General features: G+C 38.5%; 5 protein-coding genes across 5 annotated transcripts; 1 reads left to right on the top strand and 4 right to left on the bottom strand.

Annotated features, from left to right (window-relative positions):
- Window positions 1-113427: 113427 nt before the first annotated feature.
- LOC134792234 (uncharacterized) lies at window positions 113428-142986 on the bottom strand. The gene is made up of 17 exons (XM_063763497.1): window positions 142852-142986; window positions 141948-142081; window positions 140086-140210; window positions 139582-139739; window positions 138605-138767; window positions 138146-138252; window positions 132383-132604; window positions 131701-131892; window positions 131009-131195; window positions 130517-130659; window positions 129843-129962; window positions 128679-128883; window positions 118378-118467; window positions 117052-117254; window positions 116592-116687; window positions 114723-114863; window positions 113428-113621 (listed from the first exon to the last, which is right to left on the bottom strand). The coding sequence occupies exons 1-17, from the start codon at window positions 142924-142926 to the stop codon at window positions 113430-113432; spliced, it is 2553 nt and encodes an 850-aa protein (XP_063619567.1). The 5' UTR covers window positions 142927-142986; the 3' UTR covers window positions 113428-113429.
- On the bottom strand, window positions 142951-143937 carry LOC134792235 (frataxin homolog, mitochondrial). Its single transcript, XM_063763498.1, has 2 exons — window positions 143574-143937; window positions 142951-143239 (listed from the first exon to the last, which is right to left on the bottom strand). The coding sequence occupies exons 1-2, from the start codon at window positions 143856-143858 to the stop codon at window positions 142994-142996; spliced, it is 531 nt and encodes a 176-aa protein (XP_063619568.1). The 5' UTR covers window positions 143859-143937; the 3' UTR covers window positions 142951-142993.
- A 14389-nt stretch (window positions 143938-158326) lies between these two features.
- Window positions 158327-175086, bottom strand: LOC134792399 (carbonic anhydrase 1-like). Its single transcript, XM_063763692.1, has 7 exons — window positions 174931-175086; window positions 166272-166487; window positions 165369-165529; window positions 164774-164860; window positions 164413-164640; window positions 160956-161110; window positions 158327-158662 (listed from the first exon to the last, which is right to left on the bottom strand). The coding sequence occupies exons 1-7, from the start codon at window positions 174956-174958 to the stop codon at window positions 158467-158469; spliced, it is 1071 nt and encodes a 356-aa protein (XP_063619762.1). The 5' UTR covers window positions 174959-175086; the 3' UTR covers window positions 158327-158466.
- A 316-nt stretch (window positions 175087-175402) lies between these two features.
- On the top strand, window positions 175403-177655 carry LOC134792365 (MYCBP-associated protein-like). Its single transcript, XM_063763645.1, has 2 exons — window positions 175403-175973; window positions 176127-177655. The coding sequence occupies exons 1-2, from the start codon at window positions 175474-175476 to the stop codon at window positions 177367-177369; spliced, it is 1743 nt and encodes a 580-aa protein (XP_063619715.1). The 5' UTR covers window positions 175403-175473; the 3' UTR covers window positions 177370-177655.
- Window positions 177656-191996: 14341 nt separating this feature from the next.
- Window positions 191997-258608, bottom strand: LOC134792390 (carbonic anhydrase 1-like). The gene is made up of 10 exons (XM_063763682.1): window positions 258468-258608; window positions 253091-253203; window positions 251772-251849; window positions 251155-251221; window positions 242980-243144; window positions 213648-213797; window positions 204293-204431; window positions 200491-200687; window positions 198015-198154; window positions 191997-193659 (listed from the first exon to the last, which is right to left on the bottom strand). Exons 1-10 carry the CDS (start codon window positions 258535-258537, stop codon window positions 193534-193536), a joined length of 1245 nt encoding a protein of 414 aa, XP_063619752.1. The 5' UTR covers window positions 258538-258608; the 3' UTR covers window positions 191997-193533.
- Between the last annotated feature and the right edge of the window lie 29750 nt (window positions 258609-288358).

Here is a 288358-nt window from a genome sequence, read left to right as displayed (position 1 = left end):
CCGTAAACGTAAGCCGGGTCAAAAAATTCAATCGCAACACAGTAAGTAATAAGTGAACGCCTCGTGGCAGTAACGCACGAAAAATAACATTGCAAATTGTCGGCAATGAGGCGCGCGCGGGTGCAAGCGTACGCATCTGTGTGCGTGCATTACACACACAAATACAGTCTCTCACGCCCCGTCAGAGCGACGGGTATATTCAGCTTGAAATCTCAAAATTGACTTTTAGCTCAGCTCCCGTTTCGTCTTAATGCGCTCTTGACGTCAGCACCGGAATGCGATCTGATTGCATGGCGATGGGCGGCTGTGAGAAACGAATGCTTGAGGTTCTGTGAGGTGATGGTGGTGATGGTGATGGATGGCCTTCGAGTGTAACGTAACGTTTGTTATCCGTGTGTGACATGTAATGTAAATAGTATCAATTTTTATAAGTTGTTATATGTAGTGTTGGTTTCACGACGTATTGGTTCACTGTAATGTCGTGTAAATGTATTTATAAATAAAATAAAAATAAAATAAAAACTTTTTACAAAAAAAAGCAAACCGACTTCAAAAAGGATGAAATAAAATATTATCCTTTTTGAAGTCTATGCGTTACCTACTGATATGTTTGAAGTCGGTGCCAAGCCAAATTTTGAAGCATACCATGATTTTGGTGCGATTCGATAAGGATGTACCTGCGTTGGATTGCCTTACACGACGACAATGAACGTACTTTCTGTAGGGACAGTCGACGTTAAAAATATGTTTACACTTTTCGCCTTATTACAAAGGAGTAAGGTGCAAAAGTGTAAATATATCTTTGACGTCGATTGTATCTAAAGCCCCCTCCAGACTATGCGCGTGAATCGCGGGCGAAGCTGCGAACGCGAGTGTGGAGTCGATTTCGCAGGTCTGCGTTCAGGACTCCACACTCGCGTTCGCGGCTTTGCGCCGCGATTCGCGCACGAGTGTGGAGGAGGCTTAAGAACACACCTCAGAACACACGATCAAACCTTCTTGGCGCAGTCTGTACCATGTTTGTCGGCACATTAGTGGAAATCCAATGCATTTTTTTTCGTCGTATTTTTTAAAGAGCATTTCTTACTAATGCTCGAACAGTCTATAACACGCAAGTGTGAGATTGGGACTGAGTAATTTCCCGTCGCTTATCCAGAGGACTACAATTCAAAATATAAAACAATTTAAGAAATTTACCTTCTTGCCAAATTTCACCTAAAGCGGTTCAGTTGTTTAGCCTTGAAAAGGCGACAAAGAGGCAGACAAAATTACTTACACATTTGTAATAGTTATTAGTGCAGTTCTAATGGGATTTATAGCCATAAAGCTGATTATTTTGACTGGTATTGTTACTACTTGGCTTGGCACCGACTTCAAACATATCAGTTGGTAACGCATAGACTTCAAAAAGGATAATATTTTATTTCATCCTTTTTGAAGTCGGTTTGCTTTTTTTTGTAAAAAGTTTTTATTTTTCCATTTTTAGTTTTAACGCATTGTTAAGAGCGCGACGCATGAATGAAAAACAAGATCATGTTTAACACTAAATTCGTGTACCTATTATTTTAATAAATATGTATGTAATCAGGAATTTTCTGGAGTCCGTCTGGGAAATTATAATTCCTGTCACTACTACACTAAATCCATCCTCCGCCCCGCCACTGGCCCAATCCCTCAACGCCCCGATCATTCAACCTCACAGCGCATCAACCCCTGATCCAGGAACCCCTCGATCCTGAACCAGCAACCCTTCAACCGCCATTCCCCGACCCGTTAATCTCTGACCCCTTAACTCCTAACCCTAACCCCCGATCAGTAGCCTTACCAGCTTACCACGAGTTTGACATTGATATATTCGCTAGCATGTGTGTAACTTACTTCCTATGCATCTCGCTCGTACTAACCTTAGTGTGAGCGAGATGCATAAAAAGTTACATTTAGATGCATAAGACGTTAGCGAATATGTCAATGTCAAACTCGTGGTAAGGCTACAGTTGCAGTACATCAAATTGGTGGTTTTCGGAAGCAAATGCTCGAGTTACTTTAGAAAACCCCGAAATCACTTAACACGTGCCTTTAAAAATTGAGGAGTTCCCTCAATTCCTCATGGATTCCATCATCAGACCAGAACCAAAAATAATACGGAAACACCTTGGAGGTAACTTCTTCCAAACCAAAAAAGAATTACTCAAATCGGATCACAGGTGCCGGAGTAATCGGTGAACATACTTACATTTAAAGAAATCATCATCATTATCATCAAAATAATCATCATCATCAGGTCTACTTCATCAAATTAGTGGTTTTCGGGAGAAAATGCTCGAGTTGCTTAAGAAAACGCCCAAAACACCATGCATGTGCCTTTAAAAATTGAGGAGTTCCCTCAATTCCTCATGAATCCCATCATCAGAACAGAACCAAATTAAAATGGGACTAACTCGGAGGTAGCTCCTTTCAAACAAAAAAGAATTACTCAAATCGGACTACGGATGTCGGAGTAATCGGTGAACGTACATAGATAAAAAAAAAAAAAAAAAAATAGCCACAACCGAATACAGAACCTCCTCCTTCTATGAAATTGAAGTCGGTTAATAAAAATGAATAATAATACAATTATTCATTATATTAAAAATAAATAACTACATTATTTTAAACCTCTCAAAATCATGAACTGTACAACACTAAAACACTGAATACCAAAAACACCAGTGTGAAGCGGCCCTATATACTTGTGCAAGTTTATTCCTTGAGGGTAGCTGGTTGGGAGGAGTTTAGTGAATGCGTAGCGCAAACTTGAATAGAAGCCTCAAGTTAGTTTTGTCTCCGCCACTACCATATATTATTATACCATGGCCACTACGCAGTCGACCTGTGGCTTCGGCCTTTCAATAGTAGTCCTCTGGAGAATATTGGACTAACCCCAATAAATACTGAGGAGGGAAATCCAATTCTGTAAGCAACACATCAATGTAATGGACAAGAGTAGCGTGAGCCTAATAGTTCACATTGTGATGTTTAGGGGGAGAAAAGTTATAACTAGTGACTCTGTGAGCTGTAGACCTCGTGAGCATATCTTACTGGTTATTAGGACCGTGCGTGCACGCTGTCGTCGCCACACGGAGATTGTAACTACCTATTATAGGCCCGTGTTTTGTCACAACTATTAAGCGAGAAGTAAGTAAATGTAATAATTTCAGTCACTACTGAACGGATTGGTATTGCGGTTTTTATCTAAAAAAAAGTGATTCTTGAGAAAGCCTAAGGCGTATAATTTGTTAAGGTTTTGTGTAAATTGGTTGAAATATGACGATATTTGTTTGCTAATGAAGTCAGAAAAAAATCACGCTGGCTAAGAGCTTTAATCGAAAACGCTGCCCAATCCGTTTGAAATATAACAACACAATGTATGTTGGGATTGTGTCTCTTTCATTGGTCTACAAAAAAGTCCACGATGGTGTATGTCTATCTTTTAAGGATAACTTACTAATCCTACCCATTCTTATCTTCTACAAAAAGTTTCATAATATATGTGGTAATTGCAAAGCTATTTACACGGATATGTACAGCCTATGTCAGGCTTTGGAACGCAGTGCTCAGTATGACCTATATAAGTACGTACCTATTTACGTTATTAAAATATTGCAGGGACCCGTTTCTCAAAAGCTTGTAACTTGTAATACAAGCGGATGTCACTTTTTGGCAGCTTTTTAGGAAGTTATAAGTTGAATTATCGAGAAGATGGAATTGCATTTGTAGTGGTTGTATGCTGATAGTACAAGAAAATAGAAAATTCAAATATAGAATGCCTGTAAACAAACAATACTACTACATATGCAATTCCACGCTCTCGATGATTCAACTATACAAGCTTTTGATAAACAGGACACTGGTCAACTGAATCATACGAGACAAATCCATGTCCCAAACCTAATACAGTGTTTCAACCTGAACTTGGCAATATTTTCTGTTTATTTATTCGTCAGTCCTGTTTCTACCTATAGCAGCTGCCGATGCAACAGAGCACAAGGGATTACTTCAGTACCTAATGGTTTGCTTTCATCAAAACTGTTGCAACGTCCCACCCCTGTGTATCAGTATCTTGATATAAACCTTTGACTACCGAAATCGGATTTGCATTGGATTTGGACGTCACGTCACGAGGCGTGTTGTTATTTCTGTCCTTGGATGATGGGAACGATTCAGCCTTATTCTGAATAAAGGTATTAATTTTTTTTTTCTCAGTAAACCAATGGTATAATTTATAATTACGAGGTGTAGGTAAAATGTATTTATGTATACCCACCTATGTGTAAACACTTTATTCTAAATAGTTACGACAGGTTAAAACACAATAAAAAAATATATGCAATGTACAAAGGCGAACTTATCCCTATAACGGATTTCTTCCAGTTAAACTTTGAGCAATCTTGTTGTTAGTTCAGTTTAGTGAATTAAATATAAATATGGACGTCCAAACCAAATTTCATAGAACGTCAACATGTCAACAGACAAGTACTTCCTCAATAACAAAATCAGTTACTATTCTACCGACCACCAAACAAAAGATGGCATGGTAATTTCTATGATTTCAATAGGTAAATATGTAAAAATATGCATTATCTGATTAAGGTTAGGTACATAAGTTTGGTAAGTAGGTAAATATCTTAGTTTTATTGATTTTTGTAAAGATTTATAGGGGGAATTGATACCTGATCAATACAAGATAAGGTTTTAAGTTTCTTTTTCACGCACAAATCACGAACTAAAAAATCTTAAGTTTCTAATTATTATTTCCATAATTTGAAAATGTTATTTATAATATTTCGATAACCCAACCTATGAAAAAATGCAATTTCTCCATTGCAGAATAAGTTTCAAATAATATTTACGAAGTGTTTAGTTACCGATACGTAAGCTTCACACTAGCAAAGTACGTACACATGTGTTCTGGCGCCGCTTATATTCTTGTTTGCTGGTAACCAGTTTTAGTGCAGTCCCACCCCTAATACCATAGTAGTATTAAAATTTGCACTGTTTCGGAACTAACTCGGTAGTAAAGTTTTATATTGAGATATGAACTAATAAAATATTGGCTAAGCGCCACAGCGGTGACAGTACTAAAACTAAATGGGAACAGTTATTGTATGTAATATGAAACGTTTCTAAGTATGTATATTACTCTCTGTGAAAATAATTTAGCTATAAATTATGAATTGGGGGCTGGTATGAATCTTAATACCTATTAATGACGAAATCTCATAATATCTACTATTATTTATAATTATCTCTTATATAGAGTAAACGTAATTACAAACAAAACACACTATGCCACATAAGAATTTTGCTTTTTAGCCGAATAAAAAAGAAAGATACATAATTTTAAAGAATACCTACCCATTGGATAAAATGAAAAAACGTATTTAATCTAGAGTAAGACCTACACCATGTACTATGTTCTCAATCAAGAACAGAAAAGATTAAAAACTTGAATCATCTTTATAACATTTCGCAAAAGCTAATCAAATAGTAAAATTTCACCGACGGCGCCTGAAACTTTACCAGTTCAGCAACTCAGACGTAAACTATAATTGGAAAACGTATTATCAGCAAATGCAACTGCTAAAGACTATTGGCGACTTAAGCCAAACGTTCCTTTTGTCCGTGCATCTTTAATTAAAGTTTAAGCCGCATGATCCTCAGGGAATCTATTGGAGCACAGAACAAGGAACTAAAAGAGCAATTGTGCACTTATTTTGGTACAATTCTCAAGCAATAGAGATGAAATTCGTATAAAAGTTCTTGAGCTATACATACCGGGTGTGGCCTGTAACACGAGCAAAGAATTAAAACATAGATTATACTCAAACCGTGACACTTTTGTTCAACAACTTTTAAAAATGATGAAGTATTTAGACTCCCTATTTTTCATACAAAATAAATATTATCTTCAATGGACGCCATCGTCACGCCATATCATTGTGATTGACGTTGCTTGTCACGCCTTAAACATAACAAAATTCGCAATACATTGCGTCTTAGAATAAACTTTAAAGTGTATTAAAAATCAAACCACAAGTTATTTTTAAAAGTCGCTGAACAAATGTTGGTCAGTATGAGGAGTACAGCCTACAGTTTAATTTTGTGCTCATGTTACAGGCCACATCCGGTATACTAGCGTCAGTGCAATAAGATGCATTGCGGCGCATTGGAGAGGCAGCAAGATCTGTAATTTGGTTGTTGAGAAATGTATTGTCTTTCTGCAATATATTATACTACAATGACAGCGCTATGAAACTATGGAGTGAGGGTGGAATCTTGTTGTAAGGTAGTCTGTTACTGGGATCAATACGCGATATGGTCACGCATCATAAACATTGTGTTACACATGGGAATAATATATAGGTATCTATATTTATGTATAAAACCATTTATTCGACCTGTTATTAATAACACATAATATCTATTATATTTAAATTGAACTGTAGTTGTTAAAAGCTGGATTTTTTAATTGTGTATAAAGGTAAGCTCTAATCCGAAAATGCTCTTATTTTAAGTTTAATCTTAACTGTCAGTGTTAGCACAGCGATTATTATAAGCCCTACACACATGAATAGATATGTGATACATATTCAAAAAATCATTAGATACGGTGAATTAAGCAGGAGGGCTATATACTTGTTTGCCTCTATAGTGAATATTGAATAAGAAAAATCATCTGCACCATACAGCTCCCGGCGTGCTTCCGGTAACTGAACCCAGATAAAGTCCGGTCTCATTTAACTTGCTGTCTGGATGGCCTCTAGACACTTTCATTATTTGCCAATTATTCTTCAAGTTCTCTAGTTTACTTGGGTTCAAGTTGCAATGAAGGAATTAATAAGCATCAACTAGTTTCTTGAATAATATATACCTACCAAAAGTAATGAAAAGTGTTTGCTACCCTAAACACCCACTGGATTTGACCATAGTGTGCGAAATTATAAATAAATAAAAAGTTTGAATAAAAGAACTAGGTAGGCGACCATGGCAAATTAAATCATACAAAGCTGGTTTTCTCCTTAGTTAATCTTACACATTGAAAAAGATGTAAAATATGTACAGATAGTTTTTTTTCTAAGGCTAAGGAGTCAAGGACAGCTGCAACAAACGCCCATAATTTTGGAACCGCCCAAAACTAAAGCTATAGGGGTTACAACCCACAAATAAAAAATGGTAGGTATCCTTAACTTACGGGAATAGAAGATACAACTTTCGTTTTCCTATGTGTGTATGACCCAAACTCGGTGAAGCATCAATTTTTGAGAGCGGCCTTAAAGATCAAAAGTCCGCCACATCCCAAGCCTGCTCAAGGTGATGTACTCAAAACCATACAGGTTTCCTACAAAAAAACTATATGAAATCAGTGACCAATTAACTATCAGGAAGCTGTATGTTTTGAGTACAACACTCAGGCTACACAAAACCCTAGAGTTTAACCCTACAAATGAAACCCGACGACGCAAAAACAATGTTGCCCCCCTATCTAGCTATAAATCTATGTTTGCCAAAAGGCAATATAAAGCGCAATCGGTATACATCTATAACAATGTAAACAAGCTAATCGATATCCATCCACTACTGTTGTACAAGTGTAAGATAGAACTAATTAAAACCAAAATATTACTTTGCTAATCCGCGAAAAGATAACGTGCTAGTCAATCAGTGCTAACCCGTTATACTTACTTGCGTATTTTTACATGCAATTAATATTCCCACCCTCCCACCGCAAAAATAAATACGCAAATAAATATAACAAACCACCACCAAAAGAATAAACCTCGACACGTGTTTCGCCTCTCTACGAGGCATCCTCAGGAGTTGTTGACGGTCTGACGCCCGGCAACGGAATAACCTGTCTAGAATGGTCGGCCATATTTATACCTTGACCACTCCCCCTACCGTGCAAGTGTGAGTGAGATGGAAAAATTCGTAATAACGGCGACACCATCCACACTCACACTTGCACGGTAGGGGGAGTGGTCAAGGTATAAATATGGCCGACCATTCTAGACAGGTTATTCCGTTGCCGGGCGTCAGACCGTCAACAACTCCTGAGGATGCCTCGTAGAGAGGCGAAACACGTGTCGAGGTTTATTCTTTTGGTGGTGGTTTGTTATATTTATTTGCGTATTTATTTTTGCGGTGGGAGGGTGGGAATATTAATTGCATGTAAAAATACGCAAGTAAGTATAACGGGTTAGCACTGATTGACTAGCACGTTATCTTTTCGCGGATTAGCAAAGTAATATTTTGGTTTTAATTAGTATGGATTTCCGCAAAGTAACGCCTGATTCTATTCACTAAGATAGAACTCACTAAATGGCTGAAACAACTAAGTTATGATGATACAGAGTCATTACTGTACCGCGTTAATTATTAAAAAATTACATATTGGCAGAACTCATACGCTAATCCACACACGCACGCACATGCATACACACACACACACACACACACACACGCACACACACACACACACCCACACACATTCATTCATTCATTCATATATCCTCATCATAAACATAATATTTAATTAGGTTAGAATACTAAATAATAGCATGAATACCTAAAACATTCTTTAAAATAAAAATAGAAAATATTAGTTATAAGTAGTTTATAAATAAAATAAGTTACTTGCTTATGTATAAGATTTCCTATAATTAACAACAAGACTGTTTAGTTATGGAGGAGCGGGGCATCCTGATACAGGTTCACTCACCTAAAAGGAAGTCCCAACCACTGATGGCAATTTGTATAAGTTTAATAAGGAAATAAATAATTTTTCAGTTTTCATTTTCATTTTTTTTTTCATCCCAAGACTCGCCATTTTCATGATAACGTTCTTAGAGGGGGACGCAAACAAATTGCGGCAGCTTATCTGCAGTTGTAGTAATTAAATAAAACAAGGTGCGGCGGATTTACGGCCCCCCCGGGCCCGGCGGAGTTTACTGCGAATGTTAACAGCGGTCTACGTTTTTTACTAGTGGCTATTTGATTGACAATAAAATTACAAAAGTGACACTTACCTAAATGCAAACCTTAATTAAGTACCTAAACAGGGTTATTTAAATTAAGGAATTTTAATTTTCATACAATGTATTTGTTGTAATTATTCATTCATTAGTGCCGTTCGCTTCGGACTATACTATGAAGCACTGCCAGTGTTAGGGTATGCGCGCTGTGATGAAATGTCAGAACCAACTGCTGCTTGGCTCGGGCTATCGGCTGTTGTTGTGTTGTTGTTTTTTGTGATGTTGTGTTAGTTTGTGTTGTTATCGGGCTGTTTTGTAACGATGTATTTATCCCCGACATCAAACGATATTCCGTCCATTTATAGTTGATGAAACGATATTTAGCATATTTTTGGTTACGAATTCCGAAAGTCTCCTAAATTTAGGTGGGTACTTTATTTATAAGGAAGATTGATTTTTTAACATAGTAAAGAAGGGAGGCAATGTTTTCCGTGTATGCATGTATGTACTATGTGTAAATGATGACTCTCACTGTTCCTTTTAAATTATTTATACTCGACTCAAAAAAGCCCTCCCTAGTACAGGTAACGGTCTTAAAATCATCTGGCAGGCCTATTCGGATTTCGAGATAATCACAAGATCTTGAGACGATTTAGAGATCCACTAGATCTACATTAGATATCGACTAGATGTGACATGGATATCTAAGTCATAACTTGTCGAAATCGTTCAAGAGGACCTCCAGAATCGCGGAAACGTCAAATTTGACATATCTATCTTACAAATATCTTTAAATTATCCGTATCGTAACTTGTTGAAGTCTAGTAGAAATCTAATTCATTTTCCGAATCGAGCCGTGGGTCAATGAATGGATCTAAATAATCCGCAGAATACCCCTCTTAAAACGAAATTAACTCATGGGGGCTTTTTGAAATGCATTTGTAATAACATGCTGACACGAGCACGTACTCACGCCAAATATACCTAAATAGTGAGCGTGTAGGTACTATGACTAGTGACTACTCTGCCAAAACCCATAAATATTCAGTGTGCAAGGTCTTTTACATTTTGTGCATTCGGGTTGAATATCCTTTAAACCCACAGCCCGTCGCTGTTGGACTTGGCACTCAATTAAAAAGTTAGCAATCGCTGCGAATTATCTCAAACGAATATCCACAGATTAAATTATATCCAGCTAAGCTGAAAAGAATTGAAGATGATAAAATATCAAAACATATCGTAATTTTAAAAACTGAAGGAGCAGTTATAATAAAGGTTTGTGATACAAGTAGGATTGTTAGCGTGTTCGTGATCGTACCTAACACACTTGCAGAATACACAACTGTTTAATAACCTTAACAACACACCTGCATATACTTACGTTTTAAATTTTCAGGAGCACTCTTTCTTGTTTCATTTTATACCTAGCTCTTTACCATATATCTACATTTTATTTCTCTATTTTGCTTTACAATAATGTACCATCTGCTCTTAAAGCACCAACCACTGTGGCATTTCGTGAAATACCTGTTAATAAAAACAGACAAGCAAATGGACACCGTAATGCGTTTACAGTCGACGAAGATATATTTCCATTTTCAGCTTATCCCATTGTACTTAGTGAGGCAAAAATGTGTAGGTACGTACCTATGAATTCGATTGTTAAGTAGTACTTAATTAATTAAAACAGCTGAGTAATTAATAGTTTTAATGCATTTGATTTTCTACTTCGGCTAATTCAATAATGATAATTAATTAAGTACCTACATATATACTTTTATAACAGCGTCTTTTAGTCTTTAATTTCTAATGGCGTCGTTAGAGAATAAATAAATTTGTGTAGTTTCAAACAACAACAAAAAAACTCAACTGACTGCACAAAGGTTTTCAAACTTTAAGTACGAGTAGGTACTTTATTTTGCTCAAGCAGTTTGGGTTTCAACATCATCTTAAATTTAGCATTAGAACTGAGCATAATAATATTGGCATATGCTCCCTTCGACTATTTTCTGTAATGTCTGTTTTCTCTACTTTTTCTACAAACAAGGTCTCATTTATAAGACTGCATATAAGATTGTGAGCGCCGCTTGCCGCTTTGGTAAACTCACAGTCTTATATGCTTGTAAATTAACATACTGAAGATGATATTCACCTTCAGTTTGTCTGTCGATGTCGGGTATAAAGTTTGCTCAAGTGAGTGTACAGCCTAAGGCGGTGATAAGATCCACATTAATTTGGTTCAATTCGAAAGGGATCAGGGCGTCGTCGCGGAAAGTTCGCTCGCGATCCGAAACATCAAATTAATTTCGCTCAACTGCGAAATGGTTAGCTTTCATGAGCTTAATTCAGATCTGATAATGGGAAAAGCTTTTTCCGCTCGGCTGAGGCGAAGAATAAGGGTTTTAACCCACGTTAGTAGAATTAGGATGCGGCTTAGTTACGACTAAGAGGGGGTTGAAATAGTTTCAGACGAAAGTTAATTGCGAATATTTGCTTTGAATAAGACATACTAACAATAAGTATTAGACACATTTACGGACTACCAGTTATTGTTATTTGTTTCCTGAAACTGTATTTTGACATTGGAAATGTCTTTTCGTTCGCTCCAGTATACGGTCCGATTTCACGAAAAAGTGCGATCCCCTTATATCTCGGAAAGTTGTGAAGATATGATATAAAAAAAAGGCTCAAAAGACGCATAATCACGAGAGCTGTAAGGTGCAAAAATAATTATTCGAGAAAGTCTAAAACGAAAAAAGTTATGGTCGAAATAGTGAAAATAAAATCCAATTTTTTCCGAATTTTTGATTTTGGTGCTCGATAATTTGCAAACGAAGAATGATATCAAAAATTTGAGAAAAACGGCTCTGGACAATTTAGTCAGCTACAATTTGAGCCTAAAACAAAGACGATCGGGTTAAGGGTTTGCCCTGTAGCCTAACCTTAAAATAGTCAAAAAGTCAGAACGACATTTTTCACAGGACATTTATGACTTCATGTTTCGCAGAGTTCGTTATCGGTGTTTGTTGTGAATTATCGGGATTATGACGGCAGAATAACACTTGCACTGCGTGGGCTTTTAAAATCGCTGCAGATTTTTCTTGGTCTAACTCTATCTATCCTGTTTGAGACGGGCGTAGATAACGCACTATTCGACAATCTATGCATTCTTGTGGTGGTGGAAATAGAAATAGAGATAGAGGCAGAGGCAGAGGTAGAGGGAGAGGGAGAGGGAGAGGGAGAGGGAGAGGGAGAGGGAGAGGGAGAGGGAGAGGGAGAGGGAGAGGGAGAGGGAGAGGGAGAGGGAGAGGGAGAGGGAGAGGGAGAGGGAGGGAGAGGGAGAGGGAGAGGGAGAGGGAGAGGGAGAGGGAGAGGGAGAGGGAGAGGGAGAGGGAGAGGGAGAGGGAGAGGGAGAGGGAGAGGGAGAGGGAGAGGGAGAGGGAGAGGGAGAGGGAGAGGGAGAGGGAGAGGGAGAGGGAGAGGGAGAGGGAGAGGGAGAGGGAGAGGGAGAGGGAGAGGGAGAGGGAGAGGGAGAGGGAGAGGGAGAGGGAGAGGGAGAGGGAGAGGGAGAGGGAGAGGGAGAGGGAGAGGGAGAGGGAGAGGGAGAGGGAGAGGGAGAGGGAGAGGGAGAGGGAGAGGGAGAGGGAGAGGGAGAGGGAGAGGGAGAGGGAGAGGGAGAGGGAGAGGGAGAGGGAGAGGGAGAGGGAGAGGGAGAGGGAGAGGGAGAGGGAGAGGGAGAGGGAGAGGGAGAGGGAGAGGGAGAGGGAGAGGGAGAGGGAGAGGAGAGGGAGAGGGAGAGGGAGAGGGAGAGGGAGAGGGAGAGGGAGAGGGAGAGGGAGAGGGAGAGGGAGAGGGAGAGGGAGAGGGAGAGGGAGAGGGAGAGGGAGAGGGAGAGGGAGAGGGAGAGGGAGAGGGAGAGGGAGAGGGAGAGGGAGAGGGAGAGGGAGAGGGAGAGGGAGAGGGAGAGGGAGAGGGAGAGGGAGAGGGAGAGGGAGAGGCAAAATAAAAACTTATACAGAGAAACATAAAAAACACGAAATGGTCTCACCTCAGCATGTTGCTGGCGGCTGCTAGCAGATAGCTGATGCTGAACCCTGGCAGTACCTAGTGGAGCTCGGGTTTAATACAACATAAGCACACGCTGTTTTGGTCATCGGACTCGTCTCGATGAGCACTTAGGAGAGTAGTACCCAAGATAGAGCTGATGCTGAACCCTGGCTGTACCTAAAGGAACTCAGGTTTGTTGCAACATAGGCACACGCTGTTTTGGTCATCCGACTCGTCTTGATGAGCACTTAGGACAGTAGTACCCAAGATAGAGCTGATGCTGAACCCTGGTTGTACCTAGCGGAACTCAGGTTTGGTGCAACATAGGCACACGCTGTTTTGGACACCCGATTCGTCATGATGAGCACATGGTAGAGCATTACCCAAGATAGCTGATGCTGAACCCTGGTAGTACCTATTGGAACTCAGGTTTGGTGCAACATAGACAAACGCTGTTATGGTCATCTCTCGTCGCGTCAAACTGCTGTCAAGAAAATTTCATATCTTGCAGCAATTGGGCCGCTGCCGATCACCACTTCTCGAGTTGACTACGGATTTGCCGTGTAATAATTTCCTTGTACTTTGAACATTAATATATCCTGCTTATTAATCGAAAAATGAAATATGTACCTATACTTATGCGCCACGGCGACAATTATTCAAACTTGGATACGCGTGTGGAAATTTTGTTTGTTCACATGCGTTATGTCCAGGATACTTGTGTTAGTCTAAGAATAAAATAATTATCATTCAACGTTGTAGTTTTATTACACGACTGCCCAAACAAAAAGAGTGTATTGTTTTCAGCGTTCATGTTTGTATGTATGTGAGTTTCTTTATTCCACCTTAACTTCTGAATGCCTTAACCGATTTAGACGTATGATACATCATTAGAATCCTTACGTCATCCCGGGTAACATAGGCTATGTGACGTCATTATAAAAACAATATGGCGGACTTAATACGCCATATTACGCAACCTTTAGAAAAAAATATCGTGCAAACCTATCGAGTAGGGTATCAAAATGAAGAGCTTTGAAAGCCGATTGATAATATATATGCAACATGTGGGTTTAAGTTTCATTTTGAGAAAGTAAGAATTGACAAAATATGTTAAGAGAAGCTAATCTCATAAAACCAAATATTATTATTGAATGGGATACTTATTAAAATAAAAGGAAAGGGTTTCATCGCTGATCATAAAAAAATATAATTATATTATATTAGGTAGGTACATACTACTCATAGTTTTTAAAACATGTTCGTAATTGCGCTTATGGAATCGAAAAGTTTAAAATATAACTTCTATTTATTAATCGATACGATACAGAGTCCGTCTAAGCTAACTCTGCACCGACTTTGGCAGAACAAATCGTGAAAGTATCATTATAACCGTATGGTTTGATTTAATTTTAACATTTATGATGATGATGACATTTTTTTAAGGCCGAAGGGTGAGCTCCACGTAGGGCCTACGGCTCAGAGCGTAAGAAAGATGTGCGCTTCCTGCAACTTGTCCAAGTATATGCACTCGGTCCAAAGCCAGGTGCCAAAGACGCCCCCACACTAAAAGGGTCAGGCGTAGCCCGACGTACGTGACACGCTATACGCTTACCAAAGCCGGGCGCCTTTGGCGCTCTCATACTCAAAGCATCGGCCGTAGCCCGACATACGTGGCGCGTTGTACGCGTTCCAAAGCCGTGCGCCTTCGGCGCCCTCATCCTAAAAGAGTCGGGCGTAGCCCGACGTACATACGTGGCGCACTGCGCGCGGTCCAAGGCCAGGCGACTTCTACTTTCTCATACTAAAAGTGTCGGGCGTAGTCCGACGTACGTGACACGCTGTACGCATACCAAAGCCGGGCACCTTCGGCGCCCTCACACTTAAAGGTTTTGGCGTAGTCCGATGTACGTGGCGCGCTGCGCGCGGTCCAAGGCCAGGCGACTTCTACTTTCTCATACTAAAAGTGTCGGGCGTAGTCCGACGTACGTGACACGCTGTACGCATACCAAAGCCGGGCACCTTCGGCGCCCTCACACTTAAAGGTTTTGGCGTAGCCCGACGTACGTGGCGCGCTGCACGCGGTCCAAAGCCAGTCCCCTCAACATTCTCATACTAAAAGTGTCGGGCGTAGCCCGACGTACGTGACACGCTGTACGCTTACCAAAGCCGGGCGCCTTCGGCGCCCTCATACTCAAAGCGTCGGGCGTGTACGAGGCGCGTTGTACGCGTTCTAAAGCCGGGCGCCTTCGGCGCCCTAATGGTAAAAGAGTCGGATGTAGCCCGACGTACGTGGCGCGCTGCACTCGGTCCAAAGCCAGGCGCCTTTGACTCTCTCATACTAAGTGTCGGGCGTAGGCCCACATACGTGACACGCTGTAGGCCCACATACGTGACACGCTGTACCCTTACCAAGACGCCTTCAGTGCCCTCTTGCTCAAAGCGTCGGGCGTAGCCCGACGTTCGTGGCGCACTGTACGCGTTCCAAAGTAGTCGGGCGTAGCCCGATATATGCGGCGCTCTGCGTGCCTTTCTGTACTGAGGACGCCCTCGCAAAAGTAATATAAAGTGACTTCAAATGATTATTAACGAAATCATGACCCCAAAATTAATTAAATAAATAAAAAATTAAAAAACACGACTGCGAAAAAGCGAACTGAAAAGATAAAAATATTTTTTAGTTGTGTTAGTTACTCAACTTAATGAATGTAAAAATTCTAAAAAGTATAAAATAAAATAAATTAATTAAAAATTAAAAAACACGACTGCGAAAAAGCGAAATGAAAAGACAAAAATAATTTTTAGTTGTGTTAGTTACTCAACTTAATGAATGTAAAAAAATATTAGAATATGAGTGTTTAGTGAAGGTTATAAACAACAAATGCAAAAGTTTTATGCTCATTTAGGATCGTGACTGTACCTGTGTATTTAATTTCAATTGCAGTCGGGGACCTTTTAAATGGGAAAATGTCAATACATCAAGGTCCCCGACTGCAATTGAAATAAAATACAGAGGTACAGTCACGATCCTAAATGAGCATAAAACTTTTGCGTTTGTTGTTTATAACCTTCACTAAACACTCATATTCTAATAATTTTTTACATTCATTAAGTTGAGTAACTAACACAACTAAAAATTATTTTTGTCTTTTCATTTCGCTTTTTCGCAGTCGTGTTTTTTAATTTTTAATTAATTTATTTTATTTTATTTTGTAACTTTTTCCTTATCCAGACTTTCTCGTCGCTCAGCGACAATATTTTTTCGAATTCCGTAGATTCATTTCCAATGTGCTCGATAGTCGTGTGAGGCACGAAATCTGTGAATTTTTTCCTAGTCCAGACTTTCTTTTTTGAAACAAGGTTTTATCGTTGTGTTGTTGTATATTCTTATTTAATTCACAAAAATAAAAATAAATTTGTATGTACAATTTAAAACCCAGTGAATGTCAATCAAAATACGATAGGTAAATTATAATCCACATTCACAAAAATTTCAGTAATATCAATAAACATATAAAAAATTACCATTACCTCCTTAATTTTTAACAAAATGTACTAAGTTAGGTGAGTACCCATGAAATATTGAGTTTGCAATTTTACTTACTGAAAAGCATATTTTTTACAACATAAAAAAAATCCGATTCGCTTGGCACAGCCACGGCTGGTTATTGCAGCCGTAAAGCAGGTTTTAACGTTGCGACTGTTGCGAGTTCAGCAGTACATTTGTACTAGACAGAGTTATTGGAGCGCGCTACAGAACCGAACTAAAGACGCCGCCTTGTAAAGAGTGGCGAGAGGCGATTACGTACATTTGTTGTGATTTCGCTTCTGACAAAAAGTTATCGTATTTTAGTTGTATGTAATGTAGGTGTGCGAAGTATGTCTTTTCTTGTAAACGGAACTATGGTGTTCTGGACATTTCTTAGGCGTGCGGAGAGCCGAAGCCAACACGTAAACGCCCTTTCGACAATTTAAGAGGATAAGAGGTAGACCGAGCAAATGCTGCCCTTGCTCGTGTCTTAGGAAGCACGCAGAGGTAGCACCCGCCAGTGTGTAAGGATTAGTAAAAGTTCGTGAAATCTAAAATGTTTTGTACTTTCTTAGTAGGTTCCTTACTTACTTGTAAGATCTCAATTGCTTTGGTAACATGTGAGAAGCAAAATAAAATTAAAGGTTGTTATTATTACTTATTGATCAATAATTTATTTCTAAATTTTTATTATTAAATAATTCTTACAAAGTTAAGATTTTAAGTAGTATCAAGTTCTACTGTAGGCTAATTTACTCAGCGCTGACCCTAAAAACTACAGCCATGGAAAAAAATGTTCGTTAAAAAATATTATGTTCAAAAATTATTTAAAAAATAATAATAATATCATTAAAAAAAAAAAAAAAAAAAAAAAAAAAAAAAACCGCTCTGACAATGACAGACGTCTCGTAAATTTTATTTGCTATAATTATATTTTTATACGTTTTTATTGTTAAAACTGTTGTGTATTTTGCCATCTAATGTACCTTTGACCTGGCTATGTGGAAACATAAAAATCGACTACAATACGTGTGACTCAAATCCCATACACACACCACTTACATTGACATTTGTTTGACAAAACGGTCAACACAACATTACGGCAAAACAGTAATAACGTATGCAAAGAATGATTACGAGGAGTCAAAGACGTGCAGCGGAGTCGACCAACAACGCACGACCACCACCCCCGCCCGCCCCGTCCAGTTCCTCGTCCACATCGTCGTCAGGCGACGAGTTCGCAACGGCGCCTGACACAGACGGATCCAGTGACGAGGGCGGGCCGCCGCCGCCGCCGCCACGACCACCTGCGCGACGAGGGCGGCCACCGCTGCCGGCACGCTTGGGGCCTGCGGGACATCCTGCCCCGCCCACGGCTCCCGCTGCCGGTGGTATAGTGCGACGCATGAGATGGACTCGAGACATGAACGAGAATGTCATGCGCGCCTATTATGGGGCTACAGAGGGGGGAACACAGCTATCCGCCTATCGTTCGAGAATACTGCCTCTGTTTCAGGCTCTTGAACCTACCATCACCGTGTCGGAGCAGCGATTATCGGATCAGGTGCGCGTCATTCAGCGGCTAAAGCGCTTGGATGACGCGACACTTGATCGGCTTCGCCAGGAGGCTCTCTCTGCTCGCGCGGACTCCACCTCGGTGCGGGATCTGCCCGCCACGTCGCCGGATCCGGTGCCCGCACCCGACCTGGCACCGGCGGCGCCACGGGTTGATTTCTGTACCGACGAGGGGGACTTCGCGAGTCAGAATGTGAGTACAACTGCTAATGAGCAACTGAGGAGGACTTTGGAAGAGGCGATTACGCAGTATCGCGCCACAACCAACTCTAGGCCCCGATTACCACGTCTGCCTATGAATAGACGCAATCTAGCGCTCATGGGAGCCCTAAACGCTTTACTAGAACCACATCTGCGGACTAGTAAAGATTTAGATGATACGCACTCGATCATGTACTGCGGAGCCATCGCGGCGTGCCGTGTTGCTCGCGTCAAGTTCCCGGACGCTGAACGTGCACCTAGGACCGCCGGAGGTGTCCCTGCATGGCAAGTGCGGATCGAGCGACGTATCAGCTCGTTTAGGACTCTCATCGCAAAGCTGATCTGCTTCAGGGAGGGCAACAATCGCCCCCGAGTAATGCGCTTTGTGAACCAGGCGTTCGCGGGGACGGATATCAGGCCCCGCGACTACATGGCCAATGTCACAGAGCGCATCGACTTTCTAAAGCAGAAAGTCTATGCATGGGCAAACCGTATTCGCCGCTACAGAGAGCGTGTGGATCGATTTCAGCAGAATCGCCTTTTTCAAAGTGACCAAAGGAAGGTGTACCGAAAGTGGGAGGAAACCAACCTTCGTACGCCCGACACGCAGCCGCCGGATGTTACTGCCATGACCGACTTCTGGCGTAGCATCTGGTCGGTGCCTGTCGGACACACCGAGGGGGGTTGGATGAGTGTTGTCGAACGTGAGTGCGAGTCCATCGAACCTATGGGGGCAGTCACCATCAGCCCCGATGACGTCAGTTGTGCCATCCGCACGGCCCAGAACTGGAAAAGTCCTGGGCCGGATGGATTGCACAACTTCTGGCTAAAGTGGTTCCGATGCTCGCACTCGCGCTTGGCAGCACAATTTCAACAAGCCCTCGAGCTTGGTTCTCTCCCACCTTCCTTAACAACTGGTGTCACCTTTCTGCTCTATAAGTCCGGTAGTACCACGGAAGCGAAGAACTACAGACCCATTACATGCTTGCCTACACTCTACAAGCTCCTTACATCCATTTTGAGAGCAAAAATCAACGCGCACATTATCGCAAACAATATTCTGGCTTCCGCTCAAAATGGATGTCGGGTTGGGTCCCGTGGTACTAAAGAGCTCCTCCTCATAGACATGACCATTTGCCAACAAATCCGGCGGCACAAGGGGGCCCTCTCAGCCGCTTGGATTGACTACAAGAAGGCCTATGATTCGGTGCCTCATTCATGGTTGGGGAGGGTCTTAGAGCTGTATAAAGTTGATGCAGCTTTGAGAGCCTTCCTAAGCGCGTGTATGAGACAGTGGACCACAGTCCTTCGTCAACCAGGAGGCGGAGATGACCGCCCTGGCCCGCAGGATTTTATAAGGATTAAGCGAGGAATCTTTCAGGGCGACAGTCTGAGTCCCCTGTGGTTCTGCCTAGCTTTGAATCCCCTCAGCACCCTGCTGAAGGATTTGGGACTAGGTTGCCGGCTTCGGAGAGAGGGTGTAGTCATTTCTCACCTTCTGTACATGGATGACCTCAAATTATTTGCACCAAATAGCCAAGACTTGTTGGAGCTACTGAAAACCACGGAAGTCTTCAGTAGTGCCATCCACATGGAGTTTGGTGTCGATAAATGTGCGGTTATGCATGTACAGCGGGGGAAGGTTGTAAATTCAACAAATTTACAACTCTCTGAGACAATGTCTTTCAGATCTATCTCTGAATCAGAAACCTATAAATACCTTGGTATGTCACAGTCGTTGGGTATTGAGGACGAGGGTATTAGACGGTCGGTGAAGGAGCGCTTTTTCAGTCGCCTCACAAAAGTCCTTAACAGTCTTTTGTCAGGAGGCAACAAAGTGCGCGCCTTCAACGCCTGGGTAATGCCCCTACTCACATACTCCTTTGGCATACTAAGGTGGACTCAGACCGAGCTGGACGCCCTGGATCGGAGGGTCCGGTCACTGCTCACCACACATCGCATGCTACACCCACGCTCGTCAGTTATGAGATTGTACATCCCACGGAAGTGTGGAGGCCGAGGCTTCCTAAACGCCAAGGATCTCCACAACCGCGAGGTGTACAATCTCAGGAATTATTTCCTTAACAACGAGTGTGGGATGCATCGTGATGTGGTGGCAGTAGACAGGAACCTCACGCCGCTCTCCTTGGCAAACGAGAACTGGCGCAAACCTGTGGTACTAAGTACTGCGGATCGCAAGGCGGCATGGGAGAGTAAGGTGCTACACGGGCGGTTCTACAAGGCCCTCACGGGACCCGATGTGGACCTGCTCGCGTCGGTGAACTGGTTACGATTCGGGGACCTCTTCGGAGAAACCGAGGGTTTTGCCTGTGCAATTGCGGACGAAGTGATGATGACGAACAACTATCGGAAATATATCCTGAAGGACGGTACGGTCGACATTTGTCGGGCATGCCGCCGTCCCGGAGAGTCACTCAGGCATATCATTTCCGGTTGTTCTCATCTTGCTAACGGCGAGTACTTGCACAGACATAATCTCGTAGCCAGAATTATTCACCAGCAACTTGCTCTTCTATATGGCCTTGTGGACCGCGAAGTACCGTACTACAAGTACTTACCTGCGCCTGTTCTCGAGAATGGTCATGCCACGCTCTATTGGGATCGATCTATCATCACAGACAGGACTATTGTAGCCAATAAGCCTGACATTGTGATAATAGATCGATCGCAACGTCGGGCCGTGCTCGTTGACATCACCATCCCCCATGATGAGAATCTCGTGAAGGCCGAGAAGGACAAGTCCAGTAAGTACCTAGACTTGGCTCACGAGATAACCGCCATGTGGGATGTTGATTCGACGATCATTGTCCCGATAGTCGTTTCAGTGAACGGTCTAATAGCGAAGAGTCTCGACCAACATCTTGAGAGACTCTCGCTAGGTGGTTGGATCAAGGGTCAGATGCAGAAGGCGGTGATCTTGGACACGGCGCGGATAGTCCGCCGGTTCCTCTCTCTGCAGCCCTGACCACCGGTAGCTTGGGCCTTGCCCCGCTGCTGGCGGTACCCTAGGTTAGGTTTTTTATAATGTGTTTATATGTTTTTTTTTTATCGTTTTGTAAGTGTTTTTATATTTTACTTTTATATGCATATTATAAAAACCCTAACTTAAGACGAAAAATAAATAAAGATATCATTAATCAAACGGAGGCTGTCTACATCAAACTTCAGACAAACTAATTACCTATAGATTTTTCCGTGATTTGACCAGCCTTTGATTCTCCGCTCCTAACTTACATCCTGATACGTTTGACAGCCGCCACTTTGAAAGCACACTGTTCCTGGCAGAGTTTTCCTTGTTTATTTATACTATCGTAACTACATCCCGATACGGGTGACCTTTTGTAAAACAGACATGTCATGTCCCACCTGTGATAACCGTCAAAGAATGTTTATGCAGCTGGGATTAGCATTTATTCGTTTACACAGAGAGGATAACGCAGGAACAATAGTTTTGAGTTAATAAAACATTTTCTTAAACAGGCTTGATGCTTTTTTTATAGCTAAACCGATTTAGATGAAATTTGAGATTCGAGGAAGGACATAGGATAGATTTTTATCGATCATCATCATCATTCCACACAGACGAGATTGCGGGCAAATGCTAGCATCATAGCGTCTCGTGTATACTAGTATATGTATACATATAGGTATGTATAACTTTTAAACGACATTTGTGGAGATCTTTTGCATAGTTCTGTTGGTGTTATTCGAGTAGATAGCTATCTATATCTATCTCTTCTAGCAGAATTTTCAGCTTATGTTTATACATTTTGTACAACCTTTTGTCGCGTCGCGTTCGCGTCCCGCCAGTGAAGAGCGTCCATGAATGTTTGTTTAGTTTAGAAGGTTTCGGGAATTAAAGCATTTCAAATCGTTTTTACAAGAGAGAAAACCTATTGCTGTTGATATTACAAAGGTTTAGATAACTCAAAGTTTAGCATTACGTTTCTCCCTTCTTACTTTTACTCGCCTGAAATAAATATTGCCAACTTCTAAAGTGTGTCACTAAGAGCCGGAGATGATTTGGAAGCAACGTGACTATTTTAATTCCTTACTTAGTTGTAGAACGTTGAGAAAGTTAAAAATATTGTTAGAAACACGAACGTAAGAACAACTTGTTTATGCAAGTTCTGCATAATACATAAGTTCTTTGTTGCATACTCCTGTTACTTTGTTTTGTCTACTAACACTCGACTGACTATTTATAATGTTATTTTCGACATTCAATAAACTTTTCTCTGTTGTTTACAGATTTGGACTTGAAAGCGTTTTGATCCGTGATATGTCACGATAAATCATCATGATATTTCAGTCTGTGAAAGAGACTTGACTAAGTAAGTACGGTGCCATTTTGTGATTTCAAGTGGTACTATGTAGGGCTCAGCAAAGTAAAATTAACAATTTAAATAGATTTAGTCACAGAATGAGCTTCCTCTAAAGATCCACCACATTTAACTAACAGTTGCTATAAGTTTGGCAACGTTCGACGCGACCTGTCAAAGAGTTTGCGGAACGCATTGTTTGTTATGCCGCGTGTCTTTATGCTGCTACAATCATGTTTCTGTTTTGTTAGGATAAATTTAGTCAGCAAATGAGTCGTAATATTTGTCCATTACGAGCTTTGCAGTAACACTGGGCCGCGTTGGATATAATTTGACTCTGCAAATGACATATGGCGTAATTAGGAATTAAGCCAAAAAGCCCCAATTCACGTAAATAATTTCTAAGTGCCCCTCTGAAGGCAAATATTTAGAGACAGATATAATTTTAACATGTTTGTACTTAATGTGCTCTGAAATAAAACCCTTCTCTAATTGGTTTTCTCTTTAATTAAGTAAAGTAAATATTATGTCTATGGTTATTGTATATATGTCGCAGTCGGATCGTATAATCCGCCGTATTACATTACGGCTAGCCGTTTTCAAAAACAGGGGCGTTTTGAAATGCGGCGGTTTAACGATTAGCCGGATTGAATGCGGCTGAATGAGAATCCGCCGGAATGTATTCGGCGCCATACGTTCTTCAACACGGCTAGCCGTAATGTAATACAGCGAGTCATTAGCCGCCGCTTTGACAGTTTTTAGTTCCCATTTTTAACACCCGTGGCGCTGCCTGACAAACGCTGGGGTGTCCATCAAATCTGGAGTTCGTCGGACTGTTTCTTTTCAAAAAACATTTCTTTCGCAACTTAACTAGACGGAGCCCCGCTTCGCAGGGCTCCTATTTCTGAGCGGTTTGCCCTTCGGGCATCTGAAGCTACCTAACGAACCTAACCTACCTACCTATTGATTTAGTGAGACGTCCGTGAAAACATTACACTTTGGGGAAAAAAGCGTAGGTAGGTAAGTAGGTTAGGTTCGTTAGGTAGCTTCAGATGCCCGAAGGGCAAACCGCCCAGAAATAGGAGCCCCGCTTGCGGGGCTCCGTCTATTTAAGTTGCGAAGGAAATGTTTTGGAAAATAAACACATGTAGTGCGGTGGGACCATGGTAAAAATAAATTAAATTGCAAACATTGTCAAACTCCGGTTACGTAGGCGACCGAAAGAACTGGTCACTCTACAATCTAAAATAGTAGTACGATGCGGCTAAACGTTGGCCGCCTTATTGAAGAACGTATCGCAATGACAATCCGGCTAATCGTCGAACCGCCGCATTTCAAAACGCCCCTGTTTTTGATAACGGCTAGCCGTAATGTAATACGGCGGATTATACGATCTGACTACGACATATACATTAAAGTATTAATATAGTAAAGCAATGAGAAATAATAGGAAAATATTAACGAGAATTTTAGTAACCCAAGAATTTTTATTAAGTACCTATTCGAGATTTTACACTAATTTTATAAATCGGAATTTAGGTGAAATTCATGAACGTAGTTGTATTTTGCATGCTACCTGTAGTCGATTTTATTTTGTAAAATAAAAGGTCAAAATGCCACATCATTCGATAGGTCTTTAAAAACAACATTGAGGTTTCTAAAAAAGTTTTTTTATTAAGTAAATACTTTTGAAAATAACCTCCTCGAAAGGTCAAATAAATGTACACTCTAAGTTTTGACTTTTGAGCCAGGTACACGGTGTTTTATTAAAGGCCGATAATTTCAATCATTCCTGAGCTTAAATTAAAGAGTAACTTTCTCAAAGAAACCGGTATTCTGATTAACTCCGTTTTGGAGATAATAAATGATTTATTTGTATCTGATAAGATCCCTTCATTCATTCAAGATCATTTTTAAGTTTAAAGTTTTAAAAGAAAAATATATTAGGTAGGAACGAAGAGTAGGTCGGTATATGTCAGTTTTTGAATTAGCAATTTTATTGTCTTACTTAAAAGTTATAAGAGATCACTTTTTAAAGCTAATCCACCACATTGTACTCGAGTCAAACGAAAATGCATGTTTTTATGGCCAGATAAGTCCAAAAACTTAGTCTTTCGCCTCATTTCAACTTTGGCCGGGTTTTTCGCAAATAATACCCTTCCTGTTACGCTAGTCTACATACTCGTATACCTACCGTAAAAGTATAAAACTTTGCCCTTTAACATAACTTTGCCCACCAAGTCACAGTTCAGTAAAAGCGAAATAACTTAAAAATAGTTACAGATAGGTACTACTTACACTTTCTTCACTTTCTTCAGAAAGTGTATCTGTAACTATTTTTAAGTTATTTCGGATCGGGTTTATAAACAACATTGCATCACAACAAATAGTTGTAACCAAGTCACAAGTATAATCCATATTCCCCTGGCGGATGAATCTTCGTAGCCCTAATTACGTATCGGGGAACTGTCACGACCCGCGTCACGACGTGCGGTGTTTCAAATTAACGGGTTCATAACAAATCGAATTTGTCAAAGTTTCTTCTATGGGACGCAAAACCCAAACTCTTGACGTGGGCTCATGCGAATAATTATAAATGTGGTTTAATAAGCTGGGATAAATAGGGAATGCAAATCAGTTATTTTTTGTATGGAAATATTCGGTTTTTAACCGAAATCGCGGTTATTTCCATACAAAAAATAACCGATTTGCATTCCTTAGATAAAATAACTCGTGCTTATTTGTATCACCTATACAGTGTGTTACCCAGGACCCAGGTTTTTTTTAAGGGAGGTTTAAATATCGTATATCTATAATGTAACCATGACATTAATTTAATTAATAAACTAAATTTCAGATTTCGTTAACTTTCTAACAAAATTTTAATTGCCCGCAATGTACAGCACAGTAAATTGACAATTAAGTGCTAATGACAGCTCTTCATACTTCGTTTATTACGAAGTTTATTTCAAGATTCACTTAAGATAACTACACCAAATTAAAGCCACTCTGGTGTCATTGTTAAAGACTTTACTGCCAACTAAATTAAACTTAAATAAAAACCCCACATTTTAATAAAATAATACATAACCCCAAATAAGACGAGTACTTGACGTTGGTTTGGTACCTGTCTGAAGTGCTCGAGAATCCTTTCCTCAACTTGCACTGGCATGATCCCGTGCATGGCCCTTTCAGGCTGACCAGGGGCGATTGGCTTATTCTCACGAACTCGCTGAAAAGCCGCTGTTGCCAATCGAGCACTGTGTGGATGTCGTCAATTTGGGAAGTGTTTCCTATAAAGCCTTGAGCTGCAGTTCCACGTGTATCAACAACTCTCGAGCATTGTAACCCATTTGAAAGAAAAGCGAATACCAGTTTTTCTAATATTTTTTGGTTTGTTTTGAGAACCCGGCGTGTGGACGACATTTGAAATTGTCATGTCAAAGTTGACAAAAAACTCTTTAATTAATGTATTAAAACCTCCATACATGAACCCAATGATAAGGACGACAATAATTTTACGACAGTTGTCTCAGTTTTTTACCCTCGTACTACGACATGCCTTGTACCACGTGCGTTAGCGATATGAGTAACGACAATTACGCAGTACACCCACTACATTGCGTGTGCGAATTTTGGAAATTTAATTGAGCAGTTAATTTACATAATTATGATTTGCTAATACACGCAAACAACTGCTAATGGATCATATTATTAACAGTTTTAATAAAAGCCCGATGGCCGGTAACACACTGTATAATATAAGAGTATATACAGATTGGCCTAAACTTGTTTTATATTGACATAGGTATGTAGGTTTTTAGGGAATATTTTTCTTATACAGAGAAACTTATACTTTTCTTTTCTTTCTTTCTTTCTTTCACATAATGTCATTTAAAAATTTAACTTAAACAATAAATATTATCATCAAAATATTCTCCTTTAGCTTTGATACACAAACGCAAACGTTTGTTAAAATTATCAATAATATACCGCATTAAAAAAATTACAACGTATTTTTGGGCCACTCTATAATAATTATGAATCTACATACAAGTGAATAACTTTTAAATTATCGGTTCGAGTTTTAAACCTAGTTTAATTCGGCGGGTAATTGATTAGTTAATAATTTCTAGCGCACTATTGTTTTTTTTTATATATTTCATGTGACACTTAAAAACAATTCAGCCAAGTAGGTACAATAAAATTATGATTGCCCTTTCCAATGTACAAGTTCAAAAAGTTGTTTTAGTTGGCTTCAATACAAGCTGAGCCTTTTGTTTGGTCTGAAACTTTATTTTCTTATAAGCATTTTATATAACATAATGATACCGCAAATGTATTTGTTTTATGTATCACTTAAGCTAAGGAACAGCCGCATTTGTTCAAGCGGGACGGACATATTAATATTGAAATGGTATTCCTCGGGTATTGCGTGGTTGTTTATGGATGCGGTGTCTGTGCGCAGAGTCCTCGTAATTAACTTCCTGCCGCTACAACCTTTCAATAGCAACATCAATGGAGTCTAGGAAAGATTATTGTTAAGTTTCCTATTGTACCTACAGTGGCGTTCAAAAATGTACTGCTCAGTTGAAGTTGGGAACTTTTAACATGGAACTCGTCTGCTGTACTGTCTGAATCCGTTTTTTGGCAAAAAACTACTTTTACGTAGTTATTTTTATTTATTTATTTTAAACTTTATTGCACAGTAAAAAATATACAGTGACAAAAGGCGGACTTAATGCTACACGGCATTCTCTACCAGTCAACCTTTAGGCCAAACAGAGAAGCATAGTTGGTGCGGGGTATGTAAAAACACTAAAACTTGATGCTTAAAATTAATAGGTACAAATATAAATGTAATACGAAGATAAAATAAATATATATACAACAACGATATATACGTATATGTATACAATAATTATATATATATAATGATATATATATACATATATATATATATATATATATATATATATATATATACCTGCTCCTAATTTACTATGATTTAATTATGAGACTTTTCAAAAAGATACTTGCGCAGCTTGCGCTTGAACGTTAACTTAGTATCGTATGCTGAGAGGCAAATCATTCCAGAGACGGATGGCTTGCACGGTGAATGATTTGGACATAGCACTAGAACGGTGATGCGGGACAGCTAAAACAAGTTTACGAGCAGTGCGAAGTTCGCATCCGGGTCGGGCAGTTACAAATTTAAATTCAGATCTCAAGTAATCTGGCGCCACTGGGTCAAATAGAATGGAGAACAGGGTGCATAAACAAACTTTTGAGACTTCTGCGCTCACGAATACGAAGCCAGTTGAGTTTATGACGAAAGGCGGATACGTGGTCATATTTCCGGAGGCCATAAATGAACCGAATACAGTTGTTCTGTAGTCGGTCGAGCTTGTCCAGTAATTCTTGCGTCACATTAGTGCAACACACATCACAATAATCAATGACAGGTAACACCAGTGCTTGAATAAGGAGAGTTTTGGTAGAAATCGGTAGAAAATGTTTAAACCTATATAGCGATCGCAAGGTATACGTAACTTTTCGACACACATCGGACACTTGGGGTTCCCAGGTCAGGCCACAGTCAAACAGCAATCCTAAGTTTTTAACTTTGGTGGAAAAAGGGATGACAATATTTTCGAAGAGAATCGGTGCAACATACGTGAAGTCCTTATTTAATACCAGACGTGGATTCCCGATAATGATAGCCTGACACTTGGAGGGATTCACAGCAATTCCGAAGTCTTTGGACCAAGATGAAATGCGATTAAGGTTATCATTCAATCTCGAGATAGCCTCGTCCACGTCCTCAAGCCTCGACTGGGTGTAAAGTTGTAGGTCATCAGCATATAAATGGTAGGAGCACTTAATTTTGGTTGTAATTAAGTTAATAAAAACGGAAAAAAGCAGGGAAAAAGTATACCACCCTGAGGAACGCCCGAAGTTAGGTCGCACCAGTCGGAAAGCGACTGATCAGCTCGGACGGCCTGGCGGCGTCCCTGTAGGTAGGATGCAAACCACTCTGCCACTGACGACGAGATATTTAGGTGATTAAGTGTAGCGAGGAGGAGATCGTGATTTACTGCGTTGAATGCGTTCGAGAAGTCAATTATTAGGACCAAGACAGTAACTAGTGAAGATTCAATGCCAAGCCTTACATCTTCAACGACCTTTAGCAGCGCAGTGGTGGTACTGTGACCTGGGCGGAAACCTGACTGTTGCGGTGAGAGGAGATGGTTGGAAAAGATGTGGGCAGACAATTGTTTATGGACAACAGCCTCGAGGACCTTTGATAGGAACGGAAGGATAGAAATTGGGCGGAATTCTTTAAGTAGAGTGGGATTAGGGGTTTTCGCAGAAGGAAAAATACCCGAGGACAATAAAAAAATTACAATGTAAGTGATGATTGGTACAATGTTTTCTAAGATATTTATTATCATTAACCTACTTATCTCGTCATGTCCGATCGCATTCGACTTTACCGACAATAGCACCTTACGTATCTCGTCGTCAGTAGCCGGGGTGAAAGAGAATGTAGTTATAGAAGGAGATGGCAGAGTACTGATGAAAGATAAACTAAGAGACTTTGTAGTGGGGTCTAAGGAAGAAGTTTTAGAAAAATGATTATTAAAATCGTTTAAAGGGAATGGTAAAGAATTAGAACTACACTGAGAGCTACCCACACCAATAGATTTTAGAAACTTCCATGTGTCAGCAGACGAAGAAACAATGACATTATCGTGAATATATTTCCTTTTCGCAGCTCGCACTATCATGTTGCATCGATTCCTTGCAGCAAAGACATATGTAACTTCGTATAAGACGAATAAAGTCTAAGGAAAAAACGTGCCTCGGAATTCCAATAAAAGTCATTCTCGAATAGGTGGCGCACACACCTTTAGCCTATCCTCGGCTAGATGGCGTGACGACACCGTTTCATATTTAACAATTTTAACACATAGATATCAGTGAATGAACATGGATCAAAATGATATAAAAATAATAAAATCATTTATCCATATATATACATTTTTTGATAACTCAGTGATTAACTATAATTGGGGAATCAAACTATCATAATAATAGTATCAGGAATAACTAAAACAATATTAGGTACTTAATCTGACCTCCATCACTTATCATAAAACTAATACACAACAAAACTACAAATACACATTCCATACAAATAGGCATAAAATACAAAAACACCAACAATCATTTAAAAAAAAAAAAAAAAAAAAACCAAACTAATCAACACTACCTTTGATAACTTTATACGTTTTCATTTTGAGTTTTAGTCGTGTGTCGATAGATGGCAGTAAATTTACAGTGACTACAAAATTTACAATGACAGGACCCCTCTATACTATCTATTCTTTTTGCTTGCAGTTTTATAAGCGGTCCAATTGTCATCACACCTATGCTTTTTAAACTTAGTTAATGCTCGAGTAGCTCGTAGTTGACAGTTTTGAACTATGTATTAATCATGTACCTACAGTTATGTACCTGTAATAAGTATCTGGTAGGTCAAATATCTCTACGCATTTAGCCGCCTACCGAAAAACTTGCGCCACCCGCTTTTCCAATAAATAAGTTTGACGTGGAAAATTCCATTTAAGAGTTATGTGAATTGTGAAATGGCTACATCAGCCGAAGCCTACATTGATAAGTTGGAAACAAAAAGGTTTCTATTCGTGCCACGCCTTCACTTCAGGTTAGGACAATATTTCTACGATTTAACAAAATAGCTATACAATTTATCTAGATTCGTCGCAATTTTACCAGTTATTGATGTTAAAATGTACAAAGCGTCTGTATTATATTTTATTACTCAGTTTATTTCGTAGGCAAATTTAAACGTCAAAGATTAAGAAAATTATAATTATGTAAACATTCTGTACTCATCTATCTTCTAAATACTTTTGCGATATCAATTTTACATCGGGATCGGCAAGAAGCCAGCGGTTTGTTTGTATATGTAAAATTTAATTATAATTTTATCGTAAGTTCATGGTTTTCAATTGGGCTTGTATAACACTCCAAGTTTTTGAAGAAAATTAGACACATGATGCCAAAATTTTAAATTACAGTTTCATATCAGTCCACGGGTGTCGTACTTAGTGAAAAGGTAATATTATACGGTTTGTTTTTAGACTGCATTACTAACATGACTGACAAAACAATACTGCTGCAGTAAAGCGGAGCGACATTGCTGCCGACTGACTGCATTGCTGCCGTACCTAGTCCTTGTGGAACACCACAGGACGAATAGGATTGGTACCTTAAAGGTGACATTCGAGTAAAATGTCACCTTTAAGCTCACCGTTGTTTTCGCGGCGTAATGCGGCTACGAGCATCACTCATTTTATCAAGGAAGTTGACAGTGACAGCGGTCGCGTCATGGTCGCAGCAGTAATATTGCAACAGTACTGCAGCTGCAGTTGCTATCCGAATGTTACCCTAAGATCTCCACAAATCAATACCCACTGTGTTACTTGGACTCGAAATAAGTCTTTGTTCAGGTCACAGACTTTGACTTTGTTAATCCTATTAAAGCTGCAACCACAAGACAAGGTGCCTAGCTGCGATAATTAACACCAATAATCTAAGATCGCTCGATGATGATATCTAAGCTAATTGGTTCACCGGACATATGTCGCAGTCGGATCGTATAATCCGCCGTATTACATTACGGCTAGCCGTTTTCAAAAACAGGGGCGTTTTGAAATGCGGCGGTTCAACGATTAGCCGGATTGAATGCGGCTGAATGAGAATCCGCCGGAATGTATTCGGCGCCATACGTTCTTCAACACGGCTAGCCGTAATGTAATACAGCGAGTCATTAGCCGCCGCTTTGACAGTTTTTAGTTCCCATTTTTAACACTCGTGGCGCTGCCTGACATAACAACAACAAACTATGAAAAACGCTGGGGTGTCCATCAAATCTGGAGTTCGTCGGACTGTTTCTTTTCAAAAAAACATTTCCTTCGTAACTAAACTAGACGGAGCCCGCTTCGCGGGGCTCCTATTTCTGAGCGGTTTGCCCTTCGGGCATCTGAAGCTACCTAACGAACCTAACCTACCTACCTATTGATTTAGTGAGACGTCCGTGAAAACATTACACTTTGGGGAAAAAAGCGTAGGTAGTTAACCCTTCGAGTGGCATTGTCCTCCTCGAGGTCTCTACGGTAAGTGGCGGTGGCCGCGAGACGGACAGACATAACAAGCCGGTTGAGTGGCGCCGCCATTTTGGAAAAATATACGTCAAGTGGCGGGGCCTCAACGGGTGATCATCGCGAATTTGGCGCGTGTTAGAAATATGACCGTTTCCCAAAAAAAAATCTATGAATGATATATACAAACTATATATCACTGAATTCAGCATAAAATGGGTTATTTGATTGTATACCAATGAATTCTATTCTATTTATGTGAATTATGCTAGACTTGTTCTAATCTCATACTACCAATTTTTTTCTACTTTCATGTAAAAATACGTATAGTTACGAAATAAAACAATTGATTGTAGAAAAAGCAGTCTTTATGACAAAACAATACATTTAACACGATTCACACAGTTTATTTCACTTTTTATCAGTGCGTATTCCGTTTGAATGTTCGCGGCTCGACGACGGTCGGCGCGTAATGGGCGAGGTGGGGCAGGAACATCACGTCATTTCTAACAAACTTTGTTTTACGCGGGAATTCGACCGTTAGGGAATACCATCCTTGTTTATTGACGAATGCATCTTGCAAGAGCGAGCAAGCAAGGCATAGTTTTAACGGTTTTATTTTAGGCGCGAAATGCAGCGTCGCACAGAGGCCGCGAGACGGTCTCTGCCAATTACGGGCTTGTTATGACCGAACCTTCTCGCGGCCTCTGCCACGCCGAGGCATATTTAAAAAAATGGCCGCGCCATTTGTCCTACCGTTCAACCGGAGGTGCTGCCACCCGAAGGGTTAAGTAGGTTAGGTTCGTTAGGTAGCTTCAGATGCCCGAAGGGCAAACCGCCCAGAAATAGGAGCCCAGCAAAGCGGGGCTCCGTCTATTTAAGTTGTGAAGGGAATGTTTTGGAAAAGAAACACATGTAGTGCGGTGGGACCATGGTAAAAATAAATTAAATTGCAAACATTGTCAAACTCCGGTTACGTAGGCGACCGAAAGAACTGGTCACTCTACAATCTAAATAGTAGTACGATGCGGCTAAACGTAGGCCGCCTTATTGAAGAACGTATCGCAATGACAATCCGGCTAATCGTCAAACCGCCGCATTTCAAAACGCCCGTTTTTGAAAATGGCTAGCCGTAATGTAATACGGCGGATTATACGATCTGACTACGACTTATACACAATGTGGATTTTGGAAGCTAAACAAACTTGCAATAACCGAATATACTCTTTACTCCGCGCTGTTAAAGTTGAAGATAGGTTGCCGGAGACTGATCCACCTCTAAACACAAAGCTTTCACGTCTGATCGAGTACTATACCTACTTAGATTTAGGTTTTAATTATAATTCCTCAGTCCTACCCCATAACTAACTAATTTGATATGCCTACAAGCAAGTCGCCCAAATCACTTCCAACGGATAGTGCGTGAAGGCTGAATTACTAAATTCTTATTTAAAAAAAAATTAAATTTTCACATTTCATATCGAACACCCACCACAAACAATATCAACCCGCGATGTTTATATTGTATTTTCTATATTTAATAGGACATGTAGGTAGTCAACCCAATTCCAGCACACCTGAGCGCCATCATTCTCCCATCGCTACACGATTCGCTGACGCCACTAACATTTACGGTTCTACTAAACCTCTACAATTCACGCTCGTTGGCATTCATGGCAGGTAAGGCCTTAAGTACACAGTCATAAAATTCACATAGGTTTGCTTTGGGTATTATTTTTTCCCACCTTTCGGTTCGCACCCTCACTGAATAAAAATCTGACCTTTTTCTAGGCCATTTACATTTTTACTGTCGCTTTGGTGACTCAAAAAAACGAAACATGTTTGTTTTAGGACGGATATATAATGCGGAATAATTATTTATTATACAACGCCATTTAATATTTTTTAACCCGATTAGGCGATTACGAATATTTATTCACGATTTAGTTATTTTAGGATTAGGAAATGGTTATCAATGAGTTCAGTGAGTTCTAATATACCTAATAAAGAACCAAAATTGACACTGTAACATTAGCAAACATTTAAAGGATAAATTACGAAGCTTTGTAGCCGAGGCAATGAATCAAAGTACCTAGTTTAAATAAATAGGCCCTAATAACCCTTAACGCCTATTGCAAAGCACTAGCACTATTTTTCCGAGACTTCCGAGTAACGACACTTTCGCGAGCTGTCCTCAAACTTATAAACAGGACGGTGTGGACACTCAAATAAATTGGACCCATAAAGAAATTTTATTTATGTCATTTTCCACAGAAACTGTTCCGTGAATCTGATTTGTATTTGATGGGTTTTTTGTTGGTCATGTCTTATTCTATATCATATGAGCAATGTCAATACTAAAGCGATGGAACACGAACTAAAACACTTCTGGAGCGGCTTAAAAATTATAAGAACGTTATGTACCTACCCTACAATGTCATTTGACATTATATTAAAATTATATGCTAGTAAATAATTATATGCCTTACACACACCATTGTGTTACACACACACAAACTCTGATCGTTTCAAATTACTTTGAATTGATATAACGGAAGTTCTAAGTGTTATACGTAATCCCACAGGAATAAAACCTCAGTAAAATCTAAAATATTGGTTTCATGATTACATGCCATTTTAATAACACATAACATAAATACGACTACTAATTGAATCCATTCAGTCATGTCAAAGTCAATTATGACTAATTGACTTGACCCCCCAGGTTCGTGGTGATGAATGCTCATTGAACACTTTCTATCCAAATTCCTACGCCACATCCGTAATATCTATATCCCCCCGCCAAGGCTCACGGTCATAAATCCCAGCCGGCACTCGATCGATGCCCCACTTATGATACATAGTTTCCTGCACCGGACTCTCACGATAAAACCTTGATTTGTGATCTCCAGCGTATGGAGGAACTTCTGTTTCAATCGAATGTGTTTCGAATGGAGGTAATTGAATTCGTGCCGGCAATGTTTATGGCTACGAATGCTAAGTTTTCAGTGTTAAGATGTTCTGTTCTAAGAGTTATCTTTTTTGGAGAATGTAAAGATACAAAGAAACGTACTTACCTACATACCTACCTTCGTTTTACATATAGAGCAAAACAAAGGAAACTCTTCTGTTGTGGATGTCTTCTGACTTTTGGTCGTAAATTGTATCAGGTTTTTCCTCCGTCATAGTTTTTTCCAGAGCACAATAGCCATTTGTTTCATCATCGTCTTTAAATTTATACGGAAACCTCGGTGAGCGACTCCGACTCGCACTTGTCCGGTTTTAGGCTTCGCTACAGTCACAGACGTCACAGTCGGATACAAAGCCTTACAAATAGTTACTATTTTACGACTGACCAAAAAGAAGTGAAATGAATTCAGGGTGTAAAGTTTTATAGAAAACTGTAAATCCTTTGAATGTGAAAGTGCAATAAGTCCACCAAGCTCCCCAGACTGCAGTCGAAATAAAATATAGGGACCTAAGTAATAATAAGACGAAAATGTTTAGGTACAGTCACGGTTACAAATCAGCATAAATATTGTTTCCTGCTTATGACCATAATATTTTCAATTATTTTATTTCTGTACGAAACTTATTAAATTCTGTACCAACATTGCCCCGTGGTTTCTGAAATCAATAAACTGAGCCGGCAGGGCACGTGTCAAACTTAAACTCAAACAGTGGGTATAATAATAGTTCTATTTACGCTTGTGTAGTTTTGTGTTCACAACCTCTCTCAGTAACCTGCGTGGGAAGCAATTGGCCAGTTTTAGATTAGATTACCTACTCTATTTTATAAATAGATGAACATGTTGAAACCATACTACTCTCCATCTCACGTCGAATGATGGTTCCTATGGCAGTTCCTTCAAGTTTATTTGGTTGGGCTTAATTAAAAAATTTTGAAGTAATTGTTTTTACCGTATTTTTATTACTTCATTACATTCTAAATAGCTTAATGTGCTAATCATTCAAAACATTTTTTTTTTTTTAAGTTTATTTATTCACTTTAAATTTTAATACAATTTTTACATGCATGCCACTATTATATTGGAAACATCTAGGGTTTATGTAATAGTTGGCGAGATCGCGCGGTCCAATCCGCGTTTGCTTAATACTATTATTAATTAATACTTAATACTATTCTTATTTATTACATGCTTAGTTGTGTTTCGGTAAACTTAAATTAATCTATGAATATCAAAATCTCTGCTTCTATTTTATACATTAGTCTAGACTTAGGTAGCATTTTTTTAGGATTGGCATACATTTGCCGTGATTTTCAACAATGTTAATGAGATCATACTGTAAATTCTTAGGTAAGGTGTTTAATATATATGGGAGTAGAAATTCAATTACTCTTTTACCGTATACATTGTTACTTTTTGGTGTTGTATATGAGGGTAGATAGTCTAAGGTACGTAAATTACTGGGGCGATTTTTTTTATCTAATGATCCATTCAGGCATAGGGACCATCATTCGACGCGAGAGGTGTAAACTGCATCAACCTTTCTATTGATAAAGAATCGGTGAGACGACAGAGAAATTGAAAATAAAATGTCAGAGAGTTCTCAAAAAAAATGTGTAAGATTATGCAATTAGTTCCTAGTCGTATTTTTAAGTAAAAACATTGTAATAGTTAAATGCGTCGTGCAAATACTAACAATGCGCTTTTGTCCTTTCGCGTATAAATCTGAGGTAAATTTAATATTATGTGTCCCGCTTTGCTTCGCAAGACTAGCATTAAACCATAAATATCTCGAGTAAACACAGTTATTTTTATGTCAGAATAGAAAAGCTGTAAAATGGTAAACAATCTGGAAGTAGCAATTTAAATACTACCTGGTGGTGGGTCCAAACCAAGGATATACGGACGTAGATATTGTACATTTTTATACGAGATGATAATATGAGTTACAATACGAGTATATATTATACTACAATCGTATACAACTCTTTGGTTACAATGCCACTGCTTTTGTGTTGAGTGGCGATGATACGGCATTTCACAATTTTCACATTGGTCATAACTAATTTACCATTACCGTAATTTAATCATACAGGAAACGTTTTGTAGCCACCCTCTGAAATTTTAATTTTATAACTTGATTGCTTACACGTGGAGTACATATAGACAAAGGTTAATAGAGTCGGACCAAGAAAAGTCTGCAGCGGATTTGATGGCCCACGCAGCGCAAGTGTTATTTTATACGTCATAATTTCATAGAAGTTTGAGACTCTTTCTCGAGTATAATGTTACTCGTAGTGCATTATGCGTGCATATATCATGAACAGAATTTTAAGATTGTAATATTGCTTCCAGTCTACTTCCCTAGTTTTATATATACCTTTAAACGAGAAATTCTTGTATAGGTATTCTTGTATATTTCGGCGATCTTGGAAACGGCTCTAAAGATTTCGATGAATTTTGATATATGGGGGTTTTTGGGGGCGAGAAATCGATCTAGCTAGATCTTATCTCTGGGAAAACGCGCAGTTTTGAGTTTTTATATGTTTTCCGAGCAAAGCTCGGTCACCCAGATATTTTCGATAAAAAATGGATAAAAAGTGTTCACCAATCTTTGTACCACAATCACGAAAACCTTGAAATACTCAACTCGCTTAAGGTGACGCAAGAATGGGCCGTTCGCTTTTGTTAAAAGTCATGTAATTAATTGAGGTAACGTGATTCTGCAGATTTCACAAGTATGTTCATGGTAATCATGTAATATCATTGTGCTTTTTTACTCTTTTTAGCAATCTATGGGTATGTGAGATGGATATTGCTTAAATTTTTACACTTACAAGGACCACGATGTATAATAAAGGTATTTACTGAAAGGTTAGGTAACCCGAGTCGGGTGCAGGTATTCTACTATCGCCACCTCTCATTAATGGAAGCCCGATCTCGCCGACTGCGGTGTAGTGATGTGTGAATTTACCGTCTACGTTCGGAAGGTATTAATTAATGTAACTATCGAACGTCCTACAATGTTCAAGAGCATGCCAGTCGTTCGATCGGCAATGCTGGAGTAGTATGTTGCATAACGACATTCAAATGTATGAATTGTTTACGTATGTAACGGGTAAAGTTGCATATGGCGCAAGCTTGGAGACGGCTACTAGTAGTTACTTGTATTGTTTCCTAAATTCTTTGTCTCGTAAACTAATTAAGAGCTTTTGAGTATATATAATATAACGTGGATGGAAAGGCGAGCGAGTGAGTTGAGTTGAACTTAAATGTTTGAAACATTTCAACCATCCTACGATCTAATGCTAACAAAGATTATTATTTGTATCTCTTATTTTAAACTCACGGGTATATACATCCCGGTCATTTGATAGGCGTGCGTGGGGATACAGATCCAATACGTAGAGGCCCTTTGGAGAAGTTTGCTGTTATGTAACATTTGGACTAAGTTAGGTTATTAATTCTTAAATTAGGAAAAAGAGTGTCTAGACGTTACTTCCACCCAAACCGTTATATTATTACAAATTATTTCCAAATAAAATATTACCTAAATCTCAAAATATATCTCTCTATCTGCCCGGCAATACTCGTATCGTCAAATGAAAAAGCTTAATGTGAGAAGCAATCTGTTTAATACGTCTTAGGTGATCTTGAAATTTCTAGAGATTTGTCGAAAGTAGAGAAAATTTTCACGGGACCATGCGACGAGAAAGATTATACAGGGTTCCTTTAAAACTTGTTTGAAACTTTACTTTTTTTTCCTTTTAAGTAAAGAAGTCTACGCTGCTTTCCATCAGGAAGGCCGTATGCTTGCACTCCTCAGTCACCCTCGTATAAAAACAACAAACGAAATTTAGTTCACACACTCATAAAATGCAACATTTCAGTCTTTAGAACAATTTTAAACGTTGCTTAGGTCATAGAGAAAAAAATACATAGAGTTCTCACTCCATACATCAGTTTTTTTTTACTTTATTGCACAATAAATGAAGAGCACAAATGGCGGACTTAATGCCAGAAGGCATTCTCTACCAGTTCAATTTTAGTATTCAGTTTTAATACCAAAACGACTATTATTTTCGTAGTCGACATCTAGCATCGAGTAGCGGAATTATCAGTAATGCTACTTGACAATAGATGTTCCGACGACCGAAAAGTCTAATGCTCAACAATTTTCAGCTAATATTATAACCGGATTAACCGGAACTCTATTTTCAACTCCTTCTGCTTTTAATATTATTTGTAAATTGTTGTTCAATATAATTTTCGTGAGTCGCGACACTAGAGAATTCTAGTATCAAGTAGCGGTACCGATAATGTCGACTGCGAAAATAATTTAATAATAATACTCATAAGAGTCGGTCAGGGTCTCCATCTCCGGCGTGTCTTCGTCGGTCGGACTGGACCCCAAGGGGACCCGCAGGACTCTCAGCTCTGGCTTGCCTTAATTGGCCGTCCAGAGAGGAGTCGTTAGAGCTATATGCTCCAGGGGTGGAAGTGAAAGATGCATAAGACGCGAGTTGGCACAGTGGCTGTTATAACAGCCACTGGGTAGAAAGCGGCGCACACCTCTCGACACCCCTGAGCCGCTCACACCGATGTTGCTCCTGGTCGTCTTCGCGACGGCAGTTTCAGGGGCCCATCTAGTGCGCGGCAAGTCACCACCTGCCTCGATAACTTGTGTAAACATTGTTATGGCAGGTGTCCGTACTTCCCAGTCTTTGTAATAACCCAGTCTCATAGTCCACCCAAGCTTCAATCCATCCATAGACCGGTATACTGTTCTCTTTTTCTACAATAGTCCCAATGCCTGCTGAGACCGGTTCATGGGTGCCTATTGTTGCACCTGTGAACGGGTTCCAGCAGGCGTTCTACATGACATAGAAGCTCTCCAAGGGGCCTCTACGCGAGTTGGCACAGTGGCTGTTAACAGCCACTGGGTAGAAAGCGGCGCACACCTCTCGACACCCCTGAGCCGCTCACACCGGTGTTGCCCTTGAGCCATCGTAGATGTCGCTTTTTATGGGGGCCCATCTTGTGAGGGCGAGTCACCGTCTGCCGGAAATAAAATTGCATACCGTTTTATTAGGCAGGCGTCCGGTTTTTTACCCCATAGCTCAGTATTTAGTCCATCGCTTTCACCCAATAACCTAGTTCATTTTAGATTCCATCAACTCTCAATAGCCCTTACACCCTGGTGGGTGCTGCCTCTGCGTGCGTCCCATGACACGGGTAAGGTCAGCATCCGCTCGGTGTACCCCTTACATTTCATTAAAGTGTCAAAAGGGACTCTACGTGTTGGCTTCGGCTCCGCGCACGCCTCCCAAAGGCCCGGAACACCATTGTTCCGTGATGGGAAAGACAAACTCATACTCATACTCATTTATTCATAAAGCCAATTTACATGTCAAATAAAATTATAATTATACAGTTAAAATTGAGATCGAAAATTAAAATTAAACTTAAAATTATATATACAATTGTAAATTATAATTATACAGTTAAAATTGAGATCGAAAATTAAAATTAAACTTAAAATTATATATACAATTGTAATCGAAAATTAAAACAAAATGTGAATAACATGTCGAATTAAAATTAGAAATAGTTTAAAATTAAAATAAGCCCCCAGGGCAGCTTGTGGCGAGCTGAATGGGAAGTGACGTCCCTTGGGTCCCATACCCCCGAGAGTCGGTCAGGCCCCTCTCTCCGGCTTGCCTTCATTGGCCGGCTGGAGTGAACACTGAGCAGGGGCCGCAAGATTCTCACCTCTGGCTTGCCTTAACCGGCCGTTCAGAGTGGGGTGTCACAGCTATATGCTCGCAGGGCGGAAGTGAAATATGCCTAAGACGCGAGTTGGCACAGTGGCTGCTTACAGCCACTGGGTAGAAAGCGGTGCACACCTCTCCACGCCCTGAGCCGCTCACGTGATGTTGTCCCCTTGTCGCTCCGTGCGAGCGGCCGTTTTCGGGGACCCATATTGTGAGTTGGCGAGTCACCACCTTTTTAACATATGAGCAGGGCAGGTGCCAATAGTCTCCTCCATAGTCCCGGTTACCAGCCCACTAGCAACTCAACTCAATAGCCCGGTTTCTTTTTGTACCTTTTCTTACAATAGTCCTACACTAACCGGGGCTTGTCCTTGGGTGCACTACTATAGTGCAACCAGGGATAATCGTCGGTTAGTGTCACATTACATTTAGAGTAAATTGTCTTATTACAAGGGGCCTCTACGTGTTGGCTTCGGCCCCACGCACGCCTTCCAAATGCCCGGGACCCCATAGTCCCGAGAATTTGTAAAAGATAGACATAATAATAATAAATAATAAAAATGTTATTTATTAAGGTATAAACCCATTACATTTCAGTAAGTACAATAATAATAGTCGTTTTGGTATCAAAACTGATATATGGAGTGAGCACTCTATTCTTACTATATTTCTCTATGCCTAGGTGTATTTTCATAATTACCACCCCGCTCGAAAAGAAATACATATTTCACATGGTGATTTAACAGCAATGCAGTGTGGCATTGGCATATCGGCCACGCTAAGCGACTTGCGCGATTGCTTAGACGTAATCTTAACAAGCTTAGGCTTATTAGCAATTTTTACATTATTTTCACAGAGAACAATGACCTGGCTTTTAGGAGCACACTTTTCATGACACAATTTAGAAAAAGCAAATTTTGTTTTTAACTAAGTACTTACCTACACGCTACTAGCCTTCGCTCGCAATTTCGTCCGCGTAAAACTCTTTTTAAACCTTTGAATCCATTTTCAGCCCGCTTTAGGGTTTTTACTAAAAAAAAGTATTTAGTGAAGCTGTAAATTAATCCAGAACTTTAAGAAAATTGTTTAAATTCCAAAGTCTTCAACGGTAGGTTGATTATAACAAACAATTGTTTATCAGTAAATAAGAAACGGAGTTGGACGCTGATTGGGTTTTCACAATACTCAGAGTACCTACAATAACTTGGCAACAAAAAAACGTGGCATAACTTCGAAGCATTTTAAAATAGTACGCTGTTTTATGTGTACATGTAACGTCTGTTCATTTCTTAGCCCCGGGCTATTGGCGCACTCCTCCCATTTAGTAAATTTAATACGGAGCAGACGCTGGAGACAAAGCTACATTAACCTTGGCTTATCAGCCAGTTACTTATTTGGCGAGGGCCCAAGCTTTCTTTATTGTGCCCAGTGAAGATCATGCACCTTCTTAGAGAACCGTTGTTTGGGTCATTGGGCGATTGAGGAAGAATCTAAACTCGGAAGAAACTGTGTAAATACTATCATAGTTGAATTATTAATTAAAAACCGTGTTAGCTTACTTACCTCTCCTCGAACACCACTTGACAATTCGTTAAAAATTGTTACCTACTTGTTTTATAAGTAGGCAAGGTTTTTTTCACATCAAGGTTTTTATGTACGAAATATCATTTGATATTTACCACTAGCTTTTCGGTGAAGGAAAACATCGTGAGGAAACCTGCATACATCTGCGAAGAAATTCAAAGGTGTATGTGAAGTCCCCAATCCGCAGTGGGCTAGCGTGGGGACTATATAGCCTAAGCCCTCTCGCGCATGAGAGGAGGCCTGTGCTCAGCAGTGGGACGTATATAGGCTGAAATGATGATGATGATGAAGGTTTTTTTAGGTGCAGTTAGGCTCGGAGAACGGTGTTTTTGAAAAGTCATAGCGTTTTTTTAATCACAATACGGTTGCAAAAAAAATAATTAGCAATCTTGAAGCCTTTCTCTAGGTTCTTCAGCGATTCGAATCCCAAACAATAGAAAAAAACCCGAACATGGGTCTAAAATGCACATTAAAAAATTATAATTAATTTTGCACAAAAACTATAAATATGACAAGTATTTCTAAAAATTAGCAATAGTAAGCTTGAGAGAACTCGGCAATTACTTTTTATTATTTCACACAAAAAATTTAATTCAAAAATGTTGGTTTTTTTTCTGCCAACATAGGTCTTTACAGACTGATTAAAAATAAAACTTGTACAGGCCACGTCACATTAACCTGTGAATAATTGATAGCGGTTTAACCCTTATGAAATAACATACCAATTAGAGGTAATAATGTACAATGTACAAGTATCAACAACAATAAACTTGTATAATAGCTGGCTTTTAAATTTCAAGAGAAAATCCGTCAGTAAAATGCTTCTTGTGTACATTTTTTGTTTATTTCTGTGCTGTGGCTCCGATTGCAGTGCTGCCATGCAGACCGAGGCTTCGGTTTGATGAACACCAATGCACTTTTTTTAAACTATAAATGAAAGAGACCGAATATTTTGTGGTATTATTGTGAGGGCCTGCAGTCATTTAAAATATGTGCCGATTTATAAATAGTGGTGGAAAAGAAAATTTTAATTTAGTATTATTTATAGATGTATTTAGTTCATAAGTTATTTATTTGTCTTTCTACTGTCTTTTTCCTATGAAAGAAAAGGAAATATTGAAGTAGCATGAATTGAAATATAATTATGTATCTACGTAAAAGACATTCAATGTTATAATTAATATTCATTATACATATTTAGTAGGTGTTTGAGAATGATACGTACCTGAAGGTGATAAAATCTTCGGAACTACTCGTAACATACACTATAGGTGTATCTACGTTTACAACATTAGGTACTTCCCTTTTTATACTCTGAAATTTTATGTAGGTACCCACCCATACCCGAAGCAATCAACTTATTTGAAAGACATAATAATATCAGTCAGTTGAATATCGTATAAGAGCTACGTGTACGTAATCTAAACGGTTCAACGCGCTGTGGCAGACATGAGAAAATTTGATGTCTTTATTAAAGCATCACTGCAGGGCGTCGGCTTATATCTTAAAATGAAAAGGCACCGTTCGCGAAATAATGCGTGCCGTCGCTACGACCATTGGAGATACAAGAACAGTGGGCAATCATTATTTACACTCTAAGCAGGCGCAAGGAAACGTATACAAGCAATGAAGGTACACAAATAAGTTCATTATATTGCTCGTGCAAGATTTTAGTCAGCCAACTTCAAGTTCACTGGTCCGGCGGGCAATCTTTGAGGGCTTTAAGTTTTACTGGCTCAACGGGAAAACAAGTCAGATCAACTATACTTTGATTCAGCATTGGTATTGTTTTTAGTTTAGTAAGCGCTATCATAAGGACATGTCATGGAACGCCACCTATATAGATGAGCTGCCAACCTACTGTACCGTCTGGTGTAAGACGTTAAAATAACAGATTATTAAGAAAACTGGCTTAAAGCGCCGGCAAACCCGCCCTCCTCATTACCGGGCAGATGTTCGGGCGTTTATTACTCCGCTCCTTCCACAGACGTTTTCCATTCCTCTCATCATCCCTTGATCTTCGGTTCTAACTATTAACGTTTTAATAAAAAAGTCTGGAGAATATTACTGGTCGGTTTTTTGGCTGGGAAAAGTTTCCATGGTGTAGGTATATTTTCGTAACAAGACCGCGAGGTAGCAAAATTGACCAAGATTTTGTGAACACTTTGTAACCGACTAACAGGATAATTCGAACGTGCCATTGCACAATCGCAAATATCGGTCTCATGTCATTACATGAGATCGATATTTGAATGATATTGGAATCATATCAGTTAGCTCTGCTGTCATGTCGCGAGTTCATTTCGCTCTGACTTTATTCTTTATTCTTTATTCAAACACTATGTATAAGTTTACAGCTCCAGCCTAGGCACTTATACTGTTAATTAGGTACTTACATATGTTGTCAGTATCAGTCAGTATCATAAAATTAGTAGGTACACTTATTGTATTACACACTTATCTTTATAATTGAACATACATATTATGTATTACTAAGTTACATAGAGATAAAAAAAAGAATCTGATATTAAATAACATAGGTAGAGTTTAAAAAAATCCTGATACTACGTTGTAGGGACGGCCACTTGTCCGTACTGTAATAGGCGGCGCGCCGGAGTGGAAGGGTTGATTCACCGAACACAGTATACAGGTTAATAGATGTAATATCTCCCAGCTTGAACCCTCTAATCCCCACAATACTTGCTATTCTATCATTATATATAATTATTCTACGTGACAGAAGAGGAAATCCCTTATCGAGTGGAGGCGCAAGATCTACATTAAATGTGCTGATCACTCAATATGCACAGACGTGCCAATATGAGTGTCTGCCTATCGCAGTACATGTATTAGTGCAAGCGAGACGCCCGCGCGAATAACAGCTAACTGATATGATTCACATGTCGATTTGATGTCAAGTGCACGTCTTCAGTAAAACTTTCTGAAATAAACGTTTTCATATACTAAAAAAAACACGGCACAAAAGCTGAAAACCGACCTTATGAGAGGTGGGTATCGTCTTGCATGGTCGCATGGACATAAGCAATTTCTTGGCGACTTCTGAGAGCCCTGAATACTTGCTTCTATAGCTTAGCTTAGTGTGCAACAACATACTGTTTACCACTCAACTAGAAACAGTAGAATCCAGCTAGAGTTCTTGACACAGGCAATGTTTGCAATGCAATGGCAAAGCAGCTGCAGCAATGTTTTTTCTGCACAAACTCGCAAACCGAGCTCTAAACGAAATGAACAAACAGAAACTATCCAATCACGATCAGTGTTTTGATGGTTGATTAAGTAATACGCGGCGCGGGCCGCATGTGGGTAATTAATTAAAGTTGGGACAACGGAGCCATGGTAACTCAGAAGGTCGCAGGATGACGTGGATTTCACAGTAGTTAAGCCCTTTTAAACTGTATTGTACATCGGTCCGAAACACGCGGGCCGGCGCGGCGCCGCAAATTGGCTAATTTATCGCTCCAACTAGCCGCTGCCGTGCGGCGAAACTTACGAGAATTCCGGACGTGCAGTAGCCTAATGGGGTTTTTGGGAAGCGCAAGGCGTGACAAGTGCGCGATGGGGCTCAAAGTTTTATAAGATATCCTTTATTTAATGTAATGAGTTTGGACAAATAGTTTTTATTTATTGAAAAGTGAACTTCGCTTACCCTGGTCAAGTCGTCGTGGTGGTTAAGCCGCCACCGTAGCCTATGAACGCCTGCAACTTCATGGGTGTTACATGACACGCATGATGCCGACCCTTTAAAACCTAAACTAACGCGGCAATCGTGAACGGCTACTCTTGCACTGCTAGTGCTTGAAAATGGAGACCTAGGCTCTTCGAAACATGTCGCGCGAGTGACTAAAATACGTGAGTTAAACCGTATAATTAGCTTAGTGTTAGGACTGGTAAAGACGGATTGCAAGTCGACTGCAACTTGTACCTATGGGAATTGCAGTTGGCGTGCAGTCGGCGTGCAGTTCCCATATAAAGTTGCAGCCGGGTTGCAGGCCGTCTATATCGGCCCTTAGTATGACTCGAGACAGTTTTAATCTTAAAACTTGTAAACTCTTTTTTTGAAGAACAATATAACTCTAGTCCCTCGAGAAAAACTCGGCAGAGAGCTCATTCCACACCCACACAGCCGTCCGCCACTCCGTCTTTTTTTCCATTTTATTTAAAATTAGGGTAATAATATTATTATTAACGGCACTAAATCATTGCTATGTTAGCTAGTTTATCGGTCAAGCTCATCGTTGTCGTGCAAACGAGACTTTTCTACGTGCCGGCCGAAGAGTATCGTATCTTATCTTATATGTAGTAAGTGCCGGCGCCTAATGGGGTTTTTGGAAAGCACAAAGCGTGACAAGAGAGCGATAGGGCTCAAAGTGAGACATTATGAATGCTTCAAGACTTTTGTAAATGAGGAAATTTGAAATTTCTTATTTGATCTTCCATTTTATGCAATTAAGAGTCCCCAGCAAGCTCGGCTGAATTTCACCTTCCCATTCAAACGGAGTTTCGTTCTCATTTTAAAACTACCTGTTGGATTGTAATCAAACTTTGCACATTCAATAACATGAGTTATATCTAGTCTTATATAGTTTATATGTATAGCTCCAGTATGAAAAAATAAAATTTGCTGTATTTTTTAACTATGGTATCTGAAGCTAAATAAACTAATTACAGGACTAAATATACTTACCTTATCCTATTGTAAGTAAAAAGTTTCAGAGCAATCTAACTAGTCGTTTTAAAATAAAAGCTTGCTGGGGACTATTAAATCTCATGAATTTATTTGCAGATAACGATGCGGCTTTTGCCAACCAATACCTAGGGTATTTGACATTTTTTTATAAATGTTATCAATCGATCAGGTTTGTTTTGAGGATGAAATATCTGTATGGGACTCATTGTCTTAAAGCAACACAAAAGTCACAAATGATGGTCAAAGTCTGGCACCCACACTTTACTGACGAAACGCTTCTAACAAAATGGCAATAGGTACTAGTGATCCAAAAGACTCGAGCCTTTGGAGCTCTTTTTTTAGGGCTCGCCTCATCTCTTGAAGCCTAAAAGGCTAAAAGCCTATTTAGCTCTTTAGCCCCCGAGCCTAGTTCTATTCAAGAGCCTAGACTCTTGGGTAGGGATTGCAAATCGGTTATTTTCGGTTATTTTTTGTATGGAAATTATCGGTTATTAACCGATTTCGGTTAATAACCGATAATTTCCATACAAAAAATAACCAATAACCGAAAATAACCGATTTGCATTCCCTACTCTTGGGGCTAATAACCTTATTAAGCCCCTAAAAAAAAACCAATTTAGCTCTTTAGCCCCCGAGCCTAGTTCTATTTAAGATCCTAAACTCTTGGGGCTAATAACCTTATAAAGCCCCAAGAGTACTAGGCTCTTAAATATAATTAGGCTCGGGGGCTAAAGAGCTAAATAGCCTTTTAGCCTTTTAGGCGTCAAGAGATGAAGCGAGCCCTAAAAAAAGAGCTAACAGGCTCGAGTCCTTTGGATCACTAATAGGTACCGTGATGTCTCCATGTAACGTTAGAAGCCGTTTCGATGTATGGAAAACAAGGAAATTGCGATTTTGTCGGTGAAATATTGCGTTTGTATATTGTTGGGATACAATCTATTTTTTTAATAAAATGTAAGGAATCGAATGGTACCATTATTTTTTTGCTATTTGGAAGTTAAAAAAATTTTTTTTTGAGACTTTGAGGTCTTGTATTTATTTATTATTCCCAGATATATTTTAAGTTTCCAATTTATTGTGTTAAATTGCTCTATTTATATCTATTTAATTAGATCTAGTTATAAACTTCAACATGTGTCAACAACCCTATTACCTTTGCTAGTCCGAAAATGAATTAAGGTAAGTAGGTAGATATTAATATTCTGAATTAGTTGGGTAACAACAAAACGCGAGTTTAGTGACCGCGCACACAATCTCATACTAGCGATTTAACACACATATGTATGTAGACTTAAGTACTTTTATGGAAATAAATAGTTTATTTTTCTTTTTAATTATATCCAAAACACAATCAACCTTCTTAAATTGATTTTGTCGGTTATAGTTCTCTCAAGTTTGATAATACCTACCAGTCGGGATCTTTAAAAATACTTTTCATTCTAAAATAGTGTAGTAGGTATTCAGGTAATGGAGCACCCTGCAAGCACTCAATCTTTTACTTTCCTGTCCCCTGCGGTGGCCACATTCTCGGCCCCACTTATTGTTTAGAGTTCCAGGTTTAAAACTACTAAGTGTGTTAGTTCGGTAAGTTCTTTGTGGAATTTTCCACTTTTCCGTATGTCGTAACGTTATTTTTCATGCCTGGAGAAAATTGTGTTATTCGGTCGTAGAGGGTACGGCCACAATGCAGGAAAAATGTTGTTTTAAATTAGTTTGCAGTGTGTCGCGTCTTGGTATATTTGATATAGGAAGCAAACATAATAAAGAAAAGAAATGTAGTTTATTTGTTTCCTCTTTAACCTTTCTATAACAATTATTTAACGAGTAGGTAAGTTTTTGTACATCAGTATGGTCTCTAATAAAATCAATTTAAACTAAATTTGTTTCTCCTGTGAGCAGTAGTAGTTAACAGTTTGTGCGTAATAATTTATTAATCTCACAGGTTAATAGAAAAAAAACAACTCCTATAATAATATGTTGGGTTAAATCAGTAAATTAATAAAGCATTAATTTTCGGTATGCCCACAGAAGAGACGTGAACCTAATTGCTATGTATGACCCAGATGCTTTAACAGGCAATACGATTTTACGTAGGTACCTTTATAAAAAGCATATAAGAATAATGCGTGATTTTGTAAGTAAGTAAGTACATAGGTAATTTTATTTTGACGACCGGTCTGGCCTTGTGGGTAGTGACCCTGCCTGTGTAGCCGATGGTCCTGGGTCCGAATCCCAGTAATGGCATTTATTTGTGTGATGACACAGATATTTGTTCCTGAGTCATGGTTGTTTTCTATGTATTTAAGTATTTATATATTATATATATCATTGTCTGAGTACCCATAATACAAGCCTTCTTGAGCTTACTGTGGGACTTAGTCAATCTGTGTAAGAATGTCCTATAATACTTATTTATTTATTTATTATTTTTAATACCTATACTATAGTGTAGAAGTACCTACATATTTCGCTTTGCCCTAGTCCAAGCTTGATTTTTCCGAGATATACCTAATCATTACTTAAAGTGTGTATAATACCCATGAGTTGTTAAAAAATAAAGAACGAGATCGTAAAATAAAATGATGTTCCCTTATAGACATCAAAGGCTAAGTTAATGAGCAAACATTTAAGGAAAAGTTACTTTAATTAATTCTCTCGATTCCTTAAATGTTCCAGACAGTAGATAGGTGTAACTAACGTGATCATATGAGTATGACTTAAAAAGTATAAGTAATTGGCTAATCTTTCCCAATTTCTATAAAATTAAATAATACATAGAGAATATTTAGATACCTATATTGAAATATTATCATATACCTGAAAGTAATCATATACCGTAAAACGGGGTCAACAGAAATCGCGGGGTGAATAGAGAAATTTTGAACTTTTTCTTTCAAGTTGTTATATTTAAAAACGTACATCTCTAAAATTAGATTTTTTGGAATCCGTATATAGTAGACTATTTATTCTCGACATTGATACCAAAAGAACTTAATCAAACTGCCTAAAAGTTAGATTTTTTTGACTCTAAAGTAAGGTCTCGCCGAGTTAAGAAATTAAGCCTGTCTGAACTTTGTTCTAGCGGTAAATTTTTTGACATTAACTAAGTAAAAGTTAGCTAACCTGGTTAATTTAGTATCTGTAGTACCTAAATAATAAATAATATCACTAAATTTATCTTTAATAAAGCATTTTTTTGCAAAAAAACCAATTACAAGCAAATTTACGTGATAAAGGGGTCAGTGGACACGCATATGGGGTGAACAGTTACGCCATAGGGGGTGATTAGATACAACAAAGGGGTGTAAAGACACGCCTTGGGGGTTAAAAGACACGAAAAAATAATTTTGTGTGAAATAGCTGTTTAACAGATATATATACCATTTGCCAATAGAGTATCCACATAATAATGACCAAATTCGATGCCTATGACAACTAAAACTTAATATTTCTATTCACCCCTTTCTTGTGTCTATCGACCCCGTTTTAAGGATTTGAAGAAAACAGGTAGTTTTCTTTGATTTTCTCTGAATTGGGTTGGTAAAAATTTATTTTACAAATGCAAAATTGAAGAACTAACCAAGACTCAAAAAATGATATCAAAATTATTACTTTTATCATTTGGAATATTGGCGAAAATCGTCCTTGAAGTTGAAAATCGTGTCTTTTCACCCCATTTTACGGTAGTTAGGGGCTTGTTAACACACTATGAATTATTCTAGTTTACTTAGATAAACATGGAAGTGATTAATCTCCGGAAAATAGTTCTAAAACAACTTATTAAAATAAACTGAGTAGGTATTCTGATTTCAGAAGCCTGAAAGCCTTGAAAATGAAAGATTAAATTCATAAGAAACTATTTATAAATGATATGAATACTTAATCAAAATGGCATGTAACTAGAAATAGGATCATACTAGCGGACGGTGCTGGAGCTAACATACGGCGTTGCATGAACAAGAGATTTCCTTTGGCAGGATTGGTCCTTAGGACCCAAGGATGGATTCAAGAAGTGGAGCCACCGAGATTTTTGATGTAAATTTTTAGGGGGGGGGGGCTCTCAACTTGATCTTGATATCTGTATCATTTAAGCTACTAGGCCAAGTTTGGTATCGTTTTCGTATAAATCGGGGGTGCCGAATTCATTTCTGATATCATAATGACACCATTCCGAAGTAAAAATACATAAAATATAAAAAAAAAAATACTTTTTTTTAAATTCCTCTTCACGCTTAAACTGCTGAACCAATTTAGTTAAAATTTGGTACAGAGATAGTTTGAGTCCCGGGGAATAACATAGCAAACATTTAATCTCAAAAATGATCCCTTAAGGGTGTGAAAAGGGAGGAGGAAATTTGTATGGGGATTCAATAACCGCTGAACCGATTTAGATAAAATTTGGTATAGAGATAGTTTGAGTCCCGAGGAAGAACATAGGATAGTTTTTATTCCGAAAAAAAAACCTTAAAAATGAAAGGTAAGGTGTAGGATTGTATAGATAATCAATAAACGATGAACCGATTTCGATGAAATCTATGTCTACATCTTTGATTTAGTTGAAAATGATACTAAACTTGACTTAGAATCTAAACTTAAAGATTTATTAACCTCAGACGTCGCAGACGCTTAAAAACCCCCCCACCCCCCACCTGCAGCAAAAATCTGGGTGGCTCCACTTCTTAATTCCATCCTTGGGTCCTAAGGACCAATCCTGCCAAAGGAAATCTCTTGTTCATACAACGCCGTGGTTGACCTTTTTATGCTCTGAGCAAACACAACTACACGCACAATAAAAGCTCGAAGCGAACTTAATAGTCAAATGCTTCAAAAAACATTCCTACTTGTCTACTTTAGCATTAAATTAAATTCACTTCATTCAAGTTGTCTTGGAATTTATGATTTTAGTATTCTACAAATTGCCGTCTACATCAACAATAAGAGGCCTAAAATCTCGGGCATACGAAAATCGAATCACGTTGGACGGTGTTCCCTCAATTTGTTTGACAATACATGAATTAGAGAGCTGCCACTCGCTTTACAAAGGCAAAATAAAAAATAAATTACTCTCGACAACGCTACAATTGGTGCTTGATGGGGCGCTGAAGGCCCTCTTTACAAGTTTTAATAAGGCAACACAAGACAAGCATTCGGACTTGCTTGTAATTTTTCTGTTTTTAATAATACTATATTAATTGTTCAAGTAACACATAATTTCAGTACAAATTGGTATTATCAAAGTCAGAAAGTGGTTTATTTAGCAGTGTTTTTATCCTCCGCTATTTGGTGAAAATATGAACTTTCCTGGGACAAAATCTTTTGGGTATAGTTGAATTATCGAGAAGATGGAATTGCATTTGTAGTGGTTGTATGCTGATAGTACAAGAAAATAGAAAATTCAAATATAGAATGCCTGTAAACAAACAATACTACTACATATGCAATTCCACGCTCTCGATGATTCAACTATATATAATCATATTATTTGGCAGCTGCCAACTGTCAAATAAGCAGCGTGTCCCTACCCCACGCCGACTTGGGAGGCGCCACAGTCACGCACGGATTGATTAACCTTTACTTTGGAAATTCTTGCGTCAGGGAGCCGTGATCCCTTTTGCGGATAACTAACATACTCAAGCGACATTATAATAACATACATACCAAAACGCGTACCTTACCTATGTCCTCAATGGGGGACAACGAATACTCGCCTCCGCAGGAAGATTACCTTAGATACCCTGCAGGTGTCCCCTGAGTGATGCTAAAGAGTAATCAACTTTGGCTGCTGCACTGCACTTCTAACGAGAGCCTCGCAGCAATAAACAATACAAATTTGCCGTTCTTTCGACCTTACCTACAGTGATACAGTGATACAGTGATACAGTACTTTATTGGTAAAAGAAATATATACATTTACACGTCATTTTGTTACTTAATTACTATTTACATTTTACTTATTATAGGTACATATGTGTATACAATTTACAATATAGTTAATATAATATTTGGTACAGCGCTGGGTCAATGATCTTACCGTATACTACTTAGTAAATTCATCGATGCTGTAATAAGCTTCATCTAAAAGTAACATCTTAAGTTTCTTTTTAAATATTAAATCTGTTTTTGAGTCTTGTATCTCATTCGGTACTGCATTATATAGATTTGGCCCCATGATACTGAGTGACCGTCGCGATTTGGCGAGTCGGCGTCTAGGAGTAATTAACCTGGGTCGCCTGCGCATTTGAGACCCACTGGCATGAGTGTTAGATTTATACATATCTATATTCAACCTTACATGCATGCATGCCGTGAGTATATATATGCACGGTAAAGTGAGTATCTTATGTTTTTTAAACAAACTCTGTGCTGGGTAGTCTACAGGCTTTCCATCGATTATACGCAGGGCGCGTTTTTGCATCCTGAATATTCGGTCGCGCTCAGCAGCCATGCCCCAAAGATCCACACCCTGCAATAAAATCGAGTGGAAATACCCGTAGTATGCTGTTTTTAGGTTTTCAGCAGACAGACTGGGTGCTATTCTGGACAATGCGTAACACGCGGAGGCTAATTTGTCACATGTTGTCTGTATATGTGGGGCCCAAGTCAGTCCGGAGTCAATTTGGAATCCTAGGTACCTCGCGGAATCAACTTGCGGAATTTCGGTGTTATTTAGCACAATATTGAGATTAGGTTTGTTAGTTTTTTTAAATTGGAAATGCACTATACTAGTTTTCTCTAAATTTAATAGCATGCCATTGGCGGAGAACCATCTTACCATTTGATTTATGACATTGCAAAGTTTAGATTTTAAGCTCTCAAAATCGTTAGCATTGACAATAATACAAGTGTCGTCGGCAAACATGACATACTCCTGACCTGGGCAAGCGGTCGTGATGTCGTTGACGAGGATCAAGAATAGGTTATTCCCGGCGACCGATCCCTGAGGGACTGCACAGTTACCAATCGACTCCATTTCTGACTTCGCGTTCAGGACGTAAGTACATTGCTTTCGATTATTTAAAAAGGATGAGATTGTATCCAGAAAGTTACCAGTAACACCATAAACGGCAAGCTTTCTGATAAGAAGGGAATGGTCAATCATCTCGAAGGCGCGCGACAGATCGCAGAAGATCGCAGCAACCTGCCGCGCGTCTTCCAGATGCCCCAACACTCGCATCACAACGTCTCTAGCGGCATCTATTGTCGCCCGACCGGGCTGATAGGCGTACTGCTGACGATTTAATAACCTGTTACCAGTAATATGTTGCATAAGTTTGTTGCTAAGCAACCGCTCAAATACTTTAGAGATGACCGGTACCAGTGATATTGGTCTGTAAGACTTGGGCGTGTGCAGTTCGCCCTTACCCTTGTACACCGGCTGTACCTTTATCAATTTTAAGATATCTGGATATACACCAAATTTAACGCAGTCATTAAATACGGACAAAAATAGGGATATAACAATAGGCGGCAAACAATCCAGAATATACGTTGTCATGTCATTTATATCTTTAGAAGTTTTACGTTTTATATGTTTGCAGGCATTAATCATCTCATGAAGGGTGAATGGAGTAAAAACCAGAGGCGGGGGTGGGTTGTCTAAATAGCTGTGGAGATATTCTAGGGCAGTGGGAGTGCACGGTCTCGTATTATTTACGTTCGCATCTAGATAGTACCTGTTTAGCAGCGTGGCGGAGTTGACGGCACGCGCGTCCTGGCAGTCGCCTGCAGACTTGCTAACAAGTATGTCGATTGCTCTGTTCCCGCTCCTGGAACCCCCGCACGTTTCATTCGATATTATGCGCCAAACACTACGTGACATATCACGATCGCAGTTTGAAATTTGTCTGTTTATATAACTCCTACGTATATTTTTTATAAGGGACCAGTACGAGCATTCTAGTCTTTGAAGGCTAGAAAGTGCCTCAGTATCATAGGTGTTAAAACTTAGTTTTACCTTAAGTTTATGAATGTTATTTCTTTGTATTTTTACGGTGTCATTGACCCAGACCTCGTTGGTTTTTTTAACCGGATGATACTTAATTGGGAAATGAACATCGAAATAATGCTTCAAAACATTTATAATAGATTTTATCTTTTCACCTGGGCAGGTATTCTTACTTAGGATGTCATCCCAATTTTGGAAATCAAGACTTCGCATGAAGTCATGTTTGTTACAATGTGAAAACTTTCGCTTTAATACATGGCAATTCGATTGGGTTCGGTTATTAATATTAATACTAATAATTAAAGACAAATGATCAGACAAATACATTTCATTACACATTATTTTATTTATGTCAGACTTAATTATATTGGAATATGCATGATCAATACATTTTTTAGATCTCTCTGTAATCCTAGTCGGTTTATTTATAAGATTTCTAAACCCACAGATTTTAATAGTATCTAACAACTGTTTAGTAATGTTACAATTAGTTAATATGTCAATATTAATGTCGCCTACTATGATTACATTATTATTTTGAATAGCAATAAAATTTAACAATAGATTTAACTTATTTAAGAACATCGTGATGTCACCACTAGGCGGTCTATATATACATATAATAATTAGGTCAAGGCCGATACACTCAACTGCACATGTCTCAAAATGCATTTCTACGGAGAGGTCAGTCACTTCGCGGCGCTCTAAGGTCAGTATGTCAGTGGCAGTATATATGCAGACACCTCCACCCATCCGCGAGGGTCGGCAGTAGTGGGCCCGGAGCTGATAATTGAGTATATTTACCGAGGATATTTGGGTCGACTCGAGCCAATGCTCAGATAGGCACAATATGTCAATTTTTTCCTGGAGCTGGAGTTCGCTTTCTAACCTGCATGTTTTATTGGCTAATCTATTTATGTTCAGGTGTAATATATTCACCCTCTTTTTGCAAGCGTCTGATTTGGCCGGTGGTGTCGTCGTCGGTGGGAGACTGGGTCTCCCTATAGCGGAGAAAGGGCCGCCATTCAGAAATGTTGGTGTTTACATAATACATACTACAATACTACAATACAATACAATACTACATTTTACATAATACGATGAAATTAAATACACAAAAAAGTCGTAAAAGTCACAAGTGCCTGGCTTGTTTTCCACAGCTCTGAATTTGTTTTTAAATGATTGTAGAACTACAATCTTGTGACTTTTGATAAAAAAGCTTTTTATTGCTGACATATACCTCTTGTCACTTCTTGTCTTTTACACGTGTCTGAACTCAAGAGATGCTCCTCGAGGGTTGTTTAATGAGCGCGAACATCACGTGATTGGTTTTTTTTATCGAGAAGTTCCTTTGTCCTAATTCTGACTACAACATCAGGTAAGCTCCAAGTTAGCCTAATATTGCAATTGCTCATATTCTAACCTCTACAATTATATAGGAATTGAAAATGAACTGAAAAACCCATTTTTATTCATTTATTAAACTAGTTTTATCGTAGCATAACTTGTTAAAGTACATTTTCTATCACTAAAACATCTAAACACCGCAAAAAAATTACAAATTTAAAAGTGGAGTAGTAAATTTTCTATATTTACTTTTTAAACAGTGCATTATTTACGCGGCGCTTTAATATTTTAAATAAAATGTATATATATATATATATATATATATATATATATATATATTAACAGTAAAGTCGCATGCGCAATGAAATTGAAGTTATGTAAACATCAAATAAATATATGGGTGATGTCCTCCTTATTACACGACTGCCCAAACAAAAAGAGTGTATTGTTTTCAGCGTTCATGTTTGTATGTATGTGAGTTTCTTTATTCCACCTTAACTTCTGAATGCCTTAACCGATTTAGACGTATGATACATCATTAGAATCCTTACGTCATCCCGGCTAACATAGACTATATGACGTCATTATAAAAACAATATGGCGGACTTAATGCGCCATATTACGCAACCTTTAGAAAAAAATATCGTGCAAACCTATCGAGTAGGGTATCAAAATGAAGGGCTTTGAAAGCCAATTGATAAAATATATGCAACATGTGGGTTTAAGTTTCATTTTGAGAAAGTAAGAATTGACAAAATATGTTAAGAGAAGCTAATCTCATAAAACCAAATATTATTATTGAATGGGATACTTATTAAAATAAAAGGAAAGAGTTTGACCGCTGATCATAAAAAAATATCATCATCATCATCATCATCATCATATCAGCCAGAGGACGTCCACTGCTGGACATAGGCCTCCCCCAAAGAGTGCCACAATGACCGGTCTTGCGCCACCCGCATCCAGCGGACTCCCGCGACCTTTACCAGGTCGTCAGTCCACCTTGTGGGGGGTCTACCCACGTTGCGCCTTCCGGTACGTGGTCGCCACTCGAGAACCTTTCCGCCCCAACGGCCATCGGTTCTACGGGCAATGTGCCCCGCCCACTGCCACTTAAGTTTAGCGATTCGGAGGGCTACATCGGTTACTTTGGTTCTGCTGCGGATCGCCTCATTTCTGATGCGATCACGCAGAGAGACTGCAAGCATATCCCTCTCCATTGCCCTTTGGGTGACTTTGAGCCTTCTTATGAGGCACACAGTAAGCGGCCACGTTTCAGTTCCATATGTCATCACTGGCAACACACACTGGTCGAAGACTTTCTAGTAAAGTAGTAGTATAAAAAAATATAATTATATTATATTAGGTACATACTACTCATAGTTTTTAAAACATGTTCGTAATTGCGCTAATGGAATCGGAAAGTTTAAAATATAACTTCTATTTATTAATCGATACGATGCAGAGTCCGTCTAAGCTAACTCTGCACCGACTTTGGCAGAACAAATCGTGAAAGTATCATTATAACCGTATGGTTTAATTTAATTTTAACATTTATGATGATGACATTACTCAGAGCGTAAGAAAGATGTGCGCTTCCTGCAACTTGTCCAAGTATATGCACTCGGTCCAAAGCCAGGCGCCAAAGGCGCCCCCACACTAAAAGGGTCAGGCGTAGCCCGACGTACGTGACACGCTATACTCTTACCAAAGCCGGGCGCCTTCGGCGCCCTCATACTCAAAGCGTCGAGCGTAGCCCGACGTACGTGGCGCGTTGTACGCGTTCCAAAGCCGGGCGCCTTCGGCGCCCTCATACTAAAAGAGTCGGGCGTAGCCCGACGTACATACGTGGCGCACTGCGCGCGGTCCAAAGCCAGGCGACTTCTACTTTCTCATACTAAAAGTGTCGGGCGTAGTCCGACGTACGTGACACGCTGTATGCATACCAAAGCCGGGCACCTTCGGCGCCCTCACACTTAAAGGTTCTGGCGTAGCCCGATGTTCGTGGCGCGCTGCACGCGGTCCAAAGCCAGGCACCTTCAAATCTCTCATATTAAAAGTATCGGGCGTAGCCCGACGTACGTGGCGCGCTGTACGCGTTCCAAAGCCGGGCGCCTTCGGCGCCCTCATACTACAAGAGTGGGGCATAGCCCGACGTACGTGACGCGCTGCGCGCGGTCCAAAGCCAGGCGACTTCTACTTTCTCATACTAAAAGTGTCGGGCGTAGTCCGACGTACGTGACACGCTGTACGCATACCAAAGCCGGGCGCCTTCGGCGCCCTCTTACTCAAAGCGTCGGGCGTGTACGAGGCGCGTTGTACGCGTTCTAAGGCCGGGCGCCTTCGGCGCCCTAATAGTAAAAGAGTCGGATGTAGCCCGACGTACGTGGCGCGCTGCACTCGGTCCAAAGCCAGGCGCCTTCGACTCTCTCATACCAAGTGTCGGGGGCGTAGGCCCACGTACGTGACACGCTGTACGCTTACCAAGACGCCTTCAGTGCCCTCTCACTCAAAGCGTCGGGCGTAGCCCGACGTTCGTGGCGCACTGTACGCGTTCCAAAGGAGTCGGGCGTAGCCCGATATATGCGGCGCTCTGCGTGCCTTTCTGTACTGAGGACGCCCTCGCAAAAGTAATATAAAGTGACTTCAAATGGTTAGTAACGAAATCATGACCCCAAAGTTAATTAAATAATTAAAATTAAAAAACACGACTTCGAGAAAGCGAACTGAAAAGACGAAAATATTTTTTAGTTGTGTTAGTTACTCAACTTAATGAATGTAAAAATTCTAAAAAGTATAAAATAAAATAAATTAATTAAAAATTAAAAAACACGCCTGCGAAAAAGCGAACTGAAAAGACAAAAATATTTTTTAGTTGTGTTAGTTTAGTTGAGTAACTTAATGAATGTAAAAAATAATTAGAATATGAGTGTTTAGTGAAGGTTATAAACAACAAACGCAAAAGTTTTATGCTCATTTAGGATCGTGACTGTACCTGTGTATTTTATTTCAATTGCAGTCGGGGACCTTGATGTATTGTCATTTTCCCATTTAATAGGTTCCCGACTGCAATTGAAATAAAATACACAGGTACAGTCACGATCCTAAATGAGCATAAAACTTTTGCGTTTGTTGTTTATAACCTTCACTAAACACTCATATTCTAATTATTTTTTACATTCATTAAGTTACTCAACTAAACTAACACAACTAAAAATTATTTTTGTCTTTTCAGTTCGCTTTTTCGCAGGCGTGTTTTTTAATTTTTAATTAATTTATTTTATTTTGTAAGTATTCACTTCAGAAACTACACTTTATTTATTTATTTATTTAATCTTTATTGCACATAAGAAAACACACTGTACAAAAGGCGAACTTAATGCCATAAGGTATTCTCTACCAGTCAACCTTTAGGCAAAGCAGATAAGTTTGACACTTTGACACGCGTTCACAAATTAAAATGGAAGACAAAATAATCATTGATTTAACACAAATATCTGAATATATTTTCTGTAATAAAAACCGGGCAAGTTCGAGTCGGACTCGCGCACGAAGGGTTCCGTACCATAATGCAAAAAAAAAAAAACCAAAGCAAAAAAAAAACGGTCACCCATCCAAATACTGACCACTCCCGACGTTGCTTAACTTTGGTCAAAAATCACGTTTGTTGTATGGGAGCCCCATTTAAATCTTTATTTTATTCTGTTTTTAGTATTTGTTGTTATAGCGGCAACAGAAATACATCATCTGTGAAAATTTCAACTGTCTAGCTATCACGGTTCGTGAGATACAGCCTGGTGACAGACGGACGGACGGACGGACGGACAGCGAAGTCTTAGTAATAGGGTCCCGTTTTACCCTTTGGGTACGGTAACCCTAAAAATGCACTTTGGAACCAAAAGCTTCATAACGTGTGAATAACTGATGCATTGTGTACAAAGCTGGATAACTTTGGTTTAAAAGCGGTATAGAAGCTTTTGACATCCTCTATACAAGTGTTATTCAGCGATTCAATGTGTGGGCACACACTTATACAGCTATTACATTACTGTTATTCAGTAATAAGCGGCGTGGGCACTGCCCACTTTGCGCCCAAACCTTCTGTATAACGTCTGTAATAGCGCTTATACAGACGATATACAGCTACCTTATTCAGCATACAGTACGGCATGCTCTATTATACAAACAATATTCAGCTACTTTTGTGTTACTTGGGCATCGTCATCAAAATAACTGAAGTATACCATTTTAACCCAATGAGACGCTAAGGAGTGGTTTAATTTTAACTTATATTTACTATAAAATAACTTAATATTTTCATCAAATAAACAAAAATACAGACTGAATCTAAGTAATAAATTATGAAAATATTATGGGGTAATCTTTACATAAATCTACCTACAATATGCTCAATAAAGCTTAGCTTACGAGTAAAAGACTCTAAATCTAAGTAAATACTATAGGTAGTTGTATTAAGATTTACAGCTTTTATAAAAAAAAGTGGGTAGGCACTTAGACCTGTATTCAATTAGTTTGTTTATTAGGTTTGTTACATATATTATGATTTATGAGTTTTGGAAGAATTTTCCAAATATTATCATATCATTTTATTCATTAAATTATAACCTTTACATGTCAAAAGGGTAATTAATATTTATAATTATAATTACAATTCATTATAATAATATTCATCGCTTAAAATAAAATAAAACAGTATAGAAATAATCAACTCAATTCAAATATGCAAATAAACTAGCAAAAAGCAGAGCTTTGTAAGGGCTCGCGGAGTTTTTCTACCTAAATGTACCGGGTCGCGACTTTGATCCAGACCGAGGCTTGTTCCATGTTCGATCGAGTGGGTACATTATAAATCCGTTAAGGATGCAGCTATAAGTGAGAACAAGACAGAAATATACTGACCCTGGTCGCTGTCCGGTACGGCTGTCTGTTACAGCTTTTAATTTGTCTATTAAAGCGTGTCCAAACGACAAAATCAAATTGCCAATTTCATCCACACGTTATATACAATTTCATAAGAGCTTATTACATCCTACACGGTCGCCCAGTATTTTTTGTAAGGAAGCCAATTGGCTTTCCTACATAATGTTAGGTCAGCGAGCCAATGTCCTTGAATTTATGTTTTCGTCAACACCACACAATGCTCCGCACATAACCACACATATAATTTGCTCTTCTAAGTGCTCATCAAGACGAGTGAGATGCCCAGAACAGCGTTTGCCTATGTTGCACCAAACCTGAGTTCCAATAGGTACTGCAGGGTTCATTATCAGCTCTATCTTGGGTACTACTCTCCTAAGTGCTCATCAAGACGAGTTGGATGACCAGAACAGCGTGTGCCTATATTGCGCCAAAGCTGAGTTCCACTAGGTACTGCCAGGGTTCAGCATCAGCTCTATCTTGGGTACTACTCTCCTAAGTGCTCATCAAGACGAGTTGGATGACCAGAACAGCGTGTGCCTATATTGCGCCAAAGCTGAGTTCCACTAGGTACTGCCAGGGTTCAGCATCAGCTCTATCTCGGGTACTACTCTCCTAAGTGCTTATCAAGACTAGTCGGATGACCAAAGCAGCGTGTGTCTATGTTGCACCAAATCTTAGTTCCACTAGTCACTGCCAGGGTTCAGCATCAGCTCTATTTTGGGTACTGCTCTACCAACTGATCATCATGACAAGTCGGATGTCCAAAACACCGTATGTCTATGTTGCACCAAACCTGAGTTCCACTAGGTACAGCCAGGGTTCAGCATCAGCTCTATCGTGGGTACTGCATTTCCAAGTGCTCATTAAGATGTGTCGGATGACCAAAACAGCGTGTGCTTATGTTGCACCATACCAGAGGTCCACTGGGTACAGCCAGGGTTCAGCATCAGCTCTATCTTGGGTACCTACTACTCTCCTAAAAGTGCTCATCAAGACGGGTCGGATGACCAAAACATCGTGTACCTATGTTGTATTAAACTCGAGCTCCACTAGGTACTGCTAGGGTTCAGCATCAACTATCTTGGGAACTGCTCTACCAAGTGATCATCATGACGAGTCGGATGACCAAAACAGCGTGTGTCTATGTTGCACTAAACCCGAGGTCCACTAGGTACAGCCAGGGTTCACCATCAGCTCTATCTTGGGTACTGTTCTCCCAAGTGATCATCATGACGTGTCGAATGACTAAAACAGCGTGTGTCTATGTTGCACCAAACCTGAGTACTAATTACCTAACTACTCATCAAGACGAGTCGGATGACTAGGATTTAAACAGCGTATGTCTATGTTGCACCAAATCCGAGCTCCACTAGGTACTGCCAGGGTTCAGCATCAGCTCTATCTTGTGTGCTACTAGGGCGGTTTGATAGTAGTAACTTGGTTCCACCTGAAAACAAATGAGTTGAGGAATGTTGTGTACTTTATGAAAAATGCTTCATCTAATTCTCGTTCTTTTATTCTTATGCCAGCTAAAACCATATCCTGAATTTCTATCGAACCAAGCTACTTCTCAAACCACCCTCGTACTCTTCTAAGTGCTCATCAAGTTGAGTCGGATGACCAAAACAGCATGTGCCTTTGTTGCAACAAACCTGAGTTTCACTAGGTACTGCCAGGTTTCTGGGTCATTTTGTTGAACTGCACGCCGACGATGCAATAGGCGTGCAGTCAGCGTGCAGTTCCCATACAAGTTGCAGTCGGGTTGTAGTCCGTCTGCATCGGCCATAAGTCACTGAAGTTTGTATTAATCCCCCCCCGGTGGTCAATGACGTAATTTATGAATAGCGTTGTCTGAGTACCCACAAGCCTTCTTGAGATTACTGTGGGCAAAGACATATGTAACTTCGTATGTGGGGCTTAGTCAATTTGTGTAAGAATGTCCAATATTTATTTATTTTTTACTACCACCGCCATCTGTCAGAAAAACAAATAATTAACATTAGCACGAATGTTAATTCATCACTTCTCCAACAGATGGCGTTAGTAGTAATACAAAGTGTTATTCCCTTATTTAATTTTTTTTAGGTTTATAAAATGATATTTTTATGTTTGATAACACATCGACGCTTATCATGAATAACGGCATAAAACAAAATGAAATTCCGTTCGATTTTAAATCTTACCAGTAAAAGATAGAATATTAAATGCAATAGCATTTCATTTTGAGTTGTGCCACTATTCATGATAAGCGTCGACATCTAGGCATACATTTAAATAACTTCACATTATGTAATAATTTTTTTAATCATTTATTTACATACAATATATATACAGTGGTACTACTAAACTAAATTAATAACTAGCCTAAATTTAAAATAGGCCCTTGAGGCATTGTACCAAGGTTGCTGGCGGCATTTCCTCGCTGTATCGCAATGCTGATACGTTGTGCGAGGTAGCCGCCAGCTCTTCGGTCACCAGTTACGTCAATCAGACGCTTCGCGATTTCTGCGAACAACTTATGCGCGCTGGGACCCCATGGACCTAGAGTTTCAACTCCAAATGGTACAAAATGGTACTCTCTACCGAGGCTCTTATATTTGTTACGTTTTAGAATTTCGGCGCTTTCCGCCGCTCCGCCCGCTTTTACAGTAGTCCGTTGGAGGTGGGACGGTGCCAGTGTGTCTACGCAGGTAGCATCCCACACTAACATCCGTCCCAAGCTCCAAGGAACTAAGGACACTCCATCGGGCCTCTTGCCATCATCTCTGATAATGCCAGTCGGCTCAAGAAGAGCAGGCACATTGATGGTGGCAAGAGACCGACGGACTATGTCATTAAGCGACGCATGTCTCGAAAAACGGCCTGCACTTTTTTGACAAGATAATCCGTGGTGTCCCAGTCGGTCCACGTCCGTGCCACAAGAGCATATGTGTGGCGTACACACCGAAACCCCGAGTCGCAAACCAGCGAATTAAATTACTATGTTAAATCTCAAATCTATCAGTGCAGTAGTTTTTCCGTAAAGTGTACCACAAGAATGCATAGATTGTCGAATAGTGATAGGGCTCGCTTCGCTCGCCCTAATAAATTATATAAAATTAAATTACCATTAAATCATTATTATAATATTGTGACATGTCATAGAAGGCATTTCTAGTCAGCCATTTTTGAAGTGAAAACTTCTTTAGCGTCGCTGAGCACTTTTTGAGGTGGGGAAAAATGATAAACTCGAGACAGCGTAACGCGTAACGCGTAACGCGCTGACGTCATGTGTGACGGACATTGTTATTCACCAAAGAACTTTAGTCATAACGTATCATAATCAGGTCAATTATTTAAAACTGGACTTTTATATTAAGCAATAAAGCTCAATGTTCTAATCTTGTACGGGCTGAAATACGATGATCTCACAGTTACATTCTAACTTTATATCACTCCTATATAATTCAATAAAGCTACATCATGATGAAATCGCTAATAAAAGTGAACTTTAGTACTTACTGGTGAATAAAACTCAAAATATCATGACCAAATATATTTAGATGCGAGGTCTGCAAGGTAACTTTACAATTTCTATTCGAATTTAAAAAAATTAACGCTACATATTTAAGCTCACTGGCCAGCAATTTCGGAACTAAGGTTTTTCAATAGAAAGGAGGATGGGTCAATTATACATAGTGCTGCAGACATTTTGGACTAGTCATTGAGTTTTCACTTCTGTCGGCACTCCCGGGGTGCAACCCGTTGTTTTTTTTTAAGGATTTATTTTTTATTTTTATACACATCATTCCGTTGTTCAGATAATAATGTAAACTTTGTTAAACAAATAGTATGGAAAAGCTATAAAGACTCCCAAAATGCTCCCAAAACGTCTATTGTGTAACTTAGTGACCCATTTGATCGTACACTTAAGTGTTTTTGTATAAGTAAACAAAGGAATTCCTGTCCGCTATATTAGATTTTCTTCTGTGACGGTCTCCACCTGTCCGGGCTCATTTAATTAAGGATGTTTTCGTAACGGGACCGGATTTGGGAGACGGCGAAGCCTTATTCGAATCTCGAATAAATTTATTAAATACGTAGGTAACGTAAATATATCCAGACCTTAGTAAGTTAATATACATTTCACCGAACCATCTCGTAAAGGCTTTCTTTATTTTCCAAAAAACTGATGAGAAAGTTGCATTTTATTCACAAAACTTGCAAAGTAATTTGATGAAAAATGCAATGTGTATTTCACTTTTCGTACAATGGAACGCATGCAGTAGGTACCTATTTAATTCTAACTAAAAAATACAATTAATTTCAAGATTTAAGTAGTTACCTACTACCGTAAAATGGGGTGAGTAGGGTTCGCGGGGAGAGTTGGGTTATGAATGGGGAGAGAAGGCATGACAGGGGGTGAGATGGAATTTTAAGGCTTCTGCTACAAAAATCATGTATTCCAATTTAAAAAGGAGCTATAGTAATACTCATAATAAAAAAAAATCGATCCAACAATCTTCCAAAATCACCTTTGTATGAAAACCCAACTCACCCCTATACGAGGGACTACGGGGTGAGGTGGGATTTCCTGTTAATTGTCAAAGTTATGAAATGGAACTACCCAAACTAAAATAAAAACTAAAATACAAACGTCCGGAAAACTTATTATATACACCATTCAGTTTGCATATGTAAAAATAAAATCGAGGTTTGAATATCAGTTTTGCACCTAACTCACCCCATTTTACGGTACGCAGATTTACATTCTGGCTATCCATGGATAAGCAGGATAAGAATGTATAAGCTTCTACTTTTATTGATGATGATGATGATATTGTCATTTATTATGCTCATGTTGTTGGTTATTTCTATTCGATTTGAATATACAGGGTGTCCCTAGCCATTGGACAAAACCGAAATGTACATATGCATTAGGGTATTTAGAACCAGTATACAAAGTATCATAACAATCGGTGTAGCGGTTATGAAGAAATTAACAAATTACGATTTTTTTACTTTGGAGAAACCTGTATGTGTTAGTAGCTCAAGAGGTAATAAATAGTATGAAACCTTCTTCGACCGTTTTGATTATCTTTTTTATTTATGACATTAATAAGATTCTGACTTTTGACAAATGTCATCATTGCTGCACATTTTCAAACAAATTGTCAAAAGCACTGCCACTGCATTAATACAGTATGTTTCTTTTTGTTGCCGATTATTGGAAATAACTTGTGTTTGATCATTTTTTTTTTTTGTTCTAATTAAAAAAATATTACCGTTAGAGCATTTCTTAGAAATAACCCTACGTGGGATTTCAGGGTTTGTCCAATGGCTAAGGTCACGCTGTATATAATAATATCTAATCCAATGTTAAATATTACATAGACGCTACATTAAGTTGACCAAAAGACTGATACGGCTTAACCTTTTGGACGCCAATGACCGATATATACGCACCGCAGGTTCAACGCCAAAGACTGATTAATCGGTCACAGACCACAGAGCAACATAGACCTACGTGCATAGGCATAAAGTTCAATTTCAGTTTTGACACTACGGTGACGTGGCGTCCGCGTGACAGCTTTTGTGTTTGACACGGCGTCGAAAAGGTTAACGGCTTTCCTCTTTTACTTAAACGAATGAGCAATATGAGCATGCATTAGCTGACAAAATAGGCCGGATCCATCAATTCATTCCAAAACACGCCGTAATCAATCAAAGAAACTCCGAAAGAGACGTGCCGGATAAATTACAGGGCTATGATGTATTAGGTTACTATATAGAGTAATTTACTATAATACACGGTAATATCATATTGTGTTGCACGATTAGCTATTGTGAATGGATGTTATTTATGTTCCATAGAGTGCTTGCAACCAATTCAATTTATTTTCGGGAAAAAATCGCAATCGTTTTGTGACTTTTGTGACCTACATATTTTGCTTTTCAGAAGGCCATTCACATAAAACATAGGGGACTACTCGTATAGGAGTTACAGTAAAAGTAGGTACCATCAAATCATAGAACTGTGATTGTTTTGCTAGGTCGTAGATTTTTCATGTTCTGCTAAATAATGCCTTAATAATCGAGTGTGTAGGTTCTTTTCTTTAGTTCAATAAACACCATTTTTCTTTTTTTTCTCTTTTATTCCTACCTATCTATTTTTCGGATCAGATGGTTAACATTCATATTAACGTCAATAAATCTTCGCTATTTCACATGGAATGGTGTAACGAAAGTGCTTTTCAATACTCCGGTGAATATTCACGATATAACTACATATCCAGTATAAATCCAATCCAAATCCAAAATAGATCCAAAATAAAGGTGAGCGTCCACAGCTGCGCGTAACTACTGCCTACGCACAGACCGCATCAAACGGAGCCGTTTTGGGCATGGCGTCTACGGTCTACTGCATTCGCGGAAATCGAATTGCCGATGCGTCTGCATTTCCTCATCGCATTCATCGGCGTCAGTTTTCATAGCGGATCCAAGGTTGTAACTTGTGTGAGTTTTTATGCCCGTGGATTGAAAAATACCTATATGAATAACAAATATAGATTGTTTTACATGTATGTTCTTAGTAGAAAACGAAAGGAGAAGAAAAAGATTTATCTTATTTAGGAAGCCATTCTGCCCCACTGCACATAAAAGTCATGACGGCCATTTAAAACCTAATTTTGCTATTTACCATATTCTCGGGCAACAAATTCCAGAACTTGAAAGTTTCTAATGCTTGTTACTGCTATTATGTGTAGCATTGCAATCTTAGAGAACAACACAGCGCATCGCTCATGCGCAATCTGATTTTAATATTTCTCTCGGGCAAGGGTATGGTGACCTTTCCAATATGTTTTGTCAGCTTCAATTTTTAGGGCATGCAAGAACTGAAAACTAAACAATAGCAATTTCAGTCAAAGACAGCAGATTTCTATCACATCCAATGAATCCAGTTCATAGTTTTCCTCGATTTGGCTTGGACGCTTGCCAGTAGTGATTGCATGTATTGACTCTAATATTGTCTGTATTTCTTCTTATATTAAACTGGTATAGATTCTGCTATCTGCTCCAGGGGGTAGGCTAATTTAGAGACTCGTCATTGGCTTGAAATTTGGTAGTTATATTGGTACATAAGGCTATGGCACTACCGACTATTTCTCTATTTCTTTGTTATGGTGCGAAATATTCGTTTGTGAAAGTTGTAAAGTTTCTGTTACATTGCATTGAGACACCGAGGGAAATGGATTCTTCATCAACGCGGACATAACATCAACTGTGACAGGTATAAAACACGCTTTGAAACTGCGAAACATATTTCACCGAATTGTTCCAGCAGTTAACTTCAAATCTATGTCGAGTGAGGACATACAAATAAACAAATCGCATAAAACGACGTGAATGTCCAATAAAGGCAGCCATAAACGGCCGCGAATTGCCCGTGACGCGAAAAAGGATAGTTGCGTACATATTCGTTACTCGCGAACAACTATAGACCGAGCAACGTTAAGACATTTACATAAAAAGAGGATATTGTTTTAACTCGTAAAATCTAATATAATAAACCAATACGTAAAAAATGAACTTAAATTATTATAAGATATTGATCGATTTTGCATTTACTTAAGCAGATACACTTGTCTGAACATAGCCGGAACGTTTTAGGAAAAATAAAATAATTAAGATCAATGTACATCAAAAGTGGACGGACAGCTTGCATCGTAAGTTTAGTAATAGGGTGTCACCTTAATTACGAAACATTCATAGTTACGAGTAAATACGTCTTTTGATTGTTCGTTCAGGTTTAATTCAAGCCTGAACGCGTAGTAGTAATGTGAGGACTACCTCAGTGGAATTTTCTAATAATGCCGTCAGTTTACTTTCTGTCCTAAATCTATGCCATGCCTAACAGTTAAAACATTATAACTGCTACTTTTTCCGAATAGAAATGTACCCATTTACAATGAATAAAATGCACTCTTTAATTTTAAAACCGACAAAAAGTACGATGTTATGCATTTGACAATTTGTCCATTTGTGGTTGCGCTATTTGGGGAAATAAAGGTTATGGCCCAATCTGCGACAGGGTCGTGTTCGTCAGACTTTTATTGTTTTGTTTAAATTAAATCGTAAGCATTTTAGATATTGTTACTCTAACCCCTACTTTTCAACCATGATGGTTCAATAATAGAAGATACCTACCTAGCTCCCAATTAGACCTTAGTCCCTTGGGACCTTATTTAGACTTATCTAAATAGTTCAAATATCTGAGCATAATACAAAAGAGTCACACACATGGCTCTGTGTCTCTTTCAGCGGAACTGCAGGTTTTCTTTAGTTATAAGTACATAGGTTCCATTAGGCCGATAGAAAATTACTTAAGGGCCTCGCTTCGCTTGGAATTTTATATCGCACTCGGCCGGCAATCCTCATTTTCCGGTCTTTGTAATAATGTACCATCACGCTCCACGATTGTTGCGCCATTTAGGGTCCTAACTAAATTGGTTGTCCAATACTTACGCTATAGAATTTCCAATTTAGCAAGAACCCTAAATGGCATAACAATCCCGTGCGGTGACGTACTATTGTAACGAACCAAAGTTACGAGGGTTTCTGGAATCCATACGTGAAAAAATTTCAACTATGCGAAAAACATTTCGTTTTTCATGTATCCTGTGCACAGCAAGTGTTGTTAGTGTGAACAAATGGTGAACAATGTCATTGTGTTGTGAGCGCCACAATGCCTGGAGAAACAAACGAGTGCCACCACTTGCCTGCGAATGGCTGTAACTGCTTTTACACCACGTGCCCAGATTACATTGTCGACACATAGGTACTGCATGGGCACGTGAATTATTATTATCGCGGCTTTTTCGACACCTTAAGCGGTTGGTTTACCTATACCTACCGATTACTAAATTTACATATTACTTATACCGATATTAATAGAAGAACGTTATGTTTAACTATTATTAATACTTGCCTACGACCTACTGTTGGTTCTCCAAATAAATGGTACATAAATAAATAAATATACATAAGTAGGATTACAGTCATCAAGGACGGTAAAGAAAATATTCGTTTCTGATTAAATGTGGCATATCTGCTGCACCTTGCTATCGTGCTATCGGTGCAACCTATCAATCCATGTGCCTAAAACATTTTCAGCTCAAATCCGAACTGGTTTATATATTCCTTTTCCTAGTTTCTATCTATATTCAGGGACCGTTACCGGTATTCTGACTACCGGTTTTAATAGAGGTATAAACAGTTAAAATTGAATTTTGGTATTTATTTCGCTAAAGCTCCGAAATATTATTGTTTTAGCCAGTTGACAACGAATACCTCTATTTGATATTTTATTAATATTTGTAGTTTTTAGTTATACTCTTGTATGTAATCTTAGTTTTAAGTTTATAATAAAATGCTTGATTCTGATTCTGATTCTGATTCCTAGAGCCATTACCGGTAATACCTGTCACTGTCAGTGTCAACATACTCGAGTGTTTATTTCTGCAAAACTGTGTGGTGTTTAGCCGTATCGTTTAAATGTAAGAATATTTTGCACTTTGAAAGATTAGGTAATTTGATATAAAGCGAAGCGACAAAGAGGTTATTTATTCGGTTGTAATTTTTCTATGAAGGCCGGTGCGTTTTTTTATACAGGACGTTAATAGAGTTAGACCAAGACAAGTCTGCAACGATTTTGATAGCACACGCAGTTATTTTGTTATTTACGATAAGGTAAGTACCCCTATTAACGAGGGGGTTAAGCAAGTTTTCGAAAAAGAGCCAAAAATTAAGCATAAACCGACGGTGTATGAACCAAGACATATTTTTTTATGTTAGTTTGTTAATTAAAGTTTATATTATTTTAGTTTCTGGCCTTGTTTTAGAAAAATATAAAGGAAAAAATAATTATCAAAACCAAAATGTCGAAATCGCCTATTACCGTGGTAATGGACCACTGTTACCCAAATACCGCGGATGTGGGTTCCTTTTTACGAGGGTGGATAACCCGTCGCATTTTTAGTTCCATAATTATGATAAATATTATTTATTTGACAATAATGGATAAAAAATGGTATAGGTAATCAGTACAGTACGCTTTTCATATTATAAGACTTAATTCATGAATTTAAAATAAAAATAGTTGGTTCCTTTAACGCTAAAAACATCGTGGGTTACCCTTTACGAGCAAGTGTGATGCTGTCGAAATTCTTGTTTAATTTATTACCTATCTACGTTAAATAAATAGGTACTTAATTATTTCAACCGGACGTGAAGGGCAAGTTGCTCCAAAAAGTTTAAGCTACCTAAAGTAAAAGTACAGTAAAAAAGCCTATCATAAAACACATTACAATTTAAAATATTACATTAGACTTAAAAATATTGTACTGTAATTTTTGGAGTATAAAACTTTTTTTAAATATAACTAAAATCTAAAACACGTACTATATTATTTAAAGTGTTTCACTATATAATGTTTATTTACAAATTCTACTTCTATTAAACACGTTTGTTTATGAAAGTCGCCTGAGCGGCGTAGGCCTCCCCCGTATCTCTCCAATCCTCTCTGTCCATAGCCCGTCTCCTCCATGTTGGTCCACATACTTCGCGGAACACGTCTTCCCAACGCTTCCTAGGTCTACCTCTTTTCCTGTGGCCGTTACGAGGTGTCCAGTCTGTCACTGTTTTAGTCCACCTGCCATCATTTATGCAACAGATAGATAGTTAATTTAAGCTACCTATCACAATTATATTCTACACAATATATACGATCTGTGTAAGTTAATGTTAATGTTGTATGTTTGTGTGTCTATTATGTTATTAAAATAACATAAAATATATTTTTCTACTATCTTCTCTATCTATATTGATTTTATGTTTGCTGCCTTAGAAAAAATATTGTGTGCAACGGTACATAATTAGGTTTTAAGAACAATTATTATGTACCTGGTATACAAAAGACTATCAAAAGTATTAGGTATTTTAAGAACCTATTAATTTCGAAGTCATGAAAGTTTTGGGTGGGTCTGTATTAGGTTCTCATACAGCTTATTACCGAGTGATGTCTTTTCTAACCATCGTTAAACGGTTCAATTCAAATAATTTTAAAACTCATTTACGACCAATAAAAATGAATAGTTATCTTGTATTTTTTTAATACAATAAATATGGATGGTTCCAAATATTACAAAACAATGCTAAAAATAAATTTTATAACCATACTTATGTTTTTATATCAATACTTGAACGAGTTTCTCATATAAGGGTTTCTAAGAAAACGTCTGAGAAGGTGTCTAAAATTGTCATCAAAATTAAGAGTTATTGAATAGATTTCATACCACGTTAATAGCTCTTTAGCTTTATAGGTGGTTGAATATTTGACTAACATCAAAAGTCAAGTAAATGTGCATTTATATATGAATATAAGATCGCCCGAATCTAAAATGCCGTTTCCGTTATTACCGAGGTATCCCTCGAAATTAGGTATCACACAAACAAAATGGAACCTAACACCGAGGTTTTTAATTTCCTATTTTTTTCCAATTGCCGAGCAAATATCACAAATAAAGTATTTGGGAACCATAAAGATAATAACTAAGAATCAATCTCAAGTCTTAGTCTTTCCATAATATTTACCATTATTACGCTAATCACTAAATATAATACGCGTTTACTTACTTGAGGTGTTGCGTGTTAGTATGGAGCAACCAAATCTTGCGCTCCTGATGCGTTAGTTTAGTATTTTCGACTTTTTTGCGTGATGTTTTCGTAGCAATGTTATACTTATTCGATAGTCAAACGATAAGGCTTTATTTCTGTGTTCTTAGATTCTAAGAAAGTTAATAAGCTTTCTTATTAAACGCTATTTTGTATATACCGCGGTAATGAATGCCAATTTTAATGGGGTCGTTAATAGGGGTACTTACCTTACAAGTGCCAAAAAGTAGAAAATTCGCAACGAGTGGCGATAAATTAAAACACGACCGAATGGATTGTACAATTTTTACAATACGTACGTTTGTCGAAAATTGAACCTACCATATACCATACCATATGCCTGTACCTACTGAAAAACGTTGCACAATACAGTGCGAAAAGATAATTCGCAACTGGTGTCGAATAAATTTTCGATTAAATCTCGATTGAAAATCTCGATTTTTGTACGAAAAAGAAGGAAGTGCCGGTTTCGAAAATGATGACCATTTTGGAATCCAAGATGTCTGCCTTTCACTTTGTCATAAAAGTCGTCATGGATGTCGATTTATAGGTTTTAGGACATCTTAGATTCCAAAATTGTCATCATTTTCGAAATCGGCAGTCTCTAAAACCTATAAATTGACATCCATATCGACTTTTATGACAAAGTGCGTGGCCGCCATCTGGGATTCCAAAATGGTCATTATTTTCGAATTCTGCACTAGGGATAAAACCTATAAATCGACATCCGTGACGACTTTTATGACAAAGTGCACGGCAGACATCTTGGATTCTAAAATGGCCATCATTTTCGAATTCTTCATTCCCTAAAACCTATAAATCGATTTCCATATCGACTTTTATGACAATGTGCGTGGCCGCCATCTGGGATTCCAAAATGGTCATCATTTTCGAATTCTGCACTCCCTAAAACCTATAAATCGACATCCGTAACGACTTTTATGACAATGTGCACGGCAGACATCTTGGATTCCAAAATGGTCATCACAGCAGAATCTAAGTAGCGAATGTTCTTTAATATTCTAGATAAACATAAGAAAAGAATAATGACAAAAGACTATGAACTCTAACTACTAGAAATAAAATTGAATTGTACTAACGTACATATGTATTTTGATTGATTCTATTTGAATTTGACAGAAGCCCTACCGTATTTAAGGTTAAAGGTCTACTGTCCTTAAAATTGGGTATGAAATTACAAGCAAATATCAGCCATAACGAATTAAGTATTGGATGGCATGGTAAAGACAGCCCAATAGGGGTATTGAATACCGATATTTCATTATGTAAATAGTGTGCACATAGGGATAAAAACAAAAGCGGAATGACAACAATACCTCTAATTCGAATAGAGGTATTACATTTTAACCACTATTCGTTTGACACTTTTTTACAGGTATCTATTAAAACCGGTTGTACGGTCCCTGCTATCACTGCACTTTACTTAAATAGATAGGTATGTATGCGTTTTATGGATTGCCTTTAAGGAATAGGATTACAGAAACAAAAAAAATATAACAGTCGCCACAGCATTATTAACAGTAGCCCATGAAGACAGACTTTCTTCAGATAATATAAGAGGATATTAAAGAATATTTTGTAGATATACACAACTAATATTGGTCGCTTTCTGATTCACAAAAGCTAGCCATCAGCATCTTATTGTGTCCTGTGATGTTACTTTTCAGTAAGCCGTGACGATAAAAAAGAACAAAGGCGCAATAGTCATTGAAGGGCTTGATTCATAAACATTGATTATAAATGTATAAGTACTATAACATTCATTACGAGTGAGGGGAATTTAGTCAAGTGACATAAATAACACCCAAATACAAGCTTGGCTGCAAGGCGGAATGTATTTATTGCCTATCTAAGACGCGAGTTTAAAACATCAATATATTGGCTCCCGAGGCAGCGGAGCGTGAGTGTCCCGATAATTCCGCGCGAGGCTCTTGACACAATAGTTGCTCTCTCCAAACGCGCATTTTACATTGTACCTACTCACAACGAAATTGGTTTATTTTCTGCGAAAATTGCATTGCATTCTTTATGCGAGCCCGCAGTGACACTGACGACTTTTTACAAATTTAATATAAAAGCGTATTGCGACAGATAGAGTAAAAATACCTATTGGCTTGTTTATAAACTACCAGACTTTTAGGTACAAAGAGAATCTAAGTTAAGCAGCTGACGACGCTGCTTTGACAAAGTTTGAGACATCACTTCGCTCCTAATATTTCAGAAGTTTGCGAAGTCGACAATAGTTTAAAAGTTAAAATCTCGATATCTCGCTTCGTCCTCAAATCAAGACCGACACCAAATAACTAAGCCATTGTCCGAGTTGGGCCGCCATAAATCTTGTCCCGATAGTTTGGAACTTCTAACTATGGATTTTCTAAAGGCAGATGTTGATTTGCGCAATCTATTCTGATAGAATTTTTACAGATATATAAGTAAATCTGATAACTTAGGTAATTTTTAATCAATGAGCTATTTTAGTGTTAACATTTTTTGATAGGTATTTAAAGAACTAAAAACGAGTTGCATTCTCTCAGTGCGCAACCCTAAAATTTTACAATAGCTTTCTCATTTTCATTTCGTTCCTTATTTTAAGACACATCAAGATTGTTTACTCTTTTTCTAATGCTATAAAAACGAGTAAAGTACATATTTTAAGCGGGTTCTCAGCTGTAGCGTACGGACTCTATTTCTAATTTATCAAAGGTTCGACACGGTTGACCCCTTATTCACAGTTGCAAACTTGTACAGTGAACCATCGCCTTTACTAGTCTCGGCCACAAATTGTGAAACTTGCTTCCCCTATTGTTGTTGGGGGTGCAATATGAACACCCGCCGGCGGCTTGCAGATTGCAATGACTTTTGCAACCTTTGTTTTGTTCTGTGCTCCTTGTCACAGGGCGTAATGGACTTCGAGAGCTGTTGGATGAAGTTGCCAACTTATATTATTGCTTCGTGTTAGAATGTGCGCTGCCGGTACAACCGTACCTACTTGCTATCGGTCTTTGCTACCATGGCGGATTCGAACTTCTTGTGCGGTTTGTTTGTCTAACATTTATAGTTCTGTTGTTATATACAATCTGTAGATAACAAGTTACAGTAATAAAGTTGTTTGTAAGCTATGACCGAATTAAAGCAAACGAACCCTAGTAGCATTTTCGTTGAGGCCCACGGTGCCAACGGTAGGGAAAACGTTGGGATGAGGTTCGTTCCGTAGCCAACATTAAGAGCCAACGGGAGTGGTCATTTCTCCATACAAACGTACTCCTCGTTTTCCTCCGTGGTTTTTGAAGCTAGAGCAATTATTTTTTCAACACAGATTAATATTGTCAATATCTGTGTCGGACCGTTTTGCTTTTTTTGATATTTTTGTTTTTTAAGGCGCTAGAGCCCTTCAAAAATGGCCAAAATGGCCTAATTGACTATGCCGCAATGAGAGGCGTGGCATTCAAAACTGATATCAATTAGCCAAAAAAGCAAAACGGTCCGACACAGATAATTTCATAATCATTTAGATTTCCAAATTTGGTTACGATTGGTTAAGTTTTGGAGGAGGAAACAGAGGAGTACGAAATCTCGATTTTTGAGATTTTTACGCAGGATTTTTCGCCTTGTCCTTATCGCACTACTTTTAGGTGCCGCTTCCGTTAGCGAGACGGGTATATTTACCTAAAATATTTAAAACTCAGCTCCTGTTTCGTCTTAATTTTGTATTGGCCCACCATCGCATTTACCAACATTCGCTGTGGCACAGATGCCCAACAATGGGCCTTTGTGTATTTTGGTACCATTGGCTAAACAACGATAATATTCGTTGGCCCAATGATGACATATATCGCATTTACCAACATTGGCAGTGGCAGTGATACCCAACAATGGGCCTTTGTGTATTTTGCTACCGTTCGCTAAACAACGATAACATTCGTTGGCCCAATGGTGACGAATACCGCATTTACCAACATTGGCTGTGGCACGGATGCCCAACAATGGGCCTTTGTGTATTTTGGTAACGTTGGCTAGTCAAGGATATCATCCGATGGCCCAATGATGACAAATATCGCATTTACCAACATTGGCTGTGGCACTGATACCCAACAATGGGCCTTTGTTTATTTTGGTAACGTTGGCTAATCGACGATATCATCCGATGGCCCAATGACGACAAATATCGCATTTACCAACATTGGCTGTAGCATTGATGCCCAACAATAGGCCTTTGTGTACTTTGGTAACGTTGGCTAATCAACGATATCATCCGATGGCCCAATGATGACAAAAATCGCATTTACCAACATTGGCTGTGGCACTGATGTTCAACAATGGGCCTTTGTTTATTTTGGTAACGTTGGCTAATCAACGATATCATCCGATGGCCCAATGACAACAAATATCGCATTTACCAACATTGACTGTAGCATTGATGCCCAACAATGGGCCTTTGTGTATTTTGGTAACGTTGGCTAATCAACGATATCATCCAATGGCCCAATGATGACAAATATCGCATTTACCAACATTGACTGTGGCACTGATGCCCAACAATGGGCCTTTGTTTATTTTGGTAACGTTGGCTAATCAACGATATCATACGATGGCCCAATGACGACAAATATCGCATTTACCAACATTGGCTGTAGCATTGAGGCCCAACAATGGGCCTTTGTGTATTTTGCTACCGTTCGCTAAACAACGATAACATTCGTTGGCCCAATGGTGACGAATACCGCATTTACCAACATTGGCTGTGGCACGGATGCCCAACAATGGGCCTTTGTGTATTTTGGTAACGTTGGCTAGTCAAAGATATCATCCGATGGCCCAATGATGACAAATATCGTATTTACCAACATTGGCTGTGGCACTGACGCCTAACAATGGGCCTTTGTGTATTTTGGTACCGGTGGCTAAACAACGATAACATTCGTTGGCCCAGTGAGCACAAATATCGCATTTACCAACATTGGCTGTGGTACTGATGCCCAACAATACCAGTTGAGTTTGCTTGTGGCGTCACTAGATGGCGTTACTGTCTCCAAACATCGAAGTTATAGTTATTTTCTCGATTATTCCGGATATAATCATAATATTTTTTTAAAGTAACTTATAAATCTAATAGCTATAACTATAAAATTTATACATAAATTTAAAAAATTGTATTTTACCAACATTTTCTCAATTTAAATCTCAAAAAACATAAATCTCGCTTACGAAGTTTCGAAGTGCGGTTAGTATATATACAAATTAGAGTGTATAGTAAGTGTACTTGCTTCGGCAGTACATATACTAAAATTGGAACGATACAGAGAAGATTAACAACAACTGCTGCCTAGCCTAGGGCCTTCATGTGGATACAACCAATGCCTACCGTAGTGTAATTGTAATATTTATCAGCAAAGGCCCAACGTCGTATTACACAACCACTTACTTAACGTAGGGTAACTGTAGGACTCGTAAACAAAAGCCCATTACATAATTAGACTGTAGGCACACTATAAATTACACAACTATTTACCTACTGTAGTATTGTAAGAATCCTACACAAGGCCCAACGTTAAAGTTACAATGTTGGCCCTTTGTGGGACAAGCTGTGTTGGGCCTTCAACCTGGTGCACGACTACCTACCGACCTACCTGACTTGCCGTTGGGTAATTGTTGAATTTGCAAACAGAAGCACAACGAAAAAATTGCCCTTTTTTATTTTTTTGCAGTTGGCCCTACAGCAAGCCATACGGCCAAATCTAACAATTAACCAACCATCAAACAAATGTGTATAGGCCCAACCACGGCCCAACCAAAACCACCACCGTTGAATAATTGTATGATTTATTTAAATAGGCCCAACGAAAAAATTACTCTAATGGCCCTCTGTTGGGAATCTTCGGGAGGGCCTTTGTCGAGGGCCCTCCAGCAAATCGTACGGCCAAATGTAACAATTAACCAACCATCAAACAAATGTGTATAGGCCCAACCACGGCCCAACCAAAACCACCACCGTTGAATAATTGTATGATTTATTTAAATAGGCCCAACGAAAAAATTACTCTTATGGCCCTCTGTTGGGAATCTTCGGGAGGGCCTTTGTCGAGGGCCCTCCAGCAAATCGTACGGCCAAATATAACGGTTGCCCAACTAATACGTAAACAAAGGCCCAACAAAATCCCTACAAGAAAATGCTATTAGGGATTGGTTTTAGCTGTAGGTACTATTGCTGGAGGAATTACTTATTTATTTTATTCTTCTACGTTTTTATTATTATGTGAACTGAATTGTCACGGCGGTGTTTAAGAGTAAAATATTTCTTTCTATTTTTATTTCCATTTCAACCACCCGAATACAGAAGAGTTAGAAGGAAAGTTATGGTTTTAGAAATCAATGTACCTACCTATTTATTTTTGTATCGTCCGTTCAGCTGTAGCATCAGGGGCCTTACCATGATGTCCCTATTGCGATTCTGTTTAGGACCTAAACTGAATCGCTAAAAGACGGAGCTATAATATATTAACTCCGTCCTACAAAATCGCAATAAGGCCCCAGTACTTACTACTGTTAACGCTATTGTTGTGTCCGTTTATATGTTTCACATGAAAGACATGCTGGCGAAATACAAACTAGTATTACACTCAGGCTCGTATTTAGAGACCTAGGGTCCCTAGGCACTTTGTATGGCACCTTAGGAGGGGCTCCCTTCTCCATCTCAAAACCATTGCTATAGGTTGCCTGGTATCCTAGGCCCGGGCCTTGTGAGTCTAGGCGGAAATCCGGCCCTGATTACACTATATTGTTTAATTTCTAACCCAAAGTACAACACAGCCTTATTATGGTCATAATTATGTATAAGTTTGTTATCAATGGCTAATATAACACCGGAACCGACATTGATTAACCTACACAGGTTTTTTGTTGAAACATATTGGATTATATTATCATGATCCTACTCCTAATCATCATTACCTACTCATAAAAATGACATGTAGGTACGTAATTTTGCGTTGTATGAATATTTAAGTTTGGATGTGATCATAAAAATGATTCTATTTTTAAATAAAGTAAGACGGACAGACGGACGGATGGACAATTCTAACAACTCAAAACACAATTAGTTTGCGTTGTCTTATCACACTGTTCCCATGGTTATCTCCTGTCTCCATCATCAGATCAGTTCCATGTCATCATAATATTGCATTGTTATCCGATTTATATAAAATTATTATGTATGCAAAATTACAGCTCATTCAGAAATCGGGAAGAGGGTCAAATTTAGTTTTAAGATTTGACCCACACTAAATAACAAACAAACAGTTAGTATGTAAGGTATGTTACATACTAACAGGGAAAGTTAAATAAAAAGTAAAAGTAAAATGTATGCAAGTATACCTAAATTAGTCATGAAACCCAGTTTAAATAACGCATAGTTATTTTTTGATTACTTCTAATTTAGATAATTCACTGTTGATAGTCGGATCGGATCGAGAGCGAATATAAGCATTCAAGTTCACATACATGTACACTGATTACTGCCACACTTCGCCATGTTTAGCAGAGTTTCAGTTGTAGTGGTATACACGGTCACACTTTATTACCTTTTTGATAAGGTGTTCACTATTCAACTGGTAAGTCAAAGTTTTCTACCAATAAGTTTTTTATTTTACATATTTAGTCGCACTTGTAGTGCATCATGTATGATGTGCTAACCCTGTTATCAATGTTGCAGTAGGTACATTGACAAAAAATAAATTAATCTCCGTTCTGAATTCCATGTACCGACCGCCACAGACAAACTGAACTTAGATTATATAGCCACCAGAATGTCGTATGCTGTCAAGACATGAGCATTATAAATAAGGCGGAACGCTCCATGGAACTGATTTTACTGCGTAGCCTTAACACAGTGGAATAAAATTCCAGGGTCTACCCTACGGGCTAATTGTTCGTCCAACCTCTGCGTCTGTGCTCCTCTCGCTGCCAGTGCTCAGCGCTAAACGCCGGGTTGCCACTACGAGCCACGCCAAGAACGCCAGGACAGTAACGCCCAGCTGCACACCGATCCAAGTGCCTCCACCACGTTAGGCCAACGACCCACGTTATATAAGCCCAAATAAAACCACTGTGCATTTTGTAGCCTAAGCCTTATTGCTCATTTCTGCCCTAGATACCTAACGCTACAACGGTTATAATGATACTTTCACGATTTGTTCTGCCAAAGTCGGTGCAGAGTTAGCTTAGACGGACTCTGCATCGTATCGATTAATAAATAGAAGTTATATTTTAAACTTTCCGATTCCATTAGCGCAATTACGAACATGTTTTAAAAACTATGAGTAGTATGTACCTAATATAATATAATTATATTTTTTTATACTACTACTTTACTAGAAAGTCTTCGACCAGTGTGTGTTGCCAGTGATGACATATGGAACTGAAACGTGGCCGCTTACTGTGTGCCTCATAAGAAGGCTCAAAGTCACCCAAAGGGCAATGGAGAGGGCTATGCTTGCAGTCTCTCTGCGTGATCGCATCAGAAATGAGGCGATCCGCAGCAGAACCAAAGTAACCGATGTAGCCCTCCGAATCGCTAAACTTAAGTGGCAGTGGGCGGGGCACATTGCCCGTAGAACCGATGGCCGTTGGGGCGGAAAGGTTCTCGAGTGGCGACCACGTACCGGAAGGCGCAACGTGGGTAGACCCCCCACAAGGTGGACTGACGACCTGGTAAAGGTCGCGGGAGTCCGCTGGATGCGGGTGGCGCAAGACCGGTCATTGTGGCACTCTTTGGGGGAGGCCTATGTCCAGCAGTGGACGTCCTCTGGCTGATATGATGATGATGATGATGATGATATTTTTTTATGATCAGCGGTCAAACTCTTTCCTTTTATTTTAATAAGTATCCCATTCAATAATAATATTTGGTTTTATGAGATTAGCTTCTCTTAACATATTTTGTCAATTCTTACTTTCTCAAAATGAAACTTAAACCCACATGTTGCATATATTTTATCAATTGGCTTTCAAAGCCCTTCATTTTGATACCCTACTCGATAGGTTTGCACGATATTTTTTTCTAAAGGTTGCGTAATATGGCGCATTAAGTCCGCCATATTGTTTTTATAATGACGTCATATAGTCTATGTTAGCCGGGATGACGTAAGGATTCTAATGATGTATCATACGTCTAAATCGGTTAAGGCATTCAGAAGTTAAGGTGGAATAAAGAAACTCACATACATACAAACATGAACGCTGAAAAAAACAATACACTCTTTTTGTTTGGGCAGTCGTGTAAAAAGGGTTGGTAAATAATACGTAAGTACACAAGATAATATAAGTATCCACTTTTCTTTGAAATGAATGAAATGAAATGAAATGCGTTTATTTTGTTTAACATTATGTAGGGAGACTGGGGTCAATTGAAACACGGGTCAATAGAAACAAGTTCAATAACTCCGAAACGAGTGACGATCGCGGGGCGGTCCCTGAGGGGGAAGGGATCGGCGTTCGTGTCAGAACTGGTCGAGCAGTGCTAGCCGCGGCTCTGTGACCGTCGGACGTTATTACGCGAGTGTATTGCTTTTTCCGCACAAAAAGTAAGTATTTTTGATGTTTCTGCTTTGTTTATTAATCAATATCCATTGGTAGTACTTTAATACTATTTAACCTTTTGTTTGTATGGTTATTCCTGTTGAGTTTTTAGTGGTTTATGTGTACGTACCGTCTACCGTTATTTTTCTATGATTTTAAATATTCACCAAGACGTTGCTGGGTCAATTGAAACAAAATTTACCGGGTCAATTGAAACATGTTTCAATTGACCCTTGTATATGGTTTTAAGCATTTTTTTGCAGTAACATATTTTTTTTTGTTTTTAGATGCCGCGAAACCGTCCAAAAACTACGAATCGAGGGGAGTGTGATATAGATTTATTTAAAAAAGCTTATGAAGAGATCAAATCCAAGGGAATAACACTTAGACAAGCTGCCGAAAAGTATGAAGTTAATTTAACATCATTGTTCAGATACAAGAAAAAACGGGACAGTTGCAATGACGAGTCCTCAGAATCCGTGAAGATGGGTTATTCTCCTCACAACAAAGTGTTCTCTGCAGCCCAAGAAAAGGAGTTATCGAAATATTTAATGAGATGTGCTGATATATACTTCGGTCTCCCAAAAAAAGAGGTAAAGAAACTGGCATACGAACTTACAAAATCGTACAACTTGACAAGGCCTCGAAATTGGGATGAGAATGAGACTGCAGGAGAAGACTGGTTTTTAGCTTTTATGGCTAGAAATCCCGAACTATCTGTAAGAGCTGCTCAAGCCACAAGTTTATCAAGAGCCACAAGTTTTAACCGTACAAATGTTGAGGCGTTTTTCGACAATTTGCAAACGGTTATGGACCGTCATAAATTTGAACCACAGGACATCTATAATGTTGACGAGACCGGAGTAACCACGGTACAAAAACCAGACAGAATTGTGGCAAGGCGAGGAACAAAACAAGTTGGATCGATGACATCAGCAGAACGTGGAACACTTGTGACGTTAGCGTTTGCAGTCAATGCCATAGGTAATGTGATTCCTCCATTTTTTGTTTTTCCCCGCGTCCGGTTCCAAGATCATTTTTTGAGAGACGGTCCTATAGGTTCCACGGGCACTGCTATTCCTTCGGGGTGGATGCAAGATTCAGGCTTCCTGCTATTTCTAAATCATTTTAAAACACATGCGAACTCATCGAAGGCCCATCCAGTACTGCTGGTTTTAGATAACCACTCGTCTCATATACACATTGATTGTCTAGACTATTGTAAAAATAACGGAATTATTTTATTATCTTTTCCACCCCACTGCTCGCATAAGCTGCAGCCGTTAGATAGGTCATGCTTTGGTCCATTTAAAAAAGCAGTAAACACCAGCTGTGATGCATGGATGCGGAACAACCCGGCAAGAACAATGAGCATTTACGACATTCCAGGCATTGCAGCTACTGCTATGCCACTAGCCTTCACTTCCAGAAATATTCAAGCTGGATTTCAAGCAACAGGAATCTACCCATTCAATAGAAATATTTTCACGGATCTAGACTTCGCACCTTCTTTCGTAACTGACCGCCCAAACCCAAACGACACTGATGAACCAAATCCTGTGGCTATTGAGATACCAACATCTAGCACCAATGCAGGTTCGGTTACTCCAGATCAAAATCAGACATCTATTTCTATTGGAACTGCAACAAGCGTCACTAACAGCCAGGTTTCAAGCTTGAATACAGAGTCCATTGCAGCAATAAATTCAAGTGCTATGGACCAATCTAGTACGCCTCCAAAAAATTCAGGTGTTGCAGTTACAATGGATCAATCTAATACACCCCCAAAGACCCTTGATCCTGTTGTTGATCTATGTCAGCCATCTACAAGCCAAAAAACTGTTTTCTCACCGGAATCAATAAGACCTTTTCCCATTGCTCCACCAAGAAAGATGCCTGCAGGTGGTACAAGAAAGAGGAAGTCGACAATCTACACGGACACTCCCGAAAAAGAAGAAATTAGGAAAGAATCAGAAAAGAAAAATCAGAAAAAACAGGCAAAGAACGTGAAAAAGAACTTGAGTAAAAAAAATAAAGGAAAGGGTAAAAAATCTAAGCACACTAAAGAATTGACTTCTTCTGAAGATGAATCAGATAAATGCTTTTGCCTCGTTTGCACGGATAGTTATGAGAAAAGCAGACCGGGAGAAGACTGGGTGCAGTGTTCGGGGTGTAAGCTGTGGGCGCATGAGGCTTGCACACCTGGAGACCTCAATTACTTGTGTCACCATTGTGACTCTGACTGATTTTACCAAGACTTGATTTTTTAAGATTTTCTATTATAATCGTTGATCTCTGTTTATTGAATGTTGGTTATATTAACATACTCTTAAACAATAAGTGCCATATGAATGTTATGTTAAGGCAATAAGTGCTAGGTTTTTTTTATTGTTAAATAAATGGTAAAAATAGTGTTAGATGTGCGGTGGGCACATAGAGATCTTAAATATTTGTGTCACAATTGTGACTGACTGATTTTACAAAGTGTTCATTGTATCAACCGCCTTAACCCTAGTTAAGATGTATAATAATAGTTTTCTATCTTTATAAAATGTTGATTATATTTGTAGATTAGTACCTAATAGTTGATCTCATTACTTATAGATATCTACATATTCTAAATAATAAGGCAATAAGTGCCTTATGAAAATGTAAGTAAATTCATATCAATAAATGCTAGGTTTTTTCGTTACGTTAATGGTAGAAACTACCACTTACAGTGTTTAAATCAAAGATTGAGATTGTGTGATTTAATCAAGGCCAAAAAAAGGAATATAAATGATTATTACTATAAATAAGTATTTTATTTCTAGGTGTTTCAATAGACCCCATTCATTGTTTCAATTGACCCGGAATCAGGGTCAATTGAAACAATTTTCGAGGATTTCTAAAATGCTTTTAATTCCGTATCTGATACCAATGGATACAAATTAACATAATAATTTTAAAGCCAGATAATCTACCCATAGTCGAAACCTTTCACAAACCAATATTGATAGAAAATGTAGGCACTATGGCCGTTTTTTCAAAAAACGTTTCAATTGACCCCAGTCTCCCTACCGATAAGTTGGTAGAGTCAATTGTATTATGTCCAGATAATGTCAATACCTTATACTAGTAGGCATGCAAAATATTTTATAACCTATTTACATTATATTACAATAAATTACATAATCAATTACAATAACATTAGATAAGAATAACAATTTTTAGCCCGCAGGGCAGCTTGTGGCGAGCTGTTGGGAAGTAACGACCCCACGGACCCGAGTGCTCCCGAGAGTCGGTCAGGGTCTCCATCTCCGGCGTGTCTTCGTCGGTCGGACTGGACCCCAAGGGGACCCGCAGGACTCTCAGCTCTGGCTTGCCTTAATTGGCCGTCCAGAGAGGAGTCGTTAGAGCTATATGCTCCAGGGGTGGAAGTGAAAGATGCATAAGTTGGCAGAGTGGCTGTTATAACAGCCACTGGGTAGAAAGCGGCGCACACCTCTCGACACCCCTGAGCCGCTCACACCGATGTTGCTCCTGGTCGTCTTCGCGACGGCAGTTTCAGGGGCCCATCTAGTGCGCGGCAAGTCACCACCTGCCTCGATAACTTGTGTAAACGTCTACGTCTTTGTAATAACCCAGTCTCATAGACCACCCAAACTTCAATCCATAGACCGGTATACTGTTCTCTTTTTCTACAGTAGTCCCAATGCCTGCTGAGACCGGTTCATGGGTGCCTATTGTTGCACCTGTGAACGGGTTCCAGTAGGCGTTCTACATGACATACAAGCTCTCCAAGGGGCCTCTACGTGTTGGATCTGTGTCCCCACGCAAGCCTATCAAAAAACCGGAGTTATAGGCCCGTGATATCCAAGGAGATACAAATAACAATAATTTATTAATATTTACAACGAAAATATAATTAATAAATAATAAAATGTCACAATATTAATAAAAATCTACATTTAAATATTCCTTAATGCTATAAAAATTGTGCTCGCTTAAAAATATTATAATTTCTTGTCTAAATTTAATAGTGGCATGTCTCAATGATTGTGGCAGTTTATTATATATTGTGTAGGTATGTCATCCCATCGAGTCCATCGACATTATTTCGATAAAGAGCCAAATTGTTTTTTGTACCAAGAAGTTTGATCTTGCGATTTAGACACTTGTAAAAGGTACGGGAGGCGCGTCTGTCGGACGCTTCGGACCTTCGAATCGGTCCTACGCCGAGCTTAGCTTTCGGCCTTCGTATAATAAACTAATTACAGGACTAGATATACCTCATGTCATTATATGTGTGAAGTTACATCACAATCCAACACGTAGTTTTAAAATGAGAACGAAACTCTAGCATTTGGATTTACTTGAAATCTTTAAAATTAGTATGGCGACGTAGGTACCTACTTACTCGTAAGTTGGGGCACCGACTAAATACGCCTTTTAATAGGTACATACGTAATATCGCCATAATTTAGGATTAAATTATAATTCTAATAAAAACTGTATCATGGGATTTATAGGTAGGTGTGTTCAATATTTTTCTCAAACATGCAATGAAATATTGATGTTATGTTCCTTATGTATGGCTGCGAAGTATGACGTTTCAGGTGCGGCTAGGACAAAAGGTCGTTAATGGAATTTCATACACATCTTGCAGGCCTAGGCCGGCAAAGTCCTCTTTTTTAATTTTCATTTCACAGATATTTGTGACACAGCATCGTGGCATTCATCCATTAAAAAAAACTAGAGGCAGTATTTGCTTTATGGTTCGTAATGACACTCTACCACTACGCCTATAAAAAAAACAAAAAACAATGTTTGCTATAATTTGCACTTTTATTTGTATAAAATCAACATGAACTTAATAAATAATACATTCAATAATTTTATAATTTTAAATTATAAATTTAACTACACAAATAAAAACATTTAAAATATTTCATCTAAACGTTAGCGGTAAAAAGGTCTACTCAAACACGCGTAGTTATATTTTTTAAATTGTTATGGAGGTAAAGTTGAAAAATATTCATTCTGTTTTATTGGATTTATGGTGCGTTGTTGATTTTTTGACCTTAATATGAGTTCCGAAGAAATAATGAAATTAATATTAATTGTAATCGTAGGTGTTGGAATTGGCAGCGTAAGCAGAATTGATTTTAATAACTTGCTGCCTCTGCCGCCAAGTCAAAGACGAATTATGTATATGGTTGCTTATGGCAATTTTATTATTTGAGAAACTAAGAAAAATGGCTTACAGTGTATTAGAAACAGTTTTGTGGCATATTTTAAATGGATGTAACTACAAACTCGTCAACACTGTGGAAATTATACTTATTTACTCCATGCATAAAGCAACGATGTATGTGAAACATAATATCAACATGAAAGACTATGTAAACTTATGTGACGAAAACGACAGTCAGACGGATACAAGGCGAAAAAATCAAAGATACATGAAAATATACGGGTAGTAAAAATACACGACTCGTGTAAAACATACGCGTGATAATGATAAAGGTACGTGTTGGTTATATTTTGGGTGTAGTTTACTTTGTTTTTTCTATAAATAAAACTTGGGTTTCGTGTATTTTTTATTTTATTTATTTCATTGCATGTTTGAGAAAAGCACTATACATATCTCGGCGGGAAATGGGGTTGCCCGCGCTCAGACCTACTCGGCCTCGCTTCGCTCGGCCGTCTATATGTCTTCGGCCGGCAACCCCTTTCGTCCTGGCCTCTGTAGTAATGTACTATAACATTTCGTATGTTTAAGTATAATTTACATGATGAATTCCTTCTTCAAGAAACGCGAGCACAGAAAGTGGACCTGGATGAGTCCCGACGGTGCAACTAAAAACGAGATTGACTTCATCATGTCGACAAAGATGCATATATTCAATGATGTCTCTGTGATAAATATGGTCAAAACCGGAAGTGATCACCGTCTGGTGAGAGGCACATTGAATATATCTGTTAAGTTAGAGCGCTCTCGACTGATGAAGTCTAAGCTCCGTCCAGCAGCAGTCCAAATTCAAAACCCCGAAAGCTTCCAGCTGGAACTCCAAAACCGTTTCGATTGCCTAGGCGGCAATGTGGACGAATCCAACGACGGCTTTGTGGAAGCTGTCCATGGCACGGGTTCTAAGTCCTTTAAGGCCCAGCGGACAAACAGAACCATAAGACTTTCTGACTCTACTCGGGGACTCTTGGAGGAAAGGAGAAGAATGGTTCTACAATCTTCAGAAGATGCGACATTATATCGGCGGCTCAATAGACGGATCTCTAAGTCCCTTACCCGTGATCTGCGCCAATTCAATACAAGTCGTATTGAAGAGGCCATCGAGCGGAATTAAGGGCTCTAAAGTTTTCGCACCAGATCTGTCTATTGGGCAAAGCCAGCTCGCCAAATTAAAAACTGAGGATGGTAGAATCGTTTCATCCAGACCGGAGCTCCGGGATGTGATGACCTCAGTAAAGCTTCCGAGCGAGTTGGTCTGAGGATGAACATGGACAAGACGAAGATCATGTCAAATGCCCGTGTAAAACCAACTCCTGTTACAATCGGAGACTTTACACTTGAAGTTGTAGACGATTATATATACCTAGGACAGACTGTCCAGTTAGGTAGGTCCAACTTCGAGAAAGAGGTTAATCGACGAATCCGACTCGGTTGGGCAGCGTTTGGGAAGCTACGGCACATCTTTTTGTCCAATATTCCGCAGTGTCTCAAGACGAAAGTCTTCGACCAGTGTGTGTTGCCAGTGTGACATATGGAACTGAAACGTGGCCGCTTACTGTGTGCCTCATAAGAAGGCTCAAAGTCACCCAAAGGGCAATGGAGAGGGCTATGCTTGGAGTCTCTCTGCGTGATCGCATCAGAAATGAGGCCATCCGCAGCAGAACCAAAGTAACCGATGTAGCCCTCCGAATCGCTAAACTTAAGTGGCAGTGGGCGGGGCACATTGCCCGTAGAACCGATGGCCGTTGGGGCGGAAAGGTTCTCGAGTCGCGACCACGTACCGGAAGGCGCAACGTGGGTAGACCCCCCGTGGGTAGAACGTGGGTAGACAAGGTGGACTGACGACCTGGTAAAGATCGCGGGAGTCCGCTGGGTGCGGGTGGCGCAAGACCTGAATTGTGGCACTCTTTGGGGGAGGCCTATGTCCAGCAGTGGACGTCCTCTGGCTGATATGATGATGATGAAACAAATATATATTTTCTTATAAAAGAAAATATATATTTATTTTTTAAGTTAGAGACGGGTGGCAATTATGGGTTACTTTAAAAATTATGATATTTTTCTTTTAAACTTTTTTTACGCAGCTATTTTAAATTATTTATTTTTTGTGTGCTAGCTTTTTTTTTCAAAAATTTACTTTTAATACTTTTTGGTTAAAATTTACTTGGGCGAAATTGAGCACAGTAAACATTTACAGTGAAGTTAGGGTTCCCTACGGTAGATACTTTTGCCAACCTGATTTTCAATGAATAGGGTATTATACTGTATTATAAATAAATTATTTATTACCTCAGCAGCTCGAACAAGGGTACTTTGCTTCTTAAAAATAGTGAGCAAAATGTGATTTTGCTCACTGGGTGAGACAATAGTTATTGGTTTTACAAGGGGGCAAAGTTGTTGTTTAACCGCTCGTGCTAATATTGATACTCGAGCAAGCGAAAGATTCCAAAATTGAACCACGAGCGTAGCGAGTGGTTCGAAAAATGGAATCTTGAGCGTTGCGAGGGTTTCAAAGCACGAGGGTTAAACAAAATTTGCCCCCGAGTGAAACACAAAATTTTTCACCACACCAACCCGAAGCAAATATTAAATGTAAAATATCAAACAAAATCAAACCAAATTAAATTCAAATGAATGTTATTAAATATTTATCATCCAAAATCATCATTTAAAAGTCAATTCTACCAGCAAATATAAGAAAACAACTCAAAATTTGCATTTGATTACTTTGCCTCACATGTGAATTACTGATAGCAAAGTGCAACTTTGCTATCCGTTTTTGAAGTGCAAAGTAAGCCTTTCCGAGATGGTGTGGTGAAAAATGACATTCAAGTGACCTTTATAGTCAAATGTCATTTCAACATGCGGGGTCTAATAGAAGTTCGAAATATTTGGGTTCTATTATCTCTGTCCCTTTCACACTGTTAGCAAAAAGAAACAGACAAAAAAAAGTTCAAACGACATTAAACGGTATATTGACGGTTTATAATATACCCCCGAAAAACTTCAGAACGCATCGTTCCAAACCACGTACGAGTAATGAATTCTTAATAATTAATTAATAAAAATAAAATTTAAGACTTGATAAAAACTGATAAAATACTATATTTTAGGTATTTTATTGTACATACGGTAATTAAACTTAATTGTTTGTATATCTTAAGAAAACATGAGTGCATAGGTAAAAAAGTGATGAAGAAGGATTACATTTTTCAAGTTGTCTAATAGGTATGTTCTCAGTGCTCTCGTGAAAAATTGTGTGTACTACACGAGATCAAAGTTATTTACATCTCGTGCGCTTTTGAGTCCCTTACTACGCTCAAGATTCTAAATTATAGAATCTTTCATTTGCACGGGACTCAAAATAAGCACTCGAAGAAATATCAAACTTTGATCTCTTGTTGTACAAATAACTATTACACCATGCATGAAATAAAGCACGAGATAATTATTAGAAAAACACAGATAGGAGTTATTTTTTCTCAAACATGCAATGAAATATTGATGTTATGTTCCTTATAATAGGCTGCGAAATATGACGTTTCAGGTGCGGCTAGGACAAAAGGTCGTTAATGGAATTTCATACACATCTTGCAGGCCTAGGCCGGCAAAGTCCTCTTTTTTAATTTTCATTTCACAGATATTTGTGACACAGCATCGTGGCATTCATCCATTAAAAAAAAATTAGAGGCAGTATTTGCTTTATGGTTCGTAATGACACTCTGCCACTACGCCTATAAATAAAAACAAAAAACAATGTTTGCTATAATTTGCAGTTTTATTTGTATAAAATCAACATGAACTTAATAAATAATACATTCTATAATTTTATAATTTTAAATTATAAATTTAACTACACAAATAAAAACATTTTAAATATTTCATCTAAACGTTAGCGGTAAAAAGGTCTACTCAAACACGCGTAGTTATATTTTTTAAATTGTTATGGAGGTAAAGTTGAAAAATATTCATTCTGTTTTATTGGATTTATGGTGCGTTGTTGATTTTTTGACTTTAATATGAGTTCCGACGAAATAATGAAATTAATATTAATTGTAATCGTAGGCGTTGGAATTGGCAGCGTAAGCAGAATTGATTTTAATAACTTGCATGCCTCTGCCGCCAAGTCAAAGACGAAGTATGTATATGGTTGCTTATGGCAATTTTATTATTTGAGAAACTAAGAAAAATGGCTTACAGTTTATTAGAAACAGTTTTGTGGCATATTTTAAATGGATGTAACTACAAATTCGTCAACACTGTGGAAATTATACTTATTTACTCCGTGCATAAAGCAACGATGTATGTGAAACATGATATCAACATGATATCAACATGAAAGACTATGTAAACTTATGTGACGAAAACGACAGTCAGACGGATACAAGGCGAAAAAATCAAAGATACATGAAAATATACGGGTAGTAAAAATACACGACTCGTGTAAAACATACGCGTGATAATGATATAGGTACGTGTTGGTTATATTTTGGGTGTAGTTTACTTTTAGTTTTTTCTATAAATAAAACTTGGGTTTCGTGGATTTTTTATTTTATTTATTTCATTGCATGTTTGAGAAAAGCACTATCATACCTCGGCGGGAAATGGGGTTGCCCGCGCTCAGACCTACTCGGCCTCGCTTCGCTCGGCCGTCTATATGTCTTCGGCCGGCAACCCCTTTCGTCCCGGCCTCTGTAGTAATGTACATACTATTAAACACAAGTTCTATTTAATAAATCGGATAAAAATATAAAAAGTAGGTGAGTTGACCGTGACGTCACGATGTAATGTTTCATATAAATTCCATATTAGCAAATCGTTTTGACAGTTCTAAAAAAGTAAGTAACTGATTTGACTAGTAGGAAAATACCTTATTGCAGCGGTCGGCAACCTTTTAGCAACCAAGGGCCACATAGTAGTTAACGAAGTTGCCGCGGGCCGCACTATGTTAATATTTATGACTTTACCAGACATTGTCGTTTGTCAATATTACATACAAGATAGCCAGGGAGGCTCGCGGGCCGCAAGTGAGAGGTTCGCGGGCCGCAGCGGGCCGCCTGTTGCCGACCACTGATCTATTGCAACATGGATATCGGAGTTTGATGATAAACGCGTCGTCAGCTGGATAGTAACTTTATTAAAAATATGTGACGTCCCGCGGGTAAAGGTACCTTATGGCGGTTGGCGCTTACGCTATTATTAACGCCACACGTGGAACGTCACATATTAATAAATCCTATGAAAAGCCTGTAAATCCCCGAGCGAGGGAAGCGATTCCTTTTCAGACTGGGCAAAGATGTCTCCGTATAACGTCGTCTCCGGCTGTTGCCCTTTACGACAGGTCGCATTTCTTAACGCATTCATTGCCGCAACGGGTTACGCTCGTAGCGCGTAGCCACGGATTCGCCGTATGTAACGCGTAGTCGCTACGAACAATGTACCCGACAGTCGGGTTCTTGGCCCTGAATGTGTTAACCGATTCTCGTGAAATTTTGTGAGCAGAACCCCTAGTGTAAATTTCATTCGATAGCGTGACGAGAGGTTCGCGTTTGCGTTATGTCTATTTTTGTATGGAATTTTGTCCAACGCGCCAAGCGGGACGTTTTGGAAACTCACAATCCCATACAAAATGACACTTAACGCTAAAGCGTACGTTACGTCAATTAGTTATTCTGTGGGGGTGTGTAATGTTTAATATAATTATAAAAAAACTATCATACATTTGTTATAACGCCATTTGATATATTATTATATGTTATAATGTAATTTTTATTATACGTTTCCTTTATTATATTGTGATTTCATCTAAACTGTCATTGATATAATGCCTAATGTAATATAATTTTCAAATAGTATATAGACATGTTTCATAATGACATTTGTTATATTATATTTTTGTATAACGTAATACTTCATACAATTTTATCAAGTATAAATACATATATTGTATAACATTTTTTGTCATATTTAATTTACTGATAACGTAAAGTTTTACATACTTTTTATAACTAGTACGCAGCCCTACTGATTTTGCTAGCTATTTTATTCTAGGGAGGTTGCAGTTCTAACCTAACCTAACCAATTTTTTCACGGTTTTCGTTCTGCGGGGGCCGCAGTTCAAACCTAACCTAAACCACTTTTTTGCCAGAGTATTTTATTCTACGGAGGGTCAAAGTTCTAACCTAACCTAACCCTCCTTTTGTTAGGTGGTTATTCGTTTGTGCGGAGTCACAATTCCAACCTAACCTAACCCATTTATGTCATGCAACTATTATGCCACACAAATAATTATGTGATGTCACTTGTTATAACAAATAATATGCTTTAGAGTATGTGATAATTATGATAATGTATATTAGACAAAGTGTAAAGATACCTTATGACCATTATACCAATAATAACATTATGTATAGGTACCGTTAATTAGGTATTACGGTAGTATGCCATTTATTACGTTATTCAATATAATGATATATCAAACTATAATATATGAAAAGTAATTATAACAAATGTAATGCACCCATTCTGTGGTTACGTCACGTTATCAAATGAAATTTACAAGGTACCTATGTACATTTTTTTTTTCAATTTAGTTTGTACAACCTATATCAAAAGGGCGCTGTTGTATTGTTACAGGACTATAATTTCATAACAGAACGCCCCGTTTTATCATATTGGAATAGAACTCTTATAAACTATGCTAACTTTACTACGACCAGATGCAGCAGGAAGGACCCAATTTACTACGTGAACATAAATATCGAAACTAAAGTGACGATGGACAATAATGCATCGGTAAGGTGTTCAAACTCTACACAATGGGGTTGGCAATTCTGTCAAAGATTTGCATAGATGGCGCAACATAGCTTGCCCCTTTTTCTATGAGATGTGGCTTAAATGGCTGGCATCCAGGGGGCTATTCATAAATTACGTCATTTCAAATTAGGGGGGGGGGGGGTCTGGACATCGGATGACGGTAGCATGAAGTAGGAGGAAATGGGGTCATTTGATGCATGATTTTTGGATGATTATAGGGGGGGGGTCCAAAATCGTCAAAAATCGATGACGTAATTTATGGACAGCCCCCAGGGCATACAAACCCATTAAAAAAAAACAATTCTAGGGATTGACAGGGCAAGCTATGCTGGCACCATCTGCTAAATACTTTGACCGGCCAACCCCATTACCTGCGAGTCCGACAAGAAATTGTAGTATTGATGGCGCCACTGAGCTTCAACAGGCAACACATAATGCAAACATCCATCTTCTTCTGCCGCTGCACTGCAGCAGTGGCAGCTTGTATGGCAAGTTTTGGACCTTAATTAGGATACTAATAGATGACTTTACTTTATAAAACAATAAAATCAATCAATCAATCTAACAATCAATCTATAGAACAATAAAAAGCAACTTTACGAGTAGGTATGACGCTTACACATGACAAGTGAAATATAACTACATTCTGAAAGCTGAAGACTTCATGTTTTTTAGGTTCACTTTTCTATCTACGAGTTCCTGAGCAATGAATACCGTCCAAGTTTTGTCGAGCTACACTTCAAGTGGTGCAATTTCATATATCACGACTCATTGTTCGGAGTTCAACTCAAACGCAGTTTCCCGCCCTCCTGTCCACATCCACCGGTAGGTACCTACCTAGCCATGTTACGTGTTTAAGTATCAGCCCGTAATATAAATAAATATTATAGGGATATTCTTACACAAATTGACTAAGTCCCACGGTAAGCTCAAGAAGGCTTGTGTTGTGGGTACCCAGACAACAAGAGACAAGACAAGAGTACAAGAGTATAATATGTATGTAATATACAAATATTTAAATACATTGAAAACATCCATGACTCAGGAACAAATATCTGTGCTCATCACACAAATAAATGCCCTTACCGGGATTTGAACCCAGGACCATCGACTTCACAGGCAGGGTCACTACCCACTAGGCCAGACCGGACGTCAATATGGACAAATAATTTGTAATAAGTGTAGGTAAATTAAACTGTATAACCCAAAAAACTTCAACCAAATAATATATAAATAGGTGCCAAAAAATAATTATAAATATAAATTTTGTTAAACATGGTTTTCATTTATTTTCCAGGGTCAGTATAATTTGGTGAATATGAGTGTTCCAAGCCACGCCATTCCCAAGGGTTTTCCATTTAACAAAGGTCGTATTTTTTGCAATATAACCTTTCGAGACGGACTTTTTGTTACTGGTTACATAGACTTGGAGCTGAAATATAAAAGAAGGGCTAAAAAACAATAAATAGAAAGGAAAGGTATTATTGTGGTTCATATTAGTTTTTTCACAATACGGTCATGGTTCGCATATATTTTTAAGAACAGTTTTGTATAAATTATGTAGGTATTGTAGATACGTAAGTTTGGATTTCACTGCTAAAGATTGTAGTTGAATTTACTACTTATACAATTAAATATTTATTCAAACTAGGGTATTATTTTACTCTTACAACTCTATAGAAAACTTTACATTCCAATTTTTTTGTTAGACTTGGGTACGAAAGATCAAAAAGGCGTCCAGTTCCCGCGAATCAAATGTAACGAAATATGACCACTAACTGCTGGAAAAAAAATTAAGCGACTCCCGTCATTTTTATAGTTGGTCTCATTTCAAACATAAACAGAGAAAATCATACCTACTGGCTTTGTCTTACGCTAGTACTAGCACCCAAAAGAAAGGGATGAGTATAGTTTTCCTGGTACTTACCTACTGACTAACAAGTTGTGTTTGCTAAGTCCCGCAGTTCACCCTTTGACCTCGCAAAAAGTTTAATCTTTTTAATATTCTTATTGAAAAGAGACCCTAAAGGGGCCCACTGATTAACAGTCTGCCGGACGGTATCGGCCTGTCAGTTAGAACTAAATTTTGACAGTTCCGAACAACTTACAGGCCGATACCGTCCGGCGGACTGTTAATCAGTGGGCCCCTTAAGGTACTTCTTAACCTCCAAACCTATATATATATGTCGCAGTAAGATAGATAAAGCCGTTATATAGTTATAACCCTAGGGATATAATTATATGACGTAAAATAGTTATATGAAAGCGATTCATTACTATCTTACTAGGTATATAACTATAATACGGCTTTAGTTTAGTGATATAGTTATATTACTGGATTAAGTTTAGTGATATAGTACATTACTGGATTATGTTTAGTGAAATAATTGTAGGTAGGAGTGCAGCGGTGCGGCGGAGGTATAGTTATATCCCTAGGGATATAGTTATATGCCGTATAATACGTATTATAATCATATTCCTAGTAATATTGCAATTAGTTGTTATACTTTTTAGCAATATTACGTAAAAGTACAGGTCGATTCACGAAAGCTGGCGCGAGATTTCTACTGAGTGACAGCTATTTTCATTGAAATTCTGTCAAATCTCGCGCCAGCTTTCGTGAATCGATCGCAATGACTCATAAACCCTTAAAAATAGCAGCATGAAAATATAATATTAAGATATACATCAAATCCAATCCAAGATACATAAAATCTATTGAAAAAATGGACAGTATTTCACCATATTTTTAATTTTTGTTCTTACATGACGCGGAATTATGACATCTGGAATTACATAGTACTGAATGCTTCTTGCAGGCGCATCTTTTAGTAGAACACTGTGTATTTGATTTATTACAGGAACATTTGAAATAATCTTGGCCACCAAATGGCGATAATTTTTGGCATATTTCTCTCAGCGACAACTCTTCATTTGGTATAGGATCATTCAAAGTAATGTTTGTTAGCTGTATTGCATTTCTGGGTAACCAATCTTTCAGAATATGATTATAATACGGCATATAACTATATCCCTAGGGATATAACTAAACCTCCGCCGCACTGCCGCACTCCTAATACCTACAATTACTATCTTACTAGGAATATGATTATAATACGTATAATACGGCATATAACTATATCCCTAGGGATATAACTAGACCTCCGCCGCACCGCCGCACTCCTACCTACAATTACTATCTTACTAGGAATATGATTATTATACGTACTATACGGCATATAACTATATCCCTAGGGATATAACTATACCTCCGCCGCACCGCTGCACTCCTACCTACAATTATTTCACTAAACTTATTAATCCAGTAATATAACTATATCACTAAACTAAAGACGTATTATAGTTATATACCTAGTAAGATAGTAATGAATCGCTTTCATATAACTATGTTACGTCATATAATTATATCCCTAGGGTTATAAGTATATAACGGCTTTATCTATCTTACTGCGGCATATACATAGGTATTAAATGAATGTAAGTATGTATGTTAACCAAAAATGACGGACTCCACATGCGAAGCCAAGAGGGGGTCATGAAATCGCAACTCTCATAATAGACCAGTAGACCTGTCTCTTCACAATATTACTAGCAGCTATAGTTTAAGCCTTTCATTAATATCTAAATAATATTTAATAGAAAAAAAAACCGACTTCTCAACCGAACCGGGTCAAGGTCCGGGTTCGAGTCCGGGTCCGGGTCCAGGACCTGGTCCAGGTCGAGGTCCAGGTCTAGGTCCCGGTTCAAGTCCAGGTCCAGGACCAGGTCCGGGTTCAGATTCAGATAGATAGGGGCCCGAGTCTGGGTCCGGGTCCGGGTCCGGGTCCCAGTCCCAGTCCCAGCCCCAGTCTCAGTCCAAATCGAAATCGAAATCACCAAACGTGTACTATGCGTCGTTGAAGAGTTCTGTTCTGCTCGTCATCATCAGTTCCACTTCATAAAATGCGACAATTTTTAATCAAAATGCTTGATTTTCTGATGAAAATACAAAAATCTCTATACGCATGCCTTTAAGATTTGAGGAGTTCCCTCGATTCTTCATGGATCCCATCATCAGAACTCGAACTTGACAAAAATGTGACTTAAAAACTTAACCTGCTTAACAAACAGACATAACGAAGAGGACAAATCGCCAAACGTGAACTATGCGTCGTTGAAGAGTTCCGTTCTGATCATCATCAGCAGTTCCACTTCATCAAATGTCACTTTTTTGAATGTAGGTATATGCTTGATTTCTGAATAAAAACACAAAAAACACTATATTGTATGCCTTTAAGATTCGAGGAGTTCCCTCGATTCCTCATGGATTCCATCATCAGAACTGGGTTTTGACAAAAACGGAACCAATAATGCATATACATACAATCAAAAAAAAAAATTCAAAATCGGTCCAGTAATGACGGAGATATGGAGTAACATAGATAAAAAAAATATATAAAAAAAACATACCTACAACCGAATTGATAACTTCCTCCTTTTGAGATTTGGAAGTCGGTTAAAAAGGGGATACAACGCCCTGTCTCGATGAATGCGCTGTAACTCAGGCGTAACATCTGAGCAGGTACATGAAAGTCCATTACCGAAAATCCTGTGACATTAAACATACATCACAGAACAAGGAGCATAAGCTGGTCTTAATTACTTAGCAAACACAGTAAGCCAACTGCGCTCGCTGCAGATACTTCCAGCCACATTAGTTCTAACTATCGGCTACGGGTAAATTTATGCCCACTCCACAACTTGCTTAATAGTTTGTGCAGAGATTACAGGTCTTGTCTTAAATGGGAATTGGTAGCATTGTTCGCTGGAATATTATGTATTAATCTCAGTTTATAAATTCTAGATACTAATGTGATATTTATAATGAGCCAAATGTAAACAAAATAGAGGTCGGAAGCAAACATACGTCGGCGATGGGCCTGATGGTAAGTGAACATTTCAGCACCCGCCCGCATCTAGCTTTATTGTCGGTCTTTATAAAAAAAATAAGTGCATTCCCGTTGCCAGGGAGGTTTTGGGATTATACTGAGCAACTTTTACTATGGGACCAACCCCGAAATCGCGAATATTTTTTTTTCCCTCCCATGGAAAATGGACTAGCCAAAATGTATGAATTAGGCCATTTTTTAGACAGCCGATTTCACACTCAGACATACCCACTTACGGCTCTAGGATACGGAATACGAACTGCGCCTATCCTAGACTGATATTACCGTAAAAACAGTGAGAGGCCAACCGTGACCAACTATTCCCTTTTTTTACTGGGAATAGTGAGGTCGGCGCTGTTGCTCCGACTGACTATATTATGTATACTCTGTATCTGTAGGTATTTATATAAAAGTAAACAAAAACTACCCTTAAATGGCTCCTTAAGCCAGTTGAGGGTAGATGAAAACTTTACATGATCAAATAATGTAGGTTAAAGTAAAGTCGTTCAGTGACTGTACGGCTACCACCAGTTTTGACATTGACATAACGCTCACGTTTAAGTAACTTACTTTCTATGCATCTCGCTCGTACTCGCATATGCGAGCAATAGTGGAAGCGAGATGTACAGAAAGTAAATTACGTAGACGTGAGCGTTATGTCAATGTTAAAACTGATGGTAGAGGCTCTGATCCAGGCGGTTTTGTATTTGGTTGGTTAACCAATAACTGTTATAACAACCCGAAAATTTACAAATTGTTTGTTTACTTTTATTTAAATACCTAAAGATACAGACTATAGTTACCTACAATAAAATGCGATATACTTAAAGAAGTTTTATATAGGTTCGAAATGTAATAGATATGATAGATAAGTACCTACCGATTTCGCGTTAAGAGGCTATTATAAAATTACGCCTTAAAATACATTTTATAAAGACAACCTAAACATTTAAAAGTTGTGGATACCTACATTACCTACAGCAAAATCAAAAGCCCGAAACTAACCAAACACGAAATCAAGTGATAAATCAAAATTTGATTTGAAGCGTCCCAGGGCCAGTAACAATCGCATCACGTCCGGCCGCGGCGTGAATAAATAATCCGGGCTTCGATACCCGGGGCTACCGCTTAAACTCACCCAAAACTTATCTAGACGTAAACAGGAGTTTTCCATTTGTTAAACTCTGCTCAAAGATCCTGTAATTCCTTGCATACAATGTTGTGTGATTAATATCACCTCGAAAAAAGCATAATACTTTAACAAAGCGAATCTATCCTACTGGGGTCAATAAGATAGATAGATATACCTTTTTTCTACTCGTCGACTGTTATTCTTGAATTAAGATTTCGTATACCAAACTGCATTTGGGTACTTTTAATGTATGGGCTCCCAACTCAACTATAAAATTCATTTCGATACAGTTTAGTCAACTATAATGAAATTGACCAATTACAGCTCGCCGCGCTCAAGAGGACAAAACAAAACCATCGCTCAAATTAATTATTTATTTTAGGTTGTATTGTAGGAACAATTGCTTCATAAGTCAGAAACGCGCATGTGACACCCATAATATAGGAATTTCCATAGACTACGAAAATCGTTTAGCGTTACTTGTTAGGTCTCCATAGGCTACGGTGGCTAAAATCAAGAAATAATTCTGTTTAAAAATTGAATTTAGCAAGGAGCAAGTACCAGGACCTCATGAGTTACGAGAATTAAGGTGTCGTTGACCAACCCGCCGGGCCGCGGCCGGGGAGCTACGAGTATGAAGGTATCACGGCTGCTCGCGTATCTTAGCTGTATACTTTTGGTTTGTTTACCTATATGATTCTACTAGTTTAAAGTATTATTTTTGTTGACTAGTAGAAAAAGTATTGTATACAATAGTGATATAATCAAGCTTTTCAGTCGAGTACCGTGTTTAGGCAACGAAGCTTGCTGAGTTGCCTAAACACGGTACTCGACTGAAAAGCTATTATAGCAAGCTATGGCTACTGGTGCATCAGAAGGTTTGTAGTTGAAGTGAAACGCTTTGTAGTATGTACAAGAATGATAATTTATTTACAAAACTCACGGTATTTATACACAATTTGAGAAAAGCAAGAAAGAGACGTATTTACAATAGAGTGAGATGGAGATATACGGTGCGCGGGCGCGTGCCAGAGCGAGAGCGCGCGCGTGCCACTGCGCAGGCGCGGCGCGTGCCGCGCTGGAATAAAACTAAGTTGACCGCCGGCGACAGTCCTTTCGCTCGCCGGCTGCCGTGGAGTAAACATCGCGTCGTCGGATCGCCGTGCCTCGCTTCGCTGCTACGCGCTCGCTGATTGGAAGACACGACGAGATCGACGAGGATGCTGCAGGCTCCGGATATTAAACTGTCCTTCTCAGGACAATATAAAACTGCTCTTCTCAGAGCACGCAAACTGCCCTTATCAGGGCGACGTAAAATGTTCTTCTCAGAGCAACATAAAACTGCCCTTGTCAGGGCACGTCCTGTTTCTCTGTTTAATCGCAGAGTGTCAGTCGATCGCAACTGTTCTTATCAGAACAATTCTGTGTTTCTGTTAAAACACATGATGTCAATCGAGTGTTCCCACAGGGTTCCCCCTCAAGCGAAGCGTACCGGCAGGCGAATAGTGCGGCCTCGGCGTGTTGTGCTCGTGCTTGTAGGTACTTGCGTGGTCGTGGTTGTGTCTGGTTCATCTCTTCGTTTCAGGATGCCTTTTTTCTGTTGTTGGTTGTTGTTGTTTTGTTGTGATGTCGGTAAACTCGGTGGTACAGTCGGTTGCGTAGTTTTGTTCGATGTTGTAGCTGTAGGCATTTTCGTTGCGATCGTTGTACTCGTCGTTGTAGGTATGTTAGGCGTTTTCGTTGAACTCGTAGCTGTAGGTATATTTGTTGCGGTCGTTAGGTTGTAGGTATGTCCGTTGTACTCGTAGGTGTTTCTTGCTCGGTGTCTGCGATGATGAATGCGGGTTTTAAGCGGTCGATCGAAATATTCATCTGGCGATTAGGTAGCTGCAGAGTGAATATTTTGTCGTTGCGTTTTAGTACTCGGTAGGGTCCGTCGTAAGGTGCTTGTAGCGGCTTCTTTACGGCGTCAACTCGTACGAATACTTGTTCGCAGGTTTGAAGGTCACGATGCACGAAGATAGGTTTCTTGTTGCCATGCGGGATCATTGCTGTCGGTGTTAGGCTGTGTATGGTCGCTCGTAGTTTTTCCACGAAGTCGGAGTCCATGGTGACGTCATCGCGCGTAGGTAGTAACAGTTCGCCGGGTAGTCGTACACTGCAGCCGTAAGTGAGTAGGGCTGGGCTTACACCGGTGTCTGTGCGTAGTGCGGCTCGTAGTCCAAGTAGAACGCTAGGTATTGTGTCGATCCACTTGTCGTTCTGTAGCCTGGCCTTGAGTGCGGCCTTGAGACTTCTGTGGAACCTTTCAATCATACCGTTCGCTTGGGCATGGTACGGCGTAGTTCGGGTTCTTTCGATGCCGAGTAAGCGGGTGAGTGACGCAAATACTCGACTCTCGAATTGCCGTCCTTGGTCGGTCGTGATGGTAGCGGGGCAGCCGAAGCGGGAGATCCAGCCTTCGTATAGAGCTTTAGCGACGTCTTCGGCGGTGATCTCGCATAATGGTGTCACTTCGGGCCATCTGGTTGCGCGGTCAATCATAGTGAGTAGGTATCTGTGTCCGCTGGCGGCAGTAGGTAGCGGTCCTACAAGGTCGACGTGTATATGCTCGAACCTTGTAGTTGGCGGGAAACTTGAAATAGGGCTTGCAGTGTGTCGCTGGATTTTCGCACGTTGGCAGTGAACGCAGACTTTTGCCCATTTGCCTACATCGGCATTTAATCCGGGCCAAAAGTAGCGTTGAGCGACGAGTTTGCGTGACGTTCTAATTCCAGGATGACTTATGTTGTGTACTGCGTTGAAAGCGGCACGGCGATGCTCTTCGGGTACGTAAGGTCGTAAGTGCGGCGTCGATGTTTCGCAGTAGAGTTTGACTGTAGTTCCGGGAATTGTGACTTGTTTCATCGATAGGTTGTCTTGCTGTGCGAGTGATCGGATGGTGTCGCTATCTCGCTCTTGCGCTCTTGCTAGTTGTTCGTAGTCGATAGGAGATGGACATGCGATGGCTTCGATGCGAGATAGGGCGTCTGCAGCGGCGTTTTGCGTTCCGGGTATGTGTCGTATATCAGTAGTGAATTCACTGATATACAACAGCTGACGGGTGCGGCGCGGTGATTCGTTGTTATTGCTTGTTTTGGTGAATGCGTAGGTGAGCGGCTTGTGGTCGGTGAATATTATAAGTTCACGTCCTTCGAACATCTTCCGGAAGTGCTTCGTAGCCAGGTATATTGCTAGTAGTTCACGGTCGAATGTACTGTAGCGGGTCTGGGCATCGGAGAACTTTTTAGAAAAGTAGCCAAGTGGTTGCCAAGCTTCGTTCACGAATTGGTTTAGCGATGCTCCCGCGGCTCTGTCGCTCGCATCGCTAAATATTGCTAGCGGGGCGTGGTGGGAGGGGTGCGCGAGCAAAGCGGCGTTTTGGATGCTCGCTTTGCACGCGTCGAAAGCTTCGTCAGCTTCGCCGTCCCAGCTGATTTCGGTCTTGTCGCGCTTCTTCGCATTGTGTAGGTATTTGCAGAGTGGTGCTTGAATTTGCGCGGCGTTTTTAATGTTTTCGCGGTAAAAATTCAGCATGCCGAGGAATCTTCGCAGCTCATCGATGTTTTTCGGCTTAGGGTAGTCGATGATTGCTTGCACTTTCTCGGTAGGTGGTCGTATGCCGTCTTTGCTGACTTCGTAGCCCAGGAACTTGACCGATGGCTGTCCGAATACGCATTTCGACGGGTTGATAGTTATACCGTAGTCTTCGAGTCTGCTTAGTACGGCGCGTAGGTGCTTCTCGTGCGTAGCTTTGTCGGCTGACGCGATAAGTAGGTCGTCAACGAACGGGAACACGAAGTCGAGGTCGCGCAGTACTTCATGTATGAAGCGTTGGAATGTCTGTCCGCAGTTTTTTAGGCCGGGGCACATTCTTGGAAACTCGAATAAGCCGAATGGAGTTATGATGGCGCTCTTCTCGACGTCTTGCTCTGCTATTGGTAGTTGTTGGTAGGCGCGGTTGAGATCCAAGGTGGAGAATATTTGCTTGCCGGCGAGTTGGTAGGTAAAATCACGTATGCGTGGGATTGGGTAGCGGTCGGGCTTAGTGATTGCGTTAAGCCGTCGATAATCGCCACACACACGTAATTCGCCATTCTTCTTCGGTACGACGTGAAGAGGTGATGCCCAAGGGCTTTTGCTTGGTCTGCATAGGCCCTGTTCCATCATGTTGGCGAATTCTTTCTTCACGAGTTCGTAGCGGTGCGGTGCAATCGGACGTGGTCTGCAGTGAAGTGGTGGTCCGGTTGTTTCGATGAAATGCTCGACGTTGTGTTTCGGGCTGAGCTTCATGGAGGTGAGACGAGTTGTACCAGGGTAGTCGGCAAGTATGTTGTGGTACGACTGTTGCACGTCTATACTGCGCACGGTAGGTATGTTTGCGGTACAGAGTTGTGCGTTCGTATATAGTAGGGTTTTGCCGTCGATTAGTCGCCTCCTGGTGATGTCGACTATGATGTGGTGGTAGTCCAGGAAGTCTGCACCGATGATTGGCTTCGATACTGCAGCGATGATGAACTTCCACCGGAATGGTCTGCGTAGGTTGAGATCGAGCTCCAGCGTCTTCTCGCCATAGGTGGGAATAACTGTATTATTGGCGGCGTACAGTTGAAAGGGTAGGGGTTGCGCCTTCGTGCCGGGTGTTCTTGGCAGGACGGAGATGTTGGCTCCCGTGTCAACCAAGAAAACGAGCTTGCTGGTTCGGTCACGTACGAAGAGGCGGTGAGATCTTGTTGTAACGCCGGTTTCCGCCGCATCCAGCGTTACGTCTAGTTTTCCGCTGTTGATGGTGTTGCCGGTATCGGTTTGAAGCTGCACGGCTGTGCGCATTTCTGAGCGTCCATCCCGAAACGGCGGTGGTAATGGCAATACGGCATCGGCGAGCTTCTGCGGCTGCGTGGGCTTCGGTCTTGCGATTGGTTTCGTGGGCGCGATGGGAAACGGCGGTGCGACCGGCTGTAGCGTTGATTATAGTTTTCGCGCGGTCTCGAACGGAGCTCGGCGACTTCGAGCGATAGCCGTCTAATCTCGCCGATGAGGTACTGTGCGTCGAGAGCTGACGTAGACGGTGGAGGTGTTGGTAGCGAAGGTGGTAAGACTGCGGGAGTAGAAACTGCGGCGATTTGGTGCGACGCTGATGTTGGCGTGTGCTCCAACATTTTGTCGGCGAGCAGCGCGAGGTCCTCTAACGTCGTTTTAATTTTGAACGCTTCGCTGACGGTGAGCACGGAGCGTACGTGTGGCGGGAGATGATCAAGCCACATCATCTGTATCGTTGTCTCAGGAAACTTCTCCTTGTTCAGCGTCTTCATCCGTCGTAACAGCTGACTGGGTTTCGGCTCCCCGAGCTCGACTTGGGATAACAGCTTCTTGGTCTGCGCGCTGTTGCTATCCTCGTACACCGAGATGAGTCTGTTTTTGATGGCGGTGTAGTAATTCTCTTCGGGCGGGGAGTAGATGAGGTCGCTGATATTTTGAATATCTTGTTTTTCTAGCTGCGCGATAACCATCTGAGCGAGCTGCGCCTGGCTTCTCTTCAGCTCTGCCGTTGCCGCCTCGAAACTGCAGAACCAGAGTATTGGCTGGTCTCGCCAGAACGGTGGGACGCGCAGGGAGAGTGATATCGCCGCCACATCGTGAGATAGAAGTGCTGCTGCCGGAGATGGGCTGGTGAGGCTGCTGGCTTCTTCCGAGGCATCGCTTTTTTTTTCATCGTCGGGAGGCATCTTCTTGATTGTGATTCTTCTTGTCCAGAGTCGGTGGTCACCACTATAGCAAGCTATGGCTACTGGTGCATCAGAAGGTTTGTAGTTGAAGTGAAACGCTTTGTAGTATGTAAGTACAAGAATGATAATTTATTTACAAAACTCACGGTATTTATACACAATTTGAGAAAAGCAAGAAAGAGACGTATTTACAATAGAGTGAGATGGAGATATACGGTGCGCGGGCGCGTGCCAGAGCGAGAGCGCGCGCGTGCCACTGCGCAAGCGCGGCGCGTGCCGCGCTGGAATAAAACTAAGTTGACCGCCGGCGACAGTCCTTTCGCTCGCCGGCTGCCGTGGAGTAAACATCGCGTCGTCGGATCGCCGTGCCTCGCTTCGCTGCTACGCGCTCGCTGAAAATTGGAAGACACGACGAGATCGACGAGGATGCTGCAGGCTCCGGATATTAAACTGTCCTTCTCAGGACAATATAAAACTGCTCTTCTCAGAGCACGCAAACTGCCCTTATCAGGGCGACGTAAAATGTTCTTCTCAGAGCAACATAAAACTGCCCTTGTCAGGGCACGTCCTGTTTCTCTGTTTAATCGCAGAGTGTCAGTCGATCGCAACTGTTCTTATCAGAACAATTCTGTGTTTCTGTTAAAACACATGATGTCAATCGAGTGTTCCCACACTATCTATTATATCACGATTGTATAAAATACTATATTGATGAGACACCTCAGCAAAATGATACAGCTTAAAGAAAAAAACGATTAAACATATATAGGCAGACAACAGGCGTAGGGGGCCTTATCGCTAAAGAGCGATATCATCAAGGCAACCTTTGGGTAGCTAACCTATATCTGATGGCGACTATTGTCAATGACAACCCTCGTCAAGACGCGATAGTTTCCGTGGCAGTAATCGTTCTCGTATAAAAACGAGCACCTCCCATATAACCATTCCAGTCGCAGAATTACAAAGTGGTAACTAAATGTCAGATGTGTCGTAACAGAGTCCACACAATGTGTCTAGAATTGTTTCGAAACAAAGTGTCGTCGCCGTGTCTACACTTTTCCGTAACAAGGTGTCGACACATTTGTGTGCACTTTGCGTGCGGTTTGCGACTAAATCTGACAGCAAATTTGTGACAGCAAATGTCAATATAAAATACCTCTTGAAAACCAAGGTTTGTCAAACTACTATTAGTGTCTCGTGTGCTCGTAATTCTAGTAAGTCATCATGGGCAATGCAAATGATAATAATCGACCGAAACCATATAAACACCCAACACCCGTCAACCTTTTACAGAAAAGTTTTTAAAGAAATTCAATAAGCTACTTAGGTCAGGCAACGAATGCTCCAAAAGTTGTAGAGGGAAATGCTCGGAACACAATTTTTGACTCCGTAACTCGGTTTGACAAGTTAGGAGGTGAACATATCAAAAGTCCCCGGCCGTAGCCCTTGAGCGGGGGGGAGAGAGGGGTCTTTGAAGGTCCCATTTTCCCGTTTTTCGATTATATCTCGGAAACTATGCATCTCAGCGACATGGCCACTTATACAAAATGAAAGTTAATTTAATTTGTTACAAGTTTATTCCGTCAATTTTTTCGATATGTTGAATAGTTTTTGAGATATCCGCTCTTGAAAGTTTATTTAGGGCTCTCAATTTTATCTTGATATATCTATATCAGTGAAGGTGCTATTAGGCCGTGTTTGGTATCGTTTTCGTATAAATCTGGGGTGCTGAATCCATTTAAGATATCACATTGACACCATTCCACAAAATAAAAATAAATCTTTTTAGGGTTCCGTACCTCAAAAGGAAAAAACGGAACCCTTATAGGATCACTCGTGCGTCTGTATGTATGTCCGTCTGAATACACAAAATAGTTCTTTACCTATAGATGACAGGAAAACCTATTAGAAATGTGCAGTCAAGCGCGAGTCGGACTTAATGTACGGAACCCTTAATACGCGAGTCCGACTCGCACTTGGCCGGTTTTTTTGAAACTCTTCTTGACGCTTAACCGCTGAACCGATTTCGTTGAAATTTGGTATAGAAATAGTTTGCGTCCCGGAACAGGACATAGGATAGATCTTATAACCAAAATCATCTTTTGAAGGTGTGAAAAGTGGCGTGGAAATTTGTCCGGGAAATCAATAACCGCAGAACCGATTTATATGAAATTTGGGATGGTCTACATCTTTGATTTAGTTAAAAATGATGAAAAAACATAACTTCAAACCTAAACTTAAACAGTATTAACTTCAAGAAGTCAATTCTGAATTCCCCCCTACACCTCATTTCACACCTTTAAAGGGTGATTTTTGAGATAACTTTATTATATCCTGTCTCGGGACTCAAAATATATGTGTACCAAATTGAAATTAAAACTGTTCAGCAGTTTAAGCGTGAAGAGGAGTTTAAAAGAAAGTATTTTAATAAGTTTATATGTTTTTACTTCGGAATGGTGTCAATGTGATACCTTAACTAAATTTGGTACTGCGAATTTATACGAAAACGATACCAAAACATGGCCTCGTAGCTTTACTGTTGTAGAAGTCAAAATAAAATTGAGTGCCCTAAATTCTTATTACTTGGCCAAACTTGTGTAGAAGGAAAAGGTAAAATAAAAGTCTTCGGCAGGAATATAAGACACAAATATATTTTTTTTTGCGTTACTATTTCATTCATCAAATATAAACATACCTTGATTATACTATTCTAGTGAGATCCTCATAGATAAACAAAAACATTTACTTAAAAAATTACAAGGTCGAAATGTCACGGAACTTTTTTTTTTTTTTCCTTTATTAAGGGGCTTTTTCGATTGAACGAATATGTCACCCCATAAAAAACAGACTTAATTAACAAAGTTAAAAGAAAGTAAATAGCTACATCTAGTTTAATTACATCACACATTTCTGTCCCTCAGACCGCACTTAACAATATTTAGTACCTTTTCAACAACCTCAGACATGGGGTTCGAAAGGTAGGTATTACATAACCCAATGGAACTGTCATTGTCATGAAATATCTGTCTTCTAAGTCGCTCATTTCGGACACACTCCATTAAAATATGATACACATCCTCGACGCGATTACATAAGGTGCATAATTCCGAATTCACTTTACGCATGAGGTAGGCGAACTTATTCAATGGAATGTGTCCAGAGCGCAATCTCAATAATAAAACTAGATCCTGCCTACACAACACACTATTATCAATCCAAGGAGAATTAAAGGGTTGTGGCTGTATTGTCTTATACCAAATACCTTTGTCCCTAGATCTCTCGTCGAAATATTCCTTCCACAATTCGCGACACTTTAATTTGACTAAATGTAAACAGTCATTATTGCCCCCATATAATGTTTCAAGTGAAATTCAATGCCATCGCTGCATGCCTGTTTTGCTAATGCATCAGCTGTCTCATTGCCACTTATACCTACATGCGATGGAATCCATTGCAATATTATAACTTTTGCCATAGATTTAGTAATATGTGAAAAATATAAACTTTTATGACAAAAAAAATCTGGACACAATTTAAGAATCACCCAATTGCGTCGAGGAATCATCTGTATTTTTGCTTGTTTCATTACCTCCTCGCTTCTTTTTTGTCCTTTGTATTCTGTAGCAATTTGTTAGATCTGAAAATAAAGATAACTTGCGTCGTCACGGATGTCGATTTATAGGTTTTAGGGAGTGCAGAATTCGAAAACGATGATCATTTTATAATCCAAGATGGCGGCTACGTATTTTGTCATAAAAGTGGAATCCAAAATAGTCATCATTTTCGAAATCTGCGCCCCCTAAAACCTATAAAACGACATCCATGACGACTTTTATGACATAGTGCATGGCCGCCATCTTGGAATCCAAAATAGTCATCATTTTCGAAATCTGCGCCCCCTAAAACATATAAAACGATATCCATGACGACTTTTATGACATAGTGCATTGCCGCCATTTTTAAATTGAAAATGTTATCATTTTCGAAATCTGCGCCCCCCAAAACCTATAAAACGACACCCATGACGACTTTTATGACATAGTGCATGGCCGCCATTTTGGATTCCAAAATGGTCATCATTTTCGAAAGCGGGGCCCCCTAAAACCTATAAAACGACATACATGACGACTTTTATGACATAGTGCATGGCCGCCATCTTGGAATCCAAAATGGTCATCATTTTCGAAATCTGCGCCCCCTAAAACCTATAAAACGACACCCATGACGACTTTTATGACATAGTGCATGGCCGCCATTTTGGAATCCAAAATGGTTATCATTTTCTAAATCTGCGCCCCCCAAAACCTATAAAACGACACCCATGACGACTTTTATGACATAGTGCATGGCCGCCATTTTGGATTTCAAAATGGTCATCATTTTCTAAATCGGGGCCCCCTAAAACCTATAAAACGACATCCATGACGACTTTTATGACATAGTGCATGGCCGCCATCTTGGAATCCAAAATGGTTATCATTTTCGAAATCTGCGCCCCCTAAAACCTATAAAACGACACCCATGACGACTTTTATGGCATAGTGCATGGCCGCCATTTTGGATTCCAAAATGGTCATCATTTTCAAAATTGGGGCCCCCTAAAACGTATAAAACGACATCCATGACGACTTTTACGACACAGTGCATGGCCGCCATTTCGGATTCCAAAATGGTCATTATTTTCGAAATCGGCACTCCCTAAAACCTATATATCGACACCCATCTCGACTTTTATGACAAAGTGTTTTGCTACCATCTGCATGCAAGACATTTCTATTATTTTTACGTACAAAAATGGCCCCCTGTCAACTTTCAATCGAGATTTAATCGATAATTTATTCGATTAATATTCAGATTAATTCAATTTCAATCTATGTTAGGTCGACTAAACTAATCGCGATTAAAATTTGAGAATTAACTTTTTTTATTCCATTAATTAGTCGAATAAACAGTTAATCGATTAATGCCCATCTCTGACCACGGCATTTTTACACTTTGAGAATATCTGAAAACAAATCAACACAAGGAGCCATTTTGCAAATCCAGTAACATACCAGTAACTTTGTTATTACTTTTGACAGCGCGTGTCATGTGTCAACACAGAGTCGACACAAAGTCGAAACATTGCAACTACTTTGTGACTGCAATATTTCTCAGCCTTGAACCATATTTATACATCATAATTAACAAGTTTCGTAGTATGTAAAGCGTTATTTCTGTTATTTAAGTATAGTATACGCATCGAAGTACTAAAAATGCTTCAAATAATATAGTTATGAACACAGGCACTGAGAAGTAAACAATTTCATTTCCGGCTAAACTAAAACAATGTGGTGGCGCGTTGATTATATTACACTTAGTTTATCAAATCACTCGAGCAGTTTAATTCCCCATAATAATTTAAGTCATATTGTAATATAAATGCAAATAATATATAATTACGTCTTGTAATCCGTTTTAGAGATGGCGTATTAATGTCACTTATTTTTATTTAAGTATTTTTCCATCTGACAGTTTCCATTTGACAGGAACAAAATGAACGAATGAACGAATGATTTTGGCATAAAGTAGTCGCAAACCCGAAACAATGTGTGCACACGGCGACCACACTTTATGTCACTTTGTGTCATGTGTCGACCCTTCCCCATTTCTGGTAACTGTGTCGAAACGGCGACGACTCTGCGACTGGAATTGTGACCGAAACAGACGGTGTCGACACAAGATGTGTCAACACCGCGTCGTAACGGCGACTGGAAATGGTTGTATGGGCTGCGCTAGTTCTTAGGATTATGTAGCCGAGCGGTCCCCAGGTTTCTACAAGATACAACCAGAAAGCGCTGAAATGAAACCAGGGAAGTATAAATAAATGTCCCGTAGCAATAAAGTCAACGACTCTTCAACCTTATAAACTCGTAAATAAATAGAAAACTCGGGTAGAGTTGACTAGTTTTTATAACATCATCAACTTTCAGAAGGAACAATCCAGCTATTACAAGAAAACCGGAGAGTTTAACTCCTATAATGTGACTGTCGAAGTTCGCAAATTCCGTTACATAACTTGACACCAGCGTATGGTGGCCACCGGAAAGGATTTGTAGGATTTTCCTCAATGACTTTGAGCAGCTGCTACTTAATTGACTGTTATCTATTTTAAAAGGTGACAACTTTTATATTAAATTATGGGTCTTTATTTTAATAACGGACTGGTAGACAAAACTGGCACTTCAACAAACAGGCTATAAAATTAATTTCGGTTTGAATGCAAAATTAAATGTGTTGAGTGAAATATTCCGTAACGAGTTTCTTTTTTTTCAGATGCTTTAGTTTAGAGTAAATTATAGTGACCACTAATTATTTCAATATGTTGTCTACAATGTTAGCAATGACGACAGTTTGTACCAACCATGTCCCAACCTAAGTTTCCCAGGGATGGCTACCCTACACCAGAACATAGTTGAACAAACTTCGCATTTTTCTGAAGTCCCTGTAGCTAAAGTTGAAAATATTTCTATATTCTTATAACTTTGGCCAATGGAAAATAAATGTCGTGGAAGTTACTCAGACATCTTAACTTTAGTTCTCTTGAAAGTCGTACCAGTTACATATGTCATTGTTTTTGAAAAGTTAGATATAAAATTCGGTTAAACTGGGTTTTGTATTTGACTTGAAAGTCCAATATAGATATAAATAACTACCTACTATTCAATTGTGATGTCGAATTTGGATAGAAATGAAATATTTTTTTTACTTGAGCACAGTTGTATTTTGTCCATTCAATAAAATATATATTATAAATTGAATATAAGTTTTCTTAGTGATTTGACAATTAGTATAAATAAGGTTAGGTTAAGGATAGGCTTTCCTACTTTTTTACAACAATATCATTTCACACCTGTGACAGCGACATAGATTCTGAGCAAATCGTACTAATTATCTTTCAATTATTTTTTTTCTAGCTTTGTTTCTTTTTGCTGCATCTACTGTTGAAGTGTATCGCGCGCCATCTAGTTACGCTGGACTATGTCTTAAGCAATTTTCAAACTTATTGCTATAATATTAGAGTAACATTTTACAGAAGCCCTGTGGCTGGGGCTCTAAACAAGTCATATAACTCTGCTAGTTGCTTGTTCTTGCTCTGTCCCCTGACGCTCCGTATGTCATGTCTCCTGTTCACGTGAACCCGGGCGCCCTCTACGCCGGACCACGCCTTGGCCGCGGATACGAGCTTGCTCCACGGCATCGGCCATTCTTTACGTAGATACTGTGTGAAAAGAGAAATGTTAGATTTTAAAGTCGTGAAAAGAAAATCAGCGCTACAGTTATAAGTCCGCCTGTTATAAGTCACTCGTGGCGTTATGTTTCGGCCGCGGTAAGAACAGTTTATTAAGCTTGAAACACAGACTAAACAGACACCGTATTATGCAGTGTTTATAAGGGTAACACATAGAGGCAATTTCACTTGTAAAATGTTACGCTTCGGACAACGCGATAACATTTCCATCTTCACCACTTAAGTGGTTGGCAGTCTTCAACTATGCATTTCTCCAGAAACTTCCAGCCTCGCACGGATAAACTGTGAAATGAACTGTGACCTGCGGTATTTCCGGATCTTCAAACCTTCAAGGAAAGAGCGTACTTCCATCTTAAAGGCCGGTAACGCACTTATGGTGTTTTGGGTGTCCATGGGGGACGGTCATCGCTTACCATCAGGAGATTCGTCTGCTCGTTTGCCTCCTATATCATAAAAAACAATGTGATCCTATAAGGGTTCCGTTTTTAGGGTTCCGTACCTCAAAAGGAAAAAACGGAACCCTTATAGAATCACTAGTGCGTCTGTCTGTCTGTCCGTCTGTCACAGCCTATTTTCTCGGAAACTACTGGACCAATTAAGTTGAAATTTGGTACACATATGTAAATTAGTGACCCAAAGATGGACATGTTTTTTTATAATTTTAAAATACATAGATAGGTTCGAAGTTATTTAAGAAAGTAGCCAAAAAATGACCATTCCCCCCTTTATCTCCGAAACTACTGGGCCTAAAATTTTGAAAAAATACACAAAATAGTTCTTTACCTATAGATGACAGAAAAACCTATTAGAAATGTGCAGTCAAGCGTGAGTCGGACTTATGTACGGAACCCTAGAAACGCGAGTCCGACTCGCACTTGGCCGGCTTTTTTCCTTTTGAAGTACGGAACCCTAAAAACTAAGTGAGTTGTATTCTACACCATTTTCTACGAGGTATAATAGCTTTGCAGGTACAGGCGTAGTGGTTGGCAATCCAATTTTATTGCGCCCCGATCGAGGTCCGAGTTACCTTGGACTTGAACCGTCGAAAGCTTGGTACTGAAATATACATACTTGGTCGAAAGGCCGTCGTCCGATATGGAACATGATGTACAGCAACGGAGCTTTGTGCAACGGTACGGATTCGCTAGTCGCCTGCAGCCCCAGCTCAGTGTATATCTTCTCCGAGTGCAATTGGAGGTGGTCGTAGATTACCTGCACGTTATTCAGGACTTTGATAATTGTACAAATGGATGCTGTCTGAACAGTCAACCATCATTCGATACGAGAGGTATAGTGGAACAGCGGAAATAGATGAAGATGCTTTACTGTGAAATATTTTGTGACAACCAGAGTTACCGCAAAATATGTTCAACACCATTCACATCAGCTCTCAAATTTGAAGCACGATTTTGTGTTATGACTTAAAAATCTCGTACAATCAATGAATCTTTGATGTTACATAGTTTCATACGAACATGCTACGTGCATAGTGAAATAAAATCTTAGGTACCTACCTGGAATAATATATATGGTATTTAATTGACCGAAGCGAAGCGAAGGTCTACGTTTTGACTCGGGCATTTTGCTTTCGTATGTCCGGATGTTCTCCTCTACAGGTCGCAATTCTTAACCGATTCTCGTGAAATTTTGTGACCGAATTTTATGACTAAATAATTTTTTTTTGTCAATCCGGTTTTTGGAAATTTTTAAAAATGGCGGAGTCGTGATACCTGGCGCCTAAACAAATAGTCGTATCGATATCATAAGACTTTTTTCTTTTTGAGACATGTTTACAGAGTTAATAGCAAAAAATGCAGAAAAAAATTATCGCTGGTTTAGGCGGTATTTAGATATTTAATTTTTTCTAATTTTAATTTGAGAAGGAGTAGCTAAATTTCGTCAACCCATCTAAGAACTATTTGGCTCAGTTTGTAAACGTTCGCTTTTTCTGTTTGCACAGAGGGTCTGGGTTCGATCCCCAGTAATTGTATGCTGGGATATTATAACTTTTTGTATTTTTTTACACATAAATTTAGTATTGTTTTTCTTTAATTTACTATACACCGTGTTTTTATTGAATTCCGTTAACTTCGGGGTATAGTTAAGTACGTTTATAAGAACTAAATGGCATAGTTAATTTTCAAAAAAAAAAATTTTTTTTGTTTTCTTTTTTGTTTTTTTTTTTGTTTAAAAAGTAATTAAATGTAGCATATAGCGTTGTTGTAACACGGGCATTACATTTAACTCAACCAAACAATTGAAATCTGTGACATATCAATGTCATTTCGTACATCAATCGACCGAGATTGTACTTAAGTTTAGTAGCAAATGTATGAACTCATTCTAAACACTAATCAATATGTAAGCCGGCCCTAAGGCAAGTGTACACGCTTGTAGAGGCCTTATAGTAAAAAAATAAATTATGGATTATCTCCGAAATGGACTTAATTAGAACATCGGTGTCTTTGAGAAAGTTACTTGATTTAAGCTCAGGAATGCACCCTTGAAATTAACGGAAATGAAAAAAACACGGTGTATTTAAAGCTCTTAGCACCATGTTATTTCAAGCTCTGCTCGCGAGGTCTACAGCTCACAGAGCCACTAGTAAGTAATAGTATCTATTATCATACAGAACGGATATGCTACACCCCGCCTCGAATGGAATTTCGTTGCCATGCTTATGCCATAGTATTTCCAACTGACTGTCCTAAGGAGCTTAGGTTGGTATCCTGTCCAATTTCTTGTCCGATGTGAATTGCGTCTCACTCTCCAACTAAGCAAAATGTGAGACATAAACACACATTGGACAGGTGGAATACTACCCTAACACACATATTCCTGCATAATATACACGCATGATGTGCGCATAAAGATACTGAAACGATTTCTACAGTATGGTGTGTCCGCCTTGTGATAAAAGCTTGTAAAATGAAGTCTAACCCTGAGACTATCTCGACCAGGTGGTGTCATCAAGATCTGGCTGGTCAAAGCAGCTACGTCGCTGGCTCGCTCTGCGTTTGATCCGTTTACGCTGCCCTGTCAATTTAAAATATGTAGATAATTTATTTGTTAGGGATACATTTTTTTCACTCGTGGATTATGTCTCCCGAGTCACTTTTTAAACCAGTTAAACCATGCATTCATATTGTAGTTATAAACGCAAGATAAGAAAAATAGTTAACAAGAGACCTTAATGTACCCAGTCTAGTTAAAGAAATATATATCGTCCATATTACGCGCAATGTTTTTCAACAAGCTTGCATAAGTAGATTAAGTGACTCAAGAAAAGCAATTCGTCACAGTTTTGATTAAAAATAGTTTAATAAACCTTTCAATCAACTATTAATTTACTAAATTAGTTAGGTATCTAAAATACAACCGATAATATAACAGAACCAACCTCTTCATAGAACTCTGCGAACTCAGGAAAATCCTCCAACCCGAACTGGTCGGAGATCGTAAAGGTCTTCTTAGACAGCGCGACTAGTTGTTCGATCTCGCGGGTGTGCTTGTGGTCTTCATCTATGGAGCAGAGGGCCTCGGCGATGGCGATGGCGATTGAAGACGGCTGGCTGTGGCTGCTGTCGAAGCTCTGCGACGGATCTGCGCGGAAAATGATTCTGAGAGATCTGAATTCACGTCGAGAAGGATGTAAACACAACAAAACGAATAGCCCATTTTCGTTAGTAATTTGCTTACATATGTATAAAACATTAGTCCCACTTTTTAAAATCAGTTAAATTCATACTTATTTTGTTGTAAGTAAACGATCTTCGTATGAGTTAAGAATTATTAAACGGAAACCGAAAAAGTCTAAAGTGTATAGTCTTATAAAAAATAGTGCCTCAAGTTCGACAATTTAACTAGATGGCGCTATAGTGCCTCATACTTGTAGTCAATAAATTGTGTAACGTCAGACTATGACAAAAAAATTAAAGCATAAATGTACGAAGGGGCTGTCCATAAATTACCTCATCGATTTTTGACGACGCTTCGAATGACCCCGTTTCCTCCTACGTCATGCTACCATCATCCGATGTCCAGACCCCCCCCCCCTAATTTGAAATGACGTAATTTCTGAATAGCCCCGAAGCTGTACAGTGCCATATATGTTAGCTGGCTTACTTAAATTAGAAATACAAAATTTGTCTTAGACTTTACACGTTTAATTTACAATCAATGAGTGTTTGATTATTGCAACCATCCAAAAAAATACAAATATATTTTCATACATTTATTAAAATAGTTCTAGTAATTTGTTTGCGTTATAGTAGACGGAGAGCTAGCTACGGAATTAGGTTTGCAATTTATAGAGCAACGAAATCCCTCTAGTTAGTGTGCCATACTATCATTATTAATTAAATAGTCCGCCTGGCAGCTGTTCAGCGGTGGCATTTGCCAGGCGCCCGGATTAATTAATAATGATAGTATGGCACACTAACTAGAGGGATTTCATTGCTCTAAACAGACAAGACATCCTCCAGACCGAGCATAGTAGCTCTACCCCCTCTGCCACAAATACGGTAGTTTTACTCCATTTTCGAGTCGAAAGTGTCTTTGTGTGACGTCCGTGTCTTTGAACAGACCAATCACGGCACGGGACCTCGCTCACCTCGTCGTTTCCTGAAATAATTGCTCTAAACTCCGTCCAGAGCATTCCAAGTCTATGTTGCTCTATAAATTGCAAACCTATTTCCGTAGCTATTAGCTCTTAGACCATAGTTACTTGTTTGTCCGATACCGGCGATCCTCACGTGCTTGGTGCGGACTTTCGTGGCACTGGAGTGTTGCAGATCACCATTAGCTTCGGACGCAGCTGCAAGTAAACAGTATAATGGTTAATTTATTAGCTTTGGGACTTTGGACTTTAACTAATCGATATAAGGTCGAGTTTTCAATGGCTTAAGTATATCTATATTGCTAGTCGAATGCCATGGCATTATTCAGCGGCTATCTTAATGACTCGCTGGACCAGCGGTACGACGACGAGACTTGCGTGCATGAGGTCGAGCGTTCGATCCCCGGCTCGCGTAGTATCTTTTTCTATTTATTTGTTTTGAAGTTAGTATTCTATACTGCAGTTTAGATTAATGAGTTTAAAAAAAATAAAATAATTAAAAATTAAAAAACACGCCTGCGAAAAAGCGAACTGAAAAGACAAAAATAATTTTTAGTTGTGTTAGTTTAGTTGAGTAACTTAATGAATGTAAAAAATAATTAGAATATGAGTGTTTAGTGAAGGTTATAAACAACAAACGCAAAAGTTTTATGCTCATTTAGGATCGTGACTGTACCTGTGTATTTTATTTCAATTGCAGTCGGGAACCTAATATTAAATGGGAAAATGACAATACATCAAGGTCCCCGACTGCAATTGAAATAAAATACACAGGTACAGTCACGATCCTAAATGAGCATAAAACTTTTGCGTTTGTTGTTTATAACCTTCACTAAACACTCATATTCTAATTATTTTTTACATTCATTAAGTTACTCAACTAAACTAACACAACTAAAAATTATTTTTGTCTTTTCAGTTCGCTTTTTCGCAGGCGTGTTTTTTAATTTTTAATTATTTTATTTTATTTTATACTTTTTAGAATTTTTACATTCATTAAGTTGAGTAACTAACACAACTAAAAAATATTTTCATCTTTTCAGTTCGCTTTCTCGAAGTCGTGTTTTTTAATTTTAATTATTTAATTAACTTTGGGGTCATGATTTCGTTACTAACCATTTGAAGTCACTTTATATTACTTTTGCGAGGGCGTCCTCAGTACAGAAAGGCACGCAGAGCGCCGCATATATCGGGCTACGCCCGACTCCTTTGGAACGCGTACAGTGCGCCACGAACGTCGGGCGTAGCCCGACGCTTTGAGTGAGAGGGCACTGAAGGCGTCTTGGTAAGCGTACAGCGTGTCACGTACGTGGGCCTACGCCCCCGACACTTGGTATGAGAGAGTCGAAGGCGCCTGGCTTTGGACCGAGTGCAGCGCGCCACGATAGTCGGGCTACATCCGACTCTTTTACTATTAGGGCGCCGAAGGCGCCCGGCCTTAGAACGCGTACAACGCGCCTCGTACACGCCCGACGCTTTGAGTAAGAGGGCGCCGAAGGCGCCCGGCTTTGGTATGCGTACAGCGTGTCACGTACGTCGGACTACGCCCGACACTTTTAGTATGAGAAAGTAGAAGTCGCCTGGCTTTGGACCGCGCGCAGCGCGTCACGTACGTCGGGCTATGCCCGACTCTTTTAGTATGAGGGCGCCGAAGGCGCCCGGCTTTGGAACGCGTACAGCGCGCCACGTACGTCGGGCTACGCCCGACGCTTTGAGTATGAGGCCGGCTTTGGTAATCATACAGCGTGTCACGCTACGCCCGATACTTTTAATATGAGAGATTTGAAGGTGCCTGGCTTTGGACCGCGTGCAGCGCGCCACGAACATCGGGCTACGCCAGAACCTTTAAGTGTGAGGGCGCCGAAGGTGCCCGGCTTTGGTATGCATACAGCGTGTCACGTACGTCGGACTACGCCGACACTTTTAGTATGAGAAAGTAGAAGTCGCCTGGCTTTGGACCGCGCGCAGTGCGCCACGTATGTACGTCGAGCTACGTCCGACTCTTTTAGTATGAGGGCGCCGAAGGCGCCCGGCTTTGGAACACGTACAACGCGCCACGTACGTCGGGCTACGCTCGACGCTTTGAGTATGAGGGCGCCGAAGGCGCCCGGCTTTGGTAAGAGTATAGCGTGTCACGTACGTCGGGCTACGCCTGACCCTATTAGTGTGGGGGCGGCTTTGGCGCCTGGCTTTGGACCGAGTGCATATACTTGGACAAGTTGCAGGAAGCGCATATCTTTCTTACGCTCTGAGTAATGTCATCATCATAAATGTTAAAATTAAATTAAACCATACGGTTATAATGATACTTTCACGATTTGTTCTGCCAAAGTCGGCGCAGAGTTAGCTTAGACGGACTCTGCATCGTATCGATTAATAAATAGAAGTTATATTTTAAACTTTCCGATTCCATTAGCGCAATTACGAACATGTTTTAAAAACTATGAGTAGTATGTACCTAATATAATATAATTATATTTTTTTATACTACTACTTTACTAGAAAGTCTTCGACCAGTGTGTGTTGCCAGTGATGACATATGGAACTGAAACGTGGCCGCTTACTGTGTGCCTCATAAGAAGGCTCAAAGTCACCCAAAGGGCAATGGAGAGGGCTATGCTTGGAGTCTCTCTGCGTGATCGCATCAGAAATGAAGCCATCCGCAGCAGATCCAAAGTAACCGATGTAGCCCTCCGAATCGCTAAACTTAAGTGGCAGTGGGCGGGGCACATTGCCCGTAGAACCGATGGCCGTTGGGGCGGAAAGGTTCTCGAGTGGCGACCACGTACCGGAAGGCGCAACGTGGGTAGACCTCCCACAAGGTGGACTGACGACCTGGTGAAGGTCGCGGGAGTCCGCTGGATGCGGGTGGCGCAAGACCGGTCATTGTGGCACTCTTTGGGGGAGGCCTATGTCCAGCAGTGGACGTCCTCTGGCTGATATGATGATGATGATGATGATGATATTTTTTTATGATCAGCGGTCAAACTCTTTCCTTTTATTTTAATAAGTATCCCATTCAATAATAATATTTGGTTTTATGAGATTAGCTTCTCTTAACATATTTTGTCAATTCTTACTTTCTCAAAATGAAACTTAAACCCACATGTTGCATATATTTTATCAATTGGCTTTCAAAGCCCTTCATTTTGATACCCTACTCGATAGGTTTGCACGATATTTTTTTCTAAAGGTTGCGTAATATGGCGCATTAAGTCCGCCATATTGTTTTTATAATGACGTCATATAGCCTATGTTAGCCGGGATGACGTAAGGATTCTAATGATGTATCATACGTCTAAATCGGTTAAGGCATTCAGAAGTTAAGGTGGAATAAAGAAACTCACATACATACAAACATGAACGCTGAAAACAATACACTCTTTTTGTTTGGGCAGTCGTGTAATAACAACCATCTCGGGTCGCAGAGACATTCCCGCTCATCTCTTGGTTGTGTTCACACCGATGTAAAGACGGCGATGTCATGTGTTAAGTTTACCCTCCAAAATGGAGATGAAATTACAATGGTATAAATGACATGCAAATTCGAGCATAAGTGAAATGTAAAACCTGTGTTTTACCTGTGTAATTAATTATTAGACATTTTTGCAATTGTTAGTGTTTTATACGGCGAAGGGGTAAGTGCTAAGATTAAGCTAAAAACAGAATCTGTAATGAAGGACTATAGGCATTACAGTAGAATTAAATTAGTGCAATTGTTTTAGCCTCTGGACATGCCCTTCGAGTTCCGGGTTACAATTTGATATCGAATAGCGATTGGATCGAGGACCATTTCGAGTACATTTTACGGCGCTAGCCGGTGGCAACTGGATAGGCAGGGTTCCAGATATCGTAGAAAATCCCTCCTGGCGCCTAACAAAACTTAGATTAAGATAATTAGGCTTAAGTTTTTCATCTTCTAATTTGTATCTTACTCAGTATAACACTAGTTTTTAATTAAATTTATACAAACGTGATAGTTGGTTGTCTTTCTTACCTCAAGAGCCCGTAACAAATAGCGCCCAACGTAAAAACAAGATACGGGTTGAGGTTACGTTATTGTTAGATATTGTGTTCTTATCATAGTGCTTAAAAGGTTAATTATTGTTGTTTTTTTTAGATATTTTGTTTTGGTTGCAAATAACATATGTGAATAAGTTTAACATGAAAATAGCTTTGTAAGTAATTGAACGTTTATATGTATATTATTGTAAATTATAAGAGCATAGTGCGTAGTGTTGTAAAACTCGTAGTGCGGTAACGCTTATGTTGTTTTTTTATCGGTTTTTTTTTCTTGGGTTCCTGATTAGACAATAAGGACGAGTTGTAGTTTGTGGAAATAAATAATTTTAAGATATTTAGTTAATATGGATCCGAACTTTTTACTAAAAGATGAGCTGGAATTTGAACTTGCGTGCCGTGGGGTTACCATTAAAAGTTCTGTACCGTTATTAAAGAAGCTTCTGAAAGAACTCATGTTAGGTGATACGTCGGGGGCTTCCGGGTCAGGTAATAAGACGGTATTAGGGGTTAGTGACAAAGTAACCGCCGAATTACAGACATGTGCTATGAAATTAACAGTTTTGAGCGATTATATAACAGAAGTCGTAGGGAAGCCTGACCGAAATTTATTTAAAAGGCTGGTGTCCAGATTATATCATGTCATTAACAGGTTAAGTCTCGTAGCGTCTGGTTCAGAAGCTGAAAATGCGCGGCAGGCAGAATTAACACAAAAAGCATACTCCCTCGTAAGTAAGTTGGAGGAACAGGATGATTTGTCAGAAAATGAAGACTTAACGGAAGAGGACAAGAAAGTGCTGCAGGAGACATTAGGAGACGTAGGGCGGCAGATTATAGTAAAGTTAGACAGCGAAAGAGAAGGTACATCTAAGCCAAAGGAGGTAGGCCCAGCTAAACAGGCGGAAGAGGAGGCACGGGTTAATAGAAGTGTAGACATTAGAGTAGCTCAGTTGGGGAAGGCGGGGAGTAGCAGAGATAGACTCATACGAACATCTACCCTCGATGAAGACTTTTCCACACGTAAGCTTGTGCCAATCGCAAAATGGGGAATAAAGTTTTCAGGGAGCAATACCTCTAGTGTAAACGCCTTTATTGAGCGGGTCAGTGAACTTAAGGAAGCAAGAAATGCGTCTGATGAGGATTTGTGGAGGTGTGCGATAGATTTCTTTGAGGGTGACGCGTTGATATGGTATAGGGCCAACAAGGAGTATGCCACTAGTTGGGAGGAGTTAGTGATCCTTCTCAAACGCACATTTCAGCCGCCGTTTTATCAAGAGGAGTTGCTGACGAAAATTAAAGCGAGAACTCAGGGTAGGGATGAATCGGTGGTGATTTACATTTCAATTATGCAAAATATGTTTAACAGACTACCTACAAAGATCACGGAAAAAGAAAAAATCATGATAATACTACGTAACATTCAACCCTACTACCAGCGAGCGGTTTGTAGAGATGATTTTTCTTCGCTTATGGATTTATTTAATGTGTTGCGGGTGGTAGAGCGAACCAAGATACATTGCGACAATTTTAAGGAACCTCAGGCACCTAAAAACTTGCTTGAACCAGACTTGGCTTATAAACTACCACAGGTCGCTTCTGGGGCCACGGAGGTCAGTGAGCTGATTCATATGTCAAAAACAAAGGTGGAACCGGTGGCTCAAAGGAGGTGCTGGAACTGCCGTGAGGCTGGACATTTGTTCAGAGATTGCACTATACCAAGACAACGCTTGTTTTGTTATCGTTGCGGGCGTTTTGGTATCTCCTCAAAAGATTGTAAATGCACAAAGGGAAACGCTCCGGGGGAAGTTTCAAAACCTGCCCAGTAAACTTACCCCATGATAAAGATACAGAGTGGCAGGAATGGTTGTTGGTGATAAGAAATTTTTTTTCGCAGGGAGATAGGGAACTGTGTCCGGTGTTAGTCAACAAGGAAAATGATAATAGGACGTATGTATACGTAGATATTATGCAGGTGCAGTTGATTGGCATGCTAGATTGCGGGGCAAGTCGGACAGTAGTTAATGGGACATATGCAGAAATTTTAAGTTCCCTAGGATTGAGGCCCGTTAAAGTTAACAGTGTGCAGGCTTCCACAGCGGGAGGAGAAAATCACGATATCACTCAGGTATTCCATGTTCCATGCAAGTTTGATAACCAATACAAAGTCATCCCGATTTTAGTTATGCCAACTTTGAAACAAAATCTGATATTAGGTAGAGATTTTTTTATTCAATTTGGAATTGCAATAAAGTTTAGAAGTGAACTTATGTTAGATCAAACTGCAATAGATTCTTTGACACTAAGGAATAGTGCGGTGATTTCCAGAGAATGCTTAGAAGCACATCAGCAAGCACAGTTGGCGGATATTATAGACGAGATGAAACGAACAATTGGGACAGGTAATCTTGGAAGAACGGATATGTTAAATCACACAATAGATACAGGGGAGGTAAAGCCAATCCACCAAAAGCAGTACAATTTTTCTCCAGTGATAAAAAAAGAAATCGAGAGGGAATTGGATGACATGCTTTCTAAAGATGTAGTTGAGCCCTCGGTGAGTACATGGTGCTCGCCTGTACTTATAGTTAAAAAACCCAACGGTGAGAACAGGTTGTGCTTAGATAGCAGGCAATTAAATAAGGTAACAAAGAGGGACACATATCCACTGCCACGAGTGACTAATATCCTAGATAGCCTTCGAAATGCGAAATATCTAAGCACTATTGATTTGAAGTCAGCTTTCTGGCAAATACCCCTGTCAGAAGGAAGTAAAGAGAAAACTGCGTTTGCGATAGCTGGCAGAGGCCTGTTTCAATTCAAAGTGATGCCATTTGGCCTGGTGAATGCTTCTCAAACCCAGCAACGACTAATGGATATTCTTTTTTGCTCTAATGAAGATAAGGTGTGGTCTTACTTGGACGACATAGTGATATGCTCAGCAGATTTTGAGGAACATTTGACGCTGTTGAGGAAGGTAATGAACACTTTACAAAGGGCCAAGTTAACAATTAATGTTGAAAAATGTCAATTTGCTCGGTCTAGTTTACGATTTCTAGGCTATGTCATAGACAAGGATGGGTTAAGGACAGACCCTGAGAAGGTATCGGCAATATTGAACTTCCAAAGACCTAAGACCTTTAGAGAACTAAAGCGTTTTATTGGGCTAGCGAGTTGGTACAGGCGCTTTGTACAAGATTTTTCAACGATAGCAGCGCCACTTCACGACTTAACAAAAGGCAATAAGAAAAAGCTCCTAGACTGGAATAAAGAGGCCGAAGCAGCATTTATCAGGTTGAAAACCTTACTTACGACAACGCCAGTAATGACATGCCCAGACTATTCTAAACCATTTATTATACAGTGTGACGCCTCAAACACGGGCGTAGGAGCGGTATTGTGTCAAAAGGAGGGCGATGTGGAGCAACCAGTGGCGTATTTGAGCAGGAAATTTACGGACCAAGAATGTCGGTATTCTACGTCTGAAAGGGAGTTGCTGAGTGTGGTGTATGCGGTCGACAAATTTAGGCCATATATCGACGGTACACATTTTACGGTCATAACAGATCATAGTGCATTGCAGTGGTTGCACAAAATGAAGGACCCTCATGGTAGACTGGCCAGATGGGCGATGAAGCTTCAACAGTTTAGTTTCGACATCATTCACAAGCCAGGTAAAAGTCACACAGTCCCAGACGCGTTATCAAGATCCAAGGTAATTTCCGAAATAAATAATATAGAAATACTAGATCGTCATAAAGATCAATGGTATAGAGATAAGGTGAAACAGGTTAGTGACAATACGGAAGCATCAGATTGGAAAGTGTCTGGGGGGCGATTATTTAAGAAGATGAGTTTGAAGTTGTACCCAAAGTCAAGTGCTTGGAAATTAGTGGTACCGGAAGTCTTACGGAAAGAAGTATTTAACGAATGTCACGACAAGCCCACTGCAGGTCATCTGGGGGTTCGTAAAACATATTTTAAAATTAAACAGAAATATTTCTGGCCGAATATGTTACAAGACGTTAAAACATATGTAAGTAACTGTGAGACTTGCGCAAAATATAAAGTGTCTCAACAGGTACCCTATGGTCTAATGGGCCAGCACAGAGACGCTACAGGTCCTTGGCAAATAGTGTCATTAGATCTGATGGGACCATTTCCAAAAAGTAAGAAATGTAACACGATGCTATTGGTTATTACGTGTTGGTTCAGTAAATTTACACTACTTTTCCCTTTGAGAACCGGAAAGGTTGAAAAAATATGTGAAATCCTCGAGGAACAGTTTCTGTTATTTGGAGCACCCCAAGCCTTAATCTGTGATAATGGTAAGCAATTTGTTTCTCATTTATTTAAGGATCTGGCGGTTAAATATAATTCGAAGATATGGTATACCCCGAACTACCATCCCCAAGCGAATCCAACAGAACGCGTGAATAGAGTCATAGGGACTATGATAGCATCATATACTACGGCAAAAAAGCACAACGAGTGGGATGTACATTTGCAGGAATTTGGTAATGCCATTAGGACGGCTAGGCATGAAACTACGACATATACACCCTCTTACCTATTCTATGGCCGCGAAACGGCAGTTCCTAACCCACACACGGTCGAGTTTGGAAATGAATCAGATGCAGAGAATATGCCGCCACATCCAGATGTAACGAATTACATAAATGAACTAGAACACAGGCGCAAGGTATTCGCCGTGGTGCGGGAACGCTTAACAAAGGCACATGAAAGCAGTACAGAATATTACAACAAAACTAGAAGGCAGTGTGAGTTTCAGGTGGGAGATGTGGTATTACGTAGGACAAAATTTTTGTCAAACGCTCAAAAAAAGTTCAAGGCGAAGTTAGCTCCTAAATTTGAAAAGGCCGTTATTACAGCAAAATTATCAGAGAACGTTTATCGTCTTAATAATGCATATGGCAAAGATATTGGAGTGTGGCATGCAAAAGATTTAAAGATATAAAAAAAAAAAAAAAAATTTTTTTTTAAAGAGGGAGAGGGCATATATAATGGTTAATTTATTAGCTTTGGGACTTTGGACTTTAACTAATCGATATAAGGTCGAGTTTTCAATGGCTTAAGTATATCTATATTGCTAGTCGAATGCCATGGCATTATTCAGCGGCTATCTTAATGACTCGCTGGACCAGCGGTACGACGACGAGACTTGCGTGCATGAGGTCGAGCGTTCGATCCCCGGCTCGCGTAGTATCTTTTTCTATTTATTTGTTTTGAAGTTAGTATTCTATACTGCAGTTTAGATTAATGAGTTTAAAATAACAACCATCTCGGGTCGCAGAGACATTCCCGCTCATCTCTTGGTTGTGTTCACACCGATGTAAAGACGGCGATGTCATGTGTTAAGTTTACCCTCCAAAATGGAGATGAAATTACAATGGTATAAATGACATGCAAATTCGAGCATAAGTGAAATGTAAAACCTGTGTTTTACCTGTGTAATTAATTATTAGACATTTTTGCAATTGTTAGTGTTTTATACGGCGAAGGGGTAAGTGCTAAGATTAAGCTAAAAACAGAATCTGTAATGAAGGACTATAGGCATTACAGTAGAATTAAATTAGTGCAATTGTTTTAGCCTCTGGACATGCCCTTCGAGTTCCGGGTTACAATTTGATATCGAATAGCGATTGGATCGAGGACCATTTCGAGTACATTTTACGGCGCTAGCCGGTGGCAACTGGATAGGCAGGGTTCCAGATATCGTAGAAAATCCCTCCTGGCGCCTAACAAAACTTAGATTAAGATAATTAGGCTTAAGTTTTTCATCTTCTAATTTGTATCTTACTCAGTATAACACTAGTTTTTAATTAAATTTATACAAACGTGATAGTTGGTTGTCTTTCTTACCTCAAGAGCCCGTAACAACAGTGGTATGTTAATTTTTACACGAGTAGGTAGTTTTTAGGGTTTTCACTTCACGAGGTCTACCTCTACCTACCTCTGTTCTAACACATACTCGTACGTTATGTAGAAACTATGCCCTAATGCATAAAATCCCCTCATTTATACGCATAGCATAGCAAAAGCAATACAACGACACTAATTTAAATAGGCCCGCTTCGAGCCGTTCCTGATGCAAAAGCTGTCGATGTAGTAATCCAGCGTGGAAATGCTGCGAGCATCATGGGCACCTTTGCACCGGGGACGGCGGGGAGTCCGCTCAAATGCAGTATTGGAGCGGACTTGCCCTGCTCATTACTACTTACCTGGTCACGTGCTTAAATTAAATAGGGGAGATCGCGTGTATAGTATGATGAGCGCACCGCGCAGCTTCAAATTCATGGTTAAAAATATCCGATTATGCATCGCGCATACAGTTGAGTAAGACAGACATATTGTTTGAGAAAAGCTCTCACCAGCTTGTTCCCTAGCCTGCTCCTTGCGCGCCCACTTGAGCATCTCGTCGTAGAGCTTGGTGAGCAGCGCCTGCAGCAGCACGGCGGCGCCGGCCGGCCGCGCGCCGCCGCCCACGCCGCCCTGCACGCAGCCGCACGCCAAGGCGAAGGCGCGAGGGATGCACACCCATGAGCGAGAGATGCAGCTCAGGCAGAGGGACATGGTCTGGAATCGTGTTAAGAGCCCATCAACTAGCGCCACTGCTAAATTCTCATTCAATAAAATCTAACCTGGACCCAAAAACCTAGCCCTTTCCTACCATCATCATCACCATCCACTAATCGTCAGTTGGCGACCGAGACACTTCAGCAATGCCGTTCCTTAAGAGCCTATCAACGTGCACACTAGCGCTACTGCTAAATAATAGTGTTTATTTAAATTTAACGACAGATATTTAAAAAAGGGGGCCGCTACGTACTGTGTTTTGTATTTAAGTACCTCTTGAATACATCAAAGTAGTTTTAATGTTGCTGGATTCGTCGATCTATGAAGTCAAAACAAAAAGGGCCGTTTTAACTTTGGACGCATAGATTGACGAATCCAGCGACATAAAAACTAGTTTGATGTATTCAAGAGGTACTTAAATACTAAATACAGTACGTAGCGGCCCCCTTTTTTAAATGCCTGTCGTTAAATTTAAATAATCACGATTGCAGTGGCGCTAGTGTGCACGTTGATGGGCTCTTAATACGAGGTTCAGTGGAGTTTCACATAAGGGTAAACGGGGCTTGGAAAGAAGGTAAGTGGCCAAAAAATGTTCAAAGGCAGGCCGTAGCTAAATTGGGTTCAATTCTCTTTATAAGTTGTAGTAAAAGTCGTCAGGTGTCCGGAAATTAGGTGAGCCGGTGGAAATTGATTACTGTACACGACCCGCCCCTGGTGGATTTCTATTTCTTGAAGATGTTTTAATAAAAAACTTTTACAGTACATATGATCCTATTTTCCCGCACTAGTGCGTAAAATAGCACTTTTCGTGCGTATGTCAAAAGTTTAAACGGCCATATGTACTGTAAAACGTTGTACGATACACGTACGAATAGGTAATTCGCACTTGTATCGTAAATAACTATTTTACTAAGACATGATTTAGTGAGACCTGAAAAGTATGTCCCCTAATATATTACCTGGTACATAGAGGCGCCGCTTTGCACAGCTTTCACAAGCACAGGCGGTATGAACTGTAGCGCAGTACCGATCAGCCCGAGCAATGCTGCCAACCAGGGCGGTCGTCGGTCACACCACACCTGTATTTTGAGAAATACATGTGTTTTCTTATAACACTTTAAACTCTCGCGTTTTGTACACATATTTAATTACACAAACGGGTCTACCGCGATATAATTTCATTCATTCATTCATTTTCATTTGCGATATTTTTTCATTTGCTGGGATGTCAGTCTTTCCGTGACCACAGCTGGTGCACTCAGCTGAAACGTCGGAATTTAAGGTGAAAACAATGAAATTATATCGCGATAGACCCGTTTGTGTAATTAAATATGAAAATACATGTATTTTAATAACAAAACTTCCGTGAGACACAGACATATTAAATATATAAGAACGGGTCACTCACGTATTTTAAGACGAAAAACGTTTTTAATATATTTAATAAACACATGTTTTCACTGAAAATCTATGAATTAACCCCGTGAATCCCACCGACCCGATATAAGATCAGAATTTAATTTTAAACTTAAAACCTCTTTCTTTTTTGGCTAGCAAATATTGGACCCTTGGGATTTAAGTATATTTTTGTATAGGACTGTTGAAAATGTTTATTTACTACAAAATGATTCACCTGTCTCTTGTCCAAGCACGCGGCCCAGTCTCTGCCGGATACCTCGAGGGCGTAACACAGTGTTGATTTGAGTTCAGCTTTGCTACCGATCGTAGCTAGTACATAGGTGAGCGCGCCAGCCGCTCGCGCGTATTGTTCGCCCGCTGAAATAAGACTAGCATAGAGTAAAATCACAAAAGCGGATTCGAATAATAGCACATTACTACAGTGGCCGGGATATAAGGGATTACCGACGAAGTAGTTATAGATGGCCGGCAATCCGGTAAGACGGGTTCAATATACCACAAATCTCTTGCCGGAAGGGGGAAGTGAGAGGTTAGGGAGGAGGTGGCTTCCCATTGTCATCTCAATTTAAGTTGCTATACTGCCAACGGGTATCTACACCCGTTGGCAGTATAGAGGAAGCCGTTGCAACGTTTCTTGGTTGCTTGCACAATACTTATTGCGACATTGAGCTTTATAATCTTAGCCAAAAAGTCCAAATTAGCTTACCATTGTCGTCTCCCTTAAAGTTGCAGTACCCATCGGCAGTACACAAGAAACCGTTGCAACGTTTCTTGGTTCCTTCCACGTTGTACCACAGCCCGTTGGCCGGCCATTTTGAATTCTCTTCGGACATGTTGCGAATAGCTTCGATAAGAAGTAAGCGGGCGAGATGGCAGTTACGCATCATTATAACCTGTAATCAAAGATTTATTTTATGATAGAATCAGAATTTATCATATTCTATAAGCAGGCCACTAGTGGCCACTAGTTATTTTTCAGAATTTTGACTAGCGCTTTGGAAAATGTGAAATGAAACTTAATTTTTTCTCTTACCTATATTTTAAAATGTAAAAAAAATTAGCATCTACAAGTTAAAGCTCATTAAATATGCCATGTACCCGTACCTTTCATAGTTTTTTGAAGTAGTTTGAAATATGTCGTATATGTTGTATTAAGTGTATGAAAGAAGTGAAAGAACCATGCTGTGGTTTTTTTCGCCCAGGCAAAGAAAGGCAATGGCAATAAATGGTACTTAATTTAAATTTTTTTTTTTTGCAGATTACCTATACCTTTACCATTAAAACATGGACTTGGACGGTCACGTCATCAAAGTTAACAAACAGGTGTAGGTGACTGAACGTGAACCAGAAGTAGTAAGAGAAGCTCGGAACAAATATTTACATTATGTATCTCCATACCTTGACCACAGACGCCCAAGACGGTTGCGGCTGTGCCAACAGAACTATCAGTTCCAGGCCTATAGCGGTCTTCAACGGAAGGTCTTGTGTGGTGAAGTCATCGAAGCTGTCGAACAAGTGCGGACTCACGAATGTGAACCAGGGGTACGGGCAGTCTTTTGGGAGGGGAGTGACTTGCTGCTCTTTGAAAGCCTGAAAATATACGGACTTCGTTACTACTTAATCGTTGTTTACACATGAAATAGATGACGCTGCGCTTCCATAATTACAGTACCAATGTCAACCGTTTATGTCTATAAAATTCATACCATCCAGTCAAAATCTTAGTTTATATATTATGGCCACCAAATGAAACCTTAACAGCACTTAGGGGACCTTTTAAGAACAAAAATATGCATATAGACATGGCGACCCTGTCAAGATTAATGACAGTTCACGTGTCTGATGTATAAAATTCAGTTCTGCCCCTCCATAAAATACGCATTTGAATAACTGATTCACATTTACCATAAATGTCTAGAACGACTCGCTTTGATGATGCTTGACAGCCCATGCAGCTATTTCTAGACCGTTGACGCAGATGAAAAATAACAGTGAACTACACAAAAAAAATGTCGTTTTGATAATCGAGGTGATTACTTCTTAATGTTCAGACCGTTGGAGAAACTACAAGTTTACGTACCTGATATATGAAATGCAGTTCTGCCCCACGATACACCATGCACTTGAACAGCTCATTGCATTTGGCATGGACGTCTCGTACATCCCTAGTTTGCTGCTTGACATCCAGCCCCGCCAAGTCAAGGCCATTGGCACAGATGGATGGTAATAGTTGGGCGACGCAGAGCAAGATGTTGAGGATGTCGTTTATGAGGGTTGGGGTACTTGCTTCTGTTGTGTTGGTCTGGAAAAAGATAACTTGTTATCTTGATGGAAATTGATATCGATACCTCACGAAAAAGTTTTGGTTATATACATACGTCGTTATCGCGGGGGCAAAAACAAGCCTGTCAAAGAACACATGTAACAGAACGTCTGTTTTGTAAAAGTGGAATATACTGCCTACACATTTAAACCTCTAAGATGTTTTTCATATCTAGCATAAAGTTTTCGCTGGGAAAGGTCAATTAATCTCGTATTTCACTTTGTAAACGTATACCTATAAGTCAACGTGTCAACTTGAAAAATAAGTCACCAATGTATTTAATTATTTATATCACTATTTACTTCTGAAAGTATTTTATGTGATTTTAGTAATAGATGACCAAAATTTTTATCTAGATTCTGCTACATTTTGAACTCCCCATACAACCATTTCCAGTCGCCGTTACGACGCGGTGTTGACACATCTTGTGTCGACACCGTCTGTTTCGGTCACAATTCCAGTCGCAGAGTCGTCGCCGTTTCGACACAGTTACCAGAAATGGGGAAGGGTCGACACATGACACAAAGTGACATAAAGTGTGGTCGCCGTGTGCACACATTGTTTCGGGTTTGCGACTACTTTATGCCAAAATCATTCGTTCATTCGTTCATTTTGTTCCTGTCAAATGGAAACTGTCAGATGGAAAAATACTTAAATAAAAATAAGTGACATTAATACGCCATCTCTAAAACGGATTACAAGACGTAATTATATATTATTTGCATTTATATTACAATATGACTTAAATTATTATGGGGAATTAAACTGCTCGAGTGATTTGATAAACTAAGTGTAATATAATCAACGCGCCACCACATTGTTTTAGTTTAGCCGGAAATGAAATTGTTTACTTCTCAGTGCCTGTGTTCATAACTATATTATTTGAAGCATTTTTAGTACTTCGATGCGTATACTATACTTAAATAACAGAAATAACGCTTTACATACTACGAAACTTGTTAATTATGATGTATAAATATGGTTCAAGGCTGAGAAATATTGCAGTCACAAAGTAGTTGCAATGTTTCGACTTTGTGTCGACTCTGTGTTGACACATGACACGCGCTGTCAAAAGTAATAACAAAGTTACTGGTATGTTACTGGATTTGCAAAATGGCTCCTTGTGTTGATTTGTTTTCAGATATTCTCAAAGTGTAAAAATGCCGTGGTCAGAGATGGGCATTAATCGATTAACTGTTTATTCGACTAATTAATGGAATAAAAAAAGTTAATTCTCAAATTTTAATCGCGATTAGTTTAGTCGACCTAACATAGATTGAAATTGAATTAATCTGAATATTAATCGAATAAATTATCGATTAAATCTCGATTGAAAGTTGACAGGGGGCCATTTTTGTACGTAAAAATAATAGAAATGTCTTGCATGCAGATGGTAGCAAAACACTTTGTCATAAAAGTCGAGATGGGTGTCGATATATAGGTTTTAGGGAGTGCCGATTTCGAAAATAATGACCATTTTGGAATCCGAAATGGCGGCCATGCACTGTGTCGTAAAAGTCGTCATGGATGTCGTTTTATACGTTTTAGGGGGCCCCAATTTTGAAAATGATGACCATTTTGGAATCCAAAATGGCGGCCATGCACTATGCCATAAAAGTCGTCATGGGTGTCGTTTTATAGGTTTTAGGGGGCGCAGATTTCGAAAATGATAACCATTTTGGATTCCAAGATGGCGGCCATGCACTATGTCATAAAAGTCGTCATGGATGTCGTTTTATAGGTTTTAGGGGGCCCCGATTTAGAAAATGATGACCATTTTGAAATCCAAAATGGCGGCCATGCACTATGTCATAAAAGTCGTCATGGGTGTCGTTTTATAGGTTTTGGGGGGCGCAGATTTAGAAAATGATAACCATTTTGGATTCCAAAATGGCGGCCATGCACTATGTCATAAAAGTCGTCATGGGTGTCGTTTTATAGGTTTTAGGGGGCGCAGATTTCGAAAATGATGACCATTTTGGATTCCAAGATGGCGGCCATGCACTATGTCATAAAAGTCGTCATGTATGTCGTTTTATAGGTTTTAGGGGGCCCCGCTTTCGAAAATGATGACCATTTTGGAATCCAAAATGGCGGCCATGCACTATGTCATAAAAGTCGTCATGGGTGTCGTTTTATAGGTTTTGGGGGGCGCAGATTTCGAAAATGATAACATTTTCAATTTAAAAATGGCGGCAATGCACTATGTCATAAAAGTCGTCATGGATATCGTTTTATATGTTTTAGGGGGCGCAGATTTCGAAAATGATGACTATTTTGGATTCCAAGATGGCGGCCATGCACTATGTCATAAAAGTCGTCATGGATGTCGTTTTATAGGTTTTAGGGGGCGCAGATTTCGAAAATGATGACTATTTTGGATTCCACTTTTATGACAAAATACGTAGCCGCCATCTTGGATTATAAAATGATCATCGTTTTCGAATTCTGCACTCCCTAAAACCTATAAATCGACATCCGTGACGACGCAAGTTATCTTTATTTTCAGATCTAACAAATTGCTACAGAATACAAAGGACAAAAAAGAAGCGAGGAGGTAATGAAACAAGCAAAAATACAGATGATTCCTCGACGCAATTGGGTGATTCTTAAATTGTGTCCAGATTTTTTTTGTCATAAAAGTTTATATTTTTCACATATTACTAAATCTATGGCAAAAGTTATAATATTGCAATGGATTCCATCGCATGTAGGTATAAGTGGCAATGAGACAGCTGATGCATTAGCAAAACAGGCATGCAGCGATGGCATTGAATTTCACTTGAAACATTATATGGGGGCAATAATGACTGTTTACATTTAGTCAAATTAAAGTGTCGCGAATTGTGGAAGGAATATTTCGACGAGAGATCTAGGGACAAAGGTATTTGGTATAAGACAATACAGCCACAACCCTTTAATTCTCCTTGGATTGATAATAGTGTGTTGTGTAGGCAGGATCTAGTTTTATTATTGAGATTGCGCTCTGGACACATTCCATTGAATAAGTTCGCCTACCTCATGCGTAAAGTGAATTCGGAATTATGCACCTTATGTAATCGCGTCGAGGATGTGTATCATATTTTAATGGAGTGTGTCCGAAATGAGCGACTTAGAAGACAGATATTTCATGACAATGACAGTTCCATTGGGTTATGTAATACCTACCTTTCGAACCCCATGTCTGAGGTTGTTGAAAAGGTACTAAATATTGTTAAGTGCGGTCTGAGGGACAGAAATGTGTGATGTAATTAAACTAGATGTAGCTATTTACTTTCTTTTAACTTTGTTAATTAAGTCTGTTTTTTATGGGGTGACATATTCGTTCAATCGAAAAAGCCCCTTAATAAAGGAAAAAAAAAAAAAGTTCCGTGACATTTCGACCTTGTAATTTTTTAAGTAAATGTTTTTGTTTATCTATGAGGATCTCACTAGAATAGTATAATCAAGGTATGTTTATATTTGATGAATGAAATAGTAACGCAAAAAAAAATATATTTGTGTCTTATATTCCTGCCGAAGACTTTTATTTTACCTTTTCCTTCTACACAAGTTTGGCCAAGTAATAAGAATTTAGGGCACTCAATTTTATTTTGACTTCTACAACAGTAAAGCTACGAGGCCATGTTTTGGTATCGTTTTCGTATAAATTCGCAGTACCAAATTTAGTTAAGGTATCACATTGACACCATTCCGAAGTAAAAACATATAAACTTATTAAAATACTTTCTTTTAAACTCCTCTTCACGCTTAAACTGCTGAACAGTTTTAATTTCAATTTGGTACACATATATTTTGAGTCCCGAGACAGGATATAATAAAGTTATCTCAAAAATCACCCTTTAAAGGTGTGAAATGAGGTGTAGGGGGGAATTCAGAATTGACTTCTTGAAGTTAATACTGTTTAAGTTTAGGTTTGAAGTTATGTTTTTTCATCATTTTTAACTAAATCAAAGATGTAGACCATCCCAAATTTCATATAAATCGGTTCTGCGGTTATTGATTTCCCGGACAAATTTCCACGCCACTTTTCACACCTTCAAAAGATGATTTTGGTTATAAGATCTATCCTATGTCCTGTTCCGGGACGCAAACTATTTCTATACCAAATTTCAACGAAATCGGTTCAGCGGTTAAGCGTCAAGAAGAGTTTCAAAAAAACCGGCCAAGTGCGAGTCGGACTCGCGTATTAAGGGTTCCGTACATTAAGTCCGACTCGCGCTTGACTGCACATTTCTAATAGGTTTTCCTGTCATCTATAGGTAAAGAACTATTTTGTGTATTCAGACGGACATACATACAGACGCACGAGTGATCCTATAAGGGTTCCGTTTTTTCCTTTTGAGGTACGGAACCCTAAAAAGATTTATTTTTATTTTGTGGAATGGTGTCAATGTGATATCTTAAATGGATTCAGCACCCCAGATTTATACGAAAACGATACCAAACACGGCCTAATAGCACCTTCACTGATATAGATATATCAAGATAAAATTGAGAGCCCTAAATAAACTTTCAAGAGCGGATATCTCAAAAACTATTCAACATATCGAAAAAATTGACGGAATAAACTTGTAACAAATTAAATTAACTTTCATTTTGTATAAGTGGCCATGTCGCTGAGATGCATAGTTTCCGAGATATAATCGAAAAACGGGAAAATGGGACCTTCAAAGACCCCTCTCTCCCCCCCGCTCAAGGGCTACGGCCGGGGACTTTTGATATGTTCACCTCCTAACTTGTCAAACCGAGTTACGGAGTCAAAAATTGTGTTCCGAGCATTTCCCTCTACAACTTTTGGAGCATTCGTTGCCTGACCTAAGTAGCTTATTGAATTTCTTTAAAAACTTTTCTGTAAAAGGTTGACGGGTGTTGGGTGTTTATATGGTTTCGGTCGATTATTATCATTTGCATTGCCCATGATGACTTACTAGAATTACGAGCACACGAGACACTAATAGTAGTTTGACAAACCTTGGTTTTCAAGAGGTATTTTATATTGACATTTGCTGTCACAAATTTGCTGTCAGATTTAGTCGCAAACCGCACGCAAAGTGCACACAAATGTGTCGACACCTTGTTACGGAAAAGTGTAGACACGGCGACGACACTTTGTTTCGAAACAATTCTAGACACATTGTGTGGACTCTGTTACGACACATCTGACATTTAGTTACCACTTTGTAATTCTGCGACTGGAATGGTTATATGGGTCATAGGTACATATAAACGTTACTCGATAGGAATGTCACTTCTGTTATTATTTATTTGTCATAATCTTACACTACTGTCAAATCGTTGTTGCTCCCGCGATAACGATGTATGTTATATATTTTACACAACCAACGAAATGGCGTTGGCCCTGCCGCCGAGTTTTATCATCAGGCGTAAAGGAATAGTCACTCACACAACTAGAGGGACAACCGACAAAAGAATATTCTGCAAGTTAAATTAGTTGGGAAATAAAATTAAGCGTTTTTTTTTCGCTGAAATAGCAGGCACGATAAGGGCCGTACCTACCTGGCAATATCGAACTGTGAGAATAGTCAAAGTCTCGTTCAGCATTCCAGCGAATATTCTCTGTGCCATTCGCGGCGGCACAGTGTCCCATAAGTCCTTTCGGCTACCTGTAACAGACATAATTTAAAAAAAAATCTGTTGCTCTATCGTAAGCATCAACTGAATTAGCCAGTTACGTACTTATTATGTACGAAATATCATTTAATATTTACCAGTCGCTTTTCGGTGAAGGAAACATCGTGAGGAAACCGGACTAATCCCATAAGCCTAGTTTCCCCTCTGGGTTGGAAGGTCAGATGGCAGTCGCTTTCGTAAAAACTAGTGCCTACCTCAATTCTTGGCATTAGTTGTCAAGCGGACCCCAGGCTCCCATGAGCCGTGGCAAAATGCCGGGATAACGCGAGGAAGAAGAAGAACTGAAATAGGTAGCCAGTTCAGTCACGTGGAGCCTTTACCAACCGTTCATATACAGCCACCAGCCGTGCACGCTCGCCGTGGCGGCGGTGACGGACGCGCGGCCGCCCGCGTCCTGCAGCACGTACAGCGACACCACGCGCGCGTGCAGGTCCAGCACGCGCTCCGCCACCGCTTCAGCCATGTGCGCGTAGCGTTTGTAGCACGCCTGCGATAGAATATAAGTGAAACTAGCCGGCGAGCTACGGAACGCACGGTCTGAGCGTGCACAGTGGACGCCGACGCCACCAGCTACAGGTAAATTTATTTAAATCAAGGTATAACGGTCGCCGTCAAAGCCGAACGAACACGCATGGAGCGTGCGAGTCGTGACTGCGGCGTGAGTCGATTCTCACACCGCGGTTACGACTCGCACACAGCAAAAAATGTATCTACCACTGCAAACAAACAATACCTATAGGTACTATTGTAAACATTCGTCTACTTTTGAATATAAGAAATCGCGTTGTGCTAATGTTTTATTTTTTACTGCGTGTGCCTGCTTGTGCGTGTGTTTTTTCAACCACGTTGTGCTAATGTTTGTTTTTTTTTTTATACTGGATCCTTACGTGCCTATCTTCTTTGTTTTTCAACCTTATCTACAGACTACAATGGAGACTTTTTATGCCACCAATATTTAAATCAAAAGAGTTCTGAGGATGGAAGACGATTACATAACTCAGCTTCACGTGTCTAATTTATTACCTGATGTTGATGCCTCTTACAAACCACATACTTAAAAGCCGCACAAAAATTTGACATTGACGACCGATTTTTTAAACAGATAATTGAAATATGAATTTCAATAGTGGGAATTGTACCATAATATATCCAAAATGTGCAATTGTTTAGTGTGGTGAAGTGAAAATAGCAGCGAGATTGTTCCTCGTTGGTATAAGCAAATGGGCGTAGTCTAGACCTAGATGCTCTAGCTTGTACTACAATCGACCTTGCTACACGGGTTTAAGATGAGTATCGCCTACCTGCAGCATCGCATGTCTCTCCGAACTACCCATGTCCTCAGTATGTTGCAGATAGCAGTAGAGACTGTTTCTCAGAAGTGCCGCAGCACCAAGCGTAGATGTCAGTACCGGAAGATCGGCGTGGTCTAAAGCCTCTTGGGCTAACATGTGAAGGTGCTCTGTAAATAGAATAACATAGTATTAAGTGCTGTTTTTTGTGACCCTCAGAAACTAGTTGGCAACCTGCAGGTTATAAAAAAAATCCTGGTCACGGCACCAAACTACTCCATCTCCACTTCAGAACACATTTAAATTATATGCATTCTGAATGAATTGTTCCCGAATTTGTAGATGCAATGATGACGAGTGTGCAGACATAAAATATGATTTTTACTGTCATAGGTGGTAGATACTAAACCAAGTCACAAAAAGAAGGAGAGGGCAGTTTTATGTCTACATTCACACATGAAGTAACTGTATGATCTCACAAGCAGCAAAATGACCAAACTAAATAATGGTAAGTACCTAATAACAAGTCAGCAGATTTGACAGCAAGTTGCACAAACTTGTCGGGGTCTGATGTCTTAGCGACGCCTCCGTCCGTGCTCTCGTCGCCTTCATCTATAGCCACGAACATGCCGGAGCCTTGTCTGAAATTATAACATTGCCCAATGTTCAATCTTAACATATGCCTTAGATTAAGTATTAGCCTGTGTAAGTTTGTACATTGCATAAATATAAATGTTTCTATTACAAAATGGTAGGATTTGCAATCCTCATTCAACTTATATAGATGCATATATTAGATCCGGAATATAAAATCTAGTAGGATGTTTAATTTTAAAATTGGTTTTGGTACTTTTGGTCTGCCTACTATGTAACTACATATATTAAAGAGAAAAAAGGATGAAAAATCAGAAATAAAATCCGTTCTGCTATTGGATGAGTGCTAGCGTAACTACGAATACAACAGAAAAAACTACTAAGTATATTTAAAACACCTCTCTGACAGTACTTATACCGAATGGTGCCAGTTTTTTCCTTGCAAAAAATTCGGCAAATGATACCCAAATCCAGTCAATCCTGGCCGATTTACTATACTTTATATTCTTGGTAATGTAGCTCACGCACGAATTCCGAGGAAATGAAATGAGACCCCGCTTGACTCTGCGCCAGGTGCCAGGTCATAGTGTCTGAGTAAACTGCCTTGGACTCCATGCGCAAACTGTATGGTAGTTGTTACTGAAAGACGAGTGTATAATACAGACAGAGAGTAAAGTGTTTCATAAGTAAAATAACTCAGTGTCTAAGTAGGAAAACTTTAGATAAAACTAAAAATTAATAAAATAAATACAGTCCTGGCAAGCTATACTTTTTTAAGAATCCTGCAATGAACTTTTCATATTAGGTTCAGTTTTGGTACATTTCTACACCTTAAACCAATGTAATAAGGTGTAATAAACGTACACCTGATAAATAAGCTGCTACATAGAAATACCTACCTACTATAAAACTGCATCTCTTTTCCTTGTCATAAAAACGAGAGAAATGCTACAACTTATCTTATAAATACAGCTAAATACACAATTAATTTGAAAAAATTATAAAGGATATAATTAACCACCTGGAACTAAAGATGAACCGCTCGAGATCACCAAACATCACATAAACACCAAAATAAATGTATTAATAACATGTTTTGTGTAGCACTGCAATTATTTCAGATGATTATTTTATTATGTATGATTTACAAAAACTGACATTCAAAATTGAAGCTTCATGCCATCAGAATAAGGCAAATTGCGACTACATTTTTAAAATTTACTGCCTTTTCCTAGTGACAAAATTGGTTTGCCATATTAAAAGTTTCAGGCGTTTATTAAAATGGCCTTTTGATGTGTCAATAATCTAAATCCCTGCCACTGACTTGATAATCTGGTGGAAGAGATGGAAATATATAGGTTCTTCACTATGTTTAGTTGCCTAGAATCAATGGATTTTAATTGTTTCACTGAGGGCAAGTAACATAATTGCATTATGTTAGTCTAAAATCATTTATCTGCTCATCAAATCACAATGAGTCAGCCAATCAGTCCAATTGTCGGTTTGCTAATTTATCCCATCATGTATCTAGTAGATCAGGCCAGGGCTCTCCAAACTAAAGTCTGCAAGCTCGCCTATTTAGTCGACTAAAGGTGACAAACTCCATATAATATGGCCAGCGAAATGAGACAAATTCCTTACAATCTGGCTTTGCATTAACCGATCCAGATCTGGATGTGGCCCTCGGGCCAAAAAGTTTGGAGTTCCATGCAGTAGACTACGTTAGGTTACAGAACTCTACCTACGGCTGTGGGAGTATGGAAGCTTCATTTTGTTTTTCTTACTTGAAAGCAATGGAGAATTCCTCTTCTAGCCATAGGACAATCTTCACAGAAGCAAAGGAAGCATTTCTTGGAAAGTCAAGCCGACCCCCCACTACTCCTTTGCATACAGATTCTGATAAGACTGTGTGGTTTTTCTGTAATATTATCAAATTAATGATGAATTGATAATGAATTACTAATTATAAAAACCTCTAACAAAGATATTGCTTTATTACTTATACAACCGCTAAGACAATTAGGTATACTTACCATAAAACAAACAGACCAGATTTTATAATTACAATAATCAGCTTCTAAATGGCAAACAACAACAATGGTTTATATTTATTCTCTTATTCAAAACTTACTTTTCTTAATATGAATTTTGATTCAACAAAATACCAATACACCTACAAAATCTTTACAAAATTTTGAAGTAGGTACAGTTTGAGGGGTGAGCGGTCTAATCCCATAAATCAAGTAAATAAGCTTTTGAGATTTGGACTATATGTGATGTGTGTGAAATAGGGTGTGAAGTTCATACATACAGTTTGGCAAAAAAGAGTAGAAATTAAAAAGTTGCAACACTGTAGTGTCGTCCCTTTCAAACCAAGTTATAAAAGAAAACGGGATGACAAGCTGTATGTAAAAATCAAAAATATCTATACCTATCAGATTTGACCACTCAGTCCTCCACTGATAGAGACAGACCAAGCTAACTCTGCATGGCATTTGCAACAAAGTGTGGCAATGTCATCATTAATGTCATATTTCTATGCAAATGTAAGCTTGTGTTCAAGTCGGTGCAAAGTTACCTTGGAGGGATTTTATTTATGTAGATTCTGTCTTTTTTACTAATTTATTTCTGGCTACAAATTACTTTATGTCAAAGGAGTTTCACAATTAAAAACTATGAATATCTTACCTCATAATATTCAATGTCTCTTTGTAAGAGTATAGGTATGCGGTCCATAATATTTCCATCTTCAATAACCTCCATTTTGAACAAAATAAAACAAAACAGTAACAATAAATAACTATACTTAAAAAATAAAACAAAATAATATTTAAGCACTGTGGGCACACTTTTTGAAATCTACACTTTCTACAATTTTGGATATTTCAGTTTGAAGTAGTTGGTGTAATGTTACTCCGTCATGCTTGTATACCCAGTAGCCACCATTTTGAAGAATCAGATCATAGCGCTTAGGTCCAGATACCGGAGAACTCAACCAAATCTGTTTGTTAGGTGACTGACGGTTTATCACATATGTTCCATAGGAATTTCCAAGAGCTACTGTTAAAACACCATCCTGAAAAATAGTAAAATCATGGGCTGATCTAATGATTCATTTAAATTTATTTACAATTTGAAATAAAAACTCTTTGCAGAATTTTCAGTAGATTATGTAACAAAGCTGGCTATTTGAATCAAAAACTCCTGTTAAATCGCCATTAAGTAACAAAAAAAGCTAATAAAAACTAAAATTTTATGGCATCTGTCAAAGTTTTTGTGGTAAAACTACCAGTATCGTAATTATCGTAAAACAAAAAAGGTAACAGAAAGCTAGAACCTCTTTAAAATCATCCTGTGGTCTGTGGTATCACATCAATTTTAAAAAGTAAATATTAAAAAATTTTGCTTACACTGTACATTATATCCGCGCCTTTTAAATGTGTTGCTCCTTCAACGATTTCTTCAAAATAATCACACAAGGACTCTAAAGTTTCAGTGCAGATTTCTTCATAAACAACTGGGTCTACTTCAGCGATTTGGGCACTATCAGTGGAGGCAGGAGAACGTATCGCTATCACAGGAGAACTATAAGTTTTCACTAAAACGTGTTGACGCAGGAGCACCGGAGTTAAGGTATTGATCTGTCGGGTTTGCCGTGCCAGCCAACGGCTGGTACGCAATATATTTCTAAGCATTTTCTAACTTTCAGTGCGGTAACTAAGTTTACAAGGTTATGTTCAATTTGAATGTTTTGACAGAACACCTTGAAGAAAAGTCACTTTGATGGTTTTGGCGTATAAAAGTGTTGCTAGTGATAGTTAAAACTTCCCTAACGTAATATGTTATTAAAGTCATGTTAATTCATGAACATACCTATAAGGTGGACTGAACTGTCACTTTTTTTGCCATACTAAATTAAACTTTATCACCGAGACAGAAAGACGTTCGTACCAGACTAGAGAAAACGGTCCACTTGAGATAGCAAAGGTGGGGCCGCGGTGTCTCACTCGCACATGTTGCCAATGTTAAAAATATACAATTGTGGTAGTATTTATATCAATATATTCAGAGTAAGGTTGATATCTTTTAAGAAATTTTGTAAATAATTATGATGTCAATATTATTAACCAAGCATGTGCACAACAAAAAAAAACATTAATTTTGATATGGTAGACATTGTAGAAACTTTGAATATTAATTGGTATCCCTAACGTGATGACATGTTATCAAAACACGAGAATGCAAAATTTCTTAAAAATGGTGAATAAATGTTGCGTTAAAGTTTGTGGGAGTGAAAGAATTTCTAATTGTGGAATATTGTTTCACAAGGAAGCCACAATTATTACATTTTGCGATAAAAAAAATACAAGACAACATTGTCAAACTCATTAGGGTGACTATGATGTCAGCACGATGAGAATCAGTGTTACACAATTCTTATTACGTAAAGCCTGACAACAGTTTATTTAACCCTGAGATAGTGTCGCTGCAAACAGCTTACGTATGGCAATAATGTGCGTACGTCATGTATAGTCGGGGTAGTGGGCATTGGCTTCATGTTGATACTCGTATAATGTCAAAACATATTGCTTACAGAAAATTCGGTTCTTTCAACTTACCTATTCGTCAAAATCTGATTCTAAATATTCAATATTTATATATTCTTGTTGTGTCGCTTTCAGGACCACCAACCTCGAATAAAACGTTCAGTCTCCAATTCGATTATAGGATTTTTATCGTCGATCTACATAAACCTTAAATGAAATATTAAACTTTAAACCAAACAACTAACCAGTTCAATAAAACCGCACTATAAAATGTCAATACCGGTCATGTCAACAACCAACTTTAAAACATTGCTTATTGGAATGCTATGTAATCCTTCGTCTTTTTAAGCTGTAAGTATTTGATTGCATTCACTACAATTTTTTTCGCATCTTTGGTCATTTTTTTGGCATTTTTGTAATAAAACCGTTTATATTTGAATATATTCGTAGATATTTTCCGTTTGTTTACATCGGTGACATTCGATGACATCCAACGTTCGTTGTCAAAGAGTACTTGTTGCCAGTAAAAGAAATTAGTACCATTGAAAATCCGCAAAATGGCGGGGGTCAAATAAACTGTTGTCAGGCTTTACTTAAAAGTAAGTTTATATATTTATACCTATTTAGGTATGTATTTATTTCGGCATGTTTAAATTGGTGAAATGAGAGCCAATACAGAATAAATAATTGCCAAAATTGAAATCCAAAGTCCTTAAACATTGCAGACACATTTATACATTGTTATTATAATAAAAAAAACACATTGATAATAAAAGAAAAATAGAACTTTATCGTAATTTACTGACTTTTGGGACGATACCAGAAACGTTACTGGGAATTTACCCTCTTTGGAAAATTTACTGGGAACGGCACATCACTAGTTTCTTTACATTTCACGACTCTTCTCTTTTAGCCACCTCCACGCTCGTGCGCGAATCGCGGCGCGAAGCCGCGAACGCGAGTGTGGATCCGATTTCGCTGTTTGCGAAAATCGATTCCACACTCGCGTTCGCGGCTTCGCGCCGCGATTCACGCGTATAGTCTGGAGGGGGCTTTTCGCACAGATGGCCTACCACCGTGAACACTGAAGTTCGCAAATTACGGGCATCTTTCTCTTTTACTCCTATAAAGGAGTAATTACAGTGACAGAGAAAGATGCTCGCAATTTGCAAACTTCGGTGTCTATTCTCTAGTGACAAGCGTCCTAGTTAAAAATTATAGCAAACGGGCGCAGCGGACCCACGCGACCCTGAGGCAGTGGCGGATTTGCCCTAAGCCCGAGTAGGCCCGGGCCTAGGGCGGCCAGATATTTTGGGCGGCAGTCTATATGATGGGTGCTGAGAAAGGGGCGGCTAGTGCTTGCTATGTAGGGCCTGGGGCCTAAGGGTGCAAAGACTGTAATTCCCCCACTTGACTGTCCTGTCCTGAGAGCCTACCCCGAACCACTTTCGACATGTTGCCTCTTTGTCGCACTTGTAAATTCGTACGTAAGTGTGACAGAGAGGTAACACGTCGAACATGGTTCGTGGTAGACCCTCTGGTTCTGTCAGCATATCTGTCTCTCTATCTCTCTCACTCATACCTGTGTTCTTGACAGACGTTACGGCGGACCACCTTCCTGACGATCGACCATGTTCGTGGTCCAGTACCTACGCCTATAGTAACAGCTTTTCTTCTTCTTCAGTCGGTCCCTCAATACTGAGGATCGTGACATCATATACTTCTGTTGAAGACCAGGTTCCTCCGTAGGGTTCTGTTCCCCGCCAAGCGCATGGCCTCGTGCAGTTTTAATTGCATAGGTGCCGTAATTTGAGCACACCATTTAGAACAGCTTTTAGAACAACTAAATTAAGTACCTAAGGTTGTGTGAAGCGTTTTACAGAAGAGAAAAAAAACTATATCCATCCCTTTTCAGGCCATAATACTAGTACAGCGAAAAGACAGTATGATTCTTTATAACTAATATAACTATGCACGAATAAGAAAAGATCCTGGCCAAACTATATATTCAATGTTATCCTAATATCCCACATACATATGACGTATGGTCACCCTAATTAGAAAGAGTTGCAACGGCCCACCTTGACTTCTCATGTGGACACACTTTTTGGCCGATGTACTCCATCCAGTTTACTCTCTAGGTCCGTGTGGTAATTAAAACGCCAGAGACGCGCATATTCGAGGGACAGAGAGGCCGATAACGTTTTACAATTTTGCTGGTAAGGCCTCCGCGTGCTTTTACCCTGTTGTTTGTTTTGTCGGTATAGTTTGCCTTTTAACATTTAAGCTTTATGAGAAAATAAGAATTAAACTAGGTACATATTTTTTACTAGCATAAGAATTTTATGTATTGAGAAAACCTTATTGCTTATGTTACATTATGCGTGAACTTAAAAGTAATTATAATTTAACGAACAATTTTTATAATTACTTATGACTCTTTATAACCCCCTCCTCATTCAACTGTGCTGTGTACTGTAGTAGATGTATGTCATAGCTCATTAATATGACGTCAATTTACTATTTATTTACTATAATTGGTGTACCTCAGTCACAGAAAATTAAACACGACCATCGACCAATGTTTTCGAAATGTTATTGCAAGAACTTCAAACTTCAACACTTATTCAGCAAATAGGCCACAAGGGCACTTTTACAAGTCAACATTGAATTTACATACAAGCAAAAATAATAATAGGTAATACATTTTTTTACTGACCGACCATGAGCGAAGGTCTCGGTGTCAGTATGGGCAAAAGTGTTTGTTGTCTGGATGTTCTCCTCCGCAAGCCGCATTTTTTAACCGATTCTCGTGAAATCGTGTGAGCAGGATCAGTAGTTAGATATATTTTTTCTGTCCTTTTGTTTTTAGGAAATTTTCCTAATAGGTGAAAATTGGCCTAAAGGACTTAAGGGCCAGAAGGGTCTTTGTAATGGAACTATTGGGAGTTCGCTGTGATATAATGATTCAACGAAGTTTTTTTTATTTTTACATTTTTAAAGCTTCCGTCACGCCATCCAGTAGAAAAAGGCGGTGTAGGGCTGTTGGGATGACCACCTCTCTCCCTCTCTCTTTAGCCTTTTTCTACCCTTCGGGTGTAGGCCTCCTTCATTTTACGCCATTCGTCACGGTCCTGTGCAACCTGGAGCCACTTCTTCCCCGCAGTCCTTTTGATGTCGTCGCCCCAACGCATCTTGGGCCTACTTTGAGGTCGCTCTTCCCCCCATGGTCGCCACTCGAGTAGTCGTTTACTCCACGAATCAGTCTTTCGTGCTATATGACCAGCCCATTCCCACTTCAAATTTGCTACGCGTTTTACAACATCCGCGACCTTGCTCTGTTGTCTCAGCCACTCATTCGTTTTACGGTCTCTCAATGTGACCCCCACCAGTTTTCTCTCTAGCGCCCGCTGGACATCGTTCAGTTTATGTAATATGTCTTTGGTGAAAACCCAGGTTTCAGCTCCATAAGTGAGGACAGGCAGGATACATTGGTCAAATATGCGTGCTTTTTGTTCGGCCTTAAGGTTCATTTTGAAGGCAAACTCGAGATTGGAATAGGTTGCCCAGGCTAGTCGTACGCATCTGTTGATTTCATTGGTTTGGTTCTTCTTACCAGTCACTATCTCTTGTCCCAAATACACGTATTTATCGACAGTTTCGATGGCGGTATGGTTAACTGCGATACTCGCCTTGACATCTGTATTGGTCATAACTTTTGTCTTGTCTAGATTCATTTCCAGGCCACACCGTATGGAAGCGTCGCTGAGTTCTTGGATCATGCTCTGGAGCTCAGTGGGGTTGCTTGCCAACAAAACAATATCGTCAGCGAACCGCAGATTATTTAAGCGACTACCCCATATATTCAATCAACGATTTTCCCAGTTTAGGCTTTTTAAGATGTCCTCTAGCACCAGAGTAAACAATTTTGGTGAAAGCGTATCACCTTGTCGTACGCCTTTTTCAATTCGAACTGGCTCTGTCAGCGGGGGTAGTTTCACTTTTAAGGTGGCTCTCTTGTACATATTTTCTATTAGAGCAGTATATCGGTGATCTATACGTGCATTTTGTAGTGATTCAATGACCGACCATGTTTCAACACTGTCGAATGCTTTTTTGTAGTCTATAAATGCTAACCACAGACGCATTTGATATTCAGCCGTCTTTTCTATAACCATAACCATGGGATGTACATAATTATTGTAATTAATGTACTTATATTTTTTTCATTACTGTTGTGTATTCTAATTTTTAAGAATTTACGCCGAAGCCAAGGCCAAGGAAATTTAATATAAAATAAAATGCCATTCTTAGACGTCGTATTTTATATAGACGGGCTATTCGCGTGCGCCCGTGAGGGACAGAACATACGCAATGGACGAAATTAAAAACACGTTTTAAGATTTATGACAACATACCAAACATAACCCACGTAATTTGGTCGGGTTATTTGTTACCCACCATAAACCATACTAAATTGACGGTGGGGAATAAAAAAATGTGATACTGTGGATGTGGCAAGGACAAACGATAATAAAGATTTGTCTGCTACTCCTACTGAAAGATAAATAAGACTATCTCATTCGATCATTTTACCCTACCGCTCATGACTGATCCAGTTAAATATTAAATTAATGTTAAATGTGTTATCGTTTATTTTGCTGTAGTTATTGTAACATCTTTTACTACACGACAAGTGACGACAACAACAAACTTCGAAAAGTGTTGTAGTGTAGGTATTTCATTTTAACCTTTTAACGTGGAATATTTCATACTGTGGCAACATTTAATGCTTATCTATAGCGCTATCTATAGGAGATAACACACAACTTTTTATGCATGTAGGTACAGTAAGTGTCAGCAGATGGCGCTATAAGCCACAACTGAAAGTACGCGCAATTAATAAAACCAATATAATAATAATATTATGTCCTATGTAAAAAGCTTATGTTATGCTTTAGTCGTGGTACTTACTGTAAAAATGATTGCTTATTTAAAGCAATCTTATTATTTATAATACATAATTATAATACATACAAAATTAATTAAGTATCTTAATTATCTAATCTACGGGCTAACTTTTGTAGATGTAAGTATGTAATATTAACCAAGTCAATAGGCACAATCAGGGCACAATGGGTACCTAATAGTTAGTTAGTTGACTTAGTTGTTTCAGAAGGCTTCTCGTGCTAATAATATTGATAAGTATACCAATAAACGAAAGATTTCAAAAATGAAACACTATGCGTAGCGAGTGGTTTGAAAAATGGAATCTTGGGCGTTGCGTTGGTTTTAAGGCACGAGGGTTGGATATACTTTGCTCCCAAGTGAAACACAATATTCTTCAAAAAGCCGCATCGCGGGAAATGTTAGAAATTAAATCCAAATTTACGTTGTTAAATATTTATCATTCAAAAGTACCTATCACATAAAAGTAAATTTGTACCAGCCAACATGCGGATACAACTCAAAATTCACATCCAATTAAGTACCTACCTACTTTGCCACTCTTGTGGATAAAATGCAACTTTTCGTCAGTTTTTGAAGAATGAAGTGAGCCTTAACGAGCTGGTGCGGTGAAAAAGGATTTGAATAATAAAAAAGCATTTTTGGTATATTCCTATTAATTGGCGTTATAGGCCAAGAAAGGTACGCTCGGCTAGTATGGCGGAATGGAAATAATTAGTAATAGCTGAAATTTTCGGTGTATGGGACAGATAATAAATCTAGTGATTACGTCGACACATAATCCAAATAAATATATTACATTTAGGTATTTAAAAAAAAATGTAAAAATATAAAAAATCACAGAAAGTTTGTAAAAAATATTAATAACATTTTTTAAATTTATACTCATAGAGAAATATTTGCTTTATGACATTAAGCATGAATCACACAAAAAATAATTCTGTATCCTACATTTAAAGTAAGTAACCTACGGTTATTATTAAATTCAGTATATTTCCGTCCTCAAAAATGGTAATAGGCTATTTTTTCTCTCATTATTTCCAAATTACAATAAGTACAAGCGTTGCAATTTAATCGTACACTAAATAATACCGTATGGGAGGTTTTATGGGGTTGTGCATTAATTGCCTGGTTAAAAATGGTAATAGATCAATATCATATGGGATTTTTATTATGAGTTCTCCTTCATCGAATACTGTAAAAATCGGCTTGAAATATGATTCGTAACACAAAAAACCATCAAAAACGTTATCGTTGCTTTAAAGTTGCCGCGCACGAGCCAGCGAGCTAACGCGATTGGTCGTTGCATGGAGCGGGGCGACGGAACGATGAAACTTCCATCGCCCCGAGCGCGAATATTTAAAAAAGTATTTAGTATATTTACTATTTACTCGGTCAAAACATATGTACCAGTGAACGTAAAAAATATGGGAGACTAGATTCGAACTAATTATCAGCTTTAATCTGGGCAAGAGTGCTGTAAATAAGAAAGTAAATTTTACGTAATTGCAGGCTTTCCGTCTTTGCGTGCGCGTTAAATTTAATACAATAATAGGCCAATTATATAGGGCTATTATACTGACACACACCCAATTTGATAGCAGAAAAAGACGCGAAATTAAAATTTTCTTAGGGAAATCAAATCTTCGCGCCTATAAGTTTAAACTTTAGGTTTCAATAGCAGTCATTTAAGTACCACCCCTCACCACTAAAATGTAATTATCAAAAACGACAGTTGCTAATGTTCCCCAAAGTAAGCATTTCTAGTTAATGCTGCAATACAGTGGTACCGGGCACCTTGCGACGCAAGGCCGAGCAGGAATCGCAAACCTTAAAATATTTGCAATAATTAATTGAGTTAGGATTTTGTTAGTACTCTTTAATTGAATAGCAAAAAATATAAGTTATGCATTAGAAATACCGTTTTTATTCGATTTTTAATTAAGTAATTATTGTTAAACTTATTTTTATCGTGTGGTGTCGGTTAAAATTTCACTAGTAACATCATTTGGCGACTAGGGCAATAAAAGTCGACACCACAACCAACAAATTAACAAACAACAATAACCAACAAATTAACAAACAACAAAAATTTGCAGTAATATTCCAAAACTCGACTGAACGCAAGCGCACCGAACCGTGTCGCTCCCCTGACGCGACTCAGTGTCATAAAACGTAAGGCCGTGGTATTAACGACAGCGGATAGCTGAGCGGCGAGCGGTGACTGCAGGCGGCAATAAGGTGTTCAGTTAATGTTTTTATAATTTGAAATGACTTCGTTTCCATGTAGAAATAACCAAACAGACTTTAGAAGCATTTAATATTTTATTTGTGGCCGTATAAATTATGTTTTATTGGTAAATTAACTACAATTATTCATATTTGTGGATAAAACAATATACATACTATAATTAATACTAAATTAACATTAAATAAATACATTATTTATGACATAAAAATACATTGCACGTATTTAACTACTTAGCACTGTTTAATTACGATACTTGCAAGCAAGTAGTAAAGTATATGGCTCCATCCTATCCTGTACCACGATATACAAGCGATAACATTTTTGCGACAGTTTTGTATAGATAATGGATTTGTCGCTAGAAAATTACGATATCGAGATAAAAGTCAGGTCTCTGAGCGCTATTGAAACCTAACGCTATACATGTTTTAAATTTGCCGCGCTTTTTCTAGTCAAGCTGAATGTGTTTCACTATAGAATAGTAATGGAATTGGTTCAGATTTAACGTTTAATGCATATAAATAACATAATTAGTAAATAACATAATTTTGGACTAAGTACATTATACATACCTACATGACATCAGGCTATGGTTTGGCGCACCGTGACCCTGAACGGCGCGGTAATGTGTTACGGCTGTTAAGTGAAGTCCAGACGGGATGATCAAATCGACCGATTTGATCAGAAATGAAATTGGGGTCAATCTCCAAATTAAGCAACAATTAAACAACTGTACCGATATTTGGAACCTCAGAATAATATACCCGGCCGGATACCGGATAGTAACTTTGCTTGATTTCAGAGTAAACAAATTGGATTTAAGAAACAGTCACGGTCATATTGTACATTACTCGTTTATTATTTCAAAACAATTTAAACATCCACTCACTTGCACGCGTAGGTACCTACTCATTTCGAACATAGAAATGAGTCCGCGCCAATGTTCACCACGAAACAGGTTAAAACCTGCACAATGCGCACCTAAAAACCGAAATGTAGGTATTGTTAAATTTAGTTTGTAGTTAATTAGTTTTTTGGTGTAAGTGTATGAACCAAGGTCTGAAATAAATGATTTTTTATTTTTTTTATTGTTCCGCCGGCCGAAGATTCGGCGGCCGGATACCGAATATTTGGCCGACGGTCGGGCCGAATATCCGGTATCCGACCAAACAACTATCCATTGCATTTCTAATTGAGAGTGGCAACACTATCGTAGGTCGTATTGCCCTTTTCTAGCATATACGTCCCTCGCTCCTACACTCCCACCACACAGGCAGGTTGCTTTGTCAGTTATACAAGGCAAATTTTCAAGTCATTGGCATGCTGTTTTTCCATCTGGAAGGTCGTGAAGCTAAACTGCTGGTGAGTTTTTGAATTTGTACCTCAGTTTAGCTGACTATATTGAAATAGTTATTTATTTTACAAGGGGGCAAAGTTGTTGTTTAACCGCTCGTGCTAATATTGATACTTGAGCAAGTAAAACATTCGAAACATGGAATCTTGAGCGTTGCGAGGGTTTCAAAGCACGAGGGTTAAACAAAATTTGCCCCAAGTGAAACACAAAATGTTTCACCACACCAACCCGAAGCAAATATTAAATGTATGTGTGTTTGTATATCATACAAAATCAAATACAAATGAATTTTATTAAATATTTATGATTTAAAAGTCAATTCTACCAGCAAACATAAGAAAACAACTCAAAATTTGCATTTGATTCCTTTGCCTCACTTGTGAATAAAATGAAACTTTGCTCTCAGTTTTTGAAGTGCAAAGTAAGCCTTTCCGAGCTGGTGTGAAATAAATAATTAAATTTTTCACGCCACTGTTCGGAAATGTGGCAATAGATGGTCTAAAACCAAGCTGGAAAGTAGGCAATAGCTGTAGCACCTGAACCACCACTACTACAATGTTTCATTATTATCATCATCTGTCATTGGTGACAGTTCGCTACAGCAATGGGTATAATTTAAAACATAAAAATCAATAAAAGGTCTTTTTTGGCGCAACTTTTTCCTTCAAAAATAAATTTAGGTTATTTATAGGACCAATTTCTTGTTTAAAAAAAAAAACGAAATGTCAAACTATTCATTCATTCAGTCAGTTCATTCGATTCACGCTTAAGGCGTTTTTTACTTTTGTAGCTGTTTGTGTTTTTTTTAGCAAAAACGCTTCTAAGTTTAGAGTCCGTTTGAAGCAAACAACATAAAAACGCCTCTTAAATGTGATAAAAAAGAAAAAAGGCGGGATCGGAAAATTCTCACTGAATTGGATAGTACTATAAAATATAAGAAACACGTATCTACGCTCGCTATAAAAATGAGTTCTTCTAGTGAAGAAAATGATATTCTTACGCTGACGCCTACCGAAATTCAAGAGACAGCACAGGCAGTGGCTAGTAATTTGCTACCAGAGAAATCGCGGGCTAGTACTTATAGTTATCCAAATGTTTCCTTATTTCCTCGCAGTAGTCGTGAAAAGCACTATGTAATGCCTCGGCCGGAAACGCTAAAGATGGAGTCGTATTATTCGAGGGCCTCCACCAACGTGTCGGCCCTCAAACTCACTCGTCCATCTTTTAGCGGTTTTCCGTCCTCTCCTACAATGTACTATAGTTATCCGTTAAATTATCTAGCAAATAAAAACGATCCGGAATAGTGATGTGAAAGTGCAAGAGGATATTAGAAAGAGAGATGCCTAAGAGTAGCATACCATAATGAATACATGTGTCTTAGCTGTATATTGTATTGTTATAAATAATGTTAAAAATGCTTTATGTTGTTAATGTGTTCCAAATTGTGCTGCTTTGGCATTAGCTGTAAGGTGCAATTTGTTATTTGAATTAATAAATAAATACAATAAATGTTAATTTTACAAAATGTACCTATCAAATTGTATACTTTATTAAATATCTCTCTCCTCACAGGTGTTACAATAAAGGGTGTACGTACTACATTATTAATTAAACACTCATAATATAATTATATTACATACACATAATAAGTATATCATAGGATATGTATAATCACATTGGTTTGGCGTCTTCCCACCACCAGGCGATAACAAACATGTTTCAATATTATTCTTAGGTTCCGAATATCGGTACAGCTGTTTAATGACAGCATTTACACAAAAATAAAACGCTAATTAAATAACTTATCATATTCGGAACTACAGATGCAACGGATAGTTGTTTGGCCGCATACAGGATACGGGAGGTACGGCCTGACCATAGGCCGAATATTCAGTATTCAGCCGCCGAATATTCGGCCGGCGGAAATATTCAGGTTTTTCAGGTGCGCATTGTGGAAGTTTTGGCCTGTTTCGTAATGAACTTTCGCGCGGTCTATCACTAGGTACGAAATTAGTGCGCGAGCTAGTGAATGGAACGTTTAAATTGTTTTAAAATAATAATCGAGTACGATTATATTCCGATATCAAGCATAGTTATTTAGTACCCTTATTTTAGTATCCGGTATCCGTCCGGATATTAAAATAAGGGCGAGATAGGATACCGGATAGTAACCGAATATCCGGTGCATCTCTATTCGGAACCTAAATTTTTAATCCTGCATGGTGCAAATATGTATAATATTGAGACAATGACTTGAAAATTTGTCTTGTATAACTGACAAAGCAACCTGCCTGTGTGGTAGGAGTGTGGGGTAGAGAGGGAGGTATATGCGATGTCCAGACCCCCCCCCCCCAATTTGAAATGACTTAAATTTATGAATAGCCCCCTACGACAGTGTTGCCACTCTCAATATTATTTATTCTTAGGTTCCGAATATGGTAAGTTATTTAATTAGCGTTTTATTTTTGTGTAAAACGCTGTCATTTTAAAGCTGTACTTTTCGCCTTATTGCAAAGGAGTAAGGTGCAAAAGTGTAAACATATATTTCACGTCGACTCTTATTATACTATGTTATACTTATTATGGAACATACTATGTTATACTTATTATGGAACGTAAACTATGAATTGAAAGAGCACGAAATAGTCAATATAATACGTTTGTTGAAAAAAAAAGTCCACAGACGCTTAGGCGCGAAGGGTTATTGTCTCATAGAAAATTTGAATTTCGCGCCTTTTTCTACTGACAAAGTTGTTGGATAGACGTTAATATCAAATTAAAGAGTGGGCCTACACACTTCGCTGTGACAGAATGTGAAAGTGTCACCAAAACTGTCAAATGACTACGATAATAAGTATTCCTTTTATAATGCCACTCCACACTATGCCATTCTGAAATTAAATAAGAACGATAGATAGTCATGCGCAATTTTTATTTTTGTAGTGGGTCATAATTGACGTATATAATTACGAATATAATTTGAACATCAACCAATAATATTGGAAATGATATCAGTTATTTTTAATCAGCTATCATTCACGCGCGCGTTCATTTTGCTCAGACTTGGCCGCACAAATATTTGGTGCGAGCGAGACGCCCGCGCACGTTCGAATTGGCCTGTCACTTGTAGTAACTTGTAGGTAAGTACATACTTACCTACATACTATCCACGCGTCCTTGGCACGAACTCCCGCCACCGCCCGCATTGAAACTGTCCCCGCGCGCCGCAAGGAAATGTAATCCTTAGCATTAGCGCAAAGAGTTCAAATTTGGTAGTTTCATTTAGCGAATTTGATAAAATGCACATATTTATTACATTGACCATATTTTTGTGTGATTATGTATTGAATATCACTTTGAACGTTATCAGAACAAAGTCTGCAAGAAATTATATCTATAACCATTTTTTCTAGCATGTTTAAGGCGTAAATATATATACAAGTGATACAAATCATATTGATGTCGGATTCTCGGATAAATAGCTTAATGAGGTAGTTTTATGGTAATTCAATCAAAGACCTAATTATTACTTTTTTTTTATATCAAGTTACGACGTATATCCGTGAGGCCCCGCCATTTATAGAATTAGTTATTTTCCGTGTTAATATTTTGACTGATTCCATTGTCGACTCATTATAAATATTATTTTCGTCACGTTTACGAACTAAAAATACTATTACTATTTTTAACAAACAAGAACGGCTCTTTTTTTTAACTATTTTTTTTACCTACTTCCGGACAGAAAGTTTTTTGGATTCGAAAATAAAGTATCTTAAAATGATCTAAAGAACAGGAATAAAAACAAAATTGCCTATTACTAATTAATGTTTAACGTAAGCGTATCTTTACTGGAGTATTACCTAATACCTACCCAGTGTAGGTCATACTAAAGGGTCTAGCAGGCTAAGCGAACAAGAAGTGCCCCCAACGACGGATTTGGTCATTCTTTCAGGTGGTGTACTGGCAGGTCCTAAGAACTCTCTATGCTTAATATCAGTCCTCGATCTTCTTTTGTTTTCGAGTTATTCAGGATAATGTAAAATCATCAGTGTATCATTGAAAGTGTCATATTTTGTAAACCGTTCAAGTTAGATTAACCAAACAAAATTATATTTGACAACAATAAAATAGACTACAAAATGAATATGTTTAACCTGCATCATGTCCTTATACTTCATTATAAAAAAAAACATTTTATTTTTCTTCTCATTATTTTTTATACTATTCGCGAAGGTACACCTACAAAAAAAATATGCATGAGTAGCCACTAATATCCACTATATACACATATAAAAATATTTGCATAAATCTTCGTGCGTCATGTCAAAAAAAAAAACATTATCGAACAAGGATCTCGGAAACGGCTCTAACGATTTCGATGAAATTTGCTATATGGGTGTTTTCGGGGGCGATAAATTGATTTAGCTAGGTCTCATCTCTGGGAAAACGCGCATTTTTGAGTTTTTTTTATGTTTAGAGCCGTTTCCGAGATCCTTGTTCGATAATGTTTTTTTTTGACATGACGCACGAAGATTTATGCAAATATTTTTATATGTGTATATAGTGGATATTAGTGGCTACTCATGCATATTTTTTTTGTAGGTGTACCTTCGCGAATAGTATAAAAAATAATGAGAAGAAAAATAAAATGTATTTTTTTTATAATGAAGTATAAGGACATGATGCAGGTTAAACATATTCATTTTGTAGTCTATTTTATTGTTGTCAAATATAATTTTGTTTGGTTAATCTAACTTGAACGGTTTACAAAATATGACACTTTCAATGATACACTGATGATTTTACATTATCCTGAATAACTCGAAAACAAAAGAAGATCGAGGACTGATATTAAGCATAGAGAGTTCTTAGGACCTGCCAGTACACCACCTGAAAGAATGACCAAATCCGTCGTTGGGGGCACTTCTTGTTCGCTTAGCCTGCTAGACCCTTTATTTACGTCTCTCGAGCTCAATAACAAAATGTTGGGAAATAATAAATTACGACCAAATATTATGTATATGAATACATTTATTCATTATTCATGTTTGACCAGACTTCCGAGTAAATTAGTAAAACTACCATTTAATGTTTTCCTGCGCCGCTGACCGTACAAGTAGGCTTATGTATTTGTAGGTACCTACTGTATAGTGTACTATACGTTCTAGTACTCGTCCTACTATGTACTAGGTCCTTTCCTTATTTTCTGCATCCTCCCGTTCATTTATCATTTCTGTAATCATATACTCATTTTGGGGCGGAAGCATCCACCACTTGGTTCTGTATTCGGATGAAAGTATCGAAATTGATTTCTCGGGTATTCTTGGGATCGGCAGCGTGGAATTGTAGAGGTTCCAATGAGGATTTATGCACCATATGTGTCTGAAAGAGAAGGGTTCTTAGTAGGTTTTTGGGAAGGTTGTTAGAGTCTGTCTGGTAACTCTACACTAACTTTGTTGTCACAAAGTGTGGAAGCCCTACTATAAACGTTAAAATTTCGTAGAAATTTGTCGGTCGTGGCGGCACTTCTAAGCTCTGTTATTGAATCTTCTGTGCAGTGTTATCTTGATCTGACTCTAGTGATGTCAATAAACTTTCCCAAGAACACCAGACATATTTAAGTGTAAATTCAAAATCCGTATGCGTTTTACGAGTGATAGATCACACTTTACATTGGTTCGTCGGGGCTAGCCGTTTGCCATCTGTCTGGCAGACAAATCGCATGATTGCCACTATTACTGTACTTCGCTAGACATTTTCTTTCCTCACTGGCTCTATTAAATCCGTAGCAAACTGGAGATCTATCCATTCAGTGTCAGAAATGCGTTTGGCGGAGGGTGGTATTCCGCCTATTCTTTGCCAAATTCTTTGTCCAATGTGTATTGCGTCTCACATTTTGCTTTAATGAGAGAGTGAGATGCACTGACATTGGACAAAGAAATTGGTCAGGTGGAATAGCACCCTGAGTTGAATTCTCGGAGCATTCTGATAATCCGTAGTATGTACATATTTAATTTGGGCTTATTATTAACCGGGCAACTAAAATATTAAACAGGAACTTTCATTGGGCATATAATAATATAATTTGGCTGTGCATTAATATTTTAGCACCAAAAAAATATATTAGCCTCAGATATAAGCATCATATTATTAGAAAAACTGGCAGCAAAATCAAGCCACCCAAAAAAATATAGGGAACTTAAAGTGATAGGTTGGCGACTAAAATAATAAATTGGCAACTAATATTGTAAAGCGATCATAAAATTTAGTTGTCATCTAGTTGTTCACACCTAAGTAATCAAATATAGTCATAAATGAGCATGTCGTTTCAGCTAGGTAGTATTTTAACACGAAAGCAGTTAAATTTAATAAATATTGTTTACTTTTTACACAAAACACCTCAAATTAATTTACCAATACGACGTCGTAATGGTTCAGTATACTTATAGTCGAAATTTCTACTCATGAAACGCCTAAAGGTCATTATACCATTAGATCTTTAAATTTTTAATTACTAATTTCAATAGTTACCACTGTGTTCTGCTAGAGTCAACAGATAGGTGCGACGACGAGCAAAGCGAGGAGGAGCGTGTTAGGTTGACAGTGTAATGACCAAACAAAATATTTTAAAAAACTTCGTTTTGAAATAATTGATAGGTAGCCGTTTTCTTTTTAAAATGTGCTTCATGAATGGTCTCCAATATAATAATTCAGTTGCCAAATAAATACTTGGTACGTGCCTAAAAATAATCAAAAGTTGTAACGGCATTAAAATACAACTCATATATTGATATATTTTAAGCCATTTTTGTTGCCAAACTATTAATTTTAGTACCCATTTCTATGTTTTTAAACTACCCAAATTCGATTAATTAGTTGACCGGTTAAATACGTGCCTTTAATTTGTACCTCATAATGATGCCCTTCTGCCATTAAACTTGTCGTACGCTTGTTCCGTCGTTTATACAGTTAATTGATTATTATTTAAACTTATTGCAACTAAATAGGCCAATCAAATTAGGTCCAAAAACAGCGTTGTGAGGAATTAATTCCCAGCAAGCTAGAAATCATTTTAATACCTTCATTATACGTCCTCAATTCGTATAATCCGAGTTTGCTCCATCCCAGGAGGTGTGGATAAATTTTGGATGCCTTGGGAGATACATTTTACTTTGGATTGATAATATCACTCGATGTAGAAGGGACCCACCATCAATTACAATGCCACTACCAGCAAGGTTGTTGTGGATCAGCCACTGAAGAAAAAAAAATCGGACACGACTATATACTACAAACTACTACTACAAAAAAAAAAGAAATTCAAAGTGGCGGCCATTTTTTATAATCTTTGACTACGAACGAATTCATATGTCAATTTTTATCATGATTAGAGCAAATTTTCCGTCGGACGTACCGTTTTTGAACTACAAGCAAAAAACTGAAAAAGAGCAAAATTTTGTCCACAACTCCTGGAATGGAGCAAACTCGGATTAGGTAGGTACGCTAATTTAGAACCAAATGAAGGCATGCATTAAGACGATTTCCAGCATGCTGGGAATTAGTTCCTGGACTTCCTGGAAACAATCTAATTTGATTAGCCTAAAATAAGGTCCCATAGGAATATAGTTAGTGAAGTAAGTATGTTGATGTTAGTTTACCAACATCGGTGTTTCACCTGTCAAAAGTTACGGGCGGGCTATCTACGGGCGGAAAAGTTAAGGGCGCCGATTCATCCTCTGGTATGACGAACTGGCCACGTTCATGCAGTGGCCTGAAGTTGCCGAGGTTGGGCTCGTCCCACGGGTTCCAAAGTTTACGGAACTCATTCATCTGGAACACGGAACAAAGTACGGAAAATATTCCTTTTGTTACGGATAATTACGTGAGTAATTAAAAATATCAGGGGAAGTAACGTGGGAAATTGCTGGAAGAAAGTGCTATTTATAACATTTTTAATTAGTAGGTGTGGGTATAACTTAATAATGCTATTGATTACATAATTATATTATATTACATCAGCTAAAAGTTACGTTAATTCATTTTCAGCTACTGTCAAGTAAGCACATTTATTTATCGACGTCGTTGTTAGAGTATCGTTCCTGCCGTTGGTCTTCGCGAATTTAGCTAACTATAGCAGCACTTAGTGATAAGTTACACTTAGTACTTAGTTAAACCTTTATAAGACGGAGGGAATATATTTCCCACTTGATTTTGTACTTTAATTCAAATTATAGGATTTTTTTTGTAGTTTTACATGTATGTAAAATGTATAATTATTGGTGCAATATAGAATATTTACTTACTTACTTAATTTTGCATAATATCTGACACCCTTATGCTTTATAATGGGTTATATTGGGTACCGTAACTGGTAGCACTTAGTGTTAAATTACACTTAGTAAATTGAAGTAAAATTTGTCATTCTACCTTACCTAATATTTAGAAACCCTAAATGTTCAAATGAGTTCAAAGGCCCGGATAAATTAGCTAGCATAATTATACAATTATGGTTCCGACGCCTAAAGACAGAACAAGATTCAAGTCAAGTTTTTTTATGTCGGTAACCCAATAATCGCTGTTTGTTATAAAGGGACATACAAGTAGACAGCCAATTATTTGGAAACAAGGGTATCGTATTTTTTTCCTATTTGACATAATTTTGTAACGACATCAGTGAGATATTCGTTTCTCATTTTAATTTTGAATAAAGGAAGTATCTTGCAAATGGCACTCGCATTTCAGTGATTCTGAGAAATGAAAATAACTCGACAAGTTCTAGACGAGTATCCAGGCATGCGGAAGATGTCGAAAGAAATGTAATATTAAGTATAACGTTTAGGTTTGTATTTCACACTGAATGAAACAAGTTTTGAATAAAATTACTGCATTAACCCACAAAAGCAATAAATAAATGAATTATGAATTAATTTCATTAACTTTTAAACCGACATAGAATTATTCAACTCGTTTAACTTTAGTTCAGCGCTCGGCAACCATTTAGCAGCCAAGGGCCACAATGTAGTTAACGAAGTTGACGCGGGCCGCACTTTGTTATTACTTATTCCCTATCATGCCTATCATGGGTACCTATATAATTTTGAGATAATAATTATAATAAATCGACTTTCGCCTCGTCTAATGATGTTCCATTCATTTAATGCTCTGCTTTTACAACTTCTTAGAGTGCAGCAAACTTATACCTAATTAAAATGGATCCCTCTTAACTTTTAAATTAGCGTTCTCGAAATTCCTAAGAGCACTTTTTTAAAGAAACTTAAATGTCGCTAGCATTCTGTCGCTAAATAAACTTAAATAGCTGGAGTGATTACGAAACTATTTAACTTCGTGGATTACCGTTTGGGTTAGGTCGTCTGTAAAGAGATCTTAGCTGCTATGCCTGCTACACTATAAACATTTATTACGATGTAACGTTTTACGAGCCTACGATTGCTCACCCTATGGTGATCTAAGTTAATTAACTTCCTACTAGCCAGTGACATCATCTTTTCCAGGCAATTAATTATACTAACTTTAGGACTACATTCGACTCTGTACAACCCCTATGTAATGTGTTTATAGTACCTATGCCTCACTCACGATGAGTCTTTAGAATTATTATTATTTGATTAAATAGTGAATAGAATCAGGCGTTACTTTGCGGAAATCCATACTAATTTAAACCAAAATATTACTTTGCTAATCCGCGAAAAGATAACGTGCTAGTCAATCAGTGCTAACCCGTTATACTTACTTGCGTATTTTTACATGCAATTAATATTCCCACCCTCCCACCGCAAAAATAAATACGCAAATAAATATAACAAACCACCACCAAAAGAATAAACCTCAACACGTGTTTCGCCTCTCTACGAGGCATCCTCAGGAGTTGTTCAAAAAGAAAAGAAATTCAAAAGAAATTCTTAGAATTCTTTTGATATTTTACATGTTTGCGAAAAGGGATTGCGTTTGGGTGTTCTGGAACAACTGGAAATAATTAGGTACAACAATAGGGGCATGATTCTTAACGAACAATTGAATGTTGCGTCATCGCCGTTATTACGAATTTTTCCATCTCACTCACACTTGCACGGTAGGGGGAGTGGTCAAGGTATAAATATGGCCGACCATTCTAGACAGGTCATTCCGTTGCCGGGCGTCAGACCGTCAACAACTCCTGAGGATGCCTCGTAGAGAGGCGAAACACGTGTTGAGGTTTATTCTTTTGGTGGTGGTTTGTTATATTTATTTGCGTATTTATTTTTGCGGTAGGAGGGTGGGAATATTAATTGCATGTAAAAATACGCAAGTAAGTATAACGGGTTAGCACTGATTGACTAGCACGTTATCTTTTCGCGGATTAGCAAAGTAATATTTTGGTTTAAATTATTATTTGATTACACTAAATAATTAACCTCTTACTCTTACTCTTTGGGCAAGAAAGACCTGAGTCGACCTTCTTTTTCATCATTGCCTTAAATTAGACAAAGTTGTTCCATATTTATAGTTATCGGTATTTCCAGTCACATCTAGAGTCAATAATCTGGGATGTAGACGAGACTAAGTCTAGAATGAAGGACCCTCTACGCTTTGCTAAAGAACTACAGACGATTTGCTTAGTTTTATGATCCACCACCACCACGTCTGCAAAAAGCGTCGACTGCTAGACAAAAGTCTCTCCACAAGAACCAGTTAATCGCAAAATGCATTCAATGGAAGAGTCAGACCAAGACCAGTCTGCAGCGATTTTGATAGCTACCTTCTATCAAAATATCTGGGAGACCGAGCTTTGCTCGGAAAACTTATAAAAACTCAAAAAAATGTGCGTTTTCCCAGAGATAAGACCTAGCTATATAGATCGATTTGTCGGCCCCGAAAACCCCCATATACCAAATTTCTTTGAAATCTTTCGAGCCGTTTCCAAGATCTCCGAAATATATGTAAGTACATATAAATAAATATACAAGAATTGCTTATTTCAAGGTAATAAGATTATGTCGTATAAATAACACTTGTACTGCATATGCTATCAAAATAGTTGCAGACTTTTCTTGGTCTAACTCTAGCCTGGATCTATTCTGCCCTATCAATAGTCCCATACTCGTGACCTGTGTCAATGAAGGGTATCTACTTGCCTGATCTAAAGAAGCAAACATCGTTATCCTCGGCACCAGCCACCTGACAGTATAGCTGTCTCCTTTTACTGTAGCCAACCGACCCCAGTAAAGGAAGTAGTCTTCGTAAAACATTGGCATTAGCAACGACATGGGGTAGGGTCCTATACGGGTCGTGGTTTTGGGTGGTCGACATCGAGGAAACCCTTCAATTATGCGCGCTAAGCGAACGTCTGGGTTTACGCCATACTGAAATAATATCGTAGATTAATCTAAGCATATGTGCTACTAGTAGTACCGGGCTGGTTCAATCGGCAACGTCAGTTCACATACAAAAAAACATATAAAATTACAATGTGAATATGTCGTACGTAAGTATTACCTTTATCATATAGCAAACAACCACGACACCGTCTTCGTACTGCAATGCCTCTTCTTGTGTCATATATTCGGACCTAAAGTATGTTACCTACAAAAGAAAAAAAAACAGCGAATCACATGAAACACCGTCACAATATATCCATAATGATAGTGATAATGACTGTAATCTTAAGGTGTGTTAAGTAAATAGTGTTAATTATTGTTTATATTGGCATATATGGTAGTTATTGTCCTGAAAGCGAGGGATAGTTCGATCTTAGTACTGGCCGGTCGCACTGTGTCTGAAAAAAATACGGAATCAAACCTGTCCAGCAGGCGACATTTCGCTCTGATGGGGAGCAAGATGTTTGATCACGGCACATTACTCCATACATGTTTTACTTTGGAAATTCATGTAGTCAGGTAGAAAGATTACTAGCGAGGGATGGTGATAACAAATAAGAGGCAAGAGACATAATTATAGTTGAGTCGAAAACTCGCAGCATGCGAATACGTAGTGTGCTTTCTGTCACATCTACCTACCTGCGGCGAGCGGCATCGTGTCCCTTTTTTACTTGGTTCGCGTGCAGCGAGTTTTTTATTCAACTATAACTCACTTGCATTTCCCCCGGATACCGCCTCTTGTCGACCGTGTGCTCACTGCCCTCCATCATGTCGGCTCCCCAGTGGAAGTGGACCTGCGATAACACGTGCTTGTCCCTGAAGCATCCGCCTTCAAGGTATGGACGTTCTGTCATCCATTTTGCTCCTAGCAATACTGTAAGCCATTTCAGTTAGTGAAACACAAACGTATTACCTATTAGACATGGTCAGGCGTGGCTCACTCCGCGATTTCGTCGCTTTGTTACAGGTAGCTAAAAGTACATCCGTTCTACACCAATTTTGGGGAAAGCCATAAGCCGCGCGTGGCGCTGTCGCCACCTAGCGGCCATATCTGCGCTGATCGTAACAGACGCGTTTTGTTAGAGAGTGAGTCTTCTGTACCTAGTACTATTATTTATTCTGTGACATGGTTTATATGATTTCCTTGTTTGAGTTTTTTTTAATGAAAGGAAGCTAATTGAATTATATTTGCTTGCTTACTCACATATTTAGGCAAACTAAATTGTATAATCTTTTTACTTAGTCAAATATTGTATGTTCTCCGAAATTGTCCTCAAATGATCGCCACTCCGAAAATGTTTTCACTCACATATACCTAAATGTGTCCATTAGTGGAGGTGGGGGTTATTTTCGTGGAGTTTTAATTCAATGGACATTGAAATCCAGATTACAAACCGTTGAAGAGGTGAGTTGCATTTATTCTACACATACACTACCTACTTATGTTAAGTATTAGGTACAAGCGGAACTCCTTTTCTAATTTCACTTATTAGAAAAGGAGTTCCGCTTGTAATATTAGTTGTAGTTTATTATGCAACACGGCCCTGGACTAAAAAAATAGGTATTGTATATAGCTAACACGCTGAAAATAATCCTAAAAAGTAGTCAATTCTTACTCGTATAACCGGTGTTGGTCAACTTTATCTTGTGAGCATACACGTCAAAGTTGTACCATTTTAGCTCCGGGCATAAATAGGCCATAGAGCCCGCTAAAGAGACATCTATAGGAGTTGGCATCTGGCCTTCAAACTGGGCCCAATAGTAAAGCCAGTCAAGAGTGCCGAAGGGTGGTTCATACTTCTTTTCCTCGACGGGAGATTCCTCTTGCGGTTCTACAAAAAATATGTAAATTCAATCTTTAAACTAACACTTAAGCGCCACTTGCACCATCCTACTAACCCGGAGTTAACCGGTTAAACCTTAAGTTACCATGGTTACCAGTACAATTAGACACTGGGTTAACGGTTTAACGGTTTAACCGCGGGCTCTAAGTGTACCAATTGACGGCTAGTCTATAACAGAATGTCCAAATTTGTTATTTGTAGTAGCATCAGAACAAAACTACCATGCCAGAATTATGCTGAGTTCCATCCGGTTAGCTTTTTACACTTATTTTCTGCCTTGCTTTTGTTGACCGTAGCGTTAGCGAAGGTCTCCGTTTTATCTTAGGCATTTTGCTTTCGTATGTCCGTGGTCGCAATTCTTAACCTTCTCGTGAAATTTTGTAACTAGAATTAGGTACTTAAATAGAATTATATGGCTTATTATTAACCGGGCAACTAAAATATTAAACAGGAACTTTCATTGGGCATATAATAATATAATTTGGCTGTGCATTAATATTTTAGCACCAATAAATGTATATTAGCCGCAAATATAAGCATCATATTATTCAAAAACTGGCAGCAAAATCAAGCCACCCAAATCATTTATAGGAAACTTGAAGTGATAAGTTGGCGTCTAAAATAATAAGTTGGCAACTAATATTAAAAAGAGATCATAAAATTTGGTTGTCATCTAGTTATTCACATCTAAGTACCTAATCATATTGAGCATATCGTTTCAGGTAGTATTTTAATACGAAAGCAGTTAAATTTAATGAATATTGGTCACTATTTACACAAAACACCTCAAATTAATTTACCAATGCGCGATGGTCAGTATACTTATAGTCGAAATTCCTAATCATGAAACACCTAATGGCCATTATACCATTAGATCTTTCAATTTTTAATTACTAATTTCAGTAGTTACCACTGTGTTCTGCCAGAGTCAAAAGATAGGTGCGACGACGAGCGAAGCGAGGAGGAGCGTGTTAGGTTGACCGTGTAGTGACCAAACAAAATATTTTAAAAGAACTTAATTTTTTAATTAATAGATAGCCGATTTCTTTTTAAAATGTGCTTCATAAATGGTCTCCAATATAATTCAGTTGCCAAGTAAATACTTGGTACCTGCCTAAAAATAATCAGAAGCTGTAACGGTATTAAAATACAACTCATATTGATATATTTTAAGGCTCCCTTTCTGGTGCCAATCTATTAATATTAGTACCCATATCTATTTTTTTAAACTACTCAATTTCGATTAATTAGTTGACCGGTTAAATACGTGCCGAATTATATTTTCGATTCAGTTTCTGGAAATTTTTCAAAATGCAGAAATTGGCATAAAGGACTTAAGCGCCAATAGCGTCTATGGCACTTAAGACGATTGTGAATTCACTGTGATTACGAACTCAACGAACTAAGTATTTTTCACTTTTACATTTTCTAACCTTAATGGTCTGCAGCAGGTCTACAGCTCACAGACGGCGCGATTCGGGAAATGAATTAGAGATTAACTAGATACGATATAGTAAAGATTATGTGACGTCCCACGGGTAAAGGTACCTTATGGCGGTTGGCGCTTACGCTATTATTAACACCGCTCCAATATTATTGCGGCGCTATGCGACGTAAGCGCCAGCCGCCATAAGGTACCTTTTGCCGTGGAACGTCACATCCCAACTAGCAAAATAGTCGTATAAGAATTGATTTACTCAGCCTGTAATCGTATAACAGCCGAGTTACGGTTGTTGAAGCACCAATATATCGTATAATAGCGGTTAACTCGACTATTTAGCAATTTTCGCTAATTAGTGTTATAATCATGTCGTATAAACGTTTATAGCACTATCTTTTAGCACTTTTATTCCACCTTTTAATAAATGCTGAGTTAGCGCTACTAAATCACTTTTATTCAGCATAATTGTTCTATTAAAATCATATAACAGCTATAGATTAGCTAATTGTCTGAATAAGGTGCTTTAATACAACTGTTACTCAACTCTCTTCTTTGTTGCTATAAAAGCCTATTAAAAGCAATCAAATAACCATTTGGCAACAATGCTGCTGTAACAGCGCGCTTATATCATAATTCGGGTAATGGGGTTCAAACCGCTGTTATAGGAGCTGAAGTGTATTTACAGGTTTTATTCAAAATGTATTCAGCTTAGAGTACTTTTAAAGAGTTTTGAACTACATTAACAGCACAAGTCAGCCATGTCGACGTTTCAATATAGTCCGGTGGCCAACTGCATGAAACCCTACCTGACAAAAAAATAGAATAATCCTACTCTGTAGGGGTAGCTGACTTTTAGTAGCATCAACTGTTCTTGGTCGGCCGCGGCTTAATTTGGAAAAGTTTGCGCTAACGGCAAAATAGTGGCACAAAAATTCATAAAAAAAAAACCCATCGTATAATAGAATGAAACTTGCATGGTAGGATAGCTGCCTTTGAGGACAGCAAAACAAAACTGGTCAGCTACATCCTGTGTTGGCAGGTTCTTGTGTCCGACCGAATTTGTGGTACCACGTGACAGCTACAATTTACCTCATCGAAAAATAGAATCAAAACAACTGATTGTAATACCTACATTAAATTTGTTGACATATGTCTTGGTCGGCCTCACCTTAGCCTGACAGCGTTTTCAGTCCGTCCGCATTAAAAAAAAAAGTCAATGGCAGCTATCCTACCATACAAGTGACATTCTATTTTTCGATGAGGTAAATTGTAGCTCACTTGGTACCACAAATTCGGTCGGACACAGGAACCTGCCAACACAGGATGTAGCTGACCACTTTTGTTTTTTTGATGAATATTTGTACCACTTTTTTGCCATTTGCGCAAAATTTGCCAAGTTAAGCCACGGCCGACCAAGAGCAGTTGAAGCTGCTAAAAGTCAGCTACCCCTACAGAGTAGGATTTTTCAATTTTTTTATCAGGTAGGGTTTCATGCAGTCGGCCATCGGACTATAAATCCATAAACATGGCGACATCATGTGCTATAAGTGTAGCAGTAAACGCAGTTACTCGACTTATAGTCGAATTAATGAGATATAACAGAAACTAGATCGTGTAAGCAAATTTTTACTTATTTTTATTAATATTTTTTTATTGAAATTTAAGAAAATAGGCGGCCCATGAATATATATGAACCAGTGCCTTTGGTTTTATCAATAAAGTATTTTTCGCGCTGGGTTTTACTGTATTACGTGTACTTACAGACAGTAAAAACTTATGTACACAATCACGGTAAAAATAAATGTCATGGATGACAGCAGTAAAAAATACTTAAGTACCTTTTTGTTTTATTAGACACGCGAAGACGATTAGGCCTCAAACTTAATCAAATAATTGAAATATAATCGCTTACCTGAGATCGTTTTTAGCACATATTAGTTGAATAAAAGCATTTACTGCACTCTTACACATTTAAAATGCCGAGTAAAAGCAATCCGGCTACCTTTACGAAACATTTTTGCTGAGAAAAAGCAGTGCGGCTGCTTTTATAGAACACTTTTACTGAGTAATAGTAAATTGCTAATGTTTATAGAACAAATAGTCGAGTAAAAGCACTATCGTTACTATTAGTAGGAGATCTAAGGTCCACCACCTTGCATTTTGGAGACAAAGCAAACCGCTTGGAACTGGTGTTCCTGGGGGTGATTTGAGCTGATTAAGCCCGGTTGCCAAGAGGTTCCCCCCAGCAGGTGGGCAGGGGAGGGGGGGTAAAAGTGCCTCCGGCGCGCCTCACTCTAATCTTTATATCTGCATACATCTCGCAAGTATATCAAGTTTGGTGTCTTTTTCGTGTAATTCGAGGATGAAGAATTCATTTCTGTGACTAAATTTTCACTCACCCATACAAAAAATTCGAGAAATTCAAAATTCAAAAAAAATCTTTTAATTTTTTTTTTCGTAAATCCTCTAAAAATTTTAAACTATGAGGATTTGCTCTAGAAAAAAAATACCTGTGAATAGCCCAGTTATCCTACTATACAGAATAGTAAACTTGTCAAACATTTTTTTTTCATAACTCTGTTAAAAAAAATTGTTTTACGTCGCGCGGCGTACCTGCATTGTAAGAGCGGTATGCAGCGTTTAGGAGTTTTAAGTATGTTTAGATGATTTCTGGTAAGTTGTTATTATTCTGGTTGTAGATTACATTAATAAATTACTTCTGGACGTGATATATATACAAATATAAAATAAAAGAGGCGTACGTTGGGACGAAGCCAACAGCGCAGAGGCCCTTTAAGGCACGTTAATCTAAAAGCAAGGGATACATGTGGTGGATACTATCCCCGAACGCACAATGTGATACATCCTGAGATGGTCCCCGCCAGGTGCAAAGACTATTGCAGTGCAGCACTTTTGTGCTGCGATGGGAACTAAGGTCATGGGCTATAGATTTGAAAGTTGGATGGACTGGATAATGGGCTATGGGAGAGACTAGCGGACACCTGCCGTGACAATCAGTCTCAAAATTGTAAATGACAGGTGGTGACTCGCCAACTAATTGAGTGGGCCCCGCAATGGCCGCACGCACAGTGCGACAACAGGGCAACACTTTGGAGTGGCTGTGAGGTTGTCGAGAGGTGAATCTGCGGTAGCCAGGTCCCGGTAATCCGTTCAGCAGGCCGCCGGCGTTATGACATTTTACACTTCCAGCCTGGAGCATAGGTCCCGCTCTTGCGACTCCATTCTGGCCGGCCAATCAAGGCAAGCAAAGAGGCGAGAGCCAGATGACAGGGCCCTCTGGAATAGGGGTCCGCGGTGTCGTCACTCACCGTCAGCTCGCCACAAGCTGCCCCCGTGGGACATTATTATTATTATTGTGGTGTTGTGGGCCTTTGAGTGTCGCATTGACCAGCATTGATCTATTGTGACGGCCCTTTAAGTTCATTACTAATGCCCGTTGCATCCAGAAAGTTCCAGATTCTTTGGGCCGTAATGTTTTGTACCTCATAGGGTTGCACTACGTGTCGCCCTAGGTAGGTACTTCTTTTTGACATTAGTAGTCCACAAGAACAGAGAATGTGCATTGCAGTCTCCTCTGACTCCTGACAGAACCTGCATGTCGCATCTTGTTTCTTGCCAATTTGAAACATATGTTTGTTCAACTTGCAGTGTCCAGTCAGTATTCTGGTCACCGCGCAGGTTTTGTGCCTTTTGAGTCTTAAAAGCTCCTTAGCAGTTTTGCTGTTGAACCCTTTGAGATCAGAGCTTTCGAGTGTTCTTGTCCTTTAACGAACTTCCACCAATCGATTGCTCTCGCTTTTTCTAAGTTGCTGAGCAGACAATATGCATCTCGTTTGGTGCTTCCACAGAAGGGTTCTGGGCCGACCAGGGGTGTGTCTGCGCCCTTTCTAGCAAGTTCGTCCGCTTCTTCGTTTCCGTTAATGTCGGAGTGCCCTGGTACCCATCTAAGTGTAACTTTGTTGGAGTAAGCCAGTGCATTTAGGTTTGTTTTACAGTTCTGGATTAGTTTTGAGTTTGACTCAAGGGATTCTAGTACCAGCGGAGCAGCCTGGCTGTCTGAGTTGATGTAGATAAGCTGGTGTCTTAGGTTTCTATCCAGGTTGATCTCCGCACATTTGTTGATGGCGAAGACTTCTGCCTAGAAGATTGAGGCCAGTGTGCCCATGATGACGCTAGCTCTGAGCTTAGATCTCTCACCATAGATCCCATATCCTACATCATTGCCTTTCTTGGAAGCATCTGTATACCAGATGTGGCTTCCCTCTTCGACGTACATTTGGTTGTTGATCTATTTGTCTCTAGGAGGTATTTCTACCGTGTACAGTTTGGTGAGATGACATTCGGTGTGCGTGTCATCAGTGGGCATCCTAAGGGCTCTATTCGCAAAAACCCAGGCCTTTAGGCTTTAATGCCTGAGAGCGCCATTTTGGCCTGTTTAGCGTGCATATTCTGTAGACGCACTGCTTGGCCTCCTTTTGCACCTGCAAGTGGAGTGGTATGATGTCCAGCAGTGCATCTAGGGCCGCTCCCGGTGTCGAGGAGTAGGCGCCTGTTACTGTTAAACAAGCCGTGCGTTGCAGGCTGTTTAGAGTGTCTCTTGCTGTCTTTTGGCTGGTTTTGTTACACCAGACTGTGGAGGCGTAGGTGACAATTGGCCTCACTACCGCTGTGTATAACCACATAGCAATTTGGATCTTAAGCCCCATCTTGCTCCTGCCATTCGACAGCATGACCACATGGCCATTTTCGCTTTTTGTATAATGTTTCTCAGGTGAGGGTTCCAAGTTAACTTTTGGTCAAAGGTGACCCCTAGATACTTGACCTCTGCCGAGAACGGTATTATTAAGTCTTGGTTTTGTGAGTTTATCGAGCTTCCGTTTCCTTGTGAATGGTTAAATGGCTATTACAGTCTTGCTCGGATTAATGGACAAGTCATTTTCTCTACACCATTTGAATATTATGTTTAGAGCTCCTTGCATTAGGTTGGATATTGTGTTGAGGCAAGGGCCTTTGACGATGACTACAAGGTCGTCGGCATATCCTTGTGTATCAAAGTCTTGGCCTGACATGATTGCAAGAAGTTGGTCCACTGCTAGGGTCCATAATATTGGGGATAAAACGCCTCCTTGTAGGCACCCTTTAGTGGTATAAAACTCATGCTCTATATATAGTATTGATGGTCAGAGTAGCTACTCTGTTCGAGAGCATGCTATGTACCCATCTGGTGGTTTCGTCTACTCCCTTTGATTTCATACCATTGAGTATGGTCTCTGTGGGCGTATTGTCGAAAGCACCTTCAACATCAAGGAACGCACATAGAGCAGTTTGCTTTTCCTCTAGGGTTTTCTGCACCTTATCAACCTGGTTGAAAATTATTTCGGCGACACGGCGGTTTTCAGTTGTGTCGCATGTTCCGGTGTAGGATTTGGTCTATGCAACAGCCACCATACCCTGCTAACTGGGGCTGGTCCAAACAACATGGTTATTGGGAGCCCATATGGACAATCCTACCTGCGGCGGCTGCTGCTTGTTTAGAGCTTATTCGTTGCCGCTGCAAAACAAAATGCGCAGGGAGGTGCAACTGCGTTAAAAACCTAAAATGCACAGTCCCATGGGCATGTAATGGCAATTACGAACAATATATATCTTATTTTAACCCGCATTTTTTGTCAAACATCTCCTATGTTAATTTTATCACATTTATAATACTTAACTCTATTAGCGAAAGTTTTCCCAACGTCTTTATTTATATATTTAATTTATATTTGTATATATATCACGTCCAGAAGTAATTTTTTAATGTAATCTACCACCAGAAATATTTAATTTATATTTGTATATATATCACGTCCAGAAGTAATTTTTTAATGTAATCTACCACCAGAAGAATAACAACTTATCAGAAATCATCTAAACATACTTAAAAATCCTAAACGTTGCATACCACTCTTACAATGCAGGTACGCCGCGCGACACAAAACATTTTTTTTAACAGAGTTATGAAAAAAATGTTTGAAAAGTTTACTATTCTGTATAGTAAGAGAACTGGACTATTCACAGGTATTTTTTTTCTAGAGCAAATCCTCATAGTATACATTTTGTAGAGGATTTTCGAAAAAAAAACCAAAAGATTTTTTTTTAATTTTGAATTTTTCCAATTTTTTGTATGGGTGAGTGAAAATTTAGTCACAGAAATGAATTCTTCATCCTCGAATTATACGAAAATGACACCAAACTTGATATAGTTGCGAGATGTATGCAGATATAAAGCTTAGAGTGAGGCGAGCTGGAGGCACTTTTACCCCCCCTCCCCTGCCCACCTACTGGGGGGAACCTCTTGGCAACCGGGCTTAATCAGCTCAGGTCACCCCCAGGAACACCTGTTCCAAGCGGTTTGCTTTGTCTCCAAAATGCAAGGTCCCCTTAGAAAACGGGACCTTAGATCTTCTGCTATATTAAAACACTAGAAGTGCTTTTATCCACTTTTACTCAACTCTTACAGCATCGATTTGCTTCTTATACAGCGCTTACTCGATTTTTATAACACTTTTAGTCTGTATAAGTGCGCCTTTTCGCGTTGAGTAAACGCTTACAGGACTTATACTCGACTGTTTTTACACCGTTTATAGCACCAAAAAGCGAAAATAAAAACGTGCTCTCAACTTTTATAGCACATAGATTTGCTAGTTGGGATATCTTTACTATATCGTATCTAGTTAATCTCTAATTCATTTCCTGAATCGAGCCGAGAGAGTTTATTCTGTATGACATCACGAATAAATGTAGGTACCTACATAAAGTATAAAACAGTAGGTATGTATTTAACAAATTGTTACTGGAATACCTGATATGTACTTACATGTAAGCAATTATAATTAATTTAATAAATAGATAAGTAAATGCCTATATTTCTTATAAAATTATAATTCTTATTTTATAGGATGGACCCCTCTAGAAGTCATTTTTTACCTGTTTGCTGTTGTTGTGCAATAGGCATGCTGATATCGCTGATTCGTAAAACGACGATGAAACAGGAAATTTATATGAAAGTAGGTACTCTTAAATTTTTCGGCTAAAATATATAAATAATTTATTTCAAAAGTTTTGTTTACATTATTATAATTTGACGTTATTGACAGTAATTGAAAACGTAGATACCATAGATCTTATATTCAACGTATGCTTCCTTTGATACTTAAGTACCTCGGAGGAATTAATTAGGTATCTACACTTGTTTTATTTACTATTTTTTACACGCAGTATACGTAATGTATAATCAGCGTTCAATATCACATACAAGTACCACGTACCTTGTGCAAGCGTCAATCCTCTGATCAAATAATTTGTCATAGTCAAACCTACGTGGTAAGGTAGAGAGTTTATAAATCAATAAAAAGATTAAATCATTTTGATATTCAAATTGTCAAAATTATATCAACAATGTCAATATAAGCCGTTGTGGTGTAGAACAAATTAAAGTTAAATCTATAAATACGTCAAAAACCTATTATTATGATGCCCAATCAAAAGAAATATCCAAAAACATATCCGATTGACCCCGACAATGAATTACTGCTATGGGAAAAATGGATAACAATAAGAAAGGAAGAAACAACCAAATTGGCCAAACAAACCCGACGGCCGCCTGCCGATTTAGTTATGAACTTATACGAAAACGTCCGGCCGGATAAAGAACGAAAAGCGGCTCTCGAAGAAGCTAAAATAGAACAAAAAGTTGGGGTAAGAGACACTTTGTGGGAGCAACCACAAAGACTGAACCAAAGATGTTACTGCGAGCCAGTTTATGAAGTCCATAGAACACGAGCTGAAATGGGTCGTCCTCGAAAAGTTGAGCATATTGACGTTCCTATCCACATTAAAGCTGCCGAACTGGGATACGCCGGTGTACGTCATCGAGTACAATGCGAACATTTAGATAGGGAATATCATCAGTATAGAGAGAGGCGAGAAAAAGAATTGCAGGATAGAATTTTGAAAATAGACCCATTCAGGTAACTTCACACGTATTTTACACTTTTCTAATGTACGGTACGATAAGATATACGTACCATGCCTAATTTAGCCATATATGTACAGTCACCTGAAATAATATGTTACACTTCGTATTAAAAAAGTGATAAAAGTATAATATAATTGTGTTTCAGACCTGAAATGGGTACTTTATTGGTTAAAGGTATCAACCCACCGCCACCACCAAAAAAGAAACCAATATTACCTGATGTAACGGGAACTCTTGACAACAGTCTTGCCTGTGATAATCTCCATGCTGTTTACGCGTTAAGAGTAAACAATACAATTTTTCTTAAAGATACGCCCGAGCAGAACTTGACTTATTTAAAGCAAAAACAAAAGGAGCCATGGCACGAATATTGTACTTCCTGGACATATTACTTTAATACCCCAGTAACTAGGGCTGGCAGGGGTAAATTATATCTACAAAATCTCGGCACTGTCACAATTAGATACTGCTGGAAAAAACTTAAAAAACCTATTCCCTTTATACCTGAAGACGAGGTGCAAATGTTCTTTTTCAATAAAAATGAAGATATACTGACACCTGGCCAAGAGAAATATGTGTTTTTCACGTTTGTATCTGAAATACCTGGTATTTACAAAGAATATTGGGAATTAAGCTTGTGTAACATTTGTTTTTTTGATACTATTACAGATAAACTTGTGATTAATTTACTAGCAGATTCCAAAGAAGATTACATAAAAACAACGACGGCAATTGCACGACTCAAATCGGAAATCGACATTAAGTCAATCGAATTTGATGCAGCACAATTAATAAATGAGGCTATATCGAAGGCAGTTGCTATTCAACCTGAAATATACCCATACAAGAATTATTTTCTAGAAGCTGAAATATTTATCATGAAGAATCCGGTTTGTTTCTATCACCAAACTGAGGTAGCAAAAATGAAAGATTATTATGCGGAAATGAAAGGAGATGAAGAATGGGATCTATCCATACGAAGTTGGAGAGAGCAGATGTTAAGAAAGGAATTCGACGAAAGAATGAAGTACTATGAATTACTACGGAAGTCGCATTGTGATTTATTAAAACCATGGTATGAAGGCGACGATCTTTTAGTATGCAAATATCGTGCAGTTCGGCTGTTATTGAATCAGTTAGCTGATCAATTTGATTCGGAGCACGATCGCATTTATAACCCAGCAGAAGAAGCGCAATCAAAAGATGTATATACGAGTATCCCAAGCAGAGAATCACTCCACGCAGATGAACCAAACATTGATATGATGCGCAATTTATACTACATAAAAATGTTCGAACATATAGGCGACACTCTGAAGGCCTGTGCTGGTATTCTTAGTAGTTTAGATTTAGACAGGTGGATTGAATTCGATTTCTGTCGTACATAACTTATTGTAAAAAATTATGATGATTTTTAATGAATGGAAATGGTTTTACGAGTCGGGGCTTGTTTTGCGCAATGATACCTACATGGAGAGCTATCGATTTTTACAGATTTATTATAATTATACATTTGTTCCATCTGATCTGATTCATGATACTACTGAACACTTTTTAATGATCGAGATGTACGTATAATTTAATTTAAGCACGCGTGAAGTTTATGACGTTTTAAAATACTTTAAAATATATTCTACCCAAAAAATACTATGAGCATATTAACAAATAACTTAAGTTTGTTTTGTTTTGCGGTCGTAAATATGCTAATGAAAGATGTGTGGATTTTATTATTCCTTCATTATGTTTGGTTTATTGCCTGTTTTATTTTATACGAAACTAAGGTTTTTCCTTGGAGTTGTTCCATGTACTCTGATAGATAAAATAAATGCAAGCTAAATTCATTTGGTGAGTGGACAATTCACTAGACATTTGGGCGAGTGAAGTACGAGCGGTATCTACTTATTCAATTATCGAAAAGGTTGTGTTTACTTCTTCAATGTTTGTGTACAACTGCTGACGTTCAAATTTGATTAGTGTTAAATTAACTTGAGAACCATCCCTTACTCTCACAGTAAGTTATATTTACTTCCGTTTTCTGTGAGGTAGGTAGGTGAACGGTTTCCAGAAAAAAATACATTTCATTCATGTCTTCAAAATATTGACTTGGGCTCATTTTACTCAGAATCATTTGTACATTCACGCCTCATCTTCGAGCAACACGGAAGGGAGGCGGCATTCGCACTATTTCCCCTCTGCCTAGGTACAAGATCAACTGATCTAGCGCGGGTAATAAAACTAGTTGCGCTCGGATTTTTCACTAGACCGAGTCCAGTTGCGCGCGTGAACACAGCAGCAGAAAAAATGCGTAATTGCTCGGTTTTTTGTTGTAAAAAGAGGTTGGGGATATCAAATTTACAAAAAGAAGGTGTTACATTTCACATGTAATATTTTTTACATATCATACGTTTAATTATAGTTGAATTATCGAGAAGATGGAATTGCATTTGTAGTGGTTGTATGCTGATAGTACAAGAAAATAGAAAATTCAAATATAGAATGCCTGTAAACAAACAATACTACTACATATGCAATTCCACGCTCTCGCTGATTCAACTATACATTTAAACACAATTATTATATTTTAGTCTCATGTAATTGTTGGATTTATCGATTTTGCTCGCCCAGTACAAATTGCGGATCGGTCGAGCGACAAATCCGACTTCTCATCTCTCAGAATACATATACGAAAATGTGTTAGTGTGTGTTAGAATATTGTTATTCTATGTACAAATTGTATTACGTATAAAACTGACCTGTTTCTCTTTGACATCCAATGTTGATAATATATTACACTATTTAAACACTTAACACAACATCACGTGAATTTTACAGAATTTGTTATTTATGAGGGTACGATACGAAACCACTAGTCCGGTGGCCGGCTGCATGAAACAAACCTCATCAAAAAATAGAATATACCTACCCTGTAGAGGTACCTGACATTTAGTAGCTTCCAACGCACTTGGTCGGCCTAGGCTTAACCTGGCAGATTTTGTACAAATGGCAAAAACGTTGGACAAAAATTCATCAAAAAAAACCTCATCGAAAAATAGAATGAAACTTGTATGGTACGATACCTGACCTTGAGGACAGTAAAAAAAAATTGGTCGGCCTCACCTTAGCCTGGCAGTTTTTGCAGTCCGACCAGATTTATTGGGTCACGTGAGAGCTACAATTTACCTCATCGAAAAATAGAATGAAACAAACGGATTATAATAGCTAAAATAAGCCTGTTGACGTATGTCTTGGTCGGCCTCACCTTAACCTGGCAGTTTTTGCAGTCCGACCAAATTTATAAAAAAATCATCAAAAATTTTTTATCGAAAAATCGTATGAAACTGGTATGGTACGATGGCTGCCTTTGAGGACAGTAAAAAAAAAGTGGTCGGCCAAATCCTGTGTTGGCAGGTTTCTGTGTCCGACCAATTTTGTGGTACCACGTGAGAGCTACAATTTTACCTCATCGAAAAATAGAATGAAACAAACGGATTATAATAGTTAAAATAAGCCTCTTGACGTATGTCTTGGTCGGCCTCACCTTAACCTGGCAGTTTTTGCAGTCCGACCAAATTTATAAAAAAAACATCAAAATTTTTTTATCGAAAAATCGTATGAAACTTGTATGGTACGATAGCTGCCTTTCAGGATGAAATGTATAAGATCAAATGGTTTGAAGGACACATAACGCCTTTGCGAGTCGAAGAAATAACAATAGATAAGTCGGAGTCTGGGGAAAGTTCGTCAGACTTCGACTCCGAAGATGATTATGATTAACAGTAATTATTAACAATAAAAGGGTTATTCCCACTAGTTACCACCAAGTTCTTATCAGTGGTAACTACTGGGAATTATTTTCCCACCTTTTACCACTGGTAACTACTGGGAAAAAAAAATCCTAGTAGTTACCACCAACTCGGTTTAGTAGTACCTACTGGGAATTTTTATTCCCAGTAGTTACCACTGGTAAAAGGTGGGAATTTCTTTTCTACAAACCGAGCTTCGAAGGAGAAATGCTACAGTTGATGGAAAAAAGGCTGATTTGATGCAAAGATAATCGCTTAATATATGTGAGGTTATCTTGTGTATTTTACCGTTTATTAAAATTTTAGAAGGCTCACGTGCAGTTTTTCCTCTTATATTACAAGTGTTCGATTGAAAACTAAGCTTTGGTGTATACCTGGATCACCTGCATGTACAAGAAGGCGTTTCATATACGCCCGCCCATCAGATATGTACACAAAGTCATGAAGCGTATGGAATACAGCATGTGTGGCCAAGCCATTATGCCCTAAATTATGTACTACTTCGTTAAAACTTAGCTTACCTGTGTATTTACTCTTTTCAAAATATTTATCTTCCTTAAAATGCAGCCTACACAAACGGTCTTTGTCATTTGCCTTAGTTTTTGGTTCTCAAAGCTTTTTCTCACCGATTTATGCATATCGGGTCCTTGGGAAAAAAGGGAGATCCTATAGGTATATTTCCACAATTTGTCGCACACTATTGCAGTATTGTGGAGAAAAAAAAACATACAACCGAATTGATAACCTCCTCCTTTGGGATTTGGAAGTCGGTTAAAAAAGGAGAATGTTTACAATTTATGTGATTTGACAGTGACAGCAACTCCACTATGGAGGCGCCACCTGGCGTGATAAAATGTCAGTTATGCCTCCTCATTCTATCTGTAGTGGAAAAGTAGGATATACGATTCAAAACTTGTCAAAAATCGATGAAAACCTTTTTATTTTTGACATCTGTAAGACATCATCTCAACGTAAGTGTTACTCTGAAACCACGTCAATAGTTAGAAAACGTTATTTAGATATTAGATAGATTTATGAATAAAATTTGAACTGAATCTTTTCTTTTTTTTTAAAGCCCCCTAAGACCTTCATGGACTCATTTACTTATGACTTTTGTAACCATAGCCACCAGCCTGCCACAGCCTACCCGCCAAAACCAGCCAATAGCAAGCGGAGCCAAGCCAGCCGAGCCAAGCCAGCCTGCCCCTCCACCTGTACCTGCTGCCCAGGAGGGGCGAGGTTATATAAAGCCTGCGGAGCTCATTCTGGGGCATTCTTGATTACGACAACTTGATAAGGGAAACCTCTGTCCGATTACATAAAAATAATTGTTTAAATAAATAATCAATAAAACCAGTTCAATTATATCTTAAGTTTTATTTGTTCCACACGTCACATATTCAGAAAGTGGGATCAAATATATTACAAATATGAAACGAAATCTCGAGGAGATGACCGGCCGCCTGGTTCGACCACCTGGTTGGGACCAAGGTTCAACATCACGCGATTCGGATAACGACTCACCACCGGCGCGGAAGATTTTAAAACGTTTGCTGGAAGACGAAGTGCAAAAAGCTATGTACGAGCTCAACGAAGAAATGCCGGTAGTCAAGACAAAGGTTCACCGCGCTGCATCACTTATTCCAGAGTTCGATCCTGACAGCGATGAATGCACTACTGTAACGGCGTGGTTAAAAAAGATCGACCAACTCGGCGAAATACACGGATGGAACGACACGACGAAGGCATTTCATCTGCAGGACAAGCTAAGAGGGCAAGCACGACGTTGGTACAATAGACTCGACGATTACGATTACTCGTGGACGGAGTGGAAGACTATGCTGACGCGCGCGTTTCCTAGGCATCGTGACTATGGAAATATGCTAGACGAGATGATGAACCGCAAGAAACTATCGACGGAGTCTATGACAAAATATTATCAAGATAAGGTGGCCATGTGCTTTCGCTGCAAGCTGTCCGACTCTGCTACGGTTTCGTGCATTATTCGCGGTTTACCCTCGCCACTTCAAGCTAACGCAAGAGCATATCAGTGCGATCGACCAGAAGACCTGTATGAAGGATTTCTTTGTGCATTAGACGACTATCAACCGCCGGCCGCCAATAGTCGTCCGCCAAATAAAGACAACAGCACTCGACAGTCATTCGAAAAGAAGGTAATTAACCCGGATGTAGACCCCTGCCCGCGATGCAAGAAGACTGGCCATATACTTCGAAATTGTCCGCAACCAGATCTGCGAACATGTTTTAAATGTGGTAAACACGGCCACATTGCGCCACGTTGTACGAGTACTACTACGGCACCCGCTACCAAACCTGATGCGACCAGAGTTGACAGTGCTAAGGAAATTAAAATGATACAAGACTACAATCACGTCTACGAAAAAGTGGCAAAAATCAACGACATCCACATTAAAGCTTATCTTGATCCAGGAAGCGCAGTAAATGTCCTCTCACTGCACATCTCCAAGCTGCTTAATCTTCAGGTAACGCCTACCAATGAGATCCTGAAAGTTTTCTCTGGACACCTTTTGCGGAGCCATGGACTAGTAGTATTTCAACTGGAGATCGACGGTATACAAGTAGACTGCAAGGCCCATCTTACTGATGTCGACATGGGAAGCAACCACCTATTAGTTGGACAACCTATCATCAATAGGGATGGTATGACTTTAACAATTAGCAAGGGCATGGCCACTTTAACACGGGATGATCCTATCCAACAGATAAACATGATAGAAGAACGTACGCGATTTAAAGTGGTTACTACTGGCGCTGAAACCCTGTTACCTGGCTCATCTATAATCAAAGTCAAGATAGAAGACAATAGCGAAGATAATGATGTGGTAACCAGTCCACAACATTTCGACTTAGCTGGCGTTTCCTACTCTATCCCGGCCACGATGTTGAGGGGCGCTGCGGGATACATCAAGATTGTCAATACTGGCTCCCGCAACATCGTCTGGCGCAAAGGCGAGGTGTTAACCAGAGCTGACAGCTGCAACGCTCCGCCGCCAAGCAAGGTTGAGGTTAGTAAACAAGCCAATATTATTTTGCCATTGCCTTTTGCAGCCACAGCCATAGACAGCCAAACTAATGTAGTGTCTTCTGTTTTGCACACTAGCTTAGCCACTATTAGTTCGATTGGAGGTGTAAATGTAAAGGATATAAAGACGGGGTTATTAAATGAAAACGACCATAACACATTAATAAGTTTATTAACAGATTACAAAGATTGCTTCGCAAGTAACACAAAAGAGTTAGGATGTACAGATTTATTAGAAATGAAAATTAATTTAACAACTGAGCAACCTATACATCGCCAGCCTTACCGTTTGTCACACAGCGAGCAGGATATTGTTAAGTCCAAAGTATCTGAATTACTTGCCGCCGGTATAATTAAAGAATCTGAATCGAATTTCGCTTCTCCGGTTATTTTAGTTAAAAAAAAGAACGGCGATCACAGGCTATGTGTTGATTATCGGGCGCTGAACGCGATCACAGTTAAGGATAGGTATCCTTTGCCTCACATTGAAGATCAGGTTTCAAAACTTGCAGGCAAAAAGTTTTTCACAACATTAGATTTAGCTCAAGGCTACCACCAGGTTAGAATTTCTCCCGAAGACACTCACAAAACCGCTTTTGTCACTTCACATGGGTGTTGGGAGTATACACGTGTCCCGTATGGCCTAGCCAACAGTCCGTCAGTATTTATGCGAATGATGAATAAATTAGTTAATTCTATAGGTACGCAACAAAACGCACATTCAAATTCTGACAGGCACAATGACGACCGTTCGGATACCCTCCCTAGTGAATGCGAAATCTTGGCGTTTTTAGACGATTTGTTACTGCCCTCATACGATATAAAGTCTGGTTTTAAAATGCTTGAAATGGTTCTTTCTAAATTCAGAGCTGAGAATTTAAAACTTAATATGAGCAAATGTTCGTTTTTGCAAGAAAAAATAACTTATTTAGGGCACGAAATATCACGTGACGGTATCCGACCGGACGAATCGAAATTGACAGCGGTGTCACAGTTTCCCATCCCTAGTAACGTTCACGAGATACGTCAGTTCCTTGGGTTGTGTAGTTATTTTCGGAAGTTTATCAAGAATTTTGCTATTATTGCTCGCCCTCTATCGGATTTAACGAAGAAAAGCGTTACTTGGACGTGGGGTAGTGATCAGTGCAAAAGTTTCGAACAATTGAAGCAGTGTTTGTGTACTAAACCTGTCCTGGCCCTGTACGATCCAACTTTGCAAACGGAGATACACACGGATGCGTGTAAATCAGGAATTGCAGGTATTCTTCTACAAAAACAAACTAATGGCTCTTTACGTCCAGTCATGTACTTTAGTAGGGTTACGAGTAAAGATGAAAGCGTATATCACAGTTACGAGTTAGAAACTCTTGCCCTTGTAGAATCTTTACGGAAATTTAGGGTATATATAGTAGGTAAACGGGTTAAAGTGGTAACTGATTGCACAGCGGTCCGAGCGACTCTCACTAAGCGCGACCTCATCCCTCGCATTGCTAGGTGGTGGCTATCAATTCAGGACTATGACATAACTATTGAATATAGGGCCGGGGACCGTATGAAGCACGTTGATGCTCTGAGTAGGAACCCAATTGACTCTATGAATATTAATAGACTTGAAGTTGCCGATTGGTTCTATACGGTCCAATGCCAAGATGACAAGTTAAAGTCAATTATTGACCAGCTTAAGTTAGGAACGGCACCGGTCGACATTACAAAAGACTTTGTATACTCCAATGATAGGTTATATCGGAAGACTTTAGGGGGAAATCGCCTCGTAGTACCATCATCAGCTAGATGGAAAATAGTTCAAATGCATCATGACGATATAGGGCATGTAGGGTTACAAAGGTGCACCGATTTGATAAAAAAAGAATATTGGTTTCCAAAGATGACTCGGTTTATCCGCAAGTATGTAGGAGCATGTTTACACTGTGCTTATGGTAAAGGAGATCATGGAAAGCTACAGGGTAAATTATTTCCCATTCCAAAACCTACAGAACCCATGCGTATGGTACATATTGATCATCTCGGACCATTTTGCAGGACAAATAAAGGCTATCAGTACATGCTTGTGTTAACAGATGCTTTTTCTAAGTTTGTCATTGCCGAACCCACCCGTACAGTCAACTCAGTCGAGACAATTAGGGTACTTAAAAAAATATTTTCCTTATTTGGTTATCCTGAAAAAGTTGTGAGTGACCATGGCAAGGCATTTACAAGTAGAAATTTTAAGCAATTTGCTAATGATAAACAGTTTAAGCACATCTTAACCTCAATTGCATGCCCAAGAGCTAATGGTCAGTGCGAGCGGACTAACCGTACAATTCTCAATGCTTTACGCGCTACTGATCCTAGTGAAGCAGCAAATAATTGGGCTAACGGCCTCCCTGATGTGTTGTGGGGAATAAATAATACTTTTAATGCAAGTACAACATACAAGCCTTATGACCTAATGTTTGCTAGCAGTTCTAGGCCACGTTGTGATATAGCTACTTCTGACAAGGTTACCCAGCCAATAGAGGAGAGGCGTAGCATAGCTAGTGCAAAGTTAAAAAAAGCAGCTGATAAAATGAAACACAATTTTGATAAGAAGCGTAAGCCTAGTCATATATACAAAAAGGGAGATTTGGTTTTATGGAGACAAGCGCCTACTAGTAGTGCTGCAAAAGTAAACACTAAACTTGATGATCTCTATTCTGGTCCCTATATCATAACTAAGGTAGTGGGTAATGACAGGTACAGGATCCGGAGTATTAAAGGACTAAGAGGCTACAAAGCCTTTACAGGGTTGGTCGCTGTAGACTCCTTGCGACCATATACTAGCACGGTTCCTGTATCTGACAGTGCCAGTAGTTCTGATGAACAGCTTGAGACTGAAGATTTAATTGATTTGCTAGAGAGCTAATTTGCTACTCCCTATTGCGGGAGCAATCCTTGTTCCAGGACGGCCGAGTGTAACCATAGCCACCAGCCTGCCACAGCCTACCCGCCAAAACCAGCCAATAGCAAGCGGAGCCAAGCCAGCCGAGCCAAGCCAGCCTGCCCCTCCACCTGTACCTGCTGCCCAGGAGGGGCGAGGTTATATAAAGCCTGCGGAGCTCATTCTGGGGCATTCTTGATTACGACAACTTGATAAGGGAAACCTCTGTCCGATTACATAAAAATAATTGTTTAAATAAATAATCAATAAAACCAGTTCAATTATATCTTAAGTTTTATTTGTTCCACACGTCACACTTTTTTCAGTTAGCATTATTAAGTTAAGTTCAAGCTGCGAAGAAACCATATTTTCAATATAAAAATTATTATTCTTTATAAATGTGGTCGGACTGCAAAAACTGCCAGGTTAAGGTGAGGCCGACCAAGACATACGTCAACAGGCTTATTTTTGCTATTATAATCCGTTTGTTTCATTCTATTTTTCGATGAGGTAAATTGTAGCTCTCACGTGGTACCACAAAATTGGTCGGACACAGGAACCTGCCAACACAGGATTTGGCCGACCACTTTTTTTTACTGTCCTCAAAGGCAGCCATCGTACCATACAAGTTTCATACGATTTTGCGATAAAAAATTTTTGATGATTTTTGTATAAATTTGGTCGGACTGCAAAAACTGCCAGGTTAAGGTGAGGCCGACCAAGACATACGTCAACAGGCTTATTTTAGCTATTATAATCCGTTTGTTACATTCTATTTTTCGATGAGGTAAAATTGTAGCTCTCACGTGATACCACAAAATTGGTCGGACACAGGAACCTGCCAACACAGGATTTGGCCGACCACTTTTTTTTACTGTCCTCAAAGGCAGCCATCGTACCATACCAGTTTCATACGATTTTTCGATAAAAAATTTTTGATGATTTTTTTATAAATTTGGTCGGACTGCAAAAATTGCCAGGTTAAGGTGAGGCCGACCAAGACATACGTCAACAGGCTTATTTTAGCTATTATAATCCGTTTGTTTCATTCTATTTTTCGATGAGGTAAATTGTAGCTCTCACGTGACCCAATAAATCTGGTCGGACTGCAAAAACTGCCAGGCTAAGGTGAGGCCGACCACTTTTTTTTTACTGTCCTCAAGGTCAGGTATACTACCATACAAGTTTCATTCTATTTTTCGATGAGGTTTTTTTTGATGAATTTTTGTCCAACGTTTTTGCCATTTGTACAAAATCTGCCAGGTTAAGCCTAGGCCGACCAAGTGCGTTGGAAGCTACTAAATGTCAGGTACCTCTACAGGGTAGGTATATTCTATTTTTTGATGAGGTTTGTTTCATGCAGCCGGCCACCGGACTACACGGTTGACAAGAGAAAACTACTTTGAAGTGATTATATTTCGTATTAATATTACTGATTAATAATTATGTATGACGGAGTTTATTGAAAAGATGTTCTGATAGTTTTATTCTGCATAATTCGATAAATGGACGAACATGAGAAACTACTTCTGTGACGTCACTTATCGAATGACAAGTGGCATGATCAACCAGTTGCCAGGTAGAAATGGGTATAAAAGGGACCGACCGATCCATTATTGATCATTCTGCTTTGAGCATTCTGCCTTGCGCATCAGCACTGAGTTAATCGTCGCCAAAGGAATATTGAAAGTTAAGTAAATACTTTGTTGGTATTTATTGTGATAATTATATACTTCTTGATTAATTAGATGGATTAATTAATTAATAATTAATTAAATCATCTCTTGCTGAATTATAAACTAATAGTGATTGTGTTTGTAAGTAGTTGATTGGATAAGGTTAATAAATTGGATTATTTAATTTAATAAAACAGTTTTATTTTCAATTACATCTGTTTATTATTTTATTTCCTTCTTCTTCCTCGCGTCATCCCGGCATTGGCTTATGGGAACCTGGGGTCCGCTTGACAACTAAACCCATGATTTGACGTAGGCGCTAGTTTTTACGAAAGCGACTGCCATCTGACCTTCCAACGCAGAGGGGAAACTAGGCCTTATTGGGATTAGTCCGGTTTCCTCACGATGTTTTCCTTCTCCGAAAAGCGACTGGCAAATATCAAATGATATTTCGTACATAAGTTCCGAAAAACTCATTGGTACGAGCCGGGGTTTGAACCCGCGACCTCCGGATTGAAAGTCGCATGCTCTTACCGCTAGGCCACCAGCGCTTTTTATTCTCTGTCTGTCTTTTATTCTGTATCTGTTTATTATTTTATTTATCTTACTTAAAACTTAAATAGTATCTAGTTATTGATTTAGCAGTTTTACACAATTATGAACCAAGGTAAATAAATAAGTTCCTGACAAGTTTTACCTTGAAAGTTATTATTGGCTATTATTTTTGAGTTTATAATATTAAAAATTATTCATTTATCTAACATGTGCGTGTTGTGACTCATCCGTACACAAAAAGAGATCGAGGTTTGCAAGATTTGTCTTTGACGTGTGTCATTTTCTATGTGTTTGTGTCGTCATTACAGATTGGATTTTGTATGTAAGTGTGTGAGAAGTGCGACTGTGTGCACCTTTCCCCCCGCAAAAAATGGCAGAAAGATTTGTACGGTAAGATATCGCTTGGGCCCCTCCCTTCCGACGTGTCGGAAGCCGGTGTTGCTCGAAGCGCCTCATACATGAAAAAATATGTTCCAAAAATTTTGTATGAAAAAATATTTTTCCAGTGCGTCACGTTCATACAAATAAAAAAAATATTCATACAAAAATGTGACGATCTGGAAAGGAAATCCTGGGATACATTTTTTCATGTATGAGGCGTTGTACAAATGATTCTGAGTAAAATGAGCCCAAGAAGTCAATATTTTAAAGACGTGATTTTTTGGCAAACGCTCAGGTACCTACGTCAGAGAATAAAACTATTACGTTACTTACCTATTTTACTAAAGATATACGATACGAAAATAACCTTCCAAAAATATGATTATTTCTAGAAATTTGCCAAAAATGTGTAGGTATACCGGGTGTGGCCTGTAACACGAGCAAATAATTAAAACATAGATTGTACTCCTCAAACGGTGACACTTTTGTTCAACAACTTTTAAAAATTATGAAGTATTTAGACTCCCTATTTTTCATACAAAATAGTTATTATCTTCAATGCACGCCATCGCCACACCATTATTATTGTGATTGACGTTGCTTGTCACGCCTTAAACATAACAAAATTCGCAATACATTGCGTCTTGGAATAAACTTTAAAGTGTATTAAAAATCAAACCACAAGTTTAGTTTTAAAAGTCGCTGAACAAATGTTGGTCAGTGTGAGGAGTACAGCCTACAGTTTAATTTTTTGCTCATATTACAGGCCACACCCGGTATAGTTTAACTACGAATAAAGAAAAATCCTATACGATACGTACCTACATCTATCTTATAAAATATCAAATGAATGAATATTATAAATAGACGGCTAGACAAAAGCATTCCATGTTTCTACATCCAATTAACTATACAGCCTTGGTTCACTCTTACTTAGCTTTTGTTTCTTCTTATACCGCATTTTCACCATCTTTTCATTTTAATTAAAACGATGAAATTTCTTCTACATGTCTTGAAGAAGTAATCAATAATGTTTCGAACGTATATACATATAAATATATGTATTACGAATAATTTTAGACTCTTCGCACAAGCGTTGCTCCAAACTCGAAACTTAATTTTTGTTGAACATGAACCCATATAATGCACGACATGTCATGGGGATCAAATCTGTAACCCATAAGGTTTATTTGTTTTGCGCTGAAAGCGAAACCGTGTACCGTTTAGATATGTACCTACAACACAAAACATGATATAATTGGGTAATTCTTATTCTTATGCATTTTTTGTGTAACGCGTAAGAATAGCATGTATTTTTGTGAAAATAAGTAAACTCTATATCAATATACTTAGCAATTTACCTCTAGTTTTAGGTCAACCTAAATGTATTTGACGACCGGTCTGGCCTAGTGGGTAGTGACCCTGCCTATGAAGCCGATGGTCCCGGGTTCGAATCCTGGTAAGGGCATTTATTTGTATGATGATACAGATATTTGTTCCTGAGTCATGGTTGTTTTCTATGTATTTAAGTATTTATATATTATATATATCGTTGTCTGAGTACCCACAACACAAGCTTTCTTGAGCTTACCGTGGGGCTTAGTCAATTTGTGTAAAAAATTGAATGTCCTTAATATTTATTTATTTATTTATTATTTATTTCTCGCGCATGAGAGGAGGCCTGTGCCCAGCAGTGGGACGTATATAGGCTGAAATGATGATGATGATGATGATTATTTATTTATTTATTATTATTGTCCTAAGAGTATTTTAGAAACATATAAAAACAAAATTACAAGTGCGAAATGTCACGGACCGTGTAGTGTGACTTCCCCAGATTTCGTGGTATTTGATTTTTTTTAAATATGAAGTGATTTTGCAATAATTTATATCAAATATAAAACACTAATCCTTGTTCTAAAACACTGTTTAAAAATTGTATGGATTTATAACGATTTTATATCATTTTAAACAACATACATTTTGTGATTAGTTTTCGCGTCACAACCGCGCGTGGTAATATAAACATGCGGTACTCGGTAGAAAATTATCTTTACTACTGGCAGCCTTATTAAAGTTTTTTTAGAACAGCAACACTGTGTTGTTATTAGGTTTACAAATGGCTGAAGGAAGAAGTTTTGTGGATTTTTTTTATTTGTGTTTAATTGAAAAAACGATCAACCTTAACGCGTCACCGCCGGTTAGAGTTTTAAAAGTAAGTTGCAGTTTCACGTTATTGTTTGTAACATAAGATATACCTCATACATTGCAGATTAAGCTAATTATCTAACATTTGGAAAATCAAAGGAAATGTTTATGTAATATCGAACATGTTCCAAATTATTACGACCGTGGCCTCAAAAATCTGTCACTGCCACGGACTTTTGAGTCCACGTTCGTGACATATAGACACGTGGTCGTGTCATTCTTAATTCGTTTGATTAATTTAGAGGCACATGCACTTTTCAGAAATGCATTTTTATTAGCTACAGATCATTTGCTATTATTGCCCGACTGCCAAAGCAAAAAAAATGTTTTTCGCTTGTGTGTATGTATGATGTGAATCGAATTCTTTGTCACGCTCTACAGCCTTTATAGTGACGGATTTCAACGTCTGAGCTGTCATTAGGTTTGTCGTAGTCATAGGAGTGACTTAGGGTATGTTAAAATAACTATATAAATCAAAATAGCCGAGTTGGCCACCAAAATGCCGAAATGTCAAGACTGAGGGACACTTTGTCACAGCCGTGTTTATGTACTCATTTTATTTACCTTTCCTGAGGGTATTAAGCTTGACCATATGTATCAAAAAATTGCTTTTTGTATGTACTTTTGATATATGTAATAATATGTAAAAAATAAAAACGTTTACGAAAAAATATTTTTTTTGGACACAATTTAAGAATCACCCAATTAGGTAACGTTACGTGCCTATATACCTACTTACTTGAACCCTCATAACGCGGCGCCAAGAGTGTAGATACTTACCAAGTTTGTCAACTTTTGCATTATTCAAATTCAAAAGCAGAACTCCAGAAATATATAAGTAAAGGAAGACAAGGCGAGGGTTCATCTACCTCCGTTGAATTTTCTAACTGCCTTCATTATAAAATATATTCTGCAAAAACGCTGAGCCCACTATTTGACAATAGGATTTAAAAGTTTAATATCACTTAACGGAGTTTTTTCTTTTTAAATAACGAGGTTCTACGTACGCTAAACATTCATGAGTTATCTGTATACTGACCCCTGTAGTCCTTTATATTTGGGAGCTTAGTGGCAAAGCTTAGCCGGAACGATTTAAGTACTTAATCAGACTCACACTAAACTCTTGGCTACAAAATCAGGGTCGTAGGCGTCCAGTTTTATGAACAAAGCTTAGTAAATATATTTATTTATTTATTTAATCTTTATATAGTTATTGCACAAAATATATAGAACAATGCACAAATGGCGGACTTAATGCCAAGTGGCATTCTCTACCAGTCAACCATAGGGCCAAACAGAGATACATACAATTGGTGCAGATAGAGAAAAATAAGTTGAATGAATTCAAAAAAAGCTAACTACGAATAGGTACACTTATCGACCTACCCTAGGTAAACGGCCTCCTGTTATTGTTGTTTAGCTCTCAAGTAAAACAATGCTTTATAGTCGACAAAATATATTGTATCATATTAAACTAGGCAAGTACAATTAGTTTAAAGACATCATACACAGTATGACATTTCTTCACAACATTAATGAAAATTTATACGTGTAATATATATTAGCATATGCGTCCAAATTTATAGGATGCGCAAAGGGAACTGACACTTATGATAAATAGTTTGCCACAATATTCATCATCCGTGTGGAATCATTGAACTACGGTACGGTATCTGTCACGTTGGGCTGTTTTGCACAGGGATATTTCCGACATAATTATAACGAACGCAAGTGAAATTAACGAAATTAGACTTTAAAGTCACACTAATAGGAGTCAAGGTGGACGCCATTGTAAATTAATATTTTGTTAAGAAAAACAATTCCCAGTTTTCCTCGCCTCATGTATTGCGGCGATCACGTGGGGAGGCGCCAAATGAAAATACACCTAAATTAAAGTGTACAAGTATACTTTTAATTGTCATTTATTTAATTTTAATCACACTTTCTATGACTTTTTGCTAAGTCTATTTAATCTATTTATCTATCTATTAGTCTATTAATTTATTTAACCCTTCTGTTGTTTTTGGAAACGTCTCTTTTACTGACAAAATGTACTTAGATATATAAGGATCTTCTTTGTTTCATTATCTATTGTTAAAGTTATATTGTCTATGAAAGTCTATGAGTACGTATTGTTTGACTTTTGATCACTTGAGAACTTGATTTGGAATTATCATTTATATAGAAATTTGACAATAGTGAAACCCATCATGACTCAAACATTATTAATTGCCAAAATCTGTAATAACGCGAAAATTCTGATGAAAGTTCGGCTGTTCTCCAAGTTTCATACTGTTACTATTTTACAGTTGTAGAATAATATTTCAGTGCAAATATATATATTGAAAACTTTACGCTATGAATTATCCTTGTTTACGTATTTGGCCGCAGAAATAAATGCAAAGTAATATTCATGGCGTTACTGCAGAGAACGGCCAGTATATTCCTGAGGTGATGGTCTGAAATGTATTATTTAAATTACAAATTTAGGCTGTTGTTTCCTAGCGCTGACCCCGTTTATTAATCTGTACAAAAGAAGTCACTGGAAAATACGCGTGTTATTAAGTCCTTTATTGTGTGGTAGATACTGAGATTACTTAGGTAGTAAAAAACTACGTGGCCTAGTTTTATTGTGATATATAGAAAAACTATACGTCTGGTTGCAGTTTAATACTTATAGGATTGGAATACCTTCAGCCATCTATTTAAATAATTGTTTAAAACGCAACGGGGTCTGTAACAAATATTTTAATAGAAGAATGGTGCTGATAAATTTAATGGTAACATGCAAATGAGTGCAATATTTAATTTTACATTTAACACGGATTTAGCTTCTAATGTATACCAGTCGCAAGTGGGTATTCAACTATTAGAAAAACTTCAATTCCATTATTTTCGGCAACAATAGCCACATTTTGTCGTAGTAAAGTCTCAGTATCAATCTTAATTTAAAGTTTCGCCTTGAATTGCTTCACATTAATGACGGTGTGGCCAGGAGGGTGGCGTTGCGTCGGCCGCACGTTCCTCTCGATGGGCTTGCTGTCTAACCCTTCCAACTGCCGGAGAAGGCCCAACTGCAGAACAATAGTTACCTATTAGTTTTATTTTCATGTCTACAAACATTTAACTCTATCAGGCCATTTGTTATTTGGTTATTGTGTGTTTCGGCCGCGCCAATACATGTACGGACGGACAGTGAAATTCACGATAACTGAAGGACATTACTGACATTAAATAGTTAGATATATGCCATTCTGATATCATCACTGTACGTTTGAACTGGCATGTATGACATCGTAAAAAAGCTACGGCGTGCTATGCAGCGTAGCACTGAGTGTCGGATGGTTATACAATCTATTTACAGCATTTTGTATATAAAAAAACATCATTATCATCACGAAACAAATGTTCTGTTCAATTCGTTAAGATATAAGATAGGTAAGTATTATAGGAATTCATGCAGTAAGTACTACTTAGCAAAAAAATTGTATAGGTGAAGCGATAAAAGTGCGATTGAAAAGTTTCTTTGAAGAGCTCATTGGCCGGAAAATGGAGTAAGTGAGATTAAAGCACGTCTTTAGACATCGTTTTAATTTATTTTATGTGGACTAGGTATATATTTTAATAGTTTACTTGCTATCAAGAATATTTAGTCTTACACAAACAAATCAATCGTTTGCAAATACGCAGTTGTTGATCTCGAATATTCCAGACCTTGTTAGGCAAGTTCAAAGATGTTTGCTAAGGATGAAAGGCTAGAATGGACGTGATTAAGCCTGAATAACATAAAATGGCGGTATATTGTTAGTCTACGTTTACTTAAACGGTATTTTATATATATAATAAATATTTTAGAAATATTTTATAATATTTTCTTCAAAAGTTTTTGCCAAAGTCAAGATTAAGTATTAAAGAACCGAGCCTGGATGACCTGACCTTTAAGAGCCGATAACTAGATCGTATTTCAATCACGAGTGCCCCCATTTTTATTACTCGATTATCGCTAGACGAACCAATATTTCAATTTTATAGTGATATCCAGGCCACTCAGGCCAGCCTGGCCTTAAAACCAATTCGAAGTTGAGTGTTTAAAAAAATACTGAAGACTAGGCCGCACGTTTCTCAAAAGCTTGTAACTTGTCATACAAGTGGAAGCGTTTGTTAGTCGTATACCTCGAAATCAAAAAATCCTTGTAGCTTTTCACCAATTCGCGTTTCGCCGCGATCTCAGAATTTCTGAACAGATTTTTTTTCTTGTTAAGTATGATTTTTGGTCGATAGATATCGCGATATTTCCTTTAACACATTCAACACCAAGAACCCGACTGTCGGGTACACTGTTCGTAGCGACTACGCGCTACATACGACGAAACCGTGGCTACGCGCTACGAGCGTAACCCGTAGCACTTAGTGGTATTGAATGTGTTAAGTACTATACCTCTATAGTTATGTTTTGTAAATGCATTTCGCACTTGTAGTTTTTCTCCTGGTTATGAGTGTGATATATGTAACCTCGTTGTGCATATCACTGATATGACTAATAAAATAATAGACAATATATTCTGTAACTATGAGGTCAATAAGCGACTGTATTTTTATTATATCCCAGTGGAGTAGCTAGATCAGTGCCCCAAACGCGTTAGTTCCGCGTAGCATTATTCCCGATCGCATTTTTCCCCACTGGCGTTAGTTCCGCGTAGCATTATTTCCGGTCGCATTTTCCCCACTAGAGTTTATTTTTCAAAAAACATTTAGTTCACAACTTAGCTAGACGGAGCCCCGCTTCGCGGGGCTCCTATTTCTGGGCGGTTTGCCCTTCGGGCATCTGAAGCTACCTAACGAACCTCCGTCTAAAAATGCGACCTAATAATGCTACGCGGAACTAACGCTAGTGGGGAAAAATGCGACCGGAAATAATGCTACGCGGAACTAACGCGAGTGGGGAAAAATGCGATCGGGAATAATGCTACGCGGAACGAACTGATCTAGCTACTCTCCCAGTGATATTGCTAATTTTTTTACCATTAATACAATATACTATAACAATATGCGACCCAGGTAAAATGCAACTAAAAATATTTGCGGCTAACTCAATAGACTAATAGTGATACATGCTACATAAAAAAATTCTATTGTTGTAAACATCTATTGAAAATATATGTGGTTGACTAAATAGGCTATTGATAATACATGCTACATCAAAATTTGCTACTGTTGTAAAAATCTATTACAAATATATGCGAGCAACAAAATATGCCATTGATATTACACGCTACAACAAAATACGCTATCGCGGCGAAACGCGAATAGGTGAAAAGCTACAAGGATTTTTTGATTTCGAGGTATACGACTAGGGTTTGCAATATCCGCCCAGTTTTCGGATCCGGATATTTCGGATATTAATTATTTTACTATCCGGATATCCGGATAATACGGATAATTCGAATACTTACTTTTTATTTAAGAAATCTCTCATGAACTCAATAAAAAGTGTAATATAATACAATTTTACGTATACAAAGGCTATGTAACAGCAAGTGTTTAAGCTATTTTTGGCGTTCTACCTTTTCGCCGATGCTTTTAAGTTGATGTGCATGTGCAAACATACAGCTGATGTAACCGTGAGGTTAGGTTAGGTTAGTTAAGTTGGTTCGAGTTATTGTGTTGAGTTGCCACGTGACGTGATAATGGCAAAATGCCATTAGGCAAAAAATTATACTCACCAAGAACTAAAATAATTTTCGGCAAAGATTTCTTACACAAGCTTTGATTGCTTGATTAGATATGGTCGAACGGGTGACACAAACTATATTTGCAATAATTTACTATTTTATGGCGATACTTCAACCCTCCATTTAATATTGGCAGTCTGCGCTGCGAAATTAATTTCTTGGTAGAGTTTTTGATAATATTTAGAGAATCGAACATTTTCTAACTGTTAGAACAGTCTCTTATTGTTTAGATTTTACATTGCATTTAAAGTCAATCAAGGTTTCCATTACAGATTTATTCAAATCATCATCATTAAATTTAAGAGCTGGGCTCTTGTCGGTGCAGCGTGATGAAGTTGTCTCCACCTTGGTCGATCCGAAGCCAGCCCCTTAATGTCCTGGTACGACACGGCCCCTACATGCTCCTTTACTTGGCTCATATAACTCTTTCTTGGTCTTCCCGTCCCCCTCCTTCCATATATTTTGCCTTCTATGATGTTTCTGATGAAGTGGTCGTGTCGTAGCACGTGGCCGATCATTTTTCCTCTTCTATATTTATCCAAATACAAAATGCTAAAACCTTCTCCATCATTCTGCTAAACCGTACTGCATTTCGATCGGCAGTTTAATATCAACCGAAGTCTTCCTCCGTTAGACTAATTTTAGTTCTGTTCGCACTTTGTTAATAATGTATTCGGACGCTAACAATAATGACAGCGCATCACGTCACGTAATGTTTGACAGGAACACGGTACTCGTACACTCAAAGTTACTTTTACGAAGCTAGGTCGATCTGCATACGATTGTGGAAATAAGGGAGTAGACGGCAATCAAGGAGTAATTAATAAACAGTTTTATAACGTAAAAATGTATCCAAATAAATAAAATCAACCGACAACATGGTTTACATTATAACTCTCAACGTTTTTAAAATAGTTTTCTTAAAAATTGTATTATTCGAATTATCCGTTTTATCCGGATATCAACTTAATCTAAATCCGGATACTAAATTGTACGGATATCCGGATAATACGGATATCCGGATATCCGGATTGCAAGCCCTATATACGACTAACAAACGAGTGGAAGTCCCTTTCTAACAAAAGCTGTCAAAAAGTGACATCTGCTTGTATTACTAGTTGCAAGCTTTTGAGAAACGGGCCCTTGACTTTTATAAATGATATTTTTGGGCTCAGAATCATGGTATCGTCTTGGGTCGTCCCATTCGTTTTTCGTCAAGTTCTTAAATTAGTCCTATTCTGCTTTCGTCACTCATTCTAAATTGAAAGCCACCGACATTGTGACGAATGTAGAATGAGTGACGAAAGCAGAATAGGACTAATTTAAGAACTTGACGAAAAACGAATGGACGACCCAAGACGATACCAGAATCATCAGCATTCTCTGTAAACTGTATGTGTAAGTACATGACGTAGTGAAAACTAAAATTTCCATACAATTTTTTGGGACATTAGCATCAGGATTGAATAATATGGTAGTGATTCTGAGTTGGTAGAACGCAAAAAATTTGGTTTTTAATATTTTTTTGGAAAACGTTGACATTTGCTCGTTCTTGTTAGTAGGTACATGTATGGGAGCGGGACGCGCGGAGGAATGATAACAAAATGATAGTCATTTTTATATCGGAGTGTACGTTCGAATTGGCCTCCTTGTCGTCGCCGTTTCGGGGAATCCGTAAAGTTAATGTGTGGTCATACCTGTTCTGTGCCAATTTGTACAGGTTTCTGGTAAATGATCCATGTGACACACTCGGTGTACGGGGGCGTGGTTAACGATCCTTTGTAGGTCACGTAGCTGCCCTCGCGCAGGTCGTCTCGCTCCATCCAGGAAAGTGACTCTGCAACAATCAGAAGACATCTTAATGATAGCTTAAACTAAATACTGTATCTAAATTTTAAGTAATATTTTATACTTGACGAAATTATGAATTATAAATTTATGTATTATTGTTTTATTACAATATCGTACTAGTCACATAGGACTATCTTACACACCTACTTAGCCCCAAAGTAAAGCATAAGGTTTGTATTGTGGGTACTAGACGACGATATACTTTTACACCGAGCGGATGCTGCCCTTGCCCGTGTCATGTTACTACGCAGAGGCACGCCCGCTATTAGGGTGAAAGGACTATTAAGAGTTGATGTAATTTAAAATGTATTACGCTAATATAAAACCAAACCAAAACCGAACGCCCACCTAATAAAATGGTATGCAATTTTATTTCTGGCAACCTGTGACTCGCCTCCAGAAGATGGGCCCCCACTAAAAGCGACATTTATGGACAAGATGGTGGATGGCCCTTGGGCCATCATCATCATCGTCATCATCATCATCATCATCATCTCAGCCATAAGACGTCCACTGCTGAACATAGGCCTCCCCCTTGGACCTCCACTCGTACCGGTTGGAAGCGACCCGCATCCAGCGACTTCCGGCGGCCTTAACAAGGTCGTCTGTCCATCTTGTGGGTGGACGTCCTACGCTGCGCTTGCTAGTCCGTGGTCTCCACTCGAGCACTTTTCGACCCCATCGGCCATCTTCTCTGCGTGCAATATGGCCTGCCCATTGCCACTTCAGCTTGCTAATCCGGTGGGCTATGTCGGTGACTTTAGTTCGTCTACGGATCTCCTCATTTCTGATTCGATCACGCAGAGAAACTCCGAGGATAGCCCTCTCCATAGCTCGTTGAGCGACTTTGAGTTTTGAGATGAGGCCGATAGTGAAAGACCACGTTTCGGAGCCGTAAGTCATCACTGGTAACACACATTGATTAAAGACTTACGTCTTGAGGCACTGAGGTATGTCGGACGAAAAGACATTACGTAGTTTCCCGAACGCTGCCCAACCGAGTTGGATTCGGCGGTTGACCTCTTTCTCGAAGTTGGACCTACCTAATTGGACTACTTGTCCTAGGTAGATGTACGAGTCAACGTCTGACCCCTAGGGTTCCGTTGCCCATACCCAAATTGCCCCACTCTCAACTCATCACCGCTTCTCTTGCCCAACTTTGCGTTGAAGTCCCCCATACCAACAGTAAAGTAGGTTTTAGAAGTATGTATGGCCCTACTTACGTCCTCATACATAGCCTCTACTTCATCATCGGAGGGTGACGAGGTCGGTGCGTATACCTGAATGACCTTCAGCGAATATCTTTTGGATATTCTGAGTATTAGGTATACCACCCTGCTCGACACACTGTCGATGGTTATTATGTTGTTTACGAGGGACTTGTGAACGAGAAACCCGACACCACCTTGGGACTGTTGGTCGCCCTCCCCCTTGGGCCATACTTAGTGCATTTCGACTAGCGTTTATTTATTTGTGTGACATCGATGCATACATACTCGTAATATCAAATCAATCATATATTTTAATCTAAATGCCCTCTAAATCTCAGTACTATAAACTGACATTCATTTATACTTTTGTCAAATTGTTACTGAAAGCTTACCTTTATCAATTAAAAGTCATCGTCAAAGGTTACTGAAACTTAAGTTACTGAACTTAACGAGGTATATCGTAAATTAAATTAAAATTAAAACTTGATCAAGACCTTTTCCAATTTTGAGCGACTTGTGAGACTTGCAAGTCATGCATCGTCTGGATAGTTTAGTGATAGGCAAATGAAGCATTTATTTTACTTTTCATCATCAAATATAAAAATATAAATAGACGTCAGATATGAAACTTATCCGCTGTAAGAATTTTATCTTTCTTTTCAATCATACGATAAGCTTACCGAACTTAGGGTTAGGGGCGTCAAAAGTACTTTTGACCTACCTTTTGCATCGCTTCCAATTCTTCGACAAGATTGTCAAACTTTCATTTGGGGGATTTGGGAGCCTACGTATGTGATAAATTGCGGATCCCTTTGTTTGACGTAATTATTGAACGTCATAACTCATAATGTAATGATTGCCAGATTATCATTAGTTATAATTCTGAAACTATTAAATTTTCAGGATTTTTGTAAGGTTATATTTTTATAAGGTTAGGTATAAGTTAGGTTAGGTTAGGTTAGGTTTGTTTCATGGCAATCCTGAAAAGTTACGCGTTTCTGAGAAAAACCAAATTATGACTAACGAAAATGCGGACAAACAATACATTATGACTTGAACCTTTATGGGAAACAATAGAGACCCGACAAATTGTGTAAGATATAAAACGTACCTGGAGTGACCTGAACAGCTTGGTCACGCTTCTGAATCGCCTCTAAACCCTCAACAAGCATGTCAAATTTCGGGTTAGGGGCATCTACAACCTCCAAAAGGAAACCAACCACAGCCAAACCGTCAGCATGGCCTACCGCCGCTTCTATTGACTCGTATTTACTGTTGTAGTGGACGAAGTGACATTCTGCTGCGTATCTGAAAGTTATAACAAGATTTTTAATTAATTTTCACAGCGTTAGGCCTCATTTAGACGGTGCGAGAACTCGCATGCGAGTTTCATTACATTGCGTTATTTGATCGGTCGGCTGAATTGATGTACCTAACCTCAATGGGTTAAAATCGCATGCGAGTTCGCGCGCCGTCTAAATGAGCCCTTAGTTTAGATCGTTAAGGCTGATTTACACGGCGCACGAACTCGCATACGATTTTAGTTACATTGCGGACTGTTGGTTACGTCCAAGGACCGGAAAACCCCTCTTTACGCTTAATCCTATCAATTCGGTAACCCAATCGATTCGGTTACCTTATCATTCGGTAACCCTATCATACTGTTACCTGATTGTAATGGTAACCTTATTGAAACGGTAACCCTAACCTTTAACCGAGTTAATCTCAAAACCCCATCGCGATAGGGTTTTTGTTAAGGGTTTTAAACAGGTTTTCATTCAGTTATGGTAACCTTTATTATCGGTTGCTTACTGGTTTGCTACATTAAAGTAGTTTTTCTCAAAAATGGACGGCAAAGTCGACTTTGACGTCTAAAAAATAGGTCGCGAAGCGCGTAGTTTATGGTCAGTCAAAAATTAAAAAGTTAAAAACATTGCAGTCTCGATTTTGGGACTGCAATGTTGCATACAAATTCCATTATTTGTCGAGTTCCAAACTTTTTAAAAGTTGAAATGGCCATATCAAATGAAGGCACAGGCCCATTAAACAGCCAAACAGATGATTAGTACCGCGACTATTTAGCTGTCTCAAATAGGTTGGCGTATTTTCGGCACTTCTATTTTTTTATTAAAAAAATAAAAAGGCGGCAAAGCTAATTTTTTCAATTGTTTCTACTTTTTTCTGTGAAAATATATACGTAAGAACGTTGCTTCTGTAAAATATTTCTAAAATATGTATATTTCTCGCACCATTTTTGAGAAAAGCACTATATATGACTCGGCTGGAAGGCTACTTGCTGGCTTCGGATTCAATTAAACGGACTCCCAAGGTCGTCCGTTTAATACGAATCCTCAGCCTGCAAGTAGCTACTTCCGAGCCTCGACAATAATGTACTATTAGTGATGTGCCGTCAGAACTAAAAAAAAATACTAAAAAAATTGTTTATTTTGTTTACTTTATTTATATTTTGTTGATTTTATTGACTTTATTTATTAAATTTATTTAATTTAATTTATTTAATTTATTTAATTTATTTAATTTATTTAATTTATTTAATTTATTCAATTTATTCAATTTATTCAATTTATTCAATTTATTCAATTTATTTAATTTATTTAATTTATTTAATTTATTTAATTTATTTAATTTATTTAATTTATTTAATTTATTTAATTTATTTAATTTATTTAATTTATTTAATTTATTTAATTTATTTAATTTATTTAATTTATTTAATTTATTTAATTTATTTAATTTATTTAATTTATTTAATTTATTTAATTTATTTAATTTATTTAATTTATTTAATTTATTTAATTTATTTAATTTATTTAATTTATTTAATTTATTTAATTTATTTAATTTATTTAATTTATTTAATTTATTTAATTTATTTAATTTATTTAATTTATTTAATTTATCTAATTTATCTAATTTATCTAATTTATTTAATTTATTTAATTTATTTAATTTATTTAATTTATTTAATTTATTTAATTTATTTAATTTATTTAATTTATTTAATTTATTTAATTTATTTAATTTATTTAATTTATTTAATTTATTTAATTTATTTAATTTATTTAATTTATTTAATTTATTTAATTTATTTAATTTATTTAATTTATTTAATTTATTTAATTTATTTAATTTATTTAATTTATTTTATTTATTTAATTTATTTAATTTATTTAATTTATTTATTTAATTTTAAATTAATTTATTTAATTTATTTAATTTTAAATTAATTTATTTAATTTATTTAATTTATTTAATTTATTTAATTTATTTAATTTATTTAATTTGTTTAATTTATTTAATTTATTTAATATATTTAATTTACTTATTTTAATTATTTTAGTTATAATATAATAATATTTATAATAAGAACACACCACACAGGTAGGTATAAAGATAAACAAAGGAAAGGCAAAAAAACTTGTTTGTGTTGGAGCCGTTGGAGGCTTCATAGACCATGCCAACCTCGGTTATTCAATAATAAGTTGAATTTAAGTGTGCGTAAAGATTACAATCGTTTGAACTGGTCAAAAACCTCATAATGAGGTAACTGAATAGACTGGGTTTTTATTTCGGTTACCGGTAACAGAGGTTAACTCGATCTGATACGGTTACCGAATCAAAGTGTTACCTTATTAAGCGGTTACCGTTATGGTAGGGGTTTTTATAAACACCTCTAAAATAACCCTATGAAAAACCCCGGTTAAGGTAACCGGTTCCTGTCCCTGGTTACGTCCAATTCAACCGACCGATCAAAAACCGTAATGTAATGAAACTCGCATGCGAGATCTCGCATCGTCTAAATGAGCCCTAGTGTAGTACATATGATTTTTCTGTGCCCGGGTATCCAAACAGGGCTGATTTTAGACTAAGTTATAATTTTAAAATATTACATATGATGGAAATATTAATCTGTTAACCAGAAGATTAGTTTCAATAATTACTTGGACCTGCCTTTTAGGTATCTATTTTTACAACGTGAATTTAGTTTAGGCAACTACTTTGTCATATTAGCATAAAAAGAAGAAGGGTCTCCAAAAAAGGCGTTGACAAATGTGTTACCATTAAAAAACAAAAACCTACATTTATCTTTAATTCTGACTACATTTATCTTGCATGACATCGTAGCAGGCGAGTAAAGGCAGTTAGCAAAAAATAAACGCAAATTACCTACAATAGAAAATTTCGTGAGACGACTTTAACGAGACAGGGCGTTATGAAACACTCTGACGCAGTGGATAATTTAAGTCATTTGCCTTTATACAATGTACATACAACGCTAGCTTTCTTTAAGTAAAGGTTAATTTTAAATCTAAGCGTTTAGAATAGAAACAGTGAACATTAGACTAGTTGTCGTATATAGCTAGGAATCATGCATGTTTTAGGTTAATCTTTTACGTTTTAAATTGTAATAATTTTACTTTTGTGTGTATATCATGTTTTTTACTTTTGTGTGTGTATATTATGTTAATGAATTGCGTGGAATGTTATGTACCTAGTTATAAGTCTAGGATCCATGTTCCTTTCATATGTGTTAATAATTAATGAGATTGGCAGAAATAAATAAAACTGACACACCCACTAGTTCGCGGAAAAGTACCTACGGACGGATATTTCCCTATATAAACCCGAGCCGTTCGTAGCTTATTCAGAGATATCAGAAACTTCAGGGAGCTTCACTCACTCACTTGCCTGAACACTCTCCAGTAAATAAACTCAAATATATGTGTTTTTATTTCACACAACACATATACCGGTAAATTGGCGGTAAGGCGGACTTGTAGGCAGCACAGCGGCCGGCGCGTTCCAGATTGCTGAGTTTCTACGCTTCACGACGAACATTGAATAAAAAGATACAGTCTACGCTCCACACTAGTCAAGGATGTTACACTTACCCATGACCATCTAAAACGTGTTCGCAGCCGGTGAAGTCGTCAACAGACCAGTGGAAGTGCATTTGCTCGAAGATGTACTCGCCCATTAGGGGCCCGCCGCTTAGTCGTGGTCGAGAGTTTGTGTCGAGGGTAAAATATGCTGAAAAAATAATTAACAGATCAAAAGCATTGTATAATCTTCGCATCTTATTTGCTAAGTAAGGTACATTAAATGGGTGTGTAATGATCGCTATAAAAATAAATGATATATTTTCATTCGATATAACAACATATGGTATAATTTTAAAAGTTATATCACTGAGGTAATATAATCAATAATGTGTATACCAACAAGAGGAATAATTTTATATTGTATAGTTAAGGGTAGATATAAAATAAATTTAATCTAACGATTACCCAATATAAGTTATAAATGACATAATATCTAGCTGTATAATATATGATATTACATACATTAAATATTTGGTCTATAAAATTTAATTACCCAACATTTACAAAATACTGAAAAAAATTATGTCATTATTTTATCGTGTGTGAAATGATATTAGCTTTAATCCATAAAATAAAATTTATGCATATGCATTTAGACATCATACTAATATAGGTTTTAACATAGCAAATATGACTTAGTGACAAATCGATGAAGCCCCGCTTTGCGGGGCTTCTATTTTCTGCTCTGAGGGACAAAAGATAACTAACGAACCTAACCTAACCCAACCTAAAACAGCGGTTGTACATGCTCTTCTTTGTTATGCAAGCCCTCCGAACCGCCTTCCTCTTTAGATATGGGGATTCCTGTGTCTATTTTTTAACCTATACCATACTTGACTCTCCAATATCAAATAATATGTCTATAATATATAATAGCTAATTAATGTTATACCGAACTTTATTATAAAGTATGTGCGTTATACTACCTTAGCATTAGGTTGAAAGATATTATAGCAAATACCTTTTATACTGTATGAGAGATACATCTGATAAAAATATGTCATTCGTATGTATATATCTAATAAATTATATCCGTTGATCGTTATATTATGCTTGTATTTCTGTTTTCTTTTGTATTGTCTTCTTTTATTGAGGTGTGCAATAAAGCGTATTTGCATTGTATTTGTATTGTTATATCGACCAATAATATATCCATAGTTGTTATATACAGTGAACCGCACCCACATTAAATATGTTCTTACTTATTAAATTCAAGCAGAAGTTTCTTTAAATGTTCCTATGAATTAGATTAACTCAAATAATCCTCTACATTTACAACGCCGGTAAGTACGAACAAACATGACGCCATTTGTCTTCTAATCCCCAGTATAAAACAAAGAACGAAGTGCTCTCTAATTCCCATTGTTTACGTAACAATCGCCTTAGATGTATGTCTAAACACAAGGCGTACTTATAAATAAATATTTAGATTTTTGTTATTTATAGTTCAGAAGCACCGCCATTAAACCTAAATATACAATGTGGAAAGATATGTCGGGCCCTGGTGGGAAACTACCTTAAATCCTTAAGTTGACTCATTTTACTTAAAGGAGACATTCCTTTATTTTTAAAAGAAACAAAACTGCATTCAAAGATTTTTTTAAATTCGCTTGTATCGACCGGGAATCGAACCGAGTAAAACTTCCAAAAAATAAACACTCGCTATTTTGCTACTAGTCGATACAGTTAATGGTAATGCCACCAAAAACATATATGTGAACAACCAAACGCAAATTACAATAGAAAATTTCGGAAGACGACTTTAACGGGACAAGGCGTTATGAAACACTCTGACGCAGTGGACAATTTATAGTACATTGTGCAACATGGGGCGTAAGTTAAATATTGCAAACGATAGTAAGTTAACTCGCGACGGCTTGCCGGAGCGATTTATAGACTTGAGTTTGCAATATTATTACGCCCCGAGTTACACACCAACAAAAACCAACAAACCAAATTTTAGAAAAGTAGCCTATAGGTAAAAACTAGCCAAGACAAATCCTTTATAATTTCAGGATTTTCTACACAACACAGAACTTGGCAGCCATATAGATCTCAAATCTTTTGTCGGCGAGTCAACAACGACACATATTCTTAACTAGCTGTGCCCGCGGCTACGCCCGCGTGGTATTCGGTCTGTGTTAGTAAGCGGCTAAATATATATAAAAAATAGTAAATTAAGTATATTACGCTGTATTTTTTTAAAATTATAACATTTATAATATTTCCTGCATGAGCGTACAGCGTTTCGTAAGCGTACAGCGTGTCACGTACGTCGGACTACGCCCGACTCTTTTAGTATGAGAAAGTCGAAGCTTTGGACCGCGTGCAGCGCGCCACAGACCGCCCGACTCTTTTAATATGAGGGCGCCCTAGGCGCCCGGCTTCGGAACGCGTACAGCGTGTCACGTATGTCGGGCTACGCCCGACTCTTTTAGTATGAGGGCGCCTTTCGGCGCTCGGCTTTGGAACGCGTACAGCGTGTCACGTACGTCGGGCTACGCCCGACACTTTTAGTATGGGAGAGTCGATGGCGCCTGGCTTTGGACCGTGTGCAGTGCGCCACGTACGTCGGGCTACACCCGACTCTTTCGGCGCCCGGCTTTGAAACGCGTACAGCGCGCCACGTACGTCGGGTTACACCCGACGCTTTGAGTATGAGGGCGCCTGCGTACAGCGTGTCACGTACGTCGGGCTGTGCCCGACGCTTTGAGTATGAGGGCGCCGAAGGTGCCCGGCTTTGGTAAGCGGTCAGCGTCTCACGTACGTCGGGCTATGCCCGACACTTTTAGTACCTATGAGAAAGTCGAATTTGCCTGGCTTTGGACCGCGTGCAGCGCGCCACGTACATAACCTACCTACTTAACCTACACACATGACATTTAGTACATGTATTCAAGCCCCTTAGCTTGTCCAAAATACAAAATTTCATAAACGTAGCTGTACGGCTACCACCAGTTTTGACATTGACATAACGCTCACGTTTAAGTAACTTACTTTCTATGCATCTCGCTCGTACTCGCATATGCGAGCAATAGTGGAAGCGAGATGTACAGAAAGTAAATTACGTAGACGTGAGCGTTATGTCAATGTTAAAACTGATGGTAGAGGCTCTTAAACATTGATAAATTAACGTTTAAAAACCGGCATTTTTGTGACTGACTGACATATAGATCATAAAACTAACCCACTTCCAGATGACCTAGAAACTTGAAATTTGGCATCAAGGTAGACTATTAAGGAGCCCACTGATTAACAATCCGCCGGACGGTATCGGCCTGTCAGTTAGAACAAAATGTTGACAGTTCCGAACAACTGACAGGCCGATACCGTCCGGCTGACTGTTAATCAGTGGGCCCCTTTAGGTGTATATAGAGGGAAAAGTCTGAAAACTAGAAATTATTGATATTTCGATGGGAAAAAAAAAATGAATACTTATAGACCAAAATCTAACTTACTTCTAGATCACTTAGAAACTTGATATTTGGCATCAAGGTAGACTAATTAGGCGTATAAAAGATAAAATCTGAAAACTGAAACTTTTTGACAATTAACCGCGCGTTAGCGAGGGTCTCCTTTTCAGCTTGGGCAAACTGCTTTCATGGTGAATACTATAGTTATTTCTGTACAAAAAGTAATGATATTCCAACAAAAACATAAATGTGAAATGAGAGCCAAGTTCAATATTAAGAATATGTGTCGTTGCTGACTCGCCGACAAAAGAATTGAGATCTATATGGGTGCCAAGTTCTGTGCTGTGTTGAAAATCCTGAAATTATACAGGATTTGTCTACCTAATAGTCAACCTTGATGCCAAATATCAAGTTTCTAAGTCATCTAGAAGTGGGTTAGGTTTTTGGTCTATAAGTATTTATTACTTTTTTTTCCATCGAAATATCAATAAATTCCAGTTTGCAGATTTTTTCCTCTATATACACCTAATAGTCTACCTTGATGCCAAATATCAAGTTTCTAAGTCATCTAGAAGTGGGTTAGGTTTTTGATCTATGAGTATTAATTATTATTTTTCCATCGAAATATCTATAATTTCTAGTTTTCAGATTTTTTCCTCTATATACACCTAATAGTCTACCTTGATGCCAAATATCAAGTTTCTAAGTCATCTAGAAGTGGGTTAGTATTTGGTCTATAAATATTAATTATTTTTTTTCCATCGAAATATCAATAATTTCCAGTTTTCAGATTTTTCCCTTTATTAACACCTAATAGTCTACATTGATGCCAAATATCAAGTTTCTAAGTCATGTAGAAGTGGGTTAGGTTTTTGGTCTATAAGTATTAATTGTTTTTTTCCATCGAAATATCAATAATTTCCCGTTTTCAGATTTTTCCCTTTATATATGTTACTGTAAAAGCCCGAAGTAGGGCAAAACCTAGGTTTTACCGGTAAATCCTAGTTTTTACCGACGCCGATCGGTAAAAGCCCGAAATGTTAAATCTTACTAGTTTACTTCGGACTTTTACCAACACCGATATGGTAAATCCTAGGTCTTACCACGGCGACCGGTAAAGTTTGAATCATGCACTGATTCCTGAGATTATTAGATGATAATTTTTAAGAAAAAAAACCGACTTCTATGGGGCCCGATGAAAGATTATGGTAGATGGTGCACTATGTAGAAAAGGAGGTAAAACCACCCAATTTTCTAGTAGCATTTCGTTTCTGTAAGGCTCGCAGTTCTAACCTAACCGGGTTTTGTTCGGTTCTGTGAGGATCGCAGTTCAAACCTAACCTAACCCACTTAACGGCGCATGCGGTGCGGTGTACGGGGGTTTGAGCGGGAGGGGTTGAGAATCAGTGCATGATTCAAACTTTACCGGTCGCCGTGGTAAGACCTAGGATTTACCATATCGGTGTTGGTAAAAGCCCGAAGTAAACTAGTAAGATTTAACATTTCGGGCTTTTACCGATCGGCATCGGTAAAACCTAGGTTTTACCGGTAAATCCTAGGTTTTGCCGTACTTCGGGCTTTTACAGTAAAATATACACCTAATAGTCTACCTTGATGCCAAATATCAAGTTTCTAATTCATCTAGAAGTGGGTTAGGTTTTTGGTCTATAAGTATTAATTATTATTTTTTCATCGAAATATCAATAATTTCCTGTTTTCAGATTTTTCCCTCTATATACACCTAATAGTCTACCTTGATGCCAAATTTCAAGTTTCTAGGTCATCTGGAAGTGGGTTAGGTTTGTGATCTATGTCAGTCAGTCACAAAAATGCCGGTTTTTAAACGTTAATTTATCAATAACTGTTTGAGCTACGTTTATGAAATTTTGTATTTTGGACAAGCTAAGGGGCTTGAATACATGTGCCAAATTTTATTTGTGTAGGTTAAGTAGGTTTCAAGTTGTGAAGGGGTCAAAAGTAGCTCGAAATGGTTCGTGTAATATTACACATGGTTGCTGCGTCGCCAGTTCCTTTTTCTTTGAACTTGGCTGGACACGCTATCGCGTGTCTAGATGATAACATTTCTCCAAGAAACATTAGGTTTTACACTCGCCTGACGTACAAAATATCCATAAAATCGAATATTTAGTACTGAAGAATATTTTTAGGCAAGCAAAATTGAAGAAAAAAAGAAAAATCTTTGAATGCAGTTTTATTTCTTTTTAAAAATAAAGGAATGTCTCATTTAAGTAAAATGAGCCAACTTAAGGATTTAAGGTAGTTTCCCTCCAGGGCCCGACTTATTTTTCCACCCTGTATATAATACATAATATTGTACCACATAACTGATAGTGACTTACGGCCCAAATCGAACAATGCTTATAAGATGTAGATGTACCGATCTGTCAAAAATACCGTTTATGGTTGAAGAAATGTCATTTTTGACACTGACTGATCGGTATCGTATCGCTGTGACATTATTAAACATTGTTCAAATTGAACCGTGTGCTAGAGGCTGAATTCCAACCGGAGTGATCATTCGCGGCTGACGCTACGAGTACAATCCTTTAGGTTTCCCAGTCTCAGTGGTATCCATCCAAGTTTTCTGAGTACATATCTTAGGTATATGGACAAAGTTGAGAGCAAGGACCGGAAAACCCCTCTTTACGCTTAATCCTATCAATTCGGTAACCCAATCGATTCGGTTACCTTATCATTCGGTAACCCTATCATACTGTTACCTGATTGTAATGGTAACCTTATTGAAACGGTAACCCTAACCTTTAACCGAGTTAATCTCAAAACCCCATCGCGATAGGGTTTTTGTTAAGGGTTTTTAACAGGTTTTCATTCAGTTATGGTAACCTTTATTATCGGTTGCTTACTGGTTTGCTACATTAAAGTAGTTTTAGAAAGTGCCGTCAGAACTAAAAAAAATACTAAAAAAATTGTTTATTTTATTTACTTTATTTATATTTTGATGATTTTATTGACTTTATTTATTTAATTTATTTAATTCATTTAATTCATTTAATTCATTTAATTTATTTAATTTATTTAATTTATTTAATTTATTTAATTTATTTAATTTATTTAATTTATTTAATTTATTTAATTTATTTAATTTATTTAATTTATTTAATTTATTTAATTTATTTAATTTATTTAATTTATTTAATTTATTTAATTTATTTAATTTATTTAATTTATTTAATTTATTTAATTTATTTAATTTATTTAATTTATTTAATTTATTTAATTTATTTAATTTATTTAATTTATTTAATTTATTTAATTTATTTAATTTATTTAATTTATTTAATTTATTTAATTTATTTAATTTATTTAATTTATTTAATTTATTTAATTTATTTAATTTATTTAATTTATTTAATTTATTTAATTTATTTAATTTATTTAATTTATTTAATTTATTTAATTTATTTAATTTATTTAATTTATTTAATTTATTTAATTTATTTAATTTATTTAATTTATTTAATTTATTAAACTTATTTAATTTATTAAACTTATTTAATTTATTAAACTTATTTAATTTATTTATTTTAATTATTTTAGTTATAATATAATAATATTGGGATCGATCTATCATCACTGACAGGACTATTGTAGCCAATAAGCCTGACATCGTGATAATAGATCGATCGCAACGTCGGGCCGTGCTCGTTGACATCACCATCCCCCATGATGAGAATCTCGTGAAAGCCGAGAAGGACAAGTCCAGTAAGTACCTAGACTTGGCTCACGAAATAACAGCCATGTGGGATGTTGATTCGACGATCATTGTCCCGATAGTCGTTTCAGTAAACGGTCTAATAGCGAAGAGTCTCGACCAACACCTTGAGAGACTCTCGCTAGGTGGTTGGATCAAGGGTCAGATACAGAAGGCGGTGATCTTGGACACGGCGCGGATAGTCCGCCGGTTCCTCTCTCTGCAGCCCTGACCACCGGTAGCTTGGGCCTTGCCCCGCTGCTGGCGGCACCCTAGGTTAGGTTTTTTATAATGTGTTTATATTAATTTTTATTGTTTTGTAAGTGTTTTTATATTTTACTTTTATATTCATATTATAAATAACCTAACTTAAGATGAGAAATGAATAAAGAGATTTATAATAAGAACACACCACACAGGTAGGTATAAAGATAAACAAAGGAAAGGCAAAAGTACTTGTTTGTGCTGGAGGCTTCATAGACCGCCCATGCCAACCTCGGTTATTCAATAATAAGTTGAATTTAAGTGTGCGTAAAGATTACAATCGTTTGAACTGGTCAAAAACCTCATAATGAGGTAACTGAATAGACTGGGTTTTTATTTCGGTTACCGGTAACAGAGGTTAACTCGATCTGATACGGTTACCGAATCAAAGTGTTACCTTATTAAGCGGTTACCGTTATGGTAGGGGTTTTTATAAACACCTCTAAAATAACCCTATGAAAAACCCCGGTTAAGGTAACCGGTTCCTGTCCCTGGTTGAGAGATTTATTTACTTATTGTTAGCTAATAGCCCCGCATTTACACGCAAAGTGAAGAAAGATATATGGGGGAACTCTCTACCTGTACTTTTTACATTATTTACAGAATTTTGCTGTGTCTTTCCCCGACACTTTAAACAGTAAAACCGGCAATCCTACACAGTACAATTATTTCAGCGATTTTAAATCTTATAGCAAATGTGTTTAAATCCAATTGAACGTGAACTTGATTTCTCATAACCTTGCTATGTTTCCTTATGGATTTAAGTAGTATCGATTTTATCGGTAGATAATTTTAAGCCACGCGCTGATTTCGTCCAAAATATGTTACGTAATGTGGAAAATAATGTAGTGATAAAAATTGAGTAGTACAGGTGATTTAGATAGAGTTCTTTTGGTTCGAACACGTGATTTTAGCAATGTTTATCAACAAATATTTTTTTAGTATGCGTTGAGGTAAATTGAATAAATATTTTAAACCCCATTTAAACTCCCTTTCGTGGATATTCACCGGCCTATTTTCTTCATAAAGCACGTGCCTTCCTAAACCTTGACGTTGGCGGAATCATCGACAATATCGATGGTGCCATAATACCCAAAGATTGATTGATTGAAATGTATTTTCAATAGGGGATATTACTGCAATGTTCTGCCGCCAGAGTGCAGCTATACCGACTCAGTAAATTCATAGACTAACTTATACATACTGTGCCTTAAACTGTTTTTTGACAAGTTTTCACAGACAATAAAATATGACATTGATGCATCAAGGCGGTTTGTTAACAAGGGCCTACCGGTAAACGCGAAAATCGAAATTTAGTTATCTGCCTCTTTATCGCTCGAATATGCAAGAGTAATAGAGAAATTAGATAACGAAATTTCGATTTTATTGTTTCGCGGTAGGCCATGTGTCAATGTGGTTTGTTTACTGTATGTGCCACAAAGGTGCCACCTACGCAGAGCTTTGCCTAATATTCCCTATAATGCCAAAATCGCTTTTCTTGTTTTCTAATATTATGTTTTCTCTAAGATGTTTCAAAGTACTCAAAAGGTATTCGTACCCGATGTGTGTAATATGTATTTCTAAGAAGTTTCAAACTATTTGTACCCGATAAAAACTTTCTACCCCTTTATAACCCCATTTGGGGATGAATTTTTAAAATTGAATAGAATAGATTAGATTAAAATCATTTATTGCATAATATCATATCACAAACCAGTTAATAAACGTGGTACAGGCCGATAATGCCCATGCCCATTTCATCTCTGCATATTATTTATAACCTAAAAATGCAAAATCTAGCAAAATTGTCTTGAAATGACCTGTCAGCGTACCCATCGAGTTAGAAAAATACTATAGCTACACGTGCTTTGCTACGTCGTAGCCCGTAGCCTACATTTTCAGATAATATAGCAAAAGTGCCTTTATGAGTAGAATTAATTGATCAAAAACTTACCAGTTTGTCCCGTATTTAATAACACGCCACTACCTTCGTTGTCCCAGTAGCCCGTGAATTTGAGTCCATCTAGTGAAGTCCATGTCGGGCATTTTTGAATGGAGATGGCTATTGGAGATTGCGATGCGCGAAGACGAGAGATTTGTTCAGCTGCAAAGCGTTTTTTTGTCAATGGCACATCAATTATATTAACAAATAACAACAATACGGCGAATAAATTGTATACCAATATTTTTCAAGAGTGATCATGATCAACTCTGTTCATATTTTTATCATACAGCGAAGGAGAAGGTAATTAAATATAGGCATATTTTTAGATAAACAGCCGATAGAGTGTACGTACTTTGCGAAAATTCATTTAGACTTAAAAACAGCTAATATTTTGTACAAAAGCTGCAAAAGTGCATGGCGACTTTATCAATGAATTTATTCATAATTTCCCCGTGCAATTTCGCCCGTAGTAATTTAAAAACACATGCAATAAATTTAATATTTCATCTATAATCCGTAACTAAAAGTTAATCAACAAACAGCGCTAATGATTAGTTAAAATAATTGATAGTTAAAAATTAATTGAGACGCCTAGCTTACACATGAAACATGACGTGCTACCAATTTCTACAAGTCGTTAACTTACAAAAGGTTAATTGGTAACATCATATTAGACCTAAATGCGTCTAACATTATTATTAATCAGTTAAGAACCTTCAGAAGCCGCTGTCTTCATCGGGGCCACCACACATTTCGGGTTTAGTAGTTTCATGTTGCGTCTTCAATCGCCCGACCGACATTGGAAGAGTTGGTATATGAACTTTTTCAATGCTATCGAATTGGCGATAAGATTCGCGATAGTTTATCAACTTTGACGTGGTAAGGATTAAGTCAGTATATCTGCGATCTTTATGACTTCGATCATTATTGACAACTACCTATCTACTACGATTGTTCGATGTTCTATGATTTTAGTAAAAAAGCCTATTTTTGTTACATCTTTATATTTCAATAAGAAGGGAAAAATTCAATGGACATAGTTAACATACGCCAATTCAAAATTTGATTTATAAATTTCTAGGCAAATTGAAATAAAATAAATTGTTAAATATTTTTGTGCAAAGTACAACTGCACCAGCATTTTTAAAAATATTTTGAAACACTTTTCAACACACCATTTTTTTTAAGTTGACGTAAATGAACATCTCTACGCCCCGCGCCGACCTAAAACAATTATGTAGGTACAGTTATGAGTTATGACATTAAAGCGATATAAGCACCTTTACAGCCGCTTCCTATGCAAAATAGGGTTAAACAACAATTTCTATGTAAGTACAACGTTTTCATAGATAATATATTATAAATCAACTAGTTGACTAGAATATACAGTGCTATTTTACTATTTATCTCGTACGATTAAGTCGCATAATGCTCGTCAAATAGATTAGATATGTTAAACTACCGAATTCACTTGATGGATTGCTCGTGAAAGCAATGATAAGATACTAGTTTCTCTAATAAAAACAAGATATCATGTGGGTCCGTTAGGTAGTTGTCCCATTGTGCCGATTGTACGATTAAATATTCTTGAACAAGTGTCTTAAGCTTTTTCAAGAAAATATTCGGGATGTCTTAAAAAAAACATGAACATAATTATTCTCTTGCACAGCGATCTTGTCAATAGAAAAAGGCTTGTCGATAGATAAAGGTTTAACTCTAGACTAAGTAGCGGCTCACAAAATAAACCTATGTTCAAAATTAAAATATTATAATGTTCGAGTAGAATGGCTGTGACATAGATATGAACAGACAGAAGGACAGACGGACGGACAGACGGACAGACGGACAGGCGGACAGACGGACAGACGGACAGACGGACAGACGGACAGACGGACAGACGGACAGACGGACAGACGGACAGACGGACAGACGGACAGACGGACTTACGGACGGTTCTGTTTTTTTTATTTTTTGTTATTTTGGCTACGGAAACCTACACAAGATTAGTATTTAATTTTAAACTAAGTACACAAGAAGTAACCGCATTTTAGTTAAATTTTAACTAATCATTAAACCTATTCAAGTCCATAAAAACCAGTAAAAGGAAACAAAACACGCGCAAATCCGCAATCCCTTTTCCAGGGGTTAATTAGGAATTTTTGCCGCATTCGCAATTAAAAAGAGTGCATGGCCTTACCCCGCTTACCGAGTACCAGCGCGCGTTTGCCTCAATTCATGAGATCCGAAAATTAGGTGCAATTCACACATTGTATACTGGCATTACATTGTAGGCGGACCCTCACAAAGCAATTAGAATAGCCTTCCAGAGTCACGCAAACTTCCGTGTAATTAGCCAGGACTGGTGTGCATTCATCACTGCTGAAATCGCAACTGCATGTACACTCGGATTTAATTAGGACTAGCCGGCTTCGTACGGGTTAACAAATTATACACTTAAACCTTCCTCAAGAATCACTCTATTTATAGGTGAAAACTGCATGAAAATCCGTTCAGTAGTTTTTGAGTTTATCGCGAACAAACATACAAACACACAAACAGGCAGATACGGCTGGGGACTTTGATTTATAAGGTATAGTGACATACGACTTTTTCTCTTCTGACATCATTTTGTTGGAAAATATTGCAACTATGGATAATGAACTGTATGTACTATAGTTCTAAAATATAAATGGCAATATCGTTCGTGTCCATGAGTTTGACAGCTGTAGTGACGTTTTATTATACGGTTCCTCACTTCGGGCAACACCGGGAAGGGAGACGGCATTCGTACTATTTCCCCTCTGCCGCTGCATCCGTACACAAAAAGAGATCGAGGTTTGCAAGATTTTTGTTTGGCGTGTGTTATTTCTATGTATTTGTGTCGTCATTACAGATTGGATTTTGTATGTAGTGAGTGAAAAGTGCGACTGTGTGCACGTTTCCCCACGCAAAAAATGGCGGAATGATTTGTACGGTAAGATATCGCTTTGGCTCCTCCCTTCCGACATGTCGGAAGCCGGCGTTGCTCGAAGGCTCCACATCTCTATTATTTTGTAAACTGGATTGTCAAACTTCAACTCCTGACAACTTTTTTTTCCTATTAGGATCGAATGAGCTCGTGATTATAAGTAAAAATCTATAGTTAAACTAATATAGAAATTCCCAAACTAAAAAAAGTGTTGTATTGATTTTTGAATAAAATAGTCTACTTAGAACAGAAAATAGAACACTAAACTAAAAATATTATTACTGTGCATGACCATAGAGAAATATAGTAAGAATAGAGTGCTCACTCCATATATCAGTTTTGGTACCAAAACGACTATTAATTTCGCAGTCGACATCTAACATCGAGTAGCGGAATTATCAGTACCGCTACTTGATACCTACTAGAATTCTCTAGTGTCGCGACTCACGAAAATTGTAATGAACAACAATTTACAACCATTTTTTAAAAGCAGAAGGAGTTGGCGTCTGGTGGCAGCCGGCCGTAAAATTCAAGCCAAAACACTTCTCCTAGTCATGAAAAAGTCACAAAAAGAATCGAGTATAAATACTAGGGCGTCCCCCTTAAGCGACGGCATCAAGAATATGGAAGCAGGAAATACTAGGGCGTCCCCCAAAAGCGACGGAAGAGGCACCGAGCCTACATCCCAAAACCATAAATTGCGTATCGCTAGTTGGAATGTAGGCTCGATGACAGGACGCAGCGCCGAACTGGGCGAAGCCTTACGTAGAAGACGCATAAACCTGTGCTGTATACAAGAGACGAAATGGAAGGGGTCGAAAGCTAGGTAAATTGGAAACGAGTACAAGCTCATCTACCATGGAACCGATCCGAAAAATGGTGTTGGAATAGTGGTAGACAAGAACTTTCAAGAACGTATAGTGGAGGTTAACCGAATAAGCGACAGACTTATGTCCATAAAATTCGCGTTAGACGGTCAACCGTGCATGAACGTGATAAGCGCATACGCCCCACAAGTTGGTCGCCCAGGCAATGAGAAACAGACCTTTTGGGATGACATGTATGACCTACTCCAGTCAATACCACCAGACGAGTCAATCTACATAGGCGCGGACTTAAACGGTCATGTAGGAAGCACAACAAACTCATACCACAGAATCCACGGAAACCAAGGATACGGAACCCTTAACCCAGAGGGCGAAGCCATTCTACAGTTCGCTTCAACGTACGACCTAGCCATCGTCAATACTTTTTTCACAAAATCAGAACAACACCTTGTAACCTACAAGAGTGGAGGCAACAACACTCAAATAGATTATATATTAGTGAACCGAGCAAACTTAAGGCTGTCCAGAGACTGTAAGGTGATTCCCGGGGAACCCCTAACATCACAACACAGAATCCTGGTTGCCGAATTTCTCTTGAGAAAACCTGTAAAAGTGAAAAAAGATAGAACACGAAAAATACGTTGGCACAGACTTGAGCGAGAAGAAGGACACAAATTATGTAGCGAAATCGCAGACCACCTCCCTACTATTAATGATGAAGGTAGCGTCGACACCATGTGGGTAGCTTTCGAATGTTTTTGCAATGAGAAAGCAGCCGAACATCTCGGCATATCAAAAGGACCCTTAAGTAACAACAAGGACACGAGCTGGTGGAGCGAAGACGTAAAATTAAAAATCGAGCAGAAAAAAGTTCTCTTTAAGCTGTGGCAACAAACAAACGACGATAGGGATAAGAATGCGTACAAAGAGGCGAAAAAGGAAGCGAAGCGCGCCGTGGCGCAGGCAAAAGCAAGTCGCGATCACGATATCTACGCGAAACTAGAAGCGGCTACCAACGACAGGGAACTTTTCAAGATCTAGCTATCTTGAAAAGTTCCCTCAGAAACAACGACAGCAAGGACCTGAAAACCGTTAAGTACATTAAGAATGAAAGCGGCCAGCTACTCACCTTAGATAAAGACATCCAACAAAGATGGAAGGAATACTACTCTCAACTTCTAAATGAAACGTATCCCCATCCAAACAGCCTATTCAACCAACGGCAGAAACAGTAGGACCGATTCCGTGCATAACAACAGCCGAAGTACAAGCAGCTGTTAAGGCAATGGCAAACAACAAAGCTACGGGACCCGATAATATCCCTGCTGAGCTGTGGAAGAAATTAGGACTGGATGGTGTAGCCGTCCTGACCAATTTGTTCAATAAAATTCTGGCCAATGGTATCCCAAAGGCATGGAGGAAAAGCTACCTAGTCACATTCTACAAAAATAAGGGAGATATTAGGCTGTGTGGAAATCACCGCGCAATAAAATTAATATCACACACCCTTAAAATTTGGGAACGAGTAATAAATAGGAGACTGCTTGAACTCACAGAGGTCACAGAAAACCAGTGCGGTTTTGTCGCAGGAAAGTCGACCACTGACGCCATCCATACCATAAGAATCTTAATGGAAAAGTACCGGGACAGAAGGACTGATCTACATATGGTGTTCATCGACCTAGAGAAAGCCTTCGACCGAGTTCCAAGAGACTTAATTTGGCAGGCATTATGAGCACATAACGTACCAGAATATTACATCAGCGTTGTCAAAGACATGTACAAGGACGTGACAACAAGAGTACGTTGCCCAGCCGGTTTAAGTGATGAATTCGAAGTTAAGGTCGGTGTTCACCAGGGCTCAGCGCTGAGTCCCTTGCTCTTTAATCTAGTAATGAACCATCTAACCGCGAAGTTGCAACGGCCGCCCCCCTGGGATCTGCTTTACGCTGACGATATAGCACTCGTCAGCGAAAATGCGGAAGACCTACAGCAAATACTGGAGCAATGGAGAGTCGCGCTAGAGGAAGCCGGATTGCGAATCAGCAAACAAAAGACCGAATACGTACACTGCAATTTCAGCGGCAAAACCAACAGTAACACCGTTAGTCTCGAAGGCACACCCCTGAACAGGGTCGACTGTTTCAAATATCTAGGCTCAGTCATCACCACCGACGCAACTGTTGACACAGACATAACCCAACGAATTAACACGGGATGGGTGAAATGGAAAGAGCTAACAGGGGTATTGTGCGACAAGAGAATGCCTGTACACATTAAAGGCAAAGTTTATAAAACCGCCGTACGACCAGCTCTAACGTATGGCGCCGAGTGCTGGCCCCTCAAAAAACAACAAGAGGATAGACTACATGCCGCTGAAATGAGGATGTTGCGCTGGGCTGGAGGTGTAACGCTGCTAGATCGCATCCGAAATACCCTCATCCGTGGTAGCTTCAGGGTAAAACCAATCCAAGAGAAGCTAGTGGAAGGTCGACTTAGATGGTACGGGCATGTAATGCGTCGCCCTCCCGAGCACATGACCCGACAAGTACTCGAAATATTTCCGGCGCCAAAAAGAGGAAGAGGAAGACCCCGCCAAACATGGATAGCCACCATAAACACGGACATGAAAGATGCAAATGTCACATCTGAGACAACCCGGGACAGAGCGTCCTGGCGAAGAAGGACTAGGAGAGCCGACCCCAAATGATGGGATAAGGCTAGGCGAAGAGAGAGAGAGAAGGAGTTGAAAATAGAGTTCCGTTTAATCCGGGTATAATATTAACTGAAAATTGTTAAGCTTTACTTTTCGGTTCCGCTACCCGATTCTAGATGTCGACTACGAAAATAATATGTAGTCGTTTTGGTACTAATACTGATGTGCGGAGTGAGTACTCTATGTATTTTTTTCTCTATAGCATGACAGACTTCGCCAGGAATAACATTGGTACCGTAGAAATAAACATGTGTTCTATTTGATGCTAACTGGTACTGTGATGATGACATAAAAAATTGCCCACGTTATAATATTTTAATCTCGGCCTTTAGCGCCTATTGTAATTTTCTTTCAAAGGCAAAGCTTTTATCATGTATTTTTTATGGAAATTAACACGAGGCTAGGTGTTTGCTTTAAAGAATGGTTCTATTGTTTTAGCTCAATTGAATATACTGAATGCTTTAATAAAAATATATCAAGTGACCCGTAAAATTCTGTTGGGTGGTTGGCCACTGCTTTAATTGCTGAATGCTGAATAATGAAAATTTTTAAGTTTACTTAAAAAATAATATCAATAACCTTTGATATTCGGCCGCATTTTTTCCCAGTACTTAAATAAATTAAAATACACATATATCACTCTGGAAGGATCTCTAATTCTTTATTACAGTTGTATTTTGTATAGGCGCAGTTGCCGCCCTTAAATGGATGAACTTGCTCTGACTGATATAGAATAAAAGTACACTCTACATATTTAAACAGCCCAAGAATGGGGAAAGAGAGAGAATGAAATAAAAATGGATTATTCTCACACAAACATAATATCTGTTACTGTGTTAGCGTTAAATCTTTTTTCATCTTGTTGTAATTGATACATTTGCCAACGCAATCACACAGATCGCTGAATGCCTATTTGTTAAAGCCCAGCGTTCAATCAGTGTCGTAACGTTATTTGAGGTTTATAGGTTTACGTTTACGATAACGAAACATAATGGGTTTACTTATTTTGATTTAGGGCTCATTTAGACGGTGCGAGAAGTCACATGCAAGTTTCATTACATTGCGTTATTTGATTGATTGATCACATTGCGTTACTGAATTGATTGAACCTCAATGGTCCGCAATGTAACTAAAATCGTATACGAATTCGCGCACCGTCTAAATGAGTCGTACTTATTTACACAGGAATGAAATTATTTAGTTTAAATTTACAACATTTATACTGTTTGGTATTTATTATCTTTATAGGTACCTAAGTATTAAATTGATTTCTTTATTTAGGTACAAATAGAAACTTTCGATTTTTTTTAATATAATGTACAGCGAGGTCAGCGAGCTGCAAAAGTACAATTTCCATTCATAAAGTGGCTAAGCGCTTTTGCAGTTGTGTATATAGGTATGTTAGAAAATTTTGCATGCGACACAAAATCGTCCCAATGAAACGCCCAACTAAACCAATGCCTTTGCAAAGTATGCATGCATTTTCTCATTAATGTTTCAGTGACATCGATTGCCGACCTGCCTCAATGCCTCACTCGATACAGTGCCCTAGATGTCGATAATCGATAAGCTTATATCGTGAGGACATCAAGACAAACGCCTATGTCTCGAGGGGACAAATAGGGTAAACAAAGCGTTATGCTATAATTCATATTAAATTTTTCGTCTATAAATAGGTGTCGATGGTTAGACTATATACTCCTGAGATCCAGAAGCATTTGTTTTGTTTTTGAAATAATTTGAACCCTTGGTTAGGTACTCGATAAAAGGTCAAAATATACCTATTGTGGAATATGTATCTACAAAAGTTTTAACGCAGGGTCTTAGGACTCTTAGGAGGCTATAGTTGGAATGTATTATTTCACCCAAATCACCCAATAATTAAAGCAAAGTAATTTGATGCAAATTTTGAGTTGCTTCCTTATGAACATGGTAGAATGGGGTTGGCAACTGTCAAAGGTTTGCCTAGATGGCGCCATCATAGCTTGCCCCTTTTTCTATGAGATTTGGCTTAAAGAGCTGGCATCCAGGGTATTAAAAAAACAAAAATTTGACACAATTCTAGGGATTGACGGGGCAAGCTATGATGGCGCCATCTGCTAAAAACTTCCACTGGCCAACCCCATTGACTTTTAAATGATAGATATTTATAATGATGTCGATTGGATTTTCGCTTTGGGTTGTTGTCAAATATGGAGTATTTTAAAGGTATTCGATTAAGCGTCAATCACTGTTCATTTGCGAAAGATAAATGTTTGTATGTAGGTCGATGCTAGCGCGTATTAATACTTAGTTGGCATTTACATTGCAGATTTAACCGTTCTACAATTAAACTTACGCGAGCGATCCTTCCGTTTGTTATTTTCTCATAGTCCGGAAACTTTCTCAAATTGAAATTGTACAACACAAATATTTAGTCATAAAGCTGCTTTATAATGTTCGTTGAAAAGAACAATATCAACTTGCAGGAATTTTAGGCCTTTATTTACTTAAGTAATTAGATCGTTTTTCCAAGCGATAAACTTAAACAGTAAAGACAATTTCCCTTCTAGCCCGGGAAGTAGTGTCATAGGGTGCAAATTTTGGTGTCGGATGAATTCACTTAGCACAGAAATACGTAAAGCTAAGCTAATTGAGCCCGGTAGACATTCGCCACCTCCTGGCAGGTAGGCAGGGGGGGCAGTCAAAGTAATTTGTAATGGATTCAAGCTTTCAACTCCTTTTTAACGCTGTTAGAGGATGAATTTTTAAAAACGCTGAAATTACTTTTCTTGTATTCTAATAATATGCGCATATAAAAAGTTTCAAGCTCCACACTCGAAATAAAATTTGATCTCCATACAAATTTTCAACCCCTATTTCGCCACCTTAGGGGATGAATTTTCTAAAACGCTGAAATTGGTTTTCTTGTATTTCAATAATATGTATATCTTTTAACGAAGTTTGAAATTCCTAGCTTAAAATAAAACATGAACCACATACAAACTTTCATCCCCTTTTTAACCCCCTTAGGGGTTGAATTTTTCAAAATCGCTTCTTATCTCTTGTACACATTATAAATGTAACCTGGTGTGCAAATTTCAACTTTCTAGCATTTGTAGTTTCGGCTGATAATAGTAATAGCTGAATAATAAAAATTGCAAACCGATTTTGATTTGTTCGTCAATATTTTTATTTTTTTCTATTAAACTGTACATTAAATGTCTCAAAAATGAATTCCTCATGCCCGATTTATCTGGAAATGATACCAAACTCGAGGTGGTAGGTAAATAGAAGCCGATATGCGGCGTGTCACATTGGATGCCCCCCTGCCTACCCGCCAGGGGGTGGCGGATGGCTACCGGGCTGGATTGGCTTAGCTTTACGTATACTACATCTGTGCCAAGTGAATTCATCCGATACCAAAATATGCACGTTTCATACATTGGGTGACACTACTTCCGTCACTATTCAGCGTCCGTAATAAGTATTACTTTCCTTAAGCACAGATCATATAATACTAGTACAGATACCCAATCCCATACTAAAAAAGCGCACCGTCCTAAGTATCTTATACTTGTAGCTAATTTTTTAGTTCACAATGACAAACTAGATGGCGCATGGAGCTAACAAAACTCTTACGACAAACATGAGTTGCAATAGCGTCGAAACACCTCTCTTGCGACATCTGTTGTAGCTTTCACGCACGAAACCTACATATCACATTCATTTTTAAGGTTCATTGTTACTAGATGGCGTTTCAGACATCGGCGACAAAATTAAAGTCTATTTACATACTTTAAGCATGCCCTCCCATCCCGAAGGCGTTATAATTATTTTCAAATCGATATCATAGATGGCGCTAAATGTTACAATCAGCCATTACGAAATTTTTATACTACATATTAAGATGGATTAAGAGATATTTAAAGTGTCATAAATTAAAATCATTATAAATGAAATACAAACATTAATAACAACACGAATTCAATGCAGTAATTTACAAAATTTGAAACCACAATTATATTGCGACTGGCTACGTTATGAGCAACAGCGCAGGACAATTATGTCGAGCTGTCGAAGTAATATTGAATAATGTCACTAGATGGAGCCACCACGATTCTAGTAAGACCTACGATTCTAGTACCTAATCATTCCAAAACGAAACGAGTGTGGGTTTATTTTCCTACGTTTTGATTTTCGTTTTAAGACATGATGTGAAGTTTGATTTAGATTAGAATAATTACATTTGAGTTATAAATTTCGGAATTTAACTTAGTATAAAATGTAAAAAAAATTATCGGTGAATAAACATACCTAATTTAAATGAGTACCTACTTATTTTAAAGTAGGCCTGCCTGACGTTAAAATACAAATTAATAAACTCACAGGGCGATGTCTTTCAAAACACATGAATGCTTTGTTTTTAAACACAATGCAAGTTTTTATTTCGCTTGGTGTCCAAGTCAAACGCGCATTTTACTCCTTTATTGACCGAAGCGTTTGCGAAGGTCTCCGTTTTAACTCGGGCCAAATTTCGTATGTCCGGACGTTCTCCTCGGTTAAATTCTCAACCGATTCTCATCAAATTTTGTGACCAAAATCTAGAATAAAATTTCTTTTTCGATTCGATTATTGATTTTTTTTTTTTCAAAATGGCGGAAACAAATAGTTGTATCAATATAATAAGAATTTATTTTTCTTTTTGAGATATATTTACAGTGTTTGGCAAAAATGTTGAAATTTGTAACGCTGGTGTAGGAGGTAGGTATGTAGTAGATATGAGCGCCGATAGGCATTTAGCCGGCGGCGGCGCGCCGGTCAAAATCGGTCGGCGGCGGCGGCGAATCGGCGGCATGGCCTTGAAACACGTTTGATTAATGAAAAAAGAAATCAAAACAAAATTTTACCGAAAATACATGTTTTTTCTGTAAGAAAGTTATAAAATAAGTGCATTTTTCAATTTCAAGCAAAATTTATTGAATAAAGGTACGATTTTTAGGGTTCCGTACCCAAAGGGTAAAACGGGACCCTATTACTAAGACTCCGCGGACCGCGGTCCGTCCGTCCGTCCGTCTGTCACCAGGCTATATCTCACGAACCGTGATAGCTAGACAGTTGAAATTTTCACAGATGATGTATTTCTGTTGCCGCTATAACAACAAATACTAAAAAGTACGGAACCCTCGGTGGGCGAGTCCGACTCACACTTGTCCGGTTTTTTTAATATAGTATAAACGATAGCGCGCATCATCAGAGGCGGTCTTAATCTTGGCGAGGCCCTGGCCGGAAGATCTTTCCGTGGCCCTTATCTTTTGTACTAAGTAAAAAGTAGCGGATTGACTGTATCATGGAAACGTCTGGTCGACAGTCCAAAGAGCCGAAGTGAGGAAAATCAAACTCCGTCATGAACCAATATCGACCCAACAAACCGATTAATGTCAAAAAGGCCGAGCTCCACCTAACACCGAAGACCTGATTCCGACGCCTTCCCATGAGAGGCTAGATGCTGAGTTGCAGGTAAGCTTACAGCTTAGAATCGAACTCCAAGTGTGAGCTTGGCTGAAGGCCGAATGCGCGGAGCGCCGACTACGGCGCGCTTCTTCGCGAGGCCGAAGGACAAGCTGCAAGAGAGCAAAGCTGGAATTGAACTATTGGTCCAGTGTAAGCAAGTCCGAAGGCCGATAAAGACCGAGGCCATAGTGTTAAAGACCTGGAGCTTTCCTGCAGGTGCATTTGTACGAGGCCAAAGGCTGTGCTGCAGTGGAGCTAAGATCGGAGAAGAACCAATGACCAAGCATTTTAAAAGCGAGGCCTAAAGTTAGGCTCCAAACAGGGTCGAAAACTTGGAGGTTCAGATAGCGGCTTACTTCTATGCGAGCGATGCGAGGCCAAAGATTGGGCTGCGAGGGAGCAACGCTTGAAATTTGAACAATGGCCAAGCTTGAATGAGACCCGATTCCGTTTCCGATGCCTTCCGTGCGAAGCCAACGGCCACCTTTGGGCGTGAAAACACTTAATATCTGAAATTAACCCCCTTTTACACCTTTTTAAGACATTCAACCATGTTTGCAATGGTTAAATTAGCGGTGAATGACGGATGAGCTAGCCAGCTGGCAAAATTAGTCATTTCGTTGCCCTAACACTAGTAACGCGGTTACCAAACAGAAAAGTTTGAATTTACCATCGATATTTTTGAATTATATGGACCTAAAATACCTTTTAATGTCTATAAGCTATTCAGACTGGCCCCGTTAAAGATCTAAACTAGATAAAATATATATTATCTGATTCTGAAAATAGTAGTATCTAACAAGGTCACGCCGATGCCACGCCGATAGCGCAGCGTCGGCGGCGGCGGCGCGAAAATTTTGTCGGCGGCGGCGGCGCGCCGGCGCGGCGCTCATATCTAGTATGTAGTACTCGAGAATAAGTAGCCAAATTTCGTAACTTTAGCTAAGTGCTATATTGGCGCAGTTGGCAAACAATTGCTTTGATGCATGGATGTACCTAGTTCGATCCCCAGTAAGTGTGTGAACTTTTTGTAATTTTTTACACTTAAATTTTATATTATTTTATTTTTATTTAATTTTTTAAACTTTATTGCAGAAATAAAGTACAAATGGCGGACTTAATGCCTTAAGACATTCTCAACCGTAAATTTTGTATTGTTGATTGATCAAGCGAGTGCAAAGCATACAATATTTTATTTAACTTTTTGTTAATTTAGTTTTTCCAAATTATTCTAAACGGCGTAGCGTTATTTTTTTATTCAGTTTTAAGCTATGCCCGCGAGGTCTACAGAGGACCTACCGGAAACCACGTTGCTCACAGCGCCACTAGTTTATTAATTTCCTTAAGTTGTAAACAACGATCGGATCGGCTTTAACCGCGAAAATCGAAGTTTGTAAGACTTCGAGAGTTAGACCAAGCTAAATTGACAGGGATTTTGATAGCACAGACTGTGCAAGAGTTTTTTTAAATTCATAATTTAATAGAAGTTTGACGTTCAAAATAACACTAATAAAATAGCTTGGTAGGACTGGGGCCGATTTTTTAATTTCGACCGCTCGATTTCGTGTATTTCGTTCAATAATATCTCCACTACTAGGCATTTAAATTCTAGTAATAGAATTGAAAACGAGTGGTCAATACCAATAGATTCCAAATTTCTATCACTCTTATTTAAAATATTAGCATTTCGCCGTTTTCCAGCGATTTTCGAGTGACGAAATCGAGCGATCGAAATTCAAAAATCGACCCCCTGATGCCACTCTAATTACGATGAGTAAAAGAGAAAGATGCCCATGCAATATTCGGTGTTTGCGGGTCGCGGGGCCTGCCTACCGCTGGGCCCGCTGGTATTCAGATGAACTTTTTTGACGGACGGACTCCGACAATTACTTACTGCACTCATGACTACGACGGGGAGTACGGGCCGATTTATTAATTTTGAGCACATTTTGGGCGCACGATTTTGTTACTCGATAGTCTGTTGAAAATGATATATCTTAGATAGAACACCATTTAACAAATTGACCAAGTCAATCCCGCAGTAGAGCAATAAGACCTCAGTATTTAATATATAAATATGTTTTTAAAATTCTGAAATACATATACGAATACAAAACACCCAAAACTTAGGAACAAATATTTGTGCTCGTCACACAAATAGATGCCCTTACAGGATTTGAACCCGGGACCATCGGCTTCATAGGCAGGGTTACCTACTATACCAGACCGGTTCTCAAAAGGATGACATGCTATTTATGAAATAGACGAGCGAAATTAAGAATCTTAAGTGATATTGATCACTTGTAATTGTAATACGAATATTACGAGTGATCAATATCACTCGATTATATGATTATATTATTAGTCCTTTAGTGGTAATAGTATTGAACTGAAAAATGCCATCTAGATGTTCGTATTTCCTATGCAAGGTCATGAGGCCATGACCGGTCAAACGTCGATGTTCCGTTCCCAAAAGACGGTGCGATTTGGAAACTTGGATTGACAATACGGCGTATTATATCTATAGGTTTGTATTTATTTTTAATTTAATATGTGCTTATTTTCGATTTCAAATTGTTCGTATCGCCGCCTGCGCAACCTTGCGCAGCCTCTCAAGGCCGCGTCTGCACAGCGACCAAAACTGCACACTCAGATTTATAAGGTGCGTCTATGTGCGCAAGTAAACTACTATACAACTAGGTACATACATAGGCGAGAACGCCAGTCATGCGTGCCGTCATGTGCCGTCCTGTTCTAACCAGACTTCTTTCTAATAGGGGCGACAGGAACAGCATGCACGGTTTGAAACTGGAGTCGGTTAGTGGTGCACCGAGAAAGACCGATCCTTAGGCTTATGATACACTTGTAAGTTTTACTTACGTAAATAAGGGACACAGCTATACTACAGAATGAGATATAAATATTGTTATCGCATTCTAACAAATACCTTTGTCCCTACTTACAATTGTATCATAGATATAATAATATACTTAGATGACGCCTCATCGAGCTGTCACTTTTTGTTTAGTGTACGATTAACAATGTGGAAACACCTTGCTGTAGCCATGTCGATAAAGTCATATCGATAAACTGTCGACATTTCTTGCAATTTTAATTTTACTTCATAGGTTTAACGATACCTAAAATGAACAAAAACGCCTTTATTCTTTATTGTGGTTCACAATTTTATCGTCACGCCCCAGCAGGGAACCAAGGGAAAGTTCAGATATTTAATTAAAATACATAAATACCTACTAAAATATGTGTTCCGCAATAATTGAATTATTTTATTACATTATAATATATTCATTATCCATTAGCATTTCAATTATGTTCATGTTTAACGAAGATATTGAAGCTTCAATTAATCGCTATTTCGTTCCGCTGTGTAGCGTTTATCGATATATAACATGATTAAAATCGACTTTTTACATCCCTAAAAGAGCACACATATACGCTTTTACGCACACATACACAACCTGGTTCTACTAAAAAAGGCAACACTTTGATTTGAAGTCCGTCTTGTCAACAGTATGGTTGTCCTTTTTTGACAAACGGCATTTTTAAAAGAGCGAGGAGAGAGAAATGATACTAGTTGCTGCGCCGTCAAAGAGAACAGAAAACGTTGGGGCCTTGAATTGTATCTTAGGCCTTATTGATACCTGCGATTTACGTCAAATTTAAAACATTAACTATTAAGTAGGTACATACGTTGTATATTCATTCGGAAAATTATTAAGCACGTTATATGCCTGTAAATATTTGTTTTTAGTGCAAATAGGAGTATAGTGTTTTTGAATTTTAAAATACTATGAAATAAATTGTGTTACTGCCTTTTGTACGAAAATGTAAAATTTTAACATGAAGTAAATTTTTAATGAATAAATATTATAGGGACATTCTTACACAAATTGACTAAGTCCCACGGTAAGCTCAAGAAGGCTTGTTTTGTGGGTACCTACTCAGACAACGATACATATAATATACAAATACTTAAATACATAGAAAACATACACGACTCAGGAACAAATATCTGTGCTCATTATACAAATAAATGCCCTTACCGGGATTCGAACCCAGGCCTTCGGCTTCATAGGCAGGGTCACTACTCACTACCCACTAGGCCAGACAGATCGTTAACCTTTATCTTTGCAGGGTTCAAGATATCTTAAATATATATTTATTTTGTTTTGGTCACCTATTTAGCATACTACACTATTCAAAAATAAAGAAAAAAATCCAACATTTTCCAGTTTTGGAAAATCATATGTATCATATTTAATACAATACCAATCCCTCGACATACTATTTAGAAGAAAAATGTGGGTTTTAATAAAAATAAAACATGTAATGCAGCAAAAATCATCATTTATTGCTAATTAAACCCAATCTAAAGCATCAGATGACTATTACACCTGTAAATATAAATTATATCTACGAATACCTGAACACATTCATGGAAGAAAAATTTGATCCCGTAAAGTTACAAAAAAGTCGCCAACAAAAAGTTTTATAAAAAAGGAAAAGTAAACAAATAAAAAAAAAGTAAAAAATTTATGTTTTACTTAGGAAGCATTTTTTGCCATAAACATATTTTTCCGCGCTACAGGCTACGGCGTAGTAAACCTATTTTGACGACAACTTGGCAATGTATTAAATGTAATACAATCCTTTTGATATGTATATTTCTGAGTTCTTGGTAATGTATCAAATATACTACATAACAGTTTCATGTAAATATTCTGTGTATTAAATGTTTTTAGATTAGACCACAATGTAAATTTTATGCCCTAACAGATAGTAAATGCATCAAAATGTAGATTATGGAAAAATATATAAGTACTTATCTAAGAAATAAGTGCCAAACTTTCAGTGCGAAACGAAATCTGTTGTTTCCGCGACGCCATGTTGATTATTACTAATTAATTTAAAATGACACTTGTGTCCATTATTTTTTTAGGGTTCCGTACCCAAAGGGTAAAACGGGACCCTATTACTAAGACTTCGCTGTCCGTCCGTCCGTCTGTCACCAGGCTGTATCTCACGAACCGTGATAGCTAGACAGTTGAAATTTTCACAGATGATGTATTTCTGTTGCCGCTATAACAACAAAAACAGAATAAAATAAAGATTTAAATGGGGCTCCCATGCAACAAACGTGATTTTTGACTTAAGTTAAGCAACGTCGGGAGTGGTCAGTACTTGGATGGGTGACCGTTTTTTTTTTTGCTTTTTTTTTTTGTTTTTTTTTTTTATATGGTACGGAACCCTTCGTGCGCGAGTCCGACTCGCACTTGCCCGATTTTTCTATAATAAAGGAGGGTAGCTCGACATATTTATGGAAAAAATATTTTATTAGATAATAAAGTGAACCTGCTAGATTTTTTAAAGCTCCATGTATCACGGGTGTTACAATGCCAAGATAAGGGTTAAGAAATCGGTTAATAGTTTGAATGGATTGGCAAGAACCAGAACAATTAATGAACAAGAATATTTTTTCTTTATTTAATGGAGTAAAAGTGGCATTGAGATTATTCCGATACCTAGATTTTTCGGTGAATTGAGCATAATGAAATGAACTCGAAAGTTACAAGTTGATTGTTTTCTAACAAGAAATCCTAATTACACTTACCGTTCTTTTTTAATTTTCAATATAAAAAAAATCGACCGCCCTCAAGTAGATCAAGGTTACTTTTTTGAACCTCCTCTTACTAAACATATAATAAGTAGGTAGGTATACAAATTAAACTAACCTAATTTCTGATTCGGGAGGCCCTTTCACAGACATCGAAATTTCTTTAAATTTCGCTCGTTATGGTAGGCCCTCTGATGTTTAATATCATAACAAATTAAATAGGTACCTACATTACCTAACTTTCCCAAATCATTGATACACTTTAACCGTATTATTTCAATTTTCCGTATAAATTATAAGTCATTCAAGATTTACCTCCGACGTTTCGAGGACGCCGTTGCCCCGTCCGTCGCCGCCGTCAACGCCGTCCTCTTCGCTCTCTTCGGACTTCGGAGGTAAATCTTAAAACTTAAATACATGAATAAATTGTGAAAGTTTAAATAAGTATAGTGTTGTTCAAAACATACTTATCTAAAGTGATAAATAACCATTTACCCGACTACCTGGCTTGTCGAAGGTCACTGTGAGATTTTCTATTGTTTGAGTCGTGTATCCTTTTCGAGTTTAATGATAAGGAATTGGCTGATAACCCATTTCTATTAGAAAATATGTTTTTTTTTTATTTGTCGGACCATTACGTTCGCATGTTGTGATTTAAAGTTTATTTGCTTAGTGTTTATTTTAGAACCTTCACCCCTGTTCATTAATATATTTATTATGGGTACTGTAATATAAAAATATTTCATTAACTTATTAAAATCAGAAACATTGTAGTAGGAAGTAGGTACCTAATATAAAATATAACACGAATCCCGGAATGCCCACTGCATATCAGAATCAGCAGAATGATTGAGGTCATTAACCCCGTGTGGCACCGACTTGCCTGATTACTGATTAATTCACTTGAAATTGGGATTAGGTATTAAGCGCTTATGACACTATACCCACATACTGAAACCGCAAGAGTGTGTAAACTGTCTAAGGAGACACTTCCATAGGTATTTAGGTATTTGTTGTAAGTGTTGGCCTTTTCTTTTTGACACAAAATGGTCATGGGCTTTTTTATTTGATAATAAATCTAAGACAATACCGCGTTATAATTATATCTCTAGGTACCAATATACATTTTTAATTTAATATGCGCATACTTTTTACTTACGATTTTATTTAACGAACGTTACAAAGAGTTTGTATCGGCCTCTCAAGGCCATGTGCACGGCAACCAATGCAACGCTTAGCGCCCAGAATTATTTATTAAAACTGATCATACCGCAATGCCTTGTTCTTTTTGCCCTAACCTGATGCGTAGGTACCTACTAGATAACTTCAATCCAGCATAAGAGTCGCTCTTTGAGTATGCATTATTGTGTATCTCAAAGTGACAGTTATGCTGGTTTACTCGAACGCTCGTCGTGCCGAAGCGAGGTAAGCGATAAGAACACGACCTGTGATTTGTAAGGAAACTTTGACCCCTTACTAAAGTACCCAATCAAACTTCTATTTACAATACAAAAAATATAACCAAAAAAACAAAAATGTCAAATTGATTTCATAATCGTAAATTGACTTAAAGTATGTAAATAGACTTTAATTTTGTCGCCGATGTCTGAAACGCCATCTAGTAACAATGAACCTTAAAAATGAATGTGATATGTAGGTTTCGTGCGTGAAAGCTACAACAGATGTCGCAAGAGAGGTGTTTCGACGCTATTGCAACTCATGTGTGTCGTAAGAGTTTTGTTAGCTCCATGCGCCATCTAGTTTGTCATTGTGAACTAAAAAATTAGCTACAAGTATAAGATACTTAGGACGGTGCGCTTTTTTAGTATGGGATTGGGTATCTGTACTAGTATTATATGATCTGTGCTTTAAGTCAATTTACGATTATGAAATCAATTTGACATTTTTGTTTTTTTGGTTATATTTTTTGTATTGTAAATAGAAGTTTGATTGGGTACTTTAGTAAGGGGTCAAAGTTTCCTTACAAATCACAGGTCGTGTTCTTATCGCTTACCTCGCTTCGGCACGACGAGCGTTCGAGTAAACCAGCATAACTGTCACTTTGAGATACACAATAATGCATACTCAAAGAGCGACTCTTATGCTGGATTGAAGTTATCTAGTAGGTACCTACGCATCAGGTTAGGGCAAAAAGAACAAGGCATTGCGGTATGATCAGTTTTAATAAATAATTCTGGGCGCTAAGCGTTGCATTGGTTGCCGTGCACATGGCCTTGAGAGGCCGATACAAACTCTTTGTAACGTTCGTTAAATAAAATCGTAAGTAAAAAGTATGCGCATATTAAATTAAAAATGTATATTGGTACCTAGAGATATAATTATAACGCGGTATTGTCTTAGATTTATTATCAAATAAAAAAGCCCATGACCATTTTGTGTCAAAAAGAAAAGGCCAACACTTACAACAAATACCTAAATACCTATGGAAGTGTCTCCTTAGACAGTTTACACACTCTTGCGGTTTCAGTATGTGGGTATAGTGTCATAAGCGCTTAATACCTAATCCCAATTTCAAGTGAATTAATCAGTAATCAGGCAAGTCGGTGCCACACGGGGTTAATGACCTCAATCATTCTGCTGATTCTGATATGCAGTGGGCATTCCGGGATTCGTGTTATATTTTATATTAGGTACCTACTTCCTACTACAATGTTTCTGATTTTAATAAGTTAATGAAATATTTTTATATTACAGTACCCATAATAAATATATTAATGAACAGGGGTGAAGGTTCTAAAATAAACACTAAGCAAATAAACTTTAAATCACAACATGCGAACGTAATGGTCCGACAAATAAAAAAAAAAACATATTTTCTAATAGAAATGGGTTATCAGCCAATTCCTTATCATTAAACTCGAAAAGGATACACGACTCAAACAATAGAAAATCTCACAGTGACCTTCGACAAGCCAGGTAGTCGGGTAAATGGTTATTTATCACTTTAGATAAGTATATTTTGAACAACACTATACTTATTTAAACTTTCACAATTTATTCATGTATTTAAGTTTTAAGATTTACCTCCGAAGTCCGAAGAGAGCGAAGAGGACGGCGTTGACGGCGGCGACGGACGGGGCAACGGCGTCCTCGAAACGTCGGAGGTAAATCTTGAATGACTTATAATTTATACGGAAAATTGAAATAATACGGTTAAAGTGTATCAATGATTTGGGAAAGTTAGGTAATGTAGGTACCTATTTAATTTGTTATGATATTAAACATCAGAGGGCCTACCATAACGAGCGAAATTTAAAGAAATTTCGATGTCTGTGAAAGGGCCTCCCGAATCAGAAATTAGGTTAGTTTAATTTGTATACCTACCTACTTATTATATGTTTAGTAAGAGGAGGTTCAAAAAAGTAACCTTGATCTACTTGAGGGCGGTCGATTTTTTTTATATTGAAAATTAAAAAAGAACGGTAAGTGTAATTAGGATTTCTTGTTAGAAAACAATCAACTTGTAACTTTCGAGTTCATTTCATTATGCTCAATTCACCGAAAAATCTAGGTATCGGAATAATCTCAATGCCCCTTTTACTCCATTAAATAAAGAAAAAATATTCTTGTTCATTAATTGTTCTGGTTCTTGCCAATCCATTCAAACTATTAACCGATTTCTTAACCCTTATCTTGGCATTGTAACACCCGTGATACGAGTACATGGAGCTTTAAAAAATCTAGCAGGTTCACTTTATTATCTAATAAAATATTTTTTCCATAAATATGTCGAGCTACCCTCCTTTATTATAGAAAAATCGGGCAAGTGCGAGTCGGACTCGCGCACGAAGGGTTCCGTACCATATAAAAAAAAAAACAAAAAAAAAAAGCAAAAAAAAAACGGTCACCCATCCAAGTACTGACCACTCCCGACGTTGCTTAACTTAAGTCAAAAATCACGTTTGTTGTATGGGAGCCCCATTTAAATCTTTATTTTATTCTGTTTTTGTTGTTATAGCGGCAACAGAAATACATCATCTGTGAAAATTTCAACTGTCTAGCTATCACGGTTCGTGAGATACAGCCTGGTGACAGACGGACGGACGGACGGACGGACAGCGAAGTCTTAGTAATAGGGTCCCGTTTTACCCTTTGGGTACGGAACCCTAAAAAAATAATGGACACAAGTGTCATTTTAAATTAATTAGTAATAATCAACATGGCGTCGCGGAAACAACAGATTTCGTTTCGCACTGAAAGTTTGGCACTTATTTCTTAGATAAGTACTTATATATTTTTCCATAATCTACATTTTGATGCATTTACTATCTGTTAGGGCATAAAATTTACATTGTGGTCTAATCTAAAAACATTTAATACACAGAATATTTACATGAAACTGTTATGTAGTATATTTGATACATTACCAAGAACTCAGAAATATACATATCAAAAGGATTGTATTACATTTAATACATTGCCAAGTTGTCGTCAAAATAGGTTTACTACGCCGTAGCCTGTAGCGCGGAAAAATATGTTTATGGCAAAAAATGCTTCCTAAGTAAAACATAAATTTTTTACTTTTTTTTTATTTGTTTACTTTTCCTTTTTTATAAAACTTTTTGTTGGCGACTTTTTTGTAACTTTACGGGATCAAATTTTTCTTCCATGAATGTGTTCAGGTATTCGTAGATATAATTTATATTTACAGGTGTAATAGTCATCTGATGCTTTAGATTGGGTTTAATTAGCAATAAATGATGATTTTTGCTGCATTACATGTTTTATTTTTATTAAAACCCACATTTTTCTTCTAAATAGTATGTCGAGGGATTGGTATTGTATTAAATATGATACATATGATTTTCCAAAACTGGAAAATGTTGGATTTTTTTCTTTATTTTTGAATAGTGTAGTATGCTAAATAGGTGACCAAAACAAAATAAATATATATTTAAGATATCTTGAACCCTGCAAAGATAAAGGTTAACGATCTGTCTGGCCTAGTGGGTAGTGAGTAGTGACCCTGCCTATGAAGCCGAAGGCCTGGGTTCGAATCCCGGTAAGGGCATTTATTTGTATAATGAGCACAGATATTTGTTCCTGAGTCGTGTATGTTTTCTATGTATTTAAGTATTTGTATATTATATGTATCGTTGTCTGAGTAGGTACCCACAAAACAAGCCTTCTTGAGCTTACCGTGGGACTTAGTCAATTTGTGTAAGAATGTCCCTATAATATTTATTCATTAAAAATTTACTTCATGTTAAAATTTTACATTTTCGTACAAAAGGCAGTAACACAATTTATTTCATAGTATTTTAAAATTCAAAAACACTATACTCCTATTTGCACTAAAAACAAATATTTACAGGCATATAACGTGCTTAATAATTTTCCGAATGAATATACAACGTATGTACCTACTTAATAGTTAATGTTTTAAATTTGACGTAAATCGCAGGTATCAATAAGGCCTAAGATACAATTCAAGGCCCCAACGTTTTCTGTTCTCTTTGACGGCGCAGCAACTAGTATCATTTCTCTCTCCTCGCTCTTTTAAAAATGCCGTTTGTCAAAAAAGGACAACCATACTGTTGACAAGACGGACTTCAAATCAAAGTGTTGCCTTTTTTAGTAGAACCAGGTTGTGTATGTGTGCGTAAAAGCGTATATGTGTGCTCTTTTAGGGATGTAAAAAGTCGATTTTAATCATGTTATATATCGATAAACGCTACACAGCGGAACGAAATAGCGATTAATTGAAGCTTCAATATCTTCGTTAAACATGAACATAATTGAAATGCTAATGGATAATGAATATATTATAATGTAATAAAATAATTCAATTATTGCGGAACACATATTTTAGTAGGTATTTATGTATTTTAATTAAATATCTGAACTTTCCCTTGGTTCCCTGCTGGGGCGTGACGATAAAATTGTGAACCACAATAAAGAATAAAGGCGTTTTTGTTCATTTTAGGTATCGTTAAACCTATGAAGTAAAATTAAAATTGCAAGAAATGTCGACAGTTTATCGATATGACTTTATCGACATGGCTACAGCAAGGTGTTTCCACATTGTTAATCGTACACTAAACAAAAAGTGACAGCTCGATGAGGCGTCATCTAAGTATATTATTATATCTATGATACAATTGTAAGTAGGGACAAAGGTATTTGTTAGAATGCGATAACAATATTTATATCTCATTCTGTAGTATAGCTGTGTCCCTTATTTACGTAAGTAAAACTTACAAGTGTATCATAAGCCTAAGGATCGGTCTTTCTCGGTGCACCACTAACCGACTCCAGTTTCAAACCGTGCATGCTGTTCCTGTCGCCCCTATTAGAAAGAAGTCTGGTTAGAACAGGACGGCACATGACGGCACGCATGACTGGCGTTCTCGCCTATGTATGTACCTAGTTGTATAGTAGTTTACTTGCGCACATAGACGCACCTTATAAATCTGAGTGTGCAGTTTTGGTCGCTGTGCAGACGCGGCCTTGAGAGGCTGCGCAAGGTTGCGCAGGCGGCGATACGAACAATTTGAAATCGAAAATAAGCACATATTAAATTAAAAATAAATACAAACCTATAGATATAATACGCCGTATTGTCAATCCAAGTTTCCAAATCGCACCGTCTTTTGGGAACGGAACATCGACGTTTGACCGGTCATGGCCTCATGACCTTGCATAGGAAATACGAACATCTAGATGGCATTTTTCAGTTCAATACTATTACCACTAAAGGACTAATAATATAATCATATAATCGAGTGATATTGATCACTCGTAATATTCGTATTACAATTACAAGTGATCAATATCACTTAAGATTCTTAATTTCGCTCGTCTATTTCATAAATAGCATGTCATCCTTTTGAGAACCGGTCTGGTATAGTAGGTAACCCTGCCTATGAAGCCGATGGTCCCGGGTTCAAATCCTGTAAGGGCATCTATTTGTGTGACGAGCACAAATATTTGTTCCTAAGTTTTGGGTGTTTTGTATTCGTATATGTATTTCAGAATTTTAAAAACATATTTATATATTAAATACTGAGGTCTTATTGCTCTACTGCGGGATTGACTTGGTCAATTTGTTAAATGGTGTTCTATCTAAGATATATCATTTTCAACAGACTATCGAGTAACAAAATCGTGCGCCCAAAATGTGCTCAAAATTAATAAATCGGCCCGTACTCCCCGTCGTAGTCATGAGTGCAGTAAGTAATTGTCGGAGTCCGTCCGTCAAAAAAGTTCATCTGAATACCAGCGGGCCCAGCGGTAGGCAGGCCCCGCGACCCGCAAACACCGAATATTGCATGGGCATCTTTCTCTTTTACTCATCGTAATTAGAGTGGCATCAGGGGGTCGATTTTTGAATTTCGATCGCTCGATTTCGTCACTCGAAAATCGCTGGAAAACGGCGAAATGCTAATATTTTAAATAAGAGTGATAGAAATTTGGAATCTATTGGTATTGACCACTCGTTTTCAATTCTATTACTAGAATTTAAATGCCTAGTAGTGGAGATATTATTGAACGAAATACACGAAATCGAGCGGTCGAAATTAAAAAATCGGCCCCAGTCCTACCAAGCTATTTTATTAGTGTTATTTTGAACGTCAAACTTCTATTAAATTATGAATTTAAAAAAACTCTTGCACAGTCTGTGCTATCAAAATCCCTGTCAATTTAGCTTGGTCTAACTCTCGAAGTCTTACAAACTTCGATTTTCGCGGTTAAAGCCGATCCGATCGTTGTTTACAACTTAAGGAAATTAATAAACTAGTGGCGCTGTGAGCAACGTGGTTTCCGGTAGGTCCTCTGTAGACCTCGCGGGCATAGCTTAAAACTGAATAAAAAAATAACGCTACGCCGTTTAGAATAATTTGGAAAAACTAAATTAACAAAAAGTTAAATAAAATATTGTATGCTTTGCACTCGCTTGATCAATCAACAATACAAAATTTACGGTTGAGAATGTCTTAAGGCATTAAGTCCGCCATTTGTACTTTATTTCTGCAATAAAGTTTAAAAAATTAAATAAAAATAAAATAATATAAAATTTAAGTGTAAAAAATTACAAAAAGTTCACACACTTACTGGGGATCGAACTAGGTACATCCATGCATCAAAGCAATTGTTTGCCAACTGCGCCAATATAGCACTTAGCTAAAGTTACGAAATTTGGCTACTTATTCTCGAGTACTACATAGTTACATACCTACCTCCTACACCAGCGTTACAAATTTCAACATTTTTGCCAAACACTGTAAATATATCTCAAAAAGAAAAATAAATTCTTATTATATTGATACAACTATTTGTTTCCGCCATTTTGAAAAAAAAAATCAATAATCGAATCGAAAAAGAAATTATATTCTAGATTTTGGTCACAAAATTTGATGAGAATCGGTTGAGAATTTAACCGAGGAGAACGTCCGGACATACGAAATTTGGCCCGAGTTAAAACGGAGACCTTCGCAAACGCTTCGGTCAATAAAGGAGTAAAATGCGCGTTTGACTTGGACACCAAGCGAAATAAAAACTTGCATTGTGTTTAAAAACAAAGCATTCATGTGTTTTGAAAGACATCGCCCTGTGAGTTTATTAATTTGTATTTTAACGTCAGGCAGGCCTACTTTAAAATAAGTAGGTACTCATTTAAATTAGGTATGTTTATTCACCGATCAATTTTTTTACATTTTATACTAAGTTAAATTCCGAAATTTATAACTCAAATGTAATTATTCTAATCTAAATCAAACTTCACATCATGTCTTAAAACGAAAATCAAAACGTAGGAAAATAAACCCACACTCGTTTCGTTTTGGAATGATTAGGTACTAGAATCGTAGGTCTTACTAGAATCGTGGTGGCTCCATCTAGTGACATTATTCAATATTACTTCGACAGCTCGACATAATTGTCCTGCGCTGTTGCTCATAACGTAGCCAGTCGCAATATAATTGTGGTTTCAAATTTTGTAAATTACTGCATTGAATTCGTGTTGTTATTAATGTTTGTATTTCATTTATAATGATTTTAATTTATGACACTTTAAATATCTCTTAATCCATCTTAATATGTAGTATAAAAATTTCGTAATGGCTGATTGTAACATTTAGCGCCATCTATGATATCGATTTGAAAATAATTATAACGCCTTCGGGATGGGAGGGCATGCCTTAAGGGACTTGAATTGAAGCCTAAAAGCCTGACTAATTTGGCTTGTTTTTTTGACGGGATAATTCTGAGTGTATGTACATTTACTGAAGCAAATAATAATAGGTCTGTTGTAACAGTAATATTGTTAATTTTGTATGACAGAGTTAGAACGCAATCTTCTGTTAATAAGAAAATATAACAACGTTTAGTATTGAACCAACCACGAAACTGCAAAAAAAATCAGCGGTCTCATACATTTCGGATTTTTACTATGACACAGCAGATTGTTTTTTTGTTATTTCGGAGTTGGCTCCATAGTAAAAGTTGTTCAGTATGACATCATACATATTAACCCTATTCACCCCTCAGAGAGTGGTCAGACATATCCAAAACACCCTGTAGAACTAGGTTTCTAATCGTACAGGTTTCAATAATATTCTTCTTCTTCCTCGCGTTGTCCCGGCATTTTGCCACAGCTCATGGAAGCCTGGGGTCAGCTTGACAACTAATCCCAAGAATTGGTATAGGCACTAGTTTTTACGAAAGCGACTGCCATCTGACCTTCCAACCCCGAGGGTAAACTAGGCATTATTGGGATTAGTCTGGTTTCCTCACGACGTTTTCCTTCACCGAAAAGCGACTGGTAAATATCAAATGATATTTCGTACATAAAGCTAAGCTAATAACCGCGACCTCCAGATTCCACGTCGCACACTCTTACCGCTAGACCACCAGCGCTTCGCAGCATAGGTTTCAATAATATAATTTATCTTAATGACATGAATTCTGACTGGCCATTACTACCACCCCAAATAGCTGATAGCGATGCTAAATTCCCGGTGAAATATAGCTTCTCTAAACAACCTTTACCGGTTAATTATGTAAAGCGGTAACTTCCATTAAAAGTATGCAAATTCAAAACAATCCAATTTTGGCAAATTGATACTGGTAGTAAATTAGCGAATTAGTTACGAAGCAAATCTATCTACAAGGTACTGTTTCTATGTGAGTTCTTATGTAGGTTTTTTTTTGTAGTCAAATGAAAATATATATAGGATTAATAAAAAATAAAATAAGTTTTTGGCAAAAATTTCATTTTTGTTACAAGATTTTATCGCTGACTGTACTTTTCTTACGCCAGACAACTAATACTCATCGAGACAATTCTAAAAACCCCTAACACAATTAGGTTGCGTTGTTTCATCACGGAGTTCATATGGCCACCTCCTGTCTCCATCATCAGATCAGTTCGACAGTACCATATTATTGTATTGTCATCAGAACTACATACAGCTGCCAATTTTCATGACGCTACGATCCTTGGAAGATGGTTAAATTAGTTACCTTAGATTCCATTACATGTTAGTGACATACAGGTCGACCTAATAAAAGCTTGTTAAAAATTAATGAATACTCTTGTTTGTTCGGGTTTTAGCTAAGAGCAAGTCGTGGAAAATAGTAAATCATTGTGAGAGTAACAAAACCCTTCTAGTTAGTTCGCTATACTATCCTTATTAGTAGATCTGGCAGCTGTTAATCGAAGGAGGTCAGAGGAGCAGGTGAGCGAAGGGGTGTAAAAATCAATTGAAGTTGTGAGATTTATAGAGTCAACTCGTCTTTATGGCGTAAGTACAATAATTTATGGTTTGGTTTGTTCGATTGATTTGACAACCCTTTGCTAGCCGGCTCTTCTGATCTAACCTACATCGATGCGCATCTACCAAACGTCTGGATCTAGTAATAAGCAATGATACTAAACCAAACTTAGTAAGAAGGGTCGCATTGTTGTGAAAATTGTGTTACTTTTTCCGGAGCCAACTCTCTATATCTATATGGGTAGACTACCGTTTTTTAACCTACTAACGGATAGGTAATTTCCGGTGTGTAGACGGACTTGAAAATCAGTAAAGCCTTTCATCTTCTTTTATTCACCAAATAAACGGGATTCGACGCAATTCAATAATCTCCCACAGATCGAACTTTTAGAATGTTAGTTTTCACCTTCATTCAAATTTGAACCTTAGTTCTATATATATGTAAGGTACTAGTTTTTAAAAATACGAATGTTATTAAAACCTGAGTTTTAGAGGTATCCGGGCCTTTGATGAATACTGGGAATATTTTTAGGTCGAAAGTTTTGGATGTCAGCGATTCCTGCGACAAAAGACTAGTTCAGTAGGTACAATTTTATGTCAAAAATGCATGATTGGTACAGCTTTATTTTATACTAGTAAATTATAGTTCCATAGGCAGACCAATAAAAACCGAACCCTTATCGTAATGTCTGTATGTCCATCCGACATGTACAGGCACATATTTTAAATCTTTTATGTAGAAAGGTACTGCCATTAAGTTGTAAGGTAAAATCTATTCAAAAATTGCTACATACACGGTATAAATTATCGCTGAACATACATGGGGGTCAAATCGGTAACTGTTAAGGTCCTCTATAATTAAATGACTTTCATCTGATCCGTACTAAAAGCAATGCCATGTACCTACAAGCAAATTATTTTTCCATTGCACATTAAAAAAAAAGAAAATCGCCAAAGTATACTTACCTTGATTGCCCTCCATCCGAATATTTCTCAAAAAAGATTTTTTAGTTTGATATCTGTTAACAGGCAGTTGCACCCGCACAGTCATTTTACGAGGTCCTTTTATTGGCAGTGAGGAAGATGATTCAGATGTTCTAGTGGATGAGTATGAACTTGATATGTCTCGCCCTGAAATCAAAGTAACAGAGATAACTGATCCCCCTGCATAGAAATTTGTTTGCAGGGTCAACTATGTACAAAGCACAATGTCTGTATAAATATTATGCAGGGGTGCTAAGCTAATCGTTTTGCTGACTGTATCGTCATCCACATCACTGTTAACTCACAATCCGTAAACCTTGAAGTCCACCGATGATCAGTTAAGAGTGTTGTTAAGCCGACCACTGACTAATAGGCCGCCGGACGGTATCGGCCTGTCAGTTAGAACAAAACTTTGACAGTTCCGAACAACTGACCGGCCGATATCGTCCGGCGGACTGTTAGTCAGTGGTCGGCTTTATAGAGATGACACATGTTGAATTTTATAACAAAAGATAGGGGCGATTAGGCAATTTCAGTTTTTAAGCCATAATATATTTTTATTAGGAATTTTTGGCAGTACGCAAACATAGTGTTCTTACTAGTTACATGAACATTAGATTTTCAATTTAAATAGATGTCATATATGTATATGTAGGTACTAAATAAAAAGCCCTCCAATCCAAAAAACAAAATAAGTATATAATTTACTAAAATAATTATACTTTTTAATAGAATAAGTAATTTGTGGCCACTTTAAAACTATCAAAGTTACTCTAACCTAAAGTCACTTCATTTTACGGTAGGTATCAACGATAACTTCAGTATTTGCTCATGTAAATATTTAAGACATTAATTAGTTTTTCCTTAAAAAGAATAAAATCCACAACCATGTGAAATATGAAAACTTGCCGGTTGTTATATTTTTTTCACGCCACTGTTCGGAAATGTGGCAATAGATGGTCTAAAACCAAGCTGTAGCACCTGAACCACCACTACTACAATGTTTCATTGTTATCATCATCTGTCATTGATGACGGTTCGCTACAGCAATGAGTATCATTTAAAACATAAAAATCAATAAAAGGTCTTTTTTGGCGCAACTTTTTCCTTCAAAAATAAAATTAGGTTATTAATTTCTTGTTTAAAAAAAAAAGAAATGTCAAAACCTTTCAGTTCATTTTTTTTTACAATTATCCATTCAGTTCACGCTTAAGGCGTTTTTTACTTTTGAAGCTGTTTGTGGTTTTTTTTAACAAAAACGCTTCTAAGTTTAGAGTCGGTTTGAAGCAAATAACAGAAAAACGCCTCTTAAAAGTGATAAAAAAAGTAAAAAAGGCGGGATCTGAAAATAGTTACTGAATTGGTTAGTGTAAATTGTGTTTGATTAAAAAATACAAGAAACACGTATCTCCGCTCGCTATAAAAATGAGTTAGTGAAGAAAATGATATTCTTACGCTGACGCCTACCGAAATTCAAGAGACAGCACAGGCAGTGGCTAGTAATTTGCTACCAGAGAAATCGCGGGATAGTACTTATAGTTATGCAAATGTTTTCTTATTTCCTCGCAGTAGTAGTGAAAAGCACTATGTAATGCCTCGGCCGGAAACGCTAAAGATGGACTCGTATTATTAGAGGGCCTCCACTAACGTGTCGGCCCTCAAACGACTCGTCCATCTTTTAGCGGTTTTCCGTCCTCTCCTACAATGTACTAGTGTGAGAATATATTCTGACCCAGCAGGGTGACTACAGGATTACGTTATTTTAGATGGATAAAAGTTAAACCTTCATTAAGTCAGCCATCGGCCGAGTTAAGCCGCAAAAATTCCATTACCCCAGTGCTATTTAATCTGCCTCGCGAAAAAACAACAGTTGAGTGAATTTTCGACATTTGAAAATTAAACACTCAATGGAATAGTTTCAGGAGTCAAGAATAGCATTAGAGTAGAAAGTGTTTTTGTTTCTATTATCTACATATTTAACCTGAAATTTAATTACCTAATATTTCTCCATTTTATTTATATCGAAAGGATATCGTTTACGCTTCCAAATTGGTCCCAATTTACGATCCCGTGGCCAAAATAGCAAAAACGGAATCCTTATAGTTTCATCATGTCCGTCTGTCCGTAAGTCCGTCCGCCTGTCCGTATGTCACAGCCACTTTACTCGGAAAAAATTATAAGACATATTTTCATGTGTGTTTTGTAAGCCGCTAAATAGTTTAAAAGTTAAAATGGTATGGGGGTTCCATACATGTGACTAAAAGTTTTTTTTAAGTAATATCAACGTATGGGTACATGTTACGTACTTTTGATTGTATGGCTTTTTGTATTGTATATGATGGTACGGGACCCTCCATCATGCGTAATCTGATATGCACTTTGCCGGTTTTTGTTTTTAACTTTAGTTATTATGACTAGTTCGAAGTATATACCATAATAGTCCATTTAAAAAAATATAAAAATATTAATTTAATTCTTGGTCGTATGCATACCTAAATATGTATGAATTTGCCTGTTAACTCAAAACACGAGTTAAGTAAAGTTAGAGTTAAGTCCTACATTTTCACCGTATTATAACGCGCCAACTTACTCTACTGTCACGGGTGTCTCAGGATCTTCAAGACACAAATTTGGCATCGTTTTCAAACACATTTACTTACAGAGACGATAAAAACTCAGTCTGAAAACCCAATTCAGTAAAGTTGTGCCACCTTATTGCAGTAATTTATGGTACCTACAATAATGTAGGTACCCTACCTGTTTGAAGGTAGTTAGGCATAATCTTAGATAAAATTAGCTATAGGTATTTCGTTCGTTAAAACATATACCAGCCTTAGGTATTTCGTGTATTAGGTATATCGACTTTAGGTGTTACGTGTGTTAGGTATATTAGCTCTAGGTATTTCGTTCAATAGGTAAATCAACTTTAGGCATATCGTCCATTAGGTATATCGACTTTCGGTATAACATGCATTAGGTATATCGATTTTAGGTATTCCGTCCTTTAGGTATATCGACTTTAGGTATTTCGTTCGTTAGGTATAACAGTTTTAGGTGGATCGTCCATTAGGTATGTCAGTTTTAGGTGTTTCATGCATTAGGTATAATAGCTTTATGTAAAGCGTGCGTTAGGTAAAATGTGCATTAGGTAAAACGTTCATTAGGTGTTTCATCCATTAGGTTAATTGAGTTTAGGTATTATAAACTTAGGTCATTCAATGTTTAGTTAAAATGATCGTTAGGTAATTAAAAAATAGGTGAATCGAGCATAGGTGGTTCGACATTAGGTAAATGAATTTTCGGTATTCTGATATGTAACCCCTAGGCTTCGCGCTAGCTAGGCTAACGCCGATGGGCCGCACGTGACCAACGCGAAAGGTCGGACAACTTATTATTTCTGACCTTGGACCTTGAACCCTTTTCTAGAATATCGTTATAAATAAAAACAGATTCTCTCTGACTTGTCACGCGTAAGCGTTTTAACACTTTTCCGATAATTTGGGCATTTTATGTATTTTTAATTTAGCTATTAGGTATACAGGTAGAGTTTAGGTACCTATTGGGTGGGGGTTCTATTCAAATAGTTGTACCATCCATCTATCATCACTAATACATATTCAGTAAAATCAGGATATTGTTCAGTAGACCTTATTTTAACGTATTAAACGATAAATAGGTAGGTACATGAAATGGCATAAAAATATTAATTATATTATAACTAATTACTTTATTTTTATGTTTTCAAAGTCTCATTTTATATAACTTGCTTAAAAATGCGTCTTAACTGAAAAATATAGCCAAATAAATAACTGTATTTTTACGTGCATATAGTGGTCAAAGTGTGGATGACAAAGTAATACGATTGAGGAAAAAGGAAATCAAACCGCCGAAGTACGCAGTATTGTAAAAGTTTTGCAATTAAGACTCTTTCTACGTGCTTTACTTAAACCGATTTGATGGCCGCAAAAGTTTCATTTATACCTAGTTTTAAATGGCGACTTACCCTTTATATGACTTTCAAGTTCCGCATTCATAAAACTTTTCGGGCCTGATTTAGTTAAATTATGATTTATCCCTTTCTTACAAATACATAAGTCATCATGACAGATAAGGACAAACGATTATTAGCTACGCCCGACTCTTTTAGTATGAGGGCGCCGAAGGCGCCCGGCTTTGCAACGCGTACATCGTGCCTCGTACGTCGGGCTACGCCCGACTCTTTTAGTATGAGGGCGCCGAAGGCGCCCGGCTTTGGAACGCGTACATCGTGCCTCGTACGTCGGGCTACGCCCGACTCTTTTAGTATGAGGGCGCCGAAGGCGCCCGGCTTTGGACCGCGTGGAGCGCGCCACGAACGTCGGGCTACGCCCGACTCTTTTAGTACGAGGGCGCCGAAGGCGCCCGGCTTTGTAACGCGTACATCGTGCTTCGTACATCGGGCTACGCCCGACTCTTTTAGAATGAGGGCGCCGAAGGCGCCCAGCTTTGGAACGCGTACATCGTGCCTCGTACGTCGGGCTATGCCCAACTCTTTTAGTATGAGGGCGCCGAAGGCGCCCGGCTTTGGAACGCGTACAGCGAGCCTCGTACGTCGGGCTACGCTCGACTATTTTAGTATGAGGGCGCTGAGGGCGCCCGGCTTTGGAACGCGTACATCATGCCTCGTACGTCGGGCTTCGCCAGACTCTTATACCTGTTCACGTTATAAAATATTGCAGGTCATTAAAAAACACCATGTATATAGCGGCCAAACAAATTTCTTTTGAACAATCCTTCTTGTATCGCCGTAGTCGCGTAACACGCGGATACATAGAATCCAGAGCGATTGTAGATTCGTAGTTCGAATTACCTACCAGATAAATTAATGTTTTATCGGGTGCATGCAAGCAAAGCCGGGTGCAAAAGCTAACAATATGTATATATTTGATATGTGCTAATTGAGCTCTTTCAAAAGATATACAACACGTCATAATTACATATTTTTATTTTTTTGGTTCGTGACTTTATGACCTCTAGAGGGCGCCGTGTTCATTATTTTGTGACTTCATATAGCCTATAACCAGAGGACGATTAAGACGATTCGAATGACACGTCGTTTGTCAAATTTCAATGAGTACTTTAGAAGTTATGAGGGAACAGATGAACATACATACATACATACATACCCACATACATACCGGTCAAAATCATAACCCTCCTTTTGCATTGCCGTAGTCGGGTAAAAATGAACCATAAAATCTACCTCTCAGAATCATGCTGCCGAGATACCGGCTGCTTACCGAAACAACGATTAGGTCGAAATGTGTAGTTGCAGAGTTGATCTTGCCGATATAGACACTGGTAAAATATTAAATACTGTCTACGAAGATACGGATTACATAAAGGCTGATGTAATATTATTCAGAACCTACGAGTACGATTAATTTCCATACCAAAAGTTTAGTAATTCCTTCAGCCTTTGTCTCACGATTGGGAACTTACCCTAGTTTAACTAAAAAAAACTTACTCTTACAATTCTAGGCTAACTACGACATTGTCCTTTGTAATAAAAAAAGTGTTAATATTTTTTCGCAGTGTAATAAAATAAACGAGACAGAAGTTTAGGCAGACAATAACAATGAGAGTTAACATTTGACCGTTCGTTAGCTCCACAAAAGATGAGTGTGCAGAACGGCTCTGCGTAGCTGCGTAGAAATACAAAATATTTGGGTTATTCGAAATACTTCCGGAATTCCGGAATCGAGTCCAAATATGATGGAATTTTGGGGTATTTTCTGAAATATTCGACATGTTACGTCATTCGGAATTAAAACCTGTCCCGTTCCGCGGATCTTCCCATACATTTCGGATCCGTCGTGCAAACCCTATATGTGACACGCTCTTATGGCTCTACATATAAGATCCTGTCAGATATCTTTGCGGCCTTTGTTGTGTAACATATCATTGCAGGTGACTGTACATAAGCGTATTTTGCCTAAAGGGGCCCACTCCGCCCACTGATTACAAGTCCGCCGGACGATATCGGCCTGCGAACAGGTAATCTGTGGGCCCCTAAAGGTTCGGCCGGTTCGGCGTCTGTTCCGCGCCTTTATGCGCCGCACCAGAATTAACGGCCATACTTGATATGATATATTATGACAAGAACACCTAAGTGGAATTTAGCTGCTGTCAGCTGATACGTACGTTAAAATTACACATTCGTCATGAGAATTGAGAAGATTCTTTGTAAAGATAGAGCATAGCTTTTAGTTTCATCTTCATCAGCTTAGAAGCAAAATTTCGAATAAACCCTACCATTAGTCAGTCGTTATTTTGACTAAAAGTCTTATAGGGGTAGGTGTATTGGGTATCAATGCATTCAGTATGATGTCCTGAGCACAAATATACGAGATGACAAGCGCGAACACTGTGACGTCATAAAATCGGCGGTACAAAAAAAAAATGTTCTTTGTTTTAAAGATACCATGTGAATCAAATGAAAGGGCTTTGTGATTAGATTACAGATATAAAACACACTATAAAATGAGTCTAGAGTCCGACTAAGCTATCTATCAGTGTTGGCCGAACGTTAATGCAATTGACCATTAAAAATTAACCATTGAAAAGGTTAATTGCCATTAACCATTAACCATTGAAGGGAAATTAATTATCAATTGCATTGATCATCAATTTGCATTAATATTAATTTATTTCGAACCACTAACAATTAAAAAGAATTAATGGTTATTGCTTTACAAACCATTAAAAATTAAATCAATTTTGAATGAAAATTAAAAATGTGATTGATAATTAACAATTAACAAGAATAAACATACGTCGCCATACGTTTTAAGAGCTATACCGCATAATGTATGGGACCGTATAGCGACAGCGGCATTTATTCTTATACATTACGTTAATTTAAGAAATAATCCTTACGGTATATACGGTATATAGATATACAGTAATTCTCTTTATTAACTTATAAGTTATAGTAGGCTCCAGGGATACTTTTAACAAGTTACAGTAAACTAGACTTATATGGACCGGGATATGAACCGTGATAAGTGGTAAGCACAGTTCATATCCCGGTCGATATAAGTCTAGTGAAATTAACCGTGAATCATTCAAAACTGTTAAGTTACAGTAAATATTTGGTATTTTGATGTTTTAGTAGGACTAGTTTCTGCACGCGGCTTTGTCCTTCTCCAAGCCTCAAACTACCTACATAGCAAATTCCATCTGAATCGGTTCGGCGATGAAACGAAGCGTGAGGAGGAAACAGAGAGAGTTACTATCGCATTTAATAACATGTCATTTTTAGCCAAACAAAGAGGCAGACTGCCCTTCTAAGATCCTATTAAGAAACCTGAACAAAATAAATCTTACTAGTTAATGGAATTTTATATATCTCTACTACAACGAGGTACTTACATCGACCCCTAATCGAAAAACTTGTGTAACTTGTATAAGGTATACAATTATACCTTAATACGTTTAAATATGCTATCTTAGATTCCTTTAAAACTCCTAAGTGAAATTTAGGTTTAGTTAATTTAGTTTAAGTTTAATTTAGTTTAAGTTAAAGCTTTGTATCTGCACCTGATCTAAGCAAACTTTTTCATTACATATTTGTTATATTTATAAGGCATGACGTCACTAACTTAGCACATAATTTTGACCTGTTTAAATAAGTAGGTACCTACAATGTACATCAAATAATTATCAGTTTCCCTTTTTTGTGCCAACCATTGCATAATTTTGTTGTAATCCGTGGATAATGTCGTTGGTTATGCATTAAGTTAATTTTAATTCTACTACTAAATGTAACACTGTATTGTATAGCTGTTTGTTATCCCTAAAATGAATAAAAAAAAAAAAAAAATCCAATTTCTCATAACGACTGGAGAAACTTGTGTGGAACTACTGATTCTCATCCATATTTTTATTATTCACCCGATGGTACAAGAACCAACTGTTTACGTCACGTACCTAGTCATTACGTCATAAATTACAACAACCGAATACCTTTGACCTGTTGCTGCTGCTGATTCAGATTGGTGGAAATTAGGGTTTACCATGTAAATATTAAGTATTGAGTCTTGGATTTTATTATTTTCTTCGGTTTTACCCTGTATGTATCTTATGTGAAACTTAAATATTTAGGTAGGTACTCACTTCGCTGCCATTCCTTAATAATTTTTTGTTCGTTATAATCTCGTTTAGCATTTTGTTTTGAAGTGATCTGAAACAAATCGAATTATTTTTAAAATTATGTTACTATCTGCAAATAATACGTAATTTTGAACACACCTGAAGTGACTAAAGCTTATTACTTTAGTAGTATAAATACCTAGATAAATACCTAGTAGTATAAACACCTTAATTTGTAAGTACGCGCAAGTGCAATTACGGCCATATTGAGAAAATAATAATGCTTAGTGCGTATCATTTCCAAAACATTGCTAAGTAAGTAGCTGCTTTTGTTGCAGAATGTAATTGCTAACAAAAATTGTATTCAAATAAAAAATCTCGTATGTAAATTAAATACAAATGGAATACATGTTCCCAAAATACCTCGAAATAAATTGAGTCTAATTGATAATCTTTATGAATATCTTTTTAATTTGAACTGACGGGCCGTCGGACATGAGCCGGTTATAGAAAAGCCAACTGTGATTCCAGCTAGCTTTGGGTTCGATTTCAATTATGTCGACATACCTATTGATACGCTTTGTGGCATAACGAGTGTACATGTTTCAGAAATGAATTACGGAACTGAGAAAAATACTTACAAAGTTCCAAGGTATCCGTTTGTTGATGTGCGACTTTTGCATTATATGGGTGGGAAAGTGAAGAACCCATATTTTTGGCTGTAATCAAATTAAATAATATTAGGAAAAATGCTCTAAACTAACCAAGACTTTTTATACCGTCATGTGGTTAATAAGCGCCTGGTCCACCTGGTGGCAGCAAATACTTACCACAAAAAAGAATTTTTTTTTAATACAGTTGCTCAAAAAGTGCTACTTTTCGTAGCTGTTTAGCGTTCGCAAAGTTGGTTTTTGCGAACTAGTGCTTTTTACTTTTCTAGCTTTTTTAAATTTAATTCTGACCGTAATCGATACGTCCACACCAAAGAGTTTGGATGTTCAAAAACTTTATATAATTTTTATTTTGCCATTAAACATTAATTACGTACAAAAAGTATTGTTACAAGATATCAAGTAAATATTTATTAGTTATTATATAAATAAAACGTTATATAATACGATTTTTCACTAAAAACCTTTTTTATTATTTGGCTGAATGGAACTATCACTGCCACGTTGGCTGTCGTTAACAGAAAAAAATAAAAAATATAACCGGCGCCCGTCATTTAAAATTTAGTTGCATCAAAATAATTAACTTACCTAAATTGCAACTGTAAGAGTGTTTTTGTATGAAATGAATTAATGTGATTAATTTTGCAATGTAAATCAACGCTGACCGTAGTTTATAGTGCTGTATAATATACAATATCATTCAAGTTCAAGGGAAAATTCGTAACTGTAAGTGTAACTCATGTAACCAATATTTGTTTACTTTTGATTTATTTGCAAATGGATTAAAAAACGTCGTTCAATGTACGTGTGGAAGTGTTATTATTTACCTACTTGTCCCGTGTCTTTTATTCGCCTACGGCTCATAAAAGACATCTCGGGACTCGTAAGTAATAATAACACACTTTCCACACTTGCATTGAAATGTAGTTACTATTGTAATTTAAATGTAGCGCTGATTGATTGACTACGTTTATTGAATGAGTTTTACTGAATACGTTTTAATTTCAAGCCCATATCAGAATTTCTTTTAAAATGCTTAACCAACGTGATTTAGCAAACTCCCAGAGTGACTTGAAAAAGTTTGAATAGATTGCTCTCTGAGGTGAGTTTTAATTATAAATTAAAAGCCTAGTTCCAAGAATATTAATGTACCTAAATAAGTAGCGGTGTATTTATCTCTTATGTAGCCACAGAAAGATATAAAAAAATTAAGACTATTTGGTTATTGTATATTAATAACAATTAGGTTTAGGTGTTTGGATATTTGTTTATTATTTAGGTAGCTTTACCCCTGTGGCAAAATGAAGTCTGTCCCTTGCTTCGTTGTCTAACTGTTTCTGTATGTCGTCCTTATCATCACTAAGTGTGTTTGCTCGTGGGCTCATTTGGTCCCGCGTGGTGCCTGGTAACAGAAATCAACCATTAGGTAAGTAAGTAATTCAGATAAAAGTTTAATCCGTATAAAATCAGAATATTAAAAGTATTCATTACAGTGACCCGTTTGCTCGGCTGATACGGTGGCTGAATGCCTGACACCAATGACGATCTTGTCAAAGGCGACCATATACACCGTGTTTTTTTTGATTTCCGTTATTTTCAAGGGTGCATTCCTGAGCTTAAATCAAGTAACTTTCTCAAAGACACCGATATTCGAATTAACTCCATTTCGGAGATAATCAATAATTTATTTTTTTCCTATAAGGCCTCTACAAGCATGTACACTTGCCTTAGGGCCGGTTTACATATTGATTAGTGTTTAGAATGAGTTCATACATTTGCTACTAAACTTAAGGACAATCTCGGTGGATCGATGTTCGAAATGACATTGATATGTCACAGATTTCAATTGTTTGGTTGAGTTAAATGTAATGCCCGTGTTACAACAACGCTACATGCTACATTTAATTACTTTTTAAACTTAAATATTTTTTTTTTTAAAAGCAAAAAAATATTTTTTTTTTGAAAATTAACTATGCCATTTAGTTCTCTTGTACTTAACCATACCCCGAAGTTAACGGAATTCAATAAAAACACGGTGTATAATACTTATACTATCAACATGACAAAGGAATCATTTTCAGCAGTCGAAACGCTTAAGTATACCTACTTCACTAAAAGAAAATAATTGTCCGCGAAGACAAAACTTTTTCATCGCTATTCCCCTCACTGTTCGCTGGCGGCCGAACAATGAACATCTGCTATAATTCAAGAGGGCCCAAATAAAATCTACTTAATACTTCACTTATTTTTATGCTCAGCCCACTGGATAACGTAAATACGTTATTTGAACATAATTTATTCATTGTACACAAAATCATGACTACTACATTAATAAAAATTGCAATTAAGTTTTGCATATCGTGTCCCAGAAAGGTTTGAATTATACAACGAATTCTAATGGCATATTATTTATATCGAAATATGGAAAAACTGAGAGATTATATAAGATACAAGATATTTAAAATCATTCAAATATTCTATTCTAAAGAGGTACATGACGACTTTTACCAGATTAAGAATATCATGTTTCTCTGAAATAAAAAAGCTCGCTCCTATCCTGAAAACACATCAGGGTTCCTAGCCAAGGTGACAATCGCTTGCGATACGAAAACGAAACGCTTTGTGTCTTTATTATCACTCTTCCAAATTAGCGAGACTGTGACAGTTGCGTTTCATTCACGGAGCGTAAACGATTGTCACCTTGGCTAGGCACCCAGATGTGCTATATTTGTTGACACTTTCATCTACTACAGTTATTAGAGAACGTTAATACGTTACGATTTGAAGAGACGTGGAAAATAACTTGAGATGTTCAATACACATTAAATTATTTAGATACCTAGTAAGGCCCAAGGCGTCGTAAGTTATCATATTCATAAAATGCCTTCGTGGCATTTTTATTTATATATTTTATAAGGTACCTACTTTTTATTACAGGTTAATTAGTTCTGGTTATTTTAACGTATGACTGTGCAGCATGTGGGCACTAACTCCTTTAAATGTAAGTACTTGTAATACTAATTAATAATGTTATCTATGCGGTCTTGAAATAAACATATTGAAATCAATTTCATTGCCTCTAGCATTGTCACTAGACCTTTGAATACGAATCTCGAATACTTGTTCCAGATTTGTTAAGTATACCTTTTAGGCTAGATCGATGTGTGTAAGATTATTCTCAACGTCTAATTTTTAATAAAACTCTGTAAGTTCAGATGGGGTAAAAAGACCACTGCGGCAAGACAATAAAGACTTGTAGGGAAACCTCATACTGTTCCTCTTGCCCCGAGCTAAATAAACTACACTCGGGTGCAAAGAAATCGGACCACCCCAGCATTTTCAACATTTTTTCAATTTGTGTAAAAACTGTAACCTCGATCATGATAATTTAAATACCACGTGGTAGATAATTTTCTGCCCTATCAAATGACATCAATATTCAGGGGTGGGGATGGATATTGTGCAAAATATGGGCCTGGAAATCACCCCCCTCCAACTGCCTCATTAGCGCATGCACTAATTGACCACTTATCATTAGGTATAAAAACAGTCATTATCATTGTTTATGCATCATTCGTGATTGGTACGTCTTCCTGAACACTACTCTCATCGCCTGAACCTGGAAAAACTGGAGAAAAATGGATACTACCTCGACTGAAGCCGGCCAAGCAGTTGCCCTATTGCAGGGAGGGCTTAGTCAACGTGCAGTGGCTCGACAACTCAACCTATCGAAGTCATCGGTTCAACGTGTCTTCCAGAGATTCCGCGTAGATCAGACGTTATCCAGAAGACCCGGAACTGGCAGAACTCGCATCACTTCTGAGAGAGATGACCGTTTCATCGTTCTTACCTCGCTACGAAATCGTCGACTGAATGCCGTTCAGCTTCAGCAGAAGCTCCTAGAGACCAGGAATGTGTCTATCAGCCGATGGACAGTTAGAAGACGACTGAAGGAGAAGGAATTGACAGCTCACAGAGCTGCAAATGGCCCAAAACTCACCCCAATACATCGTGGACAACGACACGTCTTCGCTCGCGAACATGAAGAATGGACCCTTCAGCAATGGAGTTCCGTACTTTTTTCCGACGAGTGCAGGATAACTTTGTCTGGCAATGACGGACGGGTACGAGTCTACCGAAGACCTGGGGAGCGGTTCTCTCAATGCTGCATCGAGGAACGTGTTGCTTATGGTGGGGGGTCAATCATGGTCTGGGCTGGTATTTCTTTGGAAGCGAAGACGGACATTGTGTTCATCACAGGGCCAGGTACCAGACCGAATTCAGGCGGTTTGACTGCACGTCGGTACGTGGAGGAAATCCTGGCTGATCATGTGGTCCCATTTGCGGGTTATATCGGCGATGAGTTCATCCTCATGCAAGATAACGCTCGGCCGCATACAGCTCGGATCACTAAGGAGTACTTGGAGGAGGTCGGCATCAGAGTCATGGAGTGGCCAGCCCGCAGTCCTGACCTAAACCCGATCGAGCACATTTGGGACGAGCTGAAAAGAAGAATCCGGGCCAGAAATCCCGCCCCTGAATCCTTACTGGAGCTAAAGACTGCGATCGAAGAAGAATGGGCGGGCATCCCTCAAGACACTGTAAAAAAATTCATAAGATCAATGAAAAACCGAATGACTGCATGTCGTAGGGCTAGAGGAGGTAATATACGGTATTAAAATGCTGAAAATTGTTTTAATTTTTACTTGATATCTTTAGAATCGCAGTTTTCCCATTATGCATAAGTTTCACTCCAGTATGCATTTTTAGGGTGACAAAGTTCTTAGCCCTGAAAGCCTGAAAATATTGGAAGTAAACCTGTGAAAAGCACATCAATTTATAGAGGAAAAGCAAACCTTTCATTAGGTATATAATATGTCACAGTAGCACATACAGTTTTTACAGAAATTGAAAAAATGATAAAAATGCTGGGGTGGTCCGATTTCTTTGCACCCGAGTGTATGTTTCTCATACCCCACATGACTACACATCGGTAACTCGTGGCATTTAGTTAGGTAGCACTTAAAAGATTAGTTCCTTTTTTTAGTGGTTTCTTTTTCTCGACTCGTATAGGAAGAACATTGTCACATCACTAGTCTGTTAGAAACTCTCAAGTGCTACCTAAGTGCCACGAGTTACCGATATGTGCTCATCACTAATCTTTTAAGTGCTACCTAAATGCCACGAGTTACCGATGTGTACACATGACCTTATATCACTTTAACACAAATACAAGCTGAATAAACTATTAAACAACAAACTCCCGATGTTTATTTTTCCGAACTGCGAACCGTTTGTGAAGTGAGCACGAAGTGAATGAGTGCAGGGAATGAATTGCATTGAGATTTTAGAAGTTTAAATTAGCACGTTGTTTTCTGTGCATCGTTGAGCGAGATTAATAGTCAGTGAAAACTAATATGATTATTACGGTTCTGCAAATGAATGAGAGAATTTTGGAAATGTATTTGCATTGGAATAGTTCCAAACATCTTTATGTTGTAATTGTATAATGTAAATGTAATTAAATTTAAATGTGGTCGGGAGCCGACGGGCTACCAGGGTATTACTGGCAAATATCCAGACTAAGTAATATAAGTATGTCGATTTGACTGTTTGTTCAATAAACTACAGTACTGTTATTTTGAATTGATAAAAAGGAACTCATTAAAAAACTAGCCAATACGTATAACACTTTACGTCGCTAAATGTGTGGACCATGTTTGACGACCGGTCTGGTCTAGTGGATAGTGACCCTGTCTGCTAAGCCGATTGTCCTGGGTTCGAATCCCAGTAAGGGCATTTATTTGTGTGATGAACACTAATATTTGTTCCTGAGTCATGGTTGTTTTCTATGTATATAAGTATGTATTTATCTATACAAGTATGTATATCGTCGCCTAGTACCCATAGTACAAGCTTTGCTTAGTTTGGGGCTAGGTTTGATCTGTGTAAGATGTCCCCTAATATTTATTTAATATTTATTTATTATGTATCCTCAACGGACACGAAACGTGACCTATCTTTTTATCTTTTGGTTTTAGTCTTTCGGTTGACCTGTGTGCTGAAAGCGAAAACTTCCAAGCTCTTATATAATTATATTCGTATTTGATGACAATTTTATCATAAATAAAATTGTTATCAGTCCCCTCCAAAGAATAGGGTTTCATATTTTTTTTATTTTGGGTGGTAAAAAACAAACAGGAGAAATATTAAAATAAATGCAGTAAGTACTTAATAGGACGAGAGAATTGAAGTTCAGATTATATTTTTGCTACTAAGTATCTAATTAAAAAACTGCTCAGTTAGCTTTATAATATATTTATGGCTCGACAGGTTGATTATTGTTTGGTAGGTACTTTAAGTCGGCAAGAATTACTATTGTCTTAAATGCAATGCCGCTTTTGGACTTTAAAATTTTATGTTTTATAAATAAGTTGTAATAAATGATTCACAGAACACATACTTAATAGACAAATGCGATTACGAAAATTATAATACTCGGATAGATTGATTCTGAATTTCATCTGTTTCATATCAGGTTTTTTATTTATTACGTGTTGAGACTATAAATTGAATATTTACGCAAAACTTGAAATGTTCAGGCACATCTTTTTGAATTGCAATTAAGTTCATCGTGCTATGTAAATTAATTATATAAACACTCACCGAAACCTTGAATCATGATTATAAACAAGAATATAAAGCATAGCGCACTGAATTTCACATAAAACACCATGCAATAAAGAGATGATAAAGCATTTACTTGTAATAAAATATCGGTAATTATAGTAATTGTTAAAGTAATCTCAAAATTGACATTGAAAGAAAGGTCGATGACAATGACATCACCGCCGCATAGAGTCCGTCTATGGCTGACTTTGTACCGACTTTAACAAACCAAACTGTAAATTTTTATTTTTATTTTATTTATGAAGACACCTGTACGGATATGATGGTCGTTCTTGTCTACGTAACAGCGTGATCTATTCTTTTTGGCGTGATAAAACGGAGTCCGTCACTTTCAATCCCGCAGTGTTGAAAAGTGACAGTTTGTTTATCACGTGGATAATACGACGTCTGCACATACTTGGGTCTAACTAGCCTTAAGGCATTAATAATTTGTACAAAACAGTATATTACAATGTACGTGTTTATTGAATTATTTATTTTATAGCTATAACCACTCGCTTTTGTCAACTGTAGATGCCAGCTGTCACCCTTATTTTATCATAATAATAGAGGTCACTTAAAAATATCAATCATGTGAGTGGTTAAACGAGCAATTCTTGTATCTAAGACTTTTAAACGAGCAATTCTTGTTTATTTAAGAATAATAATAAGAAATGCTTATTAGCACAAAAAAACATTTAGAACATAAATATTTGTGCCATAAGGTCTTCACTTCACTCAGCTTCTTGTCATTGTCACGTTGTGTATCCTAGGACACACAACGTGACGCAGATTTTCAGTGACGCCTGGCCCCTATTTCACCACGGTGACACTTGCGACAATTGTCGACATCACTGTTACTGATGTCACAGGCCTTCATAGGCTACGGTAACCGCTTACCATCGGACGGGCGGTGTGCTTGTTTGTCACCAACATTTTAATTTAAAAAAAAACTCCATCTTTATCATATCTGTCAAGAATTACCGAAAGTTCTTTTAAATCTTGTGACAATTGTCATCATCATCATCATAAACTTCGCAAGAGAAATACCTGTTTTTTGCCGATATAATAAAGTTTTTTTAAATAATACAATGTGTTATGATGGTATCACTGATGTTCATACTATACTAAGACATTCTAGTTTGTCTATTACACATGTTCTATGTTGGTCTATTATCTCATGTCTCGGTCTTAGAATGTTCTCTTAATTAAAGTCGTTACATTATATCTAAAAGTCTATTTATTCATATCACTACATGGTGTCAGAAGTGATGAAGAACTAAATAAAGTCATTTAAAATGTCAGACGAAGTCGTCCCAGCGAAAATAAAAGGAAAACATGGAATCCTTGGGTGCGCTCCTATGTGCACGACCGGCAATATGGCGGAGAACTATAAAAAATGGGTCCAGTCATTTAAATTATATCTCCGTGCGTCATCATTGGACGAGGAGTCGGAGACGCGCAAAGTCGCGTTATTTCTACATCTAATTGGCGAACGCGGCGTCGAGATTTTTAATTCATTCGAAAAGGATGAAGAAAAAATCAAATACGACGACCTATTAAAATTGTTCAAGGATTATTTCATTCCAAAGACTAATTTGACATATGAATGTCACATTTTTTTCACCTACAAGCAAGGCGAAGAAGAAACCCTGGAGGAGTTTGTGACTAACCTAAGGGCAAAAAGTCAAACTTGTAAATTCTCAACCTTACAAGATACACTGATCAAGTCGATGTTTATATGTAATATGAACAGTAAGTATAACTATGTGCAGGAAAAATTACTTATTCAAGACGAGTTGACTCTAGATGCAGCACTGCAAGTAGCAAAGGGCCTAGTTGCAGCCAAGAAACATGTACAAACAATGCAAGAGCCAAGCGTTTTGTATATGAACAAGTCAAGGTCACGAACACCAGCAAAATATACATCTTTAAGTCAACGGCCACAGCGTTCACATTCACAACAAAGTCAGCACAGGTCACAACAGGCAAGTGAGCAATGGCAAGTACAGTCAGGTCAACAACGTCAGCCGTTGTGCGGTAAATGTGGTCAAGTTCATAGATACAAGTGTCCAGCTGCTACAGTAGAATGCCTGAATTGCCACAAAATAGGTCACTACAAAAGAATGTGTAGAGCAGGCAATCAAGTACACTATGTTGAAACAATGGAAGAACCAGAGGTTGGTACCACACCATCGGATTTCTTCATAGGACACATCAGGGCAAGCACAGAATCTGAAACAGAATGGTCAATCAAGGTAACCATAAATGATGTGGATATCAATTGTCTTATAGACACCGGGAGTGGTGTAGATGTAATGAATATAGAAGATTACAACAGTCTCAACCTCAAGACAAAGTTAGACAAGTCTCAGACCAGGCTCCAATTTCACCACGGTGACAGGTGCGACAATTGTAAAACATCACTGTAGCTGACGTCACAGGCATCCATGGGCTACGGTTACCGCTTACCATCGGGCGGGCCGTATTCCTGTTTGCCACCATCATTGTTTTATTAAAAAAACTTTATTATATCGGAAAAAAACAGATATTTCTCTTGCTAAGTTTATGACAATTGTCACAAGAAACACTACAATTGTCACGAAATTCCGACATATATCTCATTACCTGTCAAGAATTACCTACAATTCTTCTAAATCTTGACAATTGTCAGAAACTTCGCAAAAGAAATATCTGTTTTTTTCCGATATAATAAAGTTTTTTTTAATAATACAATGATGGTGGCAAACAGGAATACGGCCCGCCCGATGGTAAGTGGTAACCGTAGCCCATGGATGCCTGTGACGTCAGCAACAGTGATTTTACAATTGTAGCACCTGTCACCGTGGTGAAATTGGGGCCAGGATTACAGCATATGGTAGTCATAGTATTGAAATTTTGGGTGAACAAACATTTTTATGTAAACTGTCAGTAAATAATGTGTGTATTACGAGACCCATAACTTTTGTAATTGCAAATGTAACTTCACCTACAGTCTTAGGAAAAGTAACATGTCCTCAACTGGGTCTAGTAAAAAGGATATATTGTATTGAGTCTGAAGTAAGTCAAAATGTACATATGGAATGTCAAAATAAGTCAGGTCAATCTAATGAAATCAACAATAATGAAATGTCAAACACACAGTCAAAGGATAAGTGTATAAAAAGCTTGATGACTAAATTTAAAGATGTTTTTGTCGGTCTAGGCTGTCTACCAGGCGAGTGCAATATAACAGTCGATCCAAATGTGCCGCCAAGAGTAGATGCGCCTAGAAAGGTGCCATTCGCACTGTATCCCAAACTCCAACAGGAATTGGATAAGATGGAGCAGATGGATGTCATCGCCAAAGTCACAGAGCCAACTAAATGGGTAAGTTCTTTAATTCTTGTAGAAAAGAAGAATGGTCAGCTTAGGGTATTTATAAAAATTTGTCGTAGTCACTATCCTATACCAACTGTTGACATGGTCCGTTCCAAAGTGGTTGGAGCTAAATATTACTCCACTTTGGATGCTAGCAGTGGTTTTTGGATGTATCGTCTTAATGAAGAAAGCTCCTATCTGACAACTTTCAATACGCCTTTCGGTAGGTACAGGTTCAAACGTTTGCCGTTTGGGGTGAGCTGTGCCCCAGAGTATTTTCACAGAGTGATGACTGAAGCTTTTAGTGATATACCGGGTGTCACAGTATATAGTGATGATATATTAGTGTCTGGCAAGTCAATAAATGAGCATAATGAACGTTTAACCATGGTCTTTGAGAGAGCACAGCAATTAAACATAAAATTTAATAAAGCCAAGTGCACATTTTCGGTCACAAATGTCAAATACTTAGGTCATATTTTTACAGCCGAAGGTGTCAAACCTGATAATGAAAAGATTAGAGCCATAACAGGAATGCCGTCACCTACATGTACTAAGGACCTACAAAGGTTTTTAGGCATGATTAATTATTTAGGTCCGTTTATAAAAAATCTAGCCGAGGAAGTAGCCCCTCTGAGGGATCTCTTAAAAAAAGACAATGTTTTCACATGGAATGAAAACTATGAGGCAGTATTCAAACGTCTTAAGAATCTAATTTGTCATGCGCCAGTCCTAGCGCATTTCGATGTGAAAGTCCCGATAGTTCTTTCGGTAGATTCTAGCAGTAAAGCTGTCGGTGCAGTCTTACTGCAAAATAATCACCCGATATATTATTCGTCTAAGACCTTAACAGCAACTCAGCAAATAATGGCTCAGATTGAGAAAGAACTTTATGCTATAGTCTTCGCATGTGTCCGATTTCATCAATTTATTTATGGCCAAACAGTTACTGTCGAAACTGATCACCGGCCGTTAATAACACTTTTTAATAAACCACTTGCAGAGGTACCTACACGCTTGCAGAGAATGATGCTAAAAATTCAAGCATATAGTCTCAATGTCATATACAAAAAAGGTACACTCATGTTCATTGCAGACACTCTATCTAGAGCTGCATTATCTGAGACTAGTGTTGATGAGCTTGATGAGGACATAGTAGTCCACGTCAACTTGTTAACGAAATCGTTACCTGTGTCGCCTGAGCGTCTTCAGTGGCTAAAGGATGCCACTAACGCAAATGACGATATGCAAATTCTAAAAAAATATTACTTTGAAGGGTGGCCTATAACAAAATCGCAAGTTTTGCCACAAGTACAAGAATATTGGCAATATAGACATGACTTGCATACTGAAAATGATCTCATGTTTAGGAGTACCAGTATCCTTATTCCCAAGAAAATCAGGCCAGATATTCTTAAAATTATACATAGTGGTCATTTAGGGATAGAGTGTTCAAAGGCTTTCGCCCGAGGAAATGTGTTTTGGCCTTTCATGTCAAGTGACATTAAAAATTTAGTAGAGTCTTGTCCTATACGCCTAAAACACAGAAATTCCAATCCCCCAGAACCTCTACTGTCACATACTTTACCAAGACTTCCATGGGAAAAACTTGGAATTGATTTTATGTATTTTAATAATAAAACCTACTTGGTAGTTGAAGATTATTATTCAAATTATATTGAAGTTAGTAGTGTTAGTACAACCAGTGCGAGTGTTCTGATAAATACACTGAAACCTATATTTAGCCGTCATGGTATTCCATTTGAAATAGTGAGTGACAATGGTCCTCCGTTTAACTCTACTGAGTTCAAAAAATTTACCTCTGAATGGGACATAAAACATACCACCTCAGGTCAAATGGTTTAGCTGAGTCTGGAGTGAAAAATGTGTAAAAAAATATTTACTAAATGTGATGAGTCGGGTGCAGATCCTTACCTTGCTCTTCTCCAATACAGGAACACTCCGCGAGGAAATTTAGCTTCTCCAGCGCAATTGCTGATGTCACGTAGTCTTAGAACTCAGTTACCTACCCTAGCAGAAAAGTTAAGGCCTAAAACAGTTAGGTTTGAGGAACATTTAATTACCAAAGAACAAAATCAAACAATTTCAGAAGAATATTATAATAAAAAAACAAATTCTTTGCCAGAGCTTAAAAAAGGAGATGAAGTATACTATAAAAAGAGTCCAGATAGTGTATGGGTGCCAGGGGAAATTGTAGATGTCGGTCCGGAACCAAGATCCTATATTGTGAGCAGTCCAGATGGATTTGTTGGTAGACGCAACAGACAGCACATCCTTCTACCAAAATCAAGGTCAGTATCACCATCGCCGAAGCAGGTGCCCCAACACCATGACACACCTAAGCAGGAACCTCAACACCGAGAGTCAGCTAAGCAGGAAACCCAATCCCAGGAGGCAGAGTCAGCAACGGGTCAGGCAGAGTATACAACTACACCGACTCCTGCATCGCAGACTACTGCACCTAACTATTCTAGATTTGGTCGATTAATTAAACCACCTAGAAGGTTAAACTTATAATTTGACTGGTAATTGTTTTAATAATTGAAATTAATGCATATCTTGTATAAGAGGCTAAGTGGCAATTTTGTATAAAATAAGGGGGATGTTATGATGGTATCACTGATGTTCATACTATACTAAGACATTCTAGTTTATCTATTACACATGTTCTATGTTGGTCTATTATCTCATGTCTCGGTCTTAGAATGTTCTCTTAATTAAAGTCGTTACATTATATCTAAAAGTCTATTTATTCATATCACTACACAATGATGGTGGCAAACAGGAATACGGCTCGCCCGATGGTAAGCGGAAACCGTCGCCCATGGATGCCTGTGACGTTAGCAACAGTGACATTTGTTGAATTGTCGCACCTGTCACCGTGGTTAAACAGGGGCCTGGTAAAAGACTAAAGCTAAAGGGGCCCACTGATTACCAGTCCGCCGGACGATATCGGCCTGTCAGTTAAAAGCAAAATTTGACAGCTCCGAACAACTGACAGCCTGATATCGTCCGGCGAACTGGTAATCTGTGGGCCGCTTAAAACTAGAACTAAAACTGATTAGGTGACAGAACCAAATAACAAAAAACCGGACAAGTGCGAGTCGGACTCGCCCACCGAGGGTTCCGTACTTTGTAGTATTTGTTGTTAGAGCGGCAACAGAAATACATCATCTGTGAAAATTTCAAATGTCTAGCTTACTTACCAGTCGCTTTTCGGTGTAGGAAAACATCGTGAGGAAACCGGACTAATCCCAATAAGGTTTAGTTTATCCTCTGGGTTGGAAGGTCAGATGGCAGTCGCTTTCGTAAAAAACTAGTGCCTACGACAAATCTCGGTATTAGTTGCCAAGCGGACCCCAGGCTCCCATGAGCCGTGGCATAATGCCGGGATAACGCGAGGAAGATGATGATGATGATAAAATCCTGTTTCTTTCCTTTACTTTTAAGGGTGCAATCCTGAGCTTAAATTAAGTTACTTCCTCAAAGACACCGGTATTTTAATTAAATCCGTTTCGGAGATAGTTAAAATTTATTTTTATCTAATAATATGAACGTGTACACTTGCCTTAGGGCTTGTTTACATATGTATGCAGTAGATTCTGATCTCCTAAATCATGTGAATTACAAAAGTTAAGTATATGATGATTTCCTTTAAAACCGTTAATTTTGCTAATTAACGGTTTAAAGGAAATGATTGATTAGGCTATTAGGGGTCTAATCGGCCCTCCATCATCGGCCTTCATTTGATCCGTACTCAAAACGACGTATACCTACACTGAGAGAAAAGGATAACAAAAACACACTTAGAATTACAAAAATAAACTTAATCCGGGGACAAGGAGAGTCAACTAATAGGAACAAATTGACTTTTGCAATTTCTATTAGTACTTGCAATTTCTATTATCTGTTTGTTGAAATTAGATTTAGGATTACTGAGCTGTTTGTAGAAATAAATAAACTTTACAGAAATAGTGAACCGTCCATAATTATTACTAAACTTCATTTTTTCCCCCAGTACAGAACTGTTTTTTAATTCCTGGTGATGATTTTTCTGTCAGTGTACCTAGGCCATTTAACCTGTGGAGCGCCCTAGTATCAATAAACGTGTGATCCTAACTCAATTTGGGTCGTAGCTACTCAGTATCAGACGTGTGTTACTATTACTAAATATTAATATGGGTCAAATTGATTTGCATTAATTTGTTGTATGGTGGTCGTTCGACGGGTTCTACACTCATGGACAAATTTAAAGGAACGCAAAAAAAAGTTTAATTACTAATTTTGAAATTACTTCAGGTGGCATGCATCCAGTAATTAAACCCTTTATTGCGTTCCTTTAAATTTGTCCATGAGTATATTTCGCCTAAATTGAAGTTCTAAATGTGGTGACTTGATACAGTAAACATCTTTGGCTTTTCTTCTCTCACTATTCCGGTCACGTTGCCGCCGGTCGCGTTGCGTAACCAATTAATCACGTTCGTTTAAATCACAAATCCTGCAATAATTGAGTGGGATTCAAAATTTTCCACTTTTCCAGTTGTTTACGATAAAGGACAGTCGGAACAATAGAAAATGCTACACTTAAAAAGATTTTTGGGCATTTAATTCATTTTTACAAGCTTTAAACGCCGACTGTACTTTTTGTCATTGAAATTGACAACTAATTGTTAAATTGTTAATTTAAACCAGCGGTTGGCAACCTTTTGAGCAGCCAAGGGCCACATAGTAGTTAACGATGAGTAAGTTGACGCGGGCCGCACTTTCTTAATATTTATAACGTTATCAGACATTGTCTTTTGTCAATATTACATAGCCAGAGAGGCTCGCAGGCCGCAAGAGACAGTTTCACGAGCCGCATGCGGCCCGCGGGCCGCAGGTTGCCGACCGCTGATTTAAACAATAGGGGATATTACTGCAATGTTCTGCCGCCAGAGTGCAGCACTACCGCCTCTAGTAAACACATAGAGTAACTTATACATACTGTGCCTTAAACTGTTTTTTGACAAGTTTTCACAGACAATAAAATATGACATTGATGCATCAAGGCGGTTTGTTAACAAGGGCCTACCGGGAAACGCGAAAATCGAAATTTAGTTATCTGCCTCTTTATCGCTCGAATATGCAAGAGCGATAGAGAGGTTAAATAACGAAATTTTGATTTTCTTGTTTCGCGGTAGACCCCCAGATTGTGACAGATAGTGGTAGTGGCGCCATGGCGCCACCTACGCAGAGTTTCGCGTAATATTCCCTATTTTCATAAAACGTCTTAGTAAAGTAAGTCATGTGTCTGTAAACGATAAAATAATGAGTCGGTACGTGCCCTCTCTAATATTGATACCCGAGCCAGAGAAATATTTCAAAATTGAAGATTATAAATTTCAATAGGAGAAGAGTCTCCCCAAAAATCAAGGCTCCCCAGTCTCCCCTAAATAAGAATACTTGCCAATTCAACCATACCAAAACCGCGAAAGCGTTCCTCTTAGATCAAGTATTCAGTAAGTTCATTAGAATTGCTTCAAACATTCTAGACATACCGGTAGCTCTGAGTACACTATCTGCGTTCTCGAGTGCATTAGAGCAACGAGCAATTTAAATACATACATATATGCATACATATAATCACGCCTATTTCCCGGAGGGGTAGGCAGAGACCACGGATTTCCACTTGCTACGATCCTGACATACCTCTTTCGCTTCCTTCACTTTCATAACATTCCTCATACACGCTCGCCGGTTTAGGGTGCTCTTGACCTGACCTTTCTTCAGGATTTCCCCAATCTGATCAGAGAAAGTCCGCCGAGGTCTACCCCTTCCAACTCCCACTTCCACTTCTCAGAGTGTGTATAAGACACTCTTTGTTAGCCTTAATTCTTTCACTCATTCTTTCCACGTGTCCAAACCATCTAGAAAGGCAATTTAAATACCTAACTGAAAAGGAAGCTTGTGGAATCCGGTTCAAGTAGTTAATACCTACGTTCTAGGTACTTAATTAAATTTTTCCGAGTAAATTTGCACAGTGATCAAATTTCACCTCTGATATTTAAATCCTTCTGAATTTCAAAGGAAACAGATTACTGAATTTCAATTATGATTTCAAAAACAACAATTGCCTTTAAGTAGGATACCTATTTAATCTGTCAAAATCAACAGTCCTCGATCCCACTTAAAACACCTTTGCCAAGGGTTAAAAGGAAAACATACCGAATAAAATACCTACAGGTTCACCAACTTAACTTTGCTATTCAATAAAGCAAAAATACAGGATGTAACAATAGTGGAGATCCGTTTAAGGGCATATTCGGTATCGTGTTCTGATTAGGATAGAGTATCAAAAAAAAATTTGACGCGAAAAAATTTCTTATGAAGCGGGTCGTCCAAGTCGGCTAATACAACTCTCCATGCAAATAAAAAAAATATTCTTCTTTTTAAACGGAATAGTGATATTTAGCCAGGCACGTAGTACAGATAAGTTGGTGACTTTCTAAACTCAGCAAAGTACTGCAAAGGGGTGTTTTTCTTCAGATATCGCCGATTCGGTATGATGGGGTAAGTGCGGACTATTTTCCGACATGTTGGTAACCCTTGTTAGGATTACTAATAATATAATAGGGAATATTAGGCAAAGCTCTGTGTAGGTGGCGTAACTAGTACACATACAGCAAAGATAATAGATAGTATAGAGGGGTCCTGTCATATTAAATTTTGTAGTCACAGTAAATTTACTGCCATCTATCGACACACGACTAAAACTCAAAATGAAAACTAGTGAGTATTATATTCTTTGATGAAAACGTATAAAACTATCGAAAAAATTTACATATATGGATAAATTATTTTATTATTTTTATATAATTTTGACCCATGTTCATTCACTGATACCTATGTGTTAAAATTGTTAAATATAAAACGGTGTCGTCAACGCCATCTAGCCGACCATAGGCCAAAGGTGTGTGCGTCATCTATCCGAGAATGACTTTTTCTTGATTTCCGAGGCACGTTTTTTTCTTAGACTTTATTCATCTTATACGGAGTTACATATGTCTTTGCATACAGTAAATAAACATCAATGACACATCATGCGTCACTACGTCAATCACATGGCCTACCGTGAAACACGACAATCGAAAGTTCGGTTTCTGCCTCTCTATCACTCTTGCATATTCGAGCGATAAAGAGGCAGATAACTAAATTTAGATTTTCGCGTTTACCGGTAGGCCCTTGTTAACAAACCGCCCTGATGCATCAATGTCATATTTTATTGTCTGTGAAAACTTGTCAAAAAACAGTTTAAGGCACAGTATGTATAAGTTAGTCTATGAATTTACTGAGTCGGTAGTGTTGCACTCTGTCGGCAGAACATTGCAGTAATATGTATCCCCTATTATAAATGGGTCAACACAACACGTGTCAACATATCTTTTGAGTTGGTTATAATTAAGTAGGAATTAAGGGATGCGTAATTAATTTTTCTTCTTAATTACGGGTTACGCTTTCAAAGGCCAAGCCAAGAGCATTAGGGAAAACCGCTGCGAAGTCATTAACAAAACGAATTTGCCAGAACGTGACATGAAAATTCACGATAGGTACCAGAGGTACCTACTCTTATTCATTAAGGTATTTGTCGCGTAAGTCTCAGTACGATTTTAGCATTATCCAATTTTAAACTATCTTATTAAATTTGAATTTGAACTCAATTTGAATTTGTAAGCAGTAGCCGCACCACGAGTTAACACTTGACGTTCACGTTGGCAACTGCGTAAACTCGAAGTTGCAGTACACGCTCGCACTGATGGATTGATGTGATAGAAAGTGAATGCGATCGAGTTCACGCGGCAGCTAACGTAAATGTCAGATGCCAACTCGTGGTAGCCGAGTAGTTGTATGGTAAGAATAAGTGCCTTCGAGTAGGTACAGTCAGCATCATATAGTAGGTAGCATCCAAAGTATTCAAATAGTTCGTACGCCATACAAGTTATATGACAATGTATGACTATTACTGAATAAATGATATGATATGATATGGTGTACCGAACTATTTGAATACTTTGGATGTTACCTATTATACGATGCTAACTGTACCAATAAATTAATATGGAAATAATATCAATTACAGGCGCCACTCGTCGAGTTGCGATTTGCGATTTGATTTCCAACCTTTACTCCTAATCTCAAACAAAATACTTACTTTAAGTCGTATCCAGATTAGTCAATTTTTCGCCAATCTGAATAAATTGCCCGATCGAATCAGAAGGTGCGGACGCAAACGGCAATTTGGCTCGCTGATACGATTGCCCGATGAAATCAGGAGGTGCGGACACAAAAATGACAAATTTCGAAGCTAATACATAGTATCTATGGAATGCTAGGATTTGTACGTGCGTTTGTTTATGGTTCTAAAATTGTTGATTAAATTGTGTACGTGTGGACGCTAGATGAGATTAGCGCCAATTATTTTCCTGATCAAATCTACCGATTTGATCAGGCCCGTCTGGATACCACTTTAGAGCAATAAAACTACACTACCTACTATTAGGGATTATTTAATTTTTTTCGTGTGACTGTATATAAATTTTAAAATGAAGTAGATGTCATATGTATATACTAAAGAAAAAGTGACCAAACCCTCCGGTGATTTCGTAACGTACATCAATCACATAATTTAAACGCTCAAATGGATCACAAAATGTTCAAACCGAATCGCAGCCACAGCGCTAAATGAGTGGAAACAAGCAATTTGCATTGAAATGTGCTGTGTGACGGATAGTGGTAAAAATACAAAGAGTTAAGTGCATTTCATTATCATTACCAGTCATTACTATTTATATTATTTGAAGAGTCCCCTCGAAAACTTCTGGATCAGATGTGACAATGTGATCAAATGTGAAGTACTTATTTAATAAAAAAATCGGTCCAGACTTATTAGAGAAATCGGAGACCATACATAAAAAGCAAAAACTCCCATGACTTGAGTACATCTTCAGTTTTGAATCCAGTTAAAAAGTGCGTAGTGTTGTATAAAAACTTATAAAATTAATTACGTTTTAGGGATCCGTAGCTAAAATGGCAAAAACGTTAAATCTGTGGCACATCATTCGGTACCTAGTTCTTTTTAGGGTTCCGTACCCAAACGGTAAAAAAGAGCACCTATTACTAAGACTCCACTGTCCACAGCGAGAGACTGTCTGCCGTGTTAGCTAGACAGTTGAAATTTTCACAGATGATGTATAATATCTGTTGCCACTATTTTGTGTATACTTATGAAAATAGTCGCACCGAAAGTCCAAAGAAATGCCCCACTCCCCTCTAACTTTTGAATCAAGCGTATAAGAATTTCAAAAATTATAAAAGCATAGGTTAATAATATTTTTAAACGAGATTTTTTTGAAGATGATGGCTAATTCATGGCTCACGATGAATTAGTTTTGTTTCTCTCTCTCTCCCTCCACAAAGTGTCTTTCGCTATAAATGTTCGTCGCTCATATAGTATACCTTCGTTTCTACCATTCAATGGTCCTCTTGCTTTACCCACAATACAAGCTTGTGAACAACAATATGCAAATACTCACGCGTATGCATACAGTCGGGTTAAAAGGACATCAGCACCCAATTTGCATCGCAATGACTTGTCTGACATCGCAATAGGCTTGTGTATTGTTGTAGAGTTAGTTCAGTGCCTCACCTCAAGTAGGTACCTCAATCATAGATAAATAAGTAAGCTTAATTACTAAAATGTTTTGCCCTCCCGCCGACAATATCTGCATCCAAATACAGAACGATGCCAAAAATTCTTGGACGCAAACCTGCCCGGAAAATCCAATCCCAGCCTTCGTTCATTCACAAAAACTTTGGGATGAACCCCTCTGCAAAGCCACTTTAAAAGCACTTATTGATAATGCTCAAAGCCCTGCAGAGCGCGTTCGCCTCCTAGCCGTATCGGAGCCAGAGTCGGGGCTCTGGCTCCATGCATTGCCATCCCCCAACATAGGCACTTTTTTCAAGGAAAGTCTCGGCGCCTTATTGACACCTCAGGTAACCGGAGGGCTGGCAGCTACCTCGGCCAGAGTCTGGCCATCCAAAAAAGTTACGTTGCCAGCCTTCTAAGCACCATAACGCATGAGCCTGTGCAGAATTTTGTGGAAGATTTGTTATAATTTAGTTTTAATTTTAATGATTAATTATTTTTCATTTTGTTCGTTATTAATTAAGTAGTAAGCTTAGAGCGTCCACTGCATAAGTACACATACAGAAGTTTTCTTGCCTAATTTTCTTTTTAAACTCTTATAAAACTTCTTATTAACTACCTTATGGCACAAGAAGCCTAACTATTCCATAAAGCCCACCCAGCATGAGAGCGCGGCGATATTATCTCGCGTGCGAAACAAAATATCCGTCTATTTCAAACTATATTATAAAGACAAGGACAAATAGTCTAACTTGGAGAAGTTGCTACGTGGACGCGGCGCCGACAATAATTGCAATAGTATGTAAGTAGTTCGCATAAACACCACTCGATACGTAGATCGTCCAGGATCTTTAAGTAGTCTGAATTCTTTTAAATCTAAGTATGTCCTATACGGGAGACAGCATGAGACTGGGCGTGCATGTAGCTAATGTAGGTACAAAAAAAAATTAGAAGTGAAAAACCAACATGTTAAGTGGGTGTTTAGGTAGGTACCCCTTTTGAGTCCCATTTAACAGTGTTTCCTTATTTTAGAAAAACGGTAGGTAGACTTTACAAGAAACAAACAATGAAAAAATATTCTCCATTTAATCACACCCACTCTAATGTTGGGAATCTGGTGGCATCAACGATTTTGTGGCATCGATAAAGTTAAAGGACTCGGTTCATACAATTTCGAAGCATATGGGTAATAAAGGTCCATGTAAACGTTATTTAACTTTTATAACGAATTTCAACAAAAATAGCTTAGGATAGGCAGGTAGGGTTATAACGACTCTTTTGACTGAACTACGTTAAAACGATATTGCCATCAGATTGTGGAAGTACATACCTATGTTTATCTAGTGCAAAAATAATTTAACCTTAAACCTTAATTCATATGATATTTTAATACACATAAGATATTAGGATCAAATAATTGATATTAAATTAATGTAATAATTAATTACGCTAAATTCTTGGTGCGAATATAGATCATCCCGATTTTATTATTAAACTTACAAACTAACAGGGTACCTACTTATAAGACTGTAAAATAAAATAGCAAAAAGCAGAGCTTTGTAAGGGCTCGCGGAGTTTTTCTACCTTAAACGTACCGGACCGCGACTTTGATCCAATCCGAGGCTTGTTTCATGTTCGATCGAGTGGGTACGTAATAAGTCCGTTAAGAACGCAGCTATAAGTGAGAGCAAGAAAGAAATATACTAACCGGACTCCGGTTGCTGTCCGGTACGCCTGTCTGTTACAGCTTTTACTTTACTAATGTATTTGAACAAATTAAATTATTTCAGAAAAATATTTTAATTTGTTTTATCAACTAGAAACACTACTATATAAATTATAAACTGAAATAAATGTCATATACTAAGAAAAAGTGACCAAGGCATCTAGTGCCACAGGCTGGAATCGAACCAGCGTCCTCTGCTATCGCGGCAGGTGCCTAAACTACTTACTTACTTACTCCATCTACTTACTCCACTTACTTTGTCCATTAAAAACGTGTCCAGACAACAAAAACAAATTGCCAATATCATACACACGTAATATGCAATTTCATAAGCGGTTATTACATCCTACACGGTCGCCCAGTACTTTTTGTAAGGAAGCCAACTGGATTTCCTACATAATGTTGGGTCAGCGAGCCAATGTCCTTGAATTTATTTTTGCGTGCACACCACACAATTGAGCGAAAAACTATCCCGTCTGGACACCTACTGGCGGTAATCACGCTGCTCCGTACATAAACCGCGCCATTACGTGCACTTCAGCTCTTTCGTGGTGCGCGTGCCGCGGCCGCTGCTGGAAACCATCGCGAGCGCGGACTTCTGGCCGAAGGGTGTGGTGTTTCAGCGGTTCCGTGGGAATCTGCCAAATCCTACACCGGAACATGCGACACAACTGAAAACCGCCGTGTCGCCGAAATAATTTTTAGCTCGTAAGATTTTACTATTGTATGTATGTTAGTTTGTAAGGTATGTATTTATGGGCCTTAGTTGCCTGATAATAAATTATATTTGATTTGATTTTGATAAACACACACACATAGTTCCACTAGGTACTGTCAGGGTTCAGCATCAGCTATCTTGGGTACTGGTCTACCCAGTGATCACATGACGAGTCGGATATCCAAAACAGCGTGTGTCTATATATGTTGCACCAAACCCGAGCTCCACTAGGTACTGCCAGGGTTCGGCATCAGCTCTATCTTGGGTACTACTCTCCTAAGTGCTCATCAAGATGAGTCGGATGACCAAAACATAATGTGCCTTTGTTGCACCAAACCCGAGCTCCACTGGGTACTGCCAGGGTTCTGGGTAATTTTGTTGAACTGCACGCTGAAGTTGCAATTGGCGTGCAGTCGGCGTGCAGTTCCCATACAAGTTGCAGTCGTGTATCGGCCCTAAGTCACTGAAGTTTGTATTAATATGCTTATCTTTATTTATAATTTTAGCAGTTCCAAGCAATAGTAACACTAAAGGCGCCATTCATTAATTACGTAAGACAATTTTTGCCAGTGTTTGACCCCCTTTCTCCCCTATGTAAGAAATAATAAGAATTGGCTGACGCCTTCCCCCTCCCTTCCCCTATATTACCATATATTACGTAAGAATCTAAAGGAAAAAATGAGTACACCTTTGGTTTGTTTTAGTGTTTATTTTTCAAGATTTTTTTTCGAGTAAATTGACCTCCGCAGTGAATATATACAGCAAGATTGATTGTTCAAACCAAGCGAAGCGAGTGAATAGGTACTCTGAATCCAAAATTTTAACCCACTTTTGTATTCATCGTTGTTAATGGCGTAAGCACCATCGATATTTGTTCAGGATTGTAGAAGGATCAGGCAGAATAAAAAAATGTTTAAAAATAGAAATGTACTGTATTCTGCCACAAAAGTACATATAAAAAAAAATAGAAAAATCAGTTGCTTGTTACATGTTCAAAATTGCAATGTCACAGCGTTAGCTAGATCTAAAATTAAGACAGAGGTCGCCTCCGTCTCGCCGCAGTCCCCGCTGAAGCCTTGCGTTTCGTTCCAACATGCCCGCCCACGTTGAAAGGTTGGTCTTTCAACCATAGATTTACTTTTCTACTGGTAGTGGACATATTTTGCTGAACGCACGATGGATGATCCCAGACGACGTCCGGATGTCGGCCACACGACTGATGCCATCAGATCCAGGGATGACGCTAACGATTCTGCCGAGCTTCCATTTCATTGGAGGCAGGTTGTCTTCTTTGACGACGACCATGGTATCGCCCATATAACCATTCCAGTCGCAGAATCACAAAGTGGTAACTAAATGTCAGATGTGTCGTAACAGAGTCCACACAATGTGTCTAGAATTGTTTCGAAACAAAGTGTCGTCGCCGTGTCTACACTTTTCCGTAACAAGGTGTCGACACATTTGTGTGCACTTTGCGTGCGGTTTGCGACTAAATCTGACAGCAAATTTGTGACAGCAAATGTCAATATAAAATACCTCTTGAAAACCAAGGTTTGTCAAACTACTATTAGTGTCTCGTGTGCTCGTAATTCTAGTAAGTCATCATGGGCAATGCAAATGATAATAATCGACCGAAACCATATAAACACCCAACACCCGTCAACCTTTTACAGAAAAGTTTTTAAAGAAATTCAATAAGCTACTTAGGTCAGGCAACGAATGCTCCAAAAGTTGTAGAGGGAAATGCTCGGAACACAATTTTTGACTCCGTAACTCGGTTTGACAAGTTGGAAGGAGGTGAACATATCAAAAGTCCCCGGTCGTAGCCCTTGAGCGGGGGGGAGAGAGGGGGCTTTGAAGGTCCCATTTTCCGGTTTTTCGATTATATCTCGGAAACTATGCATCTCAGCGACATGGCCACTTATACAAAATGAAAGTTAATTTAATTTGTTACAAGTTTATTCAGTCAATTTTTTCGATATGTTGAATAGTTTTTGAGATATCCGCTCTTGAAAGTTTATTTAGGGCTCTCAATTTTATCTTGATATATCTATATCAGTGAAGGTGCTAGGCCGTGTTTGGTATCGTTTTCGTATAAATCTGGGGTGCTGAATCCATTTAAGATATCACATTGACACCATTCCACAAAATAAAAATAAATCTTTTTAGGGTTCCGTACCTCAAAAGGAAAAAACGGAACCCTTATAGGATCACTCGTGCGTCTGTATGTATGTCCGTCTGAATACACAAAATAGTTCTTTACCTATAGATGACAGGAAAACCTATTAGAAATGTGCAGTCAAGCGCGAGTCGGACTTAATGTACGGAACCCTTAATACGCGAGTCCGACTCGCACTTGGCCGGTTTTTTTGAAACTCCTCTTGACGCTTAACCGCTGAACCGATTTCTTTGAAATTTGGTATAGAAATAGTTTGCGTCCCGGAACAGAGGGCCTACCGCGAACCACGTGCGACGTGTTGCCTCCTTGTCACACATACGTACGAATTTACAAGTGCGAAAGAGAGGCAAGACTTCGAACGTGGTTCGCGGTAGGCACTCAGGACATAGGATAGATCTTATAACCAAAATCATCTTTTGAAGGTGTGAAAAGTGGCGTGGAAATTTGTACGGGAAATCAATAACCGCTGAACCGATTTATATGAAATTTGGGATGGTCTACATCTTTGATTTAGTTAAAAATGATGAAAAAACATGACTTCAAACCTAAACTTAAACAGTATTAACTTCAAGAAGTCAATTCTGAATTCCCCCCTAGGGGGAAGCGGGGTAGATAGGCACAAGGGGCAGTTTTGAACACCCATACTAATTCCTTAACCTAAAACTTATGTTCACCTTCTGCAACACTAAAACGTGGCTTTGTATGTGTCAGTAAGGTACGAGCTTCGGTACATCTCTCCTGACAGCCGTTGCCGCTTGGTGCGTGAAAACGTGTTTCCGCGGTCGCATAGTAAATAAATATTGATTTTTTTATCGAGTAGTGGTGCGAAATTTTAGACTTTACCGGATGAACATCATAATGAGCGCTTAGTACGTTTATTCAGTAATAGGGTTAGCTTATTATTTTAAAGTAATACTTAATAGTATATTTTTAATAAATTATTTTATAATTTATTTGACCATTGGGGTACTTTGGTACAATAAAGATTGGGGCAGTTTTGAACATATCAAAGTGCCCCTCTAGTGTATCTAAGTGCCCCTGCCAGTTTTTTGTTGTGATTTTTTTTTTATTGAATAGTGCGAACGTACAAAGAGAAAGAAAATTGACAAAGAAAAGTTAAAACAACCAAAGTATGTAGCTTTTTGTCAAAAACTGACACTGATTTCATTAAAAGTTGTTTTTTGTACTGTTAGTGCACTTGCTGCTTAATAACTGTAGTATGTTCTAATAGCACCGCAGTTAATAGACGTTTTATAATGTTTAATAAGTTTACTACTGGTCAGCTAACTGAGTTGATCTGTAAAGTGTGCTCTGGGGGGCAGTTTGAAACACTTACGGGGCACTTTGATTCACGTGCCAAAGTACCCCAAAATGATGTATCAAAGTGTCCCATGTAATGTATCAAAGTACCCTGCAGGTGGGGCACAATTGAACAAATCCCATTTTTTGTTAAAATCCATATATCTCTTTTACTGGCCATAAATTTAACAAAAAAACATATACTTTGTATACTTTAGTAAATTTGTCATCTATTAAGTACAAAAAAAAATGTATTTTGAATTCATTTTGGGGCCTAAAATCGATTTCAAAAAAAGGTGTACCAAGCTGCCCCGCTTCCCCCTACACCTCATTTCACACCTTTAAAGGATGATTTTTGAGATAACTTATTATATCCTGTCTCGGGACTCAAAATATATGTGTACCAAATTTAAATTAAAACTGTTCAGCAGTTTAAGCGTGAAGAGGAGTTTAAAAGAAAGTATTTTAATAAGTTTATATGTTTTTACTTCGGAATGGTGTCAATGTGATACCTTAACTAAATTTGGTACTGCGAATTTATACGAAAACGATACCAAACATGGCCTCGTATCTTTACTGTTGTAGAAGTCAAAATAAAATTGAGAGCCCTAAATTCTTATTACTTGGCCAAACTTGTGTAGAAGGAAAAGGTAAAATAAAAGTCTTCGGCAGGAATATAAGACACAAATATATTTTTTTTTTGCGTTACTATTTCATTCATCAAATATAAACATACCTTGATTATACTATTCTAGTGAGATCCTCATAGATAAACAAAAACATTTACTTAAAAAATTACAAGGTCGAAATGTCACGGAACTTGTGAGAGTAATATGTGAAAAATAAAACATCAAACATAAAACATCAACATTTATTCAGCAAATAGGCCACAAGGGGACTTTTACACGTCATCGTTGAATTTACATACAAGCAAAACTAATATCATCAACAATTTTATAAAATAAAACTAACAATTCAATCTAACTTATTACAATTACTAAGAGATGTATATGGTCTCTTTATGTCGAATTATATAAAAAATACAGATACAAAACACAAAAAAAAATCTAAAACTTTTATGACAAAAAAAATCTGGACACAATTTAAGAATCACCCAATTGCGTCGAGGAATCATCTGTATTTTTGCTTGTTTCATTACCTCCTCGCTTCTTTTTTGTCCTTTGTATTTTGTAGCAATTTGTTAGATCTGAAAATAAAGATAACTTGCGTCGTCACGGATGTCGATTTATAGGTTTTAGGGAGTGCAGAATTCGAAAACGATGATCATTTTATAATCCAAGATGGCGGCTACGTATTTTGTCATAAAAGTGGAATCCAAAATAGTCATCATTTTCGAAATCTGCGCCCCCTAAAACCTATAAAACGATATCCATGACGACTTTTATGACATAGTGCATTGCCGCCATTTTGAAATTGAAAATGTTATCATTTTCGAAATCTGCGCCCCCTAAAACCTATAAAACGACATCCATGACGACTTTTATGACATAGTGCATGGCCGCCATCTTGGAATCCAAAATAGTCATCATTTTCGAAATCTGCGCCCCCTAAAACCTATAAAACGATATCCATGACGACTTTTATGACATAGTGCATTGCCGCCATTTTTAAATTGAAAATGTTATCATTTTCGAAATCTGCGCCCCCCAAAACCTATAAAACGACACCCATGACGACTTTTATGACATAGTGCATGGCCGCCATTTTGGATTCCAAAATGGTCATCATTTTCTAAATCTGCGCCCCCCAAAACCTATAAAACGACACCCATGACGACTTTTATGACATAGTGCATGGCCGCCATTTTGGATTTCAAAATGGTCATCATTTTCTAAATCGGGGCCCCCTAAAACCTATAAAACGACATCCATGACGACTTTTATGACACAGTGCATGGCCGCCATTTCGGATTCCAAAATGGTCATTATTTTCGAAATCGGCACTCCCTAAAACCTATATATCGACACCCATCTCGACTTTTATGACAAAGTGTTTTTCTACCATCTGCATGCAAGACATTTCTATTATTTTTGCGTACAAAAATGGCCCCCTGTCAACTTTCAATCGAGATTTAATCGATAATTTATTCGATTAATATTCAGATTAATTCAATTTCAATCTATGTTAGGTCGACTAAACTAATCGCGATTAAAATTTGAGAATTAACTTTTTTTATTCCATTAATTAGTCGAATAAACAGTTAATCGATTAATGCCCATCTCTGACCACGGCATTTTTACACTTTGAGAATATCTGAAAACAAATCAACACAAGGAGCCATTTTGCAAATCCAGTAACATACCAGTAACTTTGTTATTACTTTTGACAGCGCGTGTCATGTGTCAACACAGAGTCGACACAAAGTCGAAACATTGCAACTACTTTGTGACTGCAATATTTCTCAGCCTTAAACCATATTTATACATCATAATTAACAAGTTTCGTAGTATGTAAAGCGTTATTTCTGTTATTTAAGTATAGTATACGCATCGAAGTACTAAAAATGCTTCAAATAATATAGTTATGAACACAGGCACTGAGAAGTAAACAATTTCATTTCCGGCTAAACTAAAACAATGTGGTGGCGCGTTGATTATATTACACTTAGTTTATCAAATCACTCGAGCAGTTTAATTCCCCATAATAATTTAAGTCCTATTGTAATATAAATGCAAACAATATATAATTACGTCTTGTAATCCGTTTTAGAGATGGCGTATTAATGTCACTTATTTTTATTTAAGTATTTTTCCATCTGACAGTTTCCATTTGACAGGAACAAAATGAACGAATGAACGAATGATTTTGGCATAAAGTAGTCGCAAACCCGAAACAATGTGTGCACACGGCGACCACACTTTATGTCACTTTGTGTCATGTGTCGACCCTTCCCCATTTCTGGTAACTGTGTCGACACGGCGACGACTCTGCGACTGGAATTGTGACCGAAACAGACGGTGTCGACACAAGATGTGTCAACACCGCGTCGTAACGGCGACTGGAAATGGTTGTATGGGCGGTTGCAAGTTGACCCTTGGCTTGCCTCCATTTGGTTCGCTCCTGAAGTTCAGAAACATATTCTTTATACCAGCGAACCCAGTAGTGTTGTCTCAATTGTTCGATCCTCTGGTACCGTGTAAGTCTCAAAGGAGGAATCTCTGTCAGACAGGGAGTCGGAAGAGCTGTGAGTGGCCGTCCGATTAAAAAATGGCCTGGAGTAAGTGGTAGCAGATCAGAAGGATCGCTGGTTAAAGGAGTAAGAGGCCTTGAATTTAAAATTGCCTCTATTTGACACAGTGCGCAATAAATTTCTTCAAAGGTTAGATGACAGTTACCTAAGACTCTAACTAAGTGGTGTTTAGTGGATTTCACCCCGGCTTCCCACAAACCCCCAAAGTGTGGTGAATATGGTGGAACAAAGTGAAACCTAATGCCGTCATTGGCTGCAGACTCAGATAACGTCCTTGCATGACTGGTAAGGAATCTCTTTAATTCATTGTATGCCCCGACAAACTGGGTTCCGTTGTCGGAGTATATGTCAGAAGGTAAGCCGCGGCGACTAACGAATCGCTTCAACGATGTCATGTAACCTTCTGCAGACAAGTCACTACATAGCTCAAGGTGTATACACTTCGTTTTAAAACACACAAAGATCACGATGTATACCTTTATGGTTTGACTACCACGACCCTTTCGAGACGCAGCCAGTATAGGACCGGCATAATCTACGCCAACAACCTCGAAAGGAAAGCCTGGCGTTACTCGCAGTGAGGGTAAGTTGCCCATAAGTGGCGCTATAATCGCGCCGCGCATACGAGTGCACAAGACACATTTGTAATACGTTGACCTAGCTTGTGTACGACCACCGATTGGCCATTAGGTAGACTTTACATATGCTAGCATGGCTTGAGGTCCCGCGTGTAACAAAATGAGGTGAACGGAATTGAAATATGTCACCGTTATAAAATGCCCTTTCGGCAAGATAGCTGGATGCTTTTTATCAAAGTTAAAAGGCCCGTTTCTAAGTCGGCCGCCTACACGCATAAGTCCTTCAGAATCCACGAAAGGATTCAGTTTTGTAAGCGGCTCTTTGGCTTTGAGTAAAGTTTTATTTTTAACATCATCATATGAGTAAAATGATTCTATCTGCGATAATTTTACTAAAATATTCGTAGCCGCATGAAGTTCTTTAGTGTTCAGAAATCCAGAATTTCTGACACTACCCGGTCGTGCGTTATTGATAAACCGTAGAACGTAAGCGGTGACTCGTTTGAGTTTGGTAAAATTGGAAAACTTTGTTAGATTCAATTCTGATGGAGGGGATATTGTAGCGTCGCTCGCTACATTAGCAGTGATTACCTCAGCCTTAACTTCATCACTATCCCTGCTCGCGTGGTGATTTTTGGACCAGTCCTCTTCGTCATTACGTAGGAATGCTGGACCATTCCACCAAATATCAGCCGCAGCAATTGAACCCGCATCAAGTCCGCGTGAGACCAGATCCGCTGGATTGTCCTTAGTAGGTACGTGTCGCCAAGGCCAACTGCCAGTGATTTCGAGTATATCAGCTACGCGATTTCGTACGAACACCTTGAGTTGGTTTGGTAGCATTCTAAGCCATCCTAACACGATCATGGAATCGGTCCAAAATGTACAACTGTCTGCTTTCATGCGAAGTGATGATAGTGCTTTTTGGTAAAGCTGTGCTCCGATTAAAGCTCCGCATAATTCCATTCGGGGAATAGTTACCGGCCGAAGTGGAGCTACCCTACTTTTTGCCATGAGTAACCGAGTAACTACTCCTGTGTTAGTGACAGTACGTACGTACAAGCAAGCTCCGTACGCAGATTGAGACGCATCCGTAAAAATGTGGGATTCCACTCGCGACGCGTGGATTCCTACGACACTACGCGGAATGCATAAGTGGTTTAATTCCGGTAAAGACATTGTTATGCTATGCCACTTTTGAGAAATCTCTTGAGGCACTTCATCATCCCAAGAAACTCGTGAAAGCCATAGAAGCTGAAGCAAGATTTTACCCTGAATGACAACCGGCGATAAAAGACCTAAGGGGTCGAATAGTTTTGCTATCGTGGAGAGGATAACCCGCTTGGTTAATTTTTCAGGATTTTTTCCTAAGTCGATAGTAAAATACAAGAGATCGGCTCCACTTTTCCAACCTAGCCCTAGCGTCTTGCTTTCCTCCAAGTTGCCTAAATTTAGATTTCTAGAATCGACACTATGTTCATTTATGAGCCTAGGTTCATTTGAACGCCACTTGCGTAAATTCATACCAGCACTTTTAAGTACTGCACTGACCTGAGTTATAATGCTGGTGGCTTCTTGCTCCGTATCAGACCAGGACAAAAAGTCATCCATGTAAAAGTCATGGGCAATGACTTCAGTAAGTCGAGGGTCCGAGCAGTCCATTGATAACTGTTTAAGGCACCTAACAGCTAAGAACGGAGCGCTGGCCGTACCGTAAGTGACCGTATTTAATTTGTATATGCACAGAGGTTCAGATGGATCATTGCGCCAAATAATTTGTTGCAAATACCTATCGTCAGGGTGCACGACTATCCTCCTATACATTTTTTCCACGTCAGCCGTGTACACAAAACGGTATTGCCTAAACCGTAACAAGATAGCTATGAGATCGTCCTGAATAGTAGGTCCTATGTACTGAATGTCGTTCAGCGTGACCCCGGTAGACGTGCGCGCACTAGCATTGAACACGACCCGGAGCTTTGTCGTGAGACTAGACAGCCGTAACACGCCGTGAAAAGGCAAGAAGTTTCCTACTATCTCATTGGAAGTAACCTTGGACATGTCTCCCAAAGTCTCGTATTCGTTCATAAAATCTTTGTACATAGACTTCAATTGTGGCTGCCGTTCTAGTCTGCGCTCTAACGACAGGAAACATTGTTTTGCCCGCTCGTAAGAATCGCCCAACGAAGATACAGGCTGCTTTAAAGGGTACCTAACCATAAACCTACCGTCCGGTAACCGAGAGGTATTTTTTAACAAAGTGTTCCTCGCAAGCCCGTTCAGCCGTCGCGGGTTTTATTGTTGCTTCGTCTAACTTCCAAAAACGCGTGAATTCATCATCTTGATTATTAATTTGAACGAAATTGCAACAAATGCTTTTAGAGTTAAGGTTATGCGCATTACGACCAGACACTACCCAACCTAGCTTGGTCTCATAAACTATGGGCTTGTTTCGTCCCAATTTAATTTTATTGCTACCTAATAATTCCATAAAGACCTCGGCACCAAGAAGAATATCGATAGGTGACGGCGAGTGGAACTGAGGATCAGCCAAGACTAAATGTTCAGGTATGCCTAGCATTGATACATTTACCTTTTGTAAAGGTAAGTCGCATGTAGCTTGTGGAACTACGTAAAATGAGCTCTTCATGCTAAAACTTTTGTCAACAACGATGAAAACCTTGCGTCACATAATTTATGTACGTTTGACTTTATATTTTGAATGCCAATTAAAGACGCATTTACCTCCCTAATAGGTAACTTAAGCTTTTTGCAAAAGTCAGCTCTAATAAAATTAGGTGACGACCCATTGTCCAAAAATGCGCGTGCCATATGTGGTTTACCGTCGCGATCATATACTTCTACTAGCGCAGTAGACAGTATGACTTGACCCTGTAAAGCAGGATGGGCCGGCAACAAGACGTCTAGGTTAGCACTGCAGCCAGGTTCAGGTGCGGACTCGTCGTGCTCGCTCGGACTGCTGGGAGTCACTTGTATCGCCGGCATTGCTACTGGAGCCTTCGACGGCAACCTATCCACGTGTATAAGCGAGCTATGACGTAATGAACACGACTTGCACGGACCACGCCTACAATACTTCGCTATGTGCCCGGGTTTTAAACAATTCAAACATACTTTCATCCCTTGGACCTTATCAGCACGTTCTTTATTAGATAACGCGAGAAAGTCGGGGCACTCAAATAACCAATGACCACGCTTACATGACGGACATTCATATGTAAAAATTCACAGATTTCGTGCCTCACACGACTATCGAGCACATTGGAAATGAATCTACGGAATTCGAAAAAGTATTGTCGCTGAGCGACGAGAAAGTCTGGATAAGGAAAAAGTTACAAAATAAAACTACAACGTTGAATGATAATTATTTTATTCTTAGACTAACGCAAGTATCCTGGACATAACGCATGTGAACAAACAAATTGCAAAATTTCCACACGCGTATCCAAGTTTGAATAATTGTCGCCGTGGCGCATAAGTATAGGTACATATTTCATTTTTCGATTAATAAGCAGGATATATTAATGTTCAAAGTACAAGAAAATTATTACACGGCAAATCCGTAGTCAACTCGAGAAGTGGTGATCGGCAGCGGCGCCAGCGGCCCATTTGCTGCAAGATATGAAATTTTCTTGACAGCAGTTTGACGCGACGAGAGATGACCATAACAGCGTTTGTCTATGTTGCACCAAACCTGAGTTCCAATAGGTACTACCAGGGTTCAGCATCAGCTATCTTGGGTAATGCTCATCATGACGAATCGGGTGTCCAAAACAGCGTGTGCCTATGTTGCACCAAACCTGAGTTCCGCTAGGTACAACCAGGGTTCAGCATCAGCTCTATCTTGGGTACTACTCTCCTAAGTGCTCATCGAGACGAGTCCGATGACCAAAACAGCGTGTGTTTATGTTGTATTAAACCCGAGCTCCACTAGGTACTGCCAGGGTTCAGCATCAGCTATCTGCTAGCAGTCGCCTGCAACATGCTGAGGTGCGACCATTTCGTGGCACTTTTTCTTTTTTATGTTTCTCTGTATAAGTTTTTATTTTGTGTTTCTCCCTCTCCCTCTCCCTCTCCCTCTCCCTCTCCCTCTCCCTCTCCCTCTCCCTCTCCCTCTCCCTCTCCCTCTCCCTCTCCCTCTCCCTCTCCCTCTCCCTCTCCCTCTCCCTCTCCCTCTCCCTCTCCCTCTCCCTCTCCCTCTCCCTCTCCCTCTCCCTCTCCCTCTCCCTCTCCCTCTCCCTCTCCCTCTCCCTCTCCCTCTCCCTCTCCCTCTCCCTCTCCCTCTCCCTCTCCCTCTCCCTCTCCCTCTCCCTCTCCCTCTCCCTCTCCCTCTCCCTCTCCCTCTCCCTCTCCCTCTCCCTCTCCCTCTCCCTCTCCCTCTCCCTCTCCCTCTCCCTCTCCCTCTCCCTCTCCCTCTCCCTCTCCCTCTCCCTCTCCCTCTCCCTCTCCCTCTCCCTCTCCCTCTCCCTCTCCCTCTCCCTCTCCCTCTCCCTCTCCCTCTCCCTCTCCCTCTCCCTCTCCCTCTCCCTCTCCCTCTCCCTCTCCCTCTCCCTCTCCCTCTCCCTCTCCCTCTCCCTCTCCCTCTCCCTCTCCCTCTCCCTCTCCCTCTCCCTCTCCCTCTCCCTCTCCCTCTCCCTCTCCCTCTCCCTCTCCCTCTCCCTCTCCCTCTCCCTCTCCCTCTCCCTCTCCCTCTCCCTCTCCCTCTCCCTCTCCCTCTCCCTCTCCCTCTCCCTCTCCCTCTCCCTCTCCCTCTCCCTCTCCCTCTCCCTCTCCCTCTCCCTCTCCCTCTCCCTCTCCCTCTCCCTCTCCCTCTCCCTCTCCCTCTCCCTCTCCCTCTCCCTCTCCCTCTCCCTCTCCCTCTCCCTCTCCCTCTCCCTCTCCCTCTCCCTCTCCCTCTCCCTCTCCCTCTCCCTCTCCCTCTCCCTCTCCCTCTCCCTCTCCCTCTCCCTCTCCCTCTCCCTCTCCCTCTCCCTCTCCCTCTCCCTCTCCCTCTCCCTCTCCCTCTCCCTCTCCCTCTCCCTCTCCCTCTCCCTCTCCCTCTCCCTCTCCCTCTCCCTCTCCCTCTCCCTCTCCCTCTCCCTCTCCCTCTCCCTCTCCCTCTCCCTCTGCCTCTGCCTCTGCCTCTGCCTCTGCCTCTGCCTCTGCCTCTGCCTCTGCCTCTGCCTCTGCCTCTGCCTCTGCCTCTGCCTCTGCCTCTGCCTCTGCCTCTGCCTCTGCCTCTGCCTCTGCCTCTGCCTCTGCCTCTGCCTCTGCCTCTGCCTCTGCCTCTGCCTCTGCCTCTGCCTCTGCCTCTGCCTCTGCCTCTGCCTCTGCCTCTGCCTCTGCCTCTGCCTCTGCCTCTGCCTCTGCCTCTGCCTCTGCCTCTGCCTCTGCCTCTGCCTCTGCCTCTGCCTCTGCCTCTGCCTCTGCCTCTGCCTCTGCCTCTGCCTCTGCCTCTGCCTCTGCCTCTGCCTCTGCCTCTGCCTCTGCCTCTGCCTCTGCCTCTGCCTCTGCCTCTGCCTCTGCCTCTGCCTCTGCCTCTGCCTCTGCCTCTGCCTCTGCCTCTGCCTCTGCCTCTGCCTCTGCCTCTGCCTCTGCCTCTGCCTCTGCCTCTGCCTCTGCCTCTGCCTCTGCCTCTGCCTCTGCCTCTGCCTCTGCCTCTGCCTCTGCCTCTGCCTCTGCCTCTGCCTCTGCCTCTGCCTCTGCCTCTGCCTCTGCCTCTGCCTCTGCCTCTGCCTCTGCCTCTGCCTCTATCTCTATTTCTATTTCCACGACCACAAGAATGCATAGATTGTCGAATAGTGCGTTATCTACGCCCGTCTCAAACAGGATAGATAGAGTTAGACCAAGAAAAATCTGCAGCGATTTTGAAAGCCCACGCAGTGCAAGTGTTATTCTGCCGTCATAATCCCGATAATTCACAACAAACACCGATAACGAACTCTGCGAAACATGAAGTCATAAATGTCCTGTGAAAAATGTCGTTCTGACTTTTTGACTATTTTAAGGTTAGGCTACAGGGCAAACCCTTAACCCGATCGTCTTTGTTTTAGGCTCAAATTGTAGCTGACTAAATTGTCCAGAGCCGTTTTTCTCAAATTTTTGATATCATTCTTCGTTTCCAAATTATCGAGCACCAAAATCAAAAATTCAGAAAAAATTGAATTTTATTTTCACTATTTCGACCAAAACTTTTTTTGTTTTTGACTTTCTCGAATAATTATTTTTGCACCTTACAGCTCTCGTGATTATGCGTCTTTTGAACCCATTTTTTAATATCATATCTTCACAACTTTCCGAGATATAAGGGGATCGCACTTTTTCGTGAAATCGGACCGTATACTGGAGCGAACGAAAAGACATTTCCAATGTCAAAAGTGGGCTACTCACAGTATCGGTTTCACGTTCATCTAGTCCTACGAAACATTTTTCCTTTACCCGTCGCGGGGGCAGCGCCGGCGCCGGCGGCGAGCGGCCAGGACGCACGACGTCCGGGGCGCTCCATCGCCATGGTTTCCAATAGATCCGCACGATCGCTGAGGAAATGTATGATAGCATCGATAGTAATTGTTTCGCAACTAGGCACAAACTCCTCCGACTCACGTCTAGTAACATTGTCAAGTTTTTGACATATTTTATACACTAATAATGTATCCCAATGGGTGGTTGGTTCATCAAGGGTCGCTAACGCACGTATATTTTTGCATATTGTATCTATAAGATGCCGAATAGCTGTCGGTGACTCCTTGGTAATTGGGTTTAAGTTAAATATGGCCCTAATATGATTATTTACTAATAACCGCTTATTATTGTATCTGTCGCATAATAATTGCCAAGCTATTTTATAGTTACTACTAGACAATGCTAATGATTGTACAATTACCGCGGCACTGCCTTCTAATGAAGCCCGCAAATAATGAAACTTGTTTACATCATCGATGGAGTCGTAATTATTTATCAAACTATCAAACGTCTCGCGAAACTCAAGCCATGTATCATACGAGCCTCCATATTTGGGTAAAGAAATGGTAGGTAACTTACATTTTACATGTGGATGGCGCCGTGTATTATTATCGGACCCCCCATCGCTAGGCGCGACCTTGGTATGCAT

Source organism: Cydia splendana, chromosome 7 (assembly GCF_910591565.1).
Source record: "Cydia splendana chromosome 7, ilCydSple1.2, whole genome shotgun sequence".
Taxonomy (NCBI): domain Eukaryota; kingdom Metazoa; phylum Arthropoda; class Insecta; order Lepidoptera; family Tortricidae; genus Cydia; species Cydia splendana.
This window is presented reverse-complemented; position numbering and strand designations above follow the sequence as displayed.

What these genes read in the sequence shown, in the direction of transcription:
- LOC134792390 (XM_063763682.1), bottom strand. Translation starts at nt 258,537, where the DNA reads ATGGTGTTTTATGTGAAATTCAGTGCGCTATGCTTTATATTCTTGTTT. An exon ending in TCGGATGGAGGGCAATCAAG is followed by an intron (nt 213,798 to 242,979) that starts GTAAGTATACTT and finishes AACGCTTTGCAG; the next exon opens with CTGAACAAATCTCTCGTCTT. An exon ending in CACGTTTTAGATGGTCATGG is followed by an intron (nt 200,688 to 204,292) that starts GTAAGTGTAACA and finishes TATAACTTTCAG; the next exon opens with ATACGCAGCAGAATGTCACT.
- LOC134792399 (XM_063763692.1), bottom strand. Translation starts at nt 174,958, where the DNA reads ATGCCTATTGCACAACAACAGCAAACAG. An exon ending in TGCACAACAACAGCAAACAG is followed by an intron (nt 166,488 to 174,930) that starts GTAAAAAATGAC and finishes TATTTTTTGTAG; the next exon opens with AACCGCAAGAGGAATCTCCC. An exon ending in GGTATCCGGGGGAAATGCAA is followed by an intron (nt 164,861 to 165,368) that starts GTGAGTTATAGT and finishes TTTCTTTTGTAG; the next exon opens with GTAACATACTTTAGGTCCGA.
- LOC134792234 (XM_063763497.1), bottom strand. Translation starts at nt 142,926, where the DNA reads ATGGAGGTTATTGAAGATGGAAATATTATGGACCGCATACCTATACTC. An exon ending in GCAGGCTAGGGAACAAGCTG is followed by an intron (nt 118,468 to 128,678) that starts GTGAGAGCTTTT and finishes GTTTACTTGCAG; the next exon opens with CTGCGTCCGAAGCTAATGGT. An exon ending in CGCCGGTATCGGACAAACAA is followed by an intron (nt 117,255 to 118,377) that starts GTAACTATGGTC and finishes TTTTCCGCGCAG; the next exon opens with ATCCGTCGCAGAGCTTCGAC.
- LOC134792365 (XM_063763645.1), top strand. Translation starts at nt 175,474, where the DNA reads ATGATGCCCAATCAAAAGAAATATCCAAAAACATATCCGATTGACCCC. An exon ending in TTGAAAATAGACCCATTCAG is followed by an intron (nt 175,974 to 176,126) that starts GTAACTTCACAC and finishes ATTGTGTTTCAG; the next exon opens with ACCTGAAATGGGTACTTTAT.
- LOC134792235 (XM_063763498.1), bottom strand. Translation starts at nt 143,858, where the DNA reads ATGCTTAGAAATATATTGCGTACCAGCCGTTGGCTGGCACGGCAAACC. An exon ending in GCGCGGATATAATGTACAGT is followed by an intron (nt 143,240 to 143,573) that starts GTAAGCAAAATT and finishes ACTATTTTTCAG; the next exon opens with GATGGTGTTTTAACAGTAGC.